Consider the following 253,723-nt stretch of genomic DNA (forward strand, 5'->3'; position numbering starts at 1 on the left):
GTAATAAACTAATTATTAGTCTATGCAATATAACAAAGATTTTAGCAGACTTAGATTATAAATCTAGGAATTAAGCGGATTTAATTATAAATTCCTATCTTTAGGCAGAAATAGGCGGATATTTACGTAATTATTCTAGTAGCTATTTTCTATAAAAGAAATAGCAATTCTCTATAGTTATTCTTTACCTAGCAATAATATTATTACCTTTTACCTACTATTTACTTTGCAATTACTTTATTGCAAATCTTTATTAGTTATACTATTTATTATAGTATTTAACTACTTTGTTCTAACAAAGCTATATTCTATTATTAGAGAATAGTTCTTGTTACCTATCTATTCTTTACATAAATATAGTATACTATTATAAATAACTTAAGTATTATTATAAAGTTTAGATAATAGCTATAAGAGCTTAGAAGTTATTAGTATAAATAGAGAATAGGTAAGTAGATAGATAGATAGGTAAGAGTAAATATAAGTAGTAAGTAGTAGTTATATAATATAGCTAATATAGCTAAGCTTATAGATAATTATATATAAAATATAAGTTACTAGTATTTATATAAGTATTATATAGGTATTATATAAGTATCTTAGGTTATCTTAGAGACTTTATACTAGTAATAGACTTACTTAGTTTCTTTTTAGTATTACGTAATTATATAAGGCTAGTACTAGTACTACTAGTTAATAGTTTAGATAGCTATTAGTAATATATAATAAATATAAAGTAGTTAGTCTATTATAATTATATACGTAATTATTATAAAGGTAGTATAAGTATAAGTATTATAAGTTATAAATCTAGGCTTATATTAGAGATTTTGAAGTTTGCTATTAAGTCTAATATAGTAACGCGTTATTACGTAATTACGTAATTATATAATTACTTAATTTTACAAAAAGTACGCTATAGGCTCTATCTCTTAGGCCTAGAGAAAGTAAACTAGTATTATTATATACTTATAATAGCCTTTAGTATAGCTTAAATAAAGTAGTTAATAGTACTTACTATATAAGCTTTTAGAAGAATAACTTTAATATAAATTATAGAAGTAGTTATATATTTAAAAGAAAGTAATTCTTATACTATTAATAAAAGACTTTTATTAAGCTTTTATAAGTAAAGTAATATAACTAGTAATAAAATTAGCTTTTAACTTACTAATACTTAAAGAACTTATAAAAAGGTAGTAATATAGTTAAAAGCTTATTTGGTTAGTATAGCTTTAGTATTAGATTTTAGCTACTAGTTATATCTTTAATAAATTCTTAGATTCTTAATTTACTATAAGTTTTAGTATAAAAATGATAATATAAACAAAAATAGAGATAGAGATATAAATAGAGATAAGAATAGAAATAGAGAATAGAAAGTATTTAAATAGAAGTATTATTCTATAAGCTAGAATTTTTTAATTATATTACTATATAATTTAAATTCTAGTTTATTCTAAGCTATTAAGAATATATAATTATATTATAATCTTCTCTACTATAGTATAAATAGATATTAGTATTAGTAAAATAGTTACTTTACTACTTTTAATTTAATAAATTTTAACTACTATTCTAAAAGTAGTAGTACTAAAGACTTAAGCTTTAGTTTATTAAATACTTTTACTTTTAAATATAGAATACTTACTTTTTTAGAAATATACCTTATTATATACTAGTAATAAATCTTATCTTTTTTAGACTAGCTTATACTATAAAATTATTAGTTTACTAGTAAATTAACTATATATAAAAGTTTTTCTATACTAAACTTAATAAATATATTATAAGTATAATACTTAAATTATAGTAAAGTATTAATACAAAGTAGAGTAAAAATATATAGTTAGTAACACTATATAGTAATCTTACTATAAGTATATTTTCTAAATATCTTATACTTACTATATATAACTATAGAAATTAAAAAACTCTTTTTATAATATTTACTATAGATATTATATATTAATTATAATAGTAATATACTTATAGAGAGTAATAGTAATATAGCTTTTCTAGTAGACTTAGAAATAGTAATAAGTAAGCTATAAAGCTATAAAGCTATAGAAATATTAAAATATCTTCTATCTAGAACTTAAAGTAGAACTAAGCTTTTTAAGGTAGATAATAATAGTAATAATAGAAAAATCTTAGTAAAAAAAGTAAAAGGTAAAGCGTGTAAAAAGAGTAGAAAGTAGAGTATAGTATAATATTATATAAAAGCCTTTCTATTAGCTATAGAAGTAGATAAGAAACTAAAGTACTATATAAGTAAGCTTTAGTTAGTAATAAAGTTAAATTATAGTATAAAGAATAGTAGCTTAGAAGAGATTATATAAAATTTTGTATATAAAAAATACTTCTTTTTATTTTATATTTTTCTTAATACTTTTATATATATCTAAAAAATCTACTAATATATCTATTTAAATATAAAGAACTTTTTATACTAAACCTTTTGTCTATTTTTATAATAAAGGCTTTAGTTCTTAATATAATAATAATAATACTTAGTATAATAAAAAGTACTACTTTAGTAGTTTTTACTAGTTATATATATAGCGTATTTAACTTTTAAGTTTATTTTAGAAAGTTCTAAATAAAAGACTTATAGAATATAGTTATAAAAATAAAGCTAAAAAAAAACTTCTATTAGAATAGTTAAAAGTAAATAAAAGTAGTTACTACTAATAAAAGACGCTTTATAGCTTTATATATTATAAGTATTAACTATCTCTTTTAAATAGACTTTTTTTCTAATACTTTAGTAATAATAAAGAAATAGTTTAACTAGCTTAGTATATTAAATAAGAAGCTAGCTAAGATAGTAGAAATACTAGTAACTTTAAATAAGCTTAACTTTATTAAGCTTATAGTAAGTAATATTCTCTTTAGCTAAAAAAAGATAGTACTTTACTAGCTATAAAAAGTAGTATATATATAGTATAGTATTAAGCTATACTAATAGACGCGTAATAATAAGTAAAATAAATAGTTAGTATACTAAATAATAGTATAATATAGCTAATATAGCTAAGCTTATAAGTAATTATATATAGAATATAAGTTACTAGTAATTATATATTTATATAAGTATCTTAGGTTATCTTAAATTATCTTAGATTATCTTAGAGGCTTTATACTAGTAATAGATCTACTAGGTTTTTTTTTAGTATTATATAATTATATAAAGCTAGTACTAGTACTAGTTAATAGTCTAGATAGCTATTAGTAATATATAATAAATATAGAGCGTATAATAATTATACGTATAGTAAATATTATATTAGTAGTAGTATAAGTATAAGTATCAAAAGTTATAAATCTAGGCTTATATTAGAGATTTTTTAAGTTTACTTTAAGAGTCTAATAAAGTAATACATTATTACGTAGTTATATAATTATAAAATTACTTAATTAAATTAAGTATACTATAGACTCTATCTCTTAGGTTTAAAGAGAAAGTATAATACTTAAAACTCTATTACTATAGTAGTATTTAGCTTATAAGATAAAAACTTAGATTCTTACTTTTTATATAAACTTATATATAATATATAAAGTTTATAATAAGCTTTATAGCTATTTTATTATATTAAAGCTTAAACCTTTAATAAAATAATAGTACTAAAGTCTTAAGCTATTAATTATATTTCTTTAGAATTTAGTAAATCTATTATTATTAATAATCTTACTTATCTAGATTAAGACTCTTCTTTTTGTATTCTAGTATTATAGCTAAAATATAGCTAGTCTACTATTTATTAGTTACTTCTTATATTTTATAATCTATTATATAATAATTATATTTTAATTAAATAAAACTTTAAGCTTAATCTTATTGTAGTTTAAACTTTTTACTAAAATATTAAATAGAAAATAAAAAAGAATAGGTCTAAATTATATAATTACTTTATATAATATTTCTATCTAGCTCTATTATATTTATCTTTATTATTTAATTTACTAGATATTAAAAAAGTAAGTATTTATATTCTTACGTAGCTATTTATAGTATCTTACCTACTATAGTTATAGATTCTAAAACCTATCTATTATAATACTATACTATCTCTTTATAAGAATCTAGGTTTTAAAATATATAATCTTATTAATCTATATTATCTAGACTTTCTATATATAAAAGCTAATATTTGAAGATAGAATAAATTTATTACTATTACTAAAAGTTATACTTATTACTCTACTTATAGAGCTCTTAAGATTATTATAAATAAAATAAAAGTATATACTATAGTTAGACTTACTAGAAATATATACATAATTAGCTAACTTACTTATAGTAATTATATAGATTAGTGTTTTAGTAGAGTAATATATTAATCTAGAGCTATAGTAGTAAGTTAATATAGTAGATTATTCTCTATAAAGTAGAGTCTTATATCTAAATAACTTAGAATAAAAGTATAAAAGCTAATTAGTTAAGCTTATAATATTTAATAAGCTATTTAAGATAATATAATTATAGAGGTTAGTATTTTATAAGCTACTATAGTAGATTAATATAATATATTATATACACTTACTATAGTAGCTAAAAAGTAAAAAATATTAAAACTTTAGATAGTCTAGAGAGTTAGCGTTTTATAAGCTTACTATAGTACCTTAATATAATATATAATATTAACCTACTACGTAATACTAGATAAAAGTAAAATAATTATATATAGTATAAGATATAATATAATTACTTATATTAGTAAGTATATAGCTAATAAGATTCTACGCTAGCTAGCTAGTATAGTAGACTCTAAGAGTTTATTACGCTAGCTTTTATAAAGTCTTTTAGCACTATATATAGAGCTATTTCTAGATTTTCTTAGCTTACTCTATATAAGCCTAGTAAGAAATATAATAACTTTAGATAGAAGTAATATATAAGTATATAGTATAAAGTATAATAATATAAAACTCTAGATAAAAGTAAATAATAAGTATATAGTATAAAATATAATATTATAAAAGCTTTATATACTAGCTAGTATAAGTTTCTAAAGCTTATATAGCTTTATACTTTAAAAAATCTAGTTACTACTTCTAGTTTAAGCTAGAAGTAGAGTAGTTTAACTCTAGATAGAGTTATAAAGAATGTTAATACTATTCTTAGTTACTACGCTTAGCTTTCTATTTAATATACTCTTAGTTAACTTTAGCGCTTCTATATATAGGTCTATATCTATATACACTTTCTTATTAAGTTACTCTAGCGTAATTACTATCTACGTTATTAATAGTTAAAGTAGGTAGTAGCTTATACTATTTATATTCTTTATAGCGTATCTCTACTCTTTTCTAGTATTTACTACTATTTATCTTATTTAAATAATCTAATAGTAAACTAGTAATAAATTTACTAACTAAGTAATAGTTAAAGAGATAGACGTTAGTTATTATATTAAGAAAGCTTGTCTAGATTTTAATATCGCTTAGAGAAGCTAGAACGTTTTAACCTAGTTAGTAGAACAGGTCTTTACTAATGTAGTAGTGCAGACTAGTGTACTTAGGTCTCGAGCTATGTTCTTGGATTTAGAAGACCGTGAATTGAAGTTTTGTTAGACTAGGAGTAGGATAGGAGGAAAGCCGTGCGGCATAGCTTCATATCGACTATCACCTCTGTCGCCAGCCAAGCCGCTTGTGACGGATAGCCAGCTTGACAGCACTACCTACTTCCAAAGCGAGCGAAAGCAAATGTTTAGACACTGACTCTTCCCTCAAAAAGCCCACTGCTCCAACCACTTCCTGATCACCTCCGCATCCACAGCCCTCCCCTCACGCAACGTAGCGCTCACAGATTCCGTCCTCCTCGTATCCAACGCCGGCAAGCCAATCGATTCTGGCCTCAGACTTTGGTAAAAGTCCAACAACTTGAGCCCAGGAACGCGCTCTGCATTCTCCTTCGTCTGCGGGATACTTCCCAATTCATCGACCCAGTCGTTGAACTCTACAACCTCCATGTCATCCTTGCTGTCCTGGGTGTAAAAGTCTCGAATGACGGGGTACAGCTTGTCCCAAGTAGTGGTGTGCGGATTGACGAGATGGTATACCTGCACAGGCTCGGGTTCTGAGATGGTAGCATTGGCGATGTCAATGACAGTCCCAGCTGCAACGTCCATGGGCACCCAGTCAACTCGATCCATATTACCCAGCGTCCGCGGTAGCTTCTTCAAGACCTTGCTGGTATGGACTATAGTCGGCAGCCACTCATGGCGGTTCCACGCCGCACCGCCCGCATCAGTGCTTGGTCCTGCAAGCTGTCCCGCACGCACGATAGCCGTCTTGATGCCCAGGCGATGCGAGGCCATGGCTAGAATCTCAGATGCGACGTATTTGGACTCGCTGTAGCCCTGGGGAATCGTGATTGCGCTGTCGAAGAGCGTAGCGATGGATTCTGGGACGGCGGATCCGTCTTGCACGACGCTTCCCCAATCGCTTACACTGGCGATCGAGGAGATGAAGATGATGGGTGTCTTGTGACGCGAGGCAGACGCGAAGTTTATCGCGCGATAGGTGCCTGCTACGTGTGTGGCCTCGTAGGATTCGAGCGAAAGGTTGAAGTCGACAGACCAGGCAGCGTGAATGAATGTTGTAGCGGTAGACAGAAGACGCTCGTACGTAGCGTCTGGGAGCCCGAAGTGATCGGCACTGAAGTCGGTCTTGAGGAACTCAGCCTTGCTGAAGTCGGCGTTTGGGTCGTGATAGCGGGTGAATGACTCCTTCTGTCGTACTTCGGCGTTGTCCGAACGGTTTAGGCAATAGACTCTCTCGACTTCTGGGTTTCGAAGCAGTTGCTCCAACATGTGACTGCCCAAACTACCCGTCGTGCCCGTAACAATCACAGTTTGTTTCCGTGGCCGAGGAACCGCGCTTGTTATGCTCTTTGGTCGGACCATATTCTTGGTGTACTTCCTGACCATCGCGCTAAGCTTCTCCTCTCGGGTAGGCGGCAAGCTTGCCTGCACGGGCGAGGTGCTCACAGTCTGAGATAACGCCGCAGCCAGTTGCTTGACCGAAGGATTACTGTAGATCATCGATGAGGTCACTTCGGCACCACGAACGGCCTTGTTGAGTGCGTTGGTGAGTGCGAGCACATCAAGAGAATCGACACCCAGGCTGAATATCTCGACATCGTCTGCCACGTCGTCGTGGAATGAGGGAAGATTGCGTGTAAAGACAGCACGAATCTTGCTTGCCAATTCAACATCGCCATCAGCATTCTGGTTCGGGTCGCTCGAGTACCCTTCATCCGCGTAGAGGGCTTCAATCTCGTCTTTGAACGCGGCAACGGTTTGGAGACGTATGGTTGAGCCCTTGCCGGCGCGGATGAAAGGCTTCTGATCTTTCGCAACAGCGACCTTGGTCTGATAGATCCGGGCGTGCGCGGGCGCTTCACGATTTGCTTGCTCCACCATCGGCCAGATGTGGTCGATCAAGGCAGAGGGGTCTTGCGTGCCGGCTCGTGACCACTCTGGTTCGATGAGTAGACCGGCCTGAAACTTGCCTGAGCCAACGACCAAGGCACCCTTCACCCACGGATGCGACTCGAGCAGCTTCTCCGTGCTTACAGGGTTGAACTTTTCGCCATTGCTCAAAACGATGATGTCGTCTCGTCTTCCACTGTACTTCCACAGATGAGGCTTCGATGGATGGCGACTGAATAGGTCCTTGGTGCGCCATTCAGTGATCTCTGGAAAGGTATGGAAAACCGCCTGATATCTCATGTCTTTGGGTTTGATGACCATTTCGTGCAAGTCGTCACCAGCAGGCTCCATCACGACACCCGCAGCAGTACCCCAATGAAAGTAGCCCCACTCTTCTGGCTTGGATGGGAGGAGTGTGCTTATGAACATGGCTTCTGTACTGCCAAGGGTTGTCATCAAGTTCGTCACTTGACAAAGCTTGTCACCAGCCCCTGGACCGAGAGGCGCACCGCCAAAGAAGACGTACTTGAGCTTCCCCATTGTCTCGATACCTTTGGGCGTTGCGGCAATATCCTCCAATACCGACGGTGGGAAGATGCCACAGAAAGGTTTTACCGCCTCAATCACGTCGATGACCAAGCCTGCGCTCAAAGGCTTGTCCGATGGTAATCGCACGATGGTGCCACGGGACATGATAGATCGCAGCATAACGATTACGCCCATGCCATGGAAAAAGGGAGCGGCAGCAAGCATGGGCCGTGGATCTGCTAGGAAAGGCTTGCTGGTTTGTTCATGTCCATCTTCCGGACTGAGTTGCGCTTGTTCATACAACGTATTCAAACCGCCGACAGTCTCGTAAATAGGCTTTGGGAGACCTAAAGCCGCTGTCAGTGGACCGAGACGACGTGAAGAGCAAAATCGAATGAGATGAAAGAATGCGTACCCGTTGAACCCGAAGTGTGTAAGATCAAGCTATGAGCGGCCACGTCCCGATTTTGTCTACCAGGGTAGTGCTCCGTGGGAATACTTGGATCAAGCAGCTCTTTGGTAGTGGGCGCTTCGTAAATCGTGAGACTAAGCACCGCCCCTTTGATTGCCTGGACCTGCGGTATCATATCGACTGTGGTCAAGAAGATGGCGCAGTTTGTCTTTGCCACGAGTGACCTTTGACCGTCGAGCGAGTTTCGGGGCGATGTGAATAGCGGTACGTATCCTGTCTTGAGACATGCTGCTAGTACCACAAGATACCGTAGATCGTTCGCGCTACGCAATGGGTAAGTATGCAATATTTGGGACCGACAAGCAGATAAAGGTGTCCACTCACCCCATGTAGCCGATTGTCTGGCCCACCTTTTCGGCAACACCACAGGTTCGCTCAATCCAACGCGACATGTTGTTCACTGCACGCGCAAGGTCGGCGAACGTGACGTGGTGCCATCCTTCGTCCAGGCTGCTGCTTGAACGCGGGACTATAGCCCATGTTGAGTTAGGAACAGCCTCAGCTGCAGAGTCTATGTAATCGGCAGCGGTATTTTGCTTCTCTCCTGCATGCTGCTTTTGATGTGTTGTTGCCATGGCTGAAATTATATATCGATGCCGAATGTGGATGGTACGATGTGTTTAGCGTTGTTTCCAGGAAGGGACGCGGTCCGACAGGCAGCGACGAGTGAGATAGCTTGTCTCGATGGGTAATATACGTGAGTGCTGATTCGGATGGCTTGAGTGATAACAAGATCGGCCTTGGGTTCCAAGTGAGATTGATGTCTTCTTTTCTGAGGGACTACGAGCTAGATATACTTCGGCGGGCGCTAGCAGGTAAGCTCGAAAGCTTATGCCAGCGAAGAGTGCGGCCGCGAAATGCGGTGATGTTTCACCGGAAGATGTCCTGTTGCCATGCCGAACGTTGTCCGAACCATCGCGGTGGAGCATGAGGCATGAAAGTTGCGCAACATACAGCAGGGGGGCGGCTCGTTGGAATCATCCATGAAGAGTCTGTTCCGTTATATGGACGGAGGCCGATTCGATCTAGTCGCTACAAGTGATTAATATCTTGTGTAAGATGCTACGCGTCATCACGAAGGGTTAAGGTTAGTTGTAGAGCGCGAAGTTGTTGTGTATGGATGACGCAGTCATGGAGATCCCTGTGCCCATCACCTCGGCCGAGCGAGCGTTGTGATTATTGAGCGTGCCGTGAAGGTCGGATGCTGGCGGCTGCCACCCGGAGCAAGTAACACACTCTCAGGACAAGTAATATACTTGTACGAACGGTTGTGAGACATTTACCGTCTTCGTACATCGAACTTTAGACTCGGCGCATTCAAGCATAAGCATCAAGAAGGAACGGCCCGATGAGCGCCACGAAGCTTGACTAAGCGCTATGATGGCGCAACCCCACCTGTGATAGATCCGAGCGATACGTGCGCGCTATCGGATATGTCCCTACATCCTCGTAGACCCACCTATCCGCTTCAGTAAGCTCAGCTAGGGTCTTTCTCTGTCTTTCGCGCTTAAGCCTAAGAGGTCTTTTCGCAAGAGTACTTTAGTTGTATACATTAAAGAAAGAGATATTTAGTAATAGTAGTTTACTAAGCTATTTATCTAAAGTAGTTATCTCTATATATACTTATAGTAGCTAAGAATAACTTTATTTATTAGTAAACTAATAATTCTATAGTAAAAGCTAGTCTAAAAAGAGTAAGGTCTATTACTAGTATATAAAAAGATATATTTTAAAAAAGTTAAAATCTTATATTTAAAAGTATAGATATTAGGTAAACTAAGGCTTAAGTTTTTAGTACTACTACTTTTAGCGTAGTTAAAGCTTTTAAAATTTAAAGTAGTAAAGTAACTATTTTATAAATACTAATATTTACTTATAGTAAAGAGAATTATAATATAATTATATATTTTTAATAGCTTATAACTAACTAAGCTATAAATTATAAAGTAATAAAATACTAAAATCTTAGCTTATAAAATTATACTTCTACTATATATATACTTTCTATCTCTATCTTTATCTCTATTCTTATTTTTACTCTTATTTTATAGTTTATAGTAAAATTAGAGATTTAAAGACTTATTAAAGATATAAATAGTAGCTTAAATTTAATACTAAAAGCTATACTAATATATATATTAAATAAGCTCTTAACTATATTTTTAATACTTTTTCTATAAGTTCTTTTAGCGTTAGTAAGTCTAAAGCTAATCTTATTACTAGTTATATTACTTTACTACTTTACTAAAGCTAAATTAAGCTTTTTATTATTACTATATTAATTATTTTTTTCTTAAATATATTACTATTACTACTTTTATAAGTTTCTTTAAGATTATTATTCTAGAAGCTATTATAAAAGCTATTATAAACTACTATATTTATACTATACTAAAGACTATTATAAGTGCTCTAAAGAGCTACTTTACTAGTATAAAGCTATATACTAAACTTATTAATATTTTTATTACTTTTATTTTTATTACTTTTATTTCTATTATCTTTACTATATATATAGTTAGTGTAAAACTTTTTATTATTTTTTCTTTTATTCTTACTTTTAAAAAGCTTATTAGTAAGATATATAAGCTTTTTAGTAGTTATAGTTTCTTACCTAAAAAAAAAATAAAATAAAAAAACTATTTTATTAACTATTTTACTAAGAAAATACTTTTAATTAATTATACTATTACTATTTATAACTAAGTATATAAAGTAAAAAGTAAAGTAATACTACTTCTCTTTCTAGCTTTATAAAAAGCTATACTTTAGTAAAAAAATACTTTAGCTAAAATACTTTATAAAAGTAATAAAAGCTAGTATAGTAAAAATATAGTATTTATAAATTATTTTATATAGTAAGATACTATTTATTAGATAGTAGCTATAATAAACTACTATAATTTCTATTAAGATCTAGAGAAATAGTTATTATATTATAGTTATTAGCTAGTTAGCTTTTATAGAATAGATGCTGTAAGGCCTAGTAAGTACTAGTATTTCTATTACTACTATATTATATAGTTCTTAACTACTATATAAACTACTTAGAAGTATATAAATATATATAGTTATAGTCTATATAAGTATTAGTACTAATAGTAATATATACTAAATATCTTAAAATCTTAAAATCTTCTAGCTATTTTAAGATAGTCTAGAAGCTAAGTATTTTTTAATATCTTTTTACTAAATAGAGTCTATAAAATTAGATATAAAGCACTAAAGAATAACTCTATAATAAATATATAATAAGTTATTATAATAAGTTAGTATAATAAGTCTTATAATAGCTTATATAAAACTAGAGTTAAAGCTTAACTAGTAAGTTTATAAAATACGCGTCTTTTACTACTTCTTTTTAAACTTTTTATTATAATAATAAATAACTAAATTATTATAATAATAAATATTTAGCTTATTATCTATTAACTTCTTAGCTTCTTTAATACTCTTATAGTATTATTCTTATATTTATATCTTAATTTTTTACTATAGTATAAAATTTTCTACTATCTACTTACTTTCTTTAAAGTAATACTTAGAGAACTAAAGATAATAATAGTATAGCTACTTTATTAAGATATAAAAGTAGCTAAAATAATTCTATATATATTTAAGTAGCTTAATAATAGTATATAATTAGTTTATACTTTAAAGTAAAGTTTCTAATATTATAGTACTAAGTTATCTTTATTTTTATATATAAAAGGTAGCTATAATTAAAGTACTACTTTTTTAGCTTACTACTAAGTAGTAGCTAATAATTCTTAAGAGAAAGTTCTTAAAAAAAGTATAGTAGTAAAAGGTAAGCTTAGTAAATATACTACTTACTAAGTTTAGTATATAACTAGTTTAAAATAGTTAAAGTAGTTAGAGCTAGTATTATAAGTTAATTTTATATCTTTATAATATTTACTATTTATATAAGAGAGTAGTATTATAAAAGAAAAAAATCTACTTCTAGACTAGCGCCTTAGCAAATAAAACTAGGATTACATTAATACATTAAAGAGCTTAGCTAGGGTTTATCAGCTTGTGATGTTAATATTACATTGCATCACGCTTTGCGCAACAAACTGCCGAAACTGTCGTCCACAGAAAGATCGTATTACGGATGGTATCAAGTAGTCGGGTATCAAATAGAGCATCGAACGCCGTCTTATGCATCACCTCATCCTGCAGCAGGTGCAACCCTTGGCGTTTCCTTTTCCTTCTCCCGCCTCTGCGAACCCTTCCTACGTCTCCGCTCCGGCTTGTACACATCGTTGAAGTTGATGTTGACAGCCAGCATCTTTAATTCACCGTCAGGCGAATGTACCAAGTCTCCGAGCAAGATACTGATTCTTGCTCGGAAGTCTTCCGTCAACTGACTCAAACGCTTTTGGAGCGCTGGCAGAACGTCATCTTCGGCCGAACCAGTCATGCCGATTTTGAGGAGCGGGGGTGGGAAAGGCGATTCGTCCTGGCGAGAAGCCGCGCGAGAGTGTGAGGGAGCGAAGGGATCGGAAGATGAGCGATCTTTCTCAGAGAGACCCCACCGACCTGCTGCTGTACGTGTCTCGATCTTGGCCGCGTGCTCTTGTCGGCGCGTGAACTCAGCGACTGAAAATGAGTACAAACCATCCACCGCATCCTTGTATGCCAGCATCGTCTTTAGCAATTCATGGAGCTGCCCTGTGAAGTCGATACTAGAGCTTCCGAGCAGACCTTTGCGCGTGATGTTGTTTAGGTATATCGCATGAGCTTCAATCATATCGTCAAGTGTGCTCTCCGGTTTGTTGAGCGCCCTCTGCAGATCTATCCAGGATGACTCTATGACTTCGAAGAGGATGTAGTGTTGCAACTGGTTGACAAAATGAACCATCTCAGCCATTGCGCAGCGTGCTTTCTTCCAATCCGCGCCAAGTTTGTCAGCCACGGTACCGAGAACGCCACGAGCACCAGTCATGCACCGACGCCATGTTGAGCCAAGTGCGAATTCGACGCGCTTGACGCGCCATAGGAAGTTGAAAACTTTGAGGTATTGCTTGGAACCGAATGGCGTGACAATGACATCGACAGGCGCATCAATCTTATATTCCAGCGTAAAGACATCCCATCCGATCTCACCATGTGATAGCTCCAGCATGCGTGAGTCGAGTCGGCGCAGTACATCTGAGGTGTCAAATTGGGCGTTGGAGTTGCGAACGGCATGTTCGAGTTGGGCAGTGAGGGTGTGGCGGTATTGCGTGTTGGCTGGTCGATCGAGGTTGGAGGAGAGTGATTCCATCAGGACGGCAATGAAGTCGCCAGCGCCTAGCAACATGTACTGCTTGAGGGCCTGCAGATGGTCGAACAACTTGAACTTGTTGCCCATCAGGTCGATGAGACGAGCCATGGTGGTCTTGTATGCATCTCCGATGGAGCGCTCGAGATTTGCAGTGTCGCCGTACTGCAGCTCCTTTGAGGCTTCCTTGGAGTATGTGTCGACCCATGCTGCGTCTCCACAGCCATAGCGAATGAAGTTCAGGGTTTTGCCGATGAGGAAGACCTTCTTGGCAAAGTCGTCGGTAACGATGGTCGGGACCATCTTGTCATTCAGTCTGTATTTGTCTTCCCAGACACTCGTCGCGCCACCTTTGCCCTCGTTGCCGTTCGCCTCGAGGATGTCATCCTCGCTCTGTTCTGAGACAAAGAACTCGCCAAAGGGATCTGCGAGCTCGCCGTCGTAGACCCATTGCCGGAGCATGTCGTAGAAGGGTCGCGTGACATCGGAGAGAAGGCGCTCCGCAAAATTCATGACGTACGGGTCGCCGTGGTTGAGGGAGAAGGAATGTATGAGGGCAATCAGCTCGCCGCCCTTCTTGCTCTTGGATTCCTCGACCATCAAGCTCATCAAGCGCAAGCCCATGGTCGGTTCTCTTATCCAGATGACGCATCGCTTGAGGGTGACGCCGGCCTTGCTGACACCCTGGGGTGTGGAGGCCTCGTTCAGCTGTGCCAGCGCTCTTTTAATCTGTCCCTCCAAGGTCGCGACCAGGCCCAGGTATGCTCTCAGCTCCTTGGCTAGGGCTGCGCGGAAGCTCTGCTCGATCAGACCGCCATCGCTCGCCTCGACGAACTCGGCCAAGCCTTTGTACAGTATGGCGGGTTCAGCGAGAGTATGTAAGAGGCTAACGATGGGTACTGGGAGGGTCGTGGGAAGCTTGAGGGCGGTCGACGAGGGAAATGCGAGGTTCGTCGATGAGTAGCCCTGGAGTGTGAAAGGTAACTCTCGCAGCAAAGTCGGCTCAGAGGGCCCCGTCTCTGCCTTTTCGACATGCCCACCATTGGTTTGCTGCTGCTCCTTGGCGGTGTCAGGCCGTCTGCGCTTCTCTGGCTTCTCGGCGATGGAAGCTGGACGTGTAGATGTGGGTGCTTTGGGCGATCCGGCATTGACAGGCAGCTGAGCGAGGCCGGGCTTTGCAAAGGCGTCTTGTATTGCGTGGGATGAGGCTGCAACGCTCTGGCGCTTGGAAGGCGTCGTGGGCTCGCGCGAGAAGCTGCGGCTATCTTGGGCGGGCGGCGGCTCGTGGGGGGCTTCGGCGTTGTCGGAGAGGTTGTAAAGAAAATAGAGCATGCGCCATTTCTGGTCGAGGACGCTCTGGGTCTCAAGGCGCGAGAGAAGGTTATGCAGACGCGCGCTCTTGCGCTGGTCATTGTTGGGGCCCGAGACTGTTGCCTGTTAGCGGAAGACACGTGATTCACCTCGCTGCACGTACCCTTGCGGTCTATCAGGCTGGCGATGTGCTGGACGTCGGGAACGAGTGAAGCATCGCCCGCAGTCGTGAGCTCGTCGAGCGCGAACTCGTAGGCATCTTCGAAGCGCTGGTTGGCCTCGTCTTCATTCTCATTGGGATCTTCGGGCACGATGCGGACCAGCAGCTCGTTCAACGCGTGTTCGACGCGCTCGCGGTGTAGTGTGGCCATGTTGGCGCCCTGTTTAGTCGCGAGTCCATTGGTGTTGACCTCGGCGGGGTTGACGCCCGCCCGTGCGCGTTGCCCAACCTCAAGCCCACGCGTCACTCTTTACTTGTCAACACCAAAGCTGGCCATAACCCATGTCGTTTCCTCCCACAAATTGAACAGAAGGGCACAACGTCCTCCATCATGATCAGATGCTAAATAGTAAAAAGTGTATATACAGCAATTACATATTGCGACATGGCTTTTCTTGCCAACCTTGGTGTCACCCGTCAACCGTCGTTTGCGCGTGGAATGCATCAGCGTTTGCAATTAATCAGAGAGGATCGATGTCATTATGGAGCTCTCAGTCCAATCTATCGTGCAAAAAGGCTACGAGCATTTGTCCTCCAAGCTATCACCATCATCCCGCATACTAGAGCTCAACTTCTATGACCAGCTCGGACCAAGACCAGGACCAGGCCCAACTCTGAGTCAAAGACGCGATCTTCCCGGTCAACTACAGACTTTTGTACTTTGGTTTATCTGGGCGCAGATCTTACTATCGCGTTCCAGCCGTTTCACTTCCGAGCACACAGAAGAGGCACCCGACGTAAGTCCTAACTAGAAACCGACGCCGCCAGCCGCCGATATGGGCACCATAGAGAAAGAAACCGTGCATTCCTCAAGACGGCCCAACCTCCTCACCTACGAGGAAATCCAAGAATGGTCGCGAGACAACGAGTTCATCCATACCGGCTATCGACCTGAAAAGCCCGAATACAAGGACATCTTCCTCAGCCTGACCTACCTACACAACGAGACCTGCAACATATATACCCACTTGGTCGGCGCGATACTAGTTTGGCCTGCGGCATACATTTACATGCGGATTCTGGCCGAGCCCCAGTATCACGACGTCCCACCGGCAGACTATGTCATGTTCATCATCTTCTTCTTCTCTTGCGAGTTTTGCCTCCTCTCAAGCGCTGTCTATCATTTGATGCAACCCCACTCGCATAAGGTGGAGCAGTTGTGGCATGTAATGGACCTGACTGGCATTGCCGTCATCATCGCTGGCACATTCGTTGCGGCTATCTACTACTTCTTCATCTGTCAACCGGCCTTCCAGATCTTACACTGGGTTATTGTGAGTCACCCTGTGCAATACGGTCTGTAATACGCTGATACGTTCTCCAGACCATCGTCTCGGGCTCGGCCTGCGTTGCTCTGATCTCGATACCGAAGTTCAGAACACTGCGCTGGCGCACTCTGAGGGTGGTCGCCTTCTTCCTCTTCGGACTATCAGCCCTCGTTCCCCTGCTGCATGGCGTCGGTCTACACGGTTCTAAGTACATGTTCGATTACATGGGAATGAAGTGGTATCTGATAGAGCTTGCGTTGTATGCAACCGGCACTGTCATCTTCGCAGTAAGTGGGATCGTTTACTCACAGGCTCGGCGGGACATGTGACCTAATCCGCAAGTGCAGACCCGGCCTCCGGAAAGGTTCGCTCCAGGCATGTTCGACTTGTTCGCCTCCTCACATCAGATCTTCCACCTCCTCATCCTGGCCGCGATGTGGGTCAACTGTCTGGCTCTTACACAGAGTTTTCGATCGGTCCATACGTTGGATCTATGCCACCGCTAGTCTACTCCTGCAATACGGAGACTTACTTGCTTTGTGTGTTGCGGGAGGATGAGAACTCGACGATAAGACGGAGTCCATGGAGGTTGATTGAGAAGGCGAGCGAGGCAACAGCCTTCCCACTATCATTAGAAACTCTTGCTTGGACGAAGGTGACTTGTTTCGGTCGCCAGCCAAGATCGATGCCAAAGAATGGAGCTATTGTACACATAGGGACGCGACTATACCCACAGTCTGCGATGAACTAGACGTATTGCGTAGGTGCAATGCAAGTCGTACCAAGATGCGGTGAGCCCGTAAGATACTGGAGAGAGATTATTCACCCAACTTGCTCGACAGCTTCTTCACCGCTAAGTAGACCAACAGGTATCCAGTATTTTGCCTGACATCTAGCGGTGCGCAGATTGCTGCAGCATAGAGTCGTTTTAGTCGATGATTGGTTGATGGGTTGCACAAGACAATAGCCCCTCGCATGGCTGAGATCCTTTTGGGAGCAGCAGCCTTTTCGGGCGGTAGATGACTGCACCAATCTTGTGTCCGAGGCGCGCCACATCAGCATCTCGCATTTGGCCCCTAGATTGTCGCGCATTGCTTACTCTCCTCCCCGCCTCTCTCCAGAGAGAAGAACCGCATGTTGAGAGAACTACTCAAACATCGCGCGTATACAACAACGGAGATACACAAAGTGATCAAATTGCAGAGGCAATTTACAGAATTGGAAGAGAAGAATTGTCTATACATTCGGCGATCGAGGTTAGTTTGGTATGAAACATACGCAATAGTAGTACTTGCTTACGCCCGTTAGCCTAAAGATAAATCTCTGATATTCCAACTGAACACGACGACTATTCACTTTGGATCGAGCATTCAAGGGCGCAAGTATGCCTCCTCTCACGCGACCCTCTGGTCTCATGTTCCAGAGTCATGTCGCAGACGCTGTGGACCTTGACGCACCAGACAAACATGATATCCCTGCTGGAGAAGAGTCCGCTTCAGGCGTTAAAAGCCGTGCTAGAGATGTGGTAGACGCTGGTAAAGACTGGTTCGCACGGGGCATGAGCAAGCTTGGACAGAAAGAGAAGAAACTTTGTGCAGCGTGTGAGCGCATCCCGTTTGACGAGTGCCTGCCTCCGCCATCGAAGGACAACAACGAAACTCCTACTCAGGTACCCTCAAAGCAACAAGCGATCATTTTCTATCGAAGTTTAGAGAAGATACTGGAAAACAGCGGACACTGCAAGCTGTGTAGTTTGTTGAAGCAGAGTGTGTGCCAAGAAGATCACGACCTGCTGAAAGCTGAACACATTCGAAAGCATCTACCCAAGGGATTCAACGAGAACACGAGCATGTCTGTCTGGATCGCAAAGTTCAAAGACAACGTCGATCTGTGGCCCTTCGGCTATACCTCGGACCGCTCGAGTGCTTCCGACTATGCAATGGATGAGGTCGAGAAGCTATTCCGAGACGCCGAAGCCCGGGATACAGCGATGAACAGTGTCAGTGATATGTACCAATCGATAGCAGATGATTCAGCACTGGCAGTCGAAGCGGCACAGCTTGCTCTGAACATGGTCCCACTCTCGAGGATAGAGGACCAGAACGCACGCGAGATGGTTGCGGGACTGCAATTTGTGTTCCGCCAGGTCGCCAAATTCCAGGACATGATCCGTCACAAGTTACCCTGCATTTTCATGTTCAGGATGTATCGTGGCAAGGAGAAAAAGGCTGGAGCTTTGAGTGTTCGCGTTTACGCTCACGGAGGGGCTGCGTTGGCCCCGTTGCAAGAGATTACCCACTTCAGTCTACGGTTCGAGAACATTGTGGAGCCACGACTTTTCGAGAATCAACTCTGGTATGGAAACAGATTGGGAAAACGCATCGACATTGCCTTCTTCAAACATTGCATCAAAGAGTGCCAACGTCACAGCGGTGAAGCTGGATGCGCTAGTTCTTTGAGCAACCCCGTCAAACCCGACGAGACGGAATTTTGCCTCATCAACGTACAGACAATGAGCGTCAAGGTACTTAAGTTTCGTGAGGTCATGAAAGAAGACTCGCAATATCCGTATACAGCACTCAGCTACATATGGGGAGAGCTGAGCTTGCTCGATGGATGGATTCCCGTTTCAGAGGCGAGTTCAGAAAAGACAACAAGATGGAAAAAGAGAACGCCGGATGGTAGTTTGGTCTTCCGAAATGATCGTCCTGACAGAACAAAGCTCACAAGAGGACACGAGTCTGACATTCTGTACAGAGACGGGGGTCTTAAGGAGATGATATCTAGCATACCAAAAACCATTCTGGATGCGATCGAAGTTACCAGGGACGTAGGCTTGGACTACTTATGGGTCGATGAGCTGTGCATCATTCAGGATAGAGCCGACCCTGACAACAAACTCAACATTGGCCGCATGCATATGATATACAACCACGCGCAGTTTACGATTGTTGCAGCCGACGGCAAAAATGCGGGTTCTGGTCTGAGAGGAGTAGGCTGTGATCGGGGCGAGCTCAAGCAGATCAGCGAGGAAATCATCCCTGGGGCGAGCATGTCATTGCCGGTTAACATCAAATGGGACATTCGATTGTGGGAGTCAAGATTATGGACTTTCCAAGAGAAAGCCTTATCGAAAAGACTTCTCGTCTTCACTGGTGGCTGCGCAATCTGGTTTTGTAGAGGTGGTATCTGGAGGGAGGATGTAAACGCTTTGGATGGCGACATCTCCGCCGTCAGGTTCTCTTGGCCTCGCATGGCCGCTACTTCAGCGCTTTCTGGGGACAAAATGGGAGAAGCAGGTCTGAATTTCCGAGCAGATGGCAGCGTTCGTCTGCTTAGACGGGCTGCAATGTATGATTACATTGCAGCAGTCGAAGACCTAAGTGCAAGGGACATCAGCGATGCCTCGGAGATTTTGGATGCCTTCAAAGGTGTTTGTAAGGTCTTGGAAAGCCCCAAGCGTCTCGGCACACAGTTTTGGCAAGGGCTTCCTGTCCAACACATGGACGTTGCATTACTTTGGCAAACTACCAAACCAGCATGTCGACCAGAGAACAGCTCTAGGGACGATCGGATCCCACCCAGCTGGTCCCCTTTTGGTTGGGAAACAAACCTCAAAGCTGAAGGCAATGCCGCTGCGCGTACCCTTATAGAATACCCGAAGCCGTACGAAGTATGGTCGGATGGCAAGGGCATATGTCTGCGTCGTGATCCAGATGGAACAGATGAGGAGGCACGGATGAGAACACGAGGTTCGGAAAAAGTTGCGACTGAGGAGCGTATTCGTCCCATCAGATACACTCTCTGGAGGCCTGATATGTCAGGCCCATCTCTTCAGCCCGTTGGCCTGTTCGGTCGAAAGAAGATAATGGATGGATTCGATCCTCCTGATTGGGAGTCTTCTAACTCAAAAACAGAACAGCCTCGAATCCCACCTGCGAAAACCTTGGATGACCGAACGCTGGTGATATTCGCTCAAACTGCGATCCTCATCCTCCATCAGCAAACCTGGAGGACAACAAGAACCTCCTACGTCAAAAATCACGACGTCTCCAGAATTACCTTCGAGGATAAAGATACCACGTCTGCTACACCAGGAGAAACCATCACAACACGTCAAGAGTACTGGCTTCGCGCCCAGAAGACAGATGGTGGTATCAGCTCCGAAACACGCCCGACGAATGTGAAGGGCGATATTGAAGATGTCAAGATAGGCGTGGGCAGAATCGACGAGTCCGGCTTTGGTGCAATAAACATGAGCGTCAAAGCTGTAGTTCTCTCGGAAGCGCAGTACCTTGGAAACGAAGACGTACCAGATGTGTTCGGGTATCCGTTGTACACTGTGATGCTCGTGCGCCAGATCCAGAAGCACGCTGGAGTGTATGAGCGTGTTGGATTAGGTCACGTTTACAAGAGCAAGTGGAGGAAGCTTTCACCAAGAAAGAAGACAGTGTGCCTGATCTGACTTGTCTGCAATTACATATCTACTTTGCTTATCCGTTAGTGGTAGTAGCGTTCGCTCTTGTACGATTGTTTCGGATTGTAAGAGATTTGGGATGTTATAACTGCTCAAAAAAGACTCAAACGCCTTTTGTACCATGCTGTCTCTGCGCGTTGCTTTCTCTAAGCGGACGCAGGCACGTAAAAAAAGGGTGTCGGAAGGGGTGTGTTCAAGATAGGCCCCACCAGTTCCACACACCGCCGATCCTGGGCAAAAAGAAGATTTTTCCAAAAACATACAACAGTGGGGATTCCCTAGTGGTCACCCACCTAGGTACTAATCCACCGGTACAATGCTTGTATATGGCTGAGCGGACGGGAAGCCTAATTTTCATTGTCCTATGGTCGTATGTGGAAGATTGGGCGATAGGATTGAATATATACCAAGTACGTTGGTCGCCGAGAGACCAGCCAGACTAGCCCCACCATCACGACCTACGCATTCTCAAACTTGCTAGCAATACCACTCCAAGTCTCTCCAACATTTACTGATTCAACACATTTGTTGTCGCTCGCTGTAGCTGTACAGGGAAGCGACGAAAAGGGAAAGCGACATAACGGTTAGAGATAGAAGCATTCTAACAGACGAGATGATTAAGAAGGCAAACAGACCTCTCGATGTCTTCCTAGTGTCTAGTGCTAACTGTAGAGGTATCTTTATAGTCTCTTTTCGCGAAAGCTTTGCCTTGCGTTTAATAATGCCTAGAGTAGCAGTAGCTTTAATAGTAGAACCAATAGTTCCAGAATAACGTTAACACTGCGGGCTAGTAGAGAAAGCCCAACGTACACGAGTAGAGTTATTAACGCGATAGTAGACATCTGCGTTATTCGCTTTACAGAAGACGAGTGTATTAGGTTTATCAGGTTATCTGGTTCTTCGAAGTTAACAATATCAGGGTTATTAGGTACCAAACTATGTGCGACATTGCTGCTTTAAGTCTTCTTACTGTTGTTTTGTGTAGTGGTTAAGTCTAACATGCTACTAAGAAGTCTGTAACGCAAGTATAAATATCCTTGTTTAGGCTTTGACTACGTATAGTTGTTTGCATCGGTGATTTGGAAGCAGGTTTGCACATGTCCGCGGGTATCGCTTTGGCTAAGCTTAATTTGGGCTGACACTGCTGCGGCGGCAGTTGTGCTGCTTCTCTCTACAACTAGGGCGCGCTGAAACAGGAAGTCTAAAGCACTTTCACTCTTTTACGGTTGGCGCACCTACCTCTACGCTAGTGTAAGCTTATCTTTCGTACAAATATTGACACTCTTACTCTTCTGCTCTACTCTAATAATTCTTGATCTTTGCGTTTACACCAACTCAGCCGTTTTAGTCGCAGAAACCGCAATACCAATGATGTCGGGCAACCCCAAGGCGACATCGACCACCCTTCATTTGTGGACTCTCGATCCTTTCATCCGCGAGCTTCAGTCATGTCCAGCTGCTCGTGCAGCAGAGTTCGCCGATCTCATAATCCCTGGCCGTATCAGTCTCCTCAGTGTTGAGAATGGCAACGCTGTCCAGAGTTCTGCTACTGTTTATGGTGCCTCCAAAGTCACTGACATTCCGGAATTGACACTCTACAGAACAGGCGCTGGTTGGCCACACCCGCGCTCACTGAGGAAGATCTTGGAGAAGCACCAGTGCTGGGTCGACGAAGCGCAGTTATATCCGCCTAGACCCGCTCCTCTTTCTCTCCGTTTCTTAGAAGGTGACGCGAGTCGGGAGAGTATAGCTCGAACGCTTGTGGAATACCTAGACGATCAACACTATGCCGCATACGCGACGACGCTCACATTCCGATCGCCTGTAATAGACCGTTGTCTCAGACTTTTCCAGGGCGAGAATGAGACTTCGAGTACGCTCACCCGATCATCCACCGACACCACTTCGATCATGTCCTGTGGTGCCCTTCTTCCCTTGGAGGCGTCAGCCCTGATGAGCACCAGTACCATACATGTCATTACTGGTGTGCGCGTGTACATCGTGTATCCGCCTACGCCACATAATCTGACGACCCTGCACGAGTATCTCAAAGATCTTGCCGGAAATGTCCCGCCATACTGCACAAATGTATGCCATGAGTTGGAAAACGGTATTGCCTTCGTTCAGCGTGCCGGCCAGGCTGTGACTATACCACCATGTTGTCCAACGGTGGTGTTCGCAACCAAGACCAGTGCCGCTATCACCGTCCGTTCTCGGTGCGTGGAAGACTTGCAATTGCGACTAGAGCATCTCGATATCCTGATGGCTCAAATTGTATCGATACAGCTCATATGTCGGCAAGCACCAGAAGAATCATTGGAATACCACACCACACAGCTGTACAAGGACATGACGACCGTTCTTAGAGCGCTTGAGCCGAGTGCTGCCAGCCGGGCGTTGCTCTTAGCCTTGGGCGCTGTATGGGAAAGGGAACACTCTCGTTTCCGTGGTCTCGTAGATTTACATGTCGAAAAGGCGCTGAGAGAGCATATTCGCCGGAATATCCCAAGAGTATGGAGCCTAGCGGTTCAGAACCAAGGCCTCAGGCATTGTCCTGTATGCAACGTGAGCATTGAAGGTCATGGTGTGGTATTCCTCACCCACTTTCGAACAGAGCACTGGGATGAGGGCGGTTCTACTCACCCAGACAAGGACGAGTTGGTGTCTTTAGCAGATGAGGGTCCACCACAGCTCACTGGAGATGGCGACATGTTAGACGACGGCGACCACGCTGGCTCTCGTCTAACCGATGGATGAGGTGAGCCGATCGCCATCCTCAAGTTCCGACATCAATGAAGTCTGTATTCTCAATGGACTCTATTATCAGTCGAGAGCACGATGCCGCTGTTTGGGGACATGAACTGGATCGCGGTCCAGGTCGCTCCGGACGCATCGGAGGCAGCGATGCAGATAGCTGCACGGATAGCGTCAATAAAGTTGCGCAAAGTTGCTCATTCATTGGGGCGATCTCAGAGTAGGTGATACACGATGTTTGACGAAGTCGAGTTCCTGAGATGAAATGCTGGTGTGAAGGCGGATCGGAAGCGGAAGACTTCCGCATTAGCCCGGACTTGGTTAGCGCTAGCGAATGACGTATACAAGCACCCTGGAACTACTGAAGTTGTCTGCTACCTAGATTGAGCGCATTTCCCAGACTTCTTTTCCCTACCTCATTTGATAATTGTAAGGACTTTAGTGTAGTAGAATAATCGACCATTAGGTTTTTAAATGGATATTATGTACGAAACGAAAAGCTTTTCACGGTACACTCAACCGCCACATATTCACAAGTCTGACCTGATCCAACTCCAGCCCGATCCTATATCCAAGCCGTAACGTCCCATTTAGAGACGTAGATATTTAACACAGGCACAGCTTCCATCAACCTTCCCGGGTAATGGTTTCCAGTCTTCTCATCAAGGCCGGACGGCTAGTGGAGATGTCATGTTCGAAAGCATGTGGAGATGTCATGTTCGAAAGCATGAGCGCCCGGGCGCTGTTCGCGAGTCTTTAGCGGTACATTCCGTGCGAGCACCCCCGTGGCCCGGAGAAAGAGACCGGCGTTTCGTACAAGTATGGCGAAGAGAGGGTCGGAAGACGCGATGATCGCCGTTTTGGTGAGTTTGCTGATCGTGAAGCTGCTGACAAAGTACTGGAAGATGATGATGATGAAGATGCCGAGCGCGTTGAGTCCAAAGAAGAGCGTGGAGAGACGTCTGTCGATTGGAGAGTGACGATGCCGGACATGTCAGACATTTCGAGACCATCTTCTGGAAGCTGTCGACGCCGACTGGATCGCGATTCGTCTTTGCGGAAGATTTGAGGTAGTTGCAGAAGTTCTGAGAATTGGAACATGATTGCTGATGCAATGCTACGATTGCGGACAGCGGCCCGCCTTTTCAAGGCCAGATGTCTCCTTTGTAGGACAGGGATATCAAGGAAACGACTTCATATCACAGGTTAACGCTAGATAAGAAATGCGCAGCGAAAGCGGCAACGGCTCCAGCTCTAGCCCTTGGATCCCTCTCCAGACTTTCTCCAAAATTCTGTTCTTGCCAGTCTTTGTACACGCAACGACGGTGTTTTGCGCTGGATATCCCGCTTCCGTTGGACGTGTGACGTTGTGTCATGTAGCAAGCCGGCGGCAGCTACGTAGGCTATTCGGCTCATGTTGCACGACAGAGGGCTTTCCTGGGGAAATAGCACTTGCGCCAAACAAATCGCCTCTTGCGATCATACACTAGCGAGACAGAGACGGGCTACGCCTACTACAATTACGCCACCAAGAGGCCTTGGTAAGATCAGGACAGCTCTGATTTGGAGAAGCTTCCAAGTGGCAGGAGAAGCCTGCGACGCGTTAAGCAACCTAAATCGACGAGAATCACGGAAACTTTCTCTCTGTCATGTCCCGCTTATGACATCGGCGTACCGCATCTCATTGTAGGCATGACACCGCCTTCCACGTGGCATACCTAGGTAAGTCACGGGTAGAAACCGCGGCAGCTTGTCACTACCCCCAGCGGGCCGATCAGAATTAATCATCTCGACGGGAAGAATTCACATCAAGCGGAGGATCTACCCCAAAAGAGACTGGCAGACGCACCCCTCACACGACTGAACTTCATCATCGAACAATCTCGATGATGGCCACGGATTTGGTCGATCGAACAGCCATATCTACGATCGATAGTATATCGATACCCTCGGTAGCCTACGTTGAGTCTTCCACTGGGCGATGAAGCAACGTACGCTATAACAAAACGCCATACCCTCAGCGATTTAGGCTACAGTAGCAGAGCTTAGACATTTAACGTGTCGTACGAACCGTGAGTGGGGTTTGCGGCGCTATGGACATTCTTGCAGAGATGATTGGTACATATGTGTTCCCACAAAGTATCGACAATAACGCCACTGTTGCTAGCCTCAGCACCGTATACCCTTTCATCAAGAAACGTCGTCGAACATCGTGGAAATATGACGTGATGCCGATGGGCAGGTACTAATCATGGAAAGCTCCGCAGTAGTATGCCACCGTTTCATTAATGCGTCCAGTGGACGGCAAACCCTTCTTCGAAGCTACATCATAGTGCAACCCATACACCACACCCGCGGCAGCCGCTATATCCCTCGAGTCCCCCCTTCCCCGCTGAACGCTCCCGTCACTAGACCAGGTCGTCGGGATATGACTCGCTCAAACTGTCGCACGCAAGGGATACACACACCAGCATTTTTGAGAAAGCGTTGCGCAAAAACGCTACTTCGCCACTGAAGGCTCTGCATCGATTATACAAAGGCATCAACAATCTCGGGCGGCTGCTGGATCGAAGACCCTTCCCCATACGAATCAATATGCGGTATCACCTTCGCACTGCCGACGTAACACTACATACAGGTCAGGCTGTCCATTGTATGAGCGTAGCGACCTAGGACACATGCCCCTAAGTAAGCGTCCCTAGAGTCCACCCACCTTCGTCCGCAAGAACTTAAAATGACGTAGAACACACTAAAACCCTCCACCGTTAAGAGTCGATTGGTCACATGTGCAACCACTGATTGGATAGAAAAGTCAGAAGAATGATATGCTAGTAATACTCCCCATCTCCTCGTTGGAATATGCGTAGAAAGCAAGAAATGAAACGCAGAAAGCAATCACTAATATATATGAGGGATCTACGATCCGTAGATACCTCCAGACTGTACTTTTCCCCATCGCCCCCAGGGCATCACTCGCCTACTTCCTGGAAGTCTTCATCGGCTTCGGGTTTCGTTGACTTGGTGGCAGCGCACGGATTTCGTCCTCAGAGGTGGTTTCGCTTCTGCTCTTTGACGTGGATGGGCTTCTTGTCCTCGTCGACTTCCATGCTCTCTGGAACGGTCGCGCTGGAGGTTTCCTGGCTCTCGGATTTGATGCTGTCTTGCCCGTCCATCTCGGTTTTGACAAGTGGTCGCATTTCAACCATGGCCTCTATTATCTGGAGTGCTGTTTTGTGGCTGATCCGTCCCTTAACGTGCTGCCATAGTTCTGGATCCAGATACCCGGCAAGGGCGTCGATAACGAGGGTCTTGAGCTTCTCAGGCGCGTTCCCGTCCTTCATAGCGTGCTCGAAAACAACTCTCACAATGTCGTCAGCGGCGGGTTTCGTGCCATATCCTATGAGCGTCTGGAAAGAGGTACCGTCGGCGTCGGCGCACTCGATACTCGCGTTAGTGGCTTTGAACAACGCGTCGCAACACTTGGTGGCAAGCACATCAACACCGAGCCTCTCGGCGAGTTTCATGACGGCGTAGGTCTGTTCCGACCCTTCGAACGGCTGCGGACCTTGGTAGATCCACTGCATGAGCGCTCGAACTGTTGACTCGTCAACACCCGGAAGTATGATGCGGTGCTGAGCGGTAGCCTTCATGATGTCCTCCTCAGCCTTGCGGATCTCGGCCTTGTTGATGCGATGGACGTAGGTAAAGAGCTTCGCGGCTACAGTGTGCACGGCGTGGGGCTTGAGGAGATCCAAACGGCCTGCCAGACTCAAATCGGCTGCAGGATTTTGTGCCGTCTTTCTGTTGGTCTTGGCGATCATCTCGCTCGCTACTGCGTCCATGATGGTTTTCTTGACAAGACTGGCATATCCGATCAGAGGGTAGTTCTCGGATGCTGTCTTGATCAATGGTATAGCCTATGAAGTGTCAGCAGTAGAACATCAAAAGCGTACCTCATGCAAGGAAGAAACTGAACAGGCCTACAGCCTACACCAGAACAGCCCAAGGTGAATGCGAAGACGTAGTGTTGATGCAGGCTCGGTTATGTTCAGCTTTTCCCTTGGATGAGGTGGATGGACCACTGATGCTCGGTCGTCCACATCCAGGGCATACTGACGAGACATACCTGTCTATCCATCTTCTTATCTTCGAACTCCTTCGGGTCGACTTCAGGAAATACATATCTGGCCAAGTCGTTTCGCAACTCGTCAGCCTTCTTGTAGTTAGCCATGAGGGGCTTCGCCTTTTCGAATCGATTGCTGAGTTGCTTGCTGTTGCAGCATATGATCTCTTGATGAAAGATGAGCTTAGTCGCGAGGTCCGTTCCGCATTCGATGGTAATTGGCGTTTGCATGAGCATCCTGAAACGAGTAAGTTAGTATGGCAATGTATACAGCGTCGAGTATATCTTACTGCGACGGGGTAACGTCAACAAGATCTGGAACGTGCGAAATCTCAATGAAGTCGTCACTGTTATCCATCCTGGGTGGATGCATGGAGACGGATGAGCGTTGGGTACTGGGAGCGGGATCAATCGAGGCGCGCGACGGTGTCGCCGGAGGTGTCGTAGTCTTAGAGGTATCCATCATGAAGTGACAGGTACTTGTAGCTGGTGGTCGTCCGCGTGCGAGATGAGGAGGGTTGAGAAGGTAGGAGAGACGGAGGGAGAGGATAGACCCGACAGTGTTTTATATGCTGGGCGCAGGTATTCGTGGTCACCCTCTCTCACCTCAAAGTAAAAGAGCCTGAGCAAAGGGTCCACCCGAAGCAGACCCAAGATAGCAGTCACTTCGACATCACCAGAGACGGGAATCTACCAACAAGACAGGAATGTAGAGGTGGGCCGTGTTACTGACTGCTGCGTGAATGATGAAGATAGTCAAGATGGATAATGTTCAATTCTAAAAGTGGTAGCCTGCCGCAGCAGTGTCGTGACATGGTATCGATGTATACTCCAAATCACCGCCAACTCCTTCCCATGCTGTGATCAATCATGCTTAGCCGTTCGAGGATTATACTATATCTTCCTTCGTTTGCTCGCGGTGGGTAGGTCCTCTTCTTCAACCGATGGTGTACCCTCATTTCCCGCGCGTCCGCTATCCCTCTCCACATCTCTCCAAGTACTGACTAGGCCTTGGACTGTCTGGAACATGTCTCTCGCATCGTTCACCACGCCGTCCTCTCCAGGGTTGAACATGACGGCGTTGACAAACATGCGCATGAGCTCCTTCTCCAGTTGCGCAGCGTTGACTATGGCCTTGGGCGGGACATTGTCGGCCGTCACAGGCAACTCGACAACGCCTCCCATGACACCACCAGGACTCCCGGTGGGGTTATCGGACGCGGCTGCAGCTGCGGCAACTTGCTTTGAGCCTGTTGCGATCGCTTTCTTGATGGAAGAAAGATCTGTAGGGCGCTTGATGATGTCGTAGTATCCTTCTGCATCCTTCGCGCGAACGGCCGTGTTGAATGTCGAGGCATGTTTGTGCGAGTTGATATCGTACATCATGGGTGCCGTCATGCGGGCGAAGTTCCGTGGCGCGACCAGCGTCTTGGGCGGGCCTGGGGTGCTAAGGGACGCATCGTCGTTCTCTTCGAGAGAGGCCTCACGGGCATTGCGCTTTCGACGTGATGAGAGTGATGAGGCCGGAGCTGCTCCACGGCGTCGTGTGGACATGTGCGACGGGGTTCCAACAGAACCTTCCTCTTCAGTGGGGTCCACCGAGTTTCCGCGCTCTGACTTGATGCGACGACCAGCTTGCGACTCGTTGTCACCTGCTACTGTATCGGTATGCGAGAGAATGGACCGGCTGCGACTTCGATCCCGCACAGAGCCACCTGCTCGGGAGGAGGCTATGCTGCCGGGCCTTGTTCGTTTCGCAGGAGCTTTTCTCCGTGAACGTCCGGACCGAGTCTCGGGCTCTAGTAAGGAGTCGTCTTCTTGGTCGTGATGCTGAGAGTTTTGTGGTGTCTCGACGTCTATCGTAGACTCTTGCTCTGCCTCTTTTCCTTTGCCCTTTGTCCGGGATTTGCGCTGCGTCTTCGCCTTTGGTGGTGTCTGTTTCGGCCGGATCAGCGGCGGTACGTCGTCGAGAGGAAGCACTTCGGGGCGCGGGCTCGCAGCACTTCCAGGTGTCCCAGTAAAGCTTGATCGTTTCCAAAGACTCTTGGCTGAGACCGGAGTCGCTAGAGCGCTGTGCGGAGAACGCGGGTTCATCGGCGTGGAGAAAGATTGTCTCGCCTGGATGACGAGGGGGTGCATCTGAGGCGCGCCTGATCTGCCGGTACCGGTGCCGGGAGTCTGTATGTTTGCTCTGGGCTGCTGCCGGTTGCTCGCAGGCGTGGAGACCTGAGGGTGGTGCGGCGGCACGGCGGCTTGGTGGTGAACGCGCGAGGGGTCTTGAGGCGCAACTTGGAACGGTGGAAGCATGAAGCCTGCCTGGGGCGGTGGCTGGGCCATTTGCGGTTGCAGTGGGTGGTAGGGCTGGTGACCAGGAGGGGGATAATGCGCCCTCTGCTGTTGTCCATGATGAAGTCCGGGTGAATGAGGCCCTGAAGCATGTTGCGTGGGAAATTGCTGATGTGGAGGGTATGGCGGTTGGGAGCCCGGCGGCCCATACTGAGGCGCGCCATTCATCGCGTAGTTCTGGCCTGGCTGAGGCTGGAACTGGGGCCCGGGAGACCCAAGCGCTGGTGAAGGCGGTTGCGGAGGATGGCCGGCATTCTGGTGCGAGCCCGGCTGGGGCTGTATGTTCTGGGGGTAGTTGTAGTTGGCGTGGGGTTGCGGCGGTTGCTGGAATCGCGACGGTGCATGTGGCTGACTTGGGTTTGGCTGCGGTGTCGAAGGCGTCCGTCGCCCATCTGAGGAGGGATGCGGCTTCTTGCGCTGGGACGGCGAAGGGTGTCCGTTTTGGTGTGGTAGCGCGGATCCCGGCTGTTGTTGAGATGGATCTGGGGAAGACGCGATGACGGGCGCTCCACGCGTGCCATTCTGGACAGGCGTGGGGTTCGCATTCGGCTGCAGCGTCTTCGGGGCGAGATGCGGCGACTTCCTGGGCAGCGTAGGACTGCGCGATGACGGTGTCCGGCCGCTTGCCTTCTCGCGCAGCTGGTCGTCCCACTCGCCGCGCTCGATGCCCTGGAGGTCGCGCTGCAGCCGCTCGTAGCGCTCCTCCTCTATCCGCATCTGCTCCGTGATCTCATATCGATAAGACGCGTAGAGCTTGGTGACGAGCTTCGGGATCAGGTGCTGGTGCTGCAGCGACTCCTGCACTGTCGGCAGACTTGGGCTATGCCTCTTTCTCTTGGCCGGATTCGTGACTTCCCCGTTCAGGCCATCGCTGTCGCCGCCCTGCTCGTGCTCGAGCTCCCGCTTCAGACGCTCCAGGTAGAAGTTGCGCAGCGCATCGGGGCTGAGGCGGCCGGGCTGGAAGTACTTGTGGGCGGCCACGTCGGGGTGCTTCTTCAGCAGGTCGGAGATGCGCCCGAAGACGGACGGGGCGACACCGTAGGCATGCAGGCACTGGAACAGCAGCAGCGACTCGAGGTTGGTGTAGGCGGAGCCGCTAGTATTCATCCCCCAGGCGTGTGCAGCGCGAGGGCGATGGGCCTGGGGCGGAAGGGGAGCCACGGCTGCGGGCGCGGGCGCGGGCGCGGTGGACGGAGAGGCTGCTACGGCGGGCAGACGGGCATCGCATGCGAGAGTCGTGATGGGCGCGGCGGGCGGGGAGATTGGGCGAGATGGACGGGGGCTTGGTGGTGTCGAGGGAGATTGTCGCAATGTCGCAAATTGTCGTCGGGGTTTCGCAGCCCAGCCGCCTGAAGCCCCCATCGGGCGCCCCCGGCCACAGCCAATCAGGCGCGTCCGGCCTCACGTCGCCTCACGCGGGCGCGGGGCCAGAACCAGACCTGACAGCGGGCCCTGATGTACTGTGATACTTTGGGATAGCATAGCTTTATAGCCCTATATGCCTCTACATCCTGCTGCACATGCACCTACAACTCCCTGTTGTTGTCGTTGTGCCCGTATCGTCGGCCATTCTTCGTCGGGCACTCGGGAGCGGCGCTCAAACTATCATTGATCCCTCGCTCCTCCAAGCTCCACCTCCGATCTACGCCCAAATTAGCTTGGGGCATAGGCGTCCCCTTTTCCTAACATTGCAATCGTCCTTCCCTCTCTATTCCAGGGTCGCCATATTATGCTCCCTCCCCTCCACCCCAGGTCTGGCTGAGTTGCATGAAACATCTTTGATCCGCTGAGCCACTTGCCCATATTTGTCTACTCTTGCACCAGCCCATAAATATATCCACTGTCCCCGAGCCTCCCCACGCCGCCTGCTTCTTGCATAACCCGCTCCTGCTCCCCATCCCATCACCATGACTTCCTCGTACCCTGCACACTCGGCCACCATGGACGACCCAGACCAAGGCTGGAAGCCAAACAACCGCCCTCAATCGTGAGCTCTCCCGGCGCTAGCATAGCTCCCGCCTGTCTGAGACTGACCACGCCTGCAGCACCCTAGCCCGCAACTTCATGTCGGAGCTCGACAGCCTGTTCAACTTGGACGAAGGCCTCGCGACTCTGGACAAGACGGTCCTGGAGAAGTATGGCCCGCCCTCTTCACCGCTACTTGGAGCCCGCTGACAGGCGCGCAGGAAGCAGGCAGTCACGACCCAGACCAAGGAGCTCGAGGCCCTCGAGGCCAGGCTCAAGGCCGCCGAAGAGCGCCTCAACCAGGCAAAGAGCAACTCGCCCCCAGCCAAGAACGACACCCAGCGCGAACAAGACGCCGCTCGGTCACAAGGGGCCGCCAGCCCCCTTGCCTCAAAGTCCCAAAACATGCCAGGTGCGCTACCAGAGACACCGACTCCTACATCGACTACCAGTGCTGACTATGTCCTGGTAGAGAGGCCACTGTCCGCCAAGCCTGAGACCTCATAGTTCTACCTCTTCATACGATACCACGATACCCCGGCATTGCGCCCACATCCATGTACACTGCTTGATCTCTGCGGTTGGGAGACTGCATCTTGGAAAGGGGCATATACTTTATAATCGACGATGGCATTTTCACTTCTGGTTGGCGACATCTTTTGGTGCTGCATGTCTTTCTTTGGATGGGTTAGCTGCAAATGCTACATAAACTTCATCTTCTCTTTCCGTTTCCTTTGTGGTGTTCTGCTCAGTCCGGCTATACGGCACTAACTCCGTAGCTTCGAGCACAGGCCTTGTGTCTCGTTACTCCACGCGCTCGACTCACCACCTGGGCAGCAACTCACCCAACAGTCAGCAGCTCAACATGGACAACGTCACAGAAGCAGCGCTCACCGAATCATTCGACAAGCTCGTCTCTGAAGGTGTCATTGTCTACGGCCCCAATGAGTCTATCAAATTAGATCACGAAGGCTACCCGGTAAGCTAGTCCAGCAACGGCAACAGTCACACCAGTCCTTACTCACACCTTGGCCAGATGGAGTTCCGGATCTGCCCAGCACTAGCAACCAAACCTCACACCGTAGGCGCCGCGAACCATGCCTTTGACCAATCACGAAAATATGGTCCTGGCAGCGACATGTTCTGTCCAGACGAACGACTCAACATCACACAGCTCAACGGCACGCACGACCTAGCACTCAACCTATTCTGCGTCGATAGGCCGCAACTGCTCATGTTGACTCTGGACTCGTACAAGCGTCAGCACGAAGCTCTTGACATAGATGACTTTGAGGTCATGCTGCAAGTGTTACGGAAGCTTCCAAACTTCTACGTCATCTTCAACTGTGGGGAGAAGGGTGGATGCAGCAGGGTACACAAGCACCTTCAGGGCTTGAGAGGGCCGCCACATGCTTTCGACTACATCATGTCTTCTCTCACCGACGCATCGAAGAAGGTACCTTTCCAGTTCTTTGTCCAAGAATTCAGTCATGGCTTCTCGAATACGCCCGCTTCGACTGTTCTTGATGTGTATAAGACATTCATTGCGCGGTGCCGCACGCTCATGGGCACGTCTGAGAAGGAAATACCTCCCCATAACGTCATCATGTGGGCCGATCGACTCGTGGTTGTTCCCCGTCGCAGAGGAACCACAGAGGGAGCAAGCGCAAATGCTGGAGGCATGCTAGGAAGCGTATGGATATCGGGACAGAAGCATGTGGACGAATGGTTGAGACTCGGTTACTCGAATGTGTTGAAAGAGTTGGGTGTTCCAAGTTGTTGAGAGAACGCGGTGATGCTGTTCGCATTGCACGCATACGAGCAAGTTATTATTGAGGCGCATCCAGGCTGGTCAATCTTCATCCTCCTTCCCATCCAGGCACTCGCTTCGCTAAGGTACTCGCCAAACTGCAGCACGTCAACATGCTAACGAGCACCACGAGATCACGTACCTGGCATTGCCTAGACTTTGTATTTGGCCTATCTCGTAGCCAAGACAAGCCAGCGTAGTCTCCGAAACCCGCACCTGCCTAATGCGACAAGCTCAACGTCTCCGCGCCAATCACAACTCTCTACCCGCGTCGTCCAGAGAACATGCCAAGTGATGCTGTATATTAAACCACCGTCCAGATCTTGATGTGGAGTTCCGAATTCCTTGGACTGCTAGCCTCCCGCGCTTGCATCATCTACGTTGAGCTCCTTCGAGTGTACATCTCCCGTGCTTGCAGGAGATCAGCCAGGAGTACGGGGTGAGTACCTGCCTAATCGATGCGAGACTTGGGGTAACAGGTAGGACGGTGTCCGCGGTGCTACACACTGGATGGGAAGGTGGTTTGTGGTCTGGTGTGACGGTTACACGACTTAAAAGCAGGCTCTCTCCTCAGCATCGTTCTGCACTGCACTGCACAACTGTCGTTGCATTCATTGCCTATCATGAAGACCACCATTCTTACCTCGGCGCTCCTTCTTTCCTCCACCGCGCTTGCCACTGTCGTCCCAAGGGCTGGCAAGAAGGTCGACTACAATGGCTTCAAGGTACTACGTGTAGCCAGCACCGATGCTGTCAAGGCAGAGATCGAGAGCTTGGCTGCACACATCCTCAACCCCGGCACGTCTGCTGAGTTGGATGTCGTTGTTTCACCAGAGAATGTCGACGCCTTGACTGCCTTGGTGGCTGAGAGCAAGGTACTAAACGAGGATGTGGGCGCAGCGCTTGCCGAGGAGGGAGAGATGAGCGTATATGCTGGTTTGTGGAGAGTCTCGTTTGTGCTGTGACACTTGCTGACGATATCCAGTCCCTAGCGAAAGCTGGTTCACTGCATACCACCCATACGCCGACCACATCCAGTTCCTCCGGGACCTGCAGGCTGGCTACACTGGCCAGTCTGAGATTGTCACTGTCGGCACCTCTGTTCAGGGACGAGCCTTGACTGGTATCCACATCTGGGGTAGCGGCGGCAAGGGCTCCAAGCCTGCCGTCATTATTCACGGCAACGTCCACGCACGAGAGTGGATTACCTCCATGACTACCGAGTATGTCAGCTTTTGTGAGAAAATGCTTTCAACTACTAACACCACACAGGTACTTCGCGTGGCAACTACTCACCAAGTACGGTTCGGACGCAAACATCAAGTCCCTCGTCGACAAGTTCGACTTCTACATCACACCCATCGCCAACCCAGATGGCTTCGTCTACTCCCAGACAACCGACCGTCTCTGGCGCAAGAACAGGCAGACTGTCAGCGGTAACAGCTGTGTCGGCCGTGACATCAACCGTACGTCCACTTTCACCTTCACCAATGAATACATCACTGACACTTCTCCAAGGTAACTGGCCCTACAAATGGGAAGTCACAGGCGGAGCATCCACAAACCCCTGCTCAGAGACCTACAAAGGCGTAGCAGCCGGCGACGCCCCCGAGCTCCGAGGCCTGAAGGCGCAGGTCGACTCGCTCAAAGCATCGCGCGGTATCCGTCTCTACCTCGACGTGCAGTACGTCCCCAATCCCCCACCAGCCCTCCCAACATAAACAAACAAACAACTAACCCCACCCCAGCTCCTACGGCCAATACATCCTCTGGCCCTACGGCTACGACTGCACTCTCCGCGCCGAAAACGACGCCCAGCACCGCTCCATCGCCACCCGTGCGCAGTCCGCTATCCGCGCCGTCTCCGGTACTGCTTACACCATTGGCCCCAGCTGCGCGACTCTCTATGCTACAACTGGTTCTTCGACCGATTACACTGATGTTACGGGTAATGCGACGTACTCTTACACGTACGAGTTGAGGGATAAGGGCACGTATGGGTTTACGCTGCCGGCGAATCAGATAAGGCCGACTGTGTTGGAGACTTGGGCGGGGGTTGCTAGTATGCTTAGGGATGCTTAGGGGGAGGGGGTGGTTGTTGCGGTTTTGTGTGAATTGATGTATTGAATTTATGTTTTGCCAATCATTATTTCTTCCACATATGACGTGGTTGTACTTCGCAGCATCACAAAGTCCTGGATCAGACCTATTGCGCTTGCCCGTACTCGCTGACGATACTTCCAAGGTTGAGTACTGCTCGGCGCGCAGCTTAACTCACTCGTGCCACTGCCTAGCTGCGTCATTGTTGGGTTGTTCAAAGTTCAGCAGCGGCTTCGATTCCTATGTGATAGGGTTCCTTCATGACTGCAAGTCAGTGCCAGATTCAGCCGCAAGTTGGTAAGTGCGGGGACGGAGATACCTAGGTAGGCAGGCACGTTGTGGTAGAAGGGAGGGACCGCTTTAACCTTGGAAAAACCGAACACTCTAGAGTCTCATCGACATTAGGTCGCCTGCTTTGTATGCTTTCATCTCGCGCACACTTTTGGGGGTACGTGTTACATCCTGATTACGACTTTTAAGACACCTGGTAGAGGGCTGTCACGCGAAATCTATACCTAGGTATGAAGAACACGTGTTGGTCGGTCATGCAGTCATTGATTTGTGTGAGTATAACATGAGTTAGCTTCTCTTAGTACTCTACTGTCCTAATCCTACATGCAAAGCTGGACCAACAATTTTTCGTCCAAATATATACTTGAATCATTAAACATGGTCTTCCGTTAAGCCTTCATCAAAGTCCACAAAAGTCGGAGACGCGTAACATGGTGATAGCGTTCCGAAAATGCAACGTTCACCGCACTCATAGCCAGGCGAAAACGGCCATGACACCCGCGAGTAGCGCACCCATTCCCTTGAGCTCCTTGCCCAGGGCATCCGCCGCAGCACCGGTGGAAGGGGGCGCGGATGTCTCCGCACTGTCGGAGCCAGTTCCTGAAGAGCCGGACTCCTCTGCGCCAGAGCCTCCAGTCGCCGTTGCGCTGAAGCTGCCAGACGTGGGCGTACCGTTGAAGTCGTGCTTCTGGCCCAGTGTGGGCAGGGGAGAGGTGGGGTTGACTTCCCAGACTGAGGTGGTGAAGTCGGGGCAGACGACAGGCGAGTTGGTGGGGTTGTAGTCCGCCGCCTTCACACCGGTGGGGTTCAATGTAGCCCAGACAGCGGAGAGGTTGGGGAAGTCAGGCTCTACTGGGGTAGGTTTTCCTGTGTTTGATTAGCCAAGGTGTCTGGAAGGTGTAGGGTGCACGACATACCTGAGCGAGGGAAACCATCCGGTGCCTGAGCAGGGTCAACCTTGGGACCGTAGCTGATGAGACCGTAGTCATTCATCTCCTCGATCCATTCGTAGATGATACTGCCAGACCAGACGTCGGCCATCTCTCCGAAAAGCGCCTCTTGGTCCTTGAAATCGCGTGGCCTTGCTGTGTTGCAACCAGTTTCCGACATGAAGATGGGGATGTGCAGATCCTCAGAGTTCTTCTCAAGCTGATCATAGCCAGACTGTTGGTAGGAGCTCTGTCCGCACCAAGAATAGGCGTTGAGACTGAAGAAGTCGAGACGCTCAGACGCATTATCGCCGCAAGCGAGGTAGTTCTGCAGCATAGGGCGGAGACTGGCGATGTCGGCAGCAGAGTATCCTATTGGTATGCTGCGGTAGCCCTTCTCGTCGCGGTAGGCCTTCATGTCACGGGCGGCGGCCTTGATGTAGGGTGAGGTAACGGAGCCGTTTGCGGTCGTGATGGCCTCGTTGCCAATGAAGAAGCCAGCAGTGTTGTCGTACTGGTGGAATTCATCCATGACCTTGGCAAAAGCATCACGCTGGTCGGTCTCCCAACGAGGAGTGTTCTGCTCGACCTGGGTGTCGAAGGTATCGAGATCGACCCAGATGTAGATTCCAGCGTCCGCGAATGTCTTCATGCATTCGGTGTGGTCGGAGTCGGGGTCGACATGGTAGACACGGATCGAGTTGGCTCCGATGGTCTTCATGAGCGCAGAGTCGAGACCACATTGCGTCGCGTCGATCAGTGGGTCGTCGGGAACGAGTTGGTACGCGATACCTGGACGCGAGTGTCAGTGTGCGTCTACATTGACTCTTATCGTCGGACATACCCTTGACGTAGAACTGGTTGCCCTCGCTGGTGAAGAACTTGGAGCCCTTGACTTCAATGGTAGGAATAGCCGACGCGACAGCGCTCAAGCCCGCCAACAGGCTGAGCGACACCAATTGGAACATCTTGCAGTGTATCGACGAAGTAGTTTGCTTGTAATGTGTCGCGGTTGCAAGAGAAATTCTGTCGCGATAGCTGCAAGCAAATATCAGGTAAACGCACTAGCTCGCCACAAGTGCACAGTGAACGGCAGTGGCGTCGACTAGGAACGAACGAACGACTGTACAGGCGCAGAAAGGAAGCGCAAACGGGCGTAAAGGCAAAGACCAGCGACAACGAGAGTGAAATAGCTGAGAGAAACAAGAACGAAGAACTTCTCGCGTCTCGACAAACAAACCAGCGAACCAAGCTACTATCGCTCCTTCCAATCTCCATCATGGCCGCTTGCCGCAAATGCATCCCGCCTTCCCTAAGCGGCGCCAGTAGCAGGGCACAAACGGCAACGAGGCCCATCATGACAGTGATAGAGGACAGGCGCCGTGGGTGCTGGTGGAGACGTGCGCCCGTGCTGCCGGCGATCGTCTGAGCTTCCCATTGGTTGGGACGCGTTAAGCCTGTTGGCGTGCAGTCTTGATGCAGCTAAGACGCGCAGAACAGGAAATCACGGTTGCTTGGTGCCTTAGCGCGGAGTGCCGATGTGGAACCGGCTACGGATAGACAGCCGAAACACCAGAATGCACCCGCCCGGGATGTGACAGCTGCGGTCAATTTACATGGCACAGAGCCGCGGGAATTTGGTCTTTTACGACGGGTCGATAGCATCATTATTTCCAATGATACCGACTCCGCAGTCTGCCCTGTCATGGAGGTCGTGCTCGAGTTTATGAGCGTCATCACCGGTCATTTTGAGGATATTTCGGTATTCCCGAATGGAAGGAACGCCAACGGACATTTGTATCAGGGCAGATATTTATTCATCACGTTCAAAAACCGTGCGTATCAACAAATATAAAGCTGGCATATCCACCTCCGTTTCAAACCTCCATCAACTAGATACCGTTACCTGCTGTACTCCAGCGAGAGCTTGCAAAAGTCAGTCAAATTTCCACCCTGGAAAGCTTGGCGTTTCGCAGTCGCTCCCCGTACAGGTACAAGATGAATGGTACCGGGAAGAAGGCAATGGAGATGAAACCAAGAAGTGAGTTCCCCTACCTCAAACCTGGGGTGTCATACAACTTCATCTCGACCTGGCGACGCTAGCGTCCGACACAGCATCCACATGGCCTTCGTCATCGCTACCTGCTGGGGATACGCTACGACCAGACCCAGCATCTACATCGCACTCCTCATTGCCATTCGTCACTGGAACATACCCAGGGCCCAGACGAATGGGCTGCATCTGAACTTGCTTTTCCTCAACCAAGTCAATCCGCCATCGCATGGTCCCATCATCGTCTCGGAACCATCCCATACGCGTCAACATCTTGTCCTCCTTGACTATAGCATCGAAGCCCTTTTCTCTGATAACTTCAAGCAAACGTTCGCTTCCAGCGATAAGAACCAGCACATCGGCGACGCATTCGATGTTGCGCATCATGCCGCCGTAGTATTTCCTTTGTACGGATCCGAGAATGATGATGGTGATGATAAGCCAGATTAGGATACTTGTGGCGATCCAGAACGCGACGAGATTCATCTGAAGAACTTCTACCTGGGTGCTTGTTTCCGCTGTTGTTGTTGCACTGGTGTTGCGGACTATGTCTTCAAACTTTGGCGCTATGGAACCGCCAGGCATGTACTGGATTGGCATGTCGTCCATTGGGGCGTTGATCTTGAGTTCCATGCCCCTAGGTTGGTAGACATAACCGCCGGATTCGCGAGACAGATTGCTGTTGACAAAGTGCTGAAAGAAGGTCGAGAAGACTTTTTGGGATGTGCTAGCCAAGACTTCCGGATCTAATAGGGCGGTAGGATCAAATCCGACTTGTGCGTAAGCAGCGTACGACATGAAATCGAGATTAAGACCTGTTGTGTTGTCTCGCATATTGAAGGCCCTGCCATCTTCTCTGACAGGATTGGGTGCTGGAGAGTTTTCGTATAGCCTGGGTATGCTCTTGGAGGAAGGCCCATTGATATTCGCTGCATTCAAGAGCCATTGCACGAACAAGGGCCCGTAACTGATGTGGTCTATTAGATCGAATACAACCCATGTTTACAGTTTAACTCACCTGGTAGTTGTATTGATATTGTAGTCGTAAGACTCGAAACTGCTACCCCTCCATTCAGAGCTATTGACTTCAAGTTTAGGATCATGATGGGTGTTGACGTTGGTGTACTGAGCGTCTTCGGAAGGGTTACGCCATTGGGATGTATCAGACCAGGCGACATCCTCCCGAAGAGGAGTGTCAAGGATGCGGTAATGCTGTACGACACCGGTTTTGGGCTCGACCGTAACTTCTGCTCGGCTCGACTCGAACATAGGCATGCAATTCAATGCCTGTATAGCGGGTAGCTCTGGGAATATGAACTTGTGTACATCCGGCTTACGGCGCCTACCCTTGATGATTCGTTCAATCTTTCTAGTCCCTCGGATCCATTTCACTGTAAAATTGCCAGAGGAACGGTAATAGCGATTGTCGACTTCTTCCAAGTTCTCCGTCCAATAAGCGGCTACGCCTGGATTGTACGTTGCGTTTCCAGTGAGATTGGCGCAGCACGGTGGGATTTCGCCCTGGGTGGAAAGCCAAGTCGTGAAATTGCGATGAGAAACGACCGGTTTTAGAGTGAAATAGTTGTCCAGTCCAGTGATGTTAGCTCCATATCCTTCGTTCTGCGGGAACAGCCACAGGCTCGAGTTTCTGGGCCACTCAACAGCACTACATTCCAGGCGAGCACGAATTGCGGACGTTTGGATCCTCAAGCTTTCTTCGGAACGGTCGCTCCTACGGGCTGAACTCTTATCTTCCACCGAGGCGAAGCCTTCCAGATCGGAATATACAGGCACAAAACTCCAGTCATCTTGGCTCCATACTGGTTTCGGTCCTTCTAGGGCGGTATGTATAATAGCGGTGTACATCCAGTCTTTTGACAGGCTCTGCAGGTTATCCCACACCATGTCGCTAAGTACGCTTGAACCTCTATCGTCGATGGTGTAATTGAACAGCCAGGTTGATTGATCTCTGTTTACCGATATTTCTTGCACGAATGGAACACTGCGCAGCTCCAATGCTAGGGGCATATCCGACAAAGTAGTCAAGACGCCATGACCCGAGTCAAAAAGAGCGGACATGGCGATCGTGACTTGGCCGTAGCTTTTAGTTGTAGTCACAGCTTAGATTTGGGATGTGCACTTACGGACTTGGAGTAGAAACGTCGTCGTTGTAACAAGCGATAGCAACCAATGTCGGTGCCTCAAAGCTTTCAGTGATGCGAATAGCCAGAACCATGATAAATAGGACAATGCGATACCCTCAGAAGGACGCTTGGCATCATGTTGCATGCTAATGTAAGGTTGTACCGTTCTACAAGTGGTGTCAACGGACTCCCACCAGAGCGTGACAACAATAGCAAGCAAAGTGGGGATGACAGATAAGGGCGACACTGTGTTCGAATGGCCGAGAAGCTTGATGTTGGCGCGATAGGTGAAAAAAGCCTGATGAAGCTCTGACCTTTGCGCGTAGACGTAAAGCACCACGATTCCGGCAAGAAGGACAAGGATGTAAAGAATGAGAAGAGCCAGGTTTCTTAGTCGTAGCATGGGCAGGACAGGTGCGACGTCGTAGGACTGCACTCTCGTCTTTTCTGCCGTGTGTTAGAAGATACACCAATAGTTCCGTGGGTACGTACTCTTATAATCGTCCTGGATGCCAGCCTCACTTTCTCGAAGCTTGCTGTGCTTGGAAAAGAAGACTTTTCCAGCAAGTTCTTCTTTTAGTGTCTTTCTTGTGGCGAGGTCGAGTTTTGTGAAACTGCGCAACACCATCGCATCACCGCTGCCCCATATACTTGTACCCAACAGTGTACTTGGATCTTGGCAAATGCTTAGAGTTGTCTTAGCCGCTCGCGTCTCCCACAGGATGCCTAGAAAGAAGATGCAACAAATGAGTAACAGAGCACATGTAATACAGGCGGCTTGCCCGCTGACTAGCACTGTCCGGACAAATCCAAGTCGATGACCATCCGTGGAACGTTCTTCTAAAACTTCCGTGCCTTGCAGAAAACCACCAACAGTTTCTGCGAAGAAACGACGTCTGAATTGAGAAGCGAACACAGGCAGTTGAGAATCCGCCATCATTCGTGGGATACTGAAGTTGTATGGTACACCCAGGATCGCAGCTGGGCCCTCAAAGGGAACATCATATAAATCGATATTGGTATCAGACGTTTTAGACTCTTGCGGGACGAAATCGCTCCATTTAATGTCCGTATAAATCTTGCGTAGTTCGAGTAAGTCAAGAACGGTCGGGGGAACTGGCGTGCGGATTTGGTGAAAGAGATTCTCGTCGAACTCGACGGACAATGTCCCTGATGAGGCTGTGGCACGAGCGGGTATGGTGGCCATGCTATGGCTAGAGTGACATGCATGTGCAAGCATCGTCATGTTTTCTAGGAATCTGTCGGTCGGCGTGATATCTTGCCTGAGCCACCACGGTGTACTCATCACAATGATCTCACTCTCATGGCAGTGGTCATTGAATCGAACCATAGGATCTGGAATCATGTAGTCGCTCAATGTGATGTTGTTGACGTCGCTCCACAAAATCCAATCCGTTGTAAGGGCGTGATACTCCACGTCGACAGTGAGGTTGAACTGGCAACCCTGATCGGACTCTAGGACGACAGATGCTTGATAGAACTTTTTTTCCGGCTCTTCTTCCCACCCTTCGGGTGCATGCCGGAGATACATGTCCTTATTCTTCACATCTAGTTTGGCGCAAACTAGATCGGCGTGGAAAACAGTGGTGTTTGCCTCATAAGTTCCTGAGTCTTGGACCTTGTAGTCCCAGTAGGAGCTAGTATCAACTGAATCCTTTGGCCAGAACGGCAAGATGACATAGTCGTCAGTAATCCAGGGGGAGGAGCTATAATTCTGAAATATGGCGCCCATGGTTCGCAGATACGTATCTCGCTCAGCTCGAGGTTGTAGCATCAATCCTTCGCGCATTGATAGTCGTGCAAGCGTCTCAGGACTTGTTTGGTGTATCTCTTTTGTTCTTAATAGTGCAGCAGACATCGGTGAGATTCCAAGTATGGCCAGGATATACGTGCTGCATGAGAGGATTGTAACCCAGTTCCACGAGCCGCCATTCCTTCGCCTCTGAAAGCCTCGACTAAGAGTTGTCCACCATGGTTTAGCCTTTTCCAGCAAAGTATAACGGGCAACCGGGATACCTCCGTTTGTTTTGGCCATTCTTGCAAAAGGTTCTGTCCGTTTTACAGCGCCGAGTATTATTCCTGTCAATTGCGTATAGACCACAGCGATCAGCGTGGGTATGAAATTCCAGCCCGGCATTGCTGAATCCTCAGCACACAGCCCGTTGTTACCATGGGAGTACCGATACAATGCGAATGTGATGGCTGCAGAGGTGATAGAAAACCCGGCAGCGGTAGTTATAAAGTACCAGCGTAGAGCAAAAGGCATCCATTGTATTTCTGCGTGTGTATTAGGACGAGCAGTGCAAATAAAGCCATATGAATACTTTCGTTCGCCGCCAGGCTCCACGGAGCTTACACTAGAAACATTGGAGATCGATGCGCGATGAGATCTGTGAGTATTCGTTCTGGAATGCGCTGTCGATGTTAATGGTAGCAATTGCTGAGTTTCCATCTCGTGATGGCGGTTTCCTCCGGTTTGAAGCTCGACTCCACGATGGGGGCCTTCTTTGGTATTTTCCATAGCAGCTCAAGGATGCAAGCGCTTGAGAAGCTTGTGACGGTTCGTAGTCTGGTCGAACTGTTGAACCGTATCGTCAGGAAAGTAAGGCTGAGGAGTAGGGATTGATGCATCCTGACAAATCTCTGGGAGGGTTGTTCTCGTTGGTCTCATGCCGTCTGCAAGTAAGATGTGACGTTTCAGGCGGCCCGTGTTCGGAGCGCAGCCAGATGTAGTGATACAACAGGACGTGGTAAGCTCGGCTTTGGAAGCGGACCAATAGAGCGAGCACCCACATTCCTTCGGTATACAATCGCTTGCATCGACCTGGCACTTTACGGAGCATTCGCCGGGCTCGCGCATGGTGCTTACAAGAATAGACATTCAACCGCCCCCACGATTAGGCGCCCACCCTTTCAGCCCCACTCCACACAAGGGAAAATCCAAACAGGTCCGCGGACTAAAGCAACATGAAAACATACGTTGTAGTATTAACAGCGTTATAGGGTTGTCTCGGATCAGGAGAACAATCAAGCCTCAAACAGGTGCGCGTCAAATTTTACGGCCCAACAAAGGATGATTTAATGAGGGGCCATCAATTTCCTCACTATCACATCAAAGCATGGCATGGTGGGAAGTTGTAGTCAAAATAGTCATGGAGCAAGGTTCGCATTGAAGGACTGGGCGCCAATTAAGTACAACCCGATCGCCAGCACAGGGCTTTCCCCCATACACTGTATGGATATCTTTCCCTCATAAGCGCGTAGCATTGATCATATCCCTCAACACGTCCCCTTCCAGACATAGCATGGTTATATCTTTGAGTCGTTGTCAAATGGTCTCATATTTCCTTTTCCTTTTTACTCCTACGCCGCCGGCACATGCCAGGTTGTCAAAGACAGGGTATGTAAGAGAAGCATCGACGAAACGGGTCAAGACATCTACCACTGGGTAGTGGTAGCGGGGGCAGCGGTCTCAGCACCCCAGCCCTCGTTGCCAGTCTGAGCATCGCCAGACGCAGCCCAGTCGGCAGTGTCAGCGTCCCAGCTGGTGCCAGGGGCAGCGGCAGCCTGGGCGGTGAAAGCACCGGCAGATGCGCCGGAGACCTCCCACTCGCTGGTGAAGCCTTCAGCGACGGGGCCAGCACCGACCTCATCGGCACCGGGGACCTTGGCCTCCTCGACACCAGCGCTGTCCTTGTTCTCCTCAGCCTCGGGGTCGCGGTAGAAGTACAAGTCAGTCATGACGTCCCACTCAGTCTCGCGGTTGGCGAGGGTACCGCGGAGGCGGAGGACCTCACGGGCAAGCATCCACCAGATGAGACCGATGGCGTGGCGTCCCTTGTTGTTGGTGGGGATAGCGACATCGACGTACTCGGTGGGGGAGTCTCCGTCACAGAGGGCCTGTTCTAAGTTAGTTTCCAAATCCTCTTCCTGATTCTACACGAGTTGCTTACAATGACGGGGATGTTGACGTAGGAAGCCTCCTTGATGGCCTGCGCGTCGGTGCGGGGGTCGGTGACGATGACCAGGCGGGGCTCACGGAACGAACGGGTGATGTAGTTGGTGAAGTTACCGGGGGTGAAGCGACCGGCGATGGCAGTGGCACCAGTGTGGGAAGCGAACTTCAGGACGGCACGCTGTCCGTAGGGACGGGCAGAGATGACACAGACTATTCATTCGTGTCAGCCAGAATCCTCGTCTGCCAATATTCGCATATTTCAAGATTATACATCTCGAATTGCGCGAGTAAACGTACTGTCGGCCGGGTTGTCAATGGCGACAATGATACGCGCGGCAAGGACAATCTTCTCCCAGGTCTTGCCAATGTTCAGGACGTTGACACCGTCGGGCCTGGTCTTCCACAGGTAAGGCTCCATGTGCACCTGGAGGTTCTTGGAACCAAGGTGGCACTGGGCAGCGAGGAGCATCTCAATGTCCTGCTGGGTGGGGTTGAAGATGGCGGGGAGGTTGGAAGGAGCCATTTTGACGGTTTGGCGCTGTACGAGCTGGTCGGTATACAGGAGTTGTCGGGTTGCGTGCGAGAGACTGAGTCGACGAACTTTCGTGTTCGCGATATTCGCATCGTGGTGGGAGCGCCTAGCCGCAAGCGGACTGGCGCAATGACGCGCCGGCATCGGCAAAACCAGTCGCCGGCCATGGATCCGCAAAAGATTCGAGGGTGGTGGCAGCGAGAGTGTAGCCAGCAATGCCGCCGCGAATACCTGCCCTGTCGTGCCTGCGGGCGCCGACGTGTATGTACAGGCTATCATCCATCACCCGCTTGTACTGACCTCTCCCCAGCTTTCTCCGCCACCAATCAACTCACCCTCCCCATCCGAACTTTCGCCTCCACATCGCACCTATACGCCGAGTCAGCCGAACGACAGAAGAAGCGCCTCGCGAACGATCCCTATATCGTCGCTCAGCGGAACAGGAAGAAGGCTGCCAATCTCACGCGCCGCGCTGAGCTCGAACAAGGCCGTGTAGCGAGTCTCGGAGACCCAGTCCGCGGTGTTGCAACACCATTCGTAGAGTCGTTCGACACTGGAAAGCCAATTACGTACGAAGAAGGCAAGAAGATACCCAAAGACCGGAAACACCTCAACTATGCCTTCGAGCCAGAGACTGTTAGGCAACAGTTGGACAGGAGCAAAGACTTGGCTGTTCCGCTGGGTATAATCCCGGAGGAGACCACGGCTCCCACAACCAAATGGTCCAACTCCATATTCGGCAAGACGCAGGCAATCCAATTGTCGGCCGACGAGATCGAGGAGCAAAGCAAGAAGGACCATGCTCGAGCTGCTGAGGCCATCGCCCGCATCACCGCTCTCGAAAACGGATCGAGCAAAGATCGTATGCGCGTGAACATCACACGCTGTGTAGAGACATTCGGGCGCCACAACACCGATAGGATATTCCCACCCAAGGCTCCGTCCTTGAGCCGGTCAGGTGCCGAAGAAGTCCGCGCCGTGCGCCCGGAAACAAACGTTGCAGCGACTGCAAAGCGCGTCGGGCCTGATACTGGGTCGTCCGAAGTCCAGATCGCCATCTTGACAGCAAAGATCAAGACCCTGGCAGACTTCCTACAAGCCCGAGGAAAGGGCGACAAGCACAACAAGCGGAACCTGCAATTGCTGGTGCACAGGAGGCAGAAGTTGCTACAATACCTGAGAAGGAAAGAGAGGGGTGGCCCCAGGTGGCAGCATTGTATCGAGACTCTTGGACTGACCGAAGGTACCTGGAGAGGCGAGATATCGTTGTGAGAGCAAACGAGTAGTCTTATCATCGCCCTTTCATCTGACACTCTTCACGTTTGCATCGATGTATTGTAGATAACTGCATCTACTCATTATGAGTATCTTCGCACATGTATGATATGAGTTGTCAAAGCACGCTTGCATGTACATTACTAAACGAGGTGGATCAATCATGTCCATGCTTTCCGTATCGCCTTCCCACCTTCCCATCTCAGCAAAGTCTAATCTCGCATCACCTCCCCCAGCTCTTGCGACTATGAAGGGCGCAATCACGTGAAGGGCGTAAATTTAGGCGTCCGCCAACTCTACACAATGTTCCGACTGTGAGGCTGCAGCACTACTTGGTTATATATCTGCAGAGGCATCACAATCTCGAAATCCGCTTTCCTCCTGTGATCCCAAGAAACTTGCAACGCCCCAAACAACAACAATGTCATCCCCACCACCCAACCCTCCACCCCAACCAAACCCCTGGTCCAGCCAACGCCTCCACTACCGCGCAATCCGCGCCTGCGACATAAACGTCTTCCACGCCTTCAGCGCCGACCACACCGGCTATGCAAACAGCAACTTCGACAACATCAAACTGCCCGGCCCTGCCGACTCTGAAAAATTCATGAAAGGTGTCCAAAACGACTGCCTTTTGGCTGCCATCATCTGGCTACCGCACTTGCCAGGAACGCTCTCTTTGGATGACGAAGACCGCGAGAAGGCGTTTGCGACAAGGAGGAAGCAGGGGGAGATCGTGGATGAAGAGTACGGCACCGCTGTGGGCGAAATCCATCTCGACATGTTACCGCCCCATAAACAACATCACCGCAACACGGAGATTGGGCTTGATATCTTGCCAATGTATCAGGGGAGGGGGTATGGGTCTGAGGCTATTCGGTGGGCGCTTGATTATGCGTTTAGGCGGGCGGGGTTGCATAGGGTTAAGGTTAGGGGGTTTAGCTGGAATGCGGGCGCGCTGAGGTTGTATGAGAGGTTGGGGTTTGTGGTTGAGGGGAGGGAGAGGGAGAGTGTGTGGTTTGAGGGGGGGTGGTGGGATATTGTTACGTTGGGGATGCTGGAGGGGGAGTGGAGGAAACTCGTGAGTTAGTTGGAAAGAATTCAGATATTACTCTGCTGCAATGACACGTGTTTTGCGTAGATAGTAATGACGGAATTGAGCAACAGGAAACTACGTTTCTCGCGTGCTCTGCTCGCGAATCAAGGCATACCGTACTGTAAGCCCCCACCTTCTACATCCCTAATAACCATCGTCGCATTATTCGCCCGTTTCTCCGCCGCATCATAAAGCGCTTGAATATCCTCCTTCCACATAGTCTCATTCATCCGAATAACCTTCCTATCATAAGTCATCATCCCATTAACCTCGCCTTCCACATCCGTAGTCTGCGTCCAGACCCCACCCGAGCAAGCAAAAAGATCAATCTGCTCTCGCAATTGGTTGAGCAAATCGTGGCAGCGGTAGTTCCACCAGTTGGTCCCATTGGTAAGCTCATATGCGGTTTGCTTCTCTAGGTCCTTGAACCAGGCGTGCGCGTAGTTGTCTTCGGGGAGTTGTGTGCCGATGCCGCCGAATTCGCCCTGGAGCCCGATGCGCGAACTGTCGTAGGCGGAGTCGTAGTTGTTGCCTTGGCGGGACCAGAATGGCGTGCCGCATTGGGGGGTGGAGTAGTGGTGGTTGTCGTCGAAGTCGCCGGCTGTGTGGTCTGTCCAACCACTTACAGAATTGACTAGACGGGTGGGGTCGATCTTTCTTACCATTTCTGTCAATGGGAATTCGGGCCATGGGGGCGAGGTATCCTGGCCCCATTCTTCGTTGTAGATTGTCCACGCGAAGATACTAGGATATGATTTGAGCTGCTCTACCATCAAAGCTAGCTGTCGGTCAAACTCCTTTTGTTCTGCGTCGCCTGCTAATCGCTTACTGCCACAGCCGTCTGGTAGATCTGGTCGTAGGGAAGGCATGTCTTGAATGACCAACATCCCCATCTCATCGCAAGCTCTGTAGAACAGGGCCGGTTCCACTTTGATATGCTTACGTACCATGTTGTAGCCAACATTCTTCAGCACCTTGAGATCGTACACCATGGCCTCGACACTTGGAGGCGTGTAAATTCCGTCTGGCCAGTACCCTTGATCGAGAGTACCGAAGGGGAAAACGAACTTTCCGTTCAGAAGTGGGCGCTGTATCCCGTTGATGGTACCGCGGGAAACAGTCCTGAAGCCGGTGTAGCTTTGGATGGTGTCGCTGGCCATTTTTATGGTGATATTGTACAGAGTGGGACTGTCCGGGGTCCAAAGTTCTGGTGATGGGACATTGAAGGTAAATGCGGATCCGCTAGTACCTTTGGCTGTCGCCTTGGCATCGGTTGAGCCCAGTTCATGGACTGTGATCTCGTATGGGATGTTCGTTAGGTTGGTGCTGCTGTGAACAGTCACGGTGACTTCGGTATGTTAGCAATGACCACCGGAGAGCACGTTCCATATTTACCGGTTCCATCCATATCCGCTGTTAGGTCCAGTTTCGAGATATGCTCTTTTGGTGTTGATTCAAGCCACACGGTCTGCCAGATACCACTGCACGGTGTGTACCATATCATGCCCTCTCGGTTCAACGTTTGCTTTCCGATCGGTATTTGGACCATATCCACATCCGTCGGATCGAAGGTGTACACCAGCCTGTGATGACCTTAGCTTTGCCTCCAATTCTCGGTTTACGATACTTACAGTTCGTTCGTCCCATTTGCGCTCAGGTATTGCGTGACGTCTACACTGAACTCAAAGTATCCACCTCTGTGGAAGCCAGCATTCTTGCCATTCACATAGATAGTGGCCTCGTAGTCAACAGCGCCAAAGTTCAAGATGACGTTGTTGCCGCTGGGCCATGATGATGGTACTGCGAATGATGTCTGGTACCAACTCCACATGCGACCCTTTCCCGTCACACCTTGGCTGCATCAGTAACCTGTCTAGCCGGAAGTCTGGACTGACATACCTGATAGAGCGCTCTCAAGGCAGAAGGGAACTAGGACCGGGTTTTCCAGTGTCTGCCCGAAAGGTGGTGATGCGTCCGACCCATTTGTAGTATTCCTGTAACCCCATACACCATTGAGGTTCTTCCAGTCTGTTCGCTGAAGGCGTGGTCGTGGATACTCTGGCCAAGGATTGGTCCCCACTGTGTCTGTCCATTCCGTCTTGAGTGGAGTATATCCAACCTTGTAGTCTGTCCGATTACTTTGACGCGGATGAATTGTATTGACAGTGGCAGCAACAGCTGACCAGGTCAACAACCCTGTAACAAGCCCAAAGCTGAGCAGCATGATGACGATATCGGTTGGCAGGTGCGCATCCAAGATGCGGTAAGGAACCGTTGAGATGCGGAGGACGACGGCGGCTTTTAAGCCTTGGGTGGGTTCATGACAACATGGTTCAATGGTACCTGTGACGGCTTTTGCAGCTGCACATTGGTATTCTTAGTTCTGGGAATAGCGGCGGGATGATCCTGGTGGCTGCACACCGTCGACGATCATGCTACTACTGAGGTAGCTCGGCGCATGTTTGGACAGGCCAGAGTAGTCGCGTGGCCGGGCCGGCTGATCTGATGCATGGCGTTCAGTATGCGTTTGCAGAGCATTCGGTTACTGCATAAGCCTGGCGCCTTGGAAACGACGAGGCTGATGGTGGACGTCGAAGAGGTGGTTCTACGTCAACGCCGTGGATGCATGCCTGACGCTTACCTACCTGCAGAGTGTCAGATGCATTGACGTAGTAGAACAAGTCTGATCAGCTGCGATCAGCGTCTTGGCTACAGGGCCGGTAGATTCCCCGCACCATACGGATCAAATGGGGCCGGATTTTGGGTTCGGATCAGCGAACAATGACCCGAAGGTGGCATGTAGACATTGCAGACAACAGTACGTTATAAACTATGAGTTGAAGAACATCGGGATACGTTTTGAATCAGTTAGGAAGGGACACCGTCGATACTATACCTGCGCAATAGACATGAAGTTGTTGGCGATAGTCTGATAGAGTCGTGCACATGTAGGATGCGGGGATACCCCGCCTCAGCAAATGCGGTCGATGAGATAAGCGTAAAGCTGCGACGATCTCGTATGCGGCTCAGAGATACACTGAGGAACCAAAAGTCTGCAGATGTTCGTTGTAAGGTATTAGGTATATTCGTGCTACGTTGTAGGAAACTTGAACAGTAAACTCGCTGAGCTGTCAGGATCGTACAGGGCACGCGTATGTGGGCGTCGGTGTGGGGCACTTCACATGTGCTGCTGCTCACTACATGCCTGTAACATCGGCATTCTCTAGCCGTATGCATGCCCGCCATTCGCATGATAGCAGTGCTCAGGTCGCTCACCACCTTCCTATTTCTCTTGCGATGTCACCCCGTGCTGTAAGGCTGGTACCGCCACGTGCCACCCAAGACTGCACTGCATACAACCCCGCAATCTATAGCAACTTCGCGGGTGCCTAGGTATGCTCAGATGATGAAGATGCAAGTGGCGGTTGAACGCGATGCCTGCTCGATTCTAACATTATGGGTTTCGATCCTGCAGAATCTCATGGCATCAGCATGAACGGCTTACTCCACGACTTCCCCTTCGTGGCTGATGAAGTCGGTCTAGAAGGGCTTGAAGAGCTTGGAAACATTGGCGACATCGGGGAACGTGGTGATGTCGGTGAAGTGGGAGAGCTTGGTGGTATTGGAGCTTCCCTTGGTGATTCATATGCTCTGCCAATTTGGGCTTGTGTGGCTATGGGTTCTAGCGTTTTTATCGAAGCGCTATCATCTTCTTCGATACCGAACAAGGTCGTCCGGTCGGAATACGAGTTGAGTATCGAGCTTACACGCGTCGTGCTCGAGCGTATGGTATCCGCGTCAGAGGTACTCGAACTCGTTGAAGTCATTGTCGACATCGTCATTAGTGACGCCCTATCCGAGCCGGAATACGACGATGCCGCTACTCCGATATCATGCTTGTGAGCGCCGCAATGGATGTCGGGTATGGATGTGTTCTCAAATAGAATGTCGAAGATCTTGTCGCGTACATCACGCGCCGCAGGGCGAAGCATGGGTGCTTTGCTCAACATACTTCGAATGACCTGTAATATGGGAGGAATCGCACGAAATGCGTCGTCGTCATGCTCGAATGAGGCCTTTTCGAGTGTGTTCATCCAAGTTTCTACCTTGTCGAGGTTGACATGATACGATGAATCCGTTCGAGAGTTCTTGCCGCCAGTATTGGTCCTTTGCTTCGATGTGCGGTGCTTCACGAAGTCGTGAGGCTTCTTCTTCAGCATGAATGTGATGATCTCCAGGAAAACACAACCAAGCGAGAACACATCTGCCTTCTCGGTCTCGTGTACCCGCGACCGTTTCTTCGGTGTAGGCTTGGCCTTCGACTTCTTGAATCCAAAGTTGAAACCGGAGAAGTCCGTTGTAGGTGCTTTGGTAAGCTTCTGCCGTTGTGAGTTATTACTGCCGGATGACCCAGACGAACTCTTGCTAATCATCGAAGCATGTCGACCATTTGGGATAGTGGGTGAAGGCACAGGGTCATTGGGGTCGAAAGGTCCTGTGCTCATGTGTGTCTCTGGCGCACTGTATACGTAGGCGTCCATTGCGTCAGGCTTCTTGTCTTTTTGAAACGTCTCAAGGCTACCGATGTCGCTGAATGCTATCGCATTCTGCTCGTCAATGAGGATGTTTGACGGTCGAATGGCGGAGTGGCAGAATCCATTTTGATGCAGCGTTGCAATGGCGTCTGCCAGACAATGCAGCCAATTCAGTACCAGCCATCTCCGGTCAGGCTTCAACAACTTCTGGTACTGAGTCGGGTTGCGGTGGTCGATGAAAGTGCGAAGAGTATGCTGCCCTACAAAGTTGGTGACGATGTAACCAACACCTTTGGAGGTATACGAGGCCCAGATCGGCGCAAGATGCTCATGCTCGACCATCCTTGCGCTTTCGACATCCATTTTGAAGTCCTCTTCGAACGCGTCCGGTGTTTCTGGGTCGCCCAGCGGAAATCGCCTGCGAACGTAGATTTCCCTTGCCTTCTTCGGTAGGTGCATACGTTGCCAGGCCTGTAAGCTCACTGCCACTGGCAGAGACATTACGTTCTCGACTGGAATCTCCTCGTTGGGCGCATAATCGATATGTATGCCTTCCCGCAATTCTCTTAGGAGAAATGTGAATTGTGTGTGGTAGAAGCGAGCATCGGCGTGGTTATCGCGGCGATTTGAAAGTGAAAGCTGCTCAATGTCGTCCATTTCCAGAGGTAAATCATCGTCGTCCCACGATCTGTCAACAACCGCGAAGATCCTATCCGCTTCGCCAATCTCGACCAAGATCAGAAACAGTCGTCTTGCTTTCTCCAGAATCCATTCGATGTAGGTGTCATCGCTCAGATCGCCGAAGCCGACAGGTTGTGTGAGACGTTCCCTCTCTTTTGGTTGTAGCCTTGAAGTGACGAAATCATGGTTGACCTTCTCGTTAATTCGCTCCTCGGTCCACCATATCTGCTGGAGAGCGTGCTGCGGGGTGACGAGGCTGTGCCCAGCGTATCCATAGATCAGGGCATTCAAGGCGACCGTTTGGTCGTTGACGACGTTTGTCAATGTCCTCGCACTCATTGTGCCGATTGAAGGGTTGTGGTGGAGGTCTTATGTCTGCGAGCCCCGCGTGTTAGTACAAGACACGAGTCGTGCGCCGAGTGGTGAGCTGGTGATCATCTCCAGGAAGAAGAAAATCGGATGACGGAGAGAGTGGCTGTAGTATGGAGTAAGACAATGCTGTTGTCAGGCGTCAGCGGGGCCAGAAACATCGGCTGTTGATTGTGGTACACAATTTGATCCGCCTCTCGGAACGCCTCTGGTTGTGGCAAGCGGCATGGCGACGAATACATGGCGTCGGGTCGCCGCTTAGAGACCAATCACCAGAAGAAGGGCAATAGAAGGCGCATGCTTGAGCGTCGTTGGCATAGGGCGAGGTAGGGCCTTTTGCCTGGAAAGGTCTGCGTGGCCCCGAAAGCGGCCGCCATGTGCAACGTGACCAGGGTGTTTCCAGGCGGAGGGTTGATAAGACATGGTGCAGCAAGCGAATTACAGACGCAGGGAGACGGATGCTAAACTAGCATACCAATAAGTTTTGCGGAGGGCCGTTCCTGGAGCGGGGCGCATCGCGTTTAGCAGTGGGCGGTGGCAGCTATTGTGCACGCCAACCCTCCCCAAGGGCGGCTAAAGGTGTGAATGCAGTCTGTCGCCAGGCTCTAGTTTTCCGTCTAGCTTGGTGTTGCCTCTTTAGTCGTATCTCGCGATGTTTCTGGTCATTTCGCGAGATCGAAGATTGGGCAGGCTCCCCTTGAAGGCTGTCGCAATCACAGGAAAGCTGCTGGTGCTGACAGCGGCGGATCAGCACCTAGATGCGGCTCAATTTTGCATCACCCGATGCTCATGGCGCGATACCGCCCGCAGTCGCTATCATACAGTAGCACCATGCAGGCGACTGGCAGCGATTGGAGATAGGATACACCCGGTCGGGACGTCAGAACCGAGGCTACACAAGATGCCAACTCGACATAAGATGAGATGACGCCCTTGATAGATGAAAGCAAATTGCGGCGTGTCCATGGAATAACTGTATAGACGGCGACATCTCGGCTTGGTGGCATGAATGATTACTGTACTGGTGGAATGGCGTCTGATGGTGTGCGAAAAACGGCGCAATGACTCGCGACCGGACGCCTGAGGCGGGCTGTAGTTTGGGGAGCCCGGGCGCAGCGGAAGCACAACAGAATGTGGCGTTGCACAGACAGCTGTCGGTCGCCATCCAGAGATCCTTCAGACGCAGTTGCGTGGAGTTCAATGTCGGTGACTCTTTCTAGACGCGGCGATTCGATCGCTGGGCAGAGGAAGGAGCTCTCTGAAGGCGGCAATCTGCGACTGCCTCTTCGCGACCAGCCCTGGAAAGCACGGCCAACCCCACGTCTCCCATTTTGACGGTTCGCCCACAATTTTTGCGACCACTGCCAATTCACACGTGCGCTGTCAGTCTGCACGTCGACTTGAGCAATGATCTTCCGACGGACAGCTGCTAGTCGTTAGACACCGAAGAGTGCCCGCCGGACGGGTTCAATCATCACCAGAAAGAGCAGTGAAGAAAAATCATCTCAAATTGTTCTGGCGCACTCGTCATCAAGATCTTTCACAAATCGGTATAATGGATGCATCCACCCGGTCTAGATACCGACACACTGCAGTCTGCTCGATCCATCTGAGGTGCTCTACTCTTCAATATCTCGAACCCATCTTCCATTCCTCAAGCAGGATTGATGGAAAAGAATATGTTCCCCTCGCTCGGAGCCTTCGTAAGCTGATTGCCTCCTGGATGAATCCCATTCGGCCACACAATGCTACCCCCATTATCTCCAGTAACATCTAATCGGCTACCCGCGAATGGTGCCCCGAAGACAGTGCTGAGATCGTACCACACCGTTCCGCCATCCAGGTTGTATGCCCACACCTGCTGAGGAGCACCGGAGTTTAGACCCTCCGCCTCTTTCGTCATCTTGATCGCAATGCCTCCAGACTTCTCGTCATGGTGCATCTCTTCCCAGTAGATACCGCCTGTGGCTGTCAGCGGAGACGAAGTCAAAGCTCGCGTGTGTCCTACCAGCTTTGATATCGTGGCGGGGACCGACTGTGCCGCCGACGGACCAAACATAGATGGGGTCTAGAGAGTTGTTCAATACGACAGCGATGCCGGTAGCCCTGACTGAGGCTATCAGGGCCAGGAGGCTGGGGATGATGAGGCGCATGATGTACGCTGTGTCCAAAGCGAGGGTGGTGAACGAGCGACTCCGATGAAATATGAGACCAAGCAGAAGATGCCTCCACAGCAGAGCGACAGTGCAGCTCGAGGCTTTCACTCCTCCGTTTTATACCGCCCTCAGCCATCGTCAAAGTCCCTCCAACAGCCCCACGACTAACCCGCAAGTCCTCATACGAGCATCAATCACGCGTTGACTCCATGCTTAACAGTTCGCGAAGCCGTGTACGGGACGACATATTCCAATGCCAGCATGTACAGACCAATCCAGAGGTCCTCTTTCTTCCGAGCAAGGTTACACAGCAGATGGACAAGCATGTATGTTGTGACACTGTACTGCCTTCGGATGATTTCAATACTCCGATATAGTGCTCGGTTGGCGGCGCATGACGATGTGTTGGTTGGCAATACATTTAATATGGCTGTTTAGATTTATCGGACGACAATGGCTTTGGCTCGCTTGTCGATAACAGCAGAGCATGTTTGCCGATGCATCCTTGCAGCAGCGTCGCTACACGAGGCTTCTCAGTTGAACGCTCCATTGTGTACGATGCCGTTGCTGCCTTGCATGCGATACACTAGCCGAGGATTGTTGTGGTGCTGGCGATCTGCTGGTCGCAGATACTGCCCGAATTATCAGGCAGCAGCTTTGCAGCTTCAATACATCGTGCAGCTGAACTGTTGCAGTGTCCTTCAAGGGAAGTCCTGCTTGAAGTTTCGCGGGGTCGACCCTCACCAACACTTCAATGTTGGAATAAAGATAAGCTGGCTGCTCAGACTCGGGGTCAGGTCAGGCTGGAGTAGGCGCAGTTGTAGTAAGGTCAGCCCTTTGGGTACGAGGCGATCGGCATGTTTGCTAGGTAGATCTTTTGTGCGGAACGATAACAGATGTATTGAATAGAAAGAGGCGATAAGCATAGCAGCGCATTTTGCCTGGTTCAATGAAGATTCGAGTGTGTATCAGTCGAGACTGGCAGGTGCGACCTGCACCAGCCTTTCCTGGTTAGCGTCTTGGCATTGCGATCTGTCAGGTCATCGACATTCTACGCTCGACACAACATCAGTAGCTATGATGACGCGCATTCGTTCACCCTCTGCAGTATTGGTTGATCGTCATTCGATCGTCTATCAGATGTGACGCGTGACAATGGCATTGATCTTTTTGCAGTTGCGGGCCGATGGGACTGCGATAACTACGTCGATGGAACTCAAGGCACCAGCGTTTCAACGCTGTTGATTCGCGACTCACTGCCACGGCTTCGCATGCGCCCCTTGAAAGTGCGATGCTACGTACACAAAAGCTGCATACGAACTCCACTCCGCTGCTTTGCGTTAGATTCAGCATAGCCCGACGCCCGACTCTGAGATGCACCACTCACAGCGAGGTTCATCGAGACACGCGAGCGACCCCATGCTGAAGCTGCTTCGTGACGGCGTTTTGTCAGCCCCGAGTAGCTTCAATGCCGGATTGTATACGCGGTTCTCTCCTCACCTTTGCACATAAGTTACTGAAGACGCCTTTTCATCTCGATACTCAATAGCATCCAGACGGGAAGTCAGTACTACAACATGGCTCCAACAAAGGACGACTGCGACTGCCCAAGTCCAATCCTGTGGGAATTCCCGGCGCCAGGCAACCAGGATCTGATGCCTAGCAAGCACCCTCAAAGTTCTAGCTTCGAGATCGAGCAGTACCTGGAGGCTTCCGCTCACGTCCCCCCTACTTCCGGCTTTGGTACCGTCCCGGTGTACATCAACGACGTTATCGAGCCTACCTGGCCCTGGGACTTCAATGTTCCCGCTGCCAGTCACCGGAACCTGTACTGCAAACCCTGTTTGCAGGGAAGTAGGGACAACACACGTCAGAAAGAGTTTGATTGGGAGTCTTGCTGTAAGTCCATTCCACAGCACAGCTCGAAGTGCCGAACGAGACACTCGTGTACACGACGAGACGGATCTGACCGTTACACTAGACGAGAAACCGGGGTATGGCGGGATATGGTCCACAAGCTTCGACGTGATGGGATCAGGCATGGCGAAAGTTCCAATCAAATTCGAGTTCAAGCCTGAGGCGGATACCATGGTCTGCGCCTTGGGTTTTCCTGGCATGCTTGAAGGAGGCCTCTCGCAGGCCTTCCCCGTCATCAACAAGCAGCCACCATCAGACAGAGGACGGCAGCTATTCACGGAAGATGATCCTTTAGGTGTGCCATGGAAGGGTGATGAGGCAGCACCATTGGGGATGCACTACATCATCGGCACCGTATTGGTGTTGGCGCTTTGCATAGCGTTCTCCGCTCGGCTCTTCTGGCAGAAACGGAAGCAGAGGAAGGCGTCGCAGGCTCTGATGGCTCAAGCTGAGAGCGATGGTCTCATGGAGGGTAGTAAGACGAGCTATACCGATGATATGTAGGCTGTTAGATGTTCAATTGAGTGGGGTCGTCATGCGTCCAACACGCTGAGGGCATAGCTGTAGCCATAGTAGCGATACACGATACACGAGGATTCAACTCTTCTTCCATTGATGTAGCTCACTTGATATACAGCTGTTTCCGGCGTGGGTGGAGATGTCGAGCAGTATGCTAAAATTAGTGGTGCAGGTGTGGGGTGGGCTAGCTGCGGGAGACGGCAAGCGGAGCGTCCCAATCCAGACCGGCCGGCGTCGCGACTTCCAGTTGACGTGAACAACGCAGCTGAGACTCCGCAAACAACTGTCATTCCATTCTGGCCCACTTTGTTGGTAGCGTAGCGTCCGCAATATCATCTTTCTCCTCCCTCATTTTGTCCTCGCATTTAGGCAAAGCTTCACAGGTGGACGCGTAGAATGGCGTCCCCTATGCTTGAGAGTCGCATCGAACCGCACAAGAAGGCGCACTTCAGCCTGCATATCAGCGACCGCATAACAGGCAGCGACGACGCGCCAGGAGAATTTAGCAGCGTTAAATGTGAGTCTTGCCCGCATCATCTATCTCCTTGTGCGCTTTCTAATACAGAGCGTAGACAACCACAAGCCCCCACAAACATCCGACTCGCGCTCGACAACGCTTACTTCGCCCTCGTCGACCGGCCTATACAACCTCCGCATCGACGATACGAACAGCTCGGGTGACAAAGACATCTTCACATTCACAGGGCAGAAGTCACAACCCAAGAAGTCATACGTCCTCGTCTTCGATCCCGCCAGCCAGCAGGCCACGCTCGAGCCTCTGTCCAGCAGCTACACCTTCAACCTCGCCACCAAGAACGGCAAGGACGTCTCGTCACAACACGCCAAGATATATCCCAAGAAACTCAAGGGTGACGCAGAGAGCAAAGATGGCGAGGAGGATCTCTTCGGCGAGGCGGCGGCTGACGACGAGGGAGGGGACCCCGACGCAGACAACCCCTACGACTTCCGACACTTCTTGAGTAAGGAAAAGGAGAAACGGGGCGACGAGTCCGAATACAAGTACGCGTCTTCGCCAGACTACCGGACAGGTACAGGCAGCGCCGTCAATACACCACAGTTTGGGGCCCGCGCATCTGCGACTGCAGCTCCAGCGCGGAAGGCTGCTGCTATACCGGCGCCCAAGAAGCGCAAGACAGCGGCAACGAACCCCATGGTCAAGCCCAAGAAGACGCAAGCCACACCAGCCGTCCGCCTGCAGCGCACCGCGACCGACACAACACCAAAGCCCAAAGCCAAGCCCGCAGCACCGCCAGCGTCGAGAATCAAATCCTCCGAAGTCATACACTCGTCTGACGAATCCGACGGTGAAGCAGCTTCCTCGCCAGCACATCCATCGCCTCCTCACAAACAACATCAGCAACACCACGAGTCAGACGACGACGATGACGCAGAAGGCGAGTCCGACGATGACGGTGGCCTCGAGATCGAAGTGCCCGATGCACGCCCACCACGACACAACAAGGGCGCAATGGCATCTCTCGGCTCAAACCTCAATGCAGGTTACCTCCGCTCCCCCTCCAACGGCCCGATATCGCTCGCCAGCGCCGCCAACAGCGACGGCGAAGGCTCGCCGAACCCCCGCCGCAATCACAACGCTCAAGACGAGATCGACTTTGGTGATCTGGGCGGCGACGATGCGGAAGGTGAGGATGACGACGAGGACGATTACAACAGAGATATCGAACCTATGGACATTGGTCCACCGGCGCGACAGGAGACGGGGGGCCATGACCGCAAGTCTAGCATGGCTGGTGAAGCGGCGGCAGCGGATGATGACGAGGATGATCTCGAAGAGCTTATGAGAAGGGGTTTGATGGGTGGGGACAGCAGTGAAGAGAGTGAGGAGGAGTGAGCACATTATTATTATGGTTCGACATTCGTCTACTTGATGGCCCACGTTCCTGTATATGGTCCTCGATCACATCGCTTGCCCGACCGTCCCTGCCGTGGGCGTCAACCCCACTTGTGTGTCACCAAGAGGAGATGAGGGTGAAGATGACTCTCGCGCAAGTTGTTGTTGCGGCGTGGGAAAGACCATCGGCTCAATCGGCCCAGGCTGTGATATCGGTGCCGCCATCTTCTCTGGATGTCGATGCTCGATCTCCCGGTCTTGCTGTACGAGGTTGCAACTGAAGCAGCACGCAGCGCACAAAAAGTCCTTCTTTCCACTGCCTCCAAGCCCGTATTTCTCTCGGAGATGTCGTCGATTACGATAAGGCAGGACGATGGTTCCGCCGCAGCAACAACACCAACAGGACCGGCAGAAACATTTCCAACACTTTGCGTCGTTTAGCATGGGATCGACGATGGAAGGAAGAGTGGCTTACATCTGCATTGCAACAATTGTATTCCTCCATGTCTCCGTCGTGGTCGTCTCGGTACCGAATCTTCCCGTACAAGATCCATGGACAGCAGTATGCCAGCCAACCTGTGAAAGTCTATCAGTCGGATGGGAACTCATACTGCAGGATGGAGACTCGCACCTGTGCTAGCTGGAGTACAGCAGTCGAGCCAGTTCTGATGCCACTCTGCCATAGTAGTGTAGTGCTTGGGCTATCTAGCTCGTATGGTTATCGAGAGGTTGATGGTAGGTTCTTGCATCAACACCGACGAAGAATATAAAGCTTGTATGACTCCATCCTGCGCTCGGCCCCGTCGATGACTGAGATACTTGTGTGACACTGGTATGTTGGTTCGTTGATATATATGGTCTGAGCGTCGGATGTTTTCAACCAGGTAGAAGCACGGCAGTCAGTTTCGAGGGAAGAGGGAGTGGTTTTGGTGTACATGTCGTTTTGTCCTTTTTTTGGAATCCCACACTCTTTCGATGTATCGATTTAGTTGCTCCTATGGTAATGCCGTCCATGTGCATGACGCGTGTTATTAGGTCAGACTAACGCCTGGGGTTTTCAGGACACACACAACAAAGGAGCGGTAAGTGGGACGAGGAGCATGTGCCCAATTTCTGTGTTCTCATATCGCCGCAGCCATCGGACTTACATAACCCAGAAAAAGACCGAGGCAAAGAAGTCATGCCGTCGCCGTTTCGCAACACACGTTTGGGAACTCGTCAATGACAGCTCTCAAACAGCTCCGTCGCACTCAACCGCATACTGCTGCTAACCTTACTTCCCCTCCTCACATGCTTCGACGCAAACGCCCTAATCACAAGTTAGCACTACCTTCACATAATATACAAATCAACACTCGAACCACTTACACATCCCCAACAATCTTTCTCAAAACCAGACTATCCACCCATTCGCCCTTGATCTGCGTCTTCTCCTTCGTCAGGCTATGTCTTTCGAACCCCAACCTCTCCGCCAACTTCCAACTTCCCTCGTTCCGGGGATCGCACTCAATCTCCATCTCCAGCTTCCCTTGGTTCTGCAGTCGCTCTTTTAGGGCGTCGATGAAGGCTGTCATGGCTTCTGTGGCGTAGCCCTGTCCTTGCATTGACGATAAGAAGGAGAACCAGAGCTTGGCGTGGGTGACGGGTTTGATGGTAGTTTCACCTGGGAGGGAGTCGGAATTTGCTTGAGATGTTTTGGCACCTACGCGGCCGATGAATTGTTCGTCGAGTGTCTCGACAGCGAGTTCGTACTTCGTTCGTGGCACGTCGTTGTGGTTGCGGATGTTTTCCAAGACGAGCTCGCGAGCTTGTTGGCGTGTGCGTGGGGGCCATTCCTGGTAACGTGCGTTTTGATCGTTTCCTTCGAGGAGAAAGTAGCCTTCCTCGTCCTTCATCACGAACTCGCGGAGGAGCAGACGCGGTGTTTTGATGGCGCCGAAGCGCTCGCCTTTCACGTTTGCGCGGGCGATGGCTGCGAGTTCTTCTTTTGTGAAGGTACCTGAGGCCTTGAGGATCTTCTGGATCACATTTCCCTTGGCGACCATGTAGTCGACGATGTTGTTCGCTTTGGCTGCAAGTTCAAGCTTCACTCGCGCGTACTCATCCCTCAACTCGTTGTCAGAGCGTAGCGTATCTCGCAAGCTGAGGTGGTTGCGCGTTTGTGCAACACCGTCAACACACAAGTAAACGTTGTGGCGATTAGATTGGTTGGGGTCTTTGAAGGCATGACGGTCCACAATCCCCAGCTCTCCAAGGTAGTCGAATCTTCCTTTCTCGATGAGAGCGTCAATAGCAGGCTGAACATTGTCGCGAGTGACGATGATGTCAACATCGATGATAGGTTTGGCGACAAGTCCCGGTACTGATGTACTACCCACGTGCTCGATCGAGAGGTAGTCGATGTCCTGCAGATGATGTTCCAACTCTGACTTGATAGTTTCGAATTGCTGCGGCCATTCCTTGTTGTATTGCTCGATGATGACGGACATTCTTGACGATAGAAGAGAGGCGTATAGTAAAGCACTAATCAAGTCGGCGGCGCCTGGTCGAGGTTGAACAGGTGAATGTGTCGGCTAAACCTACCAAGCTTGTGGAACGCTCTCGCTTCTCACCCGGGCGCGCCCGAGGGGTGCAGGAGCAAGAATGTCGGTGTAACAAAAAGCATGAAAAGAGCGCAGAGACAAGCAAGATAGCGGAAACCCGAGATTGAGGTGGTACATGGAGCCAAGATGCCGCTTGGGCGCAAAGGGCGAATGCAACGCGGAGATACGGGCAAGACTCCGACCCGCTTGCTTTGATTGCGCTCCAGCCTCCAGACTTGTTTTGAACTAATCATACTCTTCAATCTTGATCACAGGTATGTCTGCGTACGGCGGAGGCGCATCTCGGCCCAACAGAGCAGTCTCGGCCTCTGAGTCTGTGCCAGGCTTTTCCTGCTGTCTCTGCAGAAACAGGCGACGTGCCATGACGAGGCTAGCCGCAAGCAGTGCAAGGAGCGGGAGAAGTAGGGCATCCTTTCCAACCTGTATTTTGCCAACAAAAGCGTTCCAGGCCCTCGACAACGTGCCAATTCTACCGTACTCGTCCCATTCACGTGGGTCAAATGTTGTTTGCATCATGGCCAGCTTGCCACACTTCATCCTCGGCGGTGGCATCTTGCCCTTTGCGGAGACGACTAGTACTTCTTCGATGGAGAGGATGTGTCCACCGACCAGGTTCTCATCGTACTCCTTGCGCATCAAGACCTGCACAATCTTCTGGCCCAATTTGATTGGCTCAGCGGTCTCTCCCCAGGGCAAGCCCGTCACATTGAACTGAAGCCACCAAAGTTCAGGCTCCTCAGCGCGGAAGATGGTATGCTCGTATTGTAGGGGAAACATTATCCTGCTATGCTTCTTCGGATTTGAGGCGTCTTCGGAATCCGCATCCGTCTCTTCCTGCTCCACCTCGGTGGTGACCTGCTTCGCGTTTATGTTGAGAGGCATGGGATCGAGAGGGAATATGCGCTGGTCGTTGAGAAGTAACGCATCGTTAATCTCGGTCAAGACGAACTTAAGCAACTGGTCACGGTCAGTCGTATTCATTCTAAGGGCTGTAGAGTGCACTTACTAGAGAGTTCTTTGGTGCCGGATGCTGCCATTCTGCCTTATGGGGACTCGTCCAGGCACGCAGCGGGCATCCCACGCATTCCAGCTTCACGGTGTATTCGCGGCCAGCCTCCTCTTCAATGACTACGTCATGGTCCGATGTTGTCGGAGGAGTGATGGCTGCCGCAGCCAGTGCCGAGAGACCGAGAAGAGCAAAAGGACGCATGGTGACGTTAACTGAAGACGAAAAGGAAGAGGAAATCACAACACAGCTCAAAGAAGTGAAGTTCGCACAAGGAGGCGGGACATGGCCGACGATGCCGGGCGACGCGTAACAAGCCTCGGGCTACGGCAACGCTAGCGCAGGGATCACCAGCTTGAGCGTGGGGAATGCTCATTCTAGAAGCCGCTCTCCTACCAGGATCCTGTTCACGTCGACATCGCCGGTGTCAAACTTCACAGCTTTCGCAATCGATGACATTTTGGTTTACACACTTCTAACTCGGGTAACGATGGTCGCTGACACGTACCATTCACCACTCATTCATCATCGATTGTGATAGATGTGCAATCAGGTCGCTCTTGCAGGATAATGCGACTACCCATCACGGGGACATGCTGATGCGGAGCAGGACAATGAGACGTAATCTGGTAGTTCTGTATCATGATCTCAACACTGGTGCAATTCCTAAATACCCTGTATTCGCTGAATACATCTGTAGTGATCGATAGAACATGCGGCTACCCATCACTGCTGCACGTCTGACCGGAAGATGATCGCCTTCGAGGTGAATCGACGAAGCCCTCTATCGACACCGTGACTATCCAAGTACGCCCTCCGCTCAGACCTAGGAAAATGGCAGACCAACATACCAATGTCGCATGATGTATTAGTCATCGACGAGATTAGAGCATAGCATAGAGCCATAGAAACTTTACATTCTTCGTTCCTAGATAGGTATCAATAGGTGCAATACCACATATACGCAATAAAACGAGGCATCAAAAGAGTGTGGGATTTCGAAACGAACTGCGAAGCAATATGTACATCAAGACTACCCCCTCTTCCGTCGAAACAAACCAAAGAATCTGTCATCTTGAGGTCCTGCAAACCCACTACCTGATCCTGCCGCCTCCTCTTTCGCTCTCACTCCTTCATCCCATACCTATCTAGATCGGGGTAGCGGTACTAATATCGATCAAAGTAATCGGCTCAAGATCATTCGGCGTAGGCGCAGCAGCCACATCCCCATCGTCCGTAGTCGTGCCTGCCTCAGTAGGCAGGGTAATTAACGTGATCGGTGCAAAGTCATCGCTGGTAGTCGCCGGCGCGCTCACATCCGTGGTAGTGACGTTGGGAAAGGTTCCGTTGGCGGTGGGGAAGGCAGTGACGGTGACGGTCAGTGTGGTGGTCACGGTTATGGTATGGGTGTTGGACCAGGACTTTGTTCCCCAGTGTGCGGCGCGGGGGTGGAGGTCGGGAGTGAGGCGTTTGAGGGGCGCTACGAGGGCGAGAGAGGTGGGGATGAGAGGGAGAAGAAATAGGGACTTCATAGTGGGAATTATGGGGGGTGGAGTGAAGGATAGTGTGTTGGTTGATGAGATGATAGGACAAGATGAAGAGGGTAGGATATATAGTCTTTCGGGCCTTGTTCGAATACGTCAATCTGAAGCTGGATATATGGAGGCTGATATCTTGACGCGTAAACTCGCAGATATCTCACACGTTCTGCAAGCTACGGAGTACACTGAGCATGTGCCTGTCAGACGCCTTCCGCTGCTTCAAGCAAGTCGCTGTACGCATATCCAGTGATATCCATCAACTGCTCGTAAGACCACGTGTCGTAGCAAGCCACATATTCAGAAAGGAGCCCACACTACACAGGCACCTTATCCTCATGACTAGATGTCTCTTGCAGCAATGCTCGAGCTGATGGAGCCGCCAAGACTACGCGTACTAGATGAGCGTCGGACTTCGCGTAGACTGAGTCTTACGGGCGCAGTGTTCACTCCCGTGTCCCTATCTACGAGAACGCATAAGCGGACCTTTTGCGAAGTCCGTACCCGTGTTACTGAAGCTCCTGCTGACATGGAGGGCGCAAACATACGGCCGTGAAAACAGGTGGACTGTCGCCAGAGGACTTTGGCGCGAGCGCACTCGCTCTAGATAATGCGGTGGGACATGCACGCCTCTCCAGAAAATGACTCGCCATGGACTGAATGGATGCCAGTGGATTTGATCGTGATTGCCGATGGACGAGCGATGCAGGACAAAGTTGAAAGGTGCCCAGGTGAGGAGGCTGGCACGTGGCTGGGCTCGGGCGGATCTGCCCCACTGTGCGTATGATGTCATCAAGTTCTTCCATCCGCTCTCCATCATCTCGGCCCCTTCTTTCACACTTGGACAGTCGCGACAACGCGCAGAACTGGCTCAACCCGCATCATCTTTCAGATTCATATACGATTAGATACTAATAATATCACCACCTGTGGACAGACGACGCCCTCATACAATGCCTCAATATCTGCATCATGTTCCCTATATCCCTGACCACCATGGCGCACATTCGGCAAGGCTGGAAAGCGGCGTGGTTGCGGCGGTGTAACAGGACTCAGTGAGTGCCGCGCACCCATTGGACACTGTTAAGAAGATGACGCATATGAAGAGAACTATTGGTGCCCGCTCGTGTTCCAAGTTGAGATGCCAATTTTCATACCTCATGCCCGCCACGACTGGGACTCGAGATTCCACGCACTCTGGCACCGCTTGCAACATTCTGTCTGGCTATCATGTTCTGGCACGAGAATGGTATACCTTCAGCGGTGGAGCGTACAAAGACGAGCTTCCAGTCTCGCCACGATGGTGTAGCTTTTCGTAAGCCGAAGGAGATGTTCCTGGTAAACTTACTTTCCCTTCGCTCTTCTTTGGGAGCCACTAACATCTTATAGCGTATACGATGCGAGAGCTACACATATGAACCTCTGCCCATGCCCTCAAGCATCCGCGTTCTTCAGATAGACCCGGGAGCGTCTTCCGATCCGATCACTTGCCACTTCCGTGTTGTAAACCTGGAGGAATCCCCAAGTTTTACCGCCCTCTCATATTCATGGCAGAAAGACACTTCTTTGCTGCAAACCAATCTCTGTCGAAAAGGGGTCATATTAGACCCAACTTTCGGTTTTTATCAGGGACTCGTCAAGGGGCTCCTGGGATTTAACACCGGCGTCGACGATATCTGGCAAAACACAGTGCGAAAAACCGAACATGTATGGGAAAAGTACACCAGGGGCAACGCAGGAGACGCGAAACCTATATTTTGTGACGGGAAAAAGATGATGATACAGGCCAATCTTTACGAAGCCATGGTTCGCTTGCGGCGTTTGCGACCCACCAACTACTGGATTGACGCCGTCTGCATCAACCAGCGGGATCTTCGCGAGCGAAGTCAGCAAGTCCAAATGATGGGGAGAATCTATGGTTGCGCAGAGGAAGTGGTGGTCTGGCTTGGTAACATGACGAGCCTTGCGGCCCATCCCTTCCAGACCTTGTTCTCGCTATTTGGGCCAAAAGTGGATGAGAGAAATGCCGTGACAGGAAACCCAACTGAAGGCGAAGAAATTCGCAATGATTCAGCTGTGGTAGTAACCGATGAAGAGCTGGACACGGTGGCCAAAGAGTATGGCTTAAGTAGGGACGGACTCGAGTCCATACTCAGAGTGACAGCCTTTGTGCTCCTCACTCGTCGCTGGTTTCGTCGCCTGTGGGTCGTTCAGGAGTCACGTCAAGCTCGTCAAACTTTGTTCTTGTTTGGCGAGTCGCAATTCGGCGCTAATCTGATTTTATCAGTGCTGAGATGGGTTGAAAATGACATCAAAAGTTCGCGGGACGGAGAAGGCATACTTGCGCTATTTGACGTGGTTTCATCTATATGGAATGTCCATGTCAAGCATATTCCAGCGATGCTAGAGTCCATGGGTCCATCCCATGGCGGAGAGATGTGGACCTTGCAGCAGTGGCTGTGGATGACAAAAAGCCGAAAGGCGAGTGATGCCAAAGATGTGGTATTCGCAGGTCTATCCCTCATACGACCCGAACATCTGGTCATTGATGATTCACTCCAGGCTCAAGACAATGTGCCACATGCCCACCATCCCAAGGAACAAGTGTATACTCCATTACCAAAAAGGCGTAACAAGCTATGGGGTGTGCTACACGCCGACTATAACGCCGAGACCTCGACTGTACTCTTGAATCTCGCGGCTTGTATCCTTTCCCATTATGATCTCCATATCTTATTCGACATTACGTTACGGTTTCGACGTCGCCCTCCATACTCAGCGCTTACCGAGCTGCCTGTCACTTCATTCCCATCGTGGGTACCGGATCCGACGGCATGGACCTCAAGGGCTATGGAACCTGTGATATCGCTCAACAACCCTGGTTGCCCATACCCGCTTTCTGTGCACATGTCGAACTCTAAGCCACAGATATCGCTTGATGGCACCAAATTGGCCGTAACAGCTGCTCTTTTGGACACCATATCTTCTTCCTCTCCAATTCTTGACGTCGTGCTCAACATCAAAGATTGTGCGGGCGCTATCAGATTACTGAACTGGATAGCTGAGAAGGTTCCCCGTGTGTGTCATCGAACCGGATGTTCAGGAATAGAGGTCCTGGCACGCCTGATCTCATCAGCTTACAGAAACCAGAAAGACCCTGAGAGACAATGTAAAGATAAGACTATGGAGGAGAGAGAATTCTGCGTGTTACTTCATGACTTCTGTGAAGTTTCGTTAGGAGATGGACTTAAAGCTTGGAACGAGGCACTCGACCTTCTGCCAACATGGTTGAAATCATATCCTTGGCCTTCAGGCTGGGCTATCGATTACGAGGGTGTGTCCAGAGCCTACGCCAAAGTCAGAGCAGCTCATCCAGACGCTCCTTGGCCACCGAGCAATCTTGCGGGTTCAGAAAGGAACGAAGCCATCGATAAGGCAAGAGAGATCCATCCTGACACCCTGACAGGGGTCTCCGAGACCAACATAACCAAACACGAAAGTATCTGCCTCGATGCACAAAGCGAGTCAGTACGAGACACTGGCGATGCTGCGAGTACTCGTGAATCTCCCCAGGAGTCATACTCGGAGTGGGAAGTGCTAAACTCCAACTCCGGAATAGGATTACAGAGCCTATTCGTTACCAAAGAGGGTTATCTTGGCATCGGTCCAAATTGGCTGAGGAGCGGCGATGGGGTCTTCTTAGTAGCAGACGCTAAAGCCCCATACATACTCGCCCAGGTGGACGATGTCTTGCGAAGGCAAGCGCGCGAGATACGTGAACAGCTTGACACGGGCATGAGCAGATCCGTGAAGCTGACAAGGAAACAACGCAAGAGTTTGCGGAAACAGCTGCTTGAAATTGAGGGCAGGCTCGGAGGAGAGAACGCATGGCAGCTAATTGGAGAAGCGTATGTGGAAGGTGTAATGAATGGCGAGGCTGCTGGACTTGCGGAAGCTAGGGCACAAAGGTACAATATTGCGTAGACATGGAGACGCGATTATGTTTCGCTACATGTAATTGAACGAATGTTTCGAGAATCTTTGGTCCAGCTCGAGCAAAATGAGTTGCCCGTTGCGTGCTTTATTGCGAGTCAGTGGACTGGCTCTAAAGAAGTAACGAACAGACCTACATTGCTATTGCAACACCAGTGGTCAGATGCCGCAGCCTACCTCACTTTTCATCGAACTACACCTGCCTTCTTCCACGTTCTTCAATGTGCAACCGCAATGGTGATATGGTCATGCAGAACTATCAGTATTCACTGACTTATGGAAGAGGCCTCAAACTAATCGTGATAGCGCGGCCTGATGGAAGTGTCCAACGCAGAAGTGGCGTACTTATACCGGCAACATCTGGATGTGTGAAGTCGGTCTGTTTACCTATCATTGAAGCAGTTTTATGGCCTCCGGAAGTCTTCGTTCAGACTCAGAAGGCCGCGACTGATCGCACCGCCAACAATAACAGTGGAGCCGGATGTGTCCACAGGACGGACCGAACGGCGCATGTACGCGTTGCAAGACAGGAATCCTCGACGGCACAAGATTTCGTGAAGCAAGGTATCTTCACAAGTGCCTGATATCTGTTTGTCAGAGCCTTACCCGCGACAATAGCTGGGCACACCTGTAGGGCGTACATTCACGAGGCTCTCGCTGGTACTATGGAATACACACCGGAATCATCACTCATGTCGATTGGGGTCATCTGCATGCTCATCTTCTTCAATGGTGTTGTCATACTGCTGCGTTTGCGACGTACTTCGTTCATATAAGAACAGCTCCGGCAGGTTGTTTCTCTTTCCAGGATAAGTTCCACTATTTACAAAAGAATCATTCATTATATCTATAACTAACAAATAGTTACCATGTCTACATCTTCGAATCCAGATCTCGACCATGTCGATAACACCACACATGGACCTGTCCGACCAGCTAAGTCCGATGGACCTGATTCAGAACGTTCTGTGAACGCGATCCCGGTCATGGACCCCTCACACCCGGATTACCCTCCGCTTCGTCACACCCCGGATTATTCTCCACAGCCTCATGTGAGCCTCGCAAGTGCAGACGCAGATGAATCTGTGGTTCGGAAAGGGCATCCGGCTGACACGGTGCCTGCTGGTCAGCTACATGGCGACACTGCACCGCAGACGGCTGACTACAAGATAATCAAATTGAATCCCCCTAAGGAAGCCGAAAACGTCGAGAAAGCCCCGGAACCCGACAACTCCGATGACTCGGATGAAGGCGCCGATTGGGATAAGAAATTCCCAGCTGGCATCCCACGGCTGGCTGAATACATGGCTCGCGTGCCTGAGCGGGCTATTTTCCGTACCTTCCGAACGCTCGGCGTGCAGAATCTCCTCTTCATGCAAGCAGAGATCGACTATCTGGAGTGGAAGCTTCATAATGTGATGACCAATTTCAGAGAGGGAAAAGGCGGCATCACCAAAGAATATGCAACAGATTGGGCTTGGAATACAATGGAGGATTCCGCCAAACCACAGCCCAAGCAGTACCATTTCATCATGCAGATTCGTGAGAAGCTTGAGAAATACGGTAAACTTATCATTCAATCTGTGTGACTATGGCGCTAACCCACGTATAGAAGAAGCACTTCTGCGACAACATATGCTCGCCAAGATCGCAGCGCCTGATCATTTTGATCTCGACCAGATTAAATCCTACAACGTGTCTCGCGCTACACGCGATAACTGGATTTTTCACCACAAACCTCTTTATGGCCTTCCTGAAGACTGTGTCAAATATGATCGGTTCCATGGACATGTAGCTACGGACCTGATCTCACTCAAGTCCCGCGAATTCAGCGACTACTTTACTTTGTGGGTCTGCGAGCGGTCACTTACCATAATCAGAATTTTTGGGAGATTCTTGGAAAAGTCTAAGTTCGGTGGCAGTCCAGTAATTTACGACAGCACTCTCAGAGAGTGCACCCATGTCTTCACGGCAGTGCTTGCGAGTCTAGTGCCTGTCGCTGTTGCATACATCTCTCAACAGGAAAGAGACATGTCCCAAATTGTGGTCATGGCGTCGACAAACCTTCTGTTATCGGGCTGTATGGTCTACTTTGCGGACGCGGAAAGAGTATATCTCTTCCTGGCTGGTATATTGTAAGTATTCTGCGAAAGACTTAAATAAAGTTAACTGACTGTCGCACAGGTTCTCCATATTCCAGTTGTTGATGACTTCTAAACAGTAGTCAAAGGTGGAGGAGTTGGCGTCTTGTAAGCATGTCTGGATGAAGGCCAGCTGGGCTGATAGCGTTACACGGTTATATCTATATTGTCACTGCAAGGCGCGCTAGGAACTGCAAGTCTTCCCTTCGTAATTAGCAAACTCAATAGCTCAATGTCATTTATGTCTTCTGCGATCTTCTTAGGTCACATCCAACAAGCATAAGCTACGTCATTACCCTTCTCCACAGGTCTCTACTAGTCTGTGGGAATTCCACGCTCTTCACTCCGGGTTGCGCAAGTTTGCGTCGGATCCACTTCATACCCTCTCATTCTTTCCAAAGCTGACTGCAACTTCTCACACCACCGCGATGGCGGCTCTACACTCCAACGCTTAGAGATACACGACCAATTCCGCTACGATCAATCAACATGGAAACAACGCCATTGGCCTGCGCCCAATTCATACGCCGCTGCTTGAAGCCGTGTACCGAGCGCAACCCACCACAAGAAGCCCACTGTCCGATATGCACAGAAGAATACGATCGCAGCACTCACAAAGCAATACGCGTCGTTATCCAGTCACCCGCCCAGTGCAACCACGAGTTCTGTCAAGCCTGCCTCGAGAAGATCTTCGCCCGTCGCAAGACCCAAGACAACACCAACCTCTGTCCGCTGTGTCGCGCCGTATGGTTCAAAGCCGAATACGAAAGCCTTTCGGCGCGCAGTCGGCGTTTGACAGAAGAGGCCACAGAGGTTCTTAGAGCTGGCAACTCCGCGCCTTCCCTCTTCGCGGGCGTGCCCGAAGGCCCTGCGGGCGAAACCATGTCAGATTCTACTAGGAGAGATACGGATCCAGTGCCACAGCCTATGCGTACACCCCGACCGTATGCGCGAGCCCGTCAGCCCCGTCCGTCTACGACTGAGTCATCTGCTGGATCCAGAGACACTCGCTACAGCGGAGACTGGCGCACTGAGCCTGTCTTCACACATCGTGAGTTCCACGCTGCACTCGCCGCAGGACAAGCAGCAGCCGGACAACCAGAGCCACCAGCTACAACTTCAGTACCTCACACATCCTCTCATCCCCCTCGTTCAACCCCCCAACCATTCCAGTTCGGCCAGCAACCCACCCCATACTCAGCGCTTCCACAGAGAGCACAATTCAACTATCCCCCGGACGATTCAAACTCCACAAACTCCACACGCCAAGGCGAACAGAACAGAGCAGCGCCACCACAAGCTTTCCAGTCGCTCGAGTTCCAACGGCGTTCAGCCGACCTGGATGCTCGCGAAGCCCGTCTGACGCGACGTGAAGGGGAGCTGAGAAGGATGCGTCAAGCGTTGGAGCGGCGGGAGCAGGATTTTAATGTTTTTTGTGAGAGAGGTAGACAGCTTTTTCGTGGAAGGGATGGGGGGGTTTGAGAGATGAGGGGGACTGATGGATATGAGAGGATGGGGTTGTACAGTCTGCGTTTATGGGCTCGTGAGGTTGAACCTGCTTGGTTCATGAAGCTTTTGTGCGATTGGGTTTTGTCATCAACGCAAGATATCACTGTCCAAGGGAAGCGCAAACGACGGATAAGTTCCTCTGGAGTCATTGACGTTCTAGAGATCGGCTGGATGGGAACAGGATGCACATATTCAGCGGTAACCACAGTTGTAATTACAATGGGTTTGTTACTTTAGGCCACTGGCATTTGTTAACAAGTACAGCAAGGAGCGCTTTCACAATGGGATCGTTTGACAAACAAATGGTCACACCTTGATATTATGAGAAGATAGCAACTTTCAATCTTAGTCCATGAATTTCTCCATTCGCATGATATGCGATGTCGACCCCGAATACAGGGAGAAGACAGATTTCGCAATCATGATTAGCTCGCGATTCCATCAATTCTTGCCTAAACTCTTGCCCTTCTACATCCTCCTGAAATTAGCGGTAAATTGCATCATCTCAACCTGCAGTACGTTCCTCTCCCTTTCAGCGCGCAGAATATCCCTTTGCTGCTCCTCCTGCTTGCGTTCGAAATTGACACACAGAAGCTCATTGAGATAACGGCTTTCATTCCAGAGACGAGTCAGTGTTTGCCTGAGGGCGCGGTCTTCATCCTGAATAGTCGGATCAGTGCGTACGACTTGAAGAGCCAGGCCTATGTGCCCCCCACCCTCAAGTGGGGGAATCACGATAGTTTCGATGTTTTGCAAAATATTGCTGACTTCGGTTAAGTTTGCCCAGTGCCTATCGCGTTGTTCACGCTGTTGCGGACTGAGGACTTGTTCAGCTTCTTCCTCTTCCCATTCCCATTCCCATTCCTCTTCTTCCTCTTCTTCTTCATCTTCATCTTCATGTTCTTCTTCATTTTCTTCTTCTTGTTCTTCTTCTTGTTCTTCTTCTTGTTCTTCTTCGAGTTCTTCTCCAAATGCTGCTTCAAGTCTTGCTTCAAGTTCTGCTTCAAGTTCTTCTTCTTCTTCGTCGTAGAAGACTTCATACACATGTTCTTCTTCGTCTTCGGCGCCTGGCTGCGATGGGGGTAGTCCACCAAGCGCGCCACGTATGCATTGCCGACAAATAGGACAGTAATGGGCCTTTTGCATACCGCTATTGACCCAACATTGTAAGCAGTCTCGGCCGAAAACGTGACTGCAATGTGTGCCTAGAAGCTTGATAGCTACATGCTGATCCTCGTCATAGTCCCCCTGGCAAATAGGGCATTCTGAATCGTGAAGTGTTTCGGAGGCGGACAACACTATGTATCGCTCGATCGTAGCCGGGGGAGGCGCGTTGATCTCAGTCCATATCGATCTCAACTGTGTCATGGCATCAACTATGTGTTCGAACATCCACATCTCGCAACTCTGTGAGCCATCCTGGGACGGCTGGGATGTATGATCGTCGTTCTGCTGATGAGACATCTCGGTACCCATGATGGATTCTGTGCGAGTTATGAATAAGTGCTTGAAGGTTGTTGTCGAGCTATGTTAGTGTGGAGAAGAGGTACTGCAGTGCTTGGTACAGTTCTTATAATGCTTCACCGTGCATGAAGCACCCACAGGCTCAAAGTCGACAACACTGTCCAAAACTCGAACCCATTGTGAACCTACCGACTCAGGAGTGAAAGCCTGTTAGGCGTCTCTTTCCCTCGTCCAGCTGGTGTTGACAGTGTTGAGACGGCAGGAGCGATGAGACGAGGCTCTATGGAGTCGCGCAACTTCGCAATGATTTCGTTATGCGAGTAAAAGCATCTGCTACATCGAAAGCGGAGCGATAAATTGTTGCCGTCAATGGCGACATGATCAGGAATTCCCTTGCACGGCGGATATGTTATGGCAGTGTAGATGGCGCTCGCGACTGACCTCGGAACACCTGCTAGTTTTTCAAGCTATCACAGAATTGGGTTAGCGCAGTCGCTTCAAGTGCATCCCTGCGGACAAAATGTCGATCACGTTCAACTTTTGGCATTTGTCGAGGTGAAGAGCAGCGGAACACATCGACATTGAAGCCGCAATTGGGATTTATCACGACTCCAACTTAGACGTCCTCGCTCATTCAGTTCCGAAGATGGCCGACTCAGCAAACAACTCAAACGTTGCATCTACCACACAGGCAGAGTCGTCCACCTCATCGTCACAAACACCCAACACACAGCCAGAGTCTGCATCCTCATCATCATCCGCACCGCCTCAGGCGTGCGCGCAATGCGGGAAGTCTCCGGATACGCTCAAGCAGTGCATCAAGTGCCACAGTGTAACGTACTGCAACAAGGACTGCCAGAAGGCGCACTACAAGGCGCACAAGAAAGCATGTCCTATGCTTGCGCAGGAGTACGTGAAACTGCACGAGCCGAAGATGGCATCGAAATCCAGTTCAAGTGCGCCAGGAGCAAGGGACAAGGGACTGCAGAAGTGGCAGGTATGTTGTATTTCTCACTCTGATGTTAAGTTGGTGCTAATGTCGATAGTTTGATACTTGAGTGTACGTAAAGGCGAAGGTAGCGCGGCGGTTGACCGAGGAAGTGTCTCGATGGAATAAAGCTAGACGGGCGTGGAGCTAAAGTGAAGGTACTTGGAAACAAGCCAAAGCAACAAGACCCCAGAGCTCAAGATGGGCTGTCGTAGTTCGCAGGCACAAAAGCTTGGTATGGATGATATTTACGTTTCTGCAGCTGGTTCTTGGTCGCAGACAATGAGCAAGGCCTCTCGTCGGACGGACCTTGTAAGCAGAGTCTGACATCTGACAGTCAATGCACGAGTGGATCGGTCGCAGAATTGATAGCGAAGTTTTACGTTTGTAAACTATGGAATAAACCCTGAGCTCGGTAGTGGCGAGATGAAAATGCGCGCGCCGGCAAGTCCCGTGACAAGCACATGGCGCTGATCATTAACCTAAGCTGCATCCAGCTAAAAAGAAGTTTTCACGGTTTTCGATTGCTGACAATCAAGAATCCGCTGGCCAAAAGAGACATCTCGATGGGAAGCCTAGACTCGCATGGCCCTTCGCCTTGTAGGGCAAAGCGTGTCGCGGCAGCTGAGTGTGGCTGCACTGTGTGACTGCGGGTAGATAGCTTGGAGGCTTGCCAGACCCATGCCAAAGACGCGCTGTAAGCTCGCACCAAAACGTTGGTGAGGGTAGGTGACTGTGGAGCGAATTGAAAACTTGTGCGTTTTGGCCATGAGCTGTGCAGAGACTGGCTGCGTTCTGGTAGGCGATTGGCAGGGTGCGGCGCCGTACTGCGTACTCGTGTACGCTGGCTCCCCACGGGAGCCCTATGGGTGTGCGTTCAATTCGTATCAAACAGCTTCAGGACTAGCCCGGCTTGTCGTGCAGCAGGGCATCGACCCACCGAACAGTCGGCGCTGCAAAGAACCAAACAACGGCAGCGTGAGGAGCGATGGATGGGCATGCTGGTGATGGAGCTAGGCTGCCATGTGTGCAGGGAGCAGCGGGTGCGGTCAGGCCATTTCGCTGGTGTGAATTGCTGTGGCCGCGAGGTCTAGATTTCAGCTGCTGAGACCCTGGGCCTCCAAAACACGCTAGCATCAACCGCAGCGAACATCGGGTATTCACTCCGCAAACCCAACCTAGCCCACCTGGCCCTCGCACCGCGTTGGCCTGGTCGCTCTGCTGTTACATGACTGTCTTGGACGCAGCGACCGTCTTCCCCAGGCGACCATCCACTCGTTTACCGCCAGCCCCTTCCACCTGTCAATACTTCCCACGCGGCCGTTACTGCCGCCGCGGCGCTACCGCGTTTGTACCTGGACGCCAGATCTTTCAGCCACGTCTCCGTGCGTCTGTTCATCCCACTTACCCAGCATAGCGTGATTGTGCGCGTTACCGGCAAACATCTCAGACCCCGTTGGTCATGATGACGGGCTTCCAGTCCTCGTCACATCTTCTACAGCCATCTGACGCTGATAATGCCCCTCCTCGCTTTCACCAAGACTCCCACCAAGCGCTCCAGCCCAACTCCATCCCACCCACTCCGGATGAGGGCATAGATGCGGGTCCCTGCCCCGAAATAGCGGTTCCCAACGATATCTCTTCGATTCTCGACGCTTCTCTGCCGCAGCCTTTCCCGCTGGCTTCCGCCTTACCCCAGCCTCTTAGGACTCCCACCATCGAGGACCGGCCGCAGCTTGATCTGACCCTCAACCTTCCTCAAAGCAACTTCTCGCTTCCCACGTCCACGGTCCTTAGGAGTACGCACAACCTGCGTCTACCCTCGTTTGATGTACTAGGCATTGCTGCGCCCCACCCTGATCGTATCCCACAGCAAACACACCACTCCTTCTCTCCACTAGGCGCTGGACCTCTGTCGAAGCCAGAAGACCCTCTCCATGCGCTCAGCCCACCACTCGACTTCTTCAGCCACGCCAACGGGGCCAGTCATACCCCCGTTACCAGTCCCAAGGAAGCTAGAGCCCGCGTCGGACATCTTGTGTCCACTCACACGCCTCCCTCGGATACGGAGCCGGGGACGATCAGTTGGGGATCCTTTGTGAACCCACGCACGGTTGGGCTGGGTTCGCCTCCAAATTCTGAGCCAGGGGTGTCACCAAATCTGAACATCACTGCCAGCGCCACAGCTCCCAGTCAAGCGCCCATCATCGTACCGACCCACGAAGAGTTCAACGACGAGTTCAGCGACGCGCTGAGGATGGCAGCGTGGATAGAAGAGGCAAAAAGCACCATCAGTGAGTACTTCCTGCACCAGAATGACGCATAGTTCCGTTCGCTAATTAGCTTAGTAAACGAATCTGGATGTCTGGAGTTGGACTCGGTCAAGATTCTGTCCCACGCCTTGCCTTGTCCGTCAACATCAGGCCACATCTTCGGCCAGGTCATCGCTTCTATTCATGACAGATCGTCAACGCAAACCTCGTGGATCAATGTATTCCACGCCCTTCCTGGTCGTTACACGCTCATGGATCTGCCAAAGTCTCCTCCATCGACGCCTGGTCCTGCTGTCGGGGGAGATTCCTACTTTACCAGTAAAGTCTTTGACAGCGCGGTCGCTATTCCAGACTACCAACTGGATTCGAAACTCCTGCCCCCATCGCCTCGGCCCGTCGTGCCACCGGGTAGCATCAATGTTTCGATTGTGGAGCGATACATTCCGCCTACGAACACTAATGAGTTCGCTGAGATGTTCACGTTTCGGGGTAGATCTTTGCTGTACGATCGCCTAATCGAGCTTTCTAGCGATGACGGCGTCCTTCTATTCATCTATCCGACCAGGACAGGTGCGAGGACCTTTACGCAGCAGTACCTCGGACCAATTCTCGACCCACTCTTACGCACCGTAACGGTAGTCCACGATCTCCACTCCGAGCTAGGGAGGAACCTGGGTCAAATGAGTTCAGTCAATTACCTAGACGAGTACAGCCACTTGGAGGCGCAAGTCCGGAAATTCTGTGGAGCAATGGGTGAACGGCACAACAACGAGAGAAGAGCAAACTATGAAGTCATCCACGCCGCAAAAGAGGAGATTCTGATGCAACGGTCAGCTTGGGCGGACGATTGGTGGATCAAGCAAGAGAAACCCCGTATACGGGAGATAATCACCAAGTACTTCAGCAAGTCGAAAAAGCTCCCGAGCTCTGAGATGAGCGCTGCAACTCTGATTCAGGCTGTCCTCGAGGGCGTATCGGAACGGGACTACCATAACGGTGAGCCCACGAAGGGTGTGGAAGTTGGTGTCTTCATCGTGAAGAAGACGAAGGCGGTGGCGAAAGCCCAGAGGGAACCATGATGAAGTATCACGCTTTAGATGAGGGGACTGAGGATCGAGCGCGAGGCAACGAAGTTACGGGTGAAACGACGATCATGATCTCCAGTTGCGATGATCTTAGATTTTCGCATAGCATTGCGCGGCGTTAGCGGCATGAAACGAGCGAGCCCTGTCTGGAACAGTACAAAAGATAGCGAGTGATTATAGTAATAATACCCAGTAACGATCTCCAAATTCGTGCATCCAATCTGTGTACCGTGTGATCGCGTTACTTACTATCACATTGGCAAGTTTACCCTCGCTCTGCCAAGCCGCTAGCGCGAAAAACTGCCCTTTGCTCACCTTGCGAGTCTCACGCTGGGCTCGCGCATCATGTAGACGGAACTTCCAAGCACCTGAGTTGTGCACACCGCTTCGAATACTAGACGCGCTTCTTCATCGTTAGAAGCTTGCGAGCAGATCACGGTCGCTCATCACAGGTACGCGCTCCCGAGGTCCTTTTCACGTGTTGCGATGGCGCTAGCCACTTTCGTCGGTCGTAGTCAAGATGAGGGTACAAGAAGAGCGGAAGTGACTTTACATTGGTCTTTTGCACAATCTGCTTGGATTTAGTTTCATCTTCATCTAGTGTTGCGACGACGGCGCGTTTATGTGTCTTTACAAGACTAATTTGAGTTTAGTATACGGGGAAAGCACGTCGCTCCAAGTCTAGGACCTGTTACACAGCGCAAGCTCGTGGCCATCGGACGACTTCAACTCCAGTCTCTTGACAAAGAAGTCTGCGCTAGCGCTACGAGATTAGCAGGATGCATGTAAGTAACATCCTCCAAAACTCAATCCTCATATCCTCCCTTCAACCTTTCCAATCACATGACATACATTCCACATCCGCACCTTTCCCTTCCCATTCCGCACAACACCTCCAAAACCATCAAGAACCCTTTGTAGCGTCATCCTGCGTCCATTCGCTGACAAAGGCAACCAGATCAAAACCCCCCAATCCGCGCTCCTCTCCAACCACGAAGTCCTGCTGCACCTCCGCCAAGAAGACGCAGAATACACCGGCGCTGATGAGACGGGGCGGAAAAGGAAGAAGCCATCTGGGTTGACGCATATTTTGCGTGATGTACGCCTTCCAACCCCTTCCATCTCCTTCCATTTCATTCACAGGAACGTGTGAGTCTAACACCCCCCAGGGCCTCGCCTACCTCCAAACCGCAGACTACACAACCTCCTCCCTAGCAGACGCGCACCCGTCACGTCCTAGAACGCTCTACCGCGGGCCCCATAGTTTATTCCGTGCACTGGCGCCCAAGTACCGGTTGAACAAGGCGGAGTATCTGCAGTTGTATAATTTGAGACCGACGACGCAGGTTACGTTGGAACTGATTGTTGAGGAGGTATGTTACTTATCTCCATTTCTCCTGTTATGATGGCTGCGCTTCGGCTTTTGTGAGGTTGACTGTGGGAGCTATGGGTGCTGACGGTGCTGATCTTTACTTAGGCGGGAACACGGTTCACGGAGGATGAACTACATGATATCCTGGCTATTATTCAGCAGGTGTTTGATGAGGAGGAGGGGAATATTCCGGAGGGCGTGGAGGATATGGAGATGCCGAAGATTGCGAATAAGCTGTTGGGTGCTAATAAGAAGAGGAGGAAGGTTAAGCGGAAGGCTTAGCCATTAGATGGATGAGCAATGGACGGAGTATCAGCGAGGCAAGAATAGTATAACGGGGCATATGTACATGTGGACGCATCAAGAGCGAGAAGGAAGTCGAAATACAGAGAGCACGTAATGATCACACGTCTGAGACAACACGACTGAAGATTTATGAACATGTGATTGTATGCTACCAACTGGCGGGTATCCATCCACCGCATCCCCATCATGCAAGCGTAAAAGGGACTTTGAAACATAGAACTACAAGATGCCGAACCCTCGTACGCCACTCGCCTGAACAAAGCAAGCTCAAACCCATAACAACGCCGTACCCTCTTTTGTAAGAACATGGCTACAGATACAGGCGACAGCATCTAGTCCTTGCTCTTCTTCTTTTTCTTCTTCTCTACCTTCTCGTCGCCATCATCGGCTTTCCGCTTCTTGCTGCTGTCCTTGCTGGACTTCTTTGCCTCTTTGGCGGCCTTCTTTGCTTCCTTGGCTTCGCGCTTTGCGGCGCGCTCTGCCTTTCGTGCCTTCTTGGCTTCCTTCTCTGCCTTCTTTGCGGCCTTGTCGCCCTTGGCGGCGGGCTTGTCTTCCGACTCGGAGTCTGATGAGTCCTTGGCGTCTGCCATCTCCTCGTCGCTGTCGACCTCCTGTACGAGCTTCTTGGGTGTACCGTTGGTCTTGTCTGACTTCGACTTCTTGGGGGCAGGCGCATCGGCGGCTGGCTCGTCACCAGTAAGACCATCGGCGTCTGGGTTGTACTTCCGCGCCTCCTTGACTTCCCACTTCTTCTGTCCAAGTGTTGTCGCGTTGGCGTTGCCGGAAGGAATGCTCTTGAGGGGCTTGCCCTCGAGGGCGCGTAGTCTCCTCTCGATAGTGAGGCGTGCGTCGCGACCGAGCTGCGACTTCTCCTCTTCGGTGGGCTCCTTGGAAGTGTCCTCGGACGATACACCCCAGGTGCTGAGGGCATCGACACGGAGACCCAAGGCGGACTTGGCGGCGAGCATACGAGCGATCTTGCCCTTGTTCTTTCCGGTGGCCTGACCGATAAGGGATGCGTGGTAGATAAGCTAGGAGAATTAGTACAAACGATTCACATTGGGGAGAGAAAATACATACACCATACTTGGGTGTGTCGTGCTTGGTCTTGAGAGCGCGGAAAAGAGCCTTCTCAGCACCGAGAATCTGGATGGTGGAACCGGGCGACTTGGCGAGGTTCATGAGGGATCCAGCGTGGGCAATGAGGCGCGCACCAACAAGCTCACCAACGAGAGCAGTAAGGTTAGGAGCGAGCGCCTGCATGCGGTTGGAGAGGTAGGCGCCGAGGCTTTGACGGTGCTCAGTGAGGTCAACAACCTGCTCGGCAAGAGCTGAGGTCGCCTCCAGATCCTCCTCTGTGATCTCGGTACCCATGGAGATTTCTGCAGCCGCCTTGACAGCCGCCTCGATCTCCTCGGGTAGAATCTCGGAGAGATCGCTCTCACGCGCCTTGGTTCGGAAGCCCATCTTGAGGACCACACGAGAGTAGGCGAGGTTGTCATTGAGAACTGTCGCTAAAGTCAGTAACAGATCCAGAGGAACAGGCGTCTACAAGACTGAAACTTACTCTTGGCGAGCTCGGGGAAATGCCAGCCGTACCATTCCTTGACACGCATGGCGTAGGTGTTGAGCTGCTTGTCGAGCACATCGAGCGATGCGATGGACTGGATAATCATGGTGTCGACCTTGTCGGGCGAGAAGCGCAACTTGTGTCGCGACAGGGAGTGGGCAAGACCGAGTCTGGTCGCGGCTTCCTCAGAGGGAAGAAGATCGGGAAGGAGCGAGGTGAGGTTTTCGCGGATGGCACGGAATACATCTTGGGTAGAAGAGTCTGATACGGTCTTGAGGGAGAGACCGGGGAGTTGCGCAATCGAGTTGGAGAGCTTGGGGTCGGCGACGGCCACTTGAAGGTGTTAGCTGCCATGTTCACTGCGCAATCTCAGGATGTTCGTACAGGTAGCCTTGGTCTCGTCCTTCAGATCCTCCAAAAGCGACGACAGCATGGGCGTGACTTTTCCATCGTGGAGCGCGGCGGCCTGCTCGAGAGCGTCTACTGCGCTGCCGAACTTGGCGAACTTCTTGAGCTTGAGCTCCTCGACAATGCTAGAGGAGTTCTTGTTCTCTCCGCTGAGAAGCTTCTTGTCCTTGGACTTCAACAGGACGTAACCCGCCGAAGTCTCCGAGAGGATAAAAAGACCCATTTTGCTGATTTCGGTCGTGGGGTAGGTCCAATGGCGATCGCGAAACGCAGCTACCCTCCGTGGTGAATTTGGACGTGGTGTGGGAAGTCGCGATGGGAGTTGTCGCAAGCTCGAGCAGTGCGCTTTCCAGCTAGAACTTTTTCCTGCGCTCGGGCCAGCAAGCCAGCGCTAACCCTGGAACACACAAGCTTGCTTTCTGGCAGCTAGTGACGAACGCCAGGCACATGCAGGCGAAGCAACTCGCTGCCATTGAGCTCACAGTATAATGATTTATTAATTCATCCCAAAGCATCCCCGCCATGTCATCCGGCGGCGAGCGAAAGGTCTCGGGCTCCCTCAACCGCAGCACCCGGGGCGCGACTCCACGCCTCGCCGATCTGGGAGAGTCACCGCGGACACCGCTCCTGCGATCCATCTCGTCCACCTTCGGCTCGCCCGGTGGCTCCTTCCGCACGGAAGACGAGTACGTCGTGATCGAAGTCGGCTCGCGGTTCGTACGCGGCGGCTTTCCCGGCGAGAGTGCCCCGCGATGCACCCTCCCGTTCGGGCCCGACGACCAGCGGAGGGTGGGCGACTACAGGCAATGGGACCCCGAATACGCACAAAAGAGAAGAAAGCGGAAGCGGGACCAGGACTGGGGTCAAGAACATGAGCTCTACCGTATGGATCTGAGCAAGGTTGACATGGGGCTGGTGGAAGACAAGTTTGAGCGAGCCATGAGGGAGGCCTACGGCAAATACTTTCTGTTGGACACGAAGCCACGACGCGTACTGCTTGCAATGCCGCCGCGTATGCCGCACGCACTCATGTCAACCATCCTCGATGTGCTCTTCACAAGCTTCCAAGCCCCAAGCATCACCCTCATGTCAACCCCGGTGCTGTCGACAGTGGCAGCAGGACTACGCTCAGCGCTGGTCGTGGATATAGGCTGGGCAGAAACACTTGTCACTGCGGTATGCGAATACCGCGAGGTCTCGGAAAGGCGCAGTGTTCGCGCAGGCAAGCTGCTGAGCGAGGAGATGGCCAAGCTACTGAACGCCGAACTCGACGACGCTGAGCCGAGCGCTACCAAGGCAGACGTGTCTTTCGAAGAAGCAGAAGAAGTCCTCACCCGCGTCGGATGGTGCAAGCCCGTCCCCCGATCGAATCGACGAACCGTATATTTCCCCGCGCGAGAAGCTCCCGTACTGGAGGAGTTCGAAGACGCGATCGAATCACCGCCGCCCGCCGTCACCATACCTTTCCCGAAGCACACACCACCTACCGAACTCACGATATCATTCGCGTCGCTAGCCAAGCCCACCGAGAACGCTCTCTTTGCGCCCGAGCTGGCCATGCATGAGTTCGACGACGAAGACCTCCCACTACACCATCTCATATACCGCGCTCTCGTACAACTCCCCATAGACGTTCGCCGACTATGCATGTCGCGCATCGTGATCACAGGCGGCGTATCAAACCTACCCGGCCTCAAGACGCGCATACAGAAAGAGCTAGACGCTCTGGTACAACTCAAGAGCTGGGATCCAGTGAAGAGCTACGGCAGAGCAAGCGCACGTCGTGAAGAGAAGATGCGCAATCAAAGAGAGGATGTAGAGACGCGCCGGCAGGAAGGCGAGGATACGTTCCCCTCGTCACTTGATACCGATGCGGAGCCTGCGCCGATCCCCGCAGCGCTGCAATCGCCCACAGAGGACCCTATAGACACCAAGTTCGCACAGATGGCGATACGTCACGGCCCGCCGCCTGCTAGCTTGATCGGCGGCACGATCAGAGTCGTGGAAACACTGGGCCCGTGGGCAGGTGCGAGTCTGATAGCACAGCAGCGCATCAAGGGCATCGTGGAAGTTGAGCGCGAGAAGTATCTCAAAGATGGTCTGCAGGGAGCTACACGAGAGAAAGAGGTTTCTGTCATCGCGCAGAGGCAGAGCATGGGCCCCGGGCTGTCTACCAAAGGTGGTGAGAGGGCCAGCTGGACACTGGGTGTTTGGGCATGAAGCGCGTGCGTATTGTCATTGAGCATGTTGTTCCCTTTTGATACCCCTTCAATCATCTCACTTCTTTGCACTGCCGCTGTTTTGTCTTTTGAACACCGTCGTTTGGTCCCAACATGCGAACATTCTCACGACCAACCTTTTGGGTGAAGCACGGTATGTGCAAACTCACTGAAACCAGGCAGTTGCTGTCGCCGTGCTGGTCCTTGATTATGCAACTGCTCATGTCGACAACCCGTCCCGGCGTCCAAATCGATCAAGCCCGTCATTGGCTGCTCTCTCGTGCATCTTTCAGCCTTGCTTCCGGCTACTAACTCGAATGCGGTCAGCTGGCCCCGACATAGTCCAATGACGATCAGACTCGAACCCCTCTTACGCCTGCTCAATCTCTCAGTGGTCCTTGGCCTGTGGCTTGTAAGTCAGTCAGTCATCTCTGCAAGTCCGCAAGTCCGCAAGTCCTCAAGCCCTCAGATCCTGAAATCGAAAGCTGCGTATACATGCATGCCAGGTCGCTAGGCAATACTTCAGCTACAGTGATTGGTTAGCGGAGAACACTATAAAATAGCGATGCCCATCTTTGTAAGTCCGATCCGCGTCCTCCTCGTCCTCCTCGTCCTTCCTTTGTGGACACTATGGTTACCCCTGCGCCTGAGGGTCCTTCCCCCCAAACAATTCTTTCACAAATCCATGAAGGACTCCCATCGCTGGAACAAGAAGTTAGTGTTTTTCCAGGTGGTCACAGTCCCCCACCGGACGCTGCATGCGTGCCGACAAAAGATCCAGCCTTATGCCAAGACATCAGGCTCGTGGACCTGGAGCACGACCTTTTCGCGACAACGGATTTTGATGCGTATCCAGCACTGTTCGATTTCGATCACCCCGATTTCTCTAAATACTTTGAGCCGGACCCAAATACGGCGCTTGAACAAGCTTGGCCAAACGACTTCCCCACTAGCCCCAGTAGGCCCTCGTATCCCCTCACGCACTTCGAAGCTGCCAAGAGAACCATCTCCTCGTCACCACCTCCAGAATCCTCAAATAAGGTATACAAACCGAGGTCACACTCACAAGACATGATCACTGATGCTGTTCACCATAGCGACAGAAAGACGACCGTGGATCTTCAAAACCCCTGTATCGAGAACGACAAGCATCATCAGGGCATGATCAGCCAGCGCAACAATCAACAGTAACTCGGGAGCCCCTAAAGCCCATGTACAAGGCTCTTCAGTCACCAAGACCACCTACCGTGACCCCTGCCATGGCCGAAGAAGTTCAGGAATCTAAGCGAAGCTTCCCATGTCCATTCCGAGAAGCCCAAAGAAAACTCGAATTGCCGTACACATGTACAGCACCTCCAGCTACTCAAGTTTCTGCTGTTCGAACGCACCTGACTCGCTCACTACCGAATAAACAACCACCGCATCTACCTTTTCTCAAGCTTTGCAAAGCCTGTAAAGAAGACTTTCTTGATGAGAATGAGTTCGAGTCTTTCCACGGGATGAACGGCCTCAAATGCGACAATCCACAGCCTGGGCGCCGGGGAGATGCGGGACAACAAGAACAATACGGTATCCTATGTTCGAAAATCGAGGCTCACATTATTGGGCAAAGAAACTCGGGAGAAACCAGAACACCTGCCACAGGGGAAACCGACTCTACAGTGTTGCGCCCAGCACTACCGACAAGTGATCCAGTCCTTCTTCCTCAACTCTCTGAGTCAACTGAGGCCCGAGATGAAGCAGCTAAGGAGCATCATCGTCAATTGCCACATAGCAAACAGCCTCAAAAGTCTTACGAGGCACGTGAGAACGTAAGTTTCTTAGAGACTCGATGAAATTGCACTCTGACCGACCTCAGTAGCCCAACGAGGTCTGGCCAATTCCACAGACATCTCTGGATACCGACACACTTATGGTCGACCTTCCCAGTACCACTTCACACGAATCGAGTTATGATCCAAGCCAAGAAAGTTACGATGTGATCTGGCCCAGTAGGGACATACGAACACGTCATCTGCCCGACCCAGCTATGCTTGGATGGCAACCATCCGGACATGAGGCCAGGCAGTCATGGGAAGACCAAGCAAAAGCAGAAAGCGAGACTTATCGCGACTACATGGATCTTGACGATTGCGCACCACGATTTCATTACCAAAGTCTTGCAGGTGCTCTGTCGCAACCGTGGCCCTACTCTGAAGTCGACCCAAATCCCACTCGACAAGACCACGTCAATGAAAGCGCGGAATGCCATCCTAAAAGAACAATGCCCTGGAGTGAGAGTTCGTCTCTGCTCAGCATCTTACGCGATAGTGGGGCTTCCGATATCACACGCAGTAGTGATTCAGTATCTCTTGAACCTCCAACAAGCTACCGGGGTTGGCCTAGTATTAGTATTAACAATCCCTCGCGAAGTAGCGATTCAGTATCACTCGGACCCCCAACAAGCTGCTCTGATACTTGCGGTAGACTCATGAGTGAATGCACTACTGGGTGTTCGACGGAAACTAGTGCCCAGTGCGAAGCGATGTTCTATTGTCCTGAACCTGGCTGTAGGGCCAGATTTCAGGGCACGTATGCCAAGGGGAGCCTTGCGAGGCATCGACGACTCAAACATAGTTCGTATCAGCACGAAGAGAACAGAGAATACAGCTGCGAAGAACCAGGCTGTTCGAAATCCTACAAAAGGCAAGATGCACGGTTAAAGCATTATCGGAAAGCACATCGACACCTTGCCCCTGGTCCAGCACTCTCTCGGACAAAATACAGAGCGGTGTAATTCTGTTGATGGCTCGCTCGCAAGGCCCATTACCGATTCTTGTGTTTGCTTTCTTCAGTCTCGGTCTCGGTCTCACGCAACAGATTTTATTGCGCCCGGTGTCTTCTTCCAGCTCCTCTAGAAAAAGCAATGTTTACGGGTAATCATTCATTATGGGTATAGTACGAACTGTGGTTAAGCATGTCTTGTTTGTTTCAGATCTTATCGCATCTTGCATGAAATCGGAGTCACATCATAGCGCTGTTTTCACTTCTTCTCAATGGTCTCATGAGCTTTTCTGAGTATGTTTGCAGGTTAGACACATATAGCATGTCTTTCTTTCGGGAAGCTCTTACGCTTGTAACGTGTAAATCACAGAGTTTGTTATCAATGCGGTGTCGAGAAAGTCCGTCTCAATTGGCAATGATGTGTTTGTCCTTAGATGAGGGCGAATGATACGGAGTTTAACGTGCTTGAAGCTGCCTGTACAATACATTACATTGACGCAAACTAAGCAAAACTTACAAGTACTGTTGCATGAATCATGCTTTCAGCCTCTGGGACCGCTCTACGCCACCATGCTCGTGACTCCCATTCCTTCACTCCACAAGACCGATCTACTCATCCTCCCCTCATCAAATAACTAACCCACAGCACTCTCCCCTCCCACAATACCCATGCCCACACACCCCCTCTGTCCAGAACCACGTCACACACTCCACACTACCCGCGTCCTGCACCGTCCCGCAATGCCCACACTTCCAACCCGTCTGCACACCACCGCTAGCACCTAGCTTGGTTTTCGCGTCTTCCCTTTGCAGTAAGACCAATTCCTTGCTATTTGGGCTAGGATCGCGCTTGCGCTTTTGCGGAGGAGATGTGTTCGATGAGGCATTGGCGGATGAGAATGCAGACGAGGACGGGGAGACTGATGATGAATGTATGGTCAGAGCAATGACGGGGATGGGGCGGTTATGCGCGTTCATGTTCTAGCCGTAATTAGTTGGCCAGTTGGAGATCAAGAGTGTAGAGTTGCATAGGCCGCCCAGGTAAGCTGTGGTTCGTGTAGCGATCAGACCTCCAGAGTGTAAGTGCTCAAAGAAACCCTTTTCCGTGTAACAATTGCCACGAGCGCCTGTGTGAAAGTAATCGTGATGCGCCAGTTCAAGTATTCCACGATGTTGAGATTGAAGTCATAATGCTTCCGACACTTGTCGTGACTGCTATGTGCGGTCATAGATCACGGTAAACCAGGCTCTGAAGATCATGAAGGACATCAACAAGGACTTCTTGACACAGGCCACGGAGAAGGCTACATTAGGTAGAGATTAGGCGGATGGACGCGGTTGAGTGTACTATGATAGTTGCAATACCCTTTTCAAGACACGAGATACGCCTGGTACATGCGTGTTGGTGCATACATTGCTCTTGCTCTCTAGGTGACAGAACGTATACATGACGATGTATGACTCTACTCATCATGTACAATACAACTTGGGAGATGTTGGGTTCTTGTAGGCGTCTAAGGAATGGCTTCTGCTACACCCTTAAAGCAGCATTTTATCAACATACGACAGTATCACACAATCAAAAGGCACACAAATCAAGCAAGCAATCATTGTACAAAGACTTTTCGAATTCCATTCGTCGTGAATGCTATATTTACATCAAAAGAAGAGGCTAGCCGATCTCGCGGTCTATGAAAGAAAGAGTATGGGGGTTTCCCATCAAAGAAGATACGTCTCAAAAAAGGACCAACCATGAACACCAGTTCATGCAAGAAAGATCGACTTGCGACCGTTTGTGAGAAAGCGCTTACAAGTTGAAAGCGCGGGCGTGGCGGCGAGCCTTGGAAGAGGTGCCAGTGGCGGTCTTGAGCCACTGGATGAACTGCTCGATGGTGAAGGTCTCGGGGAGAGCAGAGCCGCTGCCGGTGGAAGGAGCGGGGGTGGCAGCGGGCTTGGTGGCAGAGGGAGCAGAGGGAGCGGCCGACTCGACGGGAGAGGGAGTGGCGGAAGGAGCGGCGCTGGAGGCGGGGGTGGAGGGGGCAGCCGACTCAACGGGCTTGGAGGGGGTGGAAGGGGCGCTGCCGGCGGTGGCGGCGTCCCAGACCTTGGGACCGGGGACGGTGTAGTCGGTGGCACCACCGTAGATGTTGAACATGACACCAGGGTCGGTGGCCTTGTAAGCCTTGGTCATGTCGACACCAGTGGCGGGGAGAGCAGCAGAGCCGCTGCCAGTGACCTTGATCTGACCGCAGCCGTTGTAGAACTGGGCCTTGCCCTCGGCGCTGGCCTCGTGGAGACCGATCATCTCGGGGCGGATGAGGTAGTCACCAGCCTCGAGGTTGGGGAGGTCAATCTCCAAGAGTCCCTTGGAGGAGATGAGGTTGTCAACACCCCACTTGGAGCCGGTGAGACCGTCCTCGTAGATCTTGGTCCAGACGGCGCCCTCGCCGTTGGTGTCGGCCTTGGCGATGTAGACCATGACGGGTCCCTTGTGGGAGGGTGCGATCGGGTCGTCACCGTCACCGGCGGAGGCGGGGTCGTTGTGGTGCCATTGCATGCCGAGCTTGGAGCCAGCAGCAACCTCGACCTGGTCGGAGGTGGCCTTGCCACCGTTGCAGATCATGGCAGTGGAGGTGACATCGAGGATGGGGTTGTTGCCGTTGGAAGGAGTCTGGACAGCGAAGTGCTGGCCCTGGTCCTTGCCGTCGATGACGAAGCTCTGGAAGGTGGTGTGCGCAGCGGCGAGGTTGGCAGCAGCCAGGATGATAGCAGTCTTGGTGAACATGTTTGCGGTTGGTGTGTTGGTTGGTTGGTTGGTTGGATTTGAAAAGGTTGAGCGTATCTTCAAAGATAGAATGGAAACGAATGAATGGTAGACGAATGGATCGAAAGTGAGTGTAATGCTAAAGAGCGTGTGAAAGTGAGTGTCAGCGTCAAGCTTGATGCCCTTTCAACATCGATGGCCTCTGTATCTCTTATACTCCCTCCGCCTACACGGCACAGTTGCGCCATGACAAGATTAGTGCCTCACTGACAGAATCCTGACAGCGCCAACGACATGAAACCCGGGTCTGTGGATTGATGCCAAGCACCTGTCAATCTATCCAGCACTGCGCTAGCGCCCGAACCGGAAGCGTGGCTTCGGTTAGCTGCCGCAGAACGTTGAATCCAGGTCTGCTCCGTTCCTACGCCCCATAATATGTGATGAGCTATTGTCAAGGAGAGATTTGAAGGCGTCGCCTCCATGCATGTGCCTGGAGGTGGCCTGTATCAGGCGTTGCGCAACGAATAACGGGAGAGCCTCATGGGAAACGTGAAACCATGTCGAAAAAGCTTGATCGGTTGAAGTCTGGCTATCCCAGGCGTTTAACGAAACGTCATGCGCTGAAGCGCCAACATGTTCTGCTGTCAATGCTACTCGCATCCACATGTTCGCAGTTGATTGTTTGCTTGTGCCATAACGTTACCTAGGTATGTCGGAGACCGATTGGTACTTACCGCTGCGTGCCCCCATCGTCACCGCCACACTACGCAATCTCCCTACTCTCCATCCTTTATGCCACCGGTCTACACTGACTCTCATTTCGTTGATCCGGTATTCTAGATCCTGCGGTTCGACGGGAAAGCAACCTCGGTGGTGGGGCGAAAACTTCGCTAAGGGTGTATTCGTTCGCGAGACAACATGAAACGAATTCCTTCAGTGGGGGAAATTGCGCGCCTGTACCTGCCAAGACGATGGTGATGTTTCGACACTTCCGAGGCATCGCTCCAGACAACACCGTTTCCGCAGTCGAGTCGTGACGGCATCTTCGCTTTGCTTTGGAAGATGAAAGAACCACCGGCTATATTATCGTTCTGCATAGATAGTCGAAATCCGCACCCGTGCTTCGAGATAATGTAAAGTGCTGCGCCGCTTGACGAATGAACGGAGATGAGGCGCTTAGATGAGGAACGCAAAACGCGCCCTTGCGGTATGTTGTTTTTGTCGTTTGTGGAGCTGAGCGTTGCGCCGACGCACGTTGTCGCGTATGTGCGTAGTGGCTTGCAGTAACATTACCGCCCCGTGGTGGTGGCCTTCTCCAACATCAATTGAGAGTCCCTTCACCTTTAAGTACCTGTTCGACACTCAAAACGTGCTCAATAGTTCTCATTGTCTACCAACCATCCCAATCCCTGGGTATTATGAACTGATGCGCCACTCTCTACCTCGTACCTCTTCCATCTACCAGATCTTGTCTTTGACAGACGTTTTAGATGATGAGGTCGTTGCGCTGCGATCGTGCATGTGCCGCCGCGAATGGATTAAACGCCGATGATGATCTTGTTGTACACGTGGTGTCCCTTACTGGTGACATCCCAGAAACGCCCAAATAATGCTCATTATACCCATAGAAAGCCATGAATCCATGTCGAAAACCGTTCAACATGCTACAATCCCTAATGTCATGGAAGAAATGATGAACAGTGCAAGCAACATCAAGCTCGGGTAGCCCGTGTCGGATGCACTGCCTTCTTTTGTACTCGTCGCTGTCGCTTGTCCGTCGGGCTTACTGGCCCTTGCATTTGGATTATCCGTGACACTTTGAACGCGGGTCGTGGTAGCGGGAAACAAGGCGCTTTTCGTAGTGCGTCCTGAAGATCCATAAATCAACTCAGTCGCCCCCCACGCAAGACTGATCGTCGTGCCATCGACAGTGATAGTACCTCCAGGCGTCAAAGTCTGCCCTTCGATGACGAATGTTGTTCCACTTCCCATTTCCGCAGTGTACGTCTGCGAGCCGATAGTGAGTAGTGGAGGATTGGTGATGGCAGGCTGAGCCTGCGGCGAGATGAAACTAGTCTCGCCGTTGACGATCAAAGCTGTAGCTCCGGGTGCGAGCGAGATCGTGACACCCGAGATAACGATCGAGCCCCCCACGGTAAGCAGTCTCGACCCGATTAGATAGGCAGTGCTAGTTCCTGGGAGCGGCCCGAATGTCAGATCTCCAATGGTCAAAGGAGGCGCTGTGATTTGTGGAGGGGCTGGAGTAGCCAATGTAGATGTAACGCCGTTGATCACAACGAATGATGCCGATTGAGCGAGTGACAGTGTAGTGCCCGAGACGGTAATATCTGGGCCACCAGGAACGAGTGTTTGGCCATCTATTACAAAGGTGGGCCCTGAGGGCTCTGGAAGAGCGCCGATGACATCATTGCCGATGGTGATCGTAGGAGGTTTGCCGACCTGTGGAGTAGGAATAGCGAGGGATGAAGTAACCCCATTGACAACAACGAATGAAGCAGAAGGTGCAAGCGATATTGTGGTCCCGGAGAAAGTTATGGCTGGTCCACCTGGAACGAGGGGTTCATCGCCAACAACGAAGGATATTCCTGGTGAGGCCGAAATGGGTGTGAAGACATTGTTACCAACATTGAGAGTCGGCGCCGCGGGGTTCGCTATCATGGATGTGACGCCATTGACCAAAACGAAGGATGCTGATGATGCCAACGAAAGGGTAGTACCCGATGCAGTGATTGCCGACCCTCCAGGCACCAGTGTCTGACCTGCGATAACGAATGTGTTTCGCGGATTGTCAACAGCAGGGAACACGCTATCGCCAACAGTAAGTGTGGGTGGCGTTACGGCAGCTACAGCTGGGGCCTGTATCGTTGAGGACGCTCCATTGACCACCAGTACGCTTCCCGAGGGTGCTAGTGATAGCGTGGTGCCCGAAACGGTAATGGCAGGGGCACCCGGAGCGAGTGTCTGCCCCGAGACAACGAACGTTGGGTTAGGTCTTTGATTCTCTGGGCTGTTGAAGTTGTTGGAACTATCTTGGGTTGCTTGCGCCGTGATCGTTGAGCCACCGACTACCAGTTGTGGCGGACTGTTTGGAGCTGGTGATGATCCGGGTAGAACTTGGGTGGAACCTCCGATGACCACGAAAGAAGCCGACGGTGCCAAACTGACGACGGTACCATCGACAGTAGCGACGCCTCCAGGAGTGAGAGTTTGCCCTGGACCAACGAAGAATTGGGTAGCAGCGTTGGGTGTGAGTGTCGTCGAGCCAATCGTCAGCACTGGTGGAGGCCGCGCCGGAGTAACTTGCGGTAGCCTAGAGGTACTGCCATCCACAACGATGGCCGTAGCCGATGGCGCAAGAGAAACCATCGTCCCACCTCCTACGTTGACTGGGGCTCCCCCAGCTTGTAAGGTCTGAGAACCGACAACAATTCTTGAAGAAGGACCAACTACGATGGGTCGTGTGCCCACAGAACCAACAGTAACTCGAGTGAATTCGGGAGGATTGACCGCATTGTTATTCTCACTGCCGCGTATCTTAGTCGTAGAAATTGAGTCCATTCGGTCGTTTGGCTTGACGCTGGTGGGCGTTGGTTTGCTGTTATCACCTGGGAGATCCCAGTCTGCTACTGTAAGTGGGGTAGATTTCGAGGTGCTACCACCCCAACCATTTATAACGACGGGTCCGTCGTCAAAACCAAGTACAGATGACTCGACATGGATGAGGGCCGGACCTATACCGGGCCAATTTTGATAGTATAAGTCGACAACGATGAGGACAGTCACAACGGTTGCCTGCAGTTGTCCAGCATCACATGCAGACTGTGATATCTGGTTGAGAAAACCATCTGGCAGTGGGCCTGTCACCGTGCTCTCCTCGTCGAATCCTTGCATCCAGTAAGGGTACACTTGGGCGGAACGAAGCTGTACCGTCTCGGTTTTGTTTCCTGACTCAACCTCGTAAGCTGTGAAATGGACGAAAGGTGTCGCAGAAGTCTGAACCATTGTAGTATTTGGCCCAAGGGTGATTGTAGCCGTAGCAGATGGGAAAGTATCTGGGTAGTACAGATCGTATAATCCGGCGTCCGACGTCGGGATGACGTTACCAGAAGGAAAAGGAGAGTAGCCTGCTGACCGGTAGGCAACAGATGTTGTAGCTGCTTTAGGTCTTGCCGTGTACTCTTCACACATGGTAACCGTGAAATCCCATTCGGCATAATACGACTCGCTGTAGATACATGCATAATCTGATGCCAGTGCACTGGATGCATCAAAGGTTGTCGTGTAAGGAACAAGGGTATAAGAGTCCACGTTACTGAAATTCGATGCCTGCGTTGTCATAATTCCCGCCACATGCATGTATGTTGGGCCAAACCAGTAATCTACACTTGCACTGGGGATGTTGACCGTACATGTCGCGTTAGACATGTGGGTTTGCTGTGTTGCCGTGCCGTTGCTAGTTGAATGATCGATGACAGAAGCCGCTGACGGCAAATTTTGGACTTGCGACGATGTCGTATTGAGGCTGTCTGATAACGTGGCGTTTGGTAGCACAGAAGAAACCAGTGGTCCAGTCGAGGCCGCATCGGTGGGCCGAAGGATTTCATGCTCGCTAGAAATCCCTGTACCGAGGCTGCTAACGCTACGCGATGGAGTTGCTGGGAGCACAGGTGCGAGCGTCGAAGCAGATACCGATGACTTCGTTGTGAGGGTGACGTTGGAATATGGGGCTTGATGGCTTGGTTAGCACGCAGCGGATCAGAGCCGCGAGGCGCAATGGGATTTGGCTTTACCACGATGGAACACGGCCCCCGCTGCAAATGAAGCGACGCATACTGTGAGAAACGAGTGATTAAGATACATGGCGATTGTAGAGTGCCTGCATGAGCAGCACTCTACGGATAGCGAACGTCGTGCTCTCAAGTCGTCCCAAGAGAGTGGTGGGCACACGAGAGTGCAGCAAAGGCAATCTGGATGAGCGGGTCCAGCGCGTTTTGCCCTATGGACGGCATCGATTGGCGTGGTCCCGAGCGTGGACATGCATATTTATCGGAAGATCAGCGCGGAAGGTAGCTAGGCTCTGGGCGAAGTCCGTAGGCTCCTATTCCGGACAGGGGTATGAGGCGGATGGCACGTGAGTTGAACGAGGACACCAATAACGTATGTCCACCTCGCAAAAGAACGATGAATCTGGCCAACATCCTGTAGGTTGAGTGCGACTGCCACGCAGGTCCCTGAGAGCACAAGACCCCGCTACTGCAGCATGTTGCAGGCTGGGGTGTGGGCGGAGGCATCAAAATCCCGGCCTGCCTGTCTCGGCATAGGCGATTGCTTGTATTTGTGCAACACGCCTCCATACCATTGTAGACAGCCCTTGCTGTTCAGCTGAGTGTTGATTGTCTACCACGCAGGCGGCGTGCGGCTCTTGCGGAGATGAAGCGCCACGTTCATCATGCACAAAAAGCATTCATCCCAACATCATGATCGACGCATCACTCAAGATCTCCTCTTGTTGAGCATGACGATGGTCTGGTAGGTTTCTGGCAAGCGCGCCGATCTGCCAGACTGGAGAGAGCAAATCTAAGCGAATGCGCTGGTCAACCGCTCCAGAACCTACTGTTTCAAGCTTGTCGTTCGGGGGTGGCTGTCGTGAAGTCCGGGCGTGGGCGTCGCCCGCTCGTAGTGGGAGCCGTGGTGGCCTAAGCCCAGCCGCTTTGCCAGCGCCTTGCAGTGGCACATGGCAGTCCAGAGGCCGACCCCAGATTGTGCGAACAGGTGCCAATCGGTGTAGGGATGAAACGAGGGGTCGGTCGGGTGCCTCACGGCATTCAGTTGCATTCATCTATGTTGCTGCGGAAGAATACCGGTTGAAAGCGACGGGAGCAGGATGGCCGTCTTACAGGCGTCTGACGAAGTTGCCGTACAAGCTTACGTCCGCCGCACAGCATCGAGGCGCCAAAATCAAGGCGTACAGCAGAGGGATCGCAGAAGGGTGACGGTCGGGGCGCTCCCGCAAAAAAGAGTGCTATCGCAGCAAATGGCGGGTACGTCAATCGAAAGGAGCGTTCGCCCCGTTAGCCAAGTGACCAACTTCGTTAGAGCATTTGGTGCAATATATGCCTTGGCTTGCTCTCGGCTGGCATGCCAGGATCCGCCAATCTGGCTCGACTCTGGACGAGAGTGCTTTTGCATGCTGGCTGCAGTTCGAGGACTCCTTCTCTTTCTTCACCCCTCTCGTGGCGCTGGCGGGGACAAACAATGCCACTCGGTGATGCTGCTCGCTGCGCTCTTCGAGGTTGAGTGGCCCCAGTCGTGCCTCCTTCCACGCGCCGCTTAGTCACGGAACATGGTCCCTTTCCGAGGGCATCGTGCCTTCCACACAGCCCTATGCGCCTTCCTCGCCGCCGCCCTGCTCCCGCCCTTGCTTGCCGCAGCCGACTATGTGCCGACAAACATCACCGAGACGCCCAACTTCCAGCTGCTGCCCGGCATCGCCTCGGTACCAGCACCCGTCACCGTTGCGCCGGACCAGAACTGGCTAGGAGTCGACGGCTCATGGAACACCTTTACTCTGCGCGTGGGCGAAACAGGGGAGAATGTGCGCGTCTTTGTGTCGACTGCAAGCCAGCAGATATGGGCCATCAATCGCATGGCGTGCATCACCAACACCACGAGCCCGGTGACAGGAGAAATTACAGCATACAACGTCTTCGACTCGGATTGTGAAACCAGCCGCGGCTTCCTATTCAACAGCAGCAACTCGGAAACATGGCAGCAAAAGGGCTTCTACCAACTGTGGATCGAGAAGTATCTCGGACTGGTCGGCAATGGATTGTACGGCTTCGATTCGGTGGGTTTGGGGAGGGCCGGGGAGATGGGACCCTCAGTTCAGAACACCACGATCGGCACCTTGGTCACCGCCAACTTCTGGCTTGGGCATATAGGCGTGCATTCCAAGTCGACCAACTTCTCCGTCTTCGATGAATCCGTTCCGAGCTACCTGACCACGCTGTTCGACCAGAAGAGCATCCCCAGTTTGTCTTTTGGCTACACGGCAGGCGCCCAGTACCGTAAGACATTACCACGTACCCTCGTTGCAAATCACTGACTCGGACGTACAGGTGACCAGACGGTCCTCGGAAGTCTCACGCTTGGCGGCTACGATGCCTCCCGCCTCATCCCTAACGACCTCACCTTCATCTTCGCCCCGGATAATGAGCGCGACCTGGCGGTTGGTGTCGTCGGCATCACGGCAGATACCACGTCGAAGGGAGATATTGACCTCCTCATGAACCGAGACGACGTGACCATGTACATCGATTCGACGGTTGCAGAACTCTACCTGCCGGTTGAGATATGCCAAGCTTTTGAGGACGCATTTGGACTAAAGTACGATGAAAAGACTGATCTCTACCTCGTGGATGATGCCCTTCACCGGGATCTCGTCGCGCAAAATCCCAGTGTCACGTTCACTATCGGCCAGAAATACAGCACGGATTCCACTTTGCAGATCACGTTGCCTTATGCTGCTCTAGACTTGGAGGCGACCCCTCCGTACAGAGGATTGCAAGAGAAGACAAGGTACTTTCCTATCAGACGAGGTGCGGAGGCGCGTCAGTGGGTACTGGGTAGAGTCTTCCTGCAGGAAGCCTACTTGACCGTAGACTGGGAACGTCAGAACTTCACCGTGTCGGCGGTGGACTGGACATTTGGCAAAGCTCCACAAATCATGCCTATCGTGTCGCCCACCTACGCGGTTCCGCATTATGATCCCCCAAAGAAGAAGCCTTTGTCTTCAGGAGCAGTCATTGGTATCGCAGTGGGAGGTGGCTTCTTCGTTGCTCTGGTTTTTTGCGCAATTGGGTGGTGGTTCTGGCGACGGCGGCACAAGCGCAAGCTGGCAGACATCAAAGCGCAATACGAGGCCGATGTCGCTGCGGCGGCGGTCACCAAGATGGATCCACCCGTGTCAGAGGAGGCTCCGACGTCTCCAGTACGAAGTAGTACAGAAGGCGTGACTGTCTTCGCGAAGGCCGAGCTACCTGGCTCATCCCATGTGCATCATGAGATGAGCTCCAGCGCAGAAGAGAAGGGCTCATCAGCCGTGCATGAGGCAGATGGCGAGGAGCGTCAGATCTATGAGATGCCTGGAGACATGCCTGTGCTTCCCGAGGCAGGCGGCCGTCAACTGTCGGAAAAGGAGTCCATGGTGGTACGCGAGAGGATATACAACGGCATAGATCCGACCGGCACGCCAGATGCAACCCCAGCTGCGTACGAAGAGTCGCGCAGGCTCGCACCAATATCCCCGTCCGAAGTGTCGATAGTGAGCGGTCGGCTTCCAACGGACAACGTGTCGCCCATTACACCACGCACACCAAGAGACGGCGCTTTCTTGGAAGCCTCGGACACATTTTTCCAATTGCCGCCCTACCGTGCTCGCGAAGAACGACGCGCCGAGTCGGATGGCGATCCCCTTTCCCCCGTCTCGCCGCTGGAAGGGTCTACGGATGCCTCCCGACGGCGGTTCTCTTACGAGTCATGAGGCCAAAAAGCTGCTTGTTCAGCGACGTTACGACTGGCGTTTATTTTGTTTGGCATAAGTGGCGGGGTTATCTTGGCACCACGGATATGGCGTTTGAGAGGGAATGATTTGAATTGTGCATAGCAGAGGCTGAATACCCATCTAGACGGCGGCACGTGGTAGAAACGAGCAGCCACGTTTTGTTAGTGTATATAGTGTAAATACACGCTTTTCGCGCACATGGCGGCACCCTGAATTGCACATGTGCATGACAGCCAGCTCCCAGCGCTAGGCTCATGCGTTCATGCTGTCGGGCTGGCCGTCGGCTGGCTAAACGGTCGCGGGCCTGCAACGGGCAATTGTCCTGATTGTAGGGCAGAGCCAGCGGCGCGGGCGAAGCGGTCTGAGGAAGGTGCCTTGGGCAGCGCCTTGCCGCAAGCAGCCAAGTTGAACCCCTCGTCCGCGCAGCGACTGGATACCAACCCCACCATATCCTCACGGAGGCCGCGACGAGGCACAGGACGACCGCTTTTCTGCTGAAGCCAGTCCGTCAATCGCTTGCCTATTGCTTGCGACTTCCCGGTGAAGACTCTGCGCCTGCCTCGACTGTCCCACCCCAAGCCCCGTGCCAGAGCCGCCGCCCCGCTTTGTGTCGAAGCAGCTCCTGTCAGTCATCACATTGGCCGCGCGCCTAGCCTTATATCATATCGTGCGCTTGCCGCCCGCACTTCTTCTCCACAGTCTACATTGTCCGACTTCTGCGTCTTCAATCGTTACCTTCTTTACATACCTCTCTGAAGATAGAAAAAGCCTTACCCCGCCGCAGCTGCCACCATGGGCGACCTCGCCAACCGCAAAGTGTTCAAGGTAACGTTATATCCGCCATTCAGGGCCGAGCACGCGTACTGACAGCTTGCAGGTGTTCAACCAGGAGTTCATCGTCGACGAGCGCTACAATGTAACCAAGGAGCTGGGACAGGGTGCCTACGGCATTGTCTGGTACGACTCGAGCCACGGCGCGCCGCATAACAAGTGCTGATTCTGCCCCCAGTGCGGCTACCAACAACCAGACGGGCGAGGGCGTGGCCATCAAGAAGGTCACCAACGTCTTCAGCAAGAAGATCCTTGCCAAGCGTGCCCTGCGCGAGATCAAGCTGCTCCAGCACTTTAGAGGTACGTTGACATGCCACCTGCCGGCTGCAACACTACTAACACCTGCCAGGCCACCGTAACGTAAGACACGCATGCTCCCGAGTGCCCCGATCGACCCCATGCTAAACCCGTCGCACAGATAACATGTCTCTACGACATGGACATTCCCCGCCCAGACAACTTCAACGAGTGCTACCTATACGAGGGTATGGATTCCATCCCATGTTTTGATAAGACGGTGCTGATAGATGTGCAGAGCTCATGGAGTGCGACCTGGCAGCCATCATCCGGTCCGGCCAGCCGCTCACCGATGCCCACTTCCAGTCCTTCATTTACCAGATCCTATGCGGTCTCAAGTACATCCACTCGGCCAATGTCCTCCATCGCGATCTCAAGCCCGGTAATCTCCTCGTCAACGCCGACTGCGAGCTCAAGATTTGCGACTTTGGTCTTGCCAGGGGTTTCTCCATGGACCCTGAGGAGAACGCAGGATACATGACCGAATATGTCGCTACTCGATGGTACAGAGCCCCTGAGATCATGTTGAGCTTCCAGAGCTACACAAAAGCTAGTAAGTAGTCACTCTCTCGTAATAGAGTCACATGCCGAACTCAAGCTGACTTTGCATAGTTGATGTGTGGTCAGTAGGCTGCATCCTTGCTGAGCTGCTTGGCGGTAAGCCCTTCTTCAAGGGCCGCGACTACGTCGATCAACTGAACCAGATCCTGCACTACCTTGGAACACCAAACGAGGAGACACTCTCACGCATCGGATCTCCCCGTGCGCAAGATTACGTTCGCAATCTACCGTACATGCAGAAGATCTCGTTCCAGTCCCTGTTCAGAAACGCCAACCCAGACGCACTTGATCTGCTCGACCGCATGCTCGCATTTGATCCCTCAAGCCGTATCTCAGTCGAGGAAGCCCTGGAACACAGGTACCTACAAATCTGGCACGATGCTTCCGACGAGCCTTCATGCCCAACTACATTCGACTTCCAGTTCGAGGTGGTCGAGGAGATCCCGGAGATGAAGAAGATGATCCTGGATGAAGTCAGTCGCTTCCGCCAGATGGTGCGCGTACAACCCGGTGCAGGCGCTGGGGGAAACCAGGCGCCGCAAGTCCCGATACCCAACAACTACGACCGCGCTGGCTACGAAGACCCAAGGCCTCAAGAAGCGTTCAACCAAGGTGGATGGAACGGAAGCGATCTGGAGCGTGATCTTCAGGGTCTTGACGGCCGCATGCGATAAGTGGAGTTTGGACGAATCTGTTCGTTGCAAGATGTCTTCTCGTTGGTTTGAGCGTGAGCGTGGAGGGATTTGGGTAATATTTGAGCCCCGTGTAATTTCTCTCAAAATCTATTGAATGATTACTATGTTCGAATGACTTTGTGACGATCTGAGTCCACAAGTAAAGATGGCATGGCCTGCTTGGGGGTTGTTGACATCCGCAATATTTACCACACGGAACAATACAGGTGTGAGCATACAAAACCCTACCAGCTCTCGTGAATATGGTATGTCGGATGCTATCGGCATCAGGCTAGCATACTGTTCAAATCAACTCCGGATCACTATCGAAATGATTCGGACCCATAATGAGTCAGCTATGATGCTATATAGCCGAGTGCTAGGGAAAATAGTGTTACAACTTGTATTACCAATCAAAGTGGAGTCGCAGCACCTTGTTCATGAAGTTCGAGCGTATTCAAGAGTCCTCAACACTACAGCATTTTAAATAGTCATCCTTCGCTCAAACACACATCGTTGACTGAGAATTCATTATGGTACCCAAGATCTTCCTGTACAGGCTCACCCTCCCCATCTAACATTCCCCCGACTGACCCTTCCCCAGAACAGGAGGAACAGGCTACATCGGTGGCTCCGTTCTCCATACCCTCGCGGCCACCCACCCGGAATACGACATAACTGTGCTCCTCCGACGAACCCCCGAAACCTTCACATCCACCTACCCCAACATCACCATCCTGACCGGCGACTACTCCAGCGCCGACCTGATTGCTTCTGCCGCGCAAAACGCCGACATCGTCGTTCACAACGGCGACTCAGACCACGAAGCCAGTCTCAACGCCATCATCACCGGTCTACTCCGACGTCCAACACCAGGCTACCTACTCCATCTCTCCGGCACAGGAATAGTATCAGACTGGGCCGATGAACGGTACCTGGGAGTGCTAAACCCAAAGATATGGTCCGACAAGACTTCTCTGCCTGAAATCCGCCAGTTGCCTCCTACGGCTCTGCACCGCAACACCGAAACCATCTTACACGACACGATTGCAAAACATGGAGATAAGATCAACATAGCCATCATGTGTCCCCCTGATATCTACGGTAAAGGTCGGGGGTTAGCGAACACACACAGTGCGCTCATCCCCTTCTTCATCAAAGAAGCGAAGAACATAGGTGGTCAACCATTCTACTACAACGACGGAACCAACACGCGGAGTTGGGTTCACATCGACGACTTGATGCGTCTCTACCTGCACGTCGTAGAAGCCGCAGTCTCGCGTTCTTCTCCCCACGATTTCTTCAACGATAACGGGTACTACTTTGCCAGCACGCAAGAGCATTCTCAGTCTAGTGTTGCAAAAGCGACCGCTGAAATCTTGCACAAACATGGTATTATACACGATGCGGAACCAGTGCAGATAAGTTTGCAGGAGCTGGATAAGATGGCCAATCTACCTGGGTTTCCGCAGCTAGCGAGGTATCTGTTTGCGAGTAATTCGCGGACGAGGGCTGAGAGGGCGGCTGAGAAGTGGGGGTATAGGGGTGAGGCGAAGGGGTTGTTGGCTTGTCTGGAGGCGGATGTATTGGATGCCTTGCAAGGGTGAATTGTGATTACTAGGGATAAGGGAGGGAGGCATGCTTGCAACTCATATAGTAATGGGCTTAAGGATGACATTGTGTATGGGGACAGGCCTCGGGGCAACGATATTTCGTATATGTCATGAATGACGGGTATACTTAACATAAACTAGCTAGAAACTCTGTCCTTGATAAATTCACCTCGTGGAAGGCAATCTTGTACCTAATGCATTGCCGATGGACTCGTCTTGGGATGTCAGGATGCTCAGATGTGAAAGTTTCCCGAACATTGCAGATGAGTAGGTTGTGGGTCGTACGCCGTAGGAGCGTAGGTGGTATCGGATGAGACTTCACTAATAAAGATGCCTGCGTGGAGGCCATACAGTTGTGCAAGCTGCGACAGCCAGGTACGGTCTTTCCTTGATCAGCTGTTCGTTGGGCACCTGGGTGGTGTTTCCTACATCACGGCGATGCTGCATGCCGCTGAGCTGGTCCGTGCACAGAGCCAGGGTCCTCTAGCGCGATAATTATTTCTCGGTCTTAGAACTTTTGGCAAGCCGGTGCGCTTCAAGTCGAACTTTTCGCGCCATTGCACAGCACCACCCAACACACTCCACACCATGTCGCCCGCCGCGATCGAGTCGGGAAACAAGAGGAAGAGGTCCCACAAGAGCAAAAAGAGCGCTGAGCCAGCGATCGCACCAGCGCATGATGGCGTAGATGCTACCAAGGCGCGCAAGAAGGCGCGCAAGGACAAGGCACCTGTCGTCGAAGAGCCGGTGGTAGATGATGATTCTGAGGAGGAACAGAGCGATGAGGAAGAAGAAGCGGCAGTAGAGGAAGTCGTCGCAGAAGCCAGTGCTGCAGACGACGACAGCGACAAGGAAGACGATGAAGGCGACAACGAAGAGCTTGCCGAACTACCCTCTGGCACGGGCAGCAATGCCGTTGATCTTCCCTCCGGCACCACGATGCCCTCAGCGAACCCGACGCGATTCGACGAGCTCAACCTGAGCGAACGAACGATGACTTCTATCAAGAACATGGGCTTTGAGAACATGACAGAGATCCAACAGAAGGCTATACCACCTCTGCTATCAGGAAGGGATGTGCTTGGAGCGGCAAAAACTGGCAGTGGAAAGACTCTGGCTTTCCTTATCCCCGCCATCGAGATGCTCTCGCAGCTGCGGTTCAAGCCGCGCAACGGAACTGGAGTCATTGTCGTATCGCCGACCAGAGAATTGGCGTTGCAGATCTTCGGTGTAGCGCGCGAGCTCATGGAACCACACAGCCAGACGTTTGGTATCTGCATTGGTGGTGCCAACCGAAACGCAGAAGCCGAGAAGATCAGGAAGGGCTTGAACCTGATCATCGCTACTCCCGGGCGCCTCCTCGATCATCTCCACAACACACAGGGCTTTGTCTTCAAGAACTTGAGGTCACTCATCATTGACGAGGCGGACAGAATTCTCGAAGTCGGTTTCGAAGACGAGATGAGGTCCATCATCAAGATCTTGCCCACGGAGCGTCAGACGATGCTTTTCTCCGCAACACAGACCACCAAGGTTGAGGATCTCGCAAGGATCTCGCTCAAGGCCGGCCCCCTCTACATCAACGTCGATCACCGTGCCGAGCATAGCACGGTCCAGGGATTGGAGCAGGGTTACGTTCTGTGCGATTCAGACACCAGGTTCAGGCTTCTGTTTTCTTTCCTCAAGAAACACCAGAAGAAGAAGGTCATTGTCTTCTTGTCATCGTGCGCATCTGTCGACTTCTACAGCGAATTGCTCAACTACATCGACCTGCCTGTGCTTGGACTGCATGGCAAGCTCAAACAACAGGCGCGAACGAACCGCTTCTTCGAGTTTGTGAATGCACAGAGCGGCACACTCATCTGCACCGATGTTGCTGCGCGAGGACTAGATATTCCTGAGGTGGATTGGGTTATTCAATTCGACCCACCTGATGACCCGCGAGGTAAGCTTGAACGCACGCAATGCATGCGGAGTATATACTGACTTGTCTACAGACTACATCCACAGAGTCGGTCGAACAGCCCGAGGTGCAAATGGCAAGGGCAGGAGTTTGATGTTCCTCTTGCCATCCGAAGTAGGATTCCTCAAGCTCCTCAAAGAAAACCGCGTGCCGCTGGTTGAGTTTGAGCTGCCTTCGAACAAGATTCTCAACATCCAGTCACAGCTGGAAGCCTTGATCAGCAAGAACTACTACCTCAACAAGAGCGCAAAGGATGGCTACCGGTCGTACCTCCAGTCGTATGCTTCACATAGCTTGCGGTCAGTGTTCGACGTGCACAAGCTGGATCTCGTCAAGGTGGCCAAATCGTTCGGTTTCTCAACACCACCGCGCATCGACATCAGTCTTGGCGCGAGCTTGAGCCGCGATAAGAAGGTGGAGGGAAGGAGAGCATATGGAAGTCAGCCTGCGCAGGGCCGACGACCGATGAGGGGAGGCAAGAGGTTCTGAGGTAATAGTTGGGAGGCATTGATGGGAGTTTGGCGTACAAAATCACATACGGGCCATGATCTAGGGTTTACAGCTGTGCATGATCTAATTGAGCACCCATGGGGATGTCGGTAACTTCAGAAGCGAAATGTGTCAATTTGATGTGGAGCTTGAACTTCAAACAATTCTGTCCCTGGCATGAATGACGTACTTGGTAGCTTTATTCTACCTGTAAGCAAAAATGAAAGTCGTGAAGATTGCCCGTACAGCAGCGCCACCAAACCGGTGAGCCCTAGCAAGATTCGGGCGCGCAACCACTGAGGCAGCAGAACAGCAACATTACGCAGGCTGCGTCAAACTGCCAGTTCACCAAGTCTGCATCCTTCGGAAGATTTCTTCTCTAGCAAAAGGTCACTTCTGGTATGTTACTTGACGGAGTTGTGCCCGGCAGCCAGCCCTACGAGTTTCCCAGATTGCAGAAAGTGCAGACGCCGCGGCTTGTATGGAGCCCTGGGGGATGCGCTGGCAAGTCGCTCTCGCGCTGGCGGGCCAATCACGTCGGGAAGACAGTGAGAGCGGATGCGGCCGCCCACGGGGGTTGCGGCACCATCACCCCTGGTAACGACACGGGTGCTAGAAGCTAGCTAGCTATGTAGTTAGTAGCAGCGAGACGGCCGCCGTCCATGACGGATGTTTGACAGTCTGGCGGTGAGCATTTGGAGGTTGTGAATCTGGCTGGAAAATCAGCAAAAAACATGGAATGTCAAGAGCCTGATTTGGGATTGTGGCATGGAGGCGCGGGAAGACGGGAGGGGTAAGAATAGAATAGGCGACGTGGTTGCTTTTGGTGCGACCAGCCATGTTTGTTACAGGCGGATTACAGGCGGGAGGTGGAGGGACGGTAGAGGCTGGCATTCGTCGCGCACTTTGCAGTGGGATGCATGGCCAACGGCGTCCACGAGGGACACCAGGCACGCTGTATGGCCTTGACGCGGCCGAGTGGCTGGGGACAGACAAGTCATGATGTATCGCCGGTAGCCCATCGTTGGTTGATACGACGCGACCTGTCGCAGGTGGTTCTATTCACTCTGTGCCCTTTACATCATCTTTCACAACTTTATACCCATCGTACTATTGCACTAGGATAATTGTAATAATTGTAATAATCCTTCGCCCACACGCCATCCTCGATCTGCAAGGTCAACAAGCCTCACCTCCAGCCCGTGTTAGCGCCGACAAGGATTGCTGCTCTCCAGCCGTGACCCAGCCTTTCTCTCCACCACAGCTGGAGTTGGCGACCACCACAGGACCGCCTCTCCACCAGCGAAGAGCGCGACGGAGCTGCAGAGCCATTGCTACCTGCGATAGACGGGAGCTGTTGTGCTGCCTGGTCTGGTGAGTCCCGTGACATCTCACATTACCTACCCAGCAGCTGGACGTGTCTAACCCGCCTAGCCTGAACGTCGGCGGCCATTGTCGCAGAGCGTCGCACGCCGCAGACATCTGGAGCTGTGTGCACGCATTCAACCGCCTACTGGACCGCAACTGGGCTCTCACGTCCCCGTTCACGACCCCCGTCCCGTTCACGCCCGCTATCACGGCTCCTCTCGCACACGCGCCCTCGCTGTTCGCGCACCAGCAACATCCAGGTTGCGCAAACGTAAACAGCCACGGTGCGGCCCTGCACCCACACCATCGCCAACATCATTTCCCTCCCATAACGTCCTCGAGGAAAACGGCGCCGGACATGTCTTCCGTCACCCACCCCGCCTTCTAGAATCTTTCAGATTCTACGATGGTTTTAGATACAGAACGACCTCCTCTTCCGGCACCTACTGAACCCTCGACTCTCGATTCCGCAGACGAATCAACCTACCACATAGACGAAATCAACACCGACGTCTCCAACCGCACCGACAGAACCTCGTACTCCGTCCCCGACGACGGCACCCCCATCACTATCAACACCACCTCGCCCACCAAGCCCCGCGGCCAAGCGAGGCTCTCCCGCAAGTTCCCCTCGCAGACGTCGCTGCTCATTGAGTACTTCGAGTCCGGCAAGGACGAAGGCCAGGCCGGCTCGCGAGGCAGCGTGCGCGTCCGCGTCACCCCCTCGTCTCGCAAGAGCAGGCACTCGACCGCGAGCGACAACGTCCAGATCACCCAGACGTCCGCCAAGCGCAACTCCCACGCGCCCTCCTACTCCAAGCGCCTCTCGCTCGCGACGAGCAAGTCGTACTCCGAGCTCTACGACTCGCGCACCGTCGCCTACTCCGACCTCTCCAACATCTCCTCCCTGCCGCCCGTCGACATCGAGCTGCTGCCAAACCACAGCGACCTGTCTACCGACGGCGGCCGCTTCCTCCCCATGCCCTCGGACATATCGTCCATGCCCGCAGACAGCATGACTGGCCAGACAGAGATCCTCCCGCCCGCGCGGCGCAGGAGCCGCAGCATGGAACGCGACGCAGTCACCGAGTCCATGGTATCAGAGGCCATCCAGGACACCCTCAAGGCACCCCGCCACCACCGCAGCAGAAGTCTCAGCAAAGACCGCATCACACAGCGCGTCATGGAGAAACTGGCGCAGCAGGCCGCAGAAGGCGGTGCTGCCAGATCAAAACACAGCTCTTCAAAGTCAAGAGACACGTCCAGACGGCGGGAAGACGAGCTTGCCTCGCCCCGCAAGTCACATCGCAGACGGAGCAAGGACGTCGAGCAGGCGAGCGGCACCGAGTCCAGCTACCTCTCCTCAAACGCCGACCGTCGTTCGCACGTCTCTGGGACCTCCTCCATCAACAACCCCAAACTACTGGCCACAGTCGAGGACGCTATCAAGCGCCTCATCCTCCCCGAGCTGAATGCGCTGAAAGAAGAGAACCGCACCTCCAGGAACATGGACAAGTTCGACCGCGCGAACCGCGACAGCATAGCCACCTTCGAAACCGTCGAATCAGCCGGCTCTCGCGACCCATCCAGACGCCGTGTATCCAAATCCTCGAGCGCACCCAAACTCCACAGCAACAAGCCCAAAGTTGTCCTCAATAGGGATGGCGACGATCCAGGGACGACACTGGCTGGCGGATCAAGCCGCAAGAGCGAGCGACGATCCAGCCGGGGCTCTATCTCAAGCTACGCTGATTCGACTACCCGTGAGGAGAAGGAGAAGACCCATCGGAGAAAGAGCAGTAGCAAAGACAGCACCATGTCTCAACGAGATGCTGCTCTAGTTGGACTTGCTGGAGCTGGCCTTACCACTGCGGCTCTCAAGCATCACACATCACGGGAAGAAAAGGAGGAAGAACGCAAACAGCGCAAGCATCGCTCCTCTCGCAGCAGTCGATCCGCAAGCGTATCCGAAAGTGTGCACGAAGAACCTCGTGTCAAGGAACGCGTTCCTCCCCTACCTTTCAACCACAGCGAGCTCATCGGAGGATCCGAGCTCACTCGCGACTCAATCCTATCCGCAGAGACCGAGACCAAAGAAAGACCGCAGTCGAGGTCATCGGTTAGCACTGGCATAACAGGCACCGGTGCTGAGACGCCTCTTCAACAAGTTCCTCGTGGATACATCTCGCCATCACCGCGCACTCCGACCCGCACACCTAATGCTCTCCAACAAACGCTCGGCACGTCTCATAGCAACAAATCTACCAACGAGGTCCGCACATCAACGCCGAAGAGTGACCGCAGCTGGACCTCACGCTCGAAAGAAGCCACCGACGCTAGCTTAAATGCAGCAGCTGCTGCTAAAGCACGCGCAATCGAGCGATCCGGTCCCCAAGCTTCAGAATATGAGATCGAAAGCTACACGCAATCAAGACGTGGCGACACTGTCAGCCCAATACAGAGCGAGGCTAGCTATCGGGGAGATGCGCAAACCACGGGCTCACCACGAAGAATGCACTCTATTCGCAGTGGGCCTTCGGTGTCTTCTCTCGGCCACCAGTTCGAGCGAAGGGAGTCCAACCTCTCCATTGCATCACTCTCATCGACGACTAGCACCAAGGCGGCGGCACGCACCCGCAAGCGACCTCAGGGCGTTACTCTCGAAAGCAAGAGGTCTATTCTCAATGAGGATGCAACCACCAAGGACACCAAGCAATTCTTCGACCGCAACCACGAGAAGAATGACATGTACCGACGCGAACTTGAGGATAGCTCTGTGAACTACAACCGTATGACCATGTACACCGACGATAGCACAGGAGTGGAATACCTCGACCACGAGCAGAAGGTCGGTGATCTTCAGGACATTCGCAAGGTCGGCACAATTCCTGAATACGTCCACACACCACTGGCCGTGGAGTCTGCTGTCGCCTCCCTACATGACGAGCAGTCCACCCTCAGCGTTCGATCCTCTATGGCCACAAGCCCGCTCAAGAAGAGCACGCTCTCGCAGGTTCACACGAACCCAGCTTACGTCCAAACCGACGAAGTACCTGCCGGCCAGAGGTGGGCCGCCATTCGCGACAAGGCCGAAGCTCTGCAACAGGAACGACGTGCCGAGGAGCCTCCGAAGCAAAACATTGCTCGTGAGAACTCTCCTAGGCAAAGCATCGCGCAATCCGAGGCACAGTCTGAGGATGCTATGTCGATGGATGAACCGATACAGATGCATCACAGTGCCTACCCAGTCGGAGACAACGATATGATGCCTGAGATTGGTTACGGCATAGATGATGAGTCGGATGTAACTACCAACCCATCGATCATCCAAGGGCCAATCGGAGGAGGCGATGGCTACCACGATCGTACCGACGAGCTGCTCAGCCGACAAGAAGAGCGAGAACGTACTCCCACCTCTTTCAGCAAGGGTGCCCTTGGACTCGGAGCTGGAGCTGCTGCCATGGCCGCTGCTGCTGCTTACGAAAGAGAAGAGCAGCAGAGTCCGGCTTCGTTCGATCAACGACACCAGGCCACCGTAGAAGATGAATATGATCATCCCTATCCAGGTGAGCAACAATACGAGCAGTCAGGCTATGCGCAGAGTAACCGCACTCCTTTGTCAGGCCAAACCGGCTGGAAAGACGAGGGTTACCAGTCGGCTAACCAACGTGAAGCGTACACGCCACAAAACCGCAATCACTCAAAGATCTTTGATGATGACGGCTACGGTGATGAGTACAATGGCGCGGACCTTGGCAGCCCTGACATGTTTGCTGCTCGTGCCAAACATGACCGACATGTTAGTGGCAACTCACACGGCATGACTTCTCCTCTCTACGACGCAGCTACCGGCAAAGGCATGGACCGCATCGAATCGAAAGACATCGTGGCGCTCATGGATCACCTCACTGTTCGCGACGCCCAGCGCAATGCTCGCGACACCGAAATTCTCGTCACCCTTGTGCGAAGCGCCGCGGAGATGCGCAACCAGTTGGATGACCTCAGGCAGTTCATCAAGACCCAAGACACGATGATCATGAACACCACAGACAAGCGAGTCAACCTTGCGGAGCAACGCATCCTTGGTGGTCCCCGTCCTCAGCCCCAGACACCACCTCGTATCAACCGTACCTCTTCAGATGACGATATCGAGACCAAAAAGAAGAACGTCTTTAGGCGTGCTCTTAAGGGCCTCAGCTCTGGCAAGGGAGACGGCGATATCAAGCACATCGAGCAAATGCTCGTTCAGTTGCTTGGCGAAGTTGAGGGCCTGAAGCAAGTCAACCAGCTTTCGTTGGATCAGCAGGCGAGGACGAATAGTCTCAACTCGTATGAAGAACTCCGAGCAAGCGGTGATGCGGGTTACGAGCCAGAGGGCCGTGCCAACACTGCCTCCTCCCCCGACCAGTCGGGCTACTTCTCCAACCCTTCGTCTTCCCGCCGCATCCAAGATCTTCACTCTGGATACGATGTTGTACCAACAAACCGTATCAGCACAGTACGAGAAGAGAGCGACGAGGAGTACGAAGAGCGTACTCGTACACCAGGCTACGAGAATACCGAGCGCATGACAACGCCGACCCAGGAAGCTTTCCCCGAAAAGCGTGCTTCGCTAGGAACTCCTCCACAAGCTTCAAGGGCAGCGCGAAACTCACAGAGCGATGACACTACCCCGAAGCGCAAGCACAAGTCTAACTCGTCGTCCATCTTTGGTATTCCCAAGATCTCGCGATGGTCAAAGACCACTACCTCCACCAACCCAGAGAGCCTGCCACGCAACAGCGGGTCTGGAGAGAGGCGACCCCACTCCATGCACTCCAGGTCTTCTTCCCAGGATGACTACTATGATGACGAAGAGCCATACGAGCAGCATGCCGATGACAGGCTGCGGTCCAACACATCCCTAGCCAGGGAAGAGCAGCGTTCGATACGTTCTGCACGCTCTCCATCGCCTCTTATCCCAGAGGACATTCAATACGAGATGGAAGACCCCAAGTACCAGGCGCATCGCAACTCGCTGAACCTGCAGCACCCCCAGCCGCGACCTGGGCCAACCGGTCGTCACCAGAACAACTTGGAGACCCAAGCGCAGATCTACAATCCTGTTCGCTCGAGCATAGGATCACCTGACTACGATCAGTGGGGCAGCATGCCATCGCTGGCACGTAACCGTCTTTCAGGCATGTCGGCTCAACAGGGTGCTGGCAACCTGTCGCCAATCTCATCAGATGGCTACAGTCAACACTCTGCTTCTGAGCAGCAGGCCGGCCCCCCTCGGCCTCCCAAGATCGCGGATGACGGCCCGCTCGTCCCGCCACCACAGCTGCTTGCTGGCTACGGCCAGACAAGGCAGATGTACAGTTCTCCGAATGAGTTCGGTAGCCAGGGTGCTTTGACACCACTTGCACCTATTGCAGAGGTGCGTTACTCACTCGAGACTGACCGGGGCCATCGCGTAAGTTGAGCTCGCGCCTCAGAAGAACTGAGGACAATGCTAACATACGCAAAAAAGATGACGCCCACTCCCTCGCCTCGCCCGAGCAGCCAGTACCTCCGCTCCGAGGCTAGCATGAACAGCCCGCAGCGCAAGATCACGGGCCCCAGGCCCATGGGTAGCAGGAGCCCACAGCCTCAGAGCCCGCTGCAGCACTCGGACACTGTTGTTCGCAGGAAGCCGATTCAGGGTGAGTCGTTCGCTACTTGAGCGTAGTTGAAGATTCTTTTTACTAACGAACATGCGCAGACGATGAAGAGTCTCTAGAGAGCTACCGCAGCAGTCTCGACTCGGAGATTTTCTAGGCGAACAATCTTCTCAAGCCCGGCATTGTACCGTACAGCAGCAGAACAAGACAGACTGCAGTCGCTAGCTGGGTGGAGAGTAATGGGCAGAAGGGCGATGCTCGGTTTCTTTCCCACTACCAACAACAACAACAGCCGAGTGGTGTCAAGAATTCGCAACGACATAGGTCACCGCTTAGGCAGGTGACGTTTGCTGAGGAGTAGGAAGAGGAGTAATAATGGGGGGATGGGGGATGTGGCAAAAAAACGTTTCCTTGGTTGTATGATGGGCTTCATTCGCTTCCGCGCATATATCACTTTTGCGAGCATGGCGTTTTTTGTTTTCTACATAGCGGTTTCTGCGACATGAAGTTTTGAAGGGAGTCTTGAGTGGCCGATTCATTCATGAGGGACGAACTTCATGGCTTTATGAGAGACGATCCATCGGCGTAGTTAGGTGTGCATAGCTGTGCGCAAATGCATTATTGTCTTGCCGGGCTACGATATCCCTTTCACGACCCCTGTTACGAAGATATTCTTTCTATGTTGGCGCGTGCGTTCTGTGTTGTAACGCGATCTTTGTCGTCATACTGCGAGGATCTGGTACCTGGATGTCCACCACCACCACCCCACCAGCACGCGACCAACAACGGCAAACCTTTCCATCAACCAAAGCTCCTACCGCATTTCCAGGTTCCCGCTCATAAGTCTCTTCACTAATCGGCAAGGCTTTTCCAGATGGCGAAAGGATTCTCATGTCTCTGGGTGGGTGGGGGAGGCGGAGGGGAGGTGGTGGAAGTCGATATTTTGGCTGGTTGGGTACATGATGACTCTATCGATAGCTGGTCCACGAGATCCTTCTCATGTTGGCGCGTGCGTCCTGTGTTGTCCCACAATCTCGTTGTCGTCATACCTACTCGGATCTGGTACCTGGATGCCAACCTGCACCTACCTCTCACCCCACCAGCACGCGACCCAACACAGCAAACTTTCCAACCAAACCCTTACCACTCCCAAGTTCCCGCTCACAAGTCTCTTCACTAATCGGCAAGGACTTTTTCCAGATGGCGAAAGGATTCTCATGTCTTGGCCCGCTGTTATGAGGTCGTTGTGATGTCATCAGGGTCCACCACTCTTTCATCATCATCGATGAGGTCTGTGGTCTGAAGCTAGTACTGTTGATACAAAAGGTTTATAATGCCCCTTCCTGGTGTTACCTTCTCCATTACATATACACACACTTTCGACTTGTTTAATACCCAAATTTCACGTTTTTCACCAATATACACTCTTCAAAACAACCAGTTACGTATACGATACATATTTGAGAAGATGTCTGCCGAATACAAGAACACCGACGTCAACGAGATCGCCAAGAAGGCTGAGCAGGACCTCAACAGCCAGAGCGCTGTTCACGGCCACAATGCTGGTTTGAGCAGTACGTCTCCTCTCTTCCCTCTACTCTCCCTCCCATCCTCCTCCCCTGTCACCAACCTCCTACCTCCCTCTCCCTCCATCCATCCCAAACCCCTACTAACCCCCCCTCCAGCAACGGAATCCGGCGTTGACACCGCAAACGTCGAAGGCAAATTCCCCGGCGCCCAAGTAAAATACGGCTCCGCCGCCTCTGGCGCAGGCAACAACCGCGAGATCCCGCTCGACGAGGGTGGCAGCATCAAGGCCAACGGTCAGCCTACCAAGGCGGGTGACTTTGCGCATGGTGGTGTGGGTGCGCCTGAGGAGAGGGATCAGACGTATGTGCACACGCATGGTGGGGATGATGAGATTAGGGGGAATGTTAGGAACTAAGATGATGGTGGTGGAAAGGGGAGGCAAGAGCCTCCTGTTTATGAGATGAAATGAATGGAATAAGATCAAATCATGCTGGTGTGTATGGAGATGTGGTGTTGTGGTGTTGTGGTGTTGTAAGGCATGGGCCTTTGTACTTTTCCTCTCGCTCTTTTTTTATGTTTGCGCTCTGGACGATGGTTTACTTGCTCCGCTCTGTCGCATGCTTTCTTCACGTTGGGCTCTCTTTGCTCTCTTCTCGATCTATCTATGTCTTCTTTGACAGGTGCTCTTTCGTTCACTGAAGTCTTACAGTATTTACCTCTCACCATTTATGGCACATGTCACGCACAATCATGCACATGGCAGTCACGACGAGTGCGAGAAGCATGATAACTAACTCTAACATCATGTAATAACTACACTGGGCGCGTCACGATGGGAAACTGTCTGCCGTGCATGCCTACAAGAAGCCGTTGTGCTTCCCTCCATCTTTCTTGCTCATGTAGGTAGCGCTTCAACATACTCAATGCAGGACCGATGCACTAATAACAGTAGACTGTAACCTCAATCTCGATGCGACCCTGGCTTGGTGTAAACCATGTCACCACAACAAACTTCAAGCCCATACTTTCCGTTGTGTATCTTGACAGTACAAAACCGCAGTTGGAAAGTATCAGATGGAACTTCCGCCTTGATCAACGTACTGGTCTTGACATGCTACTAATCGCGCAGGTCGTAGGTCGAACGAGCTCTCGGATATCGAGAATGGGCGTGTACATTGTATTCCCTGTTGCCGTTGCGCGGATCTGCATCGTTATGCCCATGACTGTGATACCTATCCATCAGGGCGCAGTACTGTCGGCGGAATGCCTTTTGCGTCGCTTTGCGCAAGAATCGTACGATGAGGACGACGGGACTACAGACTCGGAAGGCAAGATGCAGTTTTGCGCGCCCAATTCTCGTTAGCTGTCGTCATCGAGGTTGTTGTGCTACAGCATGCGTGTCGATCGGAGATGTTTACAAGCAGTAGACGTCGCTATGCTGTAGGCTATAATGTCTCGTATGAAGTCTCAAGCATTGAGTAGAGACAAATCAGGAGAGTTTGGAAGTTTCCCAAGCCATATTGCAAGGCTATCTAGGTAGGTACGCTCGGCACTCACGAAGAAAGGGTAAGAGCGCTGGAGATGTCGTACTTGATCTCTCGGGCACATCACTTCACATGCTCTTCAAAGCATGCATAACCGCCGACATAGCAAAGAGCGGTGTAGACAACCCTGGCGTCTACATTCTCGTTTCAATATCCAGAGGCATGATGTTGCTGCTGTACTACATGCGCTAGCCGATGTACCCACGATCAGCTCCGCGGCAGCAGCATCAGTGATCAAGAAAGCCACCCAAGACAACGATATAAAAGCACGTTCTCGCCTCCAGATAGGAGATTCATCGCAATCATCAAACGAGACAACTCCTGCACTAGCAATCTTTACAAAGCCCATCACTTCAACTTACAACACCACACTATCTACCATGTCTGGTAACGGCAACAACAACTCCGGCAACACCGGTGGTGGCTCCAAGGGCTCTACCCCGATGACCCAGGGCGATGCGAGCAGAATCCAGTCTGGTCAAGTAAGCCTTCCCACCACGTTTCGCCAAACCACACTCTTCTTCCGCTGCTAACATATCCTTCTTCGTCTAGGCCAAGTCCGGCGGAGACATGTCCTCCGGCGGCTTTGCGGCTCGCGCCCAGGGTGCTGGCGACAAGAACGCCAACGCTGGCGGCCAGCCGAGCGGCGAAACCAAGAAGTGAGGTTCAGGGGGAAGGGGATTAGGATATGATGGAGAGGACTTTCGTTAAGGGAGGGCTTATGGGATGCATTCAGGCTGTCTACATGTCTGGTTTCATGGCGAGTGGATAGTATACAATGTGAATGCATTCGAATGTTGACTGAACAAGCCATTGATCTCTTCCTTTCCTAGTGAAATCTCGAATACTCTGCAGACTACAGTAGCAAAATGATCTTAGTTTGTAGGTTTATAAAGGATCTTGACGCCTACATTAATAAGAATGCTTTTTAGATGTGCGTACTCTAGTACCATGTATGTAGCAGAAGGTATCTAATCACTGTTTTCCATCATGTGGGGAGTGTATTTGGTCATTATAGTGTACTCATCCGCGTCCATCCGCCTGATCTCTGCTTAATGTAGCCCTCTCTATGGCCTGTGTCAGGTATTCCTGCTTGAAGTTCTGCTCTCCTTTCAGTTCTACTTGTCACTTCAACACGCACAGAAGTGAAAGATAACCTGAGTAAGTTGTTATTTTTGCTCTTTAAATTAGCGGAGACTGTGCGCTACTTGCGAGAAGCCGTTTGCTCTTTAAATTAGCGGAGACTGTGCGCTACTTGCGAGAAGCCGTTTGCTCTTTCACCTTAGCCCCGCTATTCTTTGCGGCGTTTCCAGTTCAACATGCGGTCAACTCGCGATCACGTCGTAAGCCCGATACTTTATATCTCTCTGTTCGACAGTTTCTTCTCCTTACAGCATACGACCTATTCGCTAAGACTACTCATGGAATCAACTATGGCAAGCTTGAGCCTTTCTGGCGCCAACAGCCTGCCCGCTCTCGATGCAAAGGCGCGCTCGAACCTCGAACAGAAGCTCTCCAAGATACATCCTTCGATACTCACCCGACCGCTCACTATCGACGACGTCTACAATGCCAACGAGACGGCGTTGTACATCCCACATATTCCCAGACACCTTCAACTCGACTTCTTCTTCCGCAACTACAACGATATCGCTCGTGGCAACTACCGCGCTCACTCAGCCAAGTCTTACGACGTCAATCGTGCAATTTGGTACTACGAAGTCTCCAAGTTCCACACATTGTCCAATCGCATCGACGTCGTTCGTTACAATGTCATCGTCATGGCGTTCGTCACGATAGCCGAGTCGCTCGGTCAGGACACCAGCGACCTCTACGATACCGCTGCGAACGCCTTTATCAAGGCATATATGAGAGCCTGGCTCTCCAAGACGTCTGGAAGCGATGATCAGTCCGACCAAGAAGCTCTCGTTCACATCTGGATGAACAGCGGCTTTGACTTGTGTTACTTTCCAGACAGGGCTAGGCGCGACATGATGCAGGCAGTTTGGAAACTGCAACGCATGGTCTCGGAGTTAAGGACTGTACGACCAGAAGACTTCCTTGAAGCGGTGAAAGAGAACCAGGTACCGCGCGACATTTTCGAGAGGGAAGGTCCAATGCTGGTACTACACTGGGCGTTTGCGCATATGAAGAAAGAGCAGGCGCGCAAGGCATTGAACACACCATCAGAACAGGAGGCGCCTATGAGCTCTTCTGTTGATATTTCTTCGGTTCGACTAGATCAGAGCCCCGCTAGTGATCTTCTGGTCGACATTGAGTGGGGCGTTGTGGAGCAGGTTCTACCTGATGAAGGTAGGAAGTCTTGGATTGCGCCAGAGAAGGCATTGAGCATTGTGCAGAGTGTCGAAGAGGATTTCTTAGCAGGATGGATGGAAAAGGTTACTTTGGGAAAGGACTAGATAGATGGTCGCGGTTGAGTGTACTATAATGACGACATGATTATCCCACAAATGGATGATATTTTCTAATACTGGATTGCAGCATACATTATAGTAGACTACACACTTCTATAAAGATCTAACATTGATGTAGACACGTCAAGATCTCTTGGAAACTTAAGAAACTAACCTTCTACCCAATGTAGTCTCATCCATGCATCTTGTAGACCCCATCGCAGCCTTCAGACCACGACTTCCTCTCCCACCATCCACAACCTAAATGTACTGAACAGTAACCTGCGAGCCGCTGTTGATAGTAACATCAGTGTAAACAGTGCTACCCTGCTTAAGATCGATAATAGTAGCACCGCTCAACCCATCCGTTCCACCCGTGCTCAAACTAGCACTCGCCTGGGTGAAGACAACAGTACCAAAGTTGCTCAGCGCAACCAAGCTACCTCCGGACTCAAAGTCCTCTACAATCCACTCTGCGTTCTGACGGCACAGGACGGAGCCACTAGGTGCGCTAAGTGTCTGGCTGACCTTCTTTCCGGTGCTCACGTTGGTGAGTGAGACCGTGCCCTTGGTGGTGGAGGTAGCGACAATGTCGACTTGGATGACGTTGCCGGCCTTGACGGCGAAGTTGCTGAAGTCGTAGGCGTAGTCGGGGTACCACTCGTACCAGGCGTCGTAGGAAACGGCGCCGGAGCTGCTGACGGTAAAGTCGATACCTGCTTGGAGCAGACCGCTGCCGCAGGTGTCGCCGTCAATACCGACCCAAGCTGAGGAAGACTCGGTGCCACCAGAGCCAACGTGCTTGGGTGTGGGTACGGTGAAGCGTCCGGTGGCTGACTTGAAGTAGCCGGAGGAGGGGGTCTCGAGAACGGCACCGGACCAGTTGGAGGAGTAGTCGACGTGGGCGGTGGTGTTGTCGACGTCTGCGACGAACTTGGCGTTCTCTTTCGCGGCTGTGCCGACTAGAATCATGGGCTGGGTCCTGTGACGGCGACTGCCATCAGCACGAGATTGAACGCGCTCAGCGAGGGAGGAGGGACGGGCCAGAACGGAGCCAGTGATGGCGGCGATGATAGCGATGGAAAGCTTCATGATGAAGGGTAGAGTGATTTTACGGGACTAAGAAGGTAGTCGAAGCGAGAGAAGGGATCGAGAGTAGAACGATAGACTGCTGAAGCGAATGCTGCGTTGATGAGTGAAGTGTAACCAGCGGCCTTCGACACTCCTTATATACTTCCCAAGTCGAACCCGTACTATGTGTCGTATACCTCTAGGCACACTCATTATACGATGGCGCGATGGCCCAGATCCAACATTTGATGATACCTTCCTAATACCTACTGGTCAGGCGCATAGCCATCCAGCTAGATTCGCCCTCCATGCTGAACTGGAAAGCGGCCTACAAGATCCATCAGGTCGAACGCCGAGATACGAATTACTGATTGGAAGCCCAGGTCGTTTGGTGAAGGCCTCTTCACCAAAAAGATCGGCGAATTACCGGACTGGACAGGGGTATGAGTGGACAGTCCCGCTCGTGTGTTGACTCGGTAGGTATCAGAAGACCCTGATAAGTGATTTTCCTGGTGTATGGGACGAAATCCGCCTATCACATCACTGTCACTTCGACCACATGTGCGCGAAAGTGTCCGACTTCGTGGTTGTCGTGCTTGCATCGTCAGGTTCTCCTGCCTCTTTGGGATAACGCCCGAACGCTCTCTTGCAAATTCGACAGCGAAAGCGAAAGAGGTGGTGGGAGATGCGGTGCTTGACCGTATTGCTCGATCTTTGAAGGTGCCGCATGCTCTTCGTAACGTAGTAGATCTAATCTCCCTGCGTTCGTCATGATTTCCGTCACCTTTACTGTGCGATGGCATTTCTCGCTGTACCTCGGCTCTCAAGAACATCGACATTCTCAAATGCGAATGTGCAAAGGGCCTATGCAACGACGGAAAGCTCCCATAGCGCAGATATGCAGGATAGATTAACTGCAGCAGAAGCTTGTCGTTGCTTATCAGTTGGCGTGTGACTTGGCAAGGATTGGTGTGGTGGTGCTAGGACGGGATAGGAAGTTCGTGATAGGTGATGCCCGGCGTGCACACCTGAAGAGTAGTAAGTCATCAATCTGCCAAGTTAGCTTGCGAAAGCTTGTTCGCGGCGAAATGCTTGAGTTGAGAAGGTGTGATGGATGGTGTTGAAGGATAGCTGGGTAGTTCGAGATAGAAAGGAGGAAGGCCCGATCGGAAAGACCCGTGGACATTGCGCCATTGGGTTCGGCTGCGCCTCGGCATTACGAGCCAGCCGCACAATTGGCCGGACTGCGACATCGTTGCAACGCCATCAACAACAGGACTTTTGAGATCACGATGAGAAAGACGTCTCAGAATGCAGCAGAGGATGATGAGAGTCTGAGTTGCATTACTGCATACATCGTTGTTGTACGCCAATAACGGAAACGTATAGAGAGCAACGTATACGTCGACTTAGGATGTGACCTGTACTCTCTGAACTCTGAGGTTCTTGTCGGCGTCTACGGTAACCTTGACTCAGTTGTTTCGCATCAAAATGCCATGGCTGCGAGCGTGCGGCGTAGCAATTGCGGCGTCAGCACCCTCAGGACCGTTGCCTGATCCTCAGCTGCACTTTGCTGAATACCTACCTGGGTATCAACACATCCAGATTCTCTCTAGAAACAAGCCTCCGCCTGTTCGAATATGTCAACCTCACCAGGAACACGCGTCCGAATGACTTCCTGTTCGACGACTGGATGTACAGTCTATTCATACCCATCACACGGCGGCATCATCATGAAGCGCTTTACAAACCCCGAGCTCGAGCACCTTGGCGTCTCGCGCAAGATGTCAGACCCAGGACCATTCCCCGACCAAGAGCAAGAAGACGCGTTCGCACTACGTATGCTCCACCTAGGCGCGCGCTGGTGGCCATCCCTCAAGTTCTACGAACGCCACACAAGAGACGAAGTATATCCCTACGGCGACCACTTCCCATCCGACCTGCATGTTGCCTACACGCCTACTGGTTCAGGCATCTGGGTCCTAGCAGTATGGGCCGAGAACTCGCAATCATGGTTGGAAGAATACGATCCGCCCCGAAAGCCCGAAGACTGGGTGGACTTGGCGTATTGCAGAACCATGGAGGAGCGATGTAAGATGTTGGAAGAGTTCGGCGCGACGTTTTATGAGGATGTTGAGCAGTGCGATAAGCTGCCGTGGAGTTTGGATGAGGGTGTTAGGGAAGGCAAGAGATACGAGGAGTTGCTGCGGAAGATGGAGGACGATAAGTATCTCGACGAATGGATGATGAGTCTGTGATCGGCTGATGTTGGCGAAGGCACGAGTAGATCATTTGCTTTAAAAGACGGAGGGAGAAACATCGACTTCTTCTAGGCTTCTAGGGCAGGATGTCTCCCATCCCTCGCTGTTAACATTCATAGCATCACTCAGGGACATGAAGAGATAAACGGCTTGTTTGATTTGATATGAATGCATTCGCATCATTCTGTGTATCCGAAACGTCTGCTATAGCTACGATCAAAGTATATCAAGATAACACATGTCGGTGCTAATTCAGCATAGCCATCATCTGAGCGAACCCTCCCTACGCGCTCAACATTCCGCTCTGATCTCCACTGATCTCCGCACACCTTGCTCTATCCTCAAGCCTAACCCTGCTCCGCCGCCTTGCGCATACGCTTCTCATGCTTCTTGTGCCTCTTCTTCGTCCTCTTCGCGTACTTCTCCAAAGTCGCAATACGGTTCTTCGCCCAGTTGGGACCGGCGTCGGGAGGCGGGGCTGTAGAAGGGCAGTACGGTTAGCCAATGAAGCGTACAGATATAGAACAAGGCAGCAAGTGGACGCCTTACTTCCAAGGTCTCCCCTAAGCAGACGTTCCTTCTCGTCCTCTCGACGCTCATGCTTCCGCTCAAAACGTTGGTGACGGTGTCCGGACGATTCCGTGCGACAGCTCTGGGTGCGCTTCGGGTTTCGTGGTTTGGGGTCGTGCGGGTTCTGCGAGGGCATCTTGGTGGGATGCGAGTATTTTCCCTTGTGTTGGTTAGGCATGCGGCATGTTATGAAACTTGTCTCTCTGATCTATACCTTGCCCGGGTACCAGTACGGGTCGTTCTCTTTGGTGTAGTTCTTGGTCAAGTCGCGTCTGATGCTCCTCGCGCTGTCCTGCCGGTCGGCATGCTCGTCGTCATCAGTCAAAGGGCTGCATTCACGGTCTCTGCTGTCGTCGCGACCGCGTATTGGTCCATCGTCTCGATCACCCCCAGGACTGCGTGGACGATGCTCCCACTCATAGCTTGGCTCACGTTTGAAGCTATCTCTTGAGCGATTGCGTGAACGATCATCAGATCCGCGCCTCGAATCGCGTCTATCATCACCATCCAGACGGTTGCGTGAACGGTCATCGCGATCACGGCTGCGGTCGCGCCTGCGATCATCGTTCCGGCGGTCGCCCGACCGGTCACGTCGGTTACGGCTGCGCTCGCGCCTGCGATCATCGACCCGGCGGTCGCGTGATTGATCATGTCGGTCACGACTAAGCTCGCGTCTGCGTTCATCTTCCCAGCGGTTGCGTGGACGGTCGTCTCGCTCCCGGCTTGTTTCGCGTTTGATGTCGTCGCCCCAGCGGTTGCGAGGACGTTCCTGCTGCTCACGGCTGGGCTCACGTCTACTGTGATAGCTATCATAACCGTGGTAGGTCTGTGGGTAGCTGTCGACGCGTCTCTGTGGTTCGTCGCTCGGCTCGCGTTTGACGCGATTGTCGATGGGATCCTGGAAGTCCGACATGGCGCCGCGGGATGGAGTAGTCAATGCGAAGAGAGTGTAATGAGAACGAGAAAGGAAAAGAGAGAGGACGGATTGAAGTGACGGAAGAGAGACCGGACGCGGTTTGAGGAAGCGACAAAAGAAATGACTCGTCGTTGCGAACTTGAAGCCCCGCTGTGACAACCAGGGAGGAACGACGGCAGTATACGGAAGGGAGCAGCGGGCCCGCAATGGCCTGACGACGCGTCCCGTGTTGGGCGCGTATGCTGACACTTTATCAAGACTTACGCGCAATCCAATGTGAACACGGTCGAGATACCTCAGTCTTCGCGATGAAGACGCCACATGATGACTTATCCCAGGCGCAGGAGAAGAAAGTAGCCGTACCTATGACGTCACCACGCTAGATCGCATCCATCTCGACAGGCACGGCCGAACACGAAGGTGACAAAGCTGCAAAACACTGTTGCCTCCGATTACCATATACTTCCACAACAGCCGCCACAGGATCGTACGCGCACATATCGGACACAATGTATCTCCTAACACCAAGCTGTACTATCGCAGCAACTATACACTTACAATCGAAATTCTCACCGCGGACCAAAGATTGAGAAACAGCCAGTAGTAGCGCCACAACCATCTCTACGAAAATCGCGATATGGACAGCGTATACACCGTCCGCGCCTCACCCGGCGAAGGACTAGGCTGTTTCGCTTCCACGACCATCCTGCCGGGTACGCTCATCCTTAGCGAAACACCCTTATTCAGCGTCGCAGAACCGCGCAGCAACAGCGCCGTGATCGCAGCTTTTGCTTCATTGGACTCCTCGCAAAAAACCCAGTATCTATCGCTGTACGCGCAGAAAACCTACAAATTGAAAGAGAATGGAGAAGAAGAAGAAGAGGCAAGAGTAATCGACATCTTCAACTCCAACGCCTGGCAAACCGGGAGCCAAACATCCATCTGCCCCCTCGCCGCGCGCTTCAACCACAGCTGCATCCCCAACGCATCCTTCGCATTCAACCCGCTCACTGGGAAAATCACAATCCACGCCATCGTGGCCATCCCTTCAGACACGCAAATCAAACTAAGCTATGAGCGACCCTACCAAACCACCCTCTCGCGGCGCGCAAAACTATCTTCCTACGGATTTACCTGCGCCTGTCCGGCGTGCAGCGACCCCACGCCCGGTAGCGATACCCGGCGCGCGCGCATGGTGGTGCTGGACGCGCGGATCCGGACGGGGCGGCGCCAGCTGTGGAGACGGCCTGTGCCGAAGGCCGCGCTGGAGTTGTGCAGGTTGCTGAAAGAGGAGGGGTTGGTGGGGGAGGCGTTGGGGCTTGCGTGGCATGATGCGGCGGTGGGGTGGAGGAGGCATGGGAGGTTGGATCAGGCGGTGCTGTGTGCGGTTAAGGAGGTGGAAATCGCGGTAATATGTTTTGGCAGGGAGAGCTCGGCGGTGGATGTTTCGACGGGGTTCTTGTTGGGGTTGAAGGGGGAGATGGGGGGGATGGGGAAGGCGGGTGTGAATGTGGAGGCTGAAGAGGTTGTGGGTTGCTAGAGGGGGTGTCTTGGTATGTGGTCGAGGTGTTCTGGTTTGGTGTTGAAGCATGCTCTGGGCATGCCGATTCTTCCATATCACATTCCCGCTTCCCTGATTTGTGGCGCAGTGACGATATGTACAATGTGCCACACTCACAATCAAGCTTCCATCTATAGCAAACAATGTGCCGCCACTTCACATATTCCCTCTTAACGTATCTCCTCGCAAACACATCGTTTCTACTTTCCTCACCTGCACTACTACCTACCCTCTAAACCAACAATTCACCCATCCAACTCTAGCATGACCAAAACCCCCCGAACTTCCCGCAAGACTTCAAAAACCGATTCCATCGTCCGCCTTAAAAGCATTGTTCAGCCCCTCACAACATACCCGTCTCCCAAATCAAATCTATCCCATCGAAATTCCAGCATGCCGCACATGTCCGAGTGGCTATGTCCTCATTGCTCACATATCAACCGCGGGGAAGGTGGTAGTGGGGAGAAATGCGGGGGGTGTGGGAAGTAACATTTGGTACTTATAAGACGGAGGGACTGTTTGCGGTCGGGGAGATGAATGGATGAATACCAAGGCATGAATACCAAGGGAGAATGACGAGAAAGACGAAAAATTGTTGGAGTGTGGGTAAAAGGATGGCAGGCTGTTGTAGATGGGAGGATTGATGAAGAGACAATGTCGTGTTGCGTGAAAGACCCAACGTGAGCAGCATGTAAAAGTTGTCTTGTAGGACTAGATATGCCAGCTTTCCCAAACTCCATCGCTATGCATAAGATGTATCATCAGACGTGTTTCTGAATGAATCGAGATGGTGTTGCGAGCAACGGTGCATGGGACTTTTTAGGTACCCGAATCTTTACAATTCGGGTACCTAAAAAGTCCCATGCACCGTTGCTCGCAACACCGACTGAATCATCAAACGTGACCTTCTCTTTTCTCATCCCTCTTTCTCGCATATCCCATCTTCGCCTACCTGACCCTAAGCCGCTTCCCAGCAGGTTCAACACCGCCCTCTTCCCTCGCCGAACTATGCGCTTCAGAACCAGTCCAAACCTGACTCTTCACAGTCGTGGGAACAGTCGTGCCATTCCCCTCCCTCTCCACACCACCCTCACTCTTCCCATCCTCTTTTTCCCCAGCCGTCGGCCCAACCTTCCTCGGCCCCTCAATAGAAAAGGAAAAAACCTCTCTCTCGGGCCTCCTCGACTTCCCCGTCGCCGGTTTTCTAACAGCATTGACATCCTCCTCCTTGAACAGCTGCCCCGTCCTCTTCGTCGCTTCCTTACCCGCCTCCGTCGCTTCTTCCACAATCTCCTCGCTGTAGTGCCACATCAGCGCGAGTTCACCCCTTACAAGCGCAGTCGCCCAGAGACTGAGCAGCACGCCTGGAACGAGCCAGAGAAGAGCAGGTTGCGCGTGGTTCATGAGATGCAGCGCTGCGAACGTGGCGACCAGACCGCCTACATAGCCCACTAGCGAGGCATTGAAATAAGTTTTCGGGAACGTGAACGGCGCTTCTTCCTTTACGTTCTCTGAGGGTGCAGCAGACTCCCACAGCGGGCGTCCCATGAGTGAATGCGTCCAGAAATGGTCGCTCCAGCGGCCTGCCAGGGGTGTAAACTCCGCCTTTACAACCGTGTCCTCGGCTCCTTCAGTTGTTGCGGGAACGCGTTTATGGCGGCGGAGGTAGAAGAGGTAGAGATCGAAGCGCAGTGCAAGGCCTATCATGAGTCCAGGGATGATGATATCGCCTAGACCGAGCATGGCAGCGGCGTTCTTGCCCGAGGGCGTGGTGGCGGTGCCGGGTTTGGGGAACATGAGTTTGATGGGGACGTCGAGGGAGGATGCTACTGTTACCATGAGAGGACTAGAAGAAGTGGTGTTAGTAGTGTTCTGTGCATATGGGTGAAGGAGAAGTACGTACGTGAAAAACACCATGTAGATGTCGTAGAAGAACAACCCCACGAGTATCGCACTTCCTGTCGCAAACGTCGTCGGACTGATGACCTGGATACTGCCATATGCGAAGCTGAATCCAAGCAGGTTGGTCAGGTACCACGTCTTGTCAACCAGGTTGAAGTAGACGAGTGTAGCCAGCGCTACCACAGCACCAACAAGCGTGTGCGCGCCTACTCTAGCTTTGCCCGCCAGCGCGCGCTCAAGATACAGCTTCAGCGTCCACTTATTGGAGGGCATCGCGCGGTCCGCCCAGAGCCATTCTTTCGCCCCATCAGAAAGTGGTATGCGTGTGAGGAAGCCGGGGAGCGGGCTTGTAATGGGCCCGCTGGCCTTGGTGTTGCCTGCGACAGGCACCGCCCTCCCTGCCTTGCCATCGACATGGTATAGCGCGCCCCCGAGCACATGTCTCCTTGGGAATATAATCGAATGCCCAATATCCAGCACATCACTAACCAACTTCGTCACAGCGAAGAACCCAAAAACAGCAAAATACGCATTGAGCGCTTTACTCAGTATACTCGGATCCTTGAGCCACTTCAGCAAGAAATACAGCGTCGCCAGCGAAATCCCTGCGAAAAGCGGGAACAAGATGATATGTCTCGGCGAGAGCCCTTCCATCTCGTTCTCCGGCTCCTCCTCCTCCTCGTCTTCAGAGTCGCTGTCTTCATCTTCGGCGGCGGCGCGTGCGCGGTCTTTCCGGCTCTTTTTAGGGGGTTTGGCGGCGGTAGAGGGGCGGGTGAGCGAGGCGTGGGCGGCGGCGTAGATGGGGAAGAGGGAGGCGAGGATCATGTGGGCGTAGACGGGGAGGAGCGGTTGGACCTTTGTGAAGGCGTAGGCGGCGGTGCCGAGGGCGCTGGCGACAAGGCTGGGCTCTGTGTCTGCCATGGTGGGCGGACGTGTGGGTGTGTGTTACGCGCAGGTGGACGTGGCTGGCGGGGATTTATAGAGTGATGTGGGAGAGTGAGAGTGGATGGTGGTGGGGAGGCTGCTGATGAACCCAAGGTTACAGAGCTCGATAACCGTTAACGTGGCCTATGTGCACCCAACCACAAAGACCTCAGACGTCAATGAAGGTAGAAACATCGCGAAAGTATCCCACATTCCTCCACACAGCCTATCTCGTCGCGCATGCAGACAGCGACGCGTAAAGTGTCCTGCAAAGCGGCACAGTCGCGTTCCTACGCAAACAAATTCAGCATGCAAACCAATCAAACATGACGTCGCCGCATCGCGTCCAGCCAAACACCCTGATCGGCGTTCGTGCATGGCCAGACCAGCGACGGCCCAGACCCAGACCAGCGCCCGTCGATAGATCTAGATCTCGGCCTGCACGAGCGGGACCTTGCATGTTGCCCCCCTTCCTTCTCTGTCTTCCGCGCTCGAGCGTGGAAGAAGGAAGATCACCTCGTCTTAGACATCTGGAAGCTGTCGTCTTGGAAGCTACCAGACCTAGAGAATTCCACCGCCTCCGCCTCCCCACCAACCCCCATGCATGTTCCCCCTTCCTTCACCGCTTGAAATCTATTCAAACATCCGTGCGACGACTGCCGTGTCTCATGATCCAGCATACCTTTTTTGGCCCGACCCCAGATGTCTTTTGGCCTGACCCGGGTACTCGGTATGGCAGCTTTCGGTGGTTAATATTAGCATAAAGGTGCGGAGAAAAGCATGTAGCCTGCATACTCAAATCCTAAGGTCAGTAAGGACCGTAATAGACGCAGTAGTAGTAATGAAGAAAAAGCATAGAGTAGATGCGCAAGTGTGTGTTTGTATTGCTACCGAGTGTGTGTATTGTTGTGTTGCAAATGTATGCTATGTGTTCTTCTGTTTCCTTCTCAAGCTACCCTATGCCGAAATCCACTGCCACCTGCCAGTCTGTCATACTTGCATTCTGCTCCTGCCTGCTCAACTCCTCTGGAACGCAACAATCTCTCCAGAACCTCCCGTCCATCCCCTTAGATTAAAGAATGAATGCAATTCGTGTGTCGCGTATACACTCGTGATGTGCTAGAAGTACGCCCCACAAGAGAAAAAAAGATAAGTTCATGTAAAGAAGAAGAAGAAAAAGAAGCAAGAGCGCCGAATGTGCTAAATCGAGAGATAGAAGCCGAAACACCCCACTTGTGCAAACAAAGGAAAAAAGCTTAGCAGTCTGTGATGAAATGCTTGTGTGAAACGCCCGAGAGACAACCGGATTACAAGAGGGATATTTTGCGTGCAAAAGACAGGGAAGAAGCAAGGTAAAAAAGGAAGAGGCCGTTGGGTGTGGTTAGACCGGCTGAACCACAGCTTTTGGGCAACAACAACAACAACACCCCCGAACGCGCACGCTAGTAAGACAGGGAGATAGGAAAAAGAGTTGTAGTGATGGTGTGATGGTATCAGCAAGGTGTGAGCCTGCTAGAGACGTTCAGGTCGCGGAGCATGTCAAAGGACATGCCGTCGACGTTGACGCGCTGCTGTGACTCAACGTACACGTCGTGCACGTTGGAGAAGGCGTTGCCCTCCCAAGGCGATACAGCAGTAAGCCTCTTGTTGTGTGGGTGTGGTGGTGTGACTGCCGCGATGACAGCCTGCTTCATCTGCGGGGTGATGGCCAGGCGCTTGCAGTCAAAGTACGACGACGACGACACCGAAGACGACGTATACGAAGGTGCTGACGTCGAGGTGAGCTGAGGTTGCGAGGGGCAAGACGAGGAGGGGTAGTCGGCGATGTCCTCGTCATCATCGTGTTCTTCCTCAGGTGAGGAACGTGGTAGTGCTGACGGGTCAGGAAACTTGAAGGCTTTAGCCGTAGTGGGCTCTGACTCTTCCTCTAGCGGCGTCGACGAAAATAGAAACGACGAATTGTGGTGCGAGGTCTCGTAGTAGCCTAGGATGGACGGCGTGAAGTTGCTTCCCTTGGAGTTGGGGCCTTGTTCACTGGAAAAGGTATACTCCGGGAGGGGAAGCGCCTCGTCATCCGTGTCGTCGTCGGTGGAGCTCCAGGCCGAGAATTGACTCTTCATCGGCGGTCGCACTGGGGGTATCTCGATGGCCTTGGGTCCATCCGTCTGGCGGCGTGCATTTGGGTTTGGCGACGATGGCACTCGAGGAAACGATAGATCCGGACACGATCGGGGAGAGAGGGATGAGGTAGGGCGATGGTTGGATTGGTACGTCGGTATTGACTTGAGTTGGTTCTTGATGAAAGCGGCAAGGTTAGCGGAATAGTCGCCTAGCGTGGGTGACATATTCCGAGGTTCGCCATCGTTTACATGTGCGACCACGGTTGAAGTGCTGTTATCCGTGGCATCGGATGGCATGCGAGAGTGAGACCATTTTGCGTCAAAGGGAGATGGTTGATCTTGAGGGGTGGGTAGTGCGGCGAGGCCTTCGAGAAACTTGAGGTGGTCCTGGGGGTTGAAGAGACGGTTGACTTCGTCGTCGACGGACTGGTTGCGTCGAGCTCGGCGTTTCCGGACGGCGGCTCTGCCCTCAGCAAGAATAAGGAGTGCTTCTGGGGTTGAGCAACCCAGAGCCTCAACAATGGGAAACGAGTTACTTCTTTGTCTCTGCATGCTGTGTCGGGGGCTCGCCCTGCGAGGGGATGGCGAAGAGTGGTGGGAGTCCATGGTGTATATTAGTCCGGATAGAGCGGGAGAGGTGCTAGTTCATGGCCGCAGAGCCGCGGAGTGAGTCGATGCTGGGAGCGAGGAGTCCTAAATACACAGTGCAGGTTGAGGGCAGACGTCCAGGGGGTGTTGTGACAGTGCTGGTCCACGGAGCAAAAGGAAAAGAGAGTTGCCGCGTGTAAAACGGATGGCAAGGCTACTTTGAAGCCAGAAAAACGGTCGACGGATCAGGTCAGGATGGCATTAGTGGCCCATCTCGCTTCCCAGGCCCCAGGCAGCCCTAGCCCGACAAGAAAATGCTCTCCTATGGGCCCAAGCCGAAAAGTACGAGTTGGCAGGCAGGCGTACGGGCACATGACGTTTACAGCCCTCGACCAGCGACATGGGTGGGTCTTGCACGGCCTTGGAAAAGCGCACACTCAGGATGAACTATGCTGCACCCCTGGATGGCGTGCACCCATCTGCCGGATCCCGCTGGCGTTTCGCAGCGCTGCCCAATGGGGGCCGAGAGGGCGTGCGGCCTGTCATGCGCCGTCTGCTACCGTCGTGGCAAAGCACCGGAATCTCCGTTTTGCCATGGAGGGTTCGCGTTGGAGCGCCTGATGGTGAGAAAGCTCGCAGCCTGTCAGCGGTGGTGGAGGGCCTGCGCAGACGTGCCGCGACAGCCTGCGTGAACCATCGTACCCACATCAAACGAGGCCTGTTGCGTGAGGTCGTGGTGATCATGATCGACGCTACCCTTGCTTTTTTCCCTCGCTGTGCTGTTTCTCCAAGGCCTGATCAGCCCTGCCACTGATGCGTTTGGCCCGACGATCTGTCTCTGACTGGCCGCAGCTAAGATAAAAGTGCGATCGATCAGCACTGGCCGCGCAAGCGAAACTCTGCTGTACATGTAAACGGCGGTTCACGTACCCTCGCGTCGTCGTGATGTAGGAATTACACCTCACCTGCGCCGCATACACGGGCGCTCTCGTAATTGTCCGAGGTGGGTGAATGTGCGCCGTGCTAGAGCAGGTACGCCGAAAAAAGAATAACCGGCCCGACTCGAGCAGACGCGACACTGGTCCGAGGCTGAGCAACGCGTTCGCATCACGAAACCCGCGATAGAGTTGGATTTCCAGGGTCCTGAAGAGTCATACCCTCCGTGCCGATGCCATTTGGTCGGATATCCGGTGCCGTGTGGGATTCGATAGGTCCGACTGTGGCTGCAATACCGCAATCACTGGCGCTATACTGTAATCACTGGCGGCGTCCCTCCGATAGCCTCAGCTGTCAGACTGAAACTGTCGCACCGACAATTTACTTTGTACCGCACTCTGCGACTCACTGGTAGCCTCGTGAACTCTCAAGTCACCCCTCATTTGCTTTTCTCGTCGCCTTGTAAGGCTTCGGCTGCGCCCTGGTGCTCATCTTACCCCCGTCCAAGCGCCGCTTCCTGCCCATGTCGGGCTGTTTCCGCATGCAGCTTTGGTCGCCCGGGCATCAACACCGCATCTTTTTTTTCACGATTGACATCATCACCGCGCTCATGAGTTGTGCGCAGGCAGCTGCCTGATCAGCACGGTGCGCTGGATTTGCCCGAACAACTCCTCTGACATGCGAAACCACGACGCCCCGGGCCACCGTCCGAGCCTCGCCGCCGTCGCTACCACAGAGGGCTGCCTGCCCAACGGCGGCGCCTTCCCGGATTGCTTCACTTTCTCGCTGGCACCTTCCTGCATGTCTGTGTCTTCAGTTGTTTCACCACCCTCGACGGCAGTAGCCCCGCAGGAGGTATGCCATTGTGCGACAATCCCATCTTCGATCACCCACCACCTCTCACCACCTCACCATCTACTGCGACACCTACCCGCCCATCTAACTTTGCATCCTCACCCCATCTCACGTAATGCGTTCGACCGCATCCTAGGGCACCATCACCACACCCCGCCGGTCCTTTTTCCTAGAGTCGGCTCGATCCGACCAACCCATGCTATTCGGCAATTATATCGCGGGCCTTGTCATTCTCTCGGTGCTACCTCTGCTTTTTATCCTGGCGCGCTTCTACTCAAAGCGCACGCGACTACTGCCATGGACTATTGATGATACGTTTTTGGTGTTGGCCCTGGTATGGCCTGACCCCTTTACAGAAGGCACTCTCTAACCACGTCGGGTAGCTCCTTCTCTACGTGGTGATGGCAATGTTTATTGTTTGCGAGTTGCTCACGTCTGCGATTCATACTGCGTTGCTAATGCGACGAAGCGATGGCTGCTGGTCTTGTCCGTCAACACATGGTGACAGCTGCCACGGCGGATCTCAAGCGAACGCTGATAGTATGACATTCTTGCTGTGGATAACATTCTGGCTGTGAGGCGGGCGCTCACGCTCACAGATACTGTGGCTCTTCCGGCTACCCCTAGCCATATGCACAGCCTTCACTCGATGCGCGATTCTCATCTTCTTCATTCGGACCTTATACACCAGGACGTACAGCTGGTTGAGATACGGTGGTATTGTCAAACCTTACACATCCACCACCATCCGGTATCCACATGTTTATTAATCCAAACCACAGCTCACTTTTGTACCATTGCGGCGATCGCCTTAGGACTAGCGTCTGTCATGGTAATCGCGCTCCACTGTCGACCGATCAAGCAAAACTACACAATACCTTTCGAGGATCCACGATACTGCTTCCGACTGAAGCCCTGCGTGGTCACCATAGCGGTGCTGGGAGTAGTCCTAGATGCGGTCATCTGGTGTTTTCCACACTATGTGGTCTGGCATCTGAAGCTGCGCCATTCCCACAGGGTGGCTGTGTCGGCCATATTCGCATTTGGGTTGTTGTGCGATCAGGGACCATCCTCTCTCAGTCATGGCTAACGTGAGTAGCAACATGTTCATCGGTGCCTTTCGTGTCGACTCACTGGCCGATGTCGCATACCAAGGCGACGTAACGTACGGCATGGGCAACACTCTGATGTGGGCAATCGCCCAGATAAGTACTGGAATCATTGTAGCATGTCTGCCTCATCTACGTCCTTTGTTCGATTGCATTCTGCCACGCCGGCTCATCCACCTCAGTACCCGCAAATCCAAGACTCAATCCAAAGCCTCTCAGGTCTCAGCTCAGTCTATACTCGTTCCTCCAATCATCCAAAGCAGAGCTGGATCCATTGTTGTCACTACGCAGATCGCTGTTCAGCCCGGTTCGCCAAATCTGTTACCACCTCCACCACCGCCGATAGATATCGTGGATGGGCAGCTTGACCCTTTGGGCCCGATATTCCACGTTGAGCCGGGACCTGCGAAGCGTACGAGGATAGTGTCATACGATTGTGGTGTGTCGCCGCGTGGCTGTGGCCTTCCTTACTGAGCTGAGGCTGATGTTGTGTTTTCCTACAGATGCGCACTGTTGCATGCACTTTGCTTCCTCCCCGCATACCTAGTTTGGTACTTCTCTGGGTGTTTGAAGCCCGACAATATGAGATAGTTATTCTTCAAGTGTTAGGACGTACGTGGACCATCCAGCCGCCGCCAGTTGAATGATTCGCTCGTCCCTCAAAGCTGTGACGCCTTCAAATCTCTTCTTGAAGTCCGCATCCGTTGCTAGACCCAACTGGCCCCTGCTGTTGTCTCCCGCCGCGAACAAAACTCTTTTGACCCTTCCTTCCGTCTTACACGTTTGGGCTGCCACTAGGATGTGGCCATGACCAACCGCTACCTCATACACCTTTGCGTCCTGACCATCTATCCGGACGTCCAAGCACTTGACGAACTCATCTTGAACGTCATCAGCACTGATGCCTGTTACCAGTGCGCTCGTTTCAGGATTGCCATTCAGCACGTTCAATTCTTCATTTGACCCAGGACATGCCTGACCCCATAAGAAGAGTTCGCCGTCCGAGTCGAAGGCCGCGCTCATGTACCCGCCCGATGCCACCTTGTTGACGTAGGTGACCTCAAGGTAAGGCACGGGCGCAATGTCTAAAGCACCATCGTACGGTCGGCCCAAGCACTTCTCATACCTCGGATCCCTTGTCTCCGTCCAAACGTGCCCATCGGCGTCTAGCGCAGTCATCGTCGTAGCATTTCCAACGCACAGCGGGAATTCGCCAAGTTCGTAAGGAAGGACCGTTACTCCGGTCCCCTCACCCATCTCACCGGCCTCAAGATAACGCCGGAAAGCCGCGAAGTCTTTGACCCGCACCACCGACTCCACAGCCGCGGAACGTTGCTCAACGTAAACCAGCACATGCCCCTCACTCCCGATCTTCACGTCCCTCACGATCTCAACCTGATCGCTTATGGTGAAAGTTTGTATGTCTGGTACGCCAGTATCCTCGATCTCAACATCGGTACCAAACATGACGACCTTCTGATCCGCTGCTTTCCGGTCGATGTCCTCCCCACTCTTGTCAGTCAACACATACCCCCTCAATCCATCGTGCATCGTGCTACCGAAGAAGATGATCTCGCTTCCATTATCGCGATTTGGACCGATAGGAAGCGCTCGTTTCAGATCGCTGTCGCTGGTCAAGTATTCTTTCTGAGCAGCCGTGAGGCCTGTGCCCATGTACCGAACGTGTGGTTCCCCAACACCATCACCACTACCACCATTCTTATTCCCCTCTCCATCTCTATTTCCACAATCGACTGGGTTGCTGCAAGCGACCACAGCGTCGCACCAACCCGCCCAAAGCACTCTGATGCTCTGTGCCTGCAAAATACACCCAGTGCTCCCCGCGCTAGTCCCAGGGCGAGCACCCTCGTGTTTCACACCAAAAGCGTACAGCCGCATAATGCGATCCCGACTTGTCTTGTAGCGGACGAACAACAAACAAGCTGTTCGAAACAGGAAGTAGAAACGAGAACGACAGAAGCAACACAGGCCGTTGGGATCTGTAACCAATGTTGTCGATCGTTTACGCCTCTTCCCGTGTCGATCTACGGGCGGCGCGTGGGGTATGTGTGGGTTGGGTTGGGGGGGGTGTGGGTGGAGGTGTTACCGTACCAAACATTTACCGTGTCGCGTAACGTGTTGTGACAGATCCATGGATCGGGCCAGATGGGTCTTAGCGTCAACACGACGCGACGCGCATTAGAAGATTCGAAGACGCAGACGCAGGACGCAGGACGCGTTCGTTCATCCCTAGCGTAGGCGCGTACGTACGCGTCCTTCTTCCAAGCTTCTGTTCTGCGGTCGAGCCCGAGTGCGCGCGGAAATCTTAACCCGAACTCCACACACGGTGCGCTTTGTCTGCAGTGTCTGTGTTTCCACAATCAATCTTAATTAAAGTTGTCAGTTTGGTAGACTTTCGCAAACAACTGTAACAGTGACAGCGCGGGACGACGCCCGGCGGGAACCGTTGCGTTGCTCTACGTTTATTTCGAAACGTCGCCTTCTTTCCGTTACACGGCCAGTTTCCCCAGGTATGGGATGACGTAGAACGGTGTGTGGGGAAATTGCGATGACAGCAGAGCCTCAGGATAATGTCACTGCCTCAGGTGGCGAACTACTAATCAAGGACGTGGACATTGGAAGAGGGGGAAGTTGGAAGGATTGGATTAGGCGCCCTACTACGAGAGCAGATTGCACAATGCCAACCATGTCAATCCACCACGCGTGCATCATCATCATGCAAGATACGCGAGCGACATTACAATCCTTCGACTATACCAACTGCGTCATCTGCCGCTTCTTCTGGAGCTTTCCCCGCAGCCCGCTTCCTTGATCTCGTTTCCAAGGTTATCGCGGAAAGTGGCCTGTTCGCATCGAGAGGGGGAACACGAGACGAGACGAGAAAGGAAGGAGCGAACCGAAGCTGACGAACCCCTCATTCTCGAGACCATGAATTGGATTAGACGAGGACCCAATGCCACTTGGTCATGCCTAACCGCTGGAAGAAGGAAAATAGCGAGGACTTTGGTACGAGGCCGGCGTAGGTGGACTGCCACCATGAGGCGAAGGTACCTGCATACAGTTCTTGCGTTAGCGTTTTATTCCAAGTCATATCAGTTTATTCCTATTCGTTCGGTCGCTTGACATTTCCGTATCCCTTCCTTCCATCGCTTTTCTTAGTCAAGAATTCTTGGTTTGCTTTTTCCATATTCCCACGGAACGTACTGTCGCATCTCCATCCCCGAATTCCCACGTAGCTGGAAACGAGGAACTTCCGTTACACCCATACTATCATACTTTCACACTTTCATACTACACGTACCTTCGACTGGCCCCAGTTCAGCAAAACCAAGCGCTTCCAACACCCACGGTGCGATGATAGCAAGGACGCCCAGGGCAATGACGGTGCACATGACCGGGTGCTCGATGACGAAGCCTTCGATGCTTTGGGCGGCTTCCCACGCGGTGTCGCAGGCAGTGGAGATGGTGGGACCGAGTTCTTCGTGCGACGCGCGGAGAGCGGTGGTGAGTCGCGAGAGGATGTGTTGGGCGAGCGTGGTGCGCCAGCCGGAGGGGCCGACGAGGGCGTCGAGGTGCATGCGTAGGTGGGCGCCGGTCAGGCGGGTCGTGAGGAGTTTTTCGACGACGGAGTCTGCGATCTCATCTGTGACCTCGTCTGTAGGGTGGGTGTTAGAGGTAGCGGCGGAGAGTAAGGCGACTTTCTCGTCGGGGTAAGTGGTGTGCTCCGGCTCCTCGGTGCCGCAGGGGAAGCAGGCTAGGATCGCTTGGAGACGTGCCATCGCCATGTTTTCAGCTGCTTTTGTGGTAGTTGGTTGAAGATGTGGTGGTGGTGAGAGCGATATTGATATGTGTTCAGGCTTAGCGCTTGTGGCACTGCTGCGCCGCAGGAGCGGTGATGGTGAGGGTGACACAGAGCTGCCTCGCCCAACCATTTTTCGAACGCCACAGTTATGCGACGCAGAAGAGTATGGGGAGGTAGGCTGCAAGGCTGTGGACAAGGCGCACTCTCATCTGTTAACAAGCCTAAGGACGATGTGAATGCAGTACAGCAATCTTACCAGATCTTGGTGAGCGCTTCTATCAGGTACTGCCTCTGAGTTGCAAGTCACATTTTGGAGCAGTACATCTCACGGAAATTGACTTCTACCGAGCTCATTTCGCGCCACCGCCTGTCCAGTCTTGTGCAGTCCTTTTCTATTCGGACAGAATGGAGATGGAACAATGAGCTTATGGCGGTGGGTTGCTTGATATGGCACTGGCACAATTCGATGCCCGAAGGTAAAGGTGACTCTCGATAAGATCAAGGTCGCGTACACACTTGCCATGTTTGATCCGCTGAGCACTTGCCATGTCGTCTGATACTCTCTTACCGCACTTGAAATCGTTCAGCTGCTCTTACCTTTACTTCGTCTTGGAGCCTGCTAGACTGCCATAAGTCGCATTGTACTTGCTTATATAGTCTCTCGACTTCATCCTTTGTCACTACGACTCCATCACTTTACACGATCTGAGAAACATCAAACCAACACTTGTCACTACCTCGTCGTCAACTACCGTACAAAATGGGCGGCCACGCCTTCAAAGGACTATATTGTCCGCGCATCTCCCCAGCTGTCTACGACAAGGTCAAAGCAGAGACGAAAGCCGCGCTGCAGACTGTCTTCGCGCAAGTCGTGGTACCGACTGAGATGCCCGGCAAGGTATGACTACACATCCGACACACTGCTCACCTGCTGACACCCACAGGACGACTACGGCGACGTCGACTTCCTAGTCTGCTCCCCTCTCCACTCCGAAGGCACTATCACACTCGACACATTCCCCTGGCAAAGCACCGTCTCTCTCATCAAAGACGTCCTCGATACCACACATGGGCGCCAAGGCTTTCTTACCAGAGACTGCATGTACTTCGCCATCGACTCGCCCCACGGCGAAGAGAACTACTTCATCCAGATCGATGTCAAAGTCTGCTTCAAGCCGGAGTTGTTCCACTGGTGTCACTTCGAGCTCAACTACGCAAGTAACAGCAAGATGATCGGCAGTATGGTCAAACCGCTGGGCCTCACCATGGATCCTGAGGGTATACATGTCCGTGTTGAAGAGATGGAAGAGACGAATTTTCCTGGTAGCATGGTGTGGGTTAGCAAGGATCCGAAGGATGCGCTGCGGATTGTGGGGTTGGATTGGAGGATCTTGAATGGGGGATTCAAGACTAAGGAGGAGAGTAAGTTTTGATCTGTCTTGTTTGTGAGTTTCACTGATGGTATTTTTAGTCTACAAGTACTTGACTAGCTCCTGGCTCTTCCACCCAGGTCACTTCGCCGCACGACTAGCCGAGGAGAAGTATAACGACCGACTTGAAGACCGCGCACCGTACTGGACACATTTCATCAAAGAATGGGTTCCGCAGCATTACCCTGGCTACCGTCCCATCCAGCACATTACAGGCCCAGAAGAAGACGACAGCAAAGCCATCGAGCACGTCGAAGAAGACCTCTCGGCATGGCAAACCCGCACCAGAGCAGCCGTCCGCAACAAAGTCTTCACCACATTCCCCCACATCGCAACCGAATACTACACCAAGCGCGCCGCATGGGTCAAAGAGCGCGAAGAGCAGAGACTGCGCGATCTCATCACTCAAGCCATTCCAACTGGTAAGAATGGATGGAGTAGCGACGTACCCGTTCCAATCATCATAGTCAAACAGCTTCAGCCGCAGACCCCCGATCTCGAACCCACAGCTACAGGCGAGCTAACACCGCCGTTGACACCACCGCTCACACCCGGCTTATCGACCGATGCCTCGCCGATCTCACCGAGCGCTTTAGTCCCACCTCCCTTCCCCCCATCTCTGTCAACCACCACCTCCCCCCCAAACCCACCCCTCTACCTCTACGTCGACGCCCTCCCTTACACACCACCCCTCCCATTCTCCGCCTCCCCACCTCCACCCAACATGTCCCCTTCCGCCAAACTGCTCTGTCTCTTCCGCTGGACACTCTTCTGCCCCTCCACCGGCACACCTTACCTCGCCACCATGCCGCGCGACAAGGACTTTACGATGGCGTGGACAGATGCGCAGTATGCTGGTGCCACGGATGCGGTGCTAGTAAGGTGGGCGGAGGAGGTGTGGTGGAGTGTTTGGGTTAGGCAGTGCGTTGTGAATTATCGGGGGATGTGGAAGAGGAGGTTTGAGAAGGCGGGGAGGAAGGGGGTTGTGGAGGGGGGTGTGGAGGGGGGGATGGGAGGGGTTGAGGAGAAAGCTGGTGTTGAGGGGAAGGAGAAGGAGAAGGAGAAGGAGAAGGAGAAGGAGAAGGGAGGTGCGAGTGTGGTGGGAGAGAGGGTGGAGAAGGTTAGGGGGAGGTTGGGGAGGTTGAATGAGAGTTTGGTTGGGTTGGTTTAGGTGGGTTGTATTGGAGATTGGTGGTGAGGTGGGTATGATCATTCCCGTATATCTCTTGGATGCGGGATGAATTTGGAATTTGGAGTTTGGACGGGACTTTATTCGGGGATATCCCATCTGGGCACTACATTGCTCATACGACTCTGCTTACGATGATGGCCTTTTCTCGAACATATCACATCACAGGAGTCATGGCTCCGAGGAAGCTAGAAATCTTGAAAAAGGTGTTCACTTTACATTTCGCTCAGAATGAGCAAGCATGAATTCTGCAGTGAGGTTCTCCTTATCTCTTGCTCATGATCCCCATCCCTTGAGAACGCTATCAAAGAAGACCTGAGACGTCGATCAGCGTTCCACGTTTTCCGCACAATACAGAACCAAGCAAGACCTCCCACGCCGATGTTTAGGTCCTCTTCCGCTCTAGACAGCTTAAAGTCTAAAAATGGTAGAGCACCTAAACATCGGCGTGACCGATCCTCCAAGCTTCCCTACCATGCGAAAAAGACTGACCACGCGGATACAAGTGATCTCGAGCGCATTCGACGCAACGCGCTAGTTTCCGAAGCGTCCGTTCCGACTCGGAACCGGTACCCCACACTTGATCGACCCTCTCTCCGCTGTCAGCCCCTCAATAATGACGCCAGCCAGACGCTTCTGGTCCCAACTCCTGCAAGCTTGCAAGTACCGAAGATGCCCAGGTGAGGGGTCGTCATACATCATAGACTGGGTCTGGTTCCGTTGTAGGATCAACGTGCCTTTTGTCCCCTGCGACTTTTCCTCTTCATACCATACGCGCACAGCCCTATTGTCGCGACGAACTCCTTATATCCTGTATCTTTGAACCTCTGAACCCTACACATCTGTACGCGACACCCGCAACAACCGCAACAACCCCCAAAATGTCCAGCTCCAAGATGAAAGCAGTGCACTACGAGGGCCCATTCAAGGTCTCGGTCAAGGACGTCGAACTGCCTACGATACAGCATCCAGATGATGTGATTGTCAAGGTTACGACGGCGGCGATTTGCGGGTCGGACTTGCATATGTATCAGGGACGGACGGCTGCGGAGGCGGGTCTGGTGTTTGGTCATGAGAATATGGGGACGATTATCGAGGTTGGTGCCGGCGTGACGCTTTTGGAGAAGGGGGATAGGATTGTGTTGCCGTTTGTGAGTATTCCGTGAAGATGTGGTGCGGATGGCGGAGGGCTGACGCGATGGATTGTAGAATGTCGCCGACGGCAGGTGTCGCAATTGCGAGGAGGGCAAAACAGCGTTCTGCACTGGGTAAGTCGAACTCCAATAAGGCTATCATGCACCTGTCCTAACAATGGCACAGAGTAAACCCAGGCTTCGCCGGCGGCGCTTACGGCTACGTAGCCATGGGCCCGTATCAGGGCGGCCAAGCACAATACCTCCGCGTCCCCTTCGCCGACTTCAACGCCCTGAAACTACCCAAAGGAACCGAGCACGAAGCCGACTTCATACTGCTAGCAGATATATTCCCAACGGGCTGGCATGGGCTGGTGCTCGCTGGCTTCCAGTCCGGCGAAAGCGTCGCGGTGTTTGGCGCGGGTCCTGTTGGTCTCATGGCAGCTTATAGTGGTATCCTACGAGGCGCGAGCAAGGTCTTCGTAGTCGACACAGTGCCTGAGCGACTGCAAGCTGCGGAGAAGATCGGATGCATTCCTATTGACTTCAGGAAGAGCGACCCGGTTGAGCAGATCATCAAGCTCAATGACGGTATGGTGGATCGCGCGGTCGACGCGGTCGGGTATCAAGCCGTGGACGCGTCCGGTAGCAAGGAGAAGCCAAACGTTGTCTTGGACCAGTTGATCATGGTGACCCGGCCAACGGGAGGCTTGGGTATTCCAGGATTGTATGTGCCGGCTGATCCAGGAGCCCCAGACGAGCAGAGCAAGAAGGGCCAAATTCTGATCTCGTTCGGCAAGCTATTCGAAAAGGTATGTTCGTGGCTCGAAGTTGTGATCCACCACTAACGACGGCAGGGCTTGCATCTTGGCACCGGGCAGTGTAACGTGAAGGCGTACAACAGGTATCTCCGCGACATGATTGTATCGGGCAAGGCTAAGCCGAGCTTCGTCGTGTCGCACGAGATCAACATCGACGACGCGCCGACGGCATACGAGAAGTTTGACAAGAGAATCGAGGGGTATACGAAGGTGTTGATCCATCCGAACGGAGCTCTGAACTAGTTGGACGTATGAGTAATTAATCTACATTTCATTTTTGAGTAACTCACGTTCAAGCATTGAGTGTCGCGTTAATGCGCTCTGTCATGCGATCGCGTCGACGCCTGGTGATGCCCCCCTCCGCGCTAGTATCGCTGCATCGCCATCGCTCCGTCGTCGACGAGGTATGCCTTGACAATCTTGACTTCCTCCACAGGGCGGTCTTCCTTGTCTGTCTTGACCAAGCCCAGCTTCTTCACGATCTGCATCCCGCTCTTGACCCTTCCAAAGATGGTGTGCTTGCCGTCCAACCACGGAGTCGGCGCCAATGTGATGAAGAACTGGGAGCCGTTGGTGTTCGGACCGGAGTTGGCCATGCTGAGGATGCCTGCACCGGTGTGCTTGAGTTGGGGGCTGATCTCGTCCTCGAACTTGTCTCCATATATGCTCTCACCTCCTCTTCCAGTACCCGTGGGGTCGCCGCCTTGGATCATGAAGTTTGGTATTATGCGGTGGAAGATCAGGCCGTTGAAGTAGTTGCGCTGCGTGAGCGTCGAGAAGTTTTTGCATGTCTTGGGCGCGTGGTCGTTGTAGAGTTCGATGACAATGGTGCCCTGCTCTGATTAGTAAGGGTGTTTATCGTATGGGAAGATTAACGTACAATAGTGGTATCGAGCGCGATGTCGGTAGCCATGGTGAATGTGTAGTTGAGGGTATGAGGACTGTGATGGCAGCTTCCCCACGAGCTGGAATTCCATGTGAACTTCGGGGCACGGACCGCACACCAGCCACACATCTGCGCCACAGCTACTAGCTCAGAGTGATGATTCACAGCTAACAACCTATTCTGACATTTGGCAACCACAACCCCATCAACAAGAACATGGATCTCTCAAACTGGGCATTGCCCCAGCTATCGAAGCTTGTTCCTCTAGACGATGAGTCACTGAAGCAACTAATATCCTATACTGAGTCACTATCGCCCAAAGAAGCAGCGGACCATCTGCAGAACTTCTTAGGCGATAGCCCGCAAGCACTTGAGTTTATCTCTTCGTTTAACAACCGGAGAAAGGCGAAACCTTCCAGCGGCTCTGGCCAGGCCCAAGTGTCAAATGGCATGTCAGAAGTACCCAGGGCGAAGCCAAAGAAGAAGAAACCCGGTTTGAACAAACTTCCGCCACCACGACAAGTAGAGGACCATGGCAACGTATCTGGTGCATATCTCAAAAAAGATGAACAAGATTACATGGCGGGTAGCTCAAAGCCCAAGGCTGCTAAATTCGGCTTACAAGAACAACCTGATGGGTTGCAATTACCAACCTTCACTACGTCATCGGGGACATCAACCCCCAAATCCCGTGGTGTCTCGCCTGCTCCGCAACCAGCGAAGAAACTTCCAGGCCAACTCATTTCCGATACGAAACCAAAGGCAAAGGCAAAGGTCAATGTTACCGGTGGCACGCCTATGCATGGTGCCTCGACGGCACTCAATGATCTGGAGTCAGCAATCAGAGCGCTCGAGATCCAGACGAACCCTACTCTTGCCCCACAAGATAACAGCAAGCGGAAATGCAATTGCATGGCTACCAGGCATCCTTTGCTCGAAGCTGCGCCAAACTGCTTGAATTGCGGAAAGATCATCTGCGTAAAGGAAGGCATCGGCCCATGCACTTTCTGCAACTCAGCTTTATTCAGTGCACAAGACATCCAATCCATGGTGCGCGTTCTCCGCGAAGAGCGCGGAAAAGAGAAGATGGCCGCCAACAACGCGGGCCAGAAGCGTGCCGATGTCTCGCTCGCACCACGCCCGTTCTCAACACCCCGCACAGGAACACCCGCATCTTCCAATCCCGCCTCGGACGTCGAGTCTGAGAACGAGAAGCTCGCAAAAGCAAAACAGCACAGAGACAAGCTGCTCGCCTTCCAAGCCCAAAACGCCAAACGAACACAAGTCCACGACGAAGCCGCCGACTTCGAAACCACAACAGCCGGCCTCAGCATGTGGGCCAGCCCGCAAGAACGCGCCATGCAGCTCAAGCGCCAGCAAAAAGCCCTGCGCGAGCAAGACTGGAATGCGCGCCCAGAGTACGAGAAGCGCAAAGTAGTCGCCAGCATCGATCTCTCCGGCAAGAAGCTTGTCAAGCGCATGGCTGCTACCGAGAGGCCGGCTACACCGGAGAGCGAAGATGAGCCACCCGAACCTACTCAACGGCCCCGAGATGGGAATACGCTATCGAGTGGGAGCGGGGCGTTCAGCAAGAATCCGCTGTTGGGTGGGCTGATTAGGCCGACTATTAAGGTCCAGGAAAGTAAAGGCAAGGAGAATGCGGGTGAAGGTGGGAGGAAGCAGACGTGGCGTCGCGTGCAGGATGATAACGATGATAATGAGCAGTGGATCTTGGATGGAGGCGTTTATGGTTCGAGAGCGGATAACGTGAGCTTGGAGATGGATGGGCTGAGATGATAGGTGCCATTACCTCCCTTACCGAAGTAACTACATTGATAGTGGTAAAAAGAACCAGCAATCAATATCCATTCCCAAACCAGCGCGCGAATCCATCTCAGTAAAAGCCCAGCGGTTGCCTCACAACAACATCTCCCATCCTCTCATTCTACCTAGGCAACTCGAATCAAGAACACAGGCTGCATGACCCCCGTAGCCGAACAGCCGTACTTGTGGCGTATCAAGCATCCACTCCGGTGTCGCTATCGTACATACGCGAGAGCGAGCATAGCTCACGGGACTAGACACGATGCATCTGTACGGGCAGGTCAAGCCCATACTCCCCTGTAGGCATTCAACGCGGACTTTTCTCCGCGCGAATAGGACCGATGGTAAAAGCCGCGCGGAGGTGTATTGTGCGAAGAGCGAGTGAGCGAGTGAAGAAACTGCCGTGGTCCCAAGTACCCGTATGTGCCATCCCAGCTGAAGCCCTCTCCTTACATACGGAATCGCCGCACCACCTCTCCATTCCAAGGTTACCAACACCAACCCACCGTCCCCCGCCGATCCCCGTTCACCTTTATCCCCATCCCCAGGTTTTCCAACGAAACCATCTAAGATCGACAAACCTCGCCAAAAGCTTGTTCAGCCGCTTCTTTGCTTGTTGCGACAAGCTCGACCAAGCAATTGCGGGGTACATACACACTACGCAGCCACGCTAACCCCATTCAACACTTCCCCGGTGTCCCATGGACATGGTACGGAAGGAAGTGATAGGCAGTTGGTAACGTGGCGGAAGTGTCAGGTAGGCGTGTTGGAAAGTTACCGCGGCCGTGGTGCGAGAAACGAATCCAGATGCGCGGATGGGGACGGTGGGTGGATGGGCTAGACCACGGATCTGGGGGCTAGTGTGAAGGAGGATAATGGAGGGAAAGGGAGGGATTTGGAGGAAGAGGGACGATGTGAGGACTAGCTGGATGTTAGGTGGGAAATACCCCGCAGCCTGAGTCGTGGGTGGGGAATGCGATGGACGGGGGCGTGGTGAAGGCAAGGGTGGGTTCCAAGTACATGGATGCATAAGAGCCCCGCTGAGCCTCCAAACGAAAGTTTTTCGCAGGACTGACAGCTTCGTTTGTACTGTTAAAGTTGAAGCTCTGAATTCCTGTCTACGAGGTCTTTTCCATACGTAGACTATGAAGAACACGATGCGAGACCACAGCGATGGCTCTGGTACGTAACCCTACACCCCAACTCCACATCCACCCACACATGTACTAACCCAATCCAACAATAGATGTCTCAGACCACTCCCCCTCAGCCTCCAAACCAGCGTTCAATCACATCGAGCAAATTCACACCAACGAGCAAGTCCCCGGACATACCAACTACTACGAAAAAGATGGCTTGCGGACAGCCGGTGACGGCGAGGACCACGACGCTGAGCAGCCTATGAACTTTAAGAGACTTATGGCGTTGGTCGCTATGGCTTTCCGTGCGTATAGCCTTCCCAGACGACTGATACACAACGGAGTCCCCTCGCTAACAACAAGAATAGTATGGACAGGCAGCCAAATCCCCGTCTACCTCTTCGGCGGCGTCCCCCCCTACATCTACGCCGACATAGGCGGCACCGACCGCTGGATCTGGTTTATCCTGGCAAACCTCCTCTCCCTCGCCGCCGTATGCCCCTTCGTCGGTTCCATCTCCGACATTGTCGGCCGCCGGTGGGTCGCCATGATCGGCGCGTGCTTCCTGATCCTCGGCATGATCATCTGCTCAACCGCCCATTCCATGAATATCTTCATTGCAGGAATGGTGTTTAGCGGTGTGGGCGCGGGCATCAACGAACTTACGGCGCTGGCGGTGACGAGTGAGCTTGCGCCGACGAGTCAGAGGGGCAAGTATGTTGCGATTTTGGTGTTTACGATTTTGCCGTTTTGTCCCAGTGTGCTTTGGGCGCAGCTTATTGCTAGTCAGAGTCCGGGGGCTTGGAGGTGGATTGGGATGTGGTGTGGTAAGTATCTCCTCCATTCTCCCAACAACGCATGAGACGGGAACTAACAATTCAGGTCTCTGGGCTTTCATCGGTCTCGTCCTGACCTTCGTGTTCTACCACCCTCCTCCCCGCGTCAACAGCGTGGGTATGAGCCGCAGAGAGGTTCTCGCACAGATCGACTACATCGGCGGTTTCCTGTCTGTTGCCGGTATGATCTTGTTCATGATGGGTATGCAGTGGGGTGGCTACCAGTACAAGTGGTCCAGCGCACACGTGCTCGCGCCCTTGATCCTGGGCGTCGCTTTCCTCGTTGCCTTTGTCTTCTGGGAAGCTTACGGAGCTAAACATCCCATGTTCCCCAAGCGACTTCGTCAGGAGCCCCGGATTCTTGGGCTGACACTTGTTATTACGTTCATCTCTGGAGCCAACTTCTTCTCTATCCTTATGTTCTGGCCGACGCAGGCGTTCAACGTTTATGGTCATGATCCTGTTGGTGTCGGTATCCGGGGTATTCCTGTTGGGTTCTCGATTCTGGCTGGGGCTTGTATTGTGCTGTGGTTGCTTTCGTTGCTCCGCGGTCACAACAAGGAGCTTTTGATCGTCTCGTCGATCATGATGACGGCAGGCTGCGGTGCTCTTTCTATCGGTCGCGTGGACAACTTGTACCAACTGTGGGGATTGTTGGTTCTCGCTGGTCTCGGCATTGGTGGTATCGTTGTGCCCGCATCCATCATCTGTAAGTTTCACGTCGCGTTGATCGACGAACGCGTTACTGACCTCGTCAGCCACTATCATCTGCCCAGACGACCTCATCGCAACAATCGCTGCTCTTACCCTTGCCATCCGCGTCATTGGTGGTTCGATCGGATACTGCGTGTACTACAACGTCTTCATCTCCAAATTTGTTCCCGCCGCAACCCACTACATCGGCGGCGCAATGGTCACCAAGCTCAACATCACATCGCCTGAGATCATCGGAGAGGCAATCGCCATTACCGGCGGATCGCTTCTCCCGCTTCTTCATGAGCTTCCAGGTATCAAGGACGTGCCGGGTGCGTATGAGTTGGTCGTGTACGCTGGCCAGCTCGCTTACGCAGAGGCGTACAAGTACGTGTACTACGTCAGCATAGCGTTTGGCGGAGTCAGTATCATCGCGGCATGCTTTTTGGGTGATATTTCCAAGTACATGGACGATCATGTCGCTGTGGTCATGCATTGAGCTGGTTGTAGGGTGCTGGAACGCAGTGGATGTGTAGCCGAGGTCCGTAATTACAATCGAGACTTTATTTGAACGCTTGCGTTTTTGACATTAAGCGTCCTGCATGGCTTTTGATGTTCGCAGCGTAGGTAGACTTGGCTGCATTGCGACTGAACGATGCAGAGGCTGTGATTGACTGAGCTTTGAAGACTTGCGCTACAGCTAGCGGCGCGATGTGCGTCATAATCGGCGAACACCTCTCGAACACCGCAGCATTGTTTGCTTCTGGCAAACCTTTGATAAAGTCAATGGAGGCCACTGTTGCCCATATCCACAACCTATTCGATCCTCCAGATACCGAGTAAACCATGTTCCGTACCTCTTCTTCCCGAGAGCCGGACGATGTCGAATGGAGAGCAGCAGACCGAGGATCGAATGGTGTTACCCAGCCACCCCTACATCCAGAGACGTCGAACAACAAACGCAAGCGGCAAAGCAGTTGTTTTTGCGCACCGCAGATGTTCGGCGGTGGCATCTTCTTACCGGACCCCTCAACGTATGACCCTTTAGAGATCTTGCTCAACACGCATGACCAAAGCGAGAGAGATGAGCTTGTCGAAAAATGGAGAGACAACAAGCTAAGCGAGCTGAACTTTGTTGGTGTCGTGGTAAGTACTGTATCCATTGATGATGCCGCATCGCTGACGATGGTCAAGTCCGCCCTGCTTGCGGGTGTCCTTACCTCGACAGGCAGCTGGCCGAATATCCTCACCACTGGCAGGCCCACTCCGTGGTATGTCCGGACATCGTGGTACTGTGGCATCATCATCACAATGCTCTCCATCATCAGCGCAGCCGACCAGACCGTTCGTTTACATCGGCTTTCGTCGCACCGCGATGGCCTCGCCAATCTTCACAAGCTACTTGGTAAAGGAAGTCGCTGGAAACGAACGGGTCGTCGTGCGCCAAACCTTGTCCAGGTCTTGACTTGGCAGATGCCAGTCATGTTTCTCATATCCGCGACTATCTGCATGGTTGTGGGTATGTTTCTGCTCGTGTGGAGTGCAACGTCGAATTTGGGTAATTCTGGAGGATTAGACGATGGGGACAAGGTATGATCTCAGGCGAGGCGAATCTGGAAGGTTTCAAGGCTGATTTGATGATAGGTTGCGATAGTTTTCACGGCTGTTGCGGCTCTGACGATTATCATGTTCTTCGTTGGGCAGATTTCGCTGTACTCGCCGATCAGGGAGTAGAAACTGTGTGAGTTGTTCGAAGGCGTGACAGAGCCATGTACCATTGGACGTAGAAGTGGTGCCGGTATCGAGAACGTGTGGAACATGATGATGCCGAAGATGGCGAGATCTCGCTGCTGCCAGCGGGGGGTGCCAAGCCGCTGGCTGCGCTATCCTTCTTTTGCACAAGCGTGTTCGTGGCAAACCTCGAGCACCTCATTGAGATCTACCCTCACTTGTCACATCCGTCGCGTCATGCATCACATGAACTCGTGTGCAGCTCGCGTTGGACTCAATACACGCTGCTAACCATGATTCGCTGCTGCCTGTCTCGTCAGGCTGCTGTGGTCCCCAAACACGTCTTCCCGTCGCTAAAATGGGCCACGGCGCGTCGTTGCCTAGCTCGACCCTCTTTTGCCTCAACACGCCACACCGCTGCAGCATCCAACTCCATCATGATACAGGCTGCCATCATCAAGCACGAACGAGATCCCAATGCTGAAGGAGATATATAATCCGTCGTTTTTCCGTCTTCAGCAGTCATTTTGTTCAACCATCTCAATTCTATTCCAACACACGCGCTTTCTACCACTTCTCACAACGCCATTTCAACCACAACCCAAAAGCAGGTATCGACAATGATTGACCTTCCTCAAGTCCCAGTTCGTCATACCGACTGGATTACTCATGTCGCAGCCCATCCAGAGACATCACTGCACACCTTGCTCGAACCCTACAAGGAATATGACTCCAAGCTGCGCGAGGTGTTCGCTCAGCAACCAGAACACCCCGCTATTGCCGAGCCCAACATCCTTCCCATATTCGCAGGCCGCGAAAGTGAACTCAAGATCCGCGCTCGCAACCCCGAGTATGAATCCGAGGCTGAGCGTGAGCGCTATCTCATGCCTCTCGACGAGGAGGACCGCAAGCCGACTGGCTCTCCGGCGGTTGTGCAATCACTCAATGAGTTCCAGACCAACTTCCAGCTCTTTTCCGAGTCATCGCTTGTTGACATGGACTGGTCCAATGTGGTGGTCGCAGGTAGCGCTGTTGTAACTTCGTTGCTGCCGGTTCCAGAGGAACATAGTGGCTCCAAGCGCGCCCTACGCGAATACTATCATCAGAAACTGGCCCCGGCTTCGGATGTCGATCTTTTCCTCTACGACCTTACCGAAGAGCAAGCCATTGAGAAGATCAAGCAGATTGAACAACGCATCAGAGACTCCATCTTGACAGAGACAACCACCGTCCGTACCAAGAACGCCATTACCATCGCTTCCCAGTATCCCACTCGTCACGTTCAGATTGTCCTGCGAATTTACAGATCTATTTCCGAGATTCTCACAGGCTTCGATGTTGATTGTTCCTGTGCGGCATACGATGGCAAGCAAGTCTACGCCAGTCCTCGTGCGATCGCTGCATACATGACGCAGATCAACACCATCGACCTGACACGTCGCTCCCCGTCATACGAAAACCGATTGTCCAAGTATGCACGCCGCGGCTTCGAAGTCTACTGGCCGCTCCTTGATCGGTCGCGTATTGATCCCACGCTGTTCGAACGCTCCTTCGGTCGCACTCTCGGACTGGCCAGGTTGCTAGTACTTGAGAAATTGCCGAAAAGCACTGACCGTGACGCTTACGTTGATCAGCGTCGTGCTGAACGTGGCAGACCAGCCATCAATCGTTGGGCCACGCAGAAGCTCAAAGGCGACATCAAGCAACAGCATGACGAAGATGTTGCCGAGTGGGTAGAGACTGATGAGGTCAGCGATTACCATACCTTCACCATCCCATACGGGCCGAAGTTCCATGCTCGGAAGATTGAGAGGTTGCTCTTTGCGAAGGACTTGCTACTCAACGCCGAATGGAATCGACCTAAGGATCGACAGACCACACTACATCGACACCCTTCCTTCTTTGGCAACGCAATCGATGTAATTGGGGACTGTTGCGGGTTCTGTCCCGAGCCCACCACACCAGAAGATCAGGAGATTGCAGCTGAGGAAAGCAAGATCTATGTGTCTGGCACATTGTCTTTCATCAAAGACAACCCTGGACGGCAATCAATCGGCTCATTTAACCCTCTTACTGATGATGATTGGACCGAGATGGCATATGTCGGCAATACAGCGCGACTGTGTCAGGCTATAGTGGACGGAGATCTCGAGCATGTCCGGGATTGGCTCAGTCAAGAGGGTGCTGATCCCAACCGAAGGGACTACACTGGGCGTACTCCACTTCATTTGGCGGTCATGACCTCAACTCCAGAGGTTGTCCAAGCTCTCATCGATGCTGGAGCTCGCATCGTAGCTCGCATCTTCGATGGTAAGACCGCGCTCCACCTCGCTGCCATGCGCGGTGAGGCAGAGATGGTCAGAGCTCTTCTCATCAAGAGTGAGGCCAACGAAGAAGAAGAGGCAAAGAAAGAAGCTCTTAAGAAGAAGAACCAGATCCTCCTGGAAACACCAGATGCTACCAGTACCAACGACACCGAGGAACATGCTTCCGATGACGACAGCGAGAACGACGACGATGAGGATGACGACGTCGATTTACTTGATGATGAGTCCGATAATGCCGATGCGACTACTGAAGGCTCTGTCATCAAGATAGACCCCAAAAAGTCAGAAGACCACGATAACCTCCCAGATGATGCAAATGACGACGAGCCCGATGTGTACGACGTCAACGTAGTCGCCTGGGACGCACCGGTATCTGCGCTTCATCTGGCCATTGCAAACGGCCACACCGACGTCGTGAAAACTCTCGTTCAGGAGTTTGGAGCCGATGTACTATTGCCGGTCAAGCTTGTCAACGACTACAACAAGTCTCCGCGCGCGGCGATCCTGCCAGTCGTTCTCGCTTTACAGCTCTCGCCTGAGAAGGCCAAGGACATGACTAGATTGCTCGTCAGCCTGGGTGCATCGCCGGCACAGGGCGACACCAGCCACATCACGGCGTTGCACTACTTCGCTGCGCATGGCGCCGATCTGCTCACCACTCTAATATCCGCAAACAAGCCTTTGGCGCAACAAGCCGCCGATCACATATCGCTGAGTGGCTATTCGTTCAGACCCACCGTGAACAGTCCTCTGAAGACAGCCATTGAACATGGTGATGCCGCTGGAGTTGGTGCACTTCTAGAGCTGGGCGCGAAGCCTGAGCTTGACTTCGCCACTTACTCTACCGTTGCGAAAACCAAGGGGTTTCATTCGGCATACCACACTGCCGAGCACAACCAGAAGACGTTCAGAGAAAACGTCGAGCAGCCTGTATTCACTGCACTTCGTTACGAGGCACTGTCGATAGTCTTGAAGCTTCTGGATGCTGGAGCAGATATCAACAGTCTTACTCCCAAGGCTTGGTGCGCGCTGGACAAGAGCAACAACACACACGACAACGATACGGGCACCCTTTTGGATATTGTTCGGTACAATGTGCGAAAACTACAGACCTTTATCGAGAAGGGCAAAGTTGATGGCCAAGATGGGTGGTTGTGCTCCGAAGGCTGGGTGGACCGCATTGATAACTACCGGCGGTCCGAGCAATTCGCCCCAGTACCGCTCAAGGAAGATACTGAATATCTTGGAGGACTCGAACCGGGTACCTACGCTCATTGGATGGTGAGTGATCAGATCGACAGCGCCAAACGGATCTACGAACAAGACTTGGAGAGCCACGAGAAGTGGAAACAATCTCAGAAAGAACCCGAGGGTACGAGTGAGAAGAAGTCGGCTGTCCAGGCGCTATTGAAAGAGTTCGAAGCATTGGAGTCAGAGCTGCTCAGACGACAGGCGAAGACCTTCAAAGAGCTGCATCCAGATACCGAAATCAGGATACCCCCACCACAACAGTACAATTATGGTAGCTATGGACCTGACCCTCCAAAGCCGTGGAATCCGTTGCTCACCTTCCGGCTTTCTGACCTGACCGACGAACGACGGGAAGCTTACCTCAAGTTGTTCCAAGCCTGCTGGGATGGCGATCTTCCGACGATCAAAGAGCTTACCTTGTCGATGTGGGGAGATAATCAGACTCCCCTGCAAATCGCTGTTCAGAACTCGCAGGATTACTCGCCGTTCTCTATCGCCATTCTGCGGAAGCACTATGGAATCGCTCGTGCTGTCTTGGAGATTGCACATGCGCAATATGTGCCCGAAGAGAAGCCATTGGTCAAACACAGTCTCCAGCCCCGAGATGATGACGACGGTAGCAGTGACGATGGTGAGGATGATTTCGAGATCTACGCTGAGATTGTGGATGATTGCTTCACTATTGAGAACATTGGAGAGGTGCAGAGTCAAGTCAAAAGCAATGTGACGCCACTCAAGATGATGTCGTGGACGTGCCCGGCGTTCCGTTTTCTCGAACACGATGCTGCATCGGTCTCACCCTGGCTTCCACACCCAGAGCTCTCAAGCAGCCTCCGTGGTCAACCGCCTTTGGACTCGTCTAGTGGTAACCCGGTACCCGTCAAGATCCCCGAGGATGTGCGGCCGCATAGTCTGTTCCAATTGGCAGTCTATCTAGACGATGCCGATCTACTACAATTCCTGATCGCCAGAGCTCAGGAGTACACGCAACACAACACCGAACTCGACGATGAGACTGCACCGAGGTTCTTCCGTTTCGACGAAGCCGAGTTCTGGTACGCGATCCGCTTGAGTCGTACCCGCCTGCTAGGAATCATCATCAAGAACACTGGGGCTGGCATTCCTTTGGACGATCTTGTGAAGAAGAGCGGCATCGAGATACCCGTGAAGCCAAAGTACTACCAAGGGCTATCGGTGCACGGCAGGAAGCGAGCGGACTGGGCGAATGAAGGGAGAGAGACCCAGACGAAAGCAGTTGGGGCGAAGCATCCGCCTTTACTTCATGCCGCTCGTTACACAAGTTTGGAGAGCGTCGAGTGGTTCGCTAGTGACACCGCTTTGCGCTGTTATATGGAGTTTGCGGACAGTCATCGAGACGATATTCGCATCCAGAACCTGGCGAAGACCCAAGGCGGCCTACAGTCGTCTATCACAAAGTGGCTCGACCTACGCTCGCATCTACTGCTCCATTCGGTGGTTCTGGGCAAGGAGGGTGAAGAGTCGGTGAGCCTGCTTCGACATCTATGCAAAACTCATCCCAAGGCGATTGGACATCGTTCTGCGAATGGCATGACGCCCCTGCAGCTTGCTTTCTCTCAGCACCGTGTCGAAATGGTGAAGGTTCTTCTGGAAGCTGGTGCCGATCAAACCACACGCGACAACACCGGAGCGAACATTATCCACTCAATCCTGCACAAACATTTGAACTACCAGCTAGACCTAGAGAAGCTCCGCGAGCTTTTGGCGCTCATCGACACTCGCCTTCTCTCTAGCCTGTTCACCGAACGCACAACGGCGGCTCCTGGCGCAGCTACACCTCTTGCACGCTGGCTTCACGTCGCTCTTCCCCACAATTCAACAAGTTATAACTCGGAGAGCCACGAAAACATTCTCAAACTTCTTTTCGAGCTCAACAAAGGCGACGACCTCAGTATCGTCAATGGCGAGGGCGACACGCCTGTCCATCTTGCCGTACGGCGTGGTACTGATCAAGTCTTGCGCGTCATGCTCCAATGCCGTCCTGACCTTCTCTTCCGTGAGAACGCATCAGGACGTACGCCGTTTGAGATGGCAGAGGATACATATCTGGCTCAAGAGGTCTTCAGCAACCCTCCGCCTCCCAGCGACGCAGGGCAAAATCGTCGCCACAGACATCTTGGTATCGGGAACGTGAATACTAACGTGCTTTCACGACGTCCAGAATCCTTCGTCGAAAAGTCCCGAGATACTCGCGATGCTACGACAAAGGTGTGGGAAGTCTGCAAGGAGTTTGCCGAGAAGAATCAAGGGCAGAAGAGGAAGCTGGTCAGCCTGGTCGAGGCAAATGAGGTTGCGAAGCGACTGGCATTGCGGAAGCGGAATGAGTCTACGACGCGGGTGAGGGGGAGGCGGTTCAGGCGCAGGCATGGCAGAGTTGAAGCCATCCACGACGACGACGACGAGCTTGCCACAGGCGACGAGGTCGATGCGTGGTTTGGAGCGCATGGAACGTAGGCGGATCGCTAGTGTCCGTCATCCGATCGCCTGTAGTGCTGGCACGTGCGGCTAGTTTTACCTGAGACAGAGAATCCGGAGATGAGGCGCCGATCTAGCGAGCCCCTATTTTGATGCCACGATAACAACATATTCTCCGGCTACCAACGAATCCGTCTTCCGAACACGTGTTTGGCCAAGCATTCTCTGACTGTAATAAAAGCAGAGGAGCGAAGTAGATAGCATCACGAATAACGATCATTGTCGCCCATTTTCCCCAGTTCCCAAACTTAGCGTCTCGGCAATGGATTTCCTCAAGCGATTCACGAAACAGTCTTCCCCACCGTCCAATGATACACCAGACCCATATGCAGACGACGACGTCTACCCAGTGCATGGACTAGATGACACCAAGACCTTTCGTAGCATCATAATTGCGTGGACACTATGCTTCAACGACGTTCTTGATGCAGACAAGCTCCAGTCCTCTCTAGCAAAGCTCCTGGAGACCGGGGACTGGAGGAAGCTCGGAGGCCGCTTGAGACTCAACGTGAGTAGCATCCCATGGCTCTTCTCTTAGTAGAAGTAGGACGGCTAACAAGTTGGACGATAGGACAAGGGCGCATTAGAGATCCACGTGCCACGCCAGTTCACATCTGCGCGACCCGCCTTCTCGTACAGCCATGTCACCATCAACACTTCCATCGAAGAACACGAACTGGGCAAGAAGCTTCCCAAAGCCAACGGAGCCGTTGTGACATGTCCAGGGCCCACGGAGTTCAACGACCTGGCTGCTCGCTCCGACGCGCCCATGACGTTGGATGACCTTACCTCTGGAGATACGCCACAGATCTCAGTTCACATCACCTCTTTTACTGATGCGACGCTCGTGGGGCTCTCCTGGCCCCATACCCTCATGGACGTAATCGGCAACCAAAACCTCCTGCGCGCCTGGTCTCTGGTATTAGCCGGAAAAGAGTCCGAAGTACCGCCTGTATTGGGTGCGCAGGACGACGCGCTACGTGCACTGACTGATAACGCGACTCAGCCGGCAGAGGAGTACATACTCAAGGCTAAACAGCTGAAAGGGCTGAGTATGGTCAAGTTTGGGGCGAGGTTCGCGTGGGATATGCTTACCGGTCCCGCTCCAAAGTCACAGACGATTTACCTGCCCAAGGACGTCGTAGCAAAGCTGCGGGCGGCGGCCGAGAAAGATCTCCCCACACAAAAGAACGACAGTGGCATAGACGAGAAACCGTTCATCAGCGACGGCGATATCCTCACAGCATGGACACTCCGCTGTATCGCATCATCCCTCCCATCACCCCGCCCCCTAACCGCCCTCCACGCCATGAACGCGCGCTTCCGCCTCCCCTCCCTCATCAACGCAAAAGGCATGTACATGCAAAACATGCTCGTCCCCGGCTTCATCTTCGTCACCCCAGACATGTCCACCGGCCCCCTCGGTCCCACCGCCCTGCACAACAGACAAAGCCTCCTCGCCCAAGCAACCGAAGGCCAAGTCCTCGCCAGCATCCGCGAGCAGCGCATCTCCGGCGACCCATCTACGCTCCTCTACAGCGACGCAGATGCGATGTTGGTGCCTTTTACCGATTGGTCGAAAGCCAAGTTCTTTTCTACTGTCGACTTTGGGCCTGCGGTTGTGAGGGCTGGGGATACGAGGGAGGGGAGGAGTAATCCGCCTGGTATGCCTGCGTTTCATCATTGCTCGAGTAGGAAACCGAATGTGGCGAATAGGCTGTTGGTGCATATTCTGGGGAGGGATCATGCGGGGGGGTATTGGCTCAGCTTGATTATGTCGCCGAAGGCTTGGGAGAATGTTGAGGAGAGCTTGAGGGAGTTGAGTTGAGGGGTGGGAGGGTGATGCGATACCCGTGGTTTATCATTCTGTTCTCTTTCGTTGCTTGGATGCCCGTTTTGAAGCTGCGTCGTTGTGTAGTAGTAAGTATCGAGCTGTCGCTATAGCTTCTCAATCGCGATCTTCACTTTCGTCGCAAAAGATTCTTTATAATGGAACGCCTACTAGGGAGGGCACACTTGCGCTAACGTCGGTACAAGATCAGCGGAAAAATGAATATACCTTGGTAACACTGTGTGACATCATCTTTGCACTAGCTAGCATACCTAGGTAGTGCTGGCAATATCTTAATCCGCTGAAGGCTTTGGAGATGCACAAATTGTTGATGCGAGTACGATCACATATGTCGTGTTTCAGATCAGCGAGGTAGGTGCCAGCGGTCCCAGGGTTGGTGACGAGAAGGGTACATGGTGGGGACGTCAGGGGTAATGAGGTGGGGGTGACGTAGCCCGGAAACGGCTCCGGCACGGGCACCACCCCACCTGTAGCCCCATGCGATAAGGTTGACAAAGCTGCAGGGTCTCTTGATCGGAACGCAGTGCGCGGTATATATGATCTCGAGTGTCACACCTGGTTCCTGTAATCTCTGGTTCCCGTAATCTCTGGTTCCCGAACTCCCAACTTCAGTAGTATTTTGAGCAATCTGACGCCATTGACCCTTCTGTTTATTCCAAGCTTCGCACTCAACCCTCTTGAATGACATCATGAACTCCGATGCAGCAACGGCATCATCAACGGAGAGCCGCCAGCAACTCCAAACTCCCCCTCCAGACTCCGATGACCACGGGCCCAAAGTAACGGGTATCGAAGAGACGTCGGTCAAGCCGCTGAAGCCAGCTGAACAAGCGCAAACGCCCAACCTCAAGCGACCGGCCGAGGACGACGACGATGATGCCGAAACGAAGACGCCCTCAAAGGTAGCGAGGAAGAGCGAAGCCTCACGTGGACCAAGGACACCTAAGAAGCCAGCACAGTCCGAAGAAGCGCTTGCGAAAAAGCTCGCGTCGGCTAAGAAGAAAGAGGAAGAGGCCGCAATTAAGGCCGCAAACGCTGCGAAGAGGAAAGAAGCTGCCGATGCAAAGAAAGCCGAGAAAGAGCGAAAGAAGCAAGTCGCGCAATGGAAGAAGGACTGGAAAGATTGGATATCCAAAAACCAGACCTACGAGGAAATCACTTCAGGCGAGCTGGGAAAGAATGTAAACGTCAAAAACGCGAAGGCATTCTTCGACCTGAAGCCAGATGAGCTCAAATGCATCCCACATCGCCCTTCCGTGAACGCATTCAACCAAATGCCCCAGCGGGACTACAGATGGGACGATTGCGGGAAACTAGCCTTTCGGAAAGAAGCTATGCTAGCCGGCATATCGCAGGAAAATGAACAAGAGTTCCTTGCCAAAGGAAAGAAATTGTTTGCGGATAAACACGCCAGAGGGTAAGCGACCGATGCACACAGCGACTGCAATGATGCTAACACTCTCCAGTAACTACGACAACCTCTTGTACGCCAAAGGGGGAAGGTCCGGGGCGGAGATTGCACGCTACAAAGAATCGATGCGACAAGACGAACTCAAGCGGATGCTCGAGGATGAGGAGGATAGGCTGATGTGCGAGAAGTATGGGGATGACCACAACCGGAGTGGCTACTAGACTCTCAATAATCTGAAAGCCTTAAGTCTTGTTCTTGAGTTTCGTGCAGTGAACCTGTTTTCGCGAGCAAGGGGTTTCTCGGAGCCTTGACGTGGGGGCTACCATACTCGTGTCGTACTAGTGCACTACCATCATGCCGAAGGATCTCGATATTGTTAGCTGTAGTAGTTTACCAATATCTCAATGCGTCTTGACGTGGCATCCAAGATAACAGTTTTGGTACATTTACCCCGCAGTGTGCAGCAAGTCTAACCCTTGCTTGGAAGGCAAGTTGATAAAGCGGCACAGTCGTTCCAACGTCTTTATCCAGTGAACTCTACGTCGCATTGTCCCATATGTCTAAGACCTCTACCAAAGACACTGTTCAAGTGTCTTATCGCTTCTTCTTTAAGTAACGCTCTTTCGCATCCACCCAGTATGCCACTCCATCGCTGCGACTCCAAAATGGTGCAGGAAACGTCACAACCCCTCATCAAGGAGGAACCCACCTCGCCTACCTTAGCACCACAGCTGCTCACCCCACCTTCCTCAGCCATCAATATCAAGTCTGAGCCTTTGTCTTCCAAGGTTTGAAAAGCGAGGTAGAAGCTTCACCTTCGATCGCGAAGGCACCGAAACGCAAACGCCCAGCCACACCTGACGACAGTAACGATGAGCCGACCACACCCGTACCATCGAGCAAGAAAGCTAGGGCTACCGTTGTACCCGTCAAGATAGCACCCAAGCCACCCATAACCCCCGTGTCATCGAAGAAGGAGGTCGAACCTCCTAGTATACCAGTCAAAACAGAACCCAAAACCCCCAATCCGACCCCCGCAGAACGCGAAGCCGCTGCGAAAAGAGCTAGAGAACAAGCTGACCATGACGCGGCGTTAACAGCAGCAATGCTAGAACCACTGGACACACCCATGCAGTGGAAGCGGAATTGGAAGAACTGGATCTATCGTAACAAACGGCGAAATCCCGAAACGCTGAACGCATCCCAGACAACGTGTATCAATGTATCCAAATCCGAGAAGTACTTCTGCTTGAACAAGAACGACCTTGAATGCCTTGCATTCGAGTCGAGACCTAACCCAACAGACCCCAGTCGCACGCGAATGCGCTTATACGACTACAACGAAGTGGTGCGTCTGGCTTGCAGGAAACTAGCCATCCAGGCTGGTATTTCCCAGCGCGATGAGATGGCGTTGATCGCTCGTGGGAAGGCGATGTTGGAGAAGAAGAAAGGGTTCAAGTACTATTGGGAATTCGATCCTTCTATAGTGTGGATGTGGGGTTAGCGTGTGGTAGTGACGGATTCGTATCTTGGAAGCTGGGGAGGAGGGTTGTAGGCTGCATCGCCAGATCATGTGTTAGTCTTCGCAGAATGGGAATCACAATGCGCAATCACGTCGATGGGGACAGCTAGTCTTCAAGATCGAATAATTCATCATTCGTGTGTGCATATTCCCCGAGCTCTCGGCTCGTAATGTACTATCTTCCATTTAATCTGCGCCAGCTCTTGCCAGCCGATTCCACTGCCCAGCCATCGCACACTGTGCGTGTCGCAACCTCGTACGAACATCTAGTACACGTAGAAGGTCATGTTCTCGCTATCCTGCTCCCTAAGCTTCTTGTTCTTGCGGGTAAAGAGAATCTTCGCCACCCACGCCAACAGCGCAGTCATAACGGAGAACGCAGCCGAGGAGCTAAGCGCGATGATGTAGCGAGGCTCGTCGGACTTGGGCCATAGGTATGGTGTCCTGTCATCCCTGTTAGCAACTGATTCTTTGAGGTGATGAAGAAGAAGTAGAAGGGAAACTTACCAGATAAACGAAGCGTTCATGACCGTCGTCACGATACCAATAGCAACAGCCTTCTTCTCAGGCGTCTGACCGCAAGTCGATCCGCACCAACCCAGGATGAGCGAATTAACACCATAAGTGCCAATGGTGAAGATGATCATAGCGACGTAACGACCCGCAGTACCAATCTCAGCACAAGCCAGTCCAAAGCCAAAGGTAGCAACGGCCTTGGAAATAGTAATATGCCAAGTGCGCTCGTTGAACTTTCCAGAAGACCACGAGACAGCAATCGTGACGACACCAGCAATGAGGTAAGGCGGGCAGGTCAAAACCAGCGTGATAGTCTTGCTGAACCCCAGAGTCTGGACAACGGTAGGGAAGAAGTTCTTGAACCCGTTGGCGGCAAGATGCATGTGAGCCATGAAAGCGAAGATCCAGACCATGGGGTCCTTGCCCGCTTGGCGGAAACCAGCCCAGACGGAAGTCTCGCCCTTGTTGCCGACGGTGTCGAGGGCCATGCGGTTGGTGGCTAGGTCGCGCTCTTCTTGTGTGAGCCACCATGTGTTGTGCGTGAAGTCTACAGAGGTACGAAGTCAGTATATGTCTCACATGCACTTCGTACAGTCGTTCTGAGAACTTACCAGGGAGCAGGAAGAAGCCAACAACGGCGATGACGAAGGTAACAGCACCCTGGAGAATGAACAACCAGCGCCATCCCGTGATGCCAGCGACGTCGCCGAGACCGTGGAAGATACCTGCGGCGATGAGGCCGGCGAAGGCGGTCGCGAGGATGTTTCCGGTGTAGAGGATGGCAATGCGGGTGGCGACTTCCTTGCGGGTGTAGAACATGGAGAGCAGGTAGACAGCACCGGGGTAGTAGGGGGCTTCTGTTACACCGAGGAAGAAGCGGGTTAGAAGGAGACCGGTGAAGTCCTTGGAAAGAGCTGTCAGGGCGGAGACGACGGCCCAGAGCATCATGCAGCAGCCCATGTAGCGCGATGGACGGGTTCGGTTGAGGAACATGTTACTGGGAATTTGGCCAAGGAGGTATCCGACGAAGAGAATGCTCACGCAGGTTTGGTACTGCTCGCTGGTGAGGTTGAGATCCTCTTCGAGGTCGTCGAGGCGGGCCAGTGCAATGGCATTGCGGTCTAGACAGAGCGATGTGTAAGTAAGTGCTTCCAAGAAGATCACTGTGAGAGAGGAGTGACATACCAAGGTAATTGAGCCAGTACATGCTCCACAACATGGGCATAATCCATCGGTCGAGCTTCTTGACAAGCGCAATCTCTCGGGGATCAGTCTTCTCGTAAGCACCAGAGTAATCCACCTTGCCGACAATGGGCACAGGCTTCATGAGCTCTTCATCCCGAGTCATCGTCTGCTCAAGCATGACGACATCGTTCTTCTTCTCAGACATGATGGGTGGTGTTCAAAGAACCTCTCTGAAAAGATAAGAGTATGAGGTGTAAAGGGTGTGGGTAAGACGCCCGTTGGATCACCGAAGCCTGAGCTGGTTGATCTGGGGAAATCAACAATCCGGGGGACGTGGAGTAGCACTCTTATACACCTCCATCCCCGCCCTCCATCGTCGCACAAGTGCGGTGGATCCCATACTTCGCCCCAGATCCTTCTCTACAAGCGATGTTCCGAAATCACACGACAATTGTCTAGGTACCTCCGCGCATGCATGCGTTCCAAGACATGGTAAGCGCGCTTCTTCCGGCCGCCTTGGACACACTTGAGGCTGAATGGCGCTGGGGGAATGGGGTCGCGGGGTCCCCGAAGGCAAGTCTGCCCGCTTGCTTGGTCTTGGAGCCTGACTATCATTGTGCGTTCTGCCGAATCGCGAACATGCAAACGTGCGGCACACAAGCTCGGAGGGCGTACCCTAGGTGCTGGGCGTGCTTAGTGCCAGGTTGGCTTTGCCCGCCTCCGGTGGTGTTTTTTTTGGCAAGGACAGGTATGTCGGAGCCGGTGGTCGGTGGTCTCGTGTTCGGTCTAGTGGTGCCCGCATCGTGAACTTTGCAGTTCAGCGGGGAGTAAGCGCTCACGTCGCGTTGGTACAACCTTCAACGAGGGACGTAGCACTCTGGCGTAGAGTTGACGGCTTCCATCATGCCATCCCTTGCTCTTCCTCCTCCCCAGTCCATCCTGGCTGACGTCGCAATGAGAACACGAAATACGGTACTCGTCCCGGGAAGGTAACCCGCAAAATACCAAGACTCTTTCCTGACATGAACGTCGCATTGATACTCCGAGCCCACTACTCGTGACTGGTTCCGGTGAGGAGCCCAGCCCCGACCCTGGAGTCTTCGTGGTCTTGTCGCAGAGAAAAGGCATATTGGCAAGCCACCGAAATCTTGGTGTTGCGCCATGTGCGCGCGAGGTCAAGTGTTTTCATAGCTTGTCAGTCGAGGCCAACGTCGCACATGGGCCTAGGCCAAGGGGGCCGAGACAGGTCCAAGATCTTGAGCATGCGCTGCATTGCGGGGAAATTAGATGGCGTGCACGCTTGTCGCACGGATGGGGTGTTAGACGCGGTCTTTCGGTGCGTGGTTTATGGGTCCCACCAAGTTTCTGGATGACACAAGTCCGCGGTGGGATTGGTTTGCGGTTTAGCCTGAGGTTTCGTCTCGAGGCCGCTGCTGAGGAGAAGGAGCTAAAAGTCTTTCCGCTGTGGATTCGGCCAATCAACGCGGAGCCAAGTCAGTCCGCCGGGCCTTCATCGTCTTGGCCATCATCCAATAAAGGAATATCCCACAACTTTGCTTGGTTTCTCCACGGGGCAAACCGGGTTCGTCTATCGGTACTTGGTGATGCTAAACAATGAGACGCCGCATTGATGGTTCTTGGTAAATGGCTAGTTGCCGTCTAAGCGGTGCGGCTGGTATGCAGCGGTGCCTCATCCGAGCCTGTGCCATGGAAGGATCACAGTGGAGATCGTTTAGGCCATGTGCTCAAGAGAATTTGTCGGGTCGTCCTCGTGCTTCACGGCCGTGTTCACCTGGTGGGCGGGTGCGATAGCGAAGGTAGGTGGCCAACGGATCGCGAAAACGTACACTACCCCATGGGGTTGTGGAGCGAAACGGTTTACCAGCACTTTGGAAACCTTCTGGTGCGTTGTCGATCACTGCTACCACGAGGTCGTCTGGAAGCAGCGACCAAAGGTGGACGTCCAAGTGTTGCTTGCCGCGATAACGACCACCACGACGGCGAGTACACCACTACTTATAACGTTACTCACGGAAAAGTATCCGTACACTGCTGTCAGGTGCCCAACCGAGGTATTGTGCGCCTACTGACAACAAGCGGGGACCTTCTGAACGTCAAGGCCGCCTGCTGCGCATCGTGGGCTGTGCTACCAATGAAGAAAGTCTAAGTACGAGAAATTACCAAAGTACAACAAGCATATCTACGGATGCGATCTATTCAAGACTCGCAAATCAAAACGCTGACCGAGATCTCCAGGTCTCACACCCACGCCTTCAGCTCCTTCTCAGTCCACTCCCACAACTCCTTCGCCAACGCCCGATCCCGCCCCAGCTTCGTACTCGGCGTAGTCTTCACACCCACCGGCTCATAATAAGCTCCATTGACCAAGTCCTCCTTCTTGGTAGTAGCCGCCCAAGTCTGGTTATACGCACCCTGTTCCGTATCAAGCCAATTCCCGCCGGAGATAATATTCACAACCTGACGATCCATAAAGTTCGTGCTCGCGAAAAGGTCCGTCTTGATAAAGCCAGGATGCACCGCCACAGACGTGATGCTCGGGTGATGAGCAGCCAGTTCAGTAGCGTAAAGCAGATTGGCTAGCTTAGACTGGCCGTAACAGACCCATTTGTTGAAGCTGAAGAAGGAACCGTAGTTTGCGCCTTTGGTCCTGAGCTTTGAGAACTCGATACCGGTGGAAGGCACGTTTTGTTTGTAAGCTACGGATGAGAGGTTGACGATGCGGACGTCGGCGTTCGGTTGCAATGCGGTGTCGAGCATGATGGGCATGAGCAACTTCATGAGTAGCGCGTGGCCGAGGTGGTTTGTTGCGAATTGGATTTCGTAGCCATCTTTACTCACGTCGTTGGGTACGGCCATGATACCTGCGTTGCACATAAGAACATCGAGGCGATCAGACGATGACAAGAACTGTTTGGCGGCAGATTGGACAGATGCGAGACTCGCGAGGTCGCACTCGATGAAGGCTACTTTGGTGGAGGGTGAGGCTTTTGCGATTTTGGAGATGAGTTCATTGGCGCGAGCTTTGTTGCGACCGCTGAAGTAGATGTGCGCAGGGTTGTGAGATGCGAGAAAAGATATGGATGACGCTCCAAGACCGGTGGTGCCTGTAATGGTTAGTGGGCTGCCAGATCGGACGTAAAGGACGCCACATACCACCAGTGATCAGGAACACTCGGCCAGACTGGTCGGGAATATCGGATACGGGGTTGAACTTGATGTTGGACATTATGTCGAGAGGATCTGTTCAAGGTAGTAAGTTCGTTCGACTTGGTGTGATAGGGTTGTGGAGTTGTTGGAAAGCTTGAGATGCTGAACAACATCCGTCGCAGCCTGCTATCTATATACCCCATCTCTTGCGCCTCCATATCTGTATGGCTGGCCTTATGTGAGATGTGCGGAGGATAATTGGCATGATGTTGCCTGTGTTCCGGATCTCTTTGCGAGGGATGTGGCTTCAACGTCATCGACGGGCATAGCTACGGCCGTTGCTGCTAGCGAAGCGCCACTGCTTGCAACCGCGCCCTAACATTGCGCCGACTCACTCAAGCATTAACTTCCGTCTCCGCGCATTAAGTACGAGAGGCCCCAGATCGACCTGCGATCGCCACTGCTACTTTACTGTCTCTCATGTTATGTGTCTGTTGTCTTTGATGACCGCCATTCTTTCGTTTGGTGTCTTTCGCAGGCAAGAGGCAAGGCTGACAGCTGCAAGCCACTCAGGTATCAACAACGAATCACATCAAAACGGTCAAACAAGCTTCGATATCCACGCAAAGCTCGATCATACCTCCGAGTCTATACGCAGTCTTCTGCAGCGGCTGGGTCCTTTTTCGAGAACAGGGAGGTTAAGTACGGGAAGGCAGAATAGTAGTGATCAAGGATAGGGTAAACAGATAAATACAAGCAAGAAAGGAACGTTCTTTACAAAGAAGAAGAGCGGATAGAAACGCGTTAGAAGGCAGTGTTAGATGGGAAGGCTAGTAAGGCGAAGACAAGAAGTCAACACAAATTGCAAAATAAAGCCCTCGGGAGCAAAGTCATATCTATCGTTCTCCAATCTCTTCCATATCCATAATCATCTACACACGCCCCTTCCTACAGCCTTGTTCTCGCTTTCGACCTCAATACCGAAATGGCCATCGCGAAACTTCATCCCTAGAACAGCGTTATCTGAACCCAACTTACAAATTACGCCACACCGCTATATAACAGCAACATAATAGCTACATGCCTGCTCTACCTTCCTCGCTCTCCGCAGAGTGCACTCATCCTATATTCAGCGCGAACCGGAAGGCTTAGGAAGGTACACAAAAACTAGAGCATGGAGTCGTAAAGCGAAGATGTAAATAAGAGTTTCGCCAGGCCTAGTTAAATTAAGAAAGATAACAAAAGACCAGCAACAAGGGTGTTGTTTATGGGATTACTAGGGCGTAGGATAGTCGTCTGGTAGATGTAGAAGTTACATGTAACATCTTGGCCACTACAAGTTGTACTCGCTCAACTCTATCAGCCTTACTCACATTCCAAAGTACAATGTCGGATCTTCTTGAAGCACATCATCTCATAAATACAGTGCGTAATTCTTGCCCAGGTGCGTTCAAAGGTACCAACATCCACGGCTAGCCCTTCCCCCATCCGGCAACCGCACTAGTCCGCATTAGTACCACGACACGCGAAATTAGGCAGACGCGCAACGGCGGACCTCCGCTTCTGGATCTGAGCCATTTTCGTGCGGCTGAAGATGACATTTCAAAGCTATGGGGTCAGGGTCCTTTAGATATGACGAATCACATTTAGCAAATCGGTCGTTGGGGGCGGGAGCTACTCGAGGCGGATGCATTGAGGGCTCAGTTGGGATGGTGGGAGGCTAGAGAGGAGGGTATATAGTTGGATTGCGCCGTGAGCGACGGAGAAGGAACTAGCTACGTATGTTTTGCAGTTTTGCGTATATGGAGCTGATAGCTCGTTGCCTGCGCGGCTGGCTTCCGAACAGTCCGAGAGAAAAGAGATGGAGAAGGGATGGAAAAGATGGGGTTGTACTCCGAAACGCCTGAGCTATGCTTTTTGTGTCCTGGGTATGCCATTCTGCGGACAGATGTTGAGTGGAAAGGAAGAGGTATGAGAAGAGAAGAGCAATTGGGAAGAGAAAGAAAGACGAGAGAATTGGGAACTAACGGCAAGAGATGGGGTGAAGCCCATCAAACATCCCCCCATCGCCCTCAGTACCGGCGCGGTTCAGGCGGTCTCGGCACCCTCGCATGCTGCGCGCGATGCCTCCTGCCATCCCTCTCGCGCCTACTTCCATTCATCTCAACGAAATTCCCCGGCGGATGTGTCAAGTTATGATTCCCACCCTTCAACTCCTTCAGATCCTCACTATCGATCAACCGTCTCTGCCACAAGTATTCAAACAGCCGGAAATCCGGTCGCGAAGTCCGCAACGTCTGCCCGCGCATCGTGTGTTCGTACGCCAAATGCTCCATACGCATTTTCCATGCCTGCCTTCCCTGCTCACACGTCACTTCCCAGTCGCACAGCGGGCATTGGGCCGTCAGCGGTGGTTCCTCGCCGCGGAAGTGTGCGTGGCAGTGTGTTTCCCACTCTTCTTTGTTCTGCGAGACGTAGCTGCAGTTCAAGAACCAGAAGGCGCATTCGTAGACGGGGGTGCGGAAGTGTGCGGGCGGTATCTCCAACACGCCGTTGTTGTCTTCGAGCAGCGGGACGCCAGACAGTTGGCTGACGAGGCCGGTGCTTATGCTTGTTTCCGTGGGCGTGGCGTCGGTGATATCGGTGATGCAGGAGCGGAGTGAAGGAGGGTGGTGGGTTGGGTTGTGCTGGTGGAGGAGAGCCCCAGGAGCCATCGACGATAACGAACCGCTCTTGATTGTGCTCCCGGTCGCACGCAGTAGATGCTCTGTATCCGTCTGAGGAAGCCCTTGCAGGTACTCGTCGGAGAAAAGAACGAGTCGCGCGGAAACGTCGGGCTGTTGGACCCAGTCGTCGAGCGGGCGGGTCACGACGCGATTATTATTGTCGTGTCTGAGGGCGGCGGCCAGCGACATGCTCGCCGTGGGACTGGCGGGGTGGGCTGCTGTGGCGCACGGGGATCAGCCTCAGCCTCGTACGCAGATTCATTGGAGAGAAGGCTGAAGACAGCCTTGCGAACGACGGCATTGCATGCAAGCGAATCAGAACTCACTGGGTGGTCGCGAGGGCGTCGTATCTTCGCCAGGCATGGTGGAGTGTTGGCGATGCTAGCAGGAAGGGTAGGGCTTAGCGTGTCGACTCCCGCTGTCTGTCTGTGGGGTTAATCCGTTTAATGTCAAGACTTTGAACTGACTTGTTCAGTCACAGAATCAGGCGTCCCTATATCTTAGGTGACTGGGTCGATCAGGGAGCTAAGCGCAAGCACAAATACCTGCAGACTTGCGGCTCTGCTGTAGTGACGAGATACCGGACCTGACCCCGCTGCCCACCCTCTTTACGCACCACTTCATACATCAAGGCATGAACTACTCGCCAGACTATCCGCTGCTGCGCCACGCCGATACTCGACGACCCGCTGTGCCGTTGAGGAGGTGGATTGATTGGAGCGGTAAGGTGCATACGGACGGCTGCCAACAGAAGCGGGGCGGTGCCCGTCCAGCGAACACGCTCCCCACGCTTCTGCCGACCGCTTGTTTGGCACTGAACGTGTTCTCTCAGTATGGCGGAGTGTCGGTGTGCCGTATCTTGCTCGTGGGCGGCTAATGGTCATAGTGGCTCGATGTGTACAAGCTACTGCATATCTATCTGCCGTTTGATGGAGTGCAGTCCAGGGCATGTGATGATGAGATCATCCCCGTGGGGTGTTCGCACTTTATGGCCATATCGAATACAGATCTCGTCCTAGATGCAGTGGAAGTACGTACGCCAAACGAAACAGAGCTATCCTCCATCAACTCTAGAAGAGACGACGGATCGCATGTCTTCGTCATCGTCTATTATGCATGCCACACACCAGAATGAAGCGGATAGTGCCGAGCACATTGACTCATGGCTATAGCTTCCAAGGTTGTCTTGCACCTGGACGCGACTGTCCTTGAGTTGCGCAACCACTAACACTCTAGTTGAGATGTGGTCGCAATCAGATGCTGTCTACCTCGGTTCAAACAGTAGTATCTCGTTGGTCTCATATTTTGACGATGCATAGCGGAGTGGTGACGGCGTGGTCTTGGCGCCAGCTTCGCGTTTCATCTGCCAGCCGATCCTACCTCATCCAGCGACTTGCGACACCACCTCCCGCTTGCACAAAGAGCGCATTCACGATATGGATGCTCATGAAGATGCGATTCAATTGAAAAGTCTCGCTGGGAAAGACTGGAAACCGCCATGACTATTACTCCCACATCAACGCCAACCTCAGAGTGCGGCCGCACGTGAACACTACTGTCTCAGAGTATCGTGTCTAAGCGTCTGACGGCGTCTGAGAGTCAGAAAACTGGGGATCAGCCTCGCATGGCTGCACGGGTACGGCGCCCCTTCATGCGCTTTACTTTTTCCATCCGAACCTCATGCCCTCTGCTAACGGTATCCTTGAAGCCTGCCCTCCCCGTTCCGCCCTGTTCCCGCGTGACCAACGCGGTTCACTGCAACCGTCCATCATTGCCTCGTGTTTGAACAGGATCGGCACAACCTCCATGCCCGCAATCTCCAACATCTCGCGTTAACATTTCGATCGACCGAGCTGTCACCGGCAGCTTCGTCGACATGCTGACGCTCCACTTGCTCTTGCACCTCCCTCCCGTACTCCTCGCTGGCCTCATAGCACGCGCATACGCAGCCCCCGATGGCGTTATCGGCGACGACAAAGGCGCCGGCAGGCCGACCTACGCGACAGCTCTCACGGGTGGCGAGGGCTGCGACTTCTCCGAGATCGAAGACATCCGCGATGGCTTCTCCGAGATGACGATTCTCTTCGCCGCCGCAACGCCCTTCGACCTGACCTCGCAGCCCGCACGAGAGTTCTTCGGCCCCTCGATAAACGCCAACTACACCGACATGATAGCCACGAACCTGCAACGCGCCGCCAACTTCGGCGTCCTGGAAGGAGGAACCGGCGCCGTAAATTCCGACATCCACATCCGCTGCGACGACCCCATGGACCTCTGCGACAAAGGCAACAAGCGCGAAGGCGACCACGCCGCCTACAACATCGGCAACGAACCGCACATCGTCTTTTGCTCCGATTATTTCCGCATGGACTCGCTCAATAATCGTATTAATAAGAAAGCCGACAACCAAATGGAGAAAGACCGGCTGATGGAATACTACAACCGCGCCTCCCTCTGGGCACGCATGGTGATGCACTTCGCCTCCATCGGCACAGCCGTCGTCCAACGCCCCATGCCTGCGCCCCCGAACTCCACATCCGAGTGGCTCATCTCCGTCTCTGAAGGCGCAATGAACACCTCTGTCCTCGCCGGCGTCCTCAACGAACAACCCGAAACACCCACCGATTTCCAAACTCTCAAATACGCTTACGGCGCCACGCGCTCCAAGCTCCTCGCCGTCCTCTCCACGCAAATGTCGTACGACGCTGCCAACAATGCGGAGAACTATGCGTTGTATGCGCTGGCGCAGTATATCATTCAGAACAAGGGGTTCTATCCTGCGGTACCGATTATGGATTTTCCGAATGAGGCGAGTGTGCTTACGAATGAGAATTTGCAGGATGGCGAGAGGGTCAAGTATGCGTATTTCGATGCTGTGGATGTGGTGGCGAGACCGACGGATATGGAACTGAAGGGTGCGCCGTTGCCTTCGAAGGGTGCGGTGGTGAATGCTAGAGGAGTGGGGATTATGGTTGTTACGTTGGGGCTTGGGGCTGCGCTCTTGTTGGCGCCGTTTGGATGAAGATGAGGACGGTGTCGACACGAAACGGAATATCTGGATTGAGGCGGGCCGGATCGATGTCGGTTACGGAAACGTATTCCTTAGGCCTCCGTCGGTCATCCCGGTGTACAACTGCAGACGAAGCGGGACATCGCCACGCCACAACGCCTCGAAGCTCGTCCAAGAGATAGGTCGCATCACATCCGATTCTACGGCGGCATCCAACACCCTGCCACCGACCGCGGACAACACATGCTTGGTGCATTACAACATGCAAGCCTGCTCGCGCAGAGCACATGCCATCGTCGGGCCCTCTTCTAAGAACCTGGGCTGGTGCTGTATTGTTGTCGACGCTGAAATTCATTCCGCGTCAGCAATGATACAGCACCAGCTCAGGCTTTCAAAAGAGGGCTCGTCACGAGAGACAAGGGTTTACCCGACGACTTCGACCGTGGCCGAAGTATCAATCTGCAATGGGTATGCTACCTACCTACCTATCTACCTACTTACTTACCTACCTTGGAACCCCCAACGCATATATCAAGAACAGCAAGCCCGGCGCGGGGCCTATTCACCCCCCTCAATCGTTTCGAACCTCAGTATCGAACACCCAGCACCCGCACACCTCTTCTCAAATATGGCAAGCAGTGCGTGTAGGTGTTCGATGGTCTTATTACGAAAAGGTTCGTAAGAAGACGATAGAACGAGTCCACGCGCTACTTGCCGCATTTGACAAGGATATCTGTCTGGAGAAGGGAACGCAATAGCAAGACACAGTCGCCCGCTTAACAAACTCGACTGGCTGTGTCCGGACCTCTCTATCCATTTCCCCCGTCGCAATACATACTCTCAGGACAAGAACAGCAAGCGGGCCTCTTCACCTCGGGTGGGTGGGGGAGGCGGCGGGGTGGGGGAGGGGCGGAGGTGGAAGTTTGTGTTCTCGAGGTCTTCATCAGGCATGACACGCGCTGTCTACCGCATGGTATCCAGTTTACCTTCCCTCCGTCCCTCTCCCCCTTCCAAATTTACGAAGCTCAGTGTCAAGCACCTAGCACCTACCATCTCCCCCGCACAGTCTTCTCATAGTGAGGATGACAACGTGTATAACACCTCGCATTGTCTCGGCACTAGAAGTTTTTCTGCTGGTAACCGGGAGGAAGGAGCGATTCTACGCGGTGTCTCCCGCACTATGAGAAGATTGTGAGGGGGGTTGTAGGGAAAGCGATAGTTAGGTGGAGTGGGGAGAAGGATGCGAGGGGTTAGGATAAGGTAGAGAGAGGAGAGATGGGCAGGCAAGGGATGGGATGGGGTGTGGATATGGATAAAAGGGGAATGATAGATGGGCTTTTATAAGAGAGAGAGAGAGAGGGAAAGTTGCTATTTGTTGTTAAGAGATCAACATCTTCCCTTCTCTCTACCTTTTAATATAACAACTGCGTGTATCTTCCAACCCAACAAACGGCTTATAACCCAACGCCCCATCCATCTTTCTCCCCTCTTATCTGATCGAACCATTTCATCTCTGCAAATTACAGACACCTTCCTCGCCTTCTCCATTTCCTCATCCATCCCCATCTCCAGTCGCCGTCTTCATGCCCTCACTCCACACCCAACCCCTTGTCTTCGCGGCGGCGATTGTATAGATCTCATCGTGCTAGTTCCATTGACGAAAACCACACATCGTCTACCTCTTCGGAACGGTTAACAGCGTCCATCGTCTGCCACGTTATTCGTCTGGTCTGGTCTAGTCGGGACAAATCAGCTCCCCGCAGGCCAAGTATCCTCTACACCTAACCATGCTTATGGCTTGTGAAGTACGTAAGCCAAACCTATTCTGTCGCAGAAATCTCGTAGTACCTCATAGTCGGAAACTTGATCTTTGTGAGACTGCCGTCCTGTGGGCCGTGTGTCGAGATCGTTGGTAGTGGTGATAGCGGTCGTAGTGGTGGTTTCCAGAGGAAGCAAAGTGCTAAAGTGAATAGAACTAGGATAGTGATGAGGATGACGGTGGGGGGATCCATGATCTGGTCTGCGTGTGGTTCTGGATGGTTTTGGATGTAGCGAATCCGGCGTTGTTATATGCTCGGATTTGCTCGCGGCATGAACCGTATCGAAATGGGCTCGTTCTGAATTGACCATTTTGAGGCCTCGAGTATTCCTCGTCATATGTCGACCGTAATAGGCTCTTCCCGCGAGATAATCCACGTTGAGGTTTCGCGTCGTATGCATGGAGCATTCGCGCCTTTGACCTGAAGAGGCTTAACGTAGGATTCCGGAGTTATCAGGCTGGTATGTATTTTGTGAGCGTCGAGGGGTTGGTTATCTCGCCTGATCGTGGAAGACATGGTAAATTGGTGTTTGACAGGATGTAAATGTGTTGTTTAGACCATGTCATCAGGTCGTGCTTTTGGTTCTTCATGAGCTGGCGACGGAGGCATCGGTGGCGCTGATGATGGCTGTAGTGGTGCTGGACTCCAGAGAGCACAGAGTAGCATGGTAAAAAGGACGAGAACAATGACGATGAGAGTGAAGATATCCATAGTCACAGTCCTCGAACTGACTGTCAAAAATCACAGAAGAAGGTGAATAAAGTGATCTGAACTCAGAGTTGTTTTATGTTGCACGCCCCACTTGATGAAAGGGGCACTGAGGACAGATGAACACGACGCATCTCGGTTGACTCGGTCTTGTTCCTAAATTTACTTTTGCGCAAGTATCTTGGAGTATGGCTGAGTATCTTGGTGTTGGCTTGGTAGATTACTGGTAAATTTGCGCCCTTTCCCGATTGGGTTAGATGGGGTTTGTGTAGATGGTTTGTCCATGCATTCCAGCTTACATGGCACAGCAATAATGTGTGTCGAGATACGCAAGGGAAGGCCTTGATGCAGGTGGTTGTAGGGCTGTTATATGCAAGATTTTTTAGACAGATGTTGTGCCTTTGGAGATTTGTGTGTTCGGTGGGAATGTCGGGGCGATCCATGGATGTAAGTGTACCTCGCATGACGTGTAGCATTACCATACTGACCGTTCGCGTGCTCGAATAGAGGTCGATGCTAGATTATATGTGGGTGGTATAACATCGAAAGTAGTAACATGTTGGACCCGAACTGCTGTCGCAAGTGAAGTAGTAAGTACGCGGGGTCCTGCTACGGAAGGAAGTAGCATGTCAACATAACCACAGTGCTCCGGAAAGAGAAAGCAGTAGCGAATGCGAAGAACAAAGTATGGGGAACGGCTAGTACTTGGAGATTTATCAAATCGTAGTGTCGTACGAGGTTCGGGCTCGACACAAGCATTGTAGATCGCTGGTGGGCAGCCGAGGCAGGCACCGACACAGTGGCTACAGTGTAATGAAATGAGGAGCAGTCACGGAACAAACCGGGGGTGGGATGGTCGACAAGATCGAGTGCTCGATCAGAGGGAATAAAGCGTAGCAACAGTCATCGTTTCCCCAGATTGACCCCTGGGATGCGCAAACTAGAGGTGATCGGACGGGAGCTACGGTAGGGTCGGCCAACGAAAAGACAGTCGTGTGCCGCCACTGCAGTTTTCGGACCGCAGAAGAGTGCTGGGACACGGTCGCGCGCCATTGAAGAAAATGGCGGAGGAGATTCCCTTCTTGATCTCTAGGCGCACTCGGATCCCGGCGAGACGGCTCGTTGCGGTGAGAAGGTTTGTCCGAGCAGGAATGAGGTGTTGGACAGAAGGAGAGACGTTGATGTATGTAGGAGGCCAACGAAGGGCATGCGGATAGTTGGAGCTAGTTCCTGTGCCTGAGCGATGCTGTGATGACAGTAACCAGGTCGATATAATGTGATGTGGATGCATGTCATCCTTTGAGGGTTCGGAGAGCTTGGCGGCCGGGAGCAGGGAAGGAGCAAGCGAGGTGGTGGGCGCTAGTGGGCTCAGCAGGTGGGCGCAAGACATCTTTCACATGTGATGGCGGTCCAACTTCTCACGCGCAACCAGACGCATTCTTGACGTCCAATCCAACACCCGAGTCTCTCATTGTCTAGTATATCACGCGCATTCACTGTCGCCGCCCGCTGGGGATGCGCCTGCTCACCGGCACTGTTTTGTCCGACGCCCCATCCCGGCAGCGCAACCAGGGCCGTTGCGAATGCTCGTTCCTCACGTCATATCGCGCGCACTCTCTCAACACCTCTCAACCACGCCAGTCTCGACGCTTCCATACGCACAAGCACTGTGAAGACTTGTCGACGGCCTAAACCAGCGCCTCATCCAGCCCGGCCAAGCCGGTAGAGGGCATCAGAGAGTAGACAGTAGTCTGTCCCTCGGCCTCACCCACCACCAAGCTGGAGACGTTGTCGCATCAGTCGTTCGCGGGGCTCGCGGGTGCTACGGCCAGGCGCCTCCCACGACCCGCCATGAACGACAAGGACCCGCCGCCGTTTGGCTGTACGCTTGCCGACCGCCGCGCAGAGACTACACACTGACGCAGAGCAGACACCTTCACCAACGACTTCTTCGACGGCCCGCCCGCCACCTACGACCACAATGGCCAGTCCATCCTCAGCGACATGGAGAACCAGCAGCTCGACAACTTCTTCTCCTCGACCAATCCCTTTGACCTCGTCGACTCGCAAGCCCTGCCACCCGCCCTCGACACAAAGGCGAGCGCCCACGACTACAACAACTGGGAAGACTTCATAGCCCCGCCCACGGTCCACCGCGTGACCAGCACTATACCAGACCAGGCTCGTCTGCAGAACAGCTTTCACCAAGACCAGCAATACCCCTCGTCGCTCCACACAGACTTCCTAGGCAATACCCAGGATGAGCTCCAGGCAGCCACGGCTCTCTTCAACCAGGCCCAGCCTTCATACACGAACGGCCGCTCGCACAGCTTCCATGAGCTATCCACCGCCTCCAACGGCTTCGATGCGAGCAGGGCCCCCGATTTGAATCTCAACACGCTGCCCATGACAATGCCCCAACACGGCCTTATACACGAACGCTTGGGATCATTGGTACCGAACCACAACGCCCAGGCCACCGACACACAGTATGCCTCACAATGGGCAGCGAGCCAGGCGCCACAACAACACCACTCCGAATTCGGCCCACCGCTGCAGAAGCTCGACTTGAAGAGGTCGTACACTTTCGGCACCGACAACTCCTTCAACAGCCCATCCGGCTACTCAATACCCAACGGCCACCCGGACGCAGAGAGCGCAGCCAGGGCATCAATACAAGACATTGAAGAGACTTCGCACCACATCCTCCGAGCCGTAGCCGGCATACAAGGACCAAGTACCCCTACCACCTACACCCACGGGCCACGAGACTCCGCCTCGCAATCCGACGACGCCGAATCCGACGACGAAGACGAAGACCGGCCGGCGAAGAAGCGGAAAAAGAGCCAGGTGCGATATAGCAAAGACACACCCAAGAAAGCCGCGCGCAATGGCAAGGCTCGGAAAGCGTCTACGGTGGAGGATAGTACGAAGAAGAAGAGGGCGTCCACTGCGGCTCAGAAGGCACATCGCGAGAATCTTACTGAGGAACAGAAGCGGAATAATCATATTTTGTCCGAGCAGAAGCGGCGGGATTTGATCAAGCAGGGGTACAAGGATTTGAACGAGGTTGTGCCTGCTGTAAGAGGTGGTGGGCTGAGTAAGAGTCAGGTTCTTGTTGAGGCGGCGGCGTTCTTGGAGAAGCTGATTGAGGATAATGACAAGTATCGGGTTTCGATGGGGTGATCTGGAACCATGACGCATTGCCGATGCAGTGGACGTGGCAGTGACATGCTACCGCCATACGCTTTGTCACCTCCTAGCACGAAGACCCGACTGACGATGCCACGGGGGTTCGATCACGGTATACCAAACGACGACACACCTGGAGCCACGACCCCCGTCTCAGACATGAATCACACTCACGCGCATGCGTTCTACGAGGTCATGACGCCGTGATACCATGATTGTACATGTGCTACAGATTACCAACACACAAAAAGGAGTTTTTGGGAAAGGGAGGAAGGGAGGGAGGGAGGGAGGCCATTCGATACGATACCCCAACACACTAACTAGTATGAAAATTAATCTTCTTGTAAATATTTAAGCGCTGAGGAATTTATTTTCGTTCGAGATTGAGGATAATATCTATATTCAGATGGACTGGTCTTTTGCCCGTGCCTTGCAAGTTGCCTTGTATACCAGCCCATATAGTAGTCCACTTCATCATGCCGCCGCGGTAGCGGTAGCAGTAGCAGCTCCTCCCGCCGTCTCACTAACCCCCTCCTCCGGAACCACAACCCTCAACGCCTCATCTCTCACCCTCGCAGGCCCCCTCTCAAACCCCCTCGGCACCCCCGCTACTCTACCCACCTTCCCCCTCGCTCCTCCGGGTCCAGTCGCCTTCTTCCTCTTCTGTGAAGCATAATCACATCTCCCGTAATCGTTGCAGAAACCTGTTTTACAGGAGTTGTTGCTGCGGCAGGGAGACCCGAGACAAGAGTCGCTAGAGGAGCACGGTGTGCATACGCCCCAGGAACAGTATTGTGAGGCGGAGCAGTGGGTGGGTGTTGTGCAGGGGTTGGGCTTAGGAGGATAAGGGGAGGGGGGGAGACAGATCGGCGGGCTTGGTGGTGGGGAAGGGGAAGGGGAAGAGGAGGAGAGTCTGATGGTTTCGAAGAGGTGGGCGAGGGAATCTGTGTAGCATGTTCCTTTTGGATCATTCGGTTTGACCACATACCTCCTCCTTCGCTCTTCCTCCTCTTGCTGCGTCCCGCTGTCTCCTGGGATCGTTCGTTTCCTCTTCTTCTTCTTCTTATCTTCTGGCTGAATCGTTTTCCGCGTAGAGCAAGCCGCACACTGCCCCTTCACACACCGTAAATGGCTCTGACAGATCTGCTTGCTGTTGCATCTGTCTCCCACTTTCCCTGGCTGCGAGGAAGGGTTGGTTTGGCATATACTATTCTTACATATCAGATCCGGTGCACAGCCATCTGCTGCGTCGCATAAATGCCCCACGCAGCCGAATGTACACTCGCTTTGCTCGATGATATACGGATTCAGCAGTATACTCGTGACATTCGACAGGCCCGCCTTTTCCAGTTTCCATTCTTTGGTTGCGGGGGAGCCGGTGAGCATGGACCGAAGGTATGCTTCTGTGGTTTCGTCGGCGGAGGGGGCGAGGATGTGGTAGGGGGCGGGGAGGTAGCGGGACCAGGAGAAGGGGCTGCGGGTTGTGAAAGAGGCTTTTAGGATGGAGGCGAGGGCGGGCCAGGTTGTGTAAGTGGGGTGGAGGGGGTTTATGCGGGAGGATTTGGATTCGGAGAGGGGGGTTAGGTGGGAGTATAACTATCACCGTCTTGTCAGTAAACCACGTTTTCAGTTCCATAACAGTAAAGCGAGGGAAGGATGGAATAGAGGGGGACGTACCCAAGGAATCCCCCTATAATTCAACACATTCCCCCCATCCCAAACCGCCTCCTTCTTATGAAACAACCCAAACACCTCACTATGCACATACCCCCACTCCTCCACCAACAAAAGTTTCCCCTCTCCCTTCTTCCTCCCCTCCGCCCGCCCCATCAACGTATTGCCGGGTAGAAACAAATCCGCCCACGCCGTCCCCGCCGTTCTATCACTCCTCTTATCGAAATACCCATGGATACCAATAACATCAATAGCCTTGCAGTCAAACACTGAGTCCGGAAAATTCTCAGTCCCGGAAATGGACTGGGGGCCTGAGACGCCGCCGCTGATGACGGCGATGTTGGATGCGTCGAGACCGATGCTGTATTTTAGATAGGTGGCGATGTCGCAGAGCCAGGATTCTCCGGAGGGGATGGGTGAGATACCAGAGAAAGGCTGGTTTTGAAGGTCGACGCCGAGAATGACTTCGGAGAGGGTGCTCCAGGGGCGGCCGTCAAAGTTCTTGGAGGGGTAGTGGGTGAAGAAGACTTCTAGGCGCTGTTTATACAAGTCGCGATATTCCTCATTACTATAGAAATCCAAGAACGCGCCGTCGAGTTTCTGGCAGTAAGCATCACACGCGACATCATTTGTACCCCGAAGCGCATGTGCGTCGTGCGGTGCGATGATGACTTTCATCTGGCCTTTCGACAAATGGTGAATGGCTGCTAATGTGTCGTCGAATTGGTCGAGCAGCGACTTGTCGAAGCCGCCTAGTTCGCCTTCGGGATCTGGGTGTTGCGCATCTGGGCGGATGAAGAGGCGGATTACACGCGCGCCGCTTTTGATGATTTCGCGGATTGTGGCGGCGCGGTGGGTGGGGGTGAAGAATTGGAGTTGGGGGTAGTTTACGCCGCCGAAGGAGTGGTTGGAGGAGGTGATTCTGAGGGAGGAGGAGGCGGAGGCGGAGGCGAGGGGAGAGTAGGCGATGAGGGATAGAGATAGTGTCAGGAAGGATGGGAGGAGCATCTTTGCGAATATGGCATGGACGACAACACGACGGAATGGAATTGCATTGCGACGCGGTATAAGACAATCATCCTGATCTGAACACGTGTAGAAGTTTTGCTATAGACAGATCTCTGTAACGGCGGAATAAGAGTTGATACTTGCGGGATTGACAATGTTCATATGGATAGATTAATTGCGGTGGTGCGTGCAGCCAATCACGAGGCGCTCGCAGGCAGTATACGCGGGGTCGCTAACCTGGACGGCGGGATGATGGAAGTTGACAGGGCATGTTCTCTGGAGTTCGTACTGGGTTTGTCACGCTGTCTTGTGCTCGTGATGGTCCTGGCTAACGGGGATACAGACGCGTGGTTGATGCACCGGAGAATGAGCACAGCAAGCGTCGCATCGGGTATTGGCAAGATGTTATGGTATGATATTTGCCGCGATGAGGATCGGATGAAACCATGTATCAGAGTCGTCGTGCGCAAGTCCGGCGGATGGGAGTGGCAGCTACGTTGTGCGCTCACTTTATCCTAGATACATAGCCTTGGTAATGATTCGGGTGTGGACAGGAAGCACTGCGACGTGCTGCGATACGTCGCAGGATATCCTTTGATCCAAATCTACGGGGATGATCTGGATCCCTTGTCCTAGTGCTGGTGTTGTTCCTGTCAACGATTGAAGAGTGGCGTCTACTGCTCGGCGTAGTGCGGGATCGCACAAACGTCTCTGTAGACATACTACTTCCCTGACCGGCATAAAAACTGCGCAAGCGTAACCTCATTTTGCGGTCGATAGCCTTGGGCGGTAATGCGCAATTTTACCAGCTCAGGCAGTGTGTGATGCAAGTCGAAGACTGGACCTTTCGACCGCTAGCATGGTCCTCATGTTTGTACAGTGCATTCGTCACGACGATGCTCGGATATTCGCAATTCTCATCCAGCCGGTTTATCGCACACAGCTTCAAGTCGCTTGAGCGTAGCCATGACTTCTTCTCCAATGTTTTCTCCGCTGGACGACGGTGCGAAGCGGCCATGTCGCAGCTCACTGAGGGCGCCAACGACGTCTTTAACTTCAGCCAAAGCCCGTCTGTTCTCTTGCTCTATCTCTGCGATCTGGGCCTCGAGGGTTTGGCATGCTTCTTCGATGTCGGAGTGGACCGTCTGTAGCGTGTGCGGTTTCTTGCGACTTTGGCCAGAGAGCTGGATTTTGTCAGCGCAATCCAGGGAGTCTCTTTCCTTAATGCAGTACCTCCTGCTCCATTTGAAGCGCAATCGGGTCCAGTCCGGCGACAGTCGCATCGTCTACGTGGCGTCTTTCCCGAGCGTACTCCCGCCTCAGCTGCTTGGACCGTTTGACCTCATCGATGATGTCCTGGCGGATCAGTTCGATATCCCTGTCGCGTATCTGCTGAAGCTCGCGATAGATTTCCTGTACAGCGGGGTTGGAGCGATGGGCGCGGGGGAAGATGTCGGTGAAGTCGCGTAGGGTGGTGAAGTCGCGCAAGGGAGCAGGTGCGAGGAGGAAGTCACCGAGGATCTTGGCCTCTTGCGACGGCATGATTAGAGTAGTAGATGTCGATTTCAGGCCGGAAAGTACCCACGCATATGATTAGTATGGCAGTGTTGGTGGTGGATGCGCCAATGAAGGAGGGCCATCGGAACGCGCGACGACGCGTTGTGGCCCGTGCCCAGAAAACTCCCGTGAGACGTGCCTGGACGATTCCAAGCAAACGTCGACTGAACCGTCTTTCACCAAGCTTGTCGACTGTATACGGATTCCAGGCAACCCTCACTCCACTTTCGCGGCGCAAAGTATCGTCCTTATTGTTGAACACCAAGGCTGGCACGAAGACGCGCTACGTGGACGTGCAATCTCTCGCACCCTTACCGCTTCCTTCCTGACTACCAAACCCATCAACATCAATTTCATCACACTCCATCGCAATCATGGCGCCCGCAGCTGCGCCGGAGCCTTCCTTCAAGAAAGATGAAAAGGTCTTTTGTTTCCACCATGAGTTGCTATACGAGGCCAAGGTGCTCGAAGTCAGACCTGTAGAAGAAGACAAGAAGAATGGCTTCGAATACAGAGTCCACTACAAGGGCTGGAAGAACACGTACGTATCTTCGATTCGTTCGAGTCTGCGCCCGCCTGCCTGTCATTCCGTCTCCCACTGCAGAAGTCACGTTTGCCTCTGCATACACTTCACTCATGCCAGCGTACCACACCTTTACTACACATTTGCAGCGGCACATCGTTTCAAATCGCCCCCTCAAAACTCAAAAACTCGTGGCTTGCTTTTGAGATCGCTAACTAACGTATCGCAGCTGGGACGACTGGGTTCCTGAGGATCGGCTTCGCAAGCTGTCTCCCGAGAACCGAGAGTTGGCCAATAACCTCAGGCACGAGATGCTGGCTGCCCAGCGTGCCGCAAGAGCTCAACCCGCACCTGCAAAAAAGAAGGCTCAGGGTTCGGCGCGCGGTAGCGAAGAGCGCCAAACCTCCGTCACTGCTGCACCACGCGGTCAGAAGAGGGTGCGGGACAATGACTTAGAGAAGGTGTGTATCCCAGCAATTCGCCCTACGCTTAGCAACTCACTCTCTAACTCCCTTTAGGAAGAAGCATTCCAGAACAAGCTGGCTGTCAGGATCTACATGCCAGACAGGCTAAAGAGCCTCCTAGTCGACGACTGGGAGAACATCACTAAGAACCTGCAACTCGTTCAGCTGCCTTCAGCTTACCCTGCAGGCGTCATACTGGATGAGTACATGAAGCATGTCAAAGACAACAGCAACCGCACCAGCATCGAGCAGGACATTCTTGAGGAAGTCATAGCTGGACTGAAGGAGTACTTCAATAAGAGCGTCGGACGTCTTCTCCTGTACCGGTTTGAGCGCGAGCAGTTCTACGACATCTGGTCACGCATCAATTCGCCGACGGATGATCTTGCAGCAAAGCCGCTCGCTGACATCTATGGCGGCGAGCATCTTCTGCGTCTTCTGGGTATGCATATATAAGTTGTTAGATGTAAATATTGCTAACAAGGCTTTCACAGTCACCATGCCCGAACTCATCGCGCAAACCAACATGGATCATCAGGCCGTCACGCGCTTGCGCGAGGAGCTCAGTCAAATGACGACGTGGCTCTCCAAGGAAGCGCAGATCAACACCTTCTTTGTGCCTACCTATGAGAGCCCCGGACAGGCCTACATCGACAAGGTCAAGTCCAGCACCTAGGAAGGCGGTAACTTCAAGATTTGATCAGTCGGCCGTTTCGCTTTGACATTTGTGTATCATCACTTCTGCATGGCTGGTGGGTTAGGGCATTGTCTAATGGCGCATAGGCGTTCTTGAGTAGTAGCAACCGGGTACGGGATTGCGGTATGCAGTTCTTGGTTTGTCAAGCTCCAAAGTGACATGGATACAAGTATAATAATACAGACTCGAAAAGTACTCATGTCCTCTTGATGACGTCCTCCAGTAACCCAGCAGCCCAATGCAAACACCTTGTCATATCGCCCTCCGCTTCTCTCGGCATGCCGTATATGCCAACGCTCTCGCAAACCTTCTTATCCAACTCTCCATCCACATCCCCATTCTTGAACAGGAACTTATGGTCCTTCACATAGTTCGGCCACACAATATCATCTACATAGCCCGGCGGATCTTGCCAGAAGCCCTCAAGCGTCACATAGCCACTCCTCGCCTCCCTCCTCCTCTTCGCAGTCTCATAGCTCGTCCGTAAAAAGAGTCTAACATCAAAGATCTCACGGATATCCTTCATATCCTGCGAAAACAGCAAAAACCCATCAACAACACATATCCGTCGCTCTTCCCACTCAGGCTTACTCCTCAACCACACCTCAACCTCATCTCTCAACCTCTTGATCTCAGCCTCAGGTACACCATGGTCGCCCACACTGTTCTGGTCTTCCTGGCTGACCAACCATTCTGGGCTGTTACCGTGTTCTTTGATGTGCTGCAGTGCTTGTTTGAGCGCGGGTAGATTGAGCGACTCTATGCAATCCCAGTCTTGGACAGAGTTCTTGACGGGGATCTCGGCGTCGGTGAGGTAGAAGTCATCGAGGTGCAGGATGAAGAGTTTGGAGGGGGGGAAGATGTCGCGGAGGAGGCGGGAGAGGGTTGTTTTGCCTGAGGAGGAGGGGCCTGAGATGCCGACTAGGAGGGGGGGTGGCATGGTGGTTGGAGGATTGGAGGGTTGGAGGGTCGCGGGGTACCGGGGGTTTGGTCGCGCCTTCCTTTTGGATGTATTGACGGGTCACAATAATGAGAATAATTCGAGGGGATATTGTCTAGTAACCCCCCTTCACACGACATGCCTACTTTCACACGTGCGAATGGTGGGGCTGTCGGCGTCTGATCGCCCACCGGCCCGCTAGTTCCCCATGCTGCGCGACGCGCCTGCGACTGCCACCATCGCATCTGAAGCCCGTCCCTGCATCTCCCACGACAAATATTCCAAAGTCTCTCTCTCCCACGCACCATGGAGCCGTCACCGCTGACGCAGGACACGCGGCCTGAAATCTTCCAACCCAAGATAATCTCCCTCTACGAAACCCTCTTCAAAGTGCGATCCTCTCCATCTCCACCCATTTTGCGCCAACCAAGTGCTAACCATGCCCAGGAAGACGACGAAGAAATCGAGCTATCCGCCGGCTTCTGGCAAGAATTCTTCCTCCACCGCCCCGACCCCACCGGCCTTCAGCGCATACTCAGTTCGGTAACGCCGGACGAGATGCTGCACCAGCAAGCGCATTCGCAGGCACTCTTCAGCCAGGCCATCCTGCGCGTCAAGCAAGCCAGCGCGCCCGCCGACGAAATCGCCCTCGAGGTACCCATGCCACCCACCCACGCACACATCACCTTCTCTTTCTCCATGCGCTTACCGCTTAGACCTTGACAGTCTTCCTCGATGCCGCACTCACGAAGAAGTACACGAATCCGAGCTCCGATATCATAGCTGTTCTTACGGGGCTGAATGATGCGGATAAGGTTATGACGGACTTTGTTGCGACGCTGGATACGGCGATACGGGGGGGGAGGGATAGTATGTATAGAGGGGATGCTGTGGAGGGATGGGCTGACCAAAAGCAGTTCCTTTGCGTTTGAGGGCTGTGAGAGTGGCGCTCTCGATTACTGCGGCTGGCTTTCAGACTGCGCTTCCGAGCTACTTTACTCATCGCGATTTGTTTCCCTCGCTCATGAAGGTACGACAGAAAGCAAGACAGGGGGGATGCATACTCACAGCCAGTAGTACATCCAAGATTGCGACGACAGCACCCAAGTTCTCCCCGCGCTCTATCTCCTCGGCCTCCTCACGAACTACAACAAATTCGAGTTTCAGAACCCGTATAGACTGCGGCTAGACGACTTTGTCAACGATGCTATCATACAGGATATGGTCGCTTGTTTTGGGAATACATGTACAAAGCTGCGGGACGCCTATGTAGCTGTACAGGATGATATGCCCGAAGGCTGGTCGCTAGGCTCGACGCTGAGTTACATTGGTCTGGGTGCTCTTGCGCCCAGCTCTCGGCCAACCACACCTGTGCCGGCTCCGGATGAAGCAAAGTCGCTCTTCGCTGCACTGTAAGCACTCATGGCCGTAATCACGGCTCATGCTAACGTATGGCTAGACCAGGGCCTGAGATTGGCGTACTTCTCTCCACGTACGACTTCGCCAACGCCAACAAAGTCTTCTGCTTCAACCTAGTCAAGTCAGCCCCAGCGGACAAGAACGAGCCCTCGCCGCTGAGCGCATACCTTTCCTTGACGTCCTACATGTTCCAACACGCCCATCGGTCTACCAGGGCCGCACTATACACATACCTCAGCCTCTTCGTGCTGCAAATACTTGTTGAAGACCGAGAGCTCGCCAAACGCCTATGCAGTGACGAGTCCAAGCTTTCGGTGCGCTTGTGCCGTCAGAGACAGCCCTACCTGCCGGCAGTGAGGGGCGATCGTGTCCCTGCAGCTGTCATACTAGACATGATGTCTGACGCCATCAGCCATAATCTGCGGAGGCGATTAGACGTTGACTTCTACATGTGAGTCTGAGTCCCAATATGGCACATACTTGGCTAATCCGCTCCCAGCCTCTGTCTCGGCGTTCTATTACGTCTCCTTTCGCACCTCAGTCGAACCAAGACGCGCATCACATACCATTGGTCGGAGTTGTGGCGGACCCTGCTCTCCTTCGTCCGCTTCCTCACCACCTACGAAAGCGACATCAAGTCCAACTACAAATCAAACGGAATGATCAACATACTGGTCAATCTGCTGGCCTTTGCACTGTCTAGCGGAGAGAACTTCTTGCCCGACCCTGCATCGTATGACGACTTGTTCTACAAGCTCGTGGAAAGCGGCGACACACTGATCAAGTTCCGGGACACATTTGGGTTATCAGGCCAATCAGACTCCATGCAGACGCTCATCAATGTGTCTTCGCATTACCAGTCCCTGCTGGAGAGCAATGGAAAGGCGCGGTCCAAGCATCTCAGCCCGCAAGAAGTCAGCGCCGTCATCAAACAGGGGTACGAGACGTTACCAATCGATGCGAGCGAGGGTTTGGATCGTTGGGAAAAGTTCCGGGAGGCGGACTTCAAGTCTCTGCTGAAGAAGATTGCTAGAGCGGCGGTAGAAGATGCCAAAGCACTGAATGACGATAATTGAGGCTGGAGATGGCACCATTGCAGTTCTCGAAGCGACCATCGTCGTGGCTGCCCGCGCGTTCAAATACCTACTACGAATCAACAAACAACGTTGCGAAACAATTCACTTCATCAAGTCGGGTAGCTCAGCTGTATTGGGGTGGATCAACATGAGGGGTCATACATCCAGTGGTTGTTGAGCGATCCAGGGTCGCGATCCACAACACGCACCATACACATGAGTGATGTCGACTGTCGATGAGAACATGATTGTGTGTATCGTGAGGGGTCTGATAGCGACTCGGTCTGGTGCTCTTCGACGTGTAATGGCGGTACGCATTGGCCAGAAGCCGACTTCATACAATTCCTTCTCTCCTCGAACCTTTTGCATTTCGATCTCTCAACTGCCTGATCTCTCTTCATCTACTTTGCAGTTCATTTCGATGGACTGAGTGTCTCTTTCCTTTTCATCTATCGCTTCATTGACCGCCGTGCATCGCAATGGCTACAACATCGCGATGCGACGACGGCGTCCCATCGCGGCATGGTAGCAAGGTACGCAAACTCACTCATCGCACCGAAGCATCCATTGACACTGCATCAGGACACTATCGTCCCCGCTGATAAGTCGAGCTCAAAAGCCGCATGGAGACGCTCACTGTCCGCCACTGTCAATCATGAAGACCATCCGGCACTTCAACCATGCCATGCCTACAGTACCCCCAATGCGGATAGCTACACCAGCCAGGACCGTTCCTTCGCATCTTCATCTTCTACATTGTCATCGGCACCCCCCTCGCCTCCCACATCAAAGTCATTTTCCAGACCCAGCGTCCCTCAGCAAGCACACACAACACCCAACGGCTACCGTCTTGGGCCTGATGGTAATGAAGGATGGAATTCCTCCTCGTCGAGTGTGCATACTGTACGGTCGCCCAGACAAAGCAGTTCTGGAGCGTCTTCTCCGAGGACGAAGCATACTATCTATGGAGGAGTTGGGGATGGGGTGCTAGTTGTGCCTGCGGTGAATGAGAAGCCGGTTAAGAATGTTGTGGTTGAGTTTATGGGGTTGAAGTTGTGTCGGGTCTGCGATGCTCTGCCTTACTGTGAGTAGCTTTGCTTTAGTGATGGTTGAACTAAGAAGAGACGCGAGAACCGAGTCTCTCCATCACACCCCACGGATCCCTTGCTAACGCAAACACAGTACTCAGCACCCGCAACATGGTCGACCGCATCCAAGCCATCATCGAAGACGACTTCAAGCACGCGCCCGAATCCACCCTCTACGACCTCCACTCCATCTCAGCCGGACCACACCACCACACGTACACCGACCGCGACCGCGCCCTCATGGCCATCCTCTGCTCCCTCCGCACCCTCCCTTTTGCCCGACAGGCACAAAACAACTGGTACCCGCAAGGCCTCCCCATCAGCAAAGACAACAACCTCGTCCTCTACAACCACACCGTCGGCCTCGGCGTAAAGCAAACCGCCATCTCCCTCGACAGCTTCGTCGACTTGGCACAATCCTGGCTCTACGTCCGCAACCCAGCGAGCTTGTCTGGCGTCGATCCTTCTGCGAAGAATTCCTGGAAGGGAATTGCGAACACGCTTTCCAACGCCGGCGTCGATATCCGCAAAATCGACCTCCAGCTCTGGGAGGCGCTGACGTATAGATTCGAAGGCGATGACCTCACAGCCGCCATCGACGATGTCATCGAGTGGTCCAAAGACGGTACCCTGGATAGCCGCCACGCCGCCTGGCGCGACCACGCCATCTCAAACGCGAAAAACATACCTGAATCTCTCTCCTCCGACGGCATGGCCCCTACCTCCACCCGTCCCCATTCCACCGGCCTCTACACCAAACGCTTCTCCCACAAACACCCGCTGGGTCGCCCCCGCTCCCTCATCTCCGACGACGAAAAAGCGGAATTACGGCGTGATCGCGCTGCCCGGCTTACTGCTGAGGCAGCAGCCAAGAAAATAGAAGATCAACGTAAAGAGAAGAGGGAGAAGAGCAAGGGGTGTTTTTATAAGGTGAGGAGGGGGTGGAGGAAGAGGAAGAGTATGGTTTGGTTTGTGTGCTTTATTGTGGTTATATTGAGTGGGATTATGGGGGGGCTGGTTTGGGCTATGGCGAGTGGGAAATTGGATTTTACGCCTGGGGGGGAGGGTGTGTGAGGGGAAGAGAGAGGGGGTGGTGGTGGTGGTGGTGGTGGTGATGGAGGAGTACGGTGTTAACGGTTGGAAACTAACGGGATCACTATAGCGAGTGTCATGCCTTATATGGGTTCAATGGCGTTGTAGGCGTTGAGGATAGGTGGTTAGGCGTCTGGAGTTGGTGGTGTCAGTCGTGGAGGATGGTAGACTAGGTCATCACTCTACTTTGGGATTCATTTGGACTCGAGCATGTAGTATCAGCAACTTGCTTCGAGAGATACTCTTATACTAGAGTTCCCTCTTCGCATACAGATGTGAAAGGCAACGGTATTTGCGTTTCATCGCATTCCAAGACTGTTGAATGAAACGAATGTTAATTCTTCTCTGGCTATGACCATTAACGGACGACATCATCACATTCCTATGCACACACATACACTCACCCATACTTCCCTCTATCTTCACCCCTACACCCTACTCCCTCACCCCTTATTCCCATACCACCATCTACGACCATCCTCCTAAATCCCAAATCCTCGCCAACCAACTACCCAACTACCCAACAACCTCTACCCCAGCACCATGCCACCACACCAACCATGCATATACTACGTACACCTCATCTCCGTGATTCCGTAGTCCCGCACTTCCGTGCTTTCCGCTCCGCTCCTCACTCCGACTCCGCTCCCTGCGCTCTTAGTCCGCACACGCTATTATAATCATACACAGACCAGGTTGGTCTAGAACACGTTCGCGTGGTTGAGGACTACGTGGTTGAGGGATGGCACGGGTGGGTGGTAGGGTGGTAGAGTTTGTACCTGAAGATCGTTATTTCGCTTGGTGGTGGGAGTAGTGGGACTACTGGGACTATCGGAATCGATAGGATGGGATGGGATGTGGTTCTGGACTCAGGAGGGGCTGGTGAGGTGGTAGTGGGTTGGTTGGTTAGTCACTGTAGAGGTGTGATTGGTTAGGGAGGATGGGGAATTGCGAACCTTGGAAGTGTTTTCTGTGTAGTTGGAATCATCAGAAACCCTAACGCGCAAGTGAGGACTCGATAGCTAAGGAATAAATGTACACCAGCTTGCAAGAACATACATCGCGACACCACTCGCAGAAAAGAAGAGATCGCGAAAGTTCCGAGATCAACCATCAATACCAGCAATTTCCACAACACCACCCTCATCCTCCAAACACTCCCATCCCATGCCCATCCAGGAGAAAATAAAAAAACGGTTCACTAGCGGTTCCCACGCTATTCTTAGCCTCAAAAGCAAATCCCGTATCTGCATCACGCAGACCACGCGGTTCGCGTTCCAGAACACGGCACTAGTGGTTATCCCTGCAACATTTGAAAGCCGCATCGCGGGAGTGCTAACGAAACGCGATGAAAAATGTACGTTGCTGACTGCATCAACCAGATGCGAACACTAGCAAAACTAGTCAAATGTGCAATTTGCCGTGTTTGCGCTTGCGCTTGTGAAGGTACGATGACGACGTGTATGCGGCTGGGTTCTTCGCTGTGCGTTCGTTCGTGCAGGCGGCGCATGAGCAAGGGGAGGCTTGAGCGCCACCATCGCCGACCGGGTGCTGAACTCGGTAGTGTACTGCAGGTACGAGATGAGAAAAGAAAAACTCATTCTACCGGGCTTGCATGTCTTGCAAGCTCTGAGACGAGGACCGAAAAGACTAGGAACATGGGAGCACTTGAGGCTGGATTGCGCTAGAGTTGTAGAGACACGAACGCGATACGAACAATAACCCGTATGTTTCTACCCAAGTATCGATTGTGGATATTGAAGCCGCGTCGGGTTTACTGCTGGTTTAGACATGAGAATATGTCGTGTTACACGAATCGTCTGGATATATGCCCGAAACCCTCGCTGCAGGCTGCGAATATCCTCCGACGCGTCTGACAGCTGTCACAATTCGCGACTCTGACTCTCGCGAAAATAAGTCCCACTGTGGCTTATTTTGAGAGATATCCCATGGGTGGGGTGTCGCAAACACACCACACAGATGCTGGATAGAGTGGGGTGGGGGTGTTCAGAACATGAAACTGAAACGAAAAGAACACACGACGATGTTTGAAAATACCCTTGCACTTGCTTCTGTTACAACCGGGGCTGTCCCCAGAGTATCACGTGCAGCCTGTCCCTCCCTCTCTACCTCACCTAACTCCACCATTCCATTCCCAGTCCATACTACCAGGCCAAGCCGGCACAACTTCGTATCCTGAATCTTCCGTCTAACATCTCGGCGGTTCTCTTCCTCCCGCCAGCCACATTATCCCAGCCCGATTCCGAGCAGACATCGAGAGGAGAATCCGGATCAGACATCCTGTTACGGATTACGGAAGTAGCCATGGCTAAATTGCGTGGCCCACTTTGAGTGTAGGCTACGGCAATTGTAAATTGAAAGCGTGGCTGGGTAGGTCCCGGTAGATGAGGCGGTGATGTCATGGTTAGCTGCACATGCACACGGATATGCAAGTCAGGACCGTTGCAGTAGCAGAAGACGGAGGCGGAGGCAAAAACGAAGCACATAAGTCGGGAATGGGCGTTTTGGCTGTTGATGTAATGTACGTTTATTTCGGGATCTTGGACGTTTTGCTCGTTGTGATTGCTTGCTTTTGCTTTCCGAGACCCTGGCAACTGGTTGTGTGTGTCGCGTAGACTTGCGATGTTCGGGCCCCTTGTCATGTGCGGTCGGTGGCTGTGGGCTGTCCCGCACGCACCGCCGTTCGATGTTCGATCGGCAGCCGATCCTGTCACATGGCCGAGGAGTGATGATCGCGAGGGGGGATTCGGATAAGACTTGCACTTGGTTGGGAGGGTCATGTCAAGTAAAGTCAAGTCGAAAAGAGTGTGATGTGCAGTTGTTTGATATAGTGATGTGCAAGTTAGAAACGTAGGTAATGTAGTGTCGGTCCACTCTTATTGGTAGAGCAGAGTAGTAGTATGTAGATTTGATAATGGTAGTTAAAGTAATAGTAAATGCAATGTAATGCGATGCTAGCGATTGTCTCGTCCAGGACAAACGGGATATGCAAATGTGGTATCATGGAAAGTGACAAATAAAACACCGAGAAATGCCATGGGAATGTAACGCCGCATCCGTTGTCTTCGTCCCACTCTGTACAGTTCGTAATCATGCGCGCCGTCAACCCATCAACTGCTGTCCTCGCTGATCGTCGCATCGCTCGCCGACGATACTGACGATTTGTTGTCGGAGGGCAGGGGACCGAGTGTCCAGCGCCAGTCTCGCGTCCGCTTCCGTCGTCCAGCGACGGGAGTTTCGGGAGCTGAGTCGCTGTCGTCGTCTGAAGATGACGAGTCGCGCTTCTCGCCTGTGCGGGGCGACTTTGGTCTTGGTGAGCTCTCTGCGGAGGACGATGTGCTGATGAGGGAGAGCTGGAGGGGCGATATGCTGGTTTCTGAGGGGTTCTTCAGAGCCTTGAGACTTAGTGATGGCTGTGATGTCGAGGCGTCAGAGTCGGTGGTGGATGCGGTGGACGCGAGAGAGGAGAGGGTTGAGACGGAAGACTCAATGTCGGAATGTGCGAGGGTGTATCTGGTGGTGGTGATCTCCTCTTCCAGTGGTGTGCGGAAGGAGACGCGCTTCTCGGCGGGGAACATGGGCCGGCTGGAGCCCATCTTGCGTGGTATTATCGAGCGCGCGGGGCTGTTGGAGAGGATGGAGGCGAGGTTGTGGGGTTGCTTGTAGGGTATTGAGAGGGTGGCCGAGTCGTTGGAGGCCGATGTGAGGGTGGAGGAGAGGGTAGACGCTGAACTTGGCGTCGATGCGCTGGTAGAGCCGCTGGTGGCGGGCACGTCGCTCTCGATGGAGAGCTGGGGTCTTGAGGGGCGTTGTAGTGTTGGGGCAGTCGCCGGGCGCTCATAGGCGTTGGAGAAGGTGTTGCGGACGGTGGGCGAGACGGCACTGAGGGTTTCAAGACGGAGACTGGCACCTTTGCCCAGGATGCGCGGCTGCTCAGTGTTGATGGAGAGTTTGGGCCGGGGCGGGGCCTGGCGCGGGGGTATTATAGGCAGCGAGGTGGCCATGGAGGAAGTCATTGAGGTCATACCGGACATGGCAGATGATGCTGGGTGCGAGGGCTGGAGGGTGGACAGCATCATGTGGGGGGTGTCCACGGGTATGAGGCTGGTGCCGGAAGTGTGCAGATGATATTGCGAATACTTGGGGACAGGCGAGTGCTAGAGGGGCACATCGCTATTAAACACTGCCATGTCGGCTGCGGATCCACCAGGACGGTCTTAACACGAAGCGCCTGGCTGGGGCTGCTCCCAAAATACCCAGCAGCCACTAGGCTTGTCCAAAGATAGATGCAGCGTGGCAAACATAATTGGGCTACCCGCGCCCGGCGCTTGGCGTTGACGGGCGGCGTTTCGCACCTGGCCACACACGTCGCGCCTTCACGCGCGCTTCATCACCCGCTGCACCACCACCTGCACCTCCACACGACACGCACGCCGCTGAAACTGCTGCACAACACCGGCGCTTCTCGTTGCTCCATGAAGAAACTGAAACGCCAGACCGGCTCCGTCATCGTCCACTTTGTTCGTAAGCACCAGGCACAGCCTTCACGCCTTGGTCGCCCTATTCGGCCTCACCTACTAACCTTCCCTCGTATCCACAGGACTACGTACGTACTTCTTACCGCGTGCGGCCGAGTTTACGTATTTGAGTGCGCAGAAGATAACGTCTACCGTGCCCCTCCCCACAGGACTGCTTCTACGCCAGCGTATTTGAACATGAAAACCCAGCATTACGACGCTTGCCACTGGCCGTGCAGCAAAAACAGATAGTCGTCACATGCAACTATGAGGCCCGCCGACGCGTACGATCCCTTGACTACCGCCGTGCCCGTGTCATCGGTCCAGTCTGACTCTCCCAGGGCTTGCACAAGCTGCAGCTGATCCACGAAGCGAAGAAGGTCTGCCCAGATGTAGTCATCGTCCTGGGCGAAGATCTTACCCGCTTCCGGAATGCTTCCAAAGAACTCTATGCTTTCTTGCGATCGTTTTCCTGGAACTCCCGTTGTGTACGACTAGGCTTTGATGAGGTTTGTCTTTCCTGGTCGCCTTTCCACTCTCGACCCTCGTGTCTCAGCACCGCCACCTTTGCAATCTCATTTTAGTCCCAACGTTTTCTGTTCCCTCACCGTATCGTTCATGCGAGTCATGCTAAGGCGGGCTAGGTGTTTTTAGATGTCACCGACATGATCGACTACAATGTCAGCATTCTCAACTCTAATGACCTCAGCAACGCCTTCTTTTGTCTCGACAGGAACGATCCCACTGTGGGGTTTCCTTACGATGCGACGCGGCTGAGTGGTCATCTATACCCCAAAACGGCCTCTGAACACTTAGGTAAGCTGTACACGGCGCATACGGTGTGGCGTAGCAAAAACATCTTCTTGGAATGGACCGCGAACGGCAAGGCTGACAGCCCTTGCTGAATCCTTGCGGCTACTGAGACCAGCAACCGTGCCTATGGGACTGCCACCAACAGTCTGTGATTCGATCATGCAGGTGCCCACCGTATGCGCCATAGATGCTGTACATAGCCGAACGTTGGAACTGATCGATTGTAGGCACCACGCCCGATCTGCTGCACCTCCGATTGGCTCTGGGAAGCCATTTAGCACATCACATACGAACCAGACTTGAGGCAGAGAAAGGCTACACGGCCACGGTTGGCATCTCTACCAATAAGCTTCTGGCAAAGCTTGTTGGCAACACATATAAGCCCAATGCTCAGACTACATTAGTCCCGCCTTATACGACTGATGAACACGATGAGACCATCGACAACGTGACTGCCTTCATCGATGATTACGAAGTCGGCAAGATTCCCGGCATAGGGTTCAAGATCGCACAAAAGCTCCGTACCCACCTTCTGCAGCGACCGGCTGAATTTGATGCTGGACTGGTGTATGGTGGGACTAAAGAAACTGTGCTTGTCCGCGATGTAAGAACGCATCCCGGAATCGGTCCGGAGACGTTGGAGCGGATACTTGGTGGTCCGGGCGTACCACATGGCACCGGGACCAAAGTGTGGGGTCTACTGAACGGCTGTGACGACACAGAAGTTGGCCAAGCACGCGAAATACCGCGTCAGATCAGTATAGAAGACAGCTACATGCGCCTAGACACACTTGAAGCCGTGACCAAAGAGCTTCGCATGCTAGCGAAAAGACTGCTCGAGCGAATGCACACCGATCTCCTAGAAGAAGATGACGATGCACACGACCTATCCACGGCTCCAACTCCCGCCACCACTTCAAAGCCTATGAAGCGCTGGCTCGCTCACCCGAAAACACTCCGACTATCAACCCGTCCACGGGCGCCCCAAAACCCAGATGGCACCCGCAATCGGTCCTTTGCACGCATATCCAAATCCGGACCCATGCCAACGTTTGTCTTCAGCCTAAAAGACTACAATAATAATACTACTATGGATGCCGTGGTCGAGAAGCTGCTTCACGAGACGTTGCTACCGCTGTTTCGCAAGCTGCATCCGGAGAAGAAGGGATGGAATCTCAGTCTTGTTAATGTTGCGGCGACGAATATGGCGGATGCGGCGCGGGAGAGGGGTGGCGTGGGGAGGGATATTGGGAAGATGTTTAGGAGGCAGGATGAGGTGTTGAGGCAATGGAGGGTGGATGAGGAGGAGGTGGTGGGTGGGGATGGGGTGGTGAGGGTTGAAGAATCGCCAGAGTCAGATGAAGCGCCCTGGTTGCAGGAAGCAAGGCGGCAACGACGGGAATATATGATGGATGAGGAACCATTCATACCTGAAGAAGACTGGGTGAGTGAAGAGCAGGTTCGGGTTGAAGAATCGCCATCGCCAGACGAAGCGCCCTGGTTGCTAGCCGCGAGGCGCCAACGACAGGAATACATGAGGGACGAAGAACCATCATTCCTCGAAGAAGATTTCGCAAGTAAACCACAACCTCAAATCGCAGAATCCCCATCACCAGACGAACCGCCCTGGTTACAATCAGCGCGCCAGCAACGCCTAGAATACATGATGGACGAGGCTTGGCCGACAGGTGAGATTATACATAGACACGGTTCTGAGGATCTGCCCACCTCATCACAGAAGATTGGATCTCCTGTGGAGGAGGAGGATGTCTGGGAAGAGGATGAGGAAGGTATGACAGATGGTGATTCTTTTCGCTGCGAGGAGTGTGGTGCTGTTATGCCGAGTTTTGCTATGGGCGCGCATTGGAGGTGGCATGGTATGATGGATTAGGCTGGTGGTGTAGTTATCTTGACTCCAAATTATACGATCAGACTACCATTACCATGATCTCGCTTCTCTTCAGTGTCCAAGCCTTCCAAATGGCTGTTGTGTAGGCGTAGCGGGGCGGGCGGGGGAGGCTGCGGGGTGGACATCCTTCGCAGCTTCATGGCTTTTGCCTGTCGAAACTTGGACTTTTGATTGATGGCCTCTGTCACTCTATCTCAGATAATATAATCCGACTACTATGGCTTGATGTTACTTGCGAGTGGCTGTTGTGTAGGAGTAGCTTCCTGAAGAGGAAATGCCCCGCTAGGATCTCGGACGCGGGTTCCTCGGCAGTCCGAAGCCGTTGCACCAGTGGCTGCGACATGTGATTGACGTACATGGCAAGCCCTCTTGCAAATGCTTAACCAGAGCGCCAACCCGCGACCCAAACTCCACATCCCTACTATCATGTCTTTGGCGTAGACTTGATTGATACCCTACACACAGTCGCCCACCCGCGCACCCTTCCCACGATGCCCGGCTCATCGCGCTTGCCCGTCAGTCTCCGCGACACTTTCAATGCGCGGAAGAGCTCCGCTAATGGCCAGCTCGTCGCCTTGAACATCGACGTGTATGCGCCCCTCCCTTCCGATAACGATAAGTGATAGAGCGGAATACTGACATGAGATATCTAGCCTGCGCAATATCATCTTTGTCCTTTTCCTCCTCCGCTGGACACGCATCACCTTCTACCAACTCAAAGGACGCGGCATCTTCGGCTCCATCAGCGATGCCTACATCAGCATTCGCCGCTACCTCTACGGCGTCTTCCTGCGACTTCCCGGCGTGCGCGACAAGGTACAGGCACAGGTGTCTGATTCGCTCCTAAAACTCGAACGCAAACTTGTTCCGAGCGGTCCCGGCGTCGAGCGCATCACCAGTCTGCCCGCCGAAGGATGGAGCGAAGAGGAGGTGCGCAAGAAGTTGGGTGAACTGGCTGATATGGAACATACCCGATGGGAAGATGGAAGAGTCAGCGGTGCGGTATACCACGGTGGAGAGGAGTTGATCAGACTGCAGACGGAGGCGTTTGGCAAGTTCACTGTTGCGAACCCCATTCATCCGGATGTGTTCCCTGGTGTGAGGAAGATGGAAGCCGAGATTGTGGCTATGGTGCTTTCTCTCTTCAACGCACCAGACGATGCGGCCGGTGTTACAACGTCTGGTGGCACGGAGTCTATCCTCATGGCCTGTCTCTCCGCACGCAACAAGGCGTACGCTGAGCGTGGCGTCACTCAGCCCGAGATGATCCTGCCTGAAACCGCACACACGGCTTTCCGCAAGGCGTGCGAGTACTTCAAGATCAAGATGCACCTCGTGGCATGCAAAGCACCAAGCTACAAGGTCCACCTACCCTCCGTCTCCCGTCTCATCAACCCGAACACCGTCCTCCTCGTCGGCTCCGCGCCCAACTTCCCCCACGGCATCATCGACGACATCTCCGGCCTCAGTAAACTCGCAGTCAAGAAGAAGATTCCCCTCCACGTCGACTGCTGTCTAGGTTCCTTCATCATCCCCATGCTCCCCAAAGCGGGTTTCGAATTCGAGCCCTTCGACTTCCGTCTGCCAGGTGTAACCAGCATCTCCTGCGACACCCACAAGTACGGCTTCGCCCCGAAAGGAAACTCCACAGTCCTCTACCGCTCCGACGTATACCGCAAGTACCAATACTTCATCTCGCCGGACTGGTCCGGCGGCGTCTACGCATCCCCATCCATCGCTGGCTCACGCCCCGGTGCCCTAATCGCAGGCTGCTGGGCCAGTCTCGTCAAGCAAGGCGCAAACGGCTACCTCGACGCCTGCCACAAAATCGTCGGCGGCATGAAGAAGATCGAAACCGCCATCCGCGAGAAACCTGAACTCGCGTCTGATCTCAAGATCATCGGTCGGCCCATGGTTTCTGTCGTATCTTTCCTGTCCAACACCCTCGATATCTACGACATCGCTGATGGCATGTCGGGTAAAGGATGGCACTTGAATGCGCTCCAGAACCCGCCTGCTATTCACATTGCTGTCACGCTGCCGATTGTTGCGGTCGTGGATAAGCTTATTGAGGATCTGGTTGAGGTTACCGAGGAGGTTAGGGATGCGGAGCGGAAGAGGATTGCGGAGGGTAAGGGCGCGAAGGGCGCGGTTAAGGGGGATACGGCTGCGTTGTATGGTGTTGCGGGCAGCTTGCCGAATAAGAGTGTTGTTGTGGATTTGGCGAAGGGGTTTTTGGATACTTTGTATAAGGCTTGAGGGGGGTGTTTTGATTGATGAGGCGAGAGCTGGGCTGGCGTGTTGATACCTACATACCCCATTCATTATTTGTTGTGCTTTCTTCAGGGTTGATGTTGATCATACTGTCCATTGTCGATTTCAAAATTGTACAGATCAATACATGTTCTCTTATGATACATGCTACATATTGCATTTACACCTGACAACATCGTCCACGCAGCTGAATTGGCAGACGACCTCAATTCTTCTGATCCACAGCCTCCATCCCAACCCCCATCTACATCTCCACCCTCGGCCCATTCGCCGGCGCACCCGAACTCGCATCAGGAATCCTCCCCGCCGTCTGCTCCAACGGCTCCTTCCTCCTCGGCCTCTTCAAATCCTCCTCCGTAACCCCATTCAACCCTACCTTTGTAATCCCCATAACGGGCGCATCCCCCTTCCTCACAAACTCATACAACCCCGGCAACTTATTCCCCGCCAGCCTAAACGCATCCTTGACAACCTGCTCGTGCAAATCCCCCTGAATCTCAAAGATAATCTTGCTCACCGCCACCCTCGCAGTCCAGCGGTCGAAACTGCCTTTTCCTTTGCCCATGCGCACGTCGTTGCCCGAGGTGTACACGCCGATGTTTGCCGCGATGCGCATGTAGAGACGGAATTTCATTCCTCGAAGCCGTTTGCGGATGGTTTCTTCGGCGATGCGGAGTTGTTGCGCGGATATGCGGCGGTCGTGGTCGCGCATGCGGAGACCGTAGTCGCCCCAGACGACGGTTGTGCCGCGCATGCTGCCGCCCGTGGGGACGCGGCAGCGCCCTTTTCGTGATTTGCGGGATTCGCCGGCTTTGGGGGCGAGGTAGTTGAGAGTGGGACGGGTTGTGGAGAAGAGGCGGGTGGTATTAAAGGCGGAGGGTTGGGGTTTGGAGAGGCATGTCTGTTGGAGGACTGGGGGTGCGTTAGCATAGCTGTGGAAGGTGGGAATTGGGAGTCGTACGTGTGGCCCTTGACGCAGAGAGGTTCAGTCTCCCGAATTGAGCCAGCAGGCTCTGTGATATCCTTGGTGGCGGCATGGCGTTGTGATGTTGGACCTGCACCAGGCCAATCGTTCAGTAACTTTGGTGTCGAAGTTCTGATGCCAAGACACATCTGTGGCTGCTGTGGCGCACGCGGGGGTATGGCGTCCATGCGCCTGCCTAATTGCCTAATGACCGCGCGAAGTCGCGTCGTGCACGTCAATGGCGCCTGTTGTCCATCAACCCACCCAAACCCCGTTCCCCCCCATTGTTTGGCTCAGCACTTGTCAGCGAACGCGTCACACTGTTACAATCTGATTACACGCGTTTTTCATCGTCAAGATGCCTGCCGACATTCGCAGCTTCTTTGGCGGCGGGCCCCCGAAGGCAAGCCAGGGATCGCAGAAGAAAGATGAGCCTGCAACGAAGAAGGCCGCAACTAAGAAGAAGGGTCGCACAAGTCGTGTTGTAGAGGACTCTGACGACGATGATGAGGAAGAGGCGAAGTAAGTACACAATTTCTGCTTGGTGACGTCAAACCTGACAGTTTATAGGCCAAAGAAAGCGACACCAAAGAAGCCCGCCGCAAAGAAGGTCAAGCGCGAACCGACGCCAGAACCCGCCCTCGAAGAGACCACCACATCCGACTTCTTTGCCAGCTCGAATAAGCCCAAGCGAACGGAGCCTGTGAAGAAGAAAGCGGCGGATGCACCTGCTGCGACACCGAAGAAGGCGCCCGCGAAGGCGAACGGGAAGGCCTCGAAGACAGCTTCCAACGCTAAGACAACTGGCCGTGCGAAGAAACCCGTCACTTCATATGCCGAGCGGGATGACGAGGACGAGTTCCCGGACGATGATCTGGAGGACGCGGACGATATTTTCGAGGCCAACATTAAGGGCAAGGGCAAAGACGACTACAAAGAAGCTTCAGAGAGCGATGACGACGTACCTGTGAAGCTGCCACATCGCGGGACACCAAAGGCTTCAGCCAAGCAACAAAAGGCGATCAAGGAGGAAGACGACTTCAATCCAGAAGACGAAGACATCGACATGAAGGACATCGACGCAGAAGACGACTTTGTGGAGCCCGATGAGGATGAGCAAGCACTGAAGAGCAAGCCAAAGAAGACATCGACTGCAGGCAAGAAGCGAAAGTCACCCATGTCTGATGACGAAGAGGAAGAAGAGGAGAAGCCAAAGAAAGGACGACCGAAGAAGGCCACAACGACGACACCCAAATCGCCCGCGAAAAAGAAGGCCAAGAAGGAAGAGGTTGAAGATAGTGCAGACATTCAGGCCATCTACGACAGTATTCCTACCGTGCGCGCGCCCACTCCACCACCCAAAGACGACAATGCCAAGTTCAACTGGCAGGCGAATGCCGGTCGTGGAGAGGCTGCACCACTCGGAGGCGGATCCAGCGAGATGCCCTCAGGCTCAGAGACATGTCTTGCAGGCCTCACATTCGTCTTCACCGGAGTGCTGCAGAAGTGGGGTCGCACTGAAGCTCAAGAGCTGGTGAAACGGCACGGTGGAAAGGTCACTGGCGCTCCAAGCAAGAAGACCAACTATGTTGTGCTAGGCACAGATGCCGGCCCTAGCAAACTGCGGAAGATCCAGGAGATGGAAATCAAGACAATCGACGAGGATGGCTTGACGGTGCTTATTGAGAAGCTGACGGCGGCTGGCAACAAGGGCGACAGCAAGGCACAGGCCGAGCATGCTGAGAAGCAACGCAAGGAGGAGGAAAAGATCAAAAAGCAAGCTGCAGAGCTTGAGCAAGAGGAGAAGAAGCGTCAGAAAGAGCTGTCGGCAGCAGCGAAAGCTTCCGGTAGCAAGACAGCCTCTGCCGTCACAGCAGCTGCACAGAGTGCAGGCCCGGCCGTAGACTCCCGTTTATGGACTACCAAGTATGCGCCCACATCACTCAACCAGATTTGCGGCAACAAGGCGACGGTTGAGAGGATCCAGCGCTGGTTGCAGATGTTCCCAAAGAACCTCAAGACTGGCTTCAAGTTGGCTGGCAAAGACGGTAGCGGAAACTTCCGTGCCATCATGCTACATGGCCCACCGGGTATTGGCAAGACTACCGCAGCGCATCTCGTCGCCAAGCTGGAAGGCTACGACATCGTTGAGAGAAACGCCAGTGATACCCGAAGTAAGAAGCTCATCGAAGACGGTCTACGCGGCGTCCTTAGCACCAACTCACTCCATGGCTACTTTGCTGGAGACGGAAAGAAGGTTGAGGCGGCCAAGAAGAAGCTCGTTTTGATCATGGATGAAGTCGACGGCATGTCTGCGGGTGACCGTGGTGGTGTCGGTGCGCTCGCAGCCGTGTGCAAGAAGACGGAGGTTCCCATGATTCTCATCTGCAACGACAGGAAGCTGCCAAAGATGAAGCCCTTCGACTACGTTACATTCGATTTGCCTTTCCGACGGCCCACTGTCGACCAAGTACGATCACGCATCATGACCATCGCATACCGAGAAGGCTTGAAGATGCCTGCGCCAGTTGTCAATGCACTCATTGAAGGCAGCCACGCCGATATCCGCCAGGTCGTCAACATGATTTCCACAGCCAAACTCGACCAAACAGCTATGGATTTCGACAAGGGCAAGACAATGTCCAAGAGCTGGGAGAAGCATGTCATCTTGAAGCCATGGGACATCACGCAGAAGATTCTCGGTGGCGGCATGTTTGCCTCGAGCAGCAAAGCCACACTCAACGAGAAGATTGAGCTCTACTTCAACGACCACGAGTTCAGTCCGTTGATGCTGCAGGAGAACTACCTCGGCACAAACCCGATGCAGTCCCTGAACTACTCTGGCAAAGAGAAGAACCTGAAGAACCTGGAATTGGCGTCGCTGGCAGCCGACAGTATCAGCGATGGTGATCTTGTTGATCGCATGATTCACGGCTCTCAGCAGCAGTGGAGTTTGATGCCCACACACGCAGTCTTCAGCTTCGTCCGGCCTGCAAGCTATGTTGCTGGTAGCACTGCCGGGAACCAGACGCGCTTCACATCATGGCTTGGAAAGAACAGTTCTACGAACAAGCTGAGCCGGATGATCAAGGAAATCCAAGCTCACATGAGGTTGCGGTCTTCCGGCGATCGACACGAGGTTCGACAGCAATACGTCCCACTTCTCTGGACGGACCTAGTCCAGAAGCTGCAGAAAGAAGGCAAAGACGCTGTTCCACAAGTCATCGAATTGATGGACAGCTACTACCTCACCAAAGACGACTTCGACGCCATCATGGAATTAGGTGTTGGGCCTATGGACCAAGAGAAAGTCAAGATCGACTCACAAACCAAATCCACCTTTACCCGACTGTAAGTCTCCCCCTTATCTCATCATCGCCCCCGTACACCACTAACGCCCCTTTTCCCACAGCTACAACCAACAATCCCACCCCCTCCCCTTCATGAAAGCCTCCTCCGTCGCCCAACCCAAGAAACAAGCCAAAGAGAAGCCGGATCTTGAAGAAGCGATCGATGAATCTGACGACGGCGAGGTTGTGGAGGAGGTCAAGGATGAAGAGGAGGATGTTGATTTGTCAAAGGATAAATATGTTAAGCAGCCGAAGAAGAAGGCTGCGCCGAAGAAGGGGGGTAAGAAGAAGAAAGATGAGGGGGACGACGAGGATGAGGAGGAAGTCAAGCCGAAGGGGAAGGGCAAGGCGAAGGCGGCGCCTAAGGGGAAGAAGAAGTGAGGCGGGAGGTTCTGGTGAGGGGTGGAGGAGGGATGGGTGTGGGTTTGTTGTGAGGTGTGTATGATATGGTTAGGTTTAGAGGAGGTGGAATGGTTGGTAGGAGGGAGCACAGTACTTCATGTGGCATCTACAGAGCGAGTCTAGTTAGTTCCCATATTTTGAAGCAACCCAGTCAAAATGGAAGTAATATATACGTATGCTGTTGGCCATGAAGTGCTGCCCACACTGTACGGCCTATAGCTTGAGGGGCAATTGGGTGAAGATGCTATGAAATTCAAATTTGGATACATCGCCATCCCCATGGTACTACAATAGCCCATGCGATGATTTACAGGTGATAAACCACTTACGACGCCTGTAATAATCAAGACAAAAATCATGCCTCATGCCTCAACCCTGCTATCCCATACTGGCGGAAGGTGATGATTATTGGAAGTGAAAGTGGATGTGACGCTTGCTCGGCTGGGTAAAGTACCGCGCCCCGCCATTCTGCCCTGCATGGATTTGCGTGCGGTCGACGTCAACGATGCATTTGGCGCCAGTGCCAGCGCAAAGCCGATTCAAGCTTTGTCGCATTGTCTTTGCCCTTGACCCTCTTAATCGCGGCCACTGCCGGTTTTACTTTCTTTTCGCATACCCACTCTCTACCCGCTTCCACGACCGTCTGATCTTTTCGAGATTGTACAAAATACCCCGCATCACAACGCGCGATAGTTGTTTGACGTGTGCACGACGGTTATCAAGCTGATAATCGCGTGCGTCACTAGTCTTGGTATCCGGGCTTGGAAGTTGGTCGCACGCCAGCCCAGGCACATATTCCAACTTAGGGGTCTGACAGTCAGCCTGGTCCCCGCTTGCAGTTCCCCACTCTTCTGCCCATCACATCTGCGATCAGCGCTGCACTCACGCCTCAACCATGGAGAACAACCTGAGCGCCGCCCGAGCCTCCCGGCGCTACCTCGACGAGCGCCTGCGCAACGACTGGGAGTATCCTGACGTGCCTGCCATCTGGTCAGCCTCGGACGAAGAAGTCCGCGACGCTGCCGACTTTCGCGAGCGCTATTACGGCGAGTCGGAATCTGGAGACTCGGATCAAGAAGACGAAGGTGTCGGCCCGTACAGGTTCGACAACCCAGAGAGCATCGGCGATGCGGTAGCGAGCACAAGAGAGGCGCGCAGAAGGCGCCGTCGAGAGAGGCTGGAGCGCGAGATGAAAGACAACGAAGGGCTGAGGATCTGGGTCGAGCGACGAGACGTGTGGACGGGCGCAGCGAGCGTGAAGAAGTACGGCACGAACCGCCAAAGACATGCCAACCGCCCGTCTTCAGCCGCAGGCTACTCGTCCGAAGAGCACGCCGTCACACCCACCGGCTCGGAATCGCACTCCATCACCAGCGCCACGCCCGACACCTTCGACCTCGTTCCCGTCGCGCCGCGTCTCCTCGAGGACAACCCGATCCGTGCGTCCATCACCCCCAAAGCATACCGCGACATCTTCCAGAAGATCGTAGTCTCGTCGCGCACGCCCTCGGTGCCCATCAACCTCGCAGACATGACCAAGGCGCTGGTACAAGGCTGGAAGGACTCGGATGAGTGGCCTCCAAGGGTAGCTGCGGTTGACCCTCTTGCCGGTAAGAAGCGCACTATTACCGGTACTCCATCCAACGGCCATCATGGAGGTTTCATAGCCCGACACCCCCATCTGGAGAAGAGTGTAGACGGCATGAAGCGGATCCTGCATCTCAACGGGCACCACGAACATGGGCACGAACAGGACAAGGAGCATGAGCAGGGTGGGAAAGAGGGCTGAAGCATAGTCGCGGATGAGCCAGTGCTTGTCCTTCACAACGCTGATGCATAGACCATGCAGGAAATACCCTCTTCCACGCTTACCGCGGTACCAACGACGCTCTGCCTACGCCAGAGGACCGCACGAACCTGCTGCGTGCTTCACTATCCTGGCGCGCCCCTCCGATCGATGCGAACAAGGGCAATTTGTGGTCGACGGGGTAGGGGTTGTATGCACACGCGCAGTCTCTTACAAGACACGAGCATGTCAGGCGTCTAGATTGAAGCATGCCGACCTCGGCATTCGCATTCACAGCTGCGCATTACGCACGTAAACACTGCGCCGGTGGAGTTGAGTTACAACAGGCGAAGATCACTGCTGAGAAAGGGCACTCGCATATATCTCGGCGATTGATTTTGATCAGATTGATTGATAAGATAATTTTTCCATGATACCCCCACATAATCCCAGCTTGTTACTACACAATATCCACCGAGATCGCCTGACTTTGCCTGAGATGATGTACGAAAGTAGCGGGTCGTACTAAAAGTACCTTGTTTGTACGGATCTGCATGCGTATATTTCGGCCGATAGTGTAACGTCGGTCTGTCGGCCGCTGGCGCGAGGCGACTGCAGTCACTTTACGCCTTGTGCGGGGCTGGTATGCGACGCTTAGTGGACATAGCCTTGCGTAACCCTGCGTAGTCTTGACAGCAGCCACAGCCTAAAGCCATATCGCCTTGCAGCGCTTTATCTGCTCCGCTCTTTCGGACTCCTCGGTCGCCGTAGACCGCAAGTGGATACACCATGGAGGTGAGACCGTTGGGTAGGGCGGGCAGTCGGTAGCCGCTGTACTGCAGCGTGATGATCCTCATACAAGGTACAAAGTGACGGGGTGTATTCGTCCGCAAGCGCATAAGTTGTTTGCGATAGCCAGCTCTTTTCTGCCGTCGGTAATTCTTTCGCCTTGCTCTTTTTCCTCTCTCTGCTTGATAGATCGATCATTTCATCAAGACTCTTCTTCTTTTTCTTCCATACCAACCTACCTACCACATCTTCTTAACCTTGGAAGCAAGCAACCATGCCAGGCACACTCCAAACACCCCAACCCAATGCCTTCCCCCCCGGTCGCCGCGGAGTCTACCTCCTTACGCACCCCCGCTCAGCGTCCAATCTCTTCCAAACCATGATGTCCAAGCAGCCCGGCTACCAGAACTCTGGCTACAAGCTCTTCGACGGCGGCTTTGCGACGCTGATGAATCTGGAGAAAGGGCCGCTGAGCGAATGGCCTGAGGAGGAGAGAAACGGGTTGTATGAGACGTTTAAAACGGCGTTTGGAAGCTTGGAGGACGAGTTGGACGATTGCGCGAAGAATGTAAGTAGGGAAGGAAGACATGAAGTTGAGATGTGGGGTTTAAAGTTATAAGGGCAAGGCTGCGCCACAACCGCACATGCGCCCGTCGTGATCCGCCCACAAGATGACGTGCTCGGGCTGGCCCGTCCCACTCACCACTATCACAATCCCCATCTGCAACACCCAACTAACTCCCTCTAACAGAACAAACAAGCCTTCGTAAAAGAACACACAATCTTCCTTTCAGGCCCCGACCGCCTCTTCTCAACCGTCTACCCGCACGACAACCCCCCAGCCCTAACCATCCACCCACGCAATGCCTCTCCCTCCTCCTCCTCCTCCTTACCACACACAAACCCCACTTCCGTCCCCGACAGCCTCCTCCTCTCCCTCCAACCAATCTTCCAAATCCGACACCCAATCCTAATGTTCCCCTCCATGCTGCGCGCCCAAAAGGATTCGTTTCCGGATACCAAGCCACGGACGTTGTATACGTGTACCACGTATACTCTCAAGTATACGAGAGCGCTGTATGAATGGTATGCAGAGCGGGAGGCTACGTCAGGGATTGTGCCAAGGGTTATTGATGCGGATGATATTATGAATAACGCGGCTGCGGTGCGTGAGTTGTGTCTCCAGACGGGGCTGGATCCGGAGGCTGTGCTGTACGAGGTAAGTTCTGACTACATGAAGTGTATGTGAGACATCTACTGACTTCGCACCTTTACTTCTGCAGTGGGAGGAGAAGAAGATTGAGGATAATCCGCTTATGGCGAGGTTTTTGAGTACGATTAACGCGAGTAAGGGGATTAAGAAGGGGTATGAAGCGAAAGGTTTAACGATGGAGGTGGAGAGGAAGAAGTGGGTGGAAGAGTGGAATGAGGAATTTGCGGCGGATTTGGAGGATTTTGTGAGTAAGGCGATGGATGATTATGAGTTTCTTTGGGAGAGGAGAGTGAAGGGGGAGTAGATGGAGTGGATGGGTAGGGGTGATGGTATGATAGGTGGTAGTAATGGTATTTGTCTCTTCGAGTATGTCCTGCAGGCGCTGGTGTGGAAACCAAAGAAGCTCGTATATGGCTGTAATACGAAGAACATCATGGAAGCTGAACACCAGAGAACTCAGCGCAAATCTCCAGCAGCTTGTCCTGAGCCTTCTCATCCTCTGTTGCCTTATGGGGTGTGCCTTGTCGCTTGTTCGGATGGAAATAGCACCCGCTCATTTTGGCCTTCTCTTCCTCTCCCTCAGCAAGCATAACATAGCTCTCGACCGCCGCATCCACGCTCCCCGGCGCCGAACTCCCACCCATCTTCGTAGCCACCCAACCCGGATCCAACGCATTGCTCTTCACATCCGGCCATCTGCGAGCGAAAGCTTTGGCAAGCAAGACATTGTGCAGCTTGCTCGCGCAGTAGGCAGCATTCGCGCTGTATCCGCTTTCGCCACGCTTCTGCCAGAGAACATCGTCTAAACTAGGTGAACCAGATTGATGCATCTCCGAAGAGAGGAATACCAGGCGCTTGGGACGCGTGATTAGTGCGGTGAGTACATATGGCGCCACGGTGTTGACGGCTGCTAAGGCGGGAATCCCTTCGTGCGTCTTGCGGAATGGGCCTTGGTATAGGCCGGCGTTGTGGATTACGCAGTCGAAGGCTCCCAGCTTATTGACTTCATTTGCCATATTCTTGGTCTCTGAAAGGCTGGACAAGTCGCCCGTCACGACTGTGTCAGCCCCAGGACAGGCTGTCGTGGCGTCCTTTGCACGTTGAGCGTTGCGCGCATGAAGAACTGCATCGCATCAGCGCCTGGGTGACGTTCAAGACGGGCATCTTAGATGCATACCAACAGAATGTCCATTTGCGACGAGACGTTTGGCGACGGCTGATCCGAGACCGTCGGAAGAGCCTGTGATAAGAATGCGCGCCATCGTGTGGTGTGTTTCTAGGTGGTCTAGCGTTCGCAGGCTTGGACAGAATCTTGAAACCCGTGGGCGTGGGGAAGAAGCTTGAGCTTGATAGAAAGTGGCTATTGCTACGGCCGTTATGGCGTCACTACGTCATGCCACTACAGAAACGGTGGATACGACGCGCTCGCACTCACAGCTCGGAAGTTACGAACTCCCGTGCCTCTCAGAGTGGACATGGCGGGGGAGGGAGAGTTGGCCCCGGCGAAACGCACCAACCCAACCGCCCGCCCGTCTCACGCCAGGCAGCACTCCTCCATCGACACTATTGGAGCACGACAATATACCTTAATTCATCCCATGTCGGTGCGGCGCATTAGCCAGTGCTTATTTGCGATAAGCTCGTCGACTAGGTGCGCCTCGTAGCGATGTCTGTGCCAAAGAGCTCGGGTTTGACGCATCTCGGGCCAGATTGATCTCGGGTCAGGCGTGCCTCAGCGCACGAAGGCTGAGCTTTGGACGCCTTGGATGCAAGAGCATCACAACTTCAAGGTATATAAGTAACGTGTGTCGCGTCCATCGATATGTCTCAACACATCATCGCCAAACGACTCATCAGAACCATGTCTCTCGCAACAGCTCCCCAACTCAAAGTTCTTGTCAACGGTGCTGGCATTGCAGGATCAAATTTCGCCTATTGGCTCGCCAGAACAGGTCTGAATGCCTCCATCACCGTTCTAGAACGCTCGCCATTCCCTCGGCCCACCGGCCAGTCCATCGAGATCCGTGGTCCAGCCATCTCCATTGTCGAGAAGATGGGCCTCTTGCCAAGCGTTCTTGCACGCAACACCACGGAGGAGGGCACACGCCTGATCAACGCACAAAGCAAGATTATCGCCGAGTTCGGAAAAGGCGGCTTCACATCCGAGTATGAGATCCTGCGATCCGATCTATGTGGCCTATTCCTGGATGCGTCGAAGAGTATGAAGAATGTGAAATACGTGTACGGCGACTATGTCACAGCGGTACAACAAACAGACCAGTCGGTGGACGTGACCTTCGACAGTGGAGCAACAGACAAGTTCGACCTCATCGTTGGCGCAGACGGCTCAGCGTCACGAACACGCTCCCTTATCCTGGATGAAGAGACGCTCAAGGGAAGTTACAACTTCATCGGGCAATACGTCGCGTACTTCAGCATTCCCCGCCAGGAATCCGACACGAAGCACTGGTATTGGTACAACGCACCAAAAGGCCGAGGCTTGATGACGCGACCGCATCGCAACGGCAAGACGATTGGGTGTTACGTCATCATCACAACGCCAGCACATGGACACTACGATCCCCTCGTCGAAGCAGCGATGGAAGGCGGTCCCGAGAAGCAGAAGGAGATTCTCCATACATATTTAGACAATGCGGGGTGGCAAGCTGAGCGCATCCTCGCCGGCATGGACGCATGCGACGACTTCTATATGAGCCGCTCAGCGTACGTCAAGCTTCCCACTTGGACGAACAATCGTGCTGTTCTTCTTGGCGATGCAGCCCACGCCACATTCGGTGTTGGCACTACCCTCGCTGTCGAGGGCGCATACTTCCTCGCAGGCGAACTCGGCAAGATAAAGTCCACCGACGATATCCCAGCTGCGCTCAAGCGCTACGAAGAGACGTACCGCAAGGTCCAAGGTCAAGGTGCAGACTTGCCGCCTGGCTTCCCTCAGTTCGCTTTCCCTCAGACTGCCTGGGCAATAAGGCTACGCGACGCACTCGCCTGGACATTCTGCAAGACGAAAGCGTATAAGTTGTTGCCGGAGGACAAGCCGGATGATTCGAAGCTGCCGCCGTACGAATGGGTCGCTGTGTGAGGAGGGGGCTCTCACGTGTTTTCTTGCTTCACAACAACGATACCAAATGCGATCGCTCTATTATCGCCGTCCTTCTCTCTATTCTATATGCGCTGATTAGCAGACACAAATACACCACTGTAACTACTCATATACTCACAGCCTACTTCGCTGTCTCTTCCATGATTCTTTGCGATATAAAGGACTCCCTGCGCTGTCTCGATATGAGCAACGCACTCTACCACAACGCTTTGTTACTGCATCATCCTTCACTTGTTCTTTATAGCATCTCCATAGTCAGGATTCTTAGCGAATCTAGCCTCTGCTCACGATGACTCTCCCCGATCCGTTTCCTGAAACACATGCGTTGATCGCACTACTGCCAGAGACGAGCCACAGCCTAAAGATGCCTCTACTGTACCTGTCGACCCGCCAGACAGAGTGGCCCATCTACCAGTCTCTACATCGCAACATCTACCCAATATGCTTTCTCTTCGTCTTTCTTCTTCGCTACACCCGCGTTCTTATTAGTCTATACGGCACCTATAGATACCGGCCTACACCCATACCGCTCAACCCCACGTACCACATCAACGATGTCACAGTCATCATACCCACCACAGACCTCATGTCCGAAACACTGCATCATGTTGTCCGCTCCATACTCAACCAACGCGTACCAAAGCTCATCATCGCAACCGCCGGCACCCAAGCCGCAGAACAGTTTCGCTCTTTCCGAGCTTTATTCCCAGAGAGCAAGGTCGTAGTAGCTCATCGCGTCAAGGCCTCCCGCCGGGAACAAACAGCACAAGCACTCAAGCAAGTCGAAACGCGGCTCGTCATTCTCCAAGACGATCACACATACTGGCCCCAATCCGCGCGCTTCATCGCTTCCGTGATCGCACCCTTCGAAGACACCAAAGTCGGTGCTGTGAGCGCCGACCTGCAAGCCCGGCACCGCGGACACCCCTTCTCCTGGCCCGGATTCTGGAACTTCATGGGCATGACCTACCTGATGCGCCGTTCCTACGAGTACCGCGGCACCTACGGCATCGACCGCGGCCTATCAACGTTACCAGGCCGTTTCGGCGTCTTCCGCACGACTATCTATGCATCGCCCGAGTTCCTCAACGGATACCTAAATTCGTACATGCCCTTCAAAACCGAGCCACTAAACTCCGACGACGACAAATTCCACACCCGCTGGCTGATTGAACATGACTGTAAAATGGGTCTGCAGGCTGGTCCCGATAGCGTCATGACGACGGAACTGGGCGAGTGGCCCAAGTTCATGAGTCAAGTGCTTCGCTGGACTCGAACAACGTGGCGCAACAACCCGGCGCAGTTGATGGGTAGGCTGACGTGGATGCGTCATCCCTTCATGTCGTGGAGTCTGCTCATGTGGTTTTTCCGTCAGTCGCTCACACAGGAAACGTGTATGTACATGACTCTTCGGGGTTCCCTGAAGCAGTACGGAAAGTCTGATTACTTCCCTGTCACCGCATCTGCGCTCACGCTCTGGATCTTGTCGTTCAAGTTTGTCAAGATCCTCGAACACTTCCGCAAGCATCCGCGCGATGTTGTGTATTTCCCCGCGTATCTTTTGTTTGGCCATTTGCATGCGTTTGTTAAGATTTACGCGGGGCTTACTTGTATGAATGCTTCTTGGACTACGGCGGAGGAGGTGAATGGTAATCTGGGGAAGGTAAAGACAGAGAAGGAGAGAAGTATCGCATCCCCCAAAACCCCAGTAAAGACTGAGGACGTGGTAGCGGAAGACAACAGCCAGGAACCTGCTTCGAAGCGGATGGCTTTGGATGTACCTCCAGCTGTCGAAGATCGGCCAAAGCGACCGGCCATGTTTGTGCGCAGGTCGCGTTATTATTCTCAAGCGCCAGGCGTAGGCGGATGGTTGGGTTGATTGCTATCGAATATTTGTCACTTCTTCACTGTCCCTCTGCGAGCACAGAAAGTGTAGCTAGCATACTACGAGCTAGATCAATAACTTTAAATCGGTGCTGCTCATGACACTTCATTGCAGTGGAGAAGGTTTCGTCAAGTTCCACACTTGCGCTCAGGCTTGTGGGAATAGACTTGTCGGCTAAATCCGTGCTCAGTCTCTTCGGCGCAAGGGAATCGTGGGGTACTGGTCCTCTGCATGTCTGATACAAGATGTATATAGTAGCCTCGATCGGAAGAAACGGAACAATGCAGATCCCGCAAATCACCATGCGATACCGATGAGATTTGCGCTGATTGCAGATTGAACGATACGATGAACAGCCTGTTTGTGCCCCACATGTCAACCGCATTGTATACTTCAGCAAGGTGACCTCCGCTATTGTCTTCGTTCCATCATCATTGAAAGCATCATGTATTTCGCATTGTCGCATCTTGCAGTCCTTGGGGCCATATCCCATACCCTTTCGGCGGTCTCCCTGGAGATCCGCCAAGCGCAGCAGAAAGTCACCATCGACCTGACGAAGAGATATCAGACGATCGACGGCTTTGGATTTTCAGGCGCCTTCCAGCGCGCAAACCTCATCGTCAATCTCCAGCAGCCCAAACAGCGCGAGGTTCTTGATCTACTCTTTAACACGACCACCGGCGCTGGCTTCTCAATCGTGCGCAACGGCATTGGCTCGACACCTAATAGCAACAGCGATTTCATGAACACGATCCTTCCTAAATGCCCAAGTACACCAGCTGAAGTCACTACGAACTACAGCGGGTACGTCTGGGATGCTAAGGATAGCGGACAGTTGTTTCTCAGCCAGAGAGCACAAGAGTATGGCGTCAACACCTTCTATGCGAATGCATGGAGCGCGCCTGGATGCATGAAGACAAACAACCAGGACACCAACGGCGGCCAGCTCTGTGGTGTACGTGCATCCCCGAAGTTCCCTCATCGCGTCCGCTAACCTGCCCCAGGTCTCTGGTACCAATTGCCGCTCTGGAGATTGGAAACAAGCCTACGCGAACTACCTCGTCGCATACATCAACTTCTACGCATCAGCCGGCGTCAAAGTCACACACCTCGGCTTCCTCAACGAGCCCGACTTATCCACCTCGTACGCCTCAATGCAATCATCCGGCACCCAAGCCGCCGAGTTCATCAAAGTCCTTCGTCCCACACTCGACCGTGCGAATCTGACTTCCGTCGGCATAAACTGCTGCGAAGCGACAGGCTGGAACGTCGCAACCCAACACGCGCAGCAAATCGCATCTGCCGGCGCCGAAAGCCTCGTCTACGCCATCACCTCGCACGAATATACTTCGCGCATCAGCGGCACCATGCGCACTGCCGCTCGCGTCTGGCAAACCGAGTACTCAGACCTAAGCGGCGGTTGGAGCACGGCCTGGTATTCCAACGGCGGTGCCGGCGATGGCTTCACCTGGGCCAACACCGTCTTTAACGGTGTCGTAAACTCCAATCTGTCCGCGTACATCTTCTGGGAAGGCGTCCAGGACCGCGCTACGAATGATGATAACAACGAGAAGCTTATCTTGGTTGATGGCCAGAACTACCATGTTAGCAAGCGGCTTTGGGCTTTCGCGCAGTTTCGCGTCGTTAGGACGGGTGCTGTGAGGGTGGGGGCGAGTGGTGGGGCGAATGTCAAGGCTGGTGCTTTTGTTAATAAGGATGGGAGTGTTGCGGTTGTGGTTATTAATTCTGCGGCGGGTGCGCAGAGTGTGAGTGTTGCGCTGGCTGGGTATCCGGATGTGAGGGCGTGGTATACGGATAATACTCACGACATGAGCGCCGTGATGGTGGCGGTGGGGAGTGATGGGACTGCGAGCGCGAGTGTGCCAGGTAGAGCGATGATCAGTTTTCTGTTCAAGAAGGCTGCGAATGCGACGATGTCGTAAGTTGGGAGTGGATGTGGAGAATGGCCTGGCGGTTCGCGGGGTGGGCGCGCTAGGCGCTGAAGCCCCACCCGTGGACCGCGTGAAGGCGCCACTCCCGCGTGACATGAGCTGAGGTCAAATCTTCAATCTCGAACAAACACTGCGTTATCCTTCGCCTCCCATCACGTACCATGTGCACTCGTAATCGTCCCGTAATGTTCTTGAGGCCCCTTCAATACGAGCCGACACGCTCACAGCGCGCTGATTGAAGCCAAAGCGCCTTCTCGACCCCGCTCACAGCTCGGTCCTTTCTCCCCAAGAAATCGCGTCACGCGTTATTGTATCGTGTTCGCACTGCAACATGGCTATCCCACAATGCGGCATCGGATTATGTGAACGACTTCGAGCAGTCACCGCCATAACAGCCAAGGCTCGGTCCGCAAGAAGCCTGAATTCTCCGGTGGTAATCCGCAATGGGGAAAGGGGCCGATAGCTAATATTGAAAAGTGGACACTATCCACGATCTCCATGCTGGTGTTTCTATTTCCTGTCCACACACAGGGCACATTGGGCAACCCGACCGTGCTATACGAAGTGTGCATGAACATCGACATGTCCCGAAAGCTTCCAGATAACGCTACGGGCTTGGTCTTCGTACAGATATAATGGTCATCATGGCTGCGATGCCACACACGCATCCCCCTCACGCTCGCTTTTGACAATGGGAAAGATCTCTTGCGCTATCGCGGCCCTTGTTCTGGGTGCGCAAGTTGCCGTTTCAACGTCAATCCATCCTCGACTCCAACCGAATGCGATTGTACAACGAGCTGCAAACGACACGCCTGTGGCAGGCGGCATCATGCCCGGTGCCTACATTGTCGAGTTCGCGGACGACAATGAGACACCGGAGTCATTCTACGCGTCTCTTGCGGCCAGCGGCGTACAGGTTGAACCTCGCATGGACCTGAGCTTCCGTTTCTTCAAGGGTGTCTCGTTCCAAGTCAAGAGGTCGAGCTCGAACTCGACTGGTGGGGACTTCTTGCGTCAGATGAAGGCACAACCCCAGGTCGAGAACATATGGCCGACGCGCATCACCACACGTTCGGGTGAGGAAAGTGTTGCAGCACCTTCTCAGCAGAAGCACACCAAGCGGCAAACCACCTCCGAGCGTACCTTCTCTCCTCATGTCATGACCCAGGTCGACAAGCTGCACGCAGAGGGGGTGACCGGCAAAGGCTTCCGCGTCGCTATCGTTGACAGCGGCCTCGACTACACCCACCCAGCACTCGGTGGATGCTTTGGACCGGGCTGTCTGGTAGAAGTGGGGTACGACTTCGTCGGCGATAACTACATACCAGGCAAGACACTCCCTGAGCCCGATGACGACCCCATGGATAATTGCGGTGGACATGGTACCCACGTTGCAGGCACCATTGCCGCTCAGCTCAAAGGCAACAAGTATGGCTTCACAGGCTCTGCTCCAGGAGCAAAGCTAGGCGCATACAGGATGTGGGGCTGCACATCGACATCCACGAACGAGATCGAGCTGATGGCATTTGCTCGGGCTGTCGAGGACGGCGCAGACATCATCTCGTACTCCAACGGCGATGAGTCGGGCTGGGCGCAGGATGTACGTGCTGTCATCATCTCCCGTATTGTCGACTCCGGTATTCCTGTTGTGATATCTGAAGGCAACGGCGGAGGCCAGGGCATGTTTTACGCTTCTACACCGGCAACGGGGTACAGCGTCATGGGTACGGGAGCAGTGTCCAATACGAAATTCCCCACGTTCCTCGAGCGAGGCTCCTACACGACTGGTGCCAATCCTACCAGCAACGGCACGACCGACTTCGGCTTCTTAATGGGTGTACCCGAGTTCGCTGCCGACACGACACTCCAGCTGTGGTCTGCTGCCGATGTGGATGATGCTTGCAAGCCGTTGCCCGATGATACGCCAGATCTGAGCCAGCGCATCGTGCTTCTGGAGTTCAAGGATGCAAGGGCAACCCAGTGCTATCCGCAAGATCAGGGCGCGAATCTCGCCGCGAAGGGTGCACGATTTATGATCTACTATGAGCGCAGCAACCTTACGATGCGGGACGAGCCATACGTCTACGCCGACGGGATCGAAGGAGTAGTCAAGGCTGTCCCATACGTTGCTGAGCGTTGGCTTTCCCTCCTGTCGCAGGGCAGCACCGTCTCTGTGACAATACCCGCGAATGGTACCCAAACGCACCTCGAGGAGCTTGAGAACAACGAGACCGGCGGATATGTCGCGGGTGAGCTGAGTAGCTGGGGCCCAAGTTGGGAGCTGAGCATGACGCCACAGATTGTATCACCCGGAGAGAACATTCTCAGCACGTATCCGACGGCTTTGGGTAGCTACCGCGTCATGACTGGTACCAGCATGGCAACGCCGCTGGTCGCAGGTGTCTACGCCATGCTTGGTGAAGTAAACGGCAGGTTGGAACCAGAGCGCCTTCGCAGGATCCTCACACACACGTCCAAGCCACTTGCATGGCACGACGGTACGAAGGCATACCCCGACATCCTCGCTCCAGTCGCCCAGCAAGGCGCCGGGCTGATCCAAGCGTGGAACGCTGCCCACATCACTCTTGAGCTCGATGTCGACAGTCTCATGCTGAACGACACGGAACACTTCGTCGGCACCCGAACCTTCAGCATAAAGAACACTGGCTCCACCGACGAGGTCCTCGACTTGGGCCACCGCAAAGCCGTCACAGTATACACTTTCCAACCCAACCTCCCCGACCTACGTACAGGCGTGTTCCCCAACCCTGCCGTCGACTCATGGGCCACTGTCTCTTTCTCCTCCTCCCGCATCAACGTCCCCGCTGGCCAATCCGCCAAGGTCACCGTCGACATCACACCACCTGCAGGTGTCAACGCAAATCTACTCCCCGTCTACAGCGGCTTCCTCAGCATCGGCGACAAGCTCCACCTGCCCTACCTCGGTGTCGTCGGAAACATGCGCGACGTGCCCATCGCAACGGCCGACAAAGTCTACCTCGCGCAAGGATACTCGCCCGCACCTGCGAACGTATCCTACACCATCCCACGACCAGACCCCGAGAACCCGCCCTTGACCGACCGTGGTGACATGCAAAACACACCGAATGTATATGTTGGCACTCTAGTTGGATCGTCGTTGGTGCGCGTCGAGGTTGTGCAGGAAGACAGGGTGCTGGGCGCGTTGGCGGGGTTCCCGCAGACGTACGTTGCGAGGGGTGAGGTGCGCGCGTACTTTAATGGGTTGATGGCGGATGGGACGGTGCTTGATGAGGGGGTGTATAAGATGAAGGTTAGTGCGTTGCGCATCTTTGGTGATGAGGAAAGTGAGGAGGATTGGGATGTTTTTGAGTCGGTTAGTTTTAAGGTGAGGTACGCTGTGTAGTAGCTTTGCGACGTGGGTTCAAACTGAATTGATACGTTCTGAGAATGTCTTCATTTCACTCCTTCTACTTTGGTCAGCCTTGAACATGCACGATAGTTTGCAAAGTCCTGTCGCGTGGTCACTTTCAAGAACAGCGGCTCCGATGATGTACACTATATCCCTCCTCCAGGTAGCGATATCATAGGCGTGTGGATGCGGGCTCTTGCTCGCCTGCCGTGCAGATAGACTATTTCCAGCGCGGTAACGCCATGCGCGGCTTTTTCTGGAATATTACGCCACGGCCCGAAGCCATACCCACGGCGCCACAACACCGCGCTCAAGCGACTCACGAACGGCTTGTATCGCTCCGGAACTTTCCTTCTCCGCAGCTCACCCGGGCGTCGAAACGCGCTACATCGACCACTGCCGGCGGTATCACGTCATCCTCTGCGACAACGACTGGCTCAACGCACGCAAAGCTTTAGTCCCCTCCACCCTGAAGGCATACCAACGCGCATCCTCTCCCCGCATCCTGTTCGACCCCACAGACTCTATCCGATGTCCCAGCAGCGGGAATCGCGAGCGTGGACAACGGCCTAGTCTCCGCTCCTCAACCTCCTTCGCGCGATCTGGTACAAGCCGGCGTCAGTCTTGGCGTAAGGGTCGTGCGATTCTGACATTGAAGGGCTACGAGGTGCGATACATTGTGATCAGCGGAACCAAGGCCGTTGAGAAGAGCGCACGGCGGAGCAGCGGAGGGACACGATGCGCAATCGCATTGCAATCAGGAATGACGTCGAGCGGATTAGTGATGGCGCCTTAGGGACGCATGTCATGTCAGGCCCACTAGGGCTTCGCACGCTGCCGAGCACGCTACCACACGTCTTACCTAACGACAACAGCTGCCCCAGATTGAGGCTCTGCGCTACCATCCGTACCTTGCAACTGTTACCTAACGACAATGCCTTTCCCCAGACTGCCGCTCCGCATCCTCCGAACTCTTTACATAACAGCAAATCTGCCCCAGATCGCGTCCGCAGCACTGGGTCAGCCCTGGTGTCAGCTTGCTTTCCGGAGTGCTGCAACTTGCTTCCAGAAGCCGTGCTTTCACCGGAGTGGTTGCGTAGCTGCTTGTCCTTTGGCTCGGGAAGGTAGTCGAGTGCGGAGGAGGCCCGTTCTCCACGTGCTTCCTTCCCGAGTATTCCTCCGATACCCTCATATCCAGCGCCAATACTCGGAAATATATCTCCAAGTTGCGCAAGACTCTCCGCGTCTTGGACGCCCATCGCAATAGATTCCTGGAGTGTGATACGACCATGTATCAGCTTGCGGCATTGCGATATAGCATTTCAGGTACTATACCAGCACACGACCATCTCGGGACTGTTGCGGGTTGGTTCATGGTGTAGCGATACAGGGTCGCATGACAGCCCTGAGGATCTGGATGCTCAAACTACACCTGTAGCGTGCCTGTGTACCATTGCAACCTGTTCACTAATGCGCCATTTCCACGCGACTCCGACCTCCTGTATATGCGCATGCTATCTCTGCAATCTCTTCGCGCACCCACGCATATCATCGATATTGACACAATTCATTCGAAAACGCGACAAGAATGACGCATTCTCGTTATTTCGCTATCTCGGAAAGCATTGTTGAACAGATCTGAGCGGACCCTCGTCCCACAACGTAGGTCCAGAAATCCACAAAAGATAAGCGTCTATTTCACTTGGTCCGAAGTGCTTCGGCCCTGTTCCGGTCCTGGCGCGCGTGCTTGTCGTCGCGCGCAGCAGTGGTGGGCGGCCTTGTCGCGAAGCTTGCCCACGCCACCTGGGAAGCCACGACCGATTGCGCTCCCCCAGAGTGCTCTCGAACGCGCTCAACATGCACAGCGCGGGCGCTTGACACTGGTGACATTCGACGATGCGAAGATTGGAGGCATTTTACCGGGTTGGGCCTAGGTCGGCAAAACCTCGCTGTACCTGCACACATTTTTTCGCGGCTTAGTGCGGCTCCAGGCCAGGTTGCCTCGGTCTTTCGCGGCTCCACGCCTCTCACGCCAACGTGAAGCATCAACCACCAGTGTCCACTACCGCGAAACGACCCACGTACCTGGGGAAACAATGCGCGCGCGGCGACCTCCACATCGTTCCTGGGTCTGTGCCAGCCGATGTCGGTCGGGCCGACGATTCTTGCATATGTAAATGGCAGACGGTCGCCCTTGGAGGCAGGTCTCATTCTCGTGCGCCATCTCCTCTTGATACCCAGGAACACTCATCAGGGCGACATGGGCTTCTCCAACGACAAGATCAGCGACGACAAGATGGGCAACGACCTCGAATACGGCGCCCAGCTCAAGCCTGAGGACACCAACCCAACGGGTCAGACCGATGCCGTCTTTGGTGAAATCGTCGAGGGAGGACCCAACTACCGCAGCGCATGTTCCCATACCATCATTCCTACCCAACGCATACTGACACCCTGCAGGTCAGCTGGTGGGGTTCCTCCGTCATCATGATGAAGACTCAGATCGGTCTCGGTGTCCTATCAATCCCCGCTGCATTCGATGCTCTGGGCCTCATTCCGGGAATCATCTCGCTGCTCGCCATCGGATTGATCACCCTGTGGTCTGGATACATGGTTGGTACATTCAAGATGCGTCACCCCGAGGTGTACGGTATCGAGGATGTAGGACAGAAGCTCTTTGGGCGCACAGGCCGCGAGGTGCTCGGTCTTGCGTTCGCTTTACTGTGGACGTGCGTTGCTGGCTCCGGTATGCTGGGTATCTCCATCGGCTTGAACTCGTTGTCTGAACACGGCACCTGTACCGCTGTCTTCGTGGCGGTGGCCGCCTTCGTGGGCTTCGCTATTGCTTCGATCAAGACCTTGGGCAAGCTCTCCTGGATTGCGTGGGTTGGTCTTGTTGGCATCATGTCGGCTATCATCACCCTCACCGTCTCAGTCAGTCTTCAGGATCGCCCCTCTGCGGCGCCTCAGTTCGGCCCCTGGGAGTCTGACTTTGAGCTCTTCAAATCGCCTACCTTCGCTGAGGCATCGGCTGCTCTTTCCAGCATTGTCTTTGCGTTCTGCGGTATCCCTGCGTACTTCAACGTCGTGTCCGAGATGAAGGACCAGAAGGACTACTTCAAGGCTCTGTCGCTGTGCCAGTTCGTCATGACCTCGATTTACGTCGCCATCGGCATCGTCGTCTACTACTACTGCGGATCGTACGTCGCCTCGCCTGCGCTGGGATCCGCCGGTGTCTTGATGAAGAAGGTGTGCTACGGTCTTGCGCTTCCGGGTCTGCTTGCCTCCGTCGTCCTGGTCACTCATGTAAGTTCCTCATTCCTCTTCCGTTTACTCCTTGCAGACAGTATGCTGACCTCAAACAGCTCGTCGCCAAGTACTTCTTCATCCGCACCCTTCGCGGAACCAAGCATCTCAGCCACCCCACCACCAAGCACTGGATCACCTGGTTCGGTTTCACCGCCGCCGTCTCCCTAACCGCCTACGTCATCGCATCCGCAATCCCCGTCTTCGGCGGTCTCGTCTCGCTTGTCGGCGCACTCTTCGGCACGCTCATGAGCTTCCAGCCCATGGGCTGCATGTGGCTCTACGACAACTGGCACCGTTCCAACCGCGACTGGAGGTGGAAGGGCATGGTCGCATGGTCCGTCTTCGTCATTGTGTCTGGCACGTTCCTCCTCATTGGCGGTACTTATGGTTCCATTGCCGGCATTATCGACTCATACAACAAGGATGGCGGCACCAAGGCTTGGACTTGTGCGGATAACTCTAACTCCAGCGGTGGTCACTAAGTGTGGCTGTTTGTTGGAAGGAGCGTCATGATTGCATGGTCGCTCCAGTCTTGTTCTTTAGCGTTGCATATGCACGATTCGAATGTATATATCATACCCTGGCTCAATTTAAGCCGTATTTGAAGTATCAAGTTCATGAACTTATTGCAAAATTGTTGCTCCAAGTGTTCCTTGTTGATACCTTTTGTTTGGAAAGAAAGGCGAGAGTCTAAACCGGCGACTGTTAATGGGGGAGATGGCCATCATGCGCCGCGTTAGTCGCTGGGGGATCCTCATGTGCGTGGCATCCAGTCTCGGGGCGTGGGCGGCATTCGCGTCGATCAATTGGCGTCGGGGTAGTCGTGAAGGTAGCAGTCTTGTGCACAATCTACCAAGGCTGTTGTAGGTTGGGATCTACGCAACAGTTCGGTTGCAGTGTCTTGGACGTCGAGAGAAGTTGTTGTCATCCTTGGTAACGGGGTCGATCGTAGAAGGAACCAGGCGCAGAGTGGACGACTTGCCCGAGCAGACTGAATGTAGGAAGACACAAGTAAAGCTTGAGACAGAGAACGAAATGATGTTTGGAAAAATTGGAAGCAGAGATGCGAAGCTTAATAACTCGCGCAATAACGAAAGCAGACCGAATCGCACTATGCGCAAATCACGCGGCGACACCAACACAACCTACACTTAGCCTACTAGGTGCCTTAAACCCGAATACTCACTCTTCGCTTCCGGGTGCAACGGCAACGGGCTTCTTATCTACCTGCTGTCTTGCGCCCTACGCCCTCACACGCCCTACATGTACTCCGCGTCCCACGCCTTTCCCGCAGGAGATCCCCGCGGAAAAGTGGGTCCCACACACCGACTTCGCACCACGGCACCTTCCCTTTCGTTCACCATGTCTGGAGGGACCTTCCCGTTTCGGTCGCGCTTCCCATGGCCCTTATCTGAAGGCACATTATTGTTCGTCGTGACTTTCCTTGGATTGCCGAGATATCCATGGATGGGTGAGGCACGTGGTGACTATGCGATGGGGGTTTGTTCACGCTGCGGGCGGCTTCAGTCCTGCCTTTCCTACCAGACACGACCTTACTTCGGCATCTCTCAACGCCTTTGTCTGGGCGACGGGCATCGTTTCGCGCATCGCGCCAGTTGCGCAACGGCGGACGCATCTTTACAGCGAGAGGTGCATAGCCTGTGTGTTCTAAACGAGAACCACATTCCCCCGGCACTCCCTGAAGACCTGGAGCGCACGCTCGAAGACAGTTCGTCAGATCTGGTCCAACGTCCGGCTCGCACCCACTCAAGACGTCGTCTTTTCCTAGCGAAGCGCAGGTGCTGCTGACAGAACGACTTCATTCCCCCTTTCGAGACCCAAGCCTCAAGCGACCGCAGCCGCAGCTCCTCGAAGCGCACGCACGCTGCGAAGCCAGTCATCACAATCTTGGGAGGCTTCGGTCCCGCGACTTAACGCGTGAGCACGTGGACGCGTGTACTAGCAGCGAAACAACCAGCTGCAGCCGCGTCGTGTCCTGGAACGATGATCCTGCTGCTGTCGCATCCTCTGAAGTCGCCGCCTGGAAGAAAGACAGTGTGTTTATCCCACCCGCCCTGGAAGCTTATGGTCGCAGCCACAGGCAACATTGTTGCAATCGGTCGGCTTGGGCTTCAAAGCTTGGAGGTAGGCTCGCACGTACAAGCTTTCTCCAAGCCGCCTTGACAGGCAGCTCTAGTGTTGAGTCGAGTTCGTCTTAGAAGTCCTTGATGTCTTCTCCATCGTTCAAGACCGCTGGTTTAGGATGCATGCGCTTTGGTTTGTGCGCGAGAACCGCAAAGGCTGAGCATGTGTTCCTCCAAAGGTCTAAGAGAGGCCGTTTACCTACAGGATCGCTGCCAAGTGGGACCAGCGATGTGCAAAACAGAACGAATGTATAGCATGACATTATGACAAACCCGGGGCGACTACCAAGTTGCCCAGAGTCCAAAGAAGATAGTCAAAGAGCGCTATCATCAATGCGACGAAATCCTTCGAGGAGGTGCATTTCGCCGGGGCGGCGCTGCGGTGGCTGCGCCGTGATAGTGGTGTTCCGACGGTGTTCAATGCAGCTCGACAGCATGAGCCAAGTCCGCAGCTGGCAGAACTCGGTGTATTGCACAAAGGCTCGGCATCTTGCCGACATCCGAACTTGAGAAACGGCTTGTTCTTAAAAGGTGCAGTAATCAGGTGTTCTCGGGTTCCCCTACCGATAATCCCGGCTCTAAGCTGAGTCGCAACAATGGGAAGGAATGCCAAGACGACCGCGACTTTCTCGCAGTGATGCATACCACAGCGTTCTGTCCGTGTTCGCGGTCGTCATTGGCCAAATGGCTGTGCTGAGCCTGACTGCTGCCTTGCTGAAACCATGTGTAACAGGGAAGTCGGCCCTACGTATGTTACAAAATCGAGTCGGCCCTACAGATGGACCATGCCAAGAAGTCCAGAAAGAGGCGCACGCACACCGAAGCTTCGATTCATGATTGGTACCTTTGACAGACGCCACTACGGGTAGCATGACAGCCGCGGGCACTTTTACCCCGTTACGGGCGTGGTCGTGACCCTCTGTGGCTTAGACTGAGGCTGAACGACATGGTGACATCGGCAGTACCCGTTTCATGGGCATGAAACGGGCACTAGCAAGTCACGAGATTGTTCCTCGCGACTCATCCCTTCATCTCGTTGCCTCCGCTTGCATAACCCCGAATACCTCGAGATGTCTACTCTGCCAAGAGAATGCACCTGGGGAGAGGTTTTGAAGATGTGACGTGCAGGGTACACCAGGGGCCACTACGTCCTCGGACCGACTGAAAGCTCGATTTCGCGATATAGTGCGAGAAAACGGTGACAGCACTCAGATCAGGGTGAAGGATTCGAGAAGTACATAAGGCGAGGTCTAGTCGTTTACAAGTCCATCATCTCTTCAACTCACATCGCCTTCACTTCTTCACTTCTTCTTCTCAACACTCTCTACTTCACTTCTGTTACTTCAAGTCCGTGACTTTCCAACACTCAACATGCCTTCTTTCACCACCATCGTCGCCGCTCTTGCCGGCTGCTCCGCCATCGTCAACGGCGCCGCCGTCCCTACTCCCGAAGCCCGTGAGAACAGCCTCAGCAAGCGCGAGCCAGTTCTCGCAACCATTCTCGTTGCGGCTGGTACCGCAGCTGTCAGCGCTGTCGTCACCAAGGCCGTCGACGCGACTGCCAAGTTCATTGGTGACGTCCAGAACTTCGATGAAGCTCGCGAAGCCTTCACCCAGCAAACCACCAAAGAGATGATGGCCAACAACCCCGACCCTGCCCGCTTCCAAGCCGCCGCCTGCTACAACCAGGGCTTCTCGGTCGCTGACCCCGCCAACATCGACGGTCAGAACTCTGTCAAGTTCGAGCTTGGCCTTCTCAACACCGACTACGAGTGCATGTACATTGCTGCTCCTAACCAGTTCTTCACCGAGGGCGACGGTGGATTCATTAACGTAAGTTCTAGCTACTCAAGGAAGCTTATGAAGACTTCGACTAACAACACAACCAAAGCTTGCGTTCGAGCACACCGACCGCTGCACTTTCGACGAGGCTACCGCCGATCTTACCTGCGTCTAAGCGACAGTGCTTTGGGAGGAGGAGGTTGGTTGGTGAAGTCGAAGGGGGAGAATTGGGGGCGATATATCGAAAAGGTTGAATGTGGAGCATGAACATGGCCGTTGATGTGATCGACGTATACAAAGCAGCGTTCTCTTCTTTGTCCAATAGTAAATTAGATCTTTGTGCTCCCACATTCTCTTCCTCATGCACGTACTCATCCATGAGCATACTGCTGGCCAAAGAAGCAGCTATTGCGACACCCCCTATCTCTTATAAGGAATCCCTAGTCCACGACATACTTTCCGAATGCTTTCGTGGGCACCTTTCGTTCAAACATGAGATCCAACTCTTCGTAAGTTCTGCCTTTCATTTCAGGAACACGGAAATAACACCAAATCAGACATGGGATGCTGAGCCCACCGAAGAAGAACCCAAGCTTGCCACCCAAATCGGCTGCGTCTGGGTTGATCAAGTACGGAATTGCGACAGTCATGATAATGCCGACAAGAGCCTGAGCAGCGGTTGCAACGGCGACAGTCTTCGAGCGTACCCTTGTCGCGCTGACTTCGCAGAAGATGGCAAAAGCCACGGGTCCGACGCTCCAGTTGTAGACAGAGTTCCACACCAAGAGCCTGGAAAGTTAGCGCAAGATTCAACGTCAGCATGATGCACACTTACAATGAAGACTTCGCCCATGTCGCGCCTGTCGTAGGTACGAGGTCGAGTATACCCACAAGAAACATGAGGACCGTGAGGATTGTGAGCCCAACACCGAACAGCGTTCTTCTCCCGAACTTTTGCATCAAGTACCATGACAACAGCACACTGACCCAACCGATCGCCATGAACCCAATGCCCATGTTGAACGCTTGCGCGGTCTCGAGACCAGCGAGAGTGAAGAAGTACGTTCCGTAGTTGATGAGATACACACCACATAGAACCTGGGTAGAATACACCCCAATCGCAATCTCCGTTCGGCGCCAATTGACCTTCTTGAAGACGTCGGCATAGGTACTACCCGCTTCCATATCGTTCTCCAGCCTGTCCGTTTCCATGATCTGCGCGAGCACAGCCTTGACGTTGACCTTGGCGCTCGTGAGCCGGCGAAGAGACTTCTCGGCGTCTTCGAGCCGATTCTGACGCACCAGCCACCAAGGACTTTCCGGAGCAAAGAACATTCCTGGGAGGATCACCAAGACCCAGAACCATTGCGTTGCGAACGGAATCGAATACGCCCAGTGGGACTGAAGATGCTGGGTTGCAGCCGCAACTCCGTTTCCAAGCAACTGGCCGGTGACGAAGCAAAGATTGACGTAAGAGGTCGAGACACTGCGCATGGCCAAGGGTGATACTTCCGATGCGTAGACAGGTGCGATGACAACAAAAGTGCCCAGCACCAGCCCAGCAAGAAGCTCTCCAGCAAGAAGGACTTGAAGCGAGCGAGCGAAGAATTGGATAAACACCAGGCCCGCGACAGCGATGACGCATGCATTGAACGTCCTCTTGCGCCCGTACCATTCCAACGGATAACCCGCGGCCAACGCGCCGACGACTTGGCCGATCGGGTTGCCCATCCCGAGTCCCGTCTGCCATGCAGCGGAGATGATGTACCCGTCCCCGAAAGCATAGCCGAAATCTTTTTGGAAAGCAGGTACTGCGTACAAGTTGCCGAGAAGCTGGGGATCGAATGCTGCACGCTTGTTAGTCACATTTCAGACGTTGGTGGACTTCCTCGTACATAGCATGATCACACCCAGGCTGAAGTAGAACGACCATCCTATTGCCTTGGGATAGAGTGACAGGGCCTCCCGAAAGGTGAGCGCATGCTCCTGTTCAACAACTTCGCGCACTTCTTCTGCGGCAATCGAAAGCTTCGGCGCCATGGTCGCGCTCGGTTCGTCTAGGCTTTTCGTCGCGGTGGCCATGTTTGGCATTGAGGTGTTTGCACCGAGCTCAACCAACAATGTGAACGCACAAGATGCAGAAGCTTGTGAAGCCAAGCGCGTTGCTGAGCTTATATCAACATCCCTCCAGGTCCCTGCGCTGATACGCGCTTATCAGTAACACGGGGTTCTGCTGCCGATGCGGGGTTGCGTACGGGAAACGGTCCGCTTCTGGCTCGAGCTACGACGCGATCCTACGCTGCGCATCCTCTTTGTGGTTTGGACGTGAGCCGAAGTCACATTTCGTGGAATGATAGCCAGGATGAGCCGCGGTAAGGAGGTGGCCTGGCTGTCGATTGTTAGCTGGGAAGGCCCGTCGGACGCGGTCGCTATCGCCCTCGCTATCGCGCCAACGCTGATGGGATACGATCTTATCATCCAAGCGCTGCGATAGCGCAACCTATACCCAGCGACTACATCGTTCCCCAGCCGGCCTACACGAGTCTGCGCGATGTGGTGTGGGATGTGAAGATGGCGGAATGCGTGGAGGAACGAGGAAGTGGCGTGGAAGCGGACAGCGATTGTGAGCGCGAGGAAGCGCGAAGAAGACGCGCAGTAGGATGTATGGAATGCGTGGTTCGCTGCGCAGATAGGCAGAAGCGTCCGAGTGCGTGATGGTTCGGAGGGACTGGTGCTGGACCCTGGCGGCGCTTCGCAGCACCGTTGGCGGGGCGCGATCTGCGGCGCGTACTGCAGCGTGCTGAACGACGCACCTCCTTCAGTCCTTCAGCTCTCAGTCTGCAGCTCAGCCTTCAGCCTTTCCGCCAGCCCAGAGATACGACCGTCGCCCACAATGGACACCGACTGTAAACCACTTCAACGGTGACCCGTCCCCGGACACTCTGCAACCCGACTACTCGCCCCACTGCAAAACCACATCATCGCGCAGCGCCTCGCAGTCCAGCACGGCAGCTAGCCCAGCCCGCACGACACCACCGGCCTCTGCCCGCTGTCGCTCGGCGGCGGCGGCGGCGTGCGCGACCTGTCGACGCGGTACATCCTGAAAGGCCTGATGACTCGACTGAACGGCCAACGCCGCAATGCTGCTGGTCTTCCCAACGCGAAGGCGCGCGAGGTATTCGATCATGTCTGCGGCATGAGCAAAGGCGCGTAGATGGATAAGTGCAAGGCTAATTGCTATCATGCTCTGCCGGGTAGAGATAGACGTAGACAAAAGCATCGCATTATACAGCAATCTAGTAGAGGCTGTGTTTAAAAATAGGCCTAACTAATATAAGGCCGGCTGTAAGACCTAACTAATATAAGGCTAGGTGTAAGGCCTAATATTTACTTAAAGTAGCTTAGCGCTAACGTACTTTATAAGTATATAGACTATCTAAGTATATAGACTACTTTTACTAAAACTCTACTAAATCTATACTTTTATTATAATATCTTAATATAATAATATATAAAAGCTCTTTAATAAGAACTAAATAATATAAATATATACTTTATAGATTAGTAGACTTTATAAAATACTTATACTAAGACTCTATTATAGTAACTACTATAGTTTCTCTAATACCTAAATATATAGATTTTAGATAGCTTACTAAATTATCTAAAAGAATTAATTAGCTAGCTAAGGCCTAAGCGCTATATATAGCTCTAGCTATATCTTTTTACTACTTTTATATTCTACTTTATTTCTTATATAATATTTTATATTATACTAGATATTATATATAACTATAATTAATACTTTTAGTAAGCTATTAAATACGTACTTATAGTATTTTATAATAAATATAAAAAATAATACTATATCTCTAAAGCTTTTAAAAACTAATAGTATATATAAATCTATACTAACTTTATATAAGTATAAGAAGCTAAAGTCTAGTTAGTAAATTCTTAATAATATCTTAGTTATATATATAAGTATATAGCTTATAGTTAATATATCTAAATAATACTTAGACTAAACTTCTAAATCTTAGACTAAAAGATAATCTAAGCTACTACTAATTAACTTTTAGAATATAGTAGCTTATAGTTCTTTTTTTTATTAAATATAACTTTAGTATATCTATATAGTAGCTTTCTAAGTATAGCTTTTTATAATAAAGCTTTTTAAATAGTAGTTAAGATTATAATTTAGATTACTATAATTTACTAATATAATCTAGAAATTAAAGTTCTATTTTTATATTAGTATTTAATAATCTTTCTAAAATCTACTCTTATCTAAAGTTAAAAGTTATAGAATAGTAAGTAGATTTTTTAGTTAGACTAGTTTACTTTAGAAAATATTTTAGAGCTACTAAGTCTAAGTAATTTTTAGTAGAGATAATAAGTATTAATAAGAAATAGAGAGTAGCTCTAAAGTAGTAGCTCTAAAACTTTTAAACTTTACTATCTAAAAGCTTAGATAAAATCTAAGTAAGCTATTTTATATAGAATAACTATAAAAATTTAATACTTTACTTAGCTTATTAATAGCTACTTATATTATAAAGTTATAGAGTAGAAAAGTATAAAGCTAAATTTTAAAGTTCTTTACGTAATTACTATACTTACTACTAGTATAGCTTATATATAGCTAGAATTTAGTACTTATAGCTAAATTTTAATACTTATAGCTAAATTTTAAGCTTAAAGTAAAGCTAAAATTAAGTATCTATAGTTAGAATTAGTTACTAAATTAAGTACTTAAAATAAGCACTTCTATAGCTAGAATTTAGTACTTCTATAGCTAAAAAAAAGCGCTTTTATAGCTAATTTTAATATCTATAGCTAAATTTTAATATTTATAGCTAGATTTTAAACTTAAAGTAAAACTAAAATTAGATATTTATAGTTAGAATTAGTTACTAAATTAGATACTTAAAATAGTAAAAGATTTAAAAAGTTAGATCTACTATAAATAAAAAAAACCTTTCTAGTTACTTCTCTAAATAGATTTCTACTACTACTATAATTACTTATTTATATATCTAGTACTAAAAGAATTATAATTAAAATTATCTTATTTCTATCTTTTTAGAATTTACTATCTATATACTATTACTTTATTATATATAATATAGTAGTATAGCTACTATATATCTACGCGCTTTATATATACTAATTCTAAAGTAGATTATTTCTTATACTTAAATAAACTAAATATTTAGCTTATAAATAAAGCTACTATTATTACTATATAGTAAAGTATATAGTACTAAAAGAATTATAATTAAAATTATATTACTTTTATATTTTTAGAAATTAGACTCTATATACTCTTATAGTATTATATATCTTATAGTAGTCTAGCTACTATATACTTATATACTTTATATATACTAATTCTAAAGTAGATTATATCTAATACTTTCTATTTATATACTTTATATCTTTTTCTATTTTATATACTTCTTACTTTATATACTTTTTTATCTTTTATACTTTTTTATCTTTTATACTTTTTTATCTTTTATACTCTTTTATTTTTTATACTTTTTTATTTTTTATACTTTTTTATTTTTTATACTTTTTTATCTTTTATACTTTTTTATCTTCTATCTACTTTTATATACTTTTCTTTTCTTTCTTTTTTATAGTAAAAGACTTAGAAAGTTAGATCTACTATAAATAATAAAAATCTTTCTAGTTACTCTTCTAATAGATTTCTACTACTACTATAATTACTTACTTATATATCTAGTACTAAAAGAATTATAATTAAAATTATATTACTTTTATCTCTTTAGAATTTACTATCTATATACTATTACTTTATTATATATAATATAGTAGTATAGCTACTATATCTCTATACGCTTTATATATACTAATTCTAAAGTAGATTATTTCTAATACTTTAATAAACTAAATATTTAGCTTATAGATAAAGCTAACTTTATTAAATTTATAACTTTTACTATTAAATTCTATAAAATTTAGTCTATATACTTTTATATTCTAGTACTAGCTTTATAGCTTAAGCTAACTCTAGAAGCTTATTTAATACTATAAGCTAACTCTAGAAGCTTATTTAATACTATAAGCTAGCTCTAGAAGTACGTTCTCTACTATAATTATATCTAGAAAGTACGCTTTATAGCGTAAGCTAACTCTAGAAGAATACTTAATAGTGTAAGCTAACTCTAGAAGAATACTTAATACTATAAGCTATATATAGAACTACGCTAGTAGTGTAAGCTAACTCTAGAAGTATACTTAATACTATAAGCTAACTCTAGAAGTATACTTAATACTATAAGCTAACTCTAGAAGTGCGCTTAATACTATAAGCTAACTCTAGAAGTACGCTTAATACTATAAGCTAACTCTAGAAGTATACTAATAGTATAAGCTAACTCTAGAAGTATATTTATTAATATAAGTATTATAACTTCTAGACTTATTTTTTACTATCTTATAGATAAAAACTATACTATTAGATTACTTTTATATTTCTAGAATAAAATTTAATATTTTATATCTATAAATTTCTAGATATTACTAGGTAAAGTTCTAATATTATATATATACAAATCTCTAGATATTACTAGATTAATCTAACCTTTTATATCTATAAGAATCTATCTATTTATATACGCAAATTAATAGAATTTTAATAGTAAAGTATATTTAGAATTATCTATTCTTTTATATTACTACTATTTATACTAGTAAATTAGGCTAACTTATATTATCTATTAAGTTTTAGACTACTTTAAGGTTTTATTATATATCTTAACTAAAGGTAAGTAGATCTATAAAGGTTTAATTAATAAGATTAGACTTTTTAATAAACTTTAGTAAGAGTTATATTAGTAGAGACTCTACTTTTATATAACTTATAAAGATTAGTTCTATAACTTTTACTATTTCTATAGTATTACTATTATAGATTATAACTATATTTATCTAGTTCTATAGACGCGTAATTAGTCTTTATTTAATAAATAAATTTAGTACTTTATCTCTTAGTAGTAAAGTAAAGATTTCTACTCTAAATCTTTCTTAGAGTATAAACTATTACTTTTTATATTCTAACTATCTATTCTATATATAAAGTATAATACTACTAATCTTAGTAAATAGCTACTCTTACGCTACTATTACTATACTCTACTCTTATATACTTTTTAGATTAATTCTACTATATAAAAGATATTCTAGATATTTATATTTAGCGTAGAGTATTAATATATTCTAGTAATGCTATATATTACTAAGTATATCTATAGTTTCTCTCTTTTATATAGTTATAACTAATCTTTAGATTTTTTTAACTTTACTTATAGTTAGTATATTAGTTAATATTCTACCTACGTTAGCTTAGAATAACACTAGCTAGTTATTTTATATATTAGAAACTATATCTATATTATTACTTAGTCTAGTAGTTATATCTTCTACTCTAGTAGTTATATCTTCTATAATATTATATTTAGTTAATTCTATAGTTATAAATAAATAGAAACTTTCTTAATATAACTACCTCTACGTACTTAGAACTACTTTCTATTCTTATAAATAGTTAATAGTAGTAACTATCTTTATATAGTTAATTATTTTAGCTACTTTACTAATACCTATATACTTAAATATCTTAGCTATATTCTAGTACTTAAGCTTATAATTAGAATACGTAATCTTATTTATTTTTATAGTAACTATATTCTAGAAATTTACTACTATTTCTACTAACGTATAATCTAGTTAATTCTTTAAACACTTATTTACTTATTTTATAGTTATTTTCTTACGTACGCGCTTAGAAAGATACTTATAGTTCTTATTAGTTAGATTAGTAGAGGCGTATTCTATATCTACTTAAGAATTATTATAAACCTACTAAATATACTTTAAGAGTTATTTCTTACTAACTTATTAATAGATCTAGTAGATTATATTATCTAGAGAGCGTATAAGAAAGGTCTAGACAAGCTCTACTATATCTAGTAGAATATAAAATACTACTATATAGAGTTCTAATATTATAAAAGCGTTTTAGACTAGTAAACTAATATTATTATCTTTACTAATAGAGACTAGAATAAGATTAAGCTTTTATAGCTATATAGCTATATTAGTTAGTGTACGTATACGTAATAGAGATAGTGTATACTATTAAGTATAAAATACTACCTAGTATCTATAGTATAGGTAACACTAAGAATGCTAAGAACGCTAGAGCTTAGATTTTAGAATACCTAACTATATTAGAACGTACAATACCTAGTAGAAACTAAGCGTAGAATAGTCTGTACGTAATAAATTTAGTTTAGAAACTAAGTATAGTAATCTAAGAACTAAGTATAGTAATCTAAGAACTAAGTGTGCTAGTTTAAGAACTAAGCGTGCTAGCTTAAGAACTAAGTATACTAGCTTAAGAACTAAGTGTGCTAGTTTAAGAACTAGAGGTAGAGATTTAAGAACTAAGTGTACTAGTTTAAGAACTAGAGGTAAGAGTATAAGAATATAAGAAACTAAGAATCTATTTAGAGGTTAAGAACTAAGTAGAGCTATCTAAGAACTATACTAATCTTAGTATTTAATTCTAGATAAAATAGTCTTTACGTAGATAGGTAGTAGGTGTACTACTAAAGAGCAACTATTACTCTTACTTAATTCTTCTCTTCTCTTCTAGTACTACTATGTTTTGTATATTACTCTCTTACTAATGCTACTCTTTTATCTTCTTTTATATATTTAGTTTTCTACTTTTCTATTCTTTGCTTTAACCTTCTTCTAAGTTACTAACTTTAGTAACTATACCTTTTGTCTAGCTATTAGAAAAGTATAGAACACTACGTATTATAAACGTATACTTACCTTATTAAGAGCGCTAATAGCTTTATTATTAAGTCTATTCTATTTAACTATTCTAGAAATCTAAAGTTATTTAGTAAAGGCTTCTCTTATACGTAGGCGAGTAGTAATAGCTCTATCTAGAGTACTATTACCTAAGTATTCTTATTATATATAGTAACTATTTCTATCTATTATTATATATAGGTCTATATTAACCTCTTCTTAATAAAGACATCTAGGTTATTAGAATTTAGTAGTAGACTAAATACCTCTAGGCTTTCTATTCTTATCTTTATTATATTCTATCTTTACCTATAATCTAGTCTTTCTCTAAACTTCTTCTAGAGCACTAGGTCTAACTTTTTTATTAGCTCTCTACTAAGTTTCTTTAACTACGTACTTATAAAAAGTACTTTCTTAGTAAGTAAGTTATACTAAACTCTGCGCTGTTTTGTGCTGTGTTTTTATAATCTAATTTTTGTGTCTAGGCGCTTAAACCTCTTATAGAAGAGGTCTAACTTATACTATTTTCTTATTTAACTAGCTAGAGTATTAACTTCTATTTTATTAAGCTTAAAGTACTTATTCTAGAACCTAGCTACTTTATTATTCTCTAATCTAGTAGCTGCGCTGTCTAGTATACTATTTTCTATCTATAAAGATTATTATATTATAACTAGAAGATATTAGGCTATGTAATTGTAAAGCTCTTTTCTATAATAAGCCTGCCTTTTCTATATAGCTAGAGTTGCTACCTAGTTCTTAAATACGTTAAAACTTTCTACTACTTCTACCTAGAATATTATCTAAGTACTAAGCAATACGTCTACTTTAGAAAGGCTTATAACGTAAGATTAATACTTTAATTCTTTGTTACTTACTATAACTATACTCTTAGCTTCTTTCTAGTTCTGCATACTTACTATAGAATAGACTAAGTTTATATTTATCTTGTCTACTAATGCTTTGTTTACTTATCTAGTAGTTAATTTCTATTTTTACTTTAATCTAGTTACTAGCGCGTTAGACTTCTATAAAGTATCTTTCTTCTTATCTAAGCCTGTGCTCTTATTAACGTACTTAGACTATATTAGATTATTATAGTTATACTTTATTATTATTAGTAGCGTAGGCCTAGCTAGATATTAGTATATCTATTATAAGGTATACTCTAGCAACGCTGTAATAAAAGTAGTAATAGATAAAGAGCTATCTAGAATTGTAAGAAAGAATATAAGATTAGAGAGGTATAACTATATTACTACCTTAGTTATAAGTTAGTAATTATCTTTCTTAGAGTAGTGTATAGAATAGAAGTAGGCCTTTAGAGTTTTTAGTATAGTAATTATAATAAGGTTAAAGCTATAGCGTTAGCGTAAAGATATAGAAATATATGTAGTTTAATACTCTACTTTTCTTAGCTATAGTTATAATCTTAGTCTAAATATTATACCTAGATTATATAACTCTTTTTTTTGTTTAAAGCACTAATAATTTATCTAATCTACTACACTAAGCTTCTTTGCTAGTACTATATATTATATTACTTAAAGCCTTCTTCTATCTTTATATAAAGTCTAGCTATAGTGTCTTTATCTATAAGGTCTATTACTATACTATCTTACTAAGCAGCATTATTACCTACCTTAGCTTACCTACCTATAGTAAATAACTATTCTCTTCTATATGCTAAACTATCTAAAACAAAGTAGAATTCTAAGCTATAGAATTTATATAGAATTATAGTAACGTTAAGCTACTTACTTAGGTTATACCTACTCTTATAGGTCTTACTCTCTACTAATTAGTTAAGTATAAGTAATATAGGTATATATATATAGGCGTCTCTAGTATTAAGAATATAAAGAAATATCTCTATAACTAGTATAATGTGCGCGCTACTAGCGTAAAAGTAGATATATAAGTAGAATAGTAGGCTATACACTAGCGCGTTGTTTATACGTAGTAGTTTTTTATATATATTCTAGAAAGTAGAGATCTAAAGGCGCTATAATATTTTAAGATTATACTAACTATATCTCTCTATAGTTGTAATAGTCTACTAGAACTTAAAGACTAAGAGAAAGTTACTATTAAAGCTATAGATAATAGTAAGACTGTAGTAGCCTATAGCTCTACTCTAGAGAGTACTAGTGTAATACTTAAAGAGCTATTTGCTTGCTACAAAGCTGCTAAGTAATTCTAAGTCTAATACTATAATAATAAAATTGTATAAATTTCTCTTGTATCTAAGTAGTAAACTAATCTATATCTTTAGTATATAAAATTCTAGAAATGCGTATAAGGCCTATTATAGAAAGAGGTATATTATTATACTACTTCTCTATTAGAGGCAAAGATCTGCTTTCTATTTAATATAGTTAAAAGTATAATACTTATATATTAATGCGTAGTTACGCGTATATTATAATAGGTACGTATTTATATTATAGTAGAGAATAAGTAGTATATACCTACTTCTTCTTTTATATATTACTAAGTATTTAACCTCTAGTATAGTATTATAGTAGCTAAGATCTTTTAGTTCTTCTTTTAGGTATATTTCTAGCGTTGTTCTTAGCTAGCTACTCTTCTAGCTTTTACTTCTAATTAGTAAAACGTATAGAATATACTTGTATTCTATCTTAATAGCGTTCTAGAACTCTTCTCTAAGATTTTCTTTTACTATTACTAGTGTAAATTAGATATCTTAGAGCGTTTATATTATTCTTTCTAGATATCTCTTCTTAAATAGACTATTATTAAGAACAACTTTAAGTTTACGCTTATTACTTCTCTTGCCTTTCTTACGCTTAATATATAGTAGTCTAGCTTTTAACCTATCTACCTATTTAGCACTAATCTAAGTGTAATTAAGAAGTACGCGCGTTTTGCAGCTTATTAAAAACTCTAGAATAAGATTAGTTTAACGCCCTCTATACTAGTAGAAGTATTAGGTAGCCTAGATAATAATAGCAAGCCTAACGTATAGCCTATAGAGGTAGCTATACTAATTAATAAGCAAAATATAGCTACTACTACTATTATAACTACGTAGTTAGAGTAGAAGGCGCAGAAAAAGAATAATAGCTTCTATAGTTAGATTAACTACTACCTAGAAGAGACGTACTACACGCCTATAGCGTAGATAATCTTATCTACTTAGTATATTAGTTAGACTTAATATAAAGAGACTATTAACGCTTTTATTTACTAGAATAGCTCTACTATTACTATAAAGAAGATCTCTACTACGTTTAATAAGTTCTGCGCTATAGTGTAGTTCTTATAGTATAAAGCTAAAAACTTAATTCTATATCTTATCTTTATAGACAGTCTTATAGATCTTTCTACACTACTATAGAAATCTATAGACTACTACTCTAGTAAGTAATAGCTAGATTATTTACTATTTATAACGCTAGAGTCTTATAAGAATATACCTATAAATTTTGTCTTACACTAAATAGTAAAGGCTATCTAAGAGAAGAAATATAATAAAATAACATTTTAGTTAGACTAGTATAACTATATTTTTTAGTATAGTAATATTATATAAGAGCTTCTAAGTATCTTATTTCTTCTTATATACTTTATAAGTAGATAGCTAGCTTATATAATAGAACTTCTTAGCGCTTAAGTAGAGAACTCTATTAATAATAGCCTGCGTAATTTCTTTATATATAAAGGCCTTATTACTATAGTCTTACGTTACTATAAGAGATATAACTATAACAAATCTCTTAAGATAATCTATTACTATCTACTAGAATAAGTAGGTTTACTTCTTATATAGTACTATAGTTTTATTTACCTATTTTAGTAGATTATTATAGAAGGTTAAACTAAAGAGTAATAAGAAGTCTATTACTACTAGTTCTAGAGTCTGCTACTATAGGTAGATATAGATAGAAAATAATTCTTTTATATATAACGTAAGTACAACACTATTTAAGATACTATATTACTATATCTTAGCTAGTCTATTACACTACGCCTTATATAATACTTAATTATAGCGTTTAGTTATAAACTTAATAAGAATTAGAGTAAGAGCTATACTAGTAGTATATAGATCTTATTACTAGAGGAGGTTAATAAAGTACTTAAAGAAGAGTAGAATAAGTATTATAAACTTTAAGCTAGACACACAGTATATACTAGAGTTAGTATCTATAGCTCTACTATAGTAGTAGTTTTTTAAGGTAGATTTACTACACTAGAAGTATATTAAATAGTGTCTACTATATAGTATATAGACTTAGGCTTTTACAGCGCTAACTCTAGCTATAATAGTAGTAAGAAGATTACTACTAGTTTCTATTTTAAGAAGTAACTTACTACTTAAGCTTTACTTAATATTAGAGTAGTTCTTTAAGATAGCTTTAGCGTAAAGAGCTTTTGTAGTAACTAGAAAATAGTAATTAACGTAATTCTTGCTTATTAACCTGTAGTAGCCTATATTACTAGTATAGAATCTAGTAAAAGTATAGTGTTTCTACTATCTATCTACTATAAGAATTATAGGTAGGCTATTCTAGTTATACTACTTATTATACTTTAAGAAGATATTATCTCTAAGTGCAAATATCTAGTAATTGTCTAGAGCAAGTAGAGTAACTCTTTATTTAATAAAATAGCTAGCATTATTCTAGCTATACTAGAGTATCTATTAGATACCTATTTCTAAGAGATAGTAATATAGGCTTAAGACGTTAGACGCTTAGAATAAGTAGTAGTAGATAAGTTCTACTACGTTCTTTTTTCTAACTATAAATACTACGCTAGACTTATAAATATATATAGCGTAGCTTAATATAGTATTTCTATTACCTTACTTTCTACTACTATTTCTTATTATAGTAAGAAGAAAGTGTATTATTTTATAGAACTATAGAGATAGGTATAGATATTCTAATAATATACTACTTAACCTAACTTAGTATATTAAGTACGTACTATGCTACCTAAACTTACTATCTAAAGCCTTACTATAGTCTATTACCTATCTACTAAGACTTAGATAGCTAGTAAACTTCTAGTATATATCTCTTTCTAAGATAATACTATATAGCTAGCGAAGAAGCTATATAGCTTCTAGTATTATATAGATATAAGTAAAGATAAGTAGAAATAGGCCTAATTTAGGTTTAAGCAAAACTCTAATAGCGTTATAGTAGCTATATCTGCCTTTAATTCTAGTGTAGACGTACCTAATATATCTAAGATTATTATTATAGAAGAGCCTAATTATTCTATTATATATAATTAAATAGTAGAACGTAGAGAATAGAATAGAATATGTTGTGTTATTTGTATTTTAATTAGAGGTAGACTAAAGTCTTTCTTCTATAAACTAAGTTTACCTAACTAGTAACTTCTTAACTAAATTATATAGCGTAATATCTTTATATCTAACTAGTGTATCTACGTTATATTAGATAAATACTTTAATAGACTAATACAACGTATTAGCTACTACTAATACAAAGAAAAATGTAATATCTATAAGGCTTATATAGTTAGCTACTTAACACTATATTCTAGTAGGTCTATAGTACTACCTCTAGAGCTACTCTTTCTATTTAGTTTGTATGCTATAGCTACTATAAGTACGTAACGCAAAGCGTTTTCTAATTCTAAGTCTAACGTATATTTTTCGCCTTCTCTCTATACTATAGCACTATCTATTAACTAGCACTATACTAATCTACTACTATAAACTCTAACTCTAACTTAGTTTAGTATAATCTAATCTGTTAGGTCTATAAAGAGATACAGGTATTAGAGTACGTCTCTATTTAAGTATTATCTACATCTATTAACTATCTATAGTTTTAATAATAGAATTATCTCTAATACTAAACTTCTTATCTAAAGCTGCGCAAATTAAGTACTGTAGATATTAGTATTTATAAGCTATTAAGCTACCTTAAATCTCTAATAAACTAAACTTCTTTAGTAATAACTTATTACTACTAGTAAGTTCTAGATAAGCTATTATATAGCTTACTTTATTATAAAAGAAGACTTTAACTACTCTAAAGGCACTACTCTCTACAACTATATCTAGACACTAGTAAAGCACTTTTGCACTATTAAGATAAATAATAATATAGTAGATAGACTACTATATTTCTAGTGTTTCTTTCTAATATCTATCTATAGTAGATAGTAAGATTTAGATAGTACTCTAACTAAGAATCTAAAGATAGAAAGCTGTATATTTCTACACGTAGTAGAGAATATATAGGCTACGTTATAGTCTACTTTATTCTACGTAAGAGATATATAGCTATACTATATACGCAACTATAATAATAACCTAGATAGTAATAATAACGCTAATTTTATGTTCTACTTCTAGAAAACAAAGCCTTTCTCTAAGCTACTTAGTAACGTTAGCTACATTATATTAGACGTAAATTAGCTAATATAGAAGTTCTTCTTAATAGAGAAAGTAAAGTAGAAGTTACTATAGAAGAAGAAAGTAACTATAGTGCGTATAGTAATAGTAGTAATATAAAAGATAGGCTAAGAGAAAGGTAGAAAATAGTTTAGAGAGAATAAGAAGAGAGTAATAGATACTCTCTTAGATAGAGTAGAAATTAAAAAAGAGTAGAAAATTAAAGAGAGTAATAGTTGCTCTTACTAAGTTATGCTCTCTTCTTACTTCTTCTCTTTCTATAGCCTTTTATTTCTATAGCTAGTAAAGCTAGTGCTGTTAATCTACTTTATATTATAATAAATACCTATAATAGCTAAATATATACGTACGTAATTAGAACTCTTTATATCTATATTATAATAGTCTAGTAGTAGATAAGGTATAGACCTTAGCCTATATACCTACTAATTAAAGAGTAGAAAATCTATTCTAGAAATTAAATGTAATCTAACGCATTGCCTATAAAGTAATATATATAGAATAATATAGTTTGTAACTTGCTATATAGCTATTAATAAATATATTTAAACTAAAGCTATTTCTAGGCAGAATAATAGAATTAGAAGAGTAAGATAAATAGAAAAGGCTTTATAGGTAGGTAGAAGGTAGAGAATTAGTAGAGAGAGAGAGAAGAGAGAGAGTATATGCAGGTAGAGTAATAGCTAACTCTGTTTAGTCTAGTGCCTTACTTTAATCTTAGTATCTATTTTAATCTTAGATCTCTACCTTGTTATTCTTCTACCTACTTATACCTACCTACCTATATCTAACTACTAATAGTAATCTACGTCTACGCCTACTTTACGTGCTCTTATATCTCTAGAGCGTCTATAATTACGTAAATTACTACTAAATAGCTTCTAGGTAATTGCAATATTAGAAGTGTTAATAAGAGAAATACTAATAATCGCGTAGTAATAGTTTCTTACCTAGACTATAATATAGAGACTAAAAGTAAGTTTATAAACTGTTGCCCTCTTTAAATTCTCTCTCTTCCTCTCTTTCTAACTACTAATATTTATATATTTCTAGGCAGTTTGTACTATATTAACTATTACTAAATCTAGAGTGTAAATATTAGAATTAGAGATTTACTACTATTTTCTATTTACAGAAAGGTAACGCAAGAAGTAGAGAGTTAGAAGAGGTAGAGAGAGAGTAAATTTAGTAAAGGTAATAGTTGCTCTCTTTAGATTCTCTTCTCTTTGCTATTACTCTCTCTAGTTTCTTATTCTATTACTATTACTCTCTCTAGTTTCTTATTCTATTACTATTACTTTCTCTAGTTTCTTACTCTATTACTATTACCCTCTCTAGTTTTCTTCTCTTTCTTTATTTTTCTCTCTAGTTTCTTTTCTCTTTTTATTACTCTTTTTATATTTCTCTACTCTTTATTCTTCTTGCGTTGCCCTCTATAATTATCTATTACTTTTGTACTAACTAAGGTATAGAGCTAAAGATCTCTACGTTATTTTCTAACTTAGACTATCTTTATAAGAAGAAGAAGTTCTATAATAAAGATCTACCTCTTCTATCTCTAGATATAGATAACAAGAACTCTAATCTTAATATAGAGGCTAATTAGTAACCTAGTGTAAAGAATATAACTATAACTCTTTCTTTTCTAGAGCTATTAGAGCTTTACTCTAGTAAGATACGCACTATTAACACTAACGCTACGTGCCTCTATAGCTTTAAACATGCTACTACGTTTAATAATATTCTTAAGTAGTCTAGAATTAAGAATAACGTAGCATACTTTACTTATATCTACCTTACTTAGAATAGAAAGTTTAAAATAGCTATAGGTATTAAGAACTATTCTACTCTTAGTTAAATACTTAAACGTATTAGTAACCTTTAGAGATTAAACTTCTACCTCTTTAACGCTAGTCTTAAGTACCTAGAGAATAGTCTTTCTAATAAGAAGGTAACTCTATATACTCTTATTATTACTATATTCTAAAATTATTAGTACGCCTCTAATAGAGTGCTACTAGAAAGCACTAGTCTTAAGTAAAATATAAAACCTAAGTAGGTTGTAAGTCTTATTAAGCTCTTAGACTAATAGAGTAGTAGATATATAGACGTAAACACTAGACAGAATATATAAAAGATTAATAGTAAACGTTATAACGTACTATTTCTAAAGTGTAAGCTAATTAAGCTTCTTTATATTCTTTAATAGAAGGCTACTAATACACACGTAGCTAATGCTAATCTTTTCTAGAATATTAAAAAGCTAAGAGAAACTACTACTTCTATCGCTAAGATATAGAGATAGAATTCTAATAGTACTCTAGTTATAAAACTTATTAATAGCATAAAGCTTACTAAGTAGGCTATTATAGTTAATTCTAAAGGTAACGTAAAAGAACTAGATAATTCTATAGCTAAGCCTTCTCTAGATAATAAAGAAAAGAATAGTAAGAAAGGTAAATCTAAGTGTAAGATAAAGTATAAGATTATTAAGTCTACTACTAGTCTTAGTCTTAACACTAGCTCTTCTTATAATAGCTTTAAGTAGTAGGTATAATAGCTAAAATTTAACTATATATCTAACTCTAATAACTCTTAAGCTACTTAGTTCTATAATAGCTATATTATTAGTTACTCTAAGAACGTTCTTAATACTATTATAGACTTTTAGAAAACTAAATAGTATATAACTAAGGCGCCTAGTATAGTTATTAAGCTTGCACTATATTAAGATAAAGTAAAAGTAAGCACCTTACGCACTATAGAGAATATAACTATCTAACTATAAAAACTAAATATATAATCTACTAACCTTAATAATAAGCTTATAGAAGTAACTAGTAATATGTCTAAAAAAGAGGCTGCGTAATTAAAGAAAGAGGTAGATAAGACCTAGTATAAGGTAGTAAGTACTAAGGTATAAAAAGACTAAGTTAAAAAGATACGTATATATACTAGCTACTAGGTAGGTAAGAAACTCTAGAAGACTGCTAATAACGTTTCTAACTTTATAACCTAAGTTTTAGCGTTAAAGTAGTATAAGTTACTTACCTTAACTAATAGAGAAGACTAAAAGAATAATAAAGATAGGTCTACTCTTAATATATATAACTTAACTATACGCGCTAATATTAATAACGTAGCTAATATTATAGATAACTACGCCTACTAGCTAAAAGATTATTATATAGCGCTAAATTATAGTTATATATAGACTTATCTAAGCTCTAAGGTTCTAGAATAGTTAGCTAGATTCTATACTAATTTATAGTAGTAAATAACTAGCGCTGTAGAATTATTAATATAATAAGAGATTGCTAATATAAAGCACCTACGCTAGTATAATAAGATTATTAATAAGAACTCTAATAGTAAGTAGGCTACTATAGACGCTAGACGTAATGTAGATTATAGTATACTTCTTATAGATAATATTAGTATTAGTAAGTTAAATACTATCTACCTAACCTAACTTATAGTATATTTTATAAAGAGTAAGATAGAAGAATTTAAAAAGAGTAACGCTAATAGAGTAGAATTATAGAGAGAGTAATAGTTACCCTCTTTAAATTCTCTCTGCTACTCTTCTTCTGCGTAAGAACTACAATTAGCTAACTCTATTTATAGTATGTAAATAATTATAAGTTTAAGCTATAGATATATTATAATAATAAGAACTAGAAGTTACTTAAGAGAGCTTCTAAACCTTAACTTATATTTATTATTATATAGTTATATCTTGTTAGTTAGCTTATAGAGAACTACTCTAGGTTCTTAGAGTATTTTTTAGTCTATATCTATAGAAATAGTGTATAAACACTACCTCTAAAGACTAGCTATATTACCTAATATCTTACTTACTTCTACCTAATATTTAACACTTCTAATAAACGCAACGCCTACGTTATTATAGTTATATTATACTAGATACTTGCTTTACAATACAGCCTAAAGACTTAGAAGTAGTAGATACTAGCTAATAACTAGAATAAGAATAATATTAATAAAGATAAGTAGAGTAGTATTTATAATAATAATTAACCTAATTAGCGCGCGCCTTATAATCTAGATAGTCTTATTAATAAAGTATTATTAGATAAGAGTTAGAACTTAAAGAGTATATTTCTATTTCTTATGCCTAGTTTATACCTTCTCTAGTATAGAGTAGCTACTAAGAGAGAGAGGTAGAAGTAGAGAATAGAAAATAGAGAGAGTAATAGTTACTCTCTCTATAATCTCTTCTCTTTATAGTTACTTTCTCTAGTTTCTTCTTTTAAACGTTGCTCTCTTTACATTCTTCTCTTTTACTATTACTCTTTCTAACTTTTCTTATTCTACTATTACTCTCTTACCTTTACTATTATATACTAACTCTTCTTCTAGGTATAAAGTTCTATATATTAAATACTATCTACCTATTAGGCTGTAATTAGACTACTATCTTAACTACTACTTCTATCTCTTATAAGTATTATAACTTTATAGGCCTTCTATTATTTATCTAGTTACTATATTCTAATAAGATAGTATATACCTATATTAGTAGTACTCTGTATTAGAGCTGTAACTAGCTAATTCTTTTTAACCTATATTATAATAAAGCTAAAGATAATTAAGCGCCTATTAATTCTAATAATATATACCTTAAGTTTACTACCTATACTTATAAGACTTTTATTTGCAATAGTAGCTTTACTACTAAGGTAATTAGAACCTATCTTGCTACTATATAGAAGCGTTTTATAGTTAGGTATAATTTTAACTTATTATACGTTATTAATAATAAGAGTAATATCTATTATATTAGTAAGGCTATGTCTACTTTATTACGCTATACTATTAAGCTTAAGAACTCTATACCTATCTAGGTTCTATACAACCTTCTAATAGAAGAGTATATATACTTAACTATTATTAAAGATAAAAAGAATCTAGGCAAAATATTTCTTAATAGAAAGAGTGCCTAACTACTTAGACTTATAGCTATTTCTCTAATACTACTTCTATTAAAAGATATACACTACGCTAAGGTACTAGCTAGTAAGGTATTTAGCTCTAAGTCTAAGCCTAAGTATAATAGTAATACTAATATAGATAATAATAAGTCTAGTATAGAAGAAGAGGTAAAAGATATTCTACTTATTAAAAACTCTTATATACGTAAGTACCGCTAGCTCTATAATAATAAGAAAAATACTAAGTTTTTCTAGAAGCTTATTAAGAACGTATATAAGAGAGCTTATAGTATAGATCTACTATAGAACTAGTATCTTTTTTCTTATAGATATAACTTTAATAAGATAAGAGCTTAAAAGCTAGCTAGCTTCTTTATTTAAATATTAGCTTACCTCTAAGTATTATTCTCTATAGTAATAGACTAGGTTAATGTTTATAATAAGAAGGCCTTAATTTTTATAAACTTACTATAGAAAACAATCTTCTATATAACTATACTAAGAGCCTTTTAGTATAAAGCTTTAGCTATTATGTTATATATAAAAAAGAACGTCTAAGAGGTAACTATTAAGAGGTTTAAGTTCTATCTTACTTAATAGAGATTAGCTTTTAAAGGCGCTATACACTCTAATAATATAGAGGTTCTTATTCTTTTATATTATCTTAACTCTAGCCTAAACCTTTACTATAAATATTATAACTTATATACGCTGTTACCTCTACTATTACTATCTATCTAGGTCTAGTCTTATAGTTAGCTAATATAATTTAGCTAAAAATATAAAGTACTTATTATTTACTATTACGTAAAAGAAATATATAACGCTACTTAGATAGCTAGTATAATACGTAATACTCTTACTTATATTATAGCCTTTGCGTATAGAGAGCCTACTATAGTTAATAAAGAGAGTTTTATTAGTGTTTAAGTAATATATAAGTAGCTAGATACCTTTTATAGATTCTAGAATACGTTAATTTTAGAGAAGTATCTAAAGTTTGCTAAGCTTATTTAGTAGAATAAAGTTAACGTTACTCTAAGTAATAATAATAAGTTCTTACGTCTACTTAATATCTTATTAGAAATTACTATAAAGCCTTACTTATCTATAACTAGCTCTAGTTTTAAGACTACTTAGAACTTATTCTATTACGCTAGCTAAGTTACGTATAGTAGAACTCTAGAGAGTTAATCTAAGAAGCACGCTACTATTAAGATAGTTAATAGATATAAGAAGCTAGACTCTATTATAGAAGAGAAGGATAAAGGCAACGTAAGTAATAAAGGCTTTAGTATACTAGGTTTAAATATAGCTACGCTAACCTACTACTATAAAAAGAAGAATAATAACGCTAAGGTAGAGAAAGAAAAAAAAGTTAAGATAAAGCTAGCTAAGAAGGCTACTAAAAAAAAGAAGAAGGCTACTAATAACGCTTCTCTAACTCTAAAGCGTTCTAAGAAAAGTAAGCCTAATCTTACTAAGCTAAAGTTATCTAGTAGTACGTCTAATACTATTCTAACTACTAGTTTAGCTTAGAATATACACAGTTGTAGCTAAAGTACTAATACTAGTAGTGCTAGTTGTAGTAGTGCTAGTTATAGTAGTAATAGAGCTTAAGTTTAGAAGTACTATTTTAAGTTAAGACTTTATATAGTCTAGATTAAGTTAGTTTAAGTAAGAGAAGCATTAAATAAGAATATAATATAGGTAGCTAGTATAGATAGTTATTAATACGTAGTTAAATTACGTATATATAGTATACTATATACTATTATTCTACTATAACGTTTATATTAGTAGTTAAAATGTACTATCTTATATTATACGTAAGTAACTATTATTCTAGTAATTACTATATTAGTAGAGAGGTAGACGTAATAAGAGTAATAGATATATAGATAGAGTTATTTATAGTATATTAAGAACTTCTAGAATTAGCTAAGGCGCTCTTTAAAAAAAGTAAAGAGTTAGGTAGAGATAGGTAGAATATAATAGAGTAATAGTTGCTCTCTTTCTATATATAGAAGTAGAGACTTTAGAGGTAAGAGAAGAGAAAACTAAAGAGAGTAACTATTGCTTTTCTTAAAAAGCCCTCTCTCTACTTAATCTCTTATACTTAGAACTAGTATAACCTCTTACGTAAAATCTATTCTCTATTATAATAAAGCTATCTAGTAATAGAAGTTATACTTACCTAGTATTAAAAAGAGTTACGTAATCTACAAATATCTAATAATATAGATATAGCGTAACTAAGCGCTTTATCTTATCTCTATAACTTTTATATAATTTATATACTACTTCTTAAGCTAGTTATAGTACGCAAAACTAGACATTTCTAGTAATTCTATACTTGCACTAGATAATAGCGACAACTAAATTTATGTAGAGAGAATAAGGTAATTAGAGGTAATTAGATAGAGTTAAGATAAAATAAGAATAGAAAAGGTAGAGGTAGAAGAATAGAGAGAGTATATTAAGGTAGAGTAACTACTAGCTCTATACGTCTTAGCGTCTTGCTTTAATCTTAGTAGTATTTTTAAACTAAGATTATATTCTCTCTTCTCTTTCTACCTATCTATATCTACTTATAACTACTCTCTATAACTTACTATAAACGCGCTATCTTATTCTAATAATTACTTTAGTAGTTACTAGATAGCTCTAAGGTAATTGTAGCTTTACGCGCGTTACTATAAGCTATACTAATAAATACGTAGCTATATACACTTATCTTTACTTATAATATAACTAGCTAAGGTAAGTTTATAAAAGGTTGCCCTCTTTAAAAAGCCTTCTCTTCTCTTTAGCTCTAGGTTTCTAGGTAGCTAAGAATACTAAATACTATTTTTATATTAGTACCTCTATATTTAGTCTGCGTAGCTAATATAGAGTATAGACTTTAAGATTAGAGGCTATATCTATATATAGAGTGTTAGAGTAGATAAACTAATAAGCTTACTAGACTAGAGAAAGATAAATTAAGAGAGAGTAATAGTTACTCTCTCTAAATTTCTGCTCTTCTTATTATCTTCTCTTATTTCTTCTATCTAGCTTTCTTTCTAGTGTTGCTCTCTCTAAATTTCTGCTCTTCTTATTACTTTCTCTTATTTTTTCTATCTAGCCTCTTTCTAGCGTTACTCTCTCTAAATTTCTACTCTTCTTATTACTCTCTCTTATTTCTTCTATCTTACTACTCTTTAGTATTATCTTATATCTTTATATATTGTATGTATACTAACTATATTTAGCCTCTAGCTCTAGCACTCTACCTTAGCTATAGAAGACTATTTCTAAGAATAAACTACGTAGTAAGAAATTAGACTCTAACCTACCTCTAATAACTAATAACGCTTCTAAGAAAGACTCTAATCTTAATATTAATAGTAATGTATCTACTACTATTATAGATATAGTTATTAATAGCGCTAACCTAGAGCTGTTTATAATATATCTCTCTAAATAGCAATCTATTAATAATAAGGTTACTAAATACTTTAGTTTTAATTACGCTGCTACACTTAAAAACGTTATTAAGAATAGTAGTATCTAATAAGACGTAAATAGGTTTACTAACCTATACTACGCGTTTAACGCTAGATATAAAACTACTAATAGAATTACTACTTATCTAGACCTCTTATAGATTTATAACTAACTATTAGTACTACGTAAGAGTTAATCTTACCTATTTAAGTATAGTCTCTTAGACCTTAAGCAGAATCTCTCTAGTAATAAGACTACTCTATATACTCTAGTAACTATAATATTCTAGAAGCGTTAGTTTATAGCGCCTAGTGTACTATTATCTAGTTCTAGTCTTTATTTAGAGATAAAACTAAAGCGTATTCTTAGTCTAGTAAAGCTACTTAATTATCTATATAATAGCTATATAGATATAAATAAGAGTTATACTATAGTAAAGAAGATTAATAGTAAACGCTATTCTACCTCTTCTACTAAGCGTATACTAGTTAAGAATTCTTAAGTCTATAAGGTAAAAGTAGTAGTATCTTATAAAGCTAACGCTAATCTACTTTACTACGTTAATTAGCTTAAGAAGTCTATAGCTACTATTATAGAGTATTAAAGTCTAAACCTAGATAGTACTCTAAAGGTTGTTAACTTTAATAGCGCTAATCTAGCGCTAGCCTCTCTTACTATACTAGAAGAGAAGGCGCCTCTATTAGATAGTCTAGATAATAACTCTACGCTAAGTAAGACTAAGAAGAAGAAGAGTAAAAAGAGTAAGAAGCTAAGAAAATTTACTATAGTTAAGTTAATAGAGAGCTATAGCCTAAATATAACTACCTCTAGTACTTCTAGTTTAAAGTAGACTCTCTAATAGCCTAGATTTAACTATATACCTAATCTTCTTAACTTTCGCGAAACCTAGTTTTATAATAGAAAGGTTATAGGTTACTCTAAGAAAGTCTTTAATACTATTATAGGTTTTACTATAATAGAATAGGTTTATTAAGGTAAGAAGAATAGAGACGTTACTATAGTACCTTACGCTAATAAGCCTATTACGCCTGCCTTATAATCTATAGATTTAATTACTAAGTAGCTTAATAAGCTTTTAGTAGAAAAGAGTAACTATACTAATAAGCTTACTACTATAAATAGTAACTCTTCTAGTAAAGACGCTGTATATTTAAAGCTTATAGCTAAGTAGGCTAAGTTTAAGATTAATAGCACTACGTTACGTAAGTTACGTATTAAGAAGATTAGAATATATACTAGATATAATAGCTTAGATAAGCTCTAAAAGATAGAAGATAATATTCTAGACTTTATAACCTACGTTTTAGCTTTAAAGCGTTATAAGTCTTTTATGTCTATAGATAAGTTTATAGATAAGTCTATAAATAAAGAGTAGAGTAAGGTTAAGTAAGAGAATATTAATAGAGTACTATTAGATATATATAATAGTAAAGCACGCGTAACTATTAATAACGTAGCCTATACTATAGATAATTTTACCTTTTAGTCTAAGAACTACTAAGAAGCGTTAAACTATAGCTATGTTTATAGTAGGCTTAGCTCTAGAGTACCTAGATAGGTAGTAACGTCTTTTACTAATCTTTAGTAGTAGACTATAAACGCTGCTAAACTCTTATAGAGATAAAATATAGTAGAAGAGAAGTACCTACGCTAGTTTAAGACTTTTATTGCTACTAACTCTAAGATAAAAACTACTACTATAGATTTGCGTATAGACGTTAACTATAGAGCTTTACTTACTAATAATGTAGGTATTAGAAAAACTAATATAGCGTGCTTATTACGCTTAATAGTAAGTTAGACTAGAGTAGAGTAGAAGAGAGAGTTTAATAAGAGTAACGCAGCTAGATAGAAAAATTAGAGAAAGTAATAGTTACTTTTATTAAATCTCTCTTTGTAGTTATCTTATTACGTAGTAAATTAGATAAGCTAACTATTATATTAGTATATAAATAATAGAAAACACCTCTTCTAGACGTATTATAATAATAAGAATTAGAATACGCTTACTAAAGCAAAAGTACTCTATCTAGTCTTTGTTATTATATAGTTATATTTTATTTTATAGTTTACTAAAAACTTTATAGCCTTCTTAGAAAACTTCTCTATCTTTATTTATAGTAATTTAGTGTAGACACTACTAGAACGTATAACTTATATTACTAGCTATATCTTCTAGTCTTACTCTATGTTTAATGCTATAAATAAGTAGAATATCTAAGTTATTATTATAATATTCTATTAGATATTAGCTCTCTATTATAGTTCTAAGACGTAAAAGCGCTAGATATTAGATAATAGCTAGAGATAACGTAAGGCTAATAGTAAGAAATAGTTTAGCGTACGCAATTAGAACTAACTTAATTAGCGTGCTCTCTATAATCTTAATAGTCTTATTAATAAGGTTTTACTAGATAAAAGATAGAATAGCAAAGGTATATATATATTCTACTTATTTAGCTTATAACTTTGTATATATAGAGAGAGCCTTATAGAGAGAGATAATTTAGAAAGAGTAATAGTTACTCTCTTCTATTATTTCTCTCTTAGCTATTACTCTCTTTAATTTTTTCTTCTATTATTACTCTCTTCTATTATTTCTCTCTTAGCTATTACTCTCTCTAATTTTTTTCTCTATTATTACTTTCTTCTATTATTTAACTCTTAGCTATTACCTTCTTTACTTTCTTCTCTTACTATTACCCTCTTTAATTATTTCTTCTCTAGCTATTACTCTCTTTATATTATTACGTCTTACTAACTCTTCTTATAGAAATAAAGTTCTATACCTCTATTACTATTTACGTACTAGACTCTAACTAGATAACTATTATAACTGTAACGCTAATTCTATATAAATATAATAACTTTATAGGTCTTCTTAGCTTTATATAGTCTCTTTATATAAATAAGATTACCTAAGCCTATATTAATAGTAATATCTATTAAGGTTATAAGTAGCCTACTCTTATAGACCTATATTAGAATAAGACTAGTTCTAATAATGCTCTAGTTAACTCTTTAGATAGTTCTATAAAGTATATAGTGTATACCTTTAAATACTTTGTCTATAACTAAGAATTTACTACTAGCGTTATTAGTACCTACCTAGCTACTATATAGGCTTAATTTATAATCTATAGAGATTTTAATTTCTAGTATAAGATTAATAATAAGAGTATAGTTTATTATATTAGGTAGTCTATACCTAAGTTACTTTAGTATACTATTTAACTTAAGAATCTAGAGGCTACCTAGAATTTATACAACCTTTTAATTAAGAAGTATATTTATTTAACTCTTATTATAGATAAGAAGAACCTAGAAGAGATACTTATTAATAGAAAGAGTGCTTAGCTACTTAGTCTTGCTGCTATCTCTCTACTTCTACTTTTAGCTAAGAGTATTTATTATACAAAGGTTAAGAGCGTTACTTCTAATAAGAATAAGCCTAATAGTAAGAATAAAGATAATAATAAGCTAGGTTAAGAAGATAAAGTAGAGAACGTCTCTTTTATAGAGAACCTATACCTTAAAGAGTATTGCAACCTATATACTACTAAGAACTACTATAGCTTTCTCTTAAAGCTTATTAAAGATATCTACTAAGAAGCTTAGAAGATAGAGCCTCTATAGAATAAAGCTCTCTTTTCTAATAGCTATAATTTTAATAAGATAAGAGTTTATAAGCTTACTAAATTCTTTATCTAGACCTCTATTTAGCTATAGGCTCTATACTCTACTATAATAGACTAGGTTAACGTTTAAGATAAGAAAGCCTTAATCTTTACTAACTTTCTATAGAAGGTTATATTCTACGCTATAATCTTCTAAGCTTTTTAATATAAGGCTGCTACTATTATCTTAAATATAAAGAAGAAGCTTAGAGAAACTACTATTAAGTAATTTAAGTTGCGTCTTACGTAATAGAAGTTAAACTATAATAAGATAGACTATACTAATAATATAGAGATAATAATTCTATTATACTATATAAACTTAGGCTTAAACCTCTATAACTATTATTATAACCTTTATACGCCTTTATCTACTTTTTCTCTTATAATATAGGTCTAGTTCTATAGATACCTAATTTGCTTTAGTTAGAAGTATAAGATAGTAATTATTTAATATTATATTAAAGAGATATATAACGCTACGTAAACTACTACTATAATACGTAATGCACTTATATATATTATAGCCTTTACCTATTATAAGCTTATAAGTATAAGTAATAATAGCTTTATAGGCGTTTATATATTATATAATTAACTATAGTCTCTATATAGCTACTAAGATTTGCTAATTAGTAAGAATAATAACTAATTTAACGCGCTTATAAAGGCTAGAAAGATTAACTTATATCTAAGCTATAAAGATAAGTTTTTGCGTCTTCTTAATATATCTTTAGGTATAACTATTAAGCCTTACTTAAGTAGAAAGTTTAAGACTACTACTAACTTGTTTTATTACGTAGGTTAGGTTAATTTTAGTAGTACTCTAAATAGTAAGTCTAAAAAGAATATAACCTTAACTATAGTGTAGAAGCTAAAGAAGATAGAAGAGGTTAAGAAAGAGGATAAAGACAAGATTATAGGTAGTATAGTCTTTAGTGTATCTACACTAGACAAGACTATACTTAAGCGCTAGCGTAAGAAGGCTTAGAATAAAGCTAATATAGTAAAGAAGAAGAAGCTTACGTTAAAAGTAGAACTAAGAAATAATAAGTAATAACTAGCTAATAGGTTCTTTCTAAAGAATAATAAGAAGCCTAAGCTACTAGCTTCTACTACTTCTTCTCTTTAGCGTAGCACTTATAAAAGTAACTATAGTTATAGTAGTAGTAGTAGACTTAGTAGTGCTGCCTCTAGATATAGTAACACTAAGGCTTAAGTAACAAGACTTAGATCTACGCTAGGTATTATTAGAAATAGCTCTATTAGAGTTAGGTAAGATTTAAAAAGTAAGATTAGATAAGAATAAGATTTAGTTAATAGTTATAGAGTATAAGTATAATGTATATATATATATTATATATTATACCTTAATATAACTATAATATTTTATCTAATCTTATAATAGGTAATATTAGCAAACGTGTATAAGAAACTTAAATATACTAGAGTGTATAAATAGAGATAGAGCAACGTTTATAGTAGTTAAAAATAGAGTAATTTAGGTAGATTCTATTAAGCGTAGCTATAACTTTTACTAGTAGTATATAGTAGAAGAAGATAGTAATTATAGTAGAGTAACTATTGCTTACTATGTAGGTAGAGAATACTTAATTAGAACAAAATAGATAATTATTTCTTTAATAGGTATAGATTATAAGAGAAGAGATAATTAGAGAAGGTAACTATTACTATATTATAATTAATTATTTCTTTAATAGGTATAGATTATAAGAGAAGAGATAATTAGAGAGAGTAACTATTACTATATTATAATTAATTATTTCTTTAATAGGTATAGATTATAAGAGAAGAGATAATTAGAGAGAGTAACTATTACTCTATTATAATTCTCTACTTCTTTCTTCTCTCTACTCTTTCTAATTACTACTAGTAACGCTAGAGTACTAGAATAGAAAACTATATAGTTGCTCTAGTAATTTATATAAGTATAGTGTAATATACGTATAAGAATTAGAGGCTATAATAGTTACTCTCTTATAATAATCTTTTTTTACCTATAACCTGCTTTGCTGTCTATGTAACCTTAACGCCTTTATATAGTTTAGCACTATCTATACTCTAACTACTATAGGTTAGCGTACTTATAGTTATACTTTTACTATAAACTAACTATTAAAGTGCGTAAAAGTAGCGTTAGATATACTAGAGACTATGTCTGTAGGTAGTAGCTATATACTCTATTCTACGTTTGTCTTAACGTACTAGTAGAAATATAGAGCTATATTATTAGTGCTATTACTATAGATAAGCGTTATAAGAGTTGTAACTATAATATACTAGCCTTTAAATATAATCTTAAATTATATAGCTAATAGATAGATTATAGTAAAGTTAATAATATTATTTATAACTCTGCGTAGACTAGATAGCTAGTGTTTATTAAGAATATTAGTATTACTATATTAGATAATAATATAGAATAGTTTAGTGCTGTATATACCTACTAAGGTTGCGTATATAAAGTCTGTAATCTTATTTACTAATATATAGCTGTAGGTTATCTTTAGCGCGTTAGACGTTTATAGGTAGATAATAAGTTAAGAGAGTAATAGCTGCTTAGTTATAGTAAGGTTATTCTTAGATAGATATACTACCTTCTACTCTATTAAACCTATAGCTGTCTAATTAGACTACTATATACTAAGAATTTTATAATAGTCTAGTGCCTTATCTTATAGAATTAACTAGTAGATAATAACAGCCTAGGTTACTAAACAGAATATAACGTAGAGACTAATAGTTAAGATAGATAAGGCTAGAGTAATACCTACGCGTAGAGTTAGAACTACATTAATCTAAGATAATTAGTAGGTAATAGAGTTCGCGTAAGAGAATAATAGACGCTAGAGACTATAGACGTATACTTATAGTAGGCTATACCTTACTAACCTATTAAATATAATATTAGACTAACTAGCGTATTAATAGTAATACTAATAACTTTAAAAGTAGCGTTAATGTTTGCTATATTAGTGTTAATATAATAGTATTAGATATCTAAGATTATATATAAATGTGTAGTAGTGTAATGTAATTTAAGTTGCAGAGTATAATTAAAATATTATATCTATCTAGCGCTAGTGTCTTAGTATTACTATAGTAACTATCTTTTACGTACGTAACTATTGCTTTGTATAAAAACTTCTCTTCTTCTATCTTTATCTATCTTTCTACTATGTATTATACCTGTAGTTTAGAATTATATCTACGTTACTATAAATAATAGATTGTATCTCTACTAATAGACGTTATTATAATAATAAATACTTTGTTTAGTACTATATATGTACCTAGAGTATTTCTATTGTCTAGTATAGTTATTAGATCTCTTTAGTGTATATTCTATACAAAGTGTTTACTAGCACTAATAAAAGTTTTTATAATGTAAGTATAGTAAAGGTCTTAAGTCTTAATAGAGTATATATATATAATATTCTGCGTACGCTACTTAGTAGACTCTAGAGTTCTTGTAATAAACTAGGTAACCTAAATAGGACCCTAATGTAGCCCGTGCAAAGACGGCGAACCCCGTAGGGCCCCGTAAATAGGGTAAGGGTAGCCGTAGGGTTAGGGTTAGGGTTAGGGTTAGGGTTAGGGTTAGGGTTAGGGTTAGGGGTAGGGTTAGGGTTAGGGTTAGGGTTAGGGTTAGGG

General features: G+C 49.6%; 75 protein-coding genes across 75 annotated transcripts; 43 read left to right on the forward strand and 32 right to left on the reverse strand.

The window, feature by feature from the left end:
• Window positions 1-5,735: 5,735 nt before the first annotated feature.
• J4E88_010157 (putative NRPS-like protein biosynthetic cluster) lies at window positions 5,736-9,017 on the reverse strand (the record flags this gene model as incomplete). The annotated part of the gene is made up of 4 exons (XM_049403752.1): window positions 5,736-8,317; window positions 8,446-8,705; window positions 8,767-8,842; window positions 8,906-9,017. The coding sequence occupies 4 exons, from the start codon at window positions 9,015-9,017 to the stop codon at window positions 5,736-5,738; spliced, it is 3,030 nt and encodes a 1,009-aa protein (XP_049250413.1).
• Window positions 9,018-12,616: 3,599 nt separating this feature from the next.
• Window positions 12,617-15,393, reverse strand: J4E88_010158 (uncharacterized protein; the record flags this gene model as incomplete). The annotated part of the gene is made up of 2 exons (XM_049403753.1): window positions 12,617-15,138; window positions 15,186-15,393. The coding sequence occupies 2 exons, from the start codon at window positions 15,391-15,393 to the stop codon at window positions 12,617-12,619; spliced, it is 2,730 nt and encodes a 909-aa protein (XP_049250414.1).
• Window positions 15,394-16,018: 625 nt separating this feature from the next.
• Window positions 16,019-17,016, forward strand: J4E88_010159 (uncharacterized protein; the record flags this gene model as incomplete). Its single annotated transcript, XM_049403754.1, has 3 exons — window positions 16,019-16,516; window positions 16,567-16,797; window positions 16,858-17,016. 3 exons carry the CDS (start codon window positions 16,019-16,021, stop codon window positions 17,014-17,016), a joined length of 888 nt encoding a protein of 295 aa, XP_049250415.1.
• A 280-nt stretch (window positions 17,017-17,296) lies between these two features.
• Window positions 17,297-20,975, forward strand: J4E88_010160 (uncharacterized protein; the record flags this gene model as incomplete). The annotated part of the gene is made up of 2 exons (XM_049403755.1): window positions 17,297-17,301; window positions 17,894-20,975. The coding sequence occupies 2 exons, from the start codon at window positions 17,297-17,299 to the stop codon at window positions 20,973-20,975; spliced, it is 3,087 nt and encodes a 1,028-aa protein (XP_049250416.1).
• A 5,810-nt stretch (window positions 20,976-26,785) lies between these two features.
• J4E88_010161 (uncharacterized protein) lies at window positions 26,786-28,237 on the reverse strand (the record flags this gene model as incomplete). Its single annotated transcript, XM_049403756.1, has 3 exons — window positions 26,786-27,658; window positions 27,868-28,102; window positions 28,155-28,237. The coding sequence occupies 3 exons, from the start codon at window positions 28,235-28,237 to the stop codon at window positions 26,786-26,788; spliced, it is 1,191 nt and encodes a 396-aa protein (XP_049250417.1).
• A 521-nt stretch (window positions 28,238-28,758) lies between these two features.
• J4E88_010162 (uncharacterized protein) lies at window positions 28,759-31,317 on the reverse strand (the record flags this gene model as incomplete). The annotated part of the gene is made up of 1 exon (XM_049403757.1): window positions 28,759-31,317. The coding sequence occupies one exon, from the start codon at window positions 31,315-31,317 to the stop codon at window positions 28,759-28,761; it is 2,559 nt and encodes an 852-aa protein (XP_049250418.1).
• Window positions 31,318-32,117: 800 nt separating this feature from the next.
• On the forward strand, window positions 32,118-32,682 carry J4E88_010163 (uncharacterized protein; the record flags this gene model as incomplete). Its single annotated transcript, XM_049403758.1, has 3 exons — window positions 32,118-32,197; window positions 32,256-32,345; window positions 32,397-32,682. The coding sequence occupies 3 exons, from the start codon at window positions 32,118-32,120 to the stop codon at window positions 32,680-32,682; spliced, it is 456 nt and encodes a 151-aa protein (XP_049250419.1).
• Window positions 32,683-32,858: 176 nt separating this feature from the next.
• J4E88_010164 (uncharacterized protein) lies at window positions 32,859-33,958 on the forward strand (the record flags this gene model as incomplete). Its single annotated transcript, XM_049403759.1, has 3 exons — window positions 32,859-32,862; window positions 32,955-33,154; window positions 33,212-33,958. The coding sequence occupies 3 exons, from the start codon at window positions 32,859-32,861 to the stop codon at window positions 33,956-33,958; spliced, it is 951 nt and encodes a 316-aa protein (XP_049250420.1).
• A 311-nt stretch (window positions 33,959-34,269) lies between these two features.
• Window positions 34,270-36,067, forward strand: J4E88_010165 (uncharacterized protein; the record flags this gene model as incomplete). The annotated part of the gene is made up of 6 exons (XM_049403760.1): window positions 34,270-34,276; window positions 34,547-34,921; window positions 34,971-35,208; window positions 35,258-35,451; window positions 35,504-35,669; window positions 35,734-36,067. 6 exons carry the CDS (start codon window positions 34,270-34,272, stop codon window positions 36,065-36,067), a joined length of 1,314 nt encoding a protein of 437 aa, XP_049250421.1.
• Window positions 36,068-36,845: 778 nt separating this feature from the next.
• J4E88_010166 (uncharacterized protein) lies at window positions 36,846-38,273 on the reverse strand (the record flags this gene model as incomplete). The annotated part of the gene is made up of 3 exons (XM_049403761.1): window positions 36,846-37,243; window positions 37,294-38,097; window positions 38,150-38,273. 3 exons carry the CDS (start codon window positions 38,271-38,273, stop codon window positions 36,846-36,848), a joined length of 1,326 nt encoding a protein of 441 aa, XP_049250422.1.
• A 1,112-nt stretch (window positions 38,274-39,385) lies between these two features.
• J4E88_010167 (uncharacterized protein) lies at window positions 39,386-40,358 on the reverse strand (the record flags this gene model as incomplete). The annotated part of the gene is given in 2 exon segments (XM_049403762.1): window positions 39,386-40,335; window positions 40,352-40,358. 2 exon segments carry the CDS (start codon window positions 40,356-40,358, stop codon window positions 39,386-39,388), a joined length of 957 nt encoding a protein of 318 aa, XP_049250423.1.
• A 4,603-nt stretch (window positions 40,359-44,961) lies between these two features.
• RPS0 (structural constituent of ribosome) lies at window positions 44,962-46,004 on the reverse strand (the record flags this gene model as incomplete). The annotated part of the gene is made up of 3 exons (XM_049403763.1): window positions 44,962-45,423; window positions 45,477-45,691; window positions 45,779-46,004. The coding sequence occupies 3 exons, from the start codon at window positions 46,002-46,004 to the stop codon at window positions 44,962-44,964; spliced, it is 903 nt and encodes a 300-aa protein (XP_049250424.1).
• A 224-nt stretch (window positions 46,005-46,228) lies between these two features.
• J4E88_010169 (uncharacterized protein) lies at window positions 46,229-47,285 on the forward strand (the record flags this gene model as incomplete). The annotated part of the gene is made up of 2 exons (XM_049403764.1): window positions 46,229-46,274; window positions 46,324-47,285. 2 exons carry the CDS (start codon window positions 46,229-46,231, stop codon window positions 47,283-47,285), a joined length of 1,008 nt encoding a protein of 335 aa, XP_049250425.1.
• Window positions 47,286-48,488: 1,203 nt separating this feature from the next.
• On the reverse strand, window positions 48,489-50,397 carry J4E88_010170 (uncharacterized protein; the record flags this gene model as incomplete). Its single annotated transcript, XM_049403765.1, has 4 exons — window positions 48,489-49,732; window positions 49,780-49,967; window positions 50,016-50,165; window positions 50,393-50,397. The coding sequence occupies 4 exons, from the start codon at window positions 50,395-50,397 to the stop codon at window positions 48,489-48,491; spliced, it is 1,587 nt and encodes a 528-aa protein (XP_049250426.1).
• Window positions 50,398-52,320: 1,923 nt separating this feature from the next.
• J4E88_010171 (uncharacterized protein) lies at window positions 52,321-53,939 on the reverse strand (the record flags this gene model as incomplete). Its single annotated transcript, XM_049403766.1, has 2 exons — window positions 52,321-52,340; window positions 52,397-53,939. The coding sequence occupies 2 exons, from the start codon at window positions 53,937-53,939 to the stop codon at window positions 52,321-52,323; spliced, it is 1,563 nt and encodes a 520-aa protein (XP_049250427.1).
• A 1,684-nt stretch (window positions 53,940-55,623) lies between these two features.
• J4E88_010172 (uncharacterized protein) lies at window positions 55,624-56,122 on the reverse strand (the record flags this gene model as incomplete). The annotated part of the gene is made up of 2 exons (XM_049403767.1): window positions 55,624-55,931; window positions 55,978-56,122. The coding sequence occupies 2 exons, from the start codon at window positions 56,120-56,122 to the stop codon at window positions 55,624-55,626; spliced, it is 453 nt and encodes a 150-aa protein (XP_049250428.1).
• A 1,580-nt stretch (window positions 56,123-57,702) lies between these two features.
• J4E88_010173 (uncharacterized protein) lies at window positions 57,703-58,546 on the forward strand (the record flags this gene model as incomplete). Its single annotated transcript, XM_049403768.1, has 2 exons — window positions 57,703-58,024; window positions 58,107-58,546. 2 exons carry the CDS (start codon window positions 57,703-57,705, stop codon window positions 58,544-58,546), a joined length of 762 nt encoding a protein of 253 aa, XP_049250429.1.
• A 411-nt stretch (window positions 58,547-58,957) lies between these two features.
• J4E88_010174 (uncharacterized protein) lies at window positions 58,958-60,434 on the forward strand (the record flags this gene model as incomplete). Its single annotated transcript, XM_049403769.1, has 2 exons — window positions 58,958-59,078; window positions 59,134-60,434. 2 exons carry the CDS (start codon window positions 58,958-58,960, stop codon window positions 60,432-60,434), a joined length of 1,422 nt encoding a protein of 473 aa, XP_049250430.1.
• Window positions 60,435-61,652: 1,218 nt separating this feature from the next.
• J4E88_010175 (uncharacterized protein) lies at window positions 61,653-62,923 on the reverse strand (the record flags this gene model as incomplete). The annotated part of the gene is made up of 2 exons (XM_049403770.1): window positions 61,653-61,743; window positions 61,803-62,923. The coding sequence occupies 2 exons, from the start codon at window positions 62,921-62,923 to the stop codon at window positions 61,653-61,655; spliced, it is 1,212 nt and encodes a 403-aa protein (XP_049250431.1).
• A 339-nt stretch (window positions 62,924-63,262) lies between these two features.
• J4E88_010176 (uncharacterized protein) lies at window positions 63,263-64,247 on the reverse strand (the record flags this gene model as incomplete). The annotated part of the gene is made up of 2 exons (XM_049403771.1): window positions 63,263-63,994; window positions 64,044-64,247. The coding sequence occupies 2 exons, from the start codon at window positions 64,245-64,247 to the stop codon at window positions 63,263-63,265; spliced, it is 936 nt and encodes a 311-aa protein (XP_049250432.1).
• Window positions 64,248-67,981: 3,734 nt separating this feature from the next.
• J4E88_010177 (uncharacterized protein) lies at window positions 67,982-69,565 on the forward strand (the record flags this gene model as incomplete). Its single annotated transcript, XM_049403772.1, has 1 exon — window positions 67,982-69,565. One exon carries the CDS (start codon window positions 67,982-67,984, stop codon window positions 69,563-69,565), a length of 1,584 nt encoding a protein of 527 aa, XP_049250433.1.
• An 878-nt stretch (window positions 69,566-70,443) lies between these two features.
• On the forward strand, window positions 70,444-71,713 carry J4E88_010178 (uncharacterized protein; the record flags this gene model as incomplete). Its single annotated transcript, XM_049403773.1, has 2 exons — window positions 70,444-71,137; window positions 71,187-71,713. 2 exons carry the CDS (start codon window positions 70,444-70,446, stop codon window positions 71,711-71,713), a joined length of 1,221 nt encoding a protein of 406 aa, XP_049250434.1.
• Window positions 71,714-72,204: 491 nt separating this feature from the next.
• J4E88_010179 (uncharacterized protein) lies at window positions 72,205-73,197 on the forward strand (the record flags this gene model as incomplete). Its single annotated transcript, XM_049403774.1, has 1 exon — window positions 72,205-73,197. One exon carries the CDS (start codon window positions 72,205-72,207, stop codon window positions 73,195-73,197), a length of 993 nt encoding a protein of 330 aa, XP_049250435.1.
• An 800-nt stretch (window positions 73,198-73,997) lies between these two features.
• On the reverse strand, window positions 73,998-74,866 carry J4E88_010180 (uncharacterized protein; the record flags this gene model as incomplete). Its single annotated transcript, XM_049403775.1, has 3 exons — window positions 73,998-74,291; window positions 74,449-74,708; window positions 74,863-74,866. The coding sequence occupies 3 exons, from the start codon at window positions 74,864-74,866 to the stop codon at window positions 73,998-74,000; spliced, it is 558 nt and encodes a 185-aa protein (XP_049250436.1).
• A 2,275-nt stretch (window positions 74,867-77,141) lies between these two features.
• Window positions 77,142-79,028, forward strand: J4E88_010181 (uncharacterized protein; the record flags this gene model as incomplete). Its single annotated transcript, XM_049403776.1, has 2 exons — window positions 77,142-77,970; window positions 78,025-79,028. 2 exons carry the CDS (start codon window positions 77,142-77,144, stop codon window positions 79,026-79,028), a joined length of 1,833 nt encoding a protein of 610 aa, XP_049250437.1.
• Window positions 79,029-79,813: 785 nt separating this feature from the next.
• J4E88_010182 (uncharacterized protein) lies at window positions 79,814-80,688 on the forward strand (the record flags this gene model as incomplete). Its single annotated transcript, XM_049403777.1, has 4 exons — window positions 79,814-79,819; window positions 79,993-80,133; window positions 80,204-80,407; window positions 80,512-80,688. 4 exons carry the CDS (start codon window positions 79,814-79,816, stop codon window positions 80,686-80,688), a joined length of 528 nt encoding a protein of 175 aa, XP_049250438.1.
• A 356-nt stretch (window positions 80,689-81,044) lies between these two features.
• NOP58 (Nucleolar protein 58) lies at window positions 81,045-82,913 on the reverse strand (the record flags this gene model as incomplete). The annotated part of the gene is made up of 4 exons (XM_049403778.1): window positions 81,045-81,743; window positions 81,793-82,220; window positions 82,280-82,615; window positions 82,667-82,913. The coding sequence occupies 4 exons, from the start codon at window positions 82,911-82,913 to the stop codon at window positions 81,045-81,047; spliced, it is 1,710 nt and encodes a 569-aa protein (XP_049250439.1).
• Window positions 82,914-83,212: 299 nt separating this feature from the next.
• On the forward strand, window positions 83,213-84,910 carry J4E88_010184 (uncharacterized protein; the record flags this gene model as incomplete). The annotated part of the gene is made up of 1 exon (XM_049403779.1): window positions 83,213-84,910. The coding sequence occupies one exon, from the start codon at window positions 83,213-83,215 to the stop codon at window positions 84,908-84,910; it is 1,698 nt and encodes a 565-aa protein (XP_049250440.1).
• Window positions 84,911-89,479: 4,569 nt separating this feature from the next.
• On the reverse strand, window positions 89,480-90,457 carry J4E88_010185 (uncharacterized protein; the record flags this gene model as incomplete). Its single annotated transcript, XM_049403780.1, has 1 exon — window positions 89,480-90,457. The coding sequence occupies one exon, from the start codon at window positions 90,455-90,457 to the stop codon at window positions 89,480-89,482; it is 978 nt and encodes a 325-aa protein (XP_049250441.1).
• Window positions 90,458-96,800: 6,343 nt separating this feature from the next.
• J4E88_010186 (uncharacterized protein) lies at window positions 96,801-98,999 on the forward strand (the record flags this gene model as incomplete). The annotated part of the gene is made up of 2 exons (XM_049403781.1): window positions 96,801-97,524; window positions 97,576-98,999. 2 exons carry the CDS (start codon window positions 96,801-96,803, stop codon window positions 98,997-98,999), a joined length of 2,148 nt encoding a protein of 715 aa, XP_049250442.1.
• An 813-nt stretch (window positions 99,000-99,812) lies between these two features.
• SPM1 (Subtilisin-like proteinase Spm1) lies at window positions 99,813-101,383 on the forward strand (the record flags this gene model as incomplete). The annotated part of the gene is made up of 7 exons (XM_049403782.1): window positions 99,813-99,845; window positions 99,898-99,977; window positions 100,030-100,151; window positions 100,201-100,211; window positions 100,270-100,336; window positions 100,387-100,701; window positions 100,761-101,383. 7 exons carry the CDS (start codon window positions 99,813-99,815, stop codon window positions 101,381-101,383), a joined length of 1,251 nt encoding a protein of 416 aa, XP_049250443.1.
• A 347-nt stretch (window positions 101,384-101,730) lies between these two features.
• J4E88_010188 (uncharacterized protein) lies at window positions 101,731-102,990 on the forward strand (the record flags this gene model as incomplete). Its single annotated transcript, XM_049403783.1, has 2 exons — window positions 101,731-101,734; window positions 101,993-102,990. 2 exons carry the CDS (start codon window positions 101,731-101,733, stop codon window positions 102,988-102,990), a joined length of 1,002 nt encoding a protein of 333 aa, XP_049250444.1.
• A 269-nt stretch (window positions 102,991-103,259) lies between these two features.
• HAS1 (ATP-dependent RNA helicase) lies at window positions 103,260-105,448 on the forward strand (the record flags this gene model as incomplete). The annotated part of the gene is made up of 3 exons (XM_049403784.1): window positions 103,260-103,263; window positions 103,562-104,941; window positions 104,994-105,448. The coding sequence occupies 3 exons, from the start codon at window positions 103,260-103,262 to the stop codon at window positions 105,446-105,448; spliced, it is 1,839 nt and encodes a 612-aa protein (XP_049250445.1).
• A 1,774-nt stretch (window positions 105,449-107,222) lies between these two features.
• J4E88_010190 (uncharacterized protein) lies at window positions 107,223-112,615 on the forward strand (the record flags this gene model as incomplete). The annotated part of the gene is made up of 3 exons (XM_049403785.1): window positions 107,223-112,271; window positions 112,329-112,500; window positions 112,560-112,615. 3 exons carry the CDS (start codon window positions 107,223-107,225, stop codon window positions 112,613-112,615), a joined length of 5,277 nt encoding a protein of 1,758 aa, XP_049250446.1.
• A 1,311-nt stretch (window positions 112,616-113,926) lies between these two features.
• Window positions 113,927-114,403, forward strand: J4E88_010191 (uncharacterized protein; the record flags this gene model as incomplete). Its single annotated transcript, XM_049403786.1, has 2 exons — window positions 113,927-114,032; window positions 114,144-114,403. 2 exons carry the CDS (start codon window positions 113,927-113,929, stop codon window positions 114,401-114,403), a joined length of 366 nt encoding a protein of 121 aa, XP_049250447.1.
• A 1,509-nt stretch (window positions 114,404-115,912) lies between these two features.
• J4E88_010192 (uncharacterized protein) lies at window positions 115,913-116,195 on the forward strand (the record flags this gene model as incomplete). The annotated part of the gene is made up of 2 exons (XM_049403787.1): window positions 115,913-116,014; window positions 116,085-116,195. 2 exons carry the CDS (start codon window positions 115,913-115,915, stop codon window positions 116,193-116,195), a joined length of 213 nt encoding a protein of 70 aa, XP_049250448.1.
• Window positions 116,196-116,953: 758 nt separating this feature from the next.
• On the forward strand, window positions 116,954-117,952 carry J4E88_010193 (uncharacterized protein; the record flags this gene model as incomplete). Its single annotated transcript, XM_049403788.1, has 1 exon — window positions 116,954-117,952. The coding sequence occupies one exon, from the start codon at window positions 116,954-116,956 to the stop codon at window positions 117,950-117,952; it is 999 nt and encodes a 332-aa protein (XP_049250449.1).
• Window positions 117,953-118,207: 255 nt separating this feature from the next.
• Window positions 118,208-119,038, reverse strand: J4E88_010194 (uncharacterized protein; the record flags this gene model as incomplete). The annotated part of the gene is made up of 1 exon (XM_049403789.1): window positions 118,208-119,038. The coding sequence occupies one exon, from the start codon at window positions 119,036-119,038 to the stop codon at window positions 118,208-118,210; it is 831 nt and encodes a 276-aa protein (XP_049250450.1).
• A 1,712-nt stretch (window positions 119,039-120,750) lies between these two features.
• On the forward strand, window positions 120,751-121,275 carry J4E88_010195 (uncharacterized protein; the record flags this gene model as incomplete). The annotated part of the gene is made up of 1 exon (XM_049403790.1): window positions 120,751-121,275. The coding sequence occupies one exon, from the start codon at window positions 120,751-120,753 to the stop codon at window positions 121,273-121,275; it is 525 nt and encodes a 174-aa protein (XP_049250451.1).
• A 350-nt stretch (window positions 121,276-121,625) lies between these two features.
• Window positions 121,626-122,761, reverse strand: J4E88_010196 (uncharacterized protein; the record flags this gene model as incomplete). Its single annotated transcript, XM_049403791.1, has 4 exons — window positions 121,626-121,756; window positions 121,828-122,008; window positions 122,063-122,226; window positions 122,641-122,761. 4 exons carry the CDS (start codon window positions 122,759-122,761, stop codon window positions 121,626-121,628), a joined length of 597 nt encoding a protein of 198 aa, XP_049250452.1.
• A 2,512-nt stretch (window positions 122,762-125,273) lies between these two features.
• Window positions 125,274-127,148, reverse strand: J4E88_010197 (uncharacterized protein; the record flags this gene model as incomplete). The annotated part of the gene is made up of 2 exons (XM_049403792.1): window positions 125,274-126,171; window positions 126,229-127,148. The coding sequence occupies 2 exons, from the start codon at window positions 127,146-127,148 to the stop codon at window positions 125,274-125,276; spliced, it is 1,818 nt and encodes a 605-aa protein (XP_049250453.1).
• Window positions 127,149-128,644: 1,496 nt separating this feature from the next.
• Window positions 128,645-129,877, reverse strand: J4E88_010198 (uncharacterized protein; the record flags this gene model as incomplete). The annotated part of the gene is made up of 1 exon (XM_049403793.1): window positions 128,645-129,877. One exon carries the CDS (start codon window positions 129,875-129,877, stop codon window positions 128,645-128,647), a length of 1,233 nt encoding a protein of 410 aa, XP_049250454.1.
• A 3,473-nt stretch (window positions 129,878-133,350) lies between these two features.
• J4E88_010199 (uncharacterized protein) lies at window positions 133,351-134,433 on the reverse strand (the record flags this gene model as incomplete). Its single annotated transcript, XM_049403794.1, has 1 exon — window positions 133,351-134,433. The coding sequence occupies one exon, from the start codon at window positions 134,431-134,433 to the stop codon at window positions 133,351-133,353; it is 1,083 nt and encodes a 360-aa protein (XP_049250455.1).
• A 1,625-nt stretch (window positions 134,434-136,058) lies between these two features.
• Window positions 136,059-136,565, reverse strand: J4E88_010200 (uncharacterized protein; the record flags this gene model as incomplete). Its single annotated transcript, XM_049403795.1, has 1 exon — window positions 136,059-136,565. The coding sequence occupies one exon, from the start codon at window positions 136,563-136,565 to the stop codon at window positions 136,059-136,061; it is 507 nt and encodes a 168-aa protein (XP_049250456.1).
• A 777-nt stretch (window positions 136,566-137,342) lies between these two features.
• J4E88_010201 (uncharacterized protein) lies at window positions 137,343-139,183 on the forward strand (the record flags this gene model as incomplete). Its single annotated transcript, XM_049403796.1, has 3 exons — window positions 137,343-137,480; window positions 137,527-138,004; window positions 138,054-139,183. The coding sequence occupies 3 exons, from the start codon at window positions 137,343-137,345 to the stop codon at window positions 139,181-139,183; spliced, it is 1,746 nt and encodes a 581-aa protein (XP_049250457.1).
• Window positions 139,184-139,873: 690 nt separating this feature from the next.
• Window positions 139,874-141,398, forward strand: J4E88_010202 (uncharacterized protein; the record flags this gene model as incomplete). The annotated part of the gene is made up of 5 exons (XM_049403797.1): window positions 139,874-139,881; window positions 140,091-140,352; window positions 140,411-140,469; window positions 140,522-141,146; window positions 141,192-141,398. 5 exons carry the CDS (start codon window positions 139,874-139,876, stop codon window positions 141,396-141,398), a joined length of 1,161 nt encoding a protein of 386 aa, XP_049250458.1.
• Window positions 141,399-141,520: 122 nt separating this feature from the next.
• Window positions 141,521-142,068, reverse strand: CYP1 (heme binding; the record flags this gene model as incomplete). Its single annotated transcript, XM_049403798.1, has 2 exons — window positions 141,521-141,988; window positions 142,036-142,068. 2 exons carry the CDS (start codon window positions 142,066-142,068, stop codon window positions 141,521-141,523), a joined length of 501 nt encoding a protein of 166 aa, XP_049250459.1.
• A 189-nt stretch (window positions 142,069-142,257) lies between these two features.
• Window positions 142,258-143,838, forward strand: J4E88_010204 (uncharacterized protein; the record flags this gene model as incomplete). Its single annotated transcript, XM_049403799.1, has 1 exon — window positions 142,258-143,838. One exon carries the CDS (start codon window positions 142,258-142,260, stop codon window positions 143,836-143,838), a length of 1,581 nt encoding a protein of 526 aa, XP_049250460.1.
• Window positions 143,839-145,010: 1,172 nt separating this feature from the next.
• J4E88_010205 (uncharacterized protein) lies at window positions 145,011-147,032 on the forward strand (the record flags this gene model as incomplete). The annotated part of the gene is made up of 5 exons (XM_049403800.1): window positions 145,011-145,047; window positions 145,112-145,309; window positions 145,373-145,687; window positions 145,887-146,549; window positions 146,599-147,032. The coding sequence occupies 5 exons, from the start codon at window positions 145,011-145,013 to the stop codon at window positions 147,030-147,032; spliced, it is 1,647 nt and encodes a 548-aa protein (XP_049250461.1).
• Window positions 147,033-147,379: 347 nt separating this feature from the next.
• On the forward strand, window positions 147,380-156,184 carry J4E88_010206 (uncharacterized protein; the record flags this gene model as incomplete). The annotated part of the gene is made up of 5 exons (XM_049403801.1): window positions 147,380-147,679; window positions 147,728-148,052; window positions 148,943-154,331; window positions 154,609-154,864; window positions 154,928-156,184. The coding sequence occupies 5 exons, from the start codon at window positions 147,380-147,382 to the stop codon at window positions 156,182-156,184; spliced, it is 7,527 nt and encodes a 2,508-aa protein (XP_049250462.1).
• Window positions 156,185-156,621: 437 nt separating this feature from the next.
• J4E88_010207 (uncharacterized protein) lies at window positions 156,622-157,840 on the forward strand (the record flags this gene model as incomplete). The annotated part of the gene is made up of 3 exons (XM_049403802.1): window positions 156,622-156,626; window positions 156,936-157,625; window positions 157,675-157,840. The coding sequence occupies 3 exons, from the start codon at window positions 156,622-156,624 to the stop codon at window positions 157,838-157,840; spliced, it is 861 nt and encodes a 286-aa protein (XP_049250463.1).
• Window positions 157,841-159,407: 1,567 nt separating this feature from the next.
• J4E88_010208 (uncharacterized protein) lies at window positions 159,408-161,047 on the reverse strand (the record flags this gene model as incomplete). The annotated part of the gene is made up of 4 exons (XM_049403803.1): window positions 159,408-159,585; window positions 159,649-160,204; window positions 160,269-160,778; window positions 160,843-161,047. 4 exons carry the CDS (start codon window positions 161,045-161,047, stop codon window positions 159,408-159,410), a joined length of 1,449 nt encoding a protein of 482 aa, XP_049250464.1.
• A 2,054-nt stretch (window positions 161,048-163,101) lies between these two features.
• J4E88_010209 (uncharacterized protein) lies at window positions 163,102-164,337 on the reverse strand (the record flags this gene model as incomplete). The annotated part of the gene is made up of 4 exons (XM_049403804.1): window positions 163,102-163,967; window positions 164,017-164,103; window positions 164,209-164,230; window positions 164,332-164,337. 4 exons carry the CDS (start codon window positions 164,335-164,337, stop codon window positions 163,102-163,104), a joined length of 981 nt encoding a protein of 326 aa, XP_049250465.1.
• A 1,745-nt stretch (window positions 164,338-166,082) lies between these two features.
• Window positions 166,083-166,925, reverse strand: J4E88_010210 (uncharacterized protein; the record flags this gene model as incomplete). The annotated part of the gene is made up of 1 exon (XM_049403805.1): window positions 166,083-166,925. One exon carries the CDS (start codon window positions 166,923-166,925, stop codon window positions 166,083-166,085), a length of 843 nt encoding a protein of 280 aa, XP_049250466.1.
• A 1,687-nt stretch (window positions 166,926-168,612) lies between these two features.
• J4E88_010211 (uncharacterized protein) lies at window positions 168,613-169,758 on the forward strand (the record flags this gene model as incomplete). Its single annotated transcript, XM_049403806.1, has 1 exon — window positions 168,613-169,758. One exon carries the CDS (start codon window positions 168,613-168,615, stop codon window positions 169,756-169,758), a length of 1,146 nt encoding a protein of 381 aa, XP_049250467.1.
• Window positions 169,759-174,125: 4,367 nt separating this feature from the next.
• Window positions 174,126-175,460, forward strand: J4E88_010212 (uncharacterized protein; the record flags this gene model as incomplete). The annotated part of the gene is made up of 2 exons (XM_049403807.1): window positions 174,126-174,156; window positions 174,205-175,460. The coding sequence occupies 2 exons, from the start codon at window positions 174,126-174,128 to the stop codon at window positions 175,458-175,460; spliced, it is 1,287 nt and encodes a 428-aa protein (XP_049250468.1).
• An 841-nt stretch (window positions 175,461-176,301) lies between these two features.
• J4E88_010213 (uncharacterized protein) lies at window positions 176,302-178,148 on the reverse strand (the record flags this gene model as incomplete). Its single annotated transcript, XM_049403808.1, has 5 exons — window positions 176,302-176,410; window positions 176,455-176,540; window positions 176,590-176,609; window positions 176,684-177,062; window positions 177,144-178,148. The coding sequence occupies 5 exons, from the start codon at window positions 178,146-178,148 to the stop codon at window positions 176,302-176,304; spliced, it is 1,599 nt and encodes a 532-aa protein (XP_049250469.1).
• A 917-nt stretch (window positions 178,149-179,065) lies between these two features.
• J4E88_010214 (uncharacterized protein) lies at window positions 179,066-179,690 on the reverse strand (the record flags this gene model as incomplete). Its single annotated transcript, XM_049403809.1, has 2 exons — window positions 179,066-179,332; window positions 179,382-179,690. The coding sequence occupies 2 exons, from the start codon at window positions 179,688-179,690 to the stop codon at window positions 179,066-179,068; spliced, it is 576 nt and encodes a 191-aa protein (XP_049250470.1).
• A 389-nt stretch (window positions 179,691-180,079) lies between these two features.
• On the forward strand, window positions 180,080-181,368 carry J4E88_010215 (uncharacterized protein; the record flags this gene model as incomplete). The annotated part of the gene is made up of 4 exons (XM_049403810.1): window positions 180,080-180,246; window positions 180,458-180,689; window positions 180,747-181,134; window positions 181,187-181,368. The coding sequence occupies 4 exons, from the start codon at window positions 180,080-180,082 to the stop codon at window positions 181,366-181,368; spliced, it is 969 nt and encodes a 322-aa protein (XP_049250471.1).
• Window positions 181,369-181,585: 217 nt separating this feature from the next.
• On the reverse strand, window positions 181,586-182,329 carry J4E88_010216 (uncharacterized protein; the record flags this gene model as incomplete). Its single annotated transcript, XM_049403811.1, has 1 exon — window positions 181,586-182,329. The coding sequence occupies one exon, from the start codon at window positions 182,327-182,329 to the stop codon at window positions 181,586-181,588; it is 744 nt and encodes a 247-aa protein (XP_049250472.1).
• Window positions 182,330-182,635: 306 nt separating this feature from the next.
• J4E88_010217 (uncharacterized protein) lies at window positions 182,636-184,824 on the forward strand (the record flags this gene model as incomplete). The annotated part of the gene is made up of 5 exons (XM_049403812.1): window positions 182,636-182,719; window positions 182,777-182,983; window positions 183,407-183,741; window positions 183,789-184,199; window positions 184,248-184,824. 5 exons carry the CDS (start codon window positions 182,636-182,638, stop codon window positions 184,822-184,824), a joined length of 1,614 nt encoding a protein of 537 aa, XP_049250473.1.
• A 1,199-nt stretch (window positions 184,825-186,023) lies between these two features.
• J4E88_010218 (uncharacterized protein) lies at window positions 186,024-186,986 on the forward strand (the record flags this gene model as incomplete). The annotated part of the gene is made up of 1 exon (XM_049403813.1): window positions 186,024-186,986. The coding sequence occupies one exon, from the start codon at window positions 186,024-186,026 to the stop codon at window positions 186,984-186,986; it is 963 nt and encodes a 320-aa protein (XP_049250474.1).
• Window positions 186,987-190,135: 3,149 nt separating this feature from the next.
• On the reverse strand, window positions 190,136-191,104 carry J4E88_010219 (uncharacterized protein; the record flags this gene model as incomplete). The annotated part of the gene is made up of 1 exon (XM_049403814.1): window positions 190,136-191,104. One exon carries the CDS (start codon window positions 191,102-191,104, stop codon window positions 190,136-190,138), a length of 969 nt encoding a protein of 322 aa, XP_049250475.1.
• A 396-nt stretch (window positions 191,105-191,500) lies between these two features.
• On the forward strand, window positions 191,501-196,523 carry J4E88_010220 (uncharacterized protein; the record flags this gene model as incomplete). Its single annotated transcript, XM_049403815.1, has 6 exons — window positions 191,501-191,545; window positions 191,884-192,051; window positions 192,187-192,358; window positions 192,583-194,145; window positions 194,730-194,853; window positions 194,918-196,523. The coding sequence occupies 6 exons, from the start codon at window positions 191,501-191,503 to the stop codon at window positions 196,521-196,523; spliced, it is 3,678 nt and encodes a 1,225-aa protein (XP_049250476.1).
• A 259-nt stretch (window positions 196,524-196,782) lies between these two features.
• On the reverse strand, window positions 196,783-197,575 carry J4E88_010221 (uncharacterized protein; the record flags this gene model as incomplete). Its single annotated transcript, XM_049403816.1, has 2 exons — window positions 196,783-197,450; window positions 197,500-197,575. The coding sequence occupies 2 exons, from the start codon at window positions 197,573-197,575 to the stop codon at window positions 196,783-196,785; spliced, it is 744 nt and encodes a 247-aa protein (XP_049250477.1).
• A 285-nt stretch (window positions 197,576-197,860) lies between these two features.
• Window positions 197,861-201,233, forward strand: J4E88_010222 (uncharacterized protein; the record flags this gene model as incomplete). Its single annotated transcript, XM_049403817.1, has 3 exons — window positions 197,861-198,024; window positions 198,073-200,853; window positions 200,915-201,233. The coding sequence occupies 3 exons, from the start codon at window positions 197,861-197,863 to the stop codon at window positions 201,231-201,233; spliced, it is 3,264 nt and encodes a 1,087-aa protein (XP_049250478.1).
• Window positions 201,234-202,149: 916 nt separating this feature from the next.
• On the forward strand, window positions 202,150-203,043 carry J4E88_010223 (uncharacterized protein; the record flags this gene model as incomplete). Its single annotated transcript, XM_049403818.1, has 1 exon — window positions 202,150-203,043. The coding sequence occupies one exon, from the start codon at window positions 202,150-202,152 to the stop codon at window positions 203,041-203,043; it is 894 nt and encodes a 297-aa protein (XP_049250479.1).
• A 1,060-nt stretch (window positions 203,044-204,103) lies between these two features.
• On the forward strand, window positions 204,104-205,346 carry J4E88_010224 (uncharacterized protein; the record flags this gene model as incomplete). Its single annotated transcript, XM_049403819.1, has 3 exons — window positions 204,104-204,397; window positions 204,581-205,048; window positions 205,113-205,346. 3 exons carry the CDS (start codon window positions 204,104-204,106, stop codon window positions 205,344-205,346), a joined length of 996 nt encoding a protein of 331 aa, XP_049250480.1.
• Window positions 205,347-205,473: 127 nt separating this feature from the next.
• On the reverse strand, window positions 205,474-206,304 carry J4E88_010225 (uncharacterized protein; the record flags this gene model as incomplete). Its single annotated transcript, XM_049403820.1, has 2 exons — window positions 205,474-206,165; window positions 206,220-206,304. 2 exons carry the CDS (start codon window positions 206,302-206,304, stop codon window positions 205,474-205,476), a joined length of 777 nt encoding a protein of 258 aa, XP_049250481.1.
• A 599-nt stretch (window positions 206,305-206,903) lies between these two features.
• J4E88_010226 (uncharacterized protein) lies at window positions 206,904-208,142 on the forward strand (the record flags this gene model as incomplete). The annotated part of the gene is made up of 1 exon (XM_049403821.1): window positions 206,904-208,142. The coding sequence occupies one exon, from the start codon at window positions 206,904-206,906 to the stop codon at window positions 208,140-208,142; it is 1,239 nt and encodes a 412-aa protein (XP_049250482.1).
• A 310-nt stretch (window positions 208,143-208,452) lies between these two features.
• Window positions 208,453-211,991, forward strand: J4E88_010227 (uncharacterized protein; the record flags this gene model as incomplete). The annotated part of the gene is made up of 4 exons (XM_049403822.1): window positions 208,453-209,726; window positions 209,911-209,981; window positions 210,522-211,003; window positions 211,053-211,991. 4 exons carry the CDS (start codon window positions 208,453-208,455, stop codon window positions 211,989-211,991), a joined length of 2,766 nt encoding a protein of 921 aa, XP_049250483.1.
• A 507-nt stretch (window positions 211,992-212,498) lies between these two features.
• J4E88_010228 (uncharacterized protein) lies at window positions 212,499-215,385 on the forward strand (the record flags this gene model as incomplete). The annotated part of the gene is made up of 2 exons (XM_049403823.1): window positions 212,499-212,504; window positions 212,602-215,385. The coding sequence occupies 2 exons, from the start codon at window positions 212,499-212,501 to the stop codon at window positions 215,383-215,385; spliced, it is 2,790 nt and encodes a 929-aa protein (XP_049250484.1).
• Window positions 215,386-217,651: 2,266 nt separating this feature from the next.
• J4E88_010229 (uncharacterized protein) lies at window positions 217,652-219,182 on the forward strand (the record flags this gene model as incomplete). The annotated part of the gene is made up of 3 exons (XM_049403824.1): window positions 217,652-217,801; window positions 217,852-218,697; window positions 218,757-219,182. 3 exons carry the CDS (start codon window positions 217,652-217,654, stop codon window positions 219,180-219,182), a joined length of 1,422 nt encoding a protein of 473 aa, XP_049250485.1.
• Window positions 219,183-222,215: 3,033 nt separating this feature from the next.
• On the forward strand, window positions 222,216-222,801 carry J4E88_010230 (uncharacterized protein; the record flags this gene model as incomplete). The annotated part of the gene is made up of 2 exons (XM_049403825.1): window positions 222,216-222,677; window positions 222,736-222,801. The coding sequence occupies 2 exons, from the start codon at window positions 222,216-222,218 to the stop codon at window positions 222,799-222,801; spliced, it is 528 nt and encodes a 175-aa protein (XP_049250486.1).
• A 265-nt stretch (window positions 222,802-223,066) lies between these two features.
• Window positions 223,067-224,708, reverse strand: J4E88_010231 (uncharacterized protein; the record flags this gene model as incomplete). The annotated part of the gene is made up of 3 exons (XM_049403826.1): window positions 223,067-223,415; window positions 223,462-224,473; window positions 224,522-224,708. 3 exons carry the CDS (start codon window positions 224,706-224,708, stop codon window positions 223,067-223,069), a joined length of 1,548 nt encoding a protein of 515 aa, XP_049250487.1.
• Between the last annotated feature and the right edge of the window lie 29,015 nt (window positions 224,709-253,723).

Source organism: Alternaria novae-zelandiae (genome assembly GCF_023758075.1).
Source record: "Alternaria novae-zelandiae strain BMP 2774 chromosome Unknown scaffold_30, whole genome shotgun sequence".
NCBI classification, from domain to species: domain Eukaryota; kingdom Fungi; phylum Ascomycota; class Dothideomycetes; order Pleosporales; family Pleosporaceae; genus Alternaria; species Alternaria novae-zelandiae.